We start from the raw sequence: 288,358 nt of genomic DNA on the forward strand, positions 1-288,358 counted from the left end.
TGCAACTTAATCTTTTTGGTTAATTACCACATTTGCTTAATAACTACCATTATAACTTTGAACAGTCACTAAATGTACTGTTGTAAGTCAAGGACTACCTGTACAGTTCTATTTGCAGAGGAACTGATCAGACATCCCACTTTATTATTATTTTTTTATTTTTATTTATATATCAAATTTAAAAACCACCCATTTCCATCTCACGATGTAAACTGGTAATAAAGATAAGGCCCACTGATCCGGACATCATCAGAAGTGATCTGCGCTTATGCAGAAGCTTCTGCACATGCTCAGAAGAGTGCGCATGCGGGCACGATGCAAACTGGTAATAAAGGTAAGTAGAACCACCCCTGGCCGCAATGTCTCCCATTCTCTGCAGGATATAAATTCACTATTTCTGACTGGAAGCAACTCCTCATAAAATTTGATTTGATTTTGAGGGAACAGAGGTCACAGACAATTGGAAAGGAGGACAAAAGGAGAAATAGAGGATACGCTAACTGTTTAACTTTATCGGCATCTGGGACAAAATTGCAGCAAAAAATAGCTTAAAAGTCTACTTAGATCTCTATGTATATATAATTTTCCCTCATGAAATAAACCTTTGGAAGTCAAGGATGAAGCATTTTGGATAAAAAGTTACTCTAGCTAAAGCAGCCTTGCTCATGCTCTAGAGGTTTCCAATTAGGTCTGCAATTCCCAGAATTCTTCAGCCAATATGGCAAAAGTGCTGCCCTGGGAATTACTGGCAACTGTAGTCCCAACCCACCTGAAGCACATGAGACCAAGGAAAGCTTCCTTAATAAATTGGGGTGGGGGGGAAATAAAAGAAATATATTAAGTTAGGGATAAATATTCTATTGTTATTTCGGTGATGCAACAGAAATTTATTTCTTGCTTAATTCCAATCACTTCCCCAGGAGGATTATAATTTGTATATTGTGAAGAGCTATTTTTAGTATTTCAATTAGTTTTCTGCTTGTAAACGACCTCAAAAAGATTTCCATTTTTTTTTCTATCTATGAAATTCATAGAGTAAGAATTTAGACAGTGAAATTATATTCCAGATAACCAAAGCGATTGCGTTAGAATGTAAATATGTGCAGTGACTTTGAATGTGTGACTGAATGCCTTAAATCTCATCCAATGGATTCTGTATGAATTGAACCATACATTTTTGTTACTCGCCTAACATAGATTTTAGTAATATTGCTCTCTTGTAACTCCCAAGAGTATTATATGAAAGGAAGTGGAGAATGTTCTTTCTAAAAGCATGAAGTGGGAAAATTTCAACTACTATTTATAGCAACATTTAGGCTGTGGAAATCCCAGACATTATTTGCCTATTTATAGTGATCTTTTTTCAGTTGAAAACAAGTTGCCACAGACATACTGCACTTTTATCAGTCATTTAAAATTGATAACCTTTATGTTTGAAGAATAGCAAACTCTATGGAAAGAAAGAATAACATTTTGTAATATACATCATTTCATACCAATAAGTGTCAATGTCGCACATGTAAAAAGACCCAATTTCAGAAGTAGGAAGTCTGCTGATTCCGGACGCGGGGAAGGGCACTATGGATATGCTAGCCATGTATCATTTGGGGGATATTCATTTATATACAGTATGTGATTCCAGGGAGTCCTGCTAGTGGTGGAATTATGGAAACAGCGTGAACTTTTATCAAGTGACTTTTAAACTACAGCCATCATGTGGGAGCCTTTTGAGTGTTTCAATACGTCCCCAGCTGCTGCAATTTTTCATTTCATGGCAGTTCCCTTGAGCAACTCTCTTTTTTAGGATTCAAGCTATAGACAGGTAAGAAAACAAGGATAGTTGCCTGGGTCATTTCAGTATTTCAGCAGAAGAGAACTGTAATTTCTGAATGGATTATACTCCCAGAAGAGAACAGAGTGAAACTCACCTGAAGTTTGTCTGGGCTAGTGGTGAGAAACCAGGAGACTGAGAATTCTAGTAAGTAAGTAAGTAAGTAAGTAAGTAAGTAAGTAAGTAAGTAAGTAAGTAAATAAATAAAGTTGAAAGTTGACCTTGCCCAGGCATTACTGTATTTATAGTAGAATTTACTTTATTTATTTATTAAATTTATATGCCGCCCCTCTCCGGAGACTCACATTTCATAGTGTGGCTGTGAGCATAAAATGAGATAGAAAGAATACTATTTTGAGCTTAGAAGAAGGGTAAATAAGCAAATAGTAAACAGGTGCAAACAGGTGGAGTTAGTACATGATTGGCCATACTGTCCTATCTCTCATTCCAAGCATTAATCAGTGTCAATGGGTAGTCATTTGTTTTTGAATTGTGATGTTGGAAAAGACTCTTGAGAATCCCTTGGACTGCCAGGAGAACAAATAAATTAATCCTAGAGGATTAATTTACAACAACCCCTGGCTGTTTTTTGGAAGGACAGATACTTGAAGCTGAATCTCAAGTACTTTGGCCACCAAATGAGAAGAGAGGACTCATTGGAAAAGACACTTAAGCTGGAAAAGACTGAAGATAAAAGGAGAAGGGGATGACAGAGGATGAGATAGTGTCATTGACACAATGAACATGGATTTGGACAAACTGGGAGACAGCGGACAGTGGAGCTTTGCATCCTATGGTCCATGGGGTCACAAAGAGTTGGACACAACTTAGAGACTGAACAACAATAGTCATTATGATGCTTTAACAGGAAACTATTATTGGTCAGAAATGTACCATCTGGACACATTGTCCCCTAAATCCTGAGGGTACTTTCCAAGTTCCCAGCCTCTATGAGAGAAAAGAGAAATGATTAAATGGAATCACCATATAAAATGCATTTAATGTTGTTTTAATTACAAGTTTTCATCCTGGCCCCTCCAGCTTTTTTGGCAAGACTCTACATTATTTTTTTGGAATGCATCCAAAGGCCAAATAAAACCCCTGGCATCAAAAATGTTTTATACCCATAATATAAATAATTGTATGAATAGTACAACTGTGGTTACTTTAAAAATAATATTGCTTGAAAATAACATTGCCTATTTTGTACTGCTTTGTATTTACAGTATGTATTGAATGTTCTTGCAGTATATTATTATTTTGTTTTTTAAAAATAATTTGCTTGCTAGGCTTTTATTTAATTTGAAATTCCAGAAACTAAGTCAGAATCATCATGGTAAATATTAGCACTCTCATTGCCAGCCATGCAACAGTACCATCTACATATCCAGTGTTACCTGCACATGTATCTGAGTATCTGTAGTCTCATCCTAATGGGACTAGTCTGCCCCATTCACTTCAGCAAAAGAGGTCTACTTTGTATCCCGTCTGCCAAAGAATTTCGGCTGGCAGGGACTAGGAGAAGAGCTTTTTTTTTACTGTGGTCCCCACCAGTGGTGAAATCCATTTTTTTTTGTTCTGTGGGCGTGGCGTGGTGGGCGTGATGTGGCTTGATGGGTGTGGCAGGGGAAGGATACTGCAAAATCCCCATTCCCTCCCCACTCCTGGGGGAAGGGGCCAGCCAGAGGTGGTATTTGCCGGTTCTCCGAACTGCTCAAAATTTCCGCTACCGGTTCTCCAGAACTTGTCAGAACCTGCTGGATTTCACACCTGAAATATTCTGGGTTTCACCACCTCCTGAAATATTCTGCTACAGGTGAGGTGTCCCTCCCCCCCCCACATTCTCCTGACTTTCCAGAAGAGCCTGAAAACCTGTTTCTGCTGGTTGGCCTGGGGTCTCAATAAGGGTGTGCTACATTAGGGGTGGGTGACTGACAGGAGAGAGAAAATCTCAACCCCCATCTTGCCCATCCTCTTGTTTTTTTTTTAGATTTCTACTTACGGTAATTCTTTTAATTGTTTTGTATCTTTTACTTTTTAATTGGTTTTTAATTGTTTTTAATATGTTGCAAGCCATTGATATATTGCATATCAGTTCATATCAGCAGCATAAACATTTAATAACTATTCTAGCATCAATTCAGTACAAAATTGTTCAAAACTTTAACAAGATCTATACTGTAAATCCAATGTAGGAAAGTTTTCTAGGTCAGCCTTTTGGATTGTTATTTGTGTAGCCCTTTTAATTACAAATATATCAGCTAGTTTCATTTATATATCCAGTGTAGTATCTTTTTCCATATTATTTTTGTACCCTGTAATTTTTAAGTCCATTTTCAGATCAGTCTCAATCTTGTCTAGTAAAATTTGCTCCTCTTCCATAACGTATTCTAAGCACAGTCTATCTATAGAAGCAGACACTCTTTAAATTCTGGGTCCATTGTTCAAAAACATTCTTCAATACACCCAATGTTATTTTGTTCTACTCTGTATTAATAAGTCAAGTTTAAGTGATGCTCTTCTATAATTATATTATTATATAATTCCTCTGTTCCCTCTAGTGACCAACCTTCAAAGTCCCATCCTATCCTTTTTTAAACAATTCAAAGCAAAAAACCCATTTTTTTCACAGGAAGGTCGATAATTTTAATTCCAAACTCTTATTTCAAACCCATCTGAACTTTTATTCTCTTTGTAACTTTCTAGAATCAAACTTCTAATCACTCTTTTGCTGTTCTAATTTTTTAATTAAAAAAAAATCCTTAAACTTGTATTTAAATCGTCTCTTGCTAAGACTTGAAAATAATTTACCTGATGTTATCAAATGTGTTGATATCGAGGCTCTTAATAGATGAAAAGCAATTACAAGCCATTTCCCAGTGATTAGAAAGGGAATTATGTGAACCACTGTCTTTAAAAAGACGCCCGCGATGTGAATGAAAATGACTCTTCTCTTATCTGCCAAATCTCTAAACCTGCCAGAGATCATTGTCGTGAAGTCTCCTTGTGAGGAGGATCTGTATGGAGCAAGGAGGACTTGTGGGCAGTCTCAAATCCTCTCCTTGTCTGCAGATGCATTAGAAAGAGCTGGTCTACTCACTGGCTTTTCATTCCGCCATGATTGTTGGTTCCACTTTTTGCAGAGATACATTCAATTTTCCATTTCTTCCTTGGAAGTTCTGATATGTGCTACTATGGATTGACCTCTCCTGTGTATAAGATAAGCTTCATCACCTTGCTGTAGTTTTCAACGATATATGTATGCCTTGCAATTGTTCATTCAGTTTTTCCCTGTGAAACATAGCTGCTTTGACCTTACATTAGCTTTTAGATCCACATTCTTCATTGCATCATACAACTACTCTAACATTAGCTGCCAATTATTCAAGTTTTCAATCAATATTATGGCATATTATAACATAACACACATTTACATCCTTGAATACACTGAAATTTTCATATACATTTCTCCACAAATATATTAAGCAGTTAAGGAACCATCGTGCATTCTTATCTTATTCCCTATTCAGTGATGAACAAATTTCTAAGCATTCTATTTATTCTCACACTTTCCATCATATATCACTCGTTCTGCACAGCAACTGACTTTCAACTTATGTTTGCTACACTCATGTTTTGTATTTATTTATTTAAACCATTTAAATAAATATCTCCCCATCTTATATCCAATTCTGGGCAGCTCCCAATCAAAGTTAAAACAGCATAAAAACCATAAAACTAAACATATTAAAAGCCATAAAAACCTCGCGCCGAGTCAAACTTCTGATGTGCGGTCACCTAATCTCCTTTTCCTTTGGGGAAAAGCCCGGTCTTTAAAGTTTTACAGAAGACTAGGAGGGTGGATACTTGCCAAATCTCAGGAGCAGAGCATTCTGTAAGGCCACCCTATCTTACCTGGTAGAATGGGTAGATGTCCTTAGGGAAAGATCGATCCGGAACTCTGTTATCGGCTGCAGATAACAGATGCTGGCAGGCATCTGAAGGCGAAATGGAGGCCAGGGCGATGCGTGCAAGTGGCGGCCACAGAAGAAGGCAAGGCAGGTGTCGGGTTGTGCGAGGCCTGGTAAGTAGGGCAGCTCCACCCCCCCATCCCCACCCTAGCTTATTTTTTACCTGTGTGCCTCACCCAGTGGTGGGTTGCCCCTGGTTCGGACCAGTTCGCAAGAACCGGTAGTAAAACTGGCGGGAGGCCCCGCCCACTGCCCTGGATGTCATCATTGGCAATCTGTGCATGCGCAGAAGCAAGGCACGCATGCTAGTGAAGGGATCACGCATGCGAACCGTTGCGAACCGATAGTAAAGTTAAGTAGAACTCACCCCTGGCCTCACCCCACCCCTGCACCCTGGGGTGGGCGGGGTCTTAATTAGGGCTAATTTTGTAAGTGGGGCTTAATTTGATCACATGCACTCAAAAACGTGATAGGGCTTCTTTTCAAGGTGGGTCATCTTTTTGGAGAAACACGGTAGTTGAATTTTCTGGGTAGTCTTCAAGGGCAGCTCAGTGTAGAATGCATTGCAGTTATCCAAATGGGTGACCAAGGTATGAGTGACCATGAACAAGGACTTCTAGCCTAAGAAAGGGTGCAATTTAAAGGCCCTCTGAGCCATGGCTGCCATCTGCTCCTCAAGCTGGAGCTATGAGTCTAAGAGGACCCCCAAGTTGTGTACCTGCTCAAATCCAGAATCAAAGATGAAGTATCACCTTCTAGTAAGACTGACTGGAACTGGCCATGGAAGAAAGAGAACCCTGTAACACAATGCTTCCCATTCCCCAGCCACTAAAGCCACTCCAGGACTTAACATCTGCTTTCTCTAAACCACTAAATGCACCATAATTTTTCTCCCATTCATATATTTCTCAGTGACCTGCTGGAGAACAAATATCCAGGCTGCAGAAAATGTGCAGAAATAAATAATGCAGAAAATAGAAACCAATGACCTCACTTGTTTTGGGGCAATTTAGGGAAGATCGGTGTTTACAGACTTTGCAAATATGATCTCATGTCTACCCTACAGTACAGGACGTAGGATATTTATGTCTAAATATCAAATGAACAAGTGTACTTTATACGGAGGAAACAGCCTGGACAAAGGTGAGAGAACTTCCTTCTTAGAGATATATCAAAGATTCTCCTAAGCATCAGAATTTCAAAATGCACAAATTCACTACGATTTTCAAATACCTTCCACCAGCCTGGTGCTTAGCAGATTTTGCCTATCCCATCTGCTGTCTGGGGATGATAGGAATAGTGTTCAAATATACCTGGAGAATATCAGCTTGATAAAGACACAGCTAAAAGGTTTGGATCACTGGTTTTTTCCCCTGAAAACTTTTTTAAAGTTTATGAACTTAACACTCTCTACACAGTTCAGGCATCGATCAGTTTGTGCTTGGTCTAGATTTCCACTTCTAACTAAGGCAGTGAAAACAGAAGACTTGCAACAGGGTGGACAAAATGAGAGAGGTCAAGCACCGCATCTGTTTAAAATTTCCAGGCTTTATTCCGATAAGCATTTCCTGATTCATTGTCAATTTAAGCTAAATTGGCACTGAAAACTACCATAAAGACAAATAACTTCCATCTGGTGTGGTTCACATGAATGTGGTTGAAACATCCTATTCTTCATCTTTTGACGTTTTCAGGCAGGTACGGGGAACTTGAAGGCAATGGAGATTTACTGGAAAAAGATATAGTATTATTGAAAATAGGCTAGATGGGAACGTTATACCAGACCCATCCACTGTAGAATTTTATGAATGTATGCCTCTCACTCAGAAAATATTGCCTATAAAATCCTTGCAGTGGACAAAATAAACTGCCTAATGCTAATATAACATGCAGATTATTCTGTAGATAAACCTATATGTTGCAAGGATTATAATATAACCACCTGTGCAAATAAATTGGCTTGTGAATTTTCCATAACAATGCTTTTATATCAGAGGTGGGTTTCAGCAGGTTCTGACCAGTTCTGGAGAACCGGTAGCGGAAATTTTGAGTAGTTCGGAGAACCAGTAGTAAAAATTCTGATTGGCCCTGCCCTCATCTATTCTCTGCTCCCAAGTCCCAGCTGATTAGGAGGAAATGGGGATTTTGCAGTAACCTTCTCCTGGATTGGGGTGGGAATGGAGATTTTACAGTATCCTTCCCCTGCCATGCCCACCAATCCACACCTACAGAACCAATAGTAAAACATTTTGAAACCCACCACTGTTCTATATTCCCAGAAAAAAACTACTGTTAAATTCAATGATTTTCTACTAACAGTCCTCTCCCAATAGTGTTTCAGATAGTCCTCAATTTACGACCATAATATCAGCCCAAATTTCTGTTGCTAAGTGAGAATTTTGTTAAGTGAATTTTGCCCCATTTTATGACTTTTCTAGCCGTATTTGTTGTTGTTGTTGTTGTTGTTGTTGTTGTTGTTATTATTATTATTATTATTATTATTATTATTATTATTATTAAATTAAATTTGTATACCGCCCTTCTCCTTTCGGACTCAGGGTGGTGAACAGCCAAAATAAAAACATTTGTACAAAAGTTAAAATAATTATTTAAAACTAATTAAATAGAATTTGGCCCATAATTTAAAACATATCAATTAAAATCAATATCAAACGTTAAAACCAACATGGAATCTACACAGTGTTAAGCGAATCACTGGAGTTGTTAAATTAGTAATGTGATTGTTAAGTGAATCTGGCTTCCCCATTGACTTTGTTTGTCAGAAGTTTGCAAAAAGTGATCACATGACCCCAGGACACTGCATCCGTCATAAATGTGAATCAGTTGGTAAGCATCTGAATATAAATCACGTGACCATAGGGGTGCTGCAATGGTCATAAATGTGAAAAATGGTCATAAGGTCATAAGTCACTTTTTTTCAATGCCATTGTAACTTCAAATGGTCAACTGTTGTAAGTCGAGGACTATCTGTATTGGATCAGAGGGTTTAGGGAATTTAAAATGAAAATACACAGTGTTAAAAAAAAAAATCAAATTTATATGGCTGCCCATTTCATGAAAAGCAACTCTGGGTGATGTGCAACAGTCCAATAAAACAGTAAAGCTACAAAACATTACCTAAAACTATTAAATAATTAGAAGGCATTTAAAAAAAAACTACAAAAGCAAAACTAAACCAAAAAAGAAAATAACAGGCAGAGCCAATCAGTGGTGGATTTCTACTGGTTCACCCCAGTTCAGGCAAACCAGTAGTGGCGGTGGTGGGAGGCTCTGTCCACCCACCATCACGGACGTTCTCTGCATGCACAGAAGGTTCTGCGCATGTGCAGAAGTGTCATGCGCGAGCTCACAGTTCCGAACCAGTAGTAAAACGGTAGCAGTAAGTGGAATCCACTACTGGAGTCAATACACTAGTTCATCTGTCCCCTAGATCCCCAGGCTTGCTGGCAAAACCGTTAAATGGTTCAGGTAAATTTGGTAGTTTCTGCTCGCATTCATTCAGATAAGAATTTCCATTTTTTTTCCTAAAAAAAAGGAGGCTAAAATCCTCCTATGCTTTAGGAAACCTACTGCAGACGCTGCCTGGATTGGCACTAGCAGAGTTTACTAATTTGTTATCCACCTGGAGGCCTCTGTAATGGAAAAATACAGTAAATGTAATGTGAGTTCTACCTCTTATCACTAATTTTGCTAACAACCATCACCTGGCTGCTCATTAGTTTTTATTAGTAGCCACTGTGGTTAGTTAGTTGGTTGTAAATGAAACAGACTTCCGGGCAGTTTACAAAATTCAAATGGATTTTATGCAAATACAACTCCGTTATGTACTGTATATGGAGGAGTTGACATATTAATAGTATTCTAATAACAGTTCCACTTTAAAATATCCACACTTGGAAGCAGAAGGTTAATACAAATACCTTCAATTTTTATGATTCTTTGTGGCAAATTAGTAGGAAGCACTGAAGTATTTACTACTGTCATAATGCTATACTTCATGTAAAACCAGAAGGTTGGGGGACATTTCTATTTTATTTAAGCAAAAATGTTAATAGACTCCCAATAGGAAGCTTCTTATTTTGGCCTGGAGTTATACAGATCAGGAATTTAATGGGGAAACCTGGCTTGGCAATAATATGTGTAAAAAGGTGATTCATGATGATCAAGCGGGATTTATAGAGGGCAGATACATGAAGGACAATGTAATGCAAGTTATAGATTTACTGGAATATCTTGAGAAGAATAAACAGATCCCTGCAATGCTGGTTTTCTTGGATGCGGAGAAGGCCTTTGATAGAGTGGACTGGAATTTTCTATTAAAGACTTTAAAAAAGATGGACTTTGGGGATCAATTTATACAGGCGGTTTCAGCAATTTATCAAGAGCAAAAGGCACAGATTATTATTAATGGAAGTTTGACAACAGACTTTAATATTGAAAAAGGAAAAAGACAAGGTTGTCCGTTATCCCCATTGTTATTTATTTTAACACTAGAAGTCTTGTTGAATACAATACGGGACTCGAATATCTTGAAAGGTATAGTGATAAGGCAAGAGGATTACAGAATAAGGGCATTTGCAGATGATATGGTTGTTACCCTATCACAGCCGATGGAATCAATAATCCAGATGAAAGACATTATAAAAGACTATGGTACAGTTCAGGATTTAGACTGAACCAGAAAAAAACTAAGATGATAGCTAAAAATATGACACAAGATCGAAAACACGAACTTGAAAGGAGGGCAGGTTTTGAGATTGTACCAAAGGTTAAATATCTAGGAGTTCAGGTTGCAGAATCAAATATGAAATTGTTTCAAAATAATTATGAGGTGTTGTGGCAAAATATACAGAAAGATATGGAGACTTGGAAAAAACTGCAGCTGTCTTTACTTGGAAGAATAGCAGCAGTTAAGATGAACATTTTGCCAAGATTTCTTTTTTTGTTTCAAATGATTCCGGTGCTTAAAAGTGATAAACACTTGAAAGAATGGCAAACTGGATTGAATAAGTTTGTCTGGAACGAGAAAAAACCGAGAGTGAAATTGAAAATTATGCAAGATGTTCCAGAAAGGGGAGGTCTTAAACTTCCAAACCTACAATTATATTATGAAGCAGCAGCTCTGACTCAAGCAAGTGATTGGTTTGGAAGGAAAAAGACTGGAATATTGAATATAGAAAGTTTTGATCTTGAATTTGGTTGGCATGCTTACTTATTTTATGAAAACAAAGTGGATAAAGTATTTAAAAGCCATATACTTAGAGACTCCTTGATGAGAGTTTGGAAGAAGCACCGATTCAAATGGGATTACAAAATACCGCTATGGCTGGATCTTGGTCATATCATGTGGAATACAAATATGATGTCACTCGGGGGTTTTTTATATAAAGAAGTTCTTTTTACAGATGCGGGCAGATGGCAACTGAAGACATTAGAGACACTGTTGGATGAAGGGATTAATCTAACTTGGTTACAGTATAACCAACTTCAACTGAGATGGAAAGAGGACCAAAAAATTGGTATTATGTTGCATGAGGAAGAATTGGTTAGACATATAAAAGAGAAAGGTCCAATGCATATTAAAAGGCTTTATAATGTTTTGTTAGAAAGGGATTCGGAAACTGAGCTGGTTAAAGATTGCATGATTAAGTGGGCACAAAATTTTGCAGAACCAGTGATGTTGGAAACATGGGAAAAAATTTGGGTTCAGAATGTTAAATTCACACAGTCGCAGAATCTGAGGGAAAATTTTTATAAAATGTTTTATAGATGGCATTTAGACCCTAAGAAATTGTCATGCATGTACCCTAATGTTCAACCAAAGTGTTGGAGATGTGATTGCTTAGATGCTACATATTATCATATCTGGTGGACTTGTAAGAAAGTGAAGGCTTTTTGGATAAAAATTTGGTGGGTTATGCAGAATGTTTTAAAGAAAAAAATTCAGTTTTCTCCACAATTGTTTTTATTGGGTATAATTAAGGGTTTTACATTGGGTGAAACAAAGTTGATATTGTATATGATAACAGCAGCAAGATTACTGATAGGTTATTATTGGAAAAATGAAGCTGTGCCCACCATTGAGGAATGGACTTTGAAGATGGCCAGTTTTGCAGAGATGGCGAAGATTTCAGCATATCTAAAAGATCACTCACAAGAGACTTATGAATGGGAGTGGAAAAAGTGGATAGACTATGTGCAGAATAAATATCAAACTAGGAAGTATCAGATAGCTTTTAACTGAAAATGTTATATAAAGATAGAAAGATTTGATTTTTGTGAAGATGAAAAATTATATTGGGGATGGAGGGGTTCAAGTTTTATAAAAAGGGGATTTTGATTGGATTATATTCTGTGGAAGTCCGAGGGGGGGAAGGGTGGGTTAGGGAGGGATGGGGAGGGTTAGGGGTGGTTAGGGAGGGTTAGGGTGGTTAGGGAGGGTTGGGGGGGGAATGGGGAGAAAATGTAATTGTAAAACTTTTGCAATAAAAAAAAATATGTGTAAAAAACGATCTTGTCATAGTAGCTGAATACGAAGTGAATGATAATCAGCAATGTGATATGATGGTGAAAAAAAGGCAAATGCAATTTAGGATGAATCAATAAGGTATCATTTTCAAATTGTAGCAGGTAATAGTTCTATCTATCCTTATCACACTTCATTTTAAGTATTATGCTCAGTTTTGGCTCTATACTTTAAGGCAGAGGTGTCAAACTGGTGGCCCGCAGCCCACGGCCACCCCAGCTCTGCGAATGGGAAAAACATTGTGAAAAGTCACGTGACGGAAATATGATGCCACGAGTTTGACACATGCGCATTAAGGGATCAGATGAAGTGAAATAGGTTGCAAGAAAGGCAATTGTACTTGAAGAGGGTTGGAATCAATGGCCTGTGACCCTTCCCCTAACATTTCATGGATCCAAAAATGTTCTAAACTCTTTTCTTCAAGGGCATTTCATACGATTTAAGTGAGACCCAAGGCTCTGCCCAAGGGGTAAAATATAATTATAGCTGAATTAGGTTTATTTTACTGCATACCTATAGGAATTGACTTGGTACCTTCACATTCTTTCTCAAATTTTCCAAAATTAACTTCTTTTTGCCCATCAGGCAATGGTGAAATCCAATTTTTTTTATTACTGGTTCTGTGGGCGTGGCTTGGTGGGTGTGGTATGGCTTGGTGGGCGTGGCAGGGGAAGGATACTGCAAAATCTCCATTCCCACCCCACTCCAGGGGAAGGATACTGCAAAATCCCCATTCCTTTCCCACTCCTGGGGGAAGGATATTGCAAAATATCCATTCCCACCCCACTCTGGGGCCAGCCAGAGGTGGTATTTGTTGGTTCTCTGAACTGCTCAAAATTTCCGCTACCGGTTCTCCAGAATCTGTCAGAACCTGTTGGATTTCACCCCTGCCATCAGGCTACAGTGCTTTTAAAGGACACTTTCTTTTAATTAAACCTTTCCTATATATAATTTTAATTTTATAATTAAAATTTATAATTTAAAATAATTAAATTTTAATTTAATTAAATATTCCCTGTATTTCAAAGCTCTGTCCAGTTTTGCTTACCAGATATTCAACCCACTACTAAATACAATGATCCACTGGCTGAAAATTTTGTCAGCACTTGAAAAACAAAAATGCTTTGCAGTTCAAGGTAGCTGGTGAACATTTTCTGGGTTTAGAAGCAAATAGGATTAGGCCTACGGAGTCCTTGCATTGGAGACATTTAAGGAATACTGGTGGATGCTCTCAGAATTCAGCAAAGTATCCTGAAAGAAAGCAGGATGAAACCATTTTTGTATGATGTCAGGAAAATTACAGCATGCCTGGAATCACTTAGGAAAATTACAATCTGCTTGGAATCACTAGGACATGAGAGCTTCCTTTTTCTCGGCCAGTAGCTCTGCATCCCTTTCCAAAGATCTACTGACCCTGAGTTCAGATCCCACTGCTTTTTAGTGAAGCCAAACGTTTGGGCTGTAGATGAGCAATGTCAGGGCTCAGGGCCATCGTATGTTTCTCTATGGTAGAGATGAAAGGGTTTAACATTACAACATTCAAATGGATTACAGGTAATCCTTAATTTACAACCATAGTGGCTGTTCAAAGATACAGCGGCACTGAAAAAAGTGGTTTATGACCATTTTTCACACCATTGACCAATGCAGCATCCCCTTATGATGGCTGTGGTGTCCCAGGGTCACAATGATCTTTTGCAATCTTCTGACAAGCAAAGTCAATGAGGGAAGCCAGATTCACTCAACAGTTGTGTTACTAACTTAACAACTGCAGGGATTCACTTAACAATGGTGGCAAGAAAGGTCGTAAAATGGGGGGAAAAGTCACACAACAACTGTCTTGCTTAGCAATGGAAATTTTGGACTCAATTATGTTCATAAGTCCAGGGCTACCTGTACATCCCTAGTTTGTACAAATACAACTCCCTGTTTTGTGAATGGAGCCTTTTTTTTTTTTTTTGCTAATGACTATTATAGAAAGATACAAAAGAAATCCACTTTGTCAGTACCTTCTGACCACTCATGAACACTTGGAGAAAAAGGTCTTGTCGGAAGCTAAAATCAGAGGTGGCTTTATGTATAAAACCTAAATTTGCAAAAGTTTCCTCAGCTGAAAGCAACAATGAACAGACATTAGCCTTCAAAATACCTTGTTGTAAATATCTTTATTGGCGTCCCACTGTAAAATGTGTTACATGTGTGCTTTATAAAAATGAACAACTTTCCCTAGAGATTCCCCTATACACAATTTAAAATTTAATTTCTAGAGAATTTATGAGAAAACTATTTTGGAATGTTTGGTTACATAAATTAATGATGACAGGTTTTTGTGTGTAAAACATTTATGAGAGCTAAAAGACCATGATAGAAAAACTTTTAAACTTAAGTTTAAAAAACGCTATTTTGCTGTTTATTGGGAACCATGTGTTCACATGTCACTTTTTATTAAAATATTTCTATTTCAGACCATGATATATTGCTGCTTTGGCAACAAGTTACTTAATAAAAGGGTTCATGTGTTTGTTGTGTATGAAGGATGGGTCCTTGTTCGTTAAGTAACCCTCAATTGGCATTTTGCTGAAAAGTTCATAAAGAGCAGCAGACAAGATTTTCTGTTTATAAAGATTTTTTTTTAAAAAAATATAGTCTGCTTCATCTATTATGTCTTCATAGTTTATTGGCTCTGACTTAATATATATCAGATGGATCTATTTACTTAGTGTAAATAGCTTAGTGTAACATCCAGTGAGATAAAATAGTTCTTTAGGTTAAGTACAGTGGATGAAATCAAACATTACATGAGCAGTTTCTATCTACATGACATAGTTTCTGCTCTGGAGGTTAAGGGATCACAGAAGGAATGGGAATTGTCTCAAGTTCTAGCTCAGCTGACAGATTTTTATTAAATGTGCTACTCAGCGCCTGTTGACATGGTATTTTTTGCCTAGACCGTATTCTGGGTAGGACTGTGCGTAGATTTTAGAACTGCTATTCCTTCCCTGTTTCAATATTATCCCTTTTTGTTTGCTTTTTTTGTTTTTTGTTTTTACAATACATACATTAGCTTTCAACCTGTTCAACACTCACAAACCTGAAACACAATAGTATTAATTGTTCCATTTCTTAGATGAAACCCACATTTTATGGCATCAGCTGACCCTTCATGCAGACTAAACCGTGTTCTGAAACAAGTAGTTTTCAAGAGGGCAGATCCTGTACTGGGTGATTGAATCTGGAGAGAGAAAGGAAGAATGCGATTTAGAATGGGCACTGAATCAATAGACTCACAACTTTTACAAGATAGTAGTTGCACTATTATTTAAAGTATTACTGCTTAATAACGTCATCTTTGAAGCATTGATTTCTGCTTTATTCCATCCAGAAAAAGGTGGATTGCCTTTTTAAGTCTTCCTGCTGTTAAACCCGCTGGTTGATCTTTCAACAGAACAGAAAACAAACAGTATAAGATTTTAAATGTCTAGACGTTTCAATTTTAGCAATAAGTTGAGAAAAAAAAAATCATGCTCTAAACTGTTAACACAGGAAGGTCACCAGTCCAAAGCAGCTTTATCTGGAGATCTTTCCATTCAGAAGGTGCTGTAATTTATCTTGTTAAGGGTAAGAGACAAGACATTTACCTCACTGAGGCATTTTATGTCAGCTCACACATAGCCTCCTCTTAACCTTCTTTAGCACTTGCAAAAATCAGAAGTGACACTCCTTCCCACCCCCAAAGATCTGAACATTCTTAGTAAATAATATGGCTTCACACATGATTTTGTCTTTCATTTGTAGATCAGGCAAAATTTGGCATGGACGCTGCCTTTTTGACTCTGTCTAAAACCAAAACACAAGACTAACGGTTAACTGAAAGTAGGGTTTGGTTCATCTTGCGTGCTAATGAGTTCGGCTTGCATGTCAAAGGAGATCCAACATTCAAATAATAATCAGGTCATGTGATCGGTTTCTTGTAAAAGCAACTCAAGGCTCTTCTTGATCATGTGTATAAGCAGTGCAGAACTTAAGTGGGGCATTTCACTTTGACCAGTTTGATCAAAATGCCCCTCTGGAGCAACACTCTCTTTTCAAGTGTGGTTTCACAGCAGCCATACTGCTAGGATGCTAATAGGGACTTCTGTGCTCATGCAGAACATTATACTTTCCTAGGATTGTAACTCCTGGTGACTTGGACAAATGTGACTAGAAACCAGATCTTCACTGTCTCAGGGAGGGAAGTCACTGCAATCACTTGTCAGTCAGTGAAAGTGGAAGAGATGGTGCAGAATTTATATCTATTTCTGCTTCAGATCCTTTGTACTCTCCTCCTTTCTCTTTCCCTGCATAGAGAGCCTTTTGCCATCTGTTTCTCATGCTTCCTTGAACCATAAGTTGAAGGCAGTTACATGTTTACATTCTCTACATTCCTGCTCTGAGAATCTCCCTGGGAATCTCCTGCACTAACGCAACCTTGAGACAGAAGTCCTTTTCTATCTCAGCAAAATGGCCACTCAAACCAGCTTTGCTTCACTTGGACACTTTGCTCCAGGGCATTGAGGTGGACCAATTTTTAAGTCAAGGCAATGCGTCAGATTTGAAGCATGGGAACATCTGGGAATGAAACGACCCTACATGTTTCGACTTAAAATCTATGGGTGACATGGGAAATTCTAGAGTAAGTTTAAATTGTATAAGGAAATGACTGTAATTTGCCTGATTATGAGAGCAGAGAATAATGTAACAAAAAAAGAAACTTATTACCTATATCTACATACGACTTAATTGTACACACATACAGTAGAATAATTGGCCACAGACATATGCTCAGTAGGGTCCACCCAATACTTCCCTTCTTTATCTGCCAATACAGGCTTGAAAGCTGCTGAAAAGATATGTGGAAAAAGGTGTAAAGGAAAGGGAATGTGAAGTTCAAGAAAAAAGAAGAAAGGAAAGGGAAGCTACACTACACAATGACAGATTTGCTTCTGCAACATTGGAAGCCATGAAATTTCTGGTGCATGGGAGAAACAGGGCAACAGATTCTACATGCCAATGTTAATGTTGGTTAATGCTGTAGAGGCTCATACATTGATTTTTGGAAACACAATCCTGAGATTAAGATAATTCCCACCCCTAGGCAAAAGAAAAAAAAACCCTCAAACATACCTCTCACCCCAAAATCTCCTTTCCTGTATGCCATTAATCTTAGAAAACATAAGATGACCCATTTTAAAGATCAATTATTTTGGAGAAAAATAGTCTTCCTTTCAGAAAAAGTGTAAGAGTGTAAAAGTTATATTTTAGAACACATACAAGTTATATTTTAGAAAGTAAAATGTGATCTCTTACCTATAATCCATTTTTCTGATAAACATTGCATATCCACATACTTTCCAACTTTGCACTGTCCAATACAAATTTTAGCTTGACGGAGGGTTTTACATACTTTTCCTCCACAAAGCTGTACCAGCTCACAGAGCTTCTGATAGGGGGGTTGACTTGTGCGAGAGATGAACATTATAGGTTGATTGGCAAAGAGTTTTTGATACACTTTTTCTTTTAGAATATTGTGCTGAGATCGGGAAATCTGTTTGAAAAAGGGAAAATAAATAAGAAAGTGAATTTCACCACAGGATGAAGCATTTGCTTTTGGGAACATATTGCTATATTTTACAATTTTCTTGCATACAATTTTTCTGTTAGAATGCCTGCTGCTTTAAAATTTAGTGTACAGTTATAATAAACTCTCAAAAGTGACACAAAAAAATCAATAATATAGACTCTGTAATGTTAAATAATATCAGAATGTTCTTGATATTCAAAAATAATTATTTCTATGTTTGTTTTATTATTTTATCTATTATATTGATAATAAAGCCAGATATGATTTCCATTGCAATAAGAGTTTAAATTAAGTTTATTTTTTAAATTGTTATGCCTTTATTTTTTGTCTAAACACAACTATATGGAAAGAAAACATCTAATTGCATAATGAAACATTGCAGACTCAACAGCCTTAATCTGAAACATACTCTTACTGCATCAAACTATTTTCTGGTGTTAAAAGATATATTGAATCATAAACTAGCCAAACAGGTTGGGTTGACACTGTGTATTAAATCACAAATAACTAAGATTTAAAATAACCAAGTTTCTCAATAACTAAGTCTTGAAATAGGTAGTTATGCATGTTGCCTAAGTACAGCCATTTCTTAGATTTCTTCTAGCTGTGAAAGAATTTGTATTCAGTTACTGCCAGTTTCTTGCTCCTTTGGGAATTTTTAAGATGAAAACAGGATTATATATTTCTTAACACAGAATAATTAAATGCACAATAACAGTTGAATTTCAGAAGGGCAGCCATCTCAAAGGACAAACCTCTGTTATATTTATTCAGAAGGCCCTTATATTCAGTAAAGCTATATCTAGGTGAATGAGCAACGTGGTAGATAGGTATGTAAGAAATGGAATAAAAATATGATGATTGCTAAAATCAAGCAAATAATTTTGATATGAATGTTTGCACGTGCAAGCTTAAGCCATCAGATGTCTGGACTTAATAGGCCAGATGAAGGAGGCTTTTATTACAAAGAGCATATTCAATGCCCATGATAATTAAGCAAAAATGAGACTGTATAAAAATAGGATAGCAAGATCAATAATACCTCCCAGAAAGGATGATATGCCACTATAAATGGTTAGTTATGCATGATTACGTTCCCTCATTACTCTTACTCATTCCTTATTAATATAAGTGGTCTTTATTAAATCCACTAATTAATACAAGGGTTGGGCAAAGGCATGTGCAAATTTAAGAATAAATCAATTGAAATCAAGGGAACTAATCAATGGATGGATTTCAAGAGGATTAACAAGGGGATGAGTAACTGGTTTCCACCCAATTACTGTATAAAAAGTTGTGATACAAATTCCCCCCATACAGGCAACTGTGTGTTAAATGTAATTGTTCACCCTGGTATGTCTATTTTCCTAGTCTAAGAATTTTGTTTTTTTCAAACAGAAATTGGAATTATATGAGTCCTACTCCCAATCTAGTCCTCTAAAAGGATACAAGTTTATAGCATCAATGATTAGATCATGGCCCACAAATTTGTCTCTTCATATTTCAGGGGGAAAAAGATAATGGCACCAACACTGAAGGATTAGGTGACCAGGATGGGGTAGCCTTCCAGAAACTAAGCAGGTCTGGCCTCTAGTTGGGTGACATATGGGAGCCCTATGTGACATGGCCTTATGCTCTTGGATGGAATAAAGGCAGGATATGAACCAGCAAAATGCCATCAGAATTCACAAAACAGGAAGTGAGTCAACTTTTTCAGGAGTCACAAGACTTGTTTACATTCAGTTAGTGTGCAGCAAAGTAAAATAACTTGGAATTTGATATAAACTGTGAATAATATCATAAGATATGCTGTACTTCTTTTCCAAACAGGCAACTCATAAATCTTTATAGCTTTATCTTGGCATTTTATCCATCCTAGCATATCAGTTAATGTACTGTATCTGACAGAGGAGAAACTCGAGTTCACATCAACATTTGACTGTTGAACAATGGATGACTTTGGCTTTGTCACTGTCTCTTAAACCAACACAGGGCTGTAGTGTTGGTTGTTCAGATAAAATGAAGAGCCTCTCGCCAAGTGCACTAATCTGTGCTTTTGGGGAAGAAACAAGATATAAAAGCAACATTAAAAAAAATAAGTGATTGTTGGCTTGTTGAAGAATTTAGTGACTGTTGAAGTTAAACTGGCACTGAAAAAAGTGGCTTATGACCATTTTTCACACTTATGACCCTTGCAACATCAGTTTGGGTCTCAATTGTGGTTGTAAGATGAGGACTACCTGTATAGTGAACAAATTGCCATTTTAAATTTGCAGCTGTTGTTTGGACATCAGAGTTTCCTTCCCCTCCAAGACAGGTGTGAATGGGAAAGGGAAAAAGAAAAGGCTCTGAGTCTGGAAAAAAATTAGGGCCTTGGGAAAGGGTGGCCAGCCTCTGGAATAGTCTTACAAATCAAAAGAGAAACTTCTGTGGCCAATTAAGCCGACAATCTATTTCTTCCCCATGCTGAGCCAAATATTCTAGCTCACATGTACTGTTTTTTTAATGTTAGAAGTACCTCAGGATATATATGAGACAAACTTCTCATATAACCCAAAATAGCTTATTTATTTTATTTTATTTTTACTAATCTCTCATGCCACCCATTTAGGTTAACAAAGTCCAAATGAAGAACAACAATCTCCACAGGATATAAATCTAGCCTTACCATATCTAAAATTAATAATCAAATCCAATTTGAAAAGACCTTGCGCTAAAATTGTCCTGTTGTGGTTGATAGTGTGGAGCTCTAAAGTTTCTAATCTGAAGCTGATTAAAACTGACAAAGTCTGTTTATGTTCAGATCCAGCAGAGTCTGAATTTGTTACAAAGAGCCTACGTTAAGCTTTAACTTGATTGTAATCCTGCTGTTTTACACATTTTTGAGAGACATGATTTAAATAATTTATTGTACTCCTGTTTGTTCAGCATTGTTCTTTAAAGCTTAAAATTGCTGAGGCCATAAAGAAAAGCCATTCTATGCTCACTGTGATTCCTATTATATTAGAAATGAGCCTAAATTGACAAGAAAACTGTATGAAAAAAGCCTGCTATTTTATAGGTTTACAACAATCAAAATCAGCCAAAACTGAAAAGTTCAAATTGTGGAGGCCACGTTACTTGTTATACTTTTAAATGTGTTATTTTATCTTATTATAATAAATAAAACTTGGATTATGAATAGAAAAGGTTTGGCTGTTGAACTTCTTTCCAAATGTAGTGTAGATAAGGGCTGTATTTTTTTTTTTTTTCAGTTTGTACAGAAATCATTCAAATGTAAGCATAATATGTACTTGATTTTACAAAAGATCATACTGCAAAATCAGTGGGATAAGATCTGAATCATATATTTGAATTTAGGACTGGCTATTATATTAGCAGCAATTGTTCCATGGGAATATATGTAGAGAACTCAACATTTTCATGAAAATCCGCAGCTGGAAAGGAAGCTATCTTCGGTCCTTTCCATATCCTTCATTGTGCTTATTTTGTACCTCCAAAGATGTTTCTGAATTCCACAGAAATGTTTTCTTGGAGGTACTGCCACCATCGATTCAAATGCACTTAAAAATAAGGCTTGCAAATATCCATATAAATTCCTCGATATAAGTCAGTGGCCCCCAACCTTTTGGGCACCAGGGACTGGTTCCATGGAGAGAGGTTTTTCCATGGACCGGAGGGGGCATGGTTTCATGTGCTGCCTGCATCCCGTGGATGGGGCTTTACTTGTTTGCAAGGCCCAGTTTCTGACATGCTGTGGACCGGTGCTGATCCACAGACCGGGGGTTGGGGATCCCTGATATAAATAATGGAAGATAGTATCCAATGTTATTAGTATGTCCTTTTTTCATAAAAGGTAAAGGTTTCCCCTGTCCAGTCATGTCCGACTCTAGGGGTGGTGCTCATCTCTTATTTCCTAGCTCAGGGAACTAGTGTTGTCCAAAGAACTTCTGTGGTCATGTAGCCAGCATAACTATACGCCAAGGCGCATGGAGTGCTGCTATCTTTCCACCGAAGTGGGATCTATTGATTTACTCAATTTCCATGCTTTCAAACTGCTAGTGGGCAGGAGCTGGGGCAAGTAACGGGAGCTCCCTCCATCATGCGGTGGTCGGGTCTTAAATCTGAGCTGTCAGCTTTCCAGTTGACAAGCTCAGTGTCTTTAACTGCTGAGCCAGCGCCCTCCCCCTTTTTTTTATAAAAGTTCATATAATTTGGGATTATTTCAGACATACATACTGACAAGCAGCTTGAACAAGAAACTAGAGCTCTCAAGAGCTGATTGCACTGCAACATCCAATCCAAAATAGAGAATCAATACTTTCTTGCACATAGTTTGTGTTTTGGAACTAAATGGTACAATAGTATAGTGAAATCCAACAGGCTCCATCCACAAACAGAAGAACGTCTGCTGTTTTCTACAGGTTCCTTGTCCTACCTGTTGCCCAGTAACTGAAGGAGTTGAAAATCCCACCAGCCGCTACCTTTAAGGCAGCAAACCTGACAGGTCCTTGGAGCCTCTTTTTTTTCCAGCTTCATTTAAGCTTGTTGGCCACCTCTTTTTTCAGTTTTCCCTTCCTCTCTCTTTTATGAAAGAGATAAAGAACATGGAGGCATTTCCAATGTTTGATGACTAGCATCCCAACCCACGTCATCTTGTGGCTTGCCTCATCCCTTTGTAGGCATTTTCTATGAGCCATATTTTAAAGAGGCTAAATGTTTAATCTCAGAGAGTTTAGATTAAACCTTAGTGGACATATTGGGATTTACATTTAGTAGACATATATAGGATCTGATTGATTATGTGCCATTAAGTCATACAAACTAGCGATTACATAGAAAAAACTTCTTTTTTACAATCTATCCGTGGCCTGGTTTCTCTTATCTTAATGGATTTTTTTCTCTCTCTCTCCTGCGTTTATTTATTAGATTTTTATTCCATTTTTCATTCAGGAGTACAACTGGCATACAGAACATTTCCTTTCTTCCAAATTTCCTCTTCACCACCTTGTGTAAGTTGGACTGGAGCAGAGAAATGGACCAAAGTCATAGTAAACTTCCAAGGCTGAGAATGGACTTGAACCTGGTCTCCCCATTCCTAATCTAATACTTTGACCATTATACAGGTAGTTCTCAATTTATGACGTTTAGTGACTGTTTAAAGTTACAGTGGCACTGAAGAAAGTGACTTATGATAGGTTTCCATACTTACAACCATTTTAGCAACCCCATGGTCACATGATTAAAATTTGGATGCTTGTCAACTGGTACGTATTTATGACAGTTGCAGTGTCCCAGGGTCATATCAACACTTTTTGCAACCTTCTGACAAGCAAAGTCAAAGGAGAAGCCAGATTTACTTTACACCATGTTACAAACTTAACAATTGTACTGATTCACTTAACAACTGTGGCAAAAAGGTTGTAAAATGGGACAAAATTCACTTAACAACTGTCTTGCTTAGCAATTGAAATTTTGAGAATTGTGGTTATAAGTCAAGGACTGTGTATATTATCCTGACTTATATACCACCATTGCCTCTAACAAATGTTAACACTGTATGAGTCACAGCTCAGCCAATTTGTCGTGGGTTACTACAAGTATCTTTTAAAAATCTTTTTTATGTTATACTAATGCATGTAAGTACCATGCCCTAAAACAGAAAGGGAAAAAAGTAAAATGCTGACAATGTGACGTAAACAGAGCTTTACAGATAAACCCTACTTCTCTCACACACTGATAAGAAAAGTTAATTTCTGCAATTGTCTGAAAAGCAATGTTCCGTGGGAATTTTGTGAAAAGGTTTGGCAGATGAATCTGTTTTCTGGCAGATGTTCAAATTTATACTTGAGAACCACTTTTTTCTTCAGTGCAAACATGGTGTCCACCAGGAATAATACTGTGCACCTCTGTTCAAAACACGATTGAGACAGAGAGCAGATATGAGCTTTATATTAAAGAAGCAAAAATGCATTAATTATCAATTAATAGTTAGCTATTTTATCCGAGATGAAAATTGTTGTTTTGGTTATAATGGTTGGTTGCAAAGTCAGCCAGATATTTAGACTAGATTTGACATCTTTGCCCACCTATTGAGGCCTTTCCAAGGACCTGGGATAGGCAGATGTTGTTTTGCAAGACATGAGGCGTTTTCTGAAATAGCTGAATTTAATTACAATTGGAGCAGTGTTTTTTCCCCCTTTCTTGTCCTGAATGATAGCAAGAATCTATTTCTGTTAGCGTTTCTGTTAACCATGTAAAGGCTAGGTCAGGAATCTCCAAATGCGGCAACTTTGAGACGTGTGGACTTCAACTCCCAGAATTCTCCAGCCATTCCTCTGGCTGGAGAATTCTGGGAGTTGAAGTCTATTGGTCTTGAAGTTGCCACATTTGGAGATCCCTGGGTTAGGTAAGTGTGCCATGTATCATAAAGCATTACACTTTTTAAAATATACCAAATGCCATTTTCTTCCCTCGTCAAATAATAAATGTTTCCTAAAATATCATTTGTTTCTTTTTAAAAAGAATCTCTATCAATACCAACATTTATATTCTCTTGCACGCAGTCGGCTGTTAATGCCTGCAGAGATTTCCCTGCTCATTCCAGAAGTGCCACTTAAAACAGCTTCTAAAGTGTGTGTAGAATCATCATGAATGTGTATGTGAAACATGACTTCCATATAATTATATATGAAACCTAGATCTGGGGAAATTCAAGGTGGAAGGATTCCCACACTTGAAATCAAGTTGTCCTACGTTTTCTGCATTAAAGCACATTAAAGTAAAGCCGCCTTTTGCAATTGACTGACGATTTTGTCAATGCCAATGATGTTCAAGTGGTGCTCCAAATATTTTGCGATTGTATCCATGGCAATTATTTTTATTTATTTATTTGTATCCTGCTTTTATTATTTTTAGAAATAACTCAAAGCGGCAAACATATCTGACACACCTTTCTCCTATTTTCCCCACAACCCTGTGAGGTGAGTAGGGCTCAGAGAGAGTGACTGGCCCAGTCACCCAGCTGGCTTTCATCCTAAGGTGAGACTTGAATTCATTATCATCCGCTTTCTAGCCTGGTGCCTTAACCACTTAACCACTATTACTATTGGTACTGTAATTACTTACTTCTGCCACAAACATTCTATTTCTATTTGCAGTCATTATATTTTGTGATTTTTTAGAAGCCCGATTATTAGTGCTGATAATGTTACCTAATTTGGGTAATGAAGTGTCTGTAAGAAAACAACCAAGCTCAGAGAGCACCAAGGACCACTCAGCTCAATTAATCTTTTCCCATTTCTCTTGTTTAGTTCCTCACTTCTAAGCTACCAACTTTACTAATAAGGGGAATGATATTAATAAAATATCTGATTGTAAATAATAAATAGAGTTTGTAGCAGATGATACTTCGGTGGATTCCAAAAAGCTCCTAAAGATCCTTTTATGAAGCTATTTAGTTCCTTTTTCTTTCAGTGATGATTATTGTAGACTATTACTGAAACTTTCCTTGGAGCAAAGAAATTCATCTTATTACAGATAATCTCTACTGTATATTTTGATTGATAGCAGCTCTCAGAAATTGCCTGTGTACAAAATACATTCTTTCCCATTCAAATAAAAATCCTTCTCCTTTGTTTTATAGGTAGGTAGTTGTGTTGTAGCAGACAGAGATCCTATTTTAGACCAGGAAAAAAAGGGGCAAATTGCCCTCAGATTCATGGAACTAGTTTCACAATTCTTTGGATCACAGTAATATATATTCTGGGTCAGGGTCTAATGTAATCTTTGCCTTTGCTATACTGAACATTATTTGCATGTTTACTAGTCATCTGTACTGAAATAATCTCTATTCCAGGAATAACAGTACATTAACAGTATCAAACAGATTTCTGAACCAAAAGCCTGGCAAAAAAATTCTCCAAAGCATTCTCCAAATAAATAAATTTCTTCATCATAAATAGAATATAATGTTAAGAGTCATTTTTTTTTATTAAACAAAAATGTGCATTAGTTCTGTTCTATCTAAAACAATCTACAATTACTAAAAGCACAGAGCACATCCTTTATTTTTTAAGTTTATATGAGTTGCTGTTAAGATGTCCAGTAGCACCTCAAAATGTGCCAAGCATCATTTGTGTTCCAGCTACTAGAATAATTGACAGGCTTTACAATAATTTTTGGAAAACACTTGAACTTCTCTTTCACACACTGCAGCTCTGTTCAATATATTTAAGATAAAGTACACCACACTTATCTACCTTCGCATTTTAGATAGATAAGGTTTAAGATTGAAGCAGTTCAGGTTCTCCTCCAAATAAAGATATTCTTCTTAAAGATGATTGATGAGAAGAATCTTCATGATCAACTATCCTATTGCTTTAAAGATACTGAAGACTATAAGAATACCTTCAAAGAAGAACTTTGAATTCTGTTTCTAAGCTAACCTTGCATGCATTGTACAGACGTTCAGATGATTCTAGAATCTGTAGAATGCTGGCATATTTTAGAACATAAAAGTGTGCCTAAATTCCACATAACAAGGCTTACAGTGCTGAATGACTGCAGCAGGTTACTTCCTACTTAAAATGTAAAGGGGTGCATAATTTCCTCCTCTTTTCTCCCCAAAAGAAGCTAAAACTTTTTTTTTTTTAATGGAGAGAATGTGATTATATTCAAGAGTGGATGACTCAACTAGCACCTGAGAATTTTTTTGTGTGACTGTTATTAATGGATTGCTGAACTTCCTGTTTCAGCAAAATACCAAACATGTTGGTTTTCCTTTACAAAGCAGCTATTACATCAAGCCTTGTTCCTACCATTTCAGTTTTGTCTGGAGTCCAACATTTTCTTTGGCAAATGTAAAAACGTTCTAATTAAAGTGCTCACAAAAACAAGCATCATTCATCACAGACATAGCAAACATCTGAAGAACATTGCACTGCCTGATTCTTTTACTGGATACCAAGAGAACGACAAGACTATTGTTATGCATCTGCTCTAAAGGGATAGACTTGCCCCATGAGCAAATTATTTGCAATGTGATTAATTTTTCACTAGTATCTTAATTTATAGAGCTGAATAAGAGGCCATTGACAGGCCTCGGTTCTAGAATAGGAAATAATAGAGAGAGTGAAGAAGGCAAAAAGAATTGGGTCATAAGGCAAAGCTCATTATTGTATTGTGTTGCAATCCCTAGAGATTATGCCATCTCCACTATTTTGTAGGCAATATCATTCCCTCAAAAGTTTTCAACAGGGTCTTCTGCAATTTTTTTGTCCAAAACCATATTTTGTGTGTGGTTAGAGTAAAAAAAACCCTGCTATCTTGATTACATCGTGTGCTTGTGGAGAAATAGCATTCTGAACATATATGGTAGATGGACTCAGAAATAGATTGGGTGATGGCTAGTAAATAAGAATTCAATCTAAAATCAGAGGTGCTTTCAGAGGGTCTTTATGTATTTGATTAAGTGCAAGATCCTTAAGGATCTTTCCTACATGGGATCATTGTTCCTAGCAGTTCACTACTTGAATATGCAGATTGATTCAGTTTTGTTATGAAACTTAAGTGATGCCAATAGCAAACAGACTTCTACCAGTTTCAGGAGAGATTGGGACTGAATATTATTTCCTAGAGGGAAACTTTTTTAAAAAATGTAATGAGATCCATACAATTTATTTTTTAAGCAGGCTTTCTATTTTGTCTTGTGGTTGAAGATAATAAAGGGGGAGAGAAATGCAAAAGGCAAAAAGGGACCAACGCTAGCAACCTATATTAAATAGTTTTAGGAATGGACGCAAACCAAAAAAAAGTGTTTTGTTTTGAACTTGGAACAAAATAGTCTTTGAAATGCTCAAGAACTTTCAAGGTGACTCTGTACTGTGAAAACAAAATTCAAAATCTCTTATGTGTTTGAAAACTCAAAACTTTTAAGGCATTTGAATCAAGCTGAATATGGTTCACTTAACAGAAAAGGGCAATGGTTGGAGTTGCTCATGATTTGCTGAGCTTTAAGACTAACAGTGGTTCATCAGGATTGGCATTGTTGGACTTCTCTAGCTTTGGACACTCTTAACTTCCAAAATCTACAGCCCTTCTCAAACTCTTTCATTCATTCATTCATTCATTCATTCATTCATTCATTCATTCATTCATTTATTATTTGATTTTTATACCGCCCTTCTCCAACAGAACTCAGGGCGGTGAACAGCCGAGATAAAACATAACATATAAAATTTAAAACAGTTTAAAAGATATTAAATAATTTCGGCCCACAATTTAAAACAACCCAATTAAAACTAATTTCAAATTAAAACCGAAAGGATGGGATCAAGCCAGCTGTCTTTAGCTGTTGCTGATTGGTTTTTTCCTATCAGTTTCTCCCCTATCTATCCTGTTGCATTTTTCGGTTACGTGGCATGATTTTTGTTCTCCTATCTTCCAACTATTTGTGAGTGTACTTCAGTGCTTAGTTTTAGGTTCCCTGCTATTTATTCAATAATTGCCTTTGGATTATATGACTTCTTTTTTTTCAGTTTAACTATCCTAATTATTGCAACACTATCCAGGTATATTTTGCTCCTGTCATAATAAAAAGCGGCATAATAGCTACAATAACGTAATTGGTGATACAGATCTTACTTAGTGTAACCATACTTTAATCACAGATTAGTGTTGTCTTACCTAGATTATTACAGCAGTTTACTTGTAGAGTTTTCTGGGCTTACGTTCAGGACCTCTTCCAATTGATCCCTATGTTTTTTCTTCTCCAATCTTTAAACTGGTTGGATCTTTGAGAATATAATTTTAAACTATGAGTGTGGCTTCCTGGATACCTTGTATAGGCAAACCTAGTAATCTGAATAATTTAATCCTGCTTCATGTTCTGTCCATGTGGTTTGACGGTGTAATCAGAGTTGGTTAATTTTTTTTACATTAGAATGATCACTTCAAGTTTGGCTTTTTTCATCTATCACCTTTGGAATACATTCTGCTTAGAATTGTAACTGGAGTTTGAACCCCTGAATTTTTTTTTAAAAGCATGAAATACTCTTTTTCTCATTAGCTTTATGAGAGTAGAAAAATAACATTGCTTAAAGTATGGATGAATGCGAATAGGTAATGGTTGCCGTAATTGATCATTGTACACTTTTGTTTATATTACATTGTCGTGTTGCACTGCCCTTATTACACACTAACTTCTAAAGTAATAGATTTGTAGCCCGTATTAAAGGATGCCTACCAACCAAATTGCATACATTTGACTAAGGGCATTTTTAAAAAATTCCATATAGAAAACTATGGAAACACACAATTCTACTCTCACCAAATCAGATACCTCTTTATGTTAGTATCCGTTATCAAAAATTCCTCCACAACAGAAGGGACAAAGGGACAAAGGTCTGTTTAGTTTCTTTAAGTCACCAACCAAGACATTACAGAAAAGGAAAGCAAGCAGTTTTTTAAAAAATATTCTTTTCCATACATTTCTCCTCTTGACAAATTTCCTTATGGTTTTACATTTTCAGCTTGGTATTTGTGGGAGTTTTTCTTTCTTTCTGCAGTCTGCTTGCCAGGTGCAAACTCAGCAAAAGCAACACTTTCCCCCCCCCCTTTCAAGACATTTCTGCATGCACATGAGGTAGCTGCTGGCTGTCAAAATGGAGAGAGACCGTTGACATTTCTTCATTGCATGAATAATCTTAACACTGCAACAAGACATAAGAACATTCACCTCAAACTCCAGCCAACCATTCCAAGACTTCACTAGCAGTCATTTTTACCATAGCTGGAGGTGATGCAAACTAGCACGCAGACATTCTTTTGAATTTATAAAACAGCACCCACCTACCCATCCATTTATATGAACTCATAGCGAGGTTTTTCAAAATACAACAATTTACTGACTAGCTGACAAATGAAACAGCTGCAAGCCATTTTCTCTATAGGAATGTGCTTCCTTTCCCTTAATACTCCATTCCCACAACATCCCCTCATCTAATCTAAAACAGTAGCAGCATGGAACTAATTGGATCCTACTATAGTACTAAGGGGGCTGGAAAAAGTTTGGGGAAAAAATCCCAATTGCAAGTCACGGAACAACAGCCCAAATTTGGTGCCATGCCCTAACACAGAGATGATGCCATTCAAAAACAAGATTTGTTTCACATTTGGAATAAAGCAATGTGTTCTATTGCATACAGTAGTCCTTGATTTATGACTGTGATTGAATCCAGAGTTATGGCCATAGGTTGTGCTGGTCGTTAAGCAGGTTGTCATGTGAGCAACTTGATTTTATGACATTTTAAAGTGAATCACCATGATTGGTAAGTTAACACAGCAGACATTAAGCGAACCCATTGTGTACAATTTTTTGCCAAAAACTAAAAGTAAATGCTAGTTTTGGGCAAAAACATTGCAATTACTTGATTGTGAGGTGCTGCAAATGGCCATTTTTTTTTTTTTTTTTGCTTTAAATGCAGGCTATTTAAATTTTTTTTTTTTTAGGTCTGTTGTAACTTGAATGGTTGCTAAGTATTTGGTTATAAGTTGAGGGCTAATTGTACCTAAAAGGAAAAATACACATTTTGCTTTATGGTCTATGTTGTACTCAAAATAGCCATTTTGAGACAGGCATCTGAAGCGCAAACTGTTTTGCATGTTCCTAATAATTTTAACTAAATGTTAGTGCTAATATTATTATATTTAATATGCTAATAGAAAGTATGTAGGAAAATATAAAGAAAAAAGTTTCAACATTCCTCCAGATCTGTAGGGATTTCTTTTTAGGATTAAAATGTAAATAAACAACAGACATTGATCTTTAATTGCAGTAGTATAGCCCGTGCAGAATATAATTCTTTTTTTGGGCATTCTTTAGTAATAACAAGCTAGAGAATTTAGGGAGCATATGCTTTTTGTCTTAGTAAAAACTTTATCACACTGTTATAACATCCAATAGTGTACAGAAGTAATAGCATGTTCTTTTCCTATCTAACATTTTGAACAGCTGCACCTGGAAACATAAAAGCAGGATTCATGGGCAAATATCTTCTTTGTTTGGAAATGTATAAAACTATAACAATCTATTATACTGAGGAACCATACTGTTAGTTTAAGTAGGAGGGTCTTTCTGGATCAAAATGATAAAGCTGAAAAACAAACTCCAATGATAAGTGGCTGCACAAATAATTACTGGGGTGCTCATCCTGCATGTTTATTTGGAAGCAAATTCCATGGTATTGAACAGGTTGATTTTCAAAGACATGTGCAGAGAATGCATTAATGCTAGATTCAACACCTGGTGAGTGGCAATCAGAGTAGAATACATAGATAACCTCAAAGAAGCTTTGCAGACACAGTTAAGGCAAAAAATAAAAAATCGCAAACCCTGTAACTCAGTTGTGGGAAAAGTGGAAGCTTGAGGAAGAGATTTCAATATCACTCCCCCCCATTCCACTCCTTAAGATGGAGCAGAGGCTGTCAAGATTTTTTTTTCTGTTATACCATACATAAGAACCAGTGGTGGGTTCCTCCCAGTTTGGCCCGGTTCCGCCGAGCTGGTAGCGGTGACAATATGATGTCACCGAACCGGTTCTGCCCCCCCCTCGCGTTATTTTTACCTTTTATTTGGCCCCACCTCCAATCTATTGCTGCCTCCTGAGTCCCAGCTGATCGGCTAGAAGAAAAAAAATTGTTTAAACTCTTTCCGCGGGGCTTCAAAGGGCCGCCCTACAGCTGATCAGTGTTAAAAGGAAGTGTGGTGGTAGACCGGTGCCTCCAAAAACAAATGAGTAGACTGGGGCCTGCAAAAATAAATGGGTAGACCAGTGTCTCCAAAAACAAATGGGTAGACCAGTGCCTCCAAAAACAAATGGGTAGACCAGTGCCTCCAAAAACAAATGAGTAGACCGGTACAGCTCTGCAAGCAGTTAAAAGCCTGGTAGACCAGTATCTCTGCTAAATGCTAAAGAATTGTCACATGACCATATTCCTTGCACTACTTCCCGATCTGGCCAACTTCAAAAGACTGACACTAATCTATTTTTACCTAATTTTATTATCAAGTTCCACTACTTGATGTGCAACTACCTGTGTTTCCCTGAAAATAAGACCGGGTCTTATATTAATTTTTGCTCCAAAAGATGCATTAGGGCTTATTTTCAGGTGAGGCCTTATTTTCGGGGAAATATGGTAGAAATCCTTGGCTTGCTGGCTGGCTGGCAGAGACTTCCTCATTATTTTGTTTTACTTATTTAACAAATGTATATCTATCTATCTATCTATCTACCCAAGGAACTCTGGGCAGCTGGGCTGAGAGACAGTGACTGGCCCAAAGTCACCCAGCTGGCTTTCATGGGTAAGGAAGGACTTGAGCTCACAGTGTCCCGCTTTATAGCCTGTTGCCTTAACCACTAGACCAAGCTGGTTCTAGTTTAGTGGTGGAAGATTCAAGGGTGGGTCTCAGACAGATCAGCTCCTTGTTCTGCAGACGCAAAAGATGCTCTTAGGATAACAGACATCAATGTAACCACTGGAATCTGGCCATATTTACACTATGTTGGATTTCATCCTACATCTTTTTTCCCACTCTTATGTGATTACAGACTTTCTGCCACCCATTTCTTGGCCTTAGATATTGAAAGCACTTGCAAAGTATGGATACTGGTTTATTTGGTCTCGGACCCCTTTATTTCTGTCTTTGCCAGCTTGAGCCCTCACTGGATTCAGCATAGCATATAAAATCAATTAAGCCTTTACCATTTTGGCTTTTTAGGATTAAATCTGACAGCTAGTTTAAGATCTCCAAAATCCTCCTCCTTCTTCTTATTTTTTCAAAAAGCTGAAATATTATCATTTTATTGCTGAAATTAGCATTCCAAATGAGTGATAAGCAGGAACCAATAAAGATTCCTAAAAAGCAGCCAGGGTCTAACATTGACAAAATATGATTTTTCTCTTCTATGATACAGGACAAGTATATATAGTACATTCTACTGATTTGTTTTTCTAAGTGTTTCATAGCTACAGTAGATTGTGTGGAAAACACGAGTAACAGGACTAAAAAGAAACCAGCATTTGATGTAAAATTTTAAAAGACCCAATCTTCATATCTTTTGAGTTGGAATCTTTTAAACATAATCATGTTAACATTGGTAGCTAACTTAATTTCATCTCATTTATATTAACCTTAGAAAATAATGACTTATCTGTAAATAATGTGCATAGTAGACAAGCGTGGAACTGCTTTCATATAATGAATAGAATAGAATTCTTTATTGGCCAAGTGTAATTGGACACACAAGGAATTTGTCTTGGTGCACACGCTCTCGGAGTACATAAAAGAAATGATACATTCGTCAAGAATCAAGAGTCATGAACGCTCTGTTTATCAAATTAATAAGGCTGTTGGATTCCACAGAGTCTCAGGATGGCACATAATACCAAAACAGTACAAACAGTGAAACAATGAGGAAAGAACAATGATGTCTGGACAGTGCAATAAACTATACAATTTAATATGCATATCCCCATAAGAGGCTAGCCATCTATCTACCTTAGCCCAAGACCTATGGAACAAGCCATGTATTTAAAGTTTGATTGAAAAAGAACTGAGTAGAAGCCATAAAGTCTCTGTGGAAATGCCGCTGCAGAGACAGATACTGCAACCGAGAAGGTCTGATTCTTGCCAACTCTACTTGATTGTATGTGATGGGCTGAAAATAGCAGGGACAAATGGTCACTTAGGGCCAAAGATGAAAATTCTCCAGGATCTTGTGAGTCAAATATTCACAACTACTTGATCCTGCTGGGATTGCTCTTGAGTCAGGAACAAAACATTGATAACAACTTTTTGTTAGCCCAGGAGCAAACTGATCAATCTCAAACTAATGGATGACCTCACCCAGTAGCCTCACACAGATGGATTTATTATGTACCAGCCTAGTGTTCAATAGCAGCAACTGCAGCCAACAAGTACTGATGATCTAGGGTTGAATACAGGAAGTCCTCGTCTTACAACAGTTCATTTAGTGACCGTCCAAAGTTACAACATCACTGAAAAAAGTGACTTAAGATCATTTTTCACACGTACGACCATTGCAATATCTCCATGGTCACCTGATCAAAATTCAGGCAACTGACTCACATTTATGACGGTTGCAATGTCCCAGGATCATATAAACATCTTTTGCAACATTTTGACAAGCAAAGTCAATGGGGAAACCAGAGTCACTTAACGACTGTGTCACTAAGTTAACAACGGCTATGATTCACTTAACTGTGGCAAGAAAGGGTTCTAAAATGAAGCAAAACTCACTTAACCAATGTCTCACTTAGCAACATACATTTTGGGCTCAACTGTGGTTGTACGTTGAGGACTACCTGTACTAAAAGTTAGAAGTGGGACTGCTTGCAACTATCTTGCTCCACCAATACCATGTATAGCCTGCTGTTAGATTCTCAGCATACCTTCCTCTGGCCTTCAGGACTTTAGTGATAAAAGTGTAATAATCTATATGTTAAAAGCTACTTTTAAAAATGTGTGTAAGTAGACATTTGATATATTACATGTATGTTTTTATTTCTTTAACAAGCCAATATTCTTGTTATGGAATGGTTATGGTTAATCGCATGTTTATTACTCTAATTAATTAGACAAATAGTGTACCAGTTCTCTGTATTCAACACCTTAGTAATCAATTAATATTTATAGTCTTTGCCTGAATATCAAAGTTTATTTTCTAAACTCACATAAGAAAACTGCTTATCTACAATCTAATTTAAGGAATTTCAAGCGTCAGGGTTTTTTTAATTGCAAGTTCTTTATTCACAGCAAGCTCAATGCTACTGGATTTGATTTTATCAGATTTTTTAAAATTACTGTTTTACAAACAGGAGCACCGCTGATATTATTTTAGAGGTTATTTACAAATTAGCTGATTCTTTTGAGCAGTATTTGTGGCTAGTTATTCAATAAAGGTCAGATATAATTTTGAAGAATAAATAAATATCTGGAGATGGAAAGGGATTAACTATTTAATTGATGTTAATGTTACTTTTAATGTTTTTGTATTTCTGCTTTAATGCTAATTGTAAGCTGCCCACTCAGAACAGTGAGATGTAAATTTGATGAATAAATATATACTTAAAAAAAAAGACTTCCATACAGTCGGGGTGAGGCACACTACCTCTCTGGAATCTCCTCTTTTATGTGATTCTAGATCCACATCTTCCTTTTAGCCACAACCGATTGTGGGAAAAATCCCCACCGTCATTACTAATGAGATTCTAATATATCTCTTTGCAATCATCTTCCCATTCAGTGCTATTCAACGCAACAGGTTTGTAGTCATTCAACAATTCAATTTGGCCAACCAGCTGGGATGATAGATCTAGGTTATAGGAAATGCATTCATTGTGAACAATACACTAATAGATATCATAATCTACATCAACATTCCCTACAAACATTCGGCTTTCATTTAAAAAGGGGTTAACGTATGACTGCCCTTTTTTTGTGTGAGGGAAACAGATGTCAGGAACTAATTACTTTACTCTTGCCATAAGCATCCTTTTGCTCTAGAACGGTTGTTTATTCCTTTCATGCAAGTTCTCACTTCCTTTTCATTTTTTTGTGACATCATTTTTTAATGAGCTGCATGACTCCAAAGTTGAGGTAACGTGTATTTATATCCACTGATGAATGAATATCAGTTTAAAACAGGTGGAGAGCTCTTATGTATGAAGTATGTATGTGTGGGAAGGAGGGAGACTTCAAAGTCAAAAGTAAGAGTAAAGACTTAAAAACACCATACTACCGATATATATATGTCTGTGAAAAACTGTTGTAAAATGGAAACTTTTTTTGTTCTTGTTTTTAAAGAAAAAAATAATAAAAAGTATATATATATATAAAAGAAAAATAATGCATACTCTTTCCTCTAGAAATCAACATAAACAGTAGTAGAGAAAACATGGTATATAATAACTGTAGATTAAATCATATTAACATGACTAAAATGTCTCTGTAAGATGCACATCAGACCCAATTCTGGACAAAATTACTACAATAGTAATATGAGTAGCAGTAATCATTATCTTGACAATTTAAAATTATTATACATGACAAATCCTTTGAATATGTAACATGGATATATTAAAAATATTCCCAAGCTGTGACATGGCCTTAATTAGGTTATTAGAATTGGCCTGCAAAGATGTGTGCACTTACTAGAGTAAAGTAAATAATTTCATAATAATAATACTTCCTATATCTCAGTAGAAATTATAACACTTTGCGGCCATCCAAAGATCAGCTAGATTTTTGCCAGGCAGGATCTAATAGCCCTAATTTGACCTCAATAGCAAAAAATAAAAGTGTAATATGTTGAAGTCAACAGTTATATTAACTGAATATAGCTGAAGATTTCCCGTTATCAAAAATAAAAGCTACTTAAAGATAGGAAAACTGTTTCAAGTAAATAGTATTTCAAAAACTATAAAAACTATTTTAAGCAAATACAAGGAAATAAGCACTTTCATTGTACTCTTTCTACTTTATTTGCGGTACAGTAATTGCAACCAACCGAAATCCAAAAAAATCTCATGGCTTTCCACTGGACAAGGTTTGATTTCCTGTGAAACAAATGGGATCCCCAAAAGAACACAATGTTGGATGGACAACTGTCAGATTTAATATTGGAATAGATATTATGAGCACGGAAATGTACAAGCACATTCCTTGGTCTTGTTTTAAATATCAAGTATGTCCTAAAAACAGAGCTTTTAGTGTTTTTTTCCCTGTGCTATTTGTGGTCTTAAATTATCTTTTCTTTAATTTAGCAATAAAATCCCAATGCTGATCTAGCAGGACGAAAAGATTGTAGAAGGAAGCCCAAAAAAGTTGCTTGAGATTTTCTGTTTTGGTTTCATATGTTTTGACTTAACTTAAATACTGAAATAGATATATCTCTTACTAATCTATTTGCTAATGTTATAATTTCTTTTTTAACGTCTGAATCCATTAAGATTGATTGAGTGAAAATATAAATATGTCGTTAGTAAAAAAAATTAACCCCGAGTCCATTAATCTGGAAGATGTAGAGGTAAGGAAAGAGAATGAAAAGAGCATGAAAAACCTAGACAACAAAAAAATGGGGTATTTGGAAAAAATATTGTATTTGGAATGTATAGCAAGCTATCCTGAGATTCCTGTATGAGACAAAGAGCTTAAATTTTAAATTAAATTCCAAATATCTCTAATCAATATATAGCAGGAAAACTGATTGCTATAAAGTTTGCAAGGATTTCTTAGCAAATAATTTTTTTGAAGAAGAAGATTTCTAAGGCGATCAGAGCGAAAGGTCTAATTTAGTTCATCTGAACAATTTGCAGAATAAATGAACCTTGACTGGCAAACCTCAGACTTATATTTTAACTGTCAAAATCCTGGTTCAAAGACCACCAATAAAGGGACATGAAAGGGAAATAAGCAATTGCTTTGCTATGGCAAAGGAATGCGATGCTGTTGAGAGAAGATGGGAAAAGGAAGCAACTAAAAATAAAGAGTGAGCCGAGGTTACAACTGTTGCTTTCTATTTCTCTTTTCTTTTGCATCTTTCCTTAAAAATAAATCCCTCTGTGCATAGGAGACTGGTGTACTTTTTTTTAGTGGTTTAAAAATCAGATTGTAATATTCCACAATCAGAAAACATTATACAGTTATACAGGCAGTTATAAGCAAATGACCAAAGAAGTGGAGCATAAGCATTAATTCAGGTATTGTTAAAAACTTTCATTCAGGCTTATCACTGAGTGGATGGAAACAGAAAGCAACAACAAACAACAACTCTTGGAGAAGAAATTGCTCTGCATACCAGCTGCAAAAACCTATGCTGAAGGATTCTCATAAGCGTCAACCCAGGATTGTGAAATATTTTGGACCTTAATTTCAGGAAACACTGACAACTATTTATGCCATATTGTTCTATATTTTTTCATTAGGCTTATGCTTCCTCCTCTGAAGCCAGAAATTTTTGCAAAAATGTTTTTCTACCTGTCCATCAAATAGACTAAAGAGCAGGAAATTATAAGTGCTAATAGACTGCAAAGCTTTTATTTTATTGTTTAACATTATCTTAAGCCTAGGTACCTAAATAATTACTTTTTCTCCCACTTTACTTTCATTGTATGGTTATTGTTGTACGATATCTGAAGGAAGAACTTCGGATACTTATATTTCATTCAGTATTTCACTATGATGTTCTAGTTAGGCTTAAGATCTTTTCATATTCCTTTTCCCTATGTTTTAACAGGTTGTCTGAATGGGGTGTGTAATTAAAGGACTACCACAAAACTGTGTCTTACTTATTTTGCCCAAGTCATGAAGGGGAAATCACTAGAGAAAGCAATTATATTTGGAAGAGTTAGTAGTAAAAGGAAACCAAACCATTGAAGAACACAGTGGCTGGACACCATCCAAGCTAACACTGGCCAGAGCATAGAACAATTCAAAGAAGTAGTGCAAGATCGGAAGATCTGGAGAGACCTGGCCACAAAATCACCAAGTCATACCCGACTGAATGGATAATATCATCAATATTCCGAGGAAAGAAAATTAATTGCTTGCAATACATCTGGACAACTGTACTTTTCATCTTATTTCCTTATTCAGTTGATATGGCACCCCACTCATCCTGGACCTTCTGGCATTTGACTAAGGGCCTCGACAGTGATGGTGACTGGCTTCAAAATGGCAGGGGCACACACTTAAAAAAGGAATAGGAATAGGACGTTGTCTCACCTGAACGTCCATTTTCGATGTGCTGCGACTCCAATCCATGGACGGGTAGCTTCTCCTTAGTTGCTGGGCAGAACTGAGTGCTGATCTCCTTCCTGCAAGCTGGCCACGCCCACTCTGTCCAATCAACTCCAGTCTTTCCTCACGAAGGCGCCATAACTCAACTGGAAAACTCAACTGAAATATCAACACAACCGTAACAATCCAAACATAGCAGAAAGCCCGAGGGCGGGTATGGATTGGAGTCGCAGCACATCGAAAATGGACGTTCAGGTGAGACAACGTCCTTTTTCCACTGTGCTGCTCCTCCAATCCATGGACGGGATGTACCCAAGTTCACTGCTCAGGGAGGGGGCTGTCTGCTCTCAGAGTCCTGGGCCGTGGCCACCTGTTGTAAAACCCTGCGACCAAAGGAAGCCTCCGCAGAAGCATACAAATCAATTTTATAGTGCCGAATAAATGACGAAGCGGAAGCCCATGAGGCCGCACGGCAAATATCTAGAACTGACGCCTGTGTGGCCCAAGCCGCGGAAGCGGCCGCACTCCTGGTAGAATGAGCATAAATACGTGGAGGACGAGGCCGGTCCTGAACATCATAAGCGGTTGCTATGCAGGCCTTGATCCATCGAGCCAACGTGGCTGACGATACCTTCCGCCCCAAAGATGATGGATGAAAGGACACAAACATTGCTTCGGTTTGCCTGAAGGACTGTGTACGTCTGATGTAGCGACGAAGCGCCCGACGAACGTCCAAGGTATGCCATAGTGTCTCTGAGGGATGGTGAGGATTTGGACAAAAATTCGGTAGTATCACCTCCTGGGCTCTGTGAAAAAGGGAATTAACCTTTGGTAAAAACGCTGGATCTAGCCTCAGGACAACCCTATCAATGTGGAAGGTACAGAGCTCTTTGCGTATAGACAGGGCGGTGAGTTCCGACACCCGCCGAGCGGATGTAATCGCTAACAAGAAGGCGACCTTGAAAGTTAAATATTTTAGGGACACCGAGGCCAAAGGTTTAAATGGTGCAGCGGTAAGAGAGTTAAGAACCAAAGGCAAGTCCCATGACGGGTACCTATGAACCACTGGTGGAGAAATGTTAGTAGCACCGTGCAAAAACTCCCGAATTCTGGGATTAAGAGAAAGCGTGCGGTGTCGTTCACAGGTGATGACAGTTGATAGAGCTGCTACCTGGCGACGTAAGGTCGCCGGGGCCAGACCCTTGGTGAGACCGGCATGTAAAAAGTCCAATACATCCGGAATATCAGGTGATGTCGGGTCTACATGGTGTGACAGGCACCAAGATGTAAAGGCGCGCCACGAAGCCTCATAAATCCGTGTCGTGGAGGAACGCCTGGCAGATTGAATCACGGAGATTGCCCCGGCAGAGATTCCATCCTTCTGCAATTGGAGCCGCTCAAACGCCAGGCGGTTAAGCGGAGCCACTGCGGATCTGGGTGGACGACTACCCCTTGTACTAGCAAGTCTTCCTGGAGAGGTAACGTCCAAGGCGGAACGATGGAAAGTTCCAGTAGATCCGCATACCAGGGTCTCCGAGGCCACAGCGGGGCTATTAGTAGCAGCTCTGCCTCCTCTCGGATCAGTTTTCGAATCAAGCGAGGGATCAATGGAATCGGGGGAAAGGCATAAAGAAGTCCGGTGGGCCATAGACACCGCAGCGCATCGCTGCCCTCTGATCTTGCGCTTGGATAGCGTGAGTAGAAGCGGGGTAGCTGAGCGTTCTGTGCTGTGGCAAACATGTCTACCTGAGGGTGGCCGAACCTGCGTGTCAGTTGTTCGAAGACGGCGTGGTTCAGGCTCCACTCCGCCGGATCGATGAGTTCCCGACTGAGCCAATCTGCCTTCACGTTGGATTGTCCCGAAATGTGATCTGCCACCAGGGACGCAGTGTGGAGTTCCGCCCAGGCCAACAGTCTCTCGGATTCCATCATCAAGGCCCGGGAGCGTGTGCCCCCCTCCCGATTTATGTGGGCCTTGGTGGTGATATTGTCCGTTCGGACTAACACATGTTGACCTTCGAGAGTGTGCCGAAAGTGGCGGAGAGCAAGGCGAACAGCCCTCAATTCCAGCCAATTGATGCTGTTCGCCTTCTCCGCCTGAGACCACCGACCTTGAACCACCGCATCCTGCAGGTGGGCACCCCAACCGTGTAGACTTGCGTCGGAAGTCAGGACCAGTCGGCTGGGCTCGAGAAAGAGACATCCCTTCTGAGTTGCTGACGACCTCCACCACCGAAGGGATAATCGAACCTGAGGGGGTAAAACAATTGGATAACTGGAAGTGCTGCGGCCCTGTTTCTGGAAGGGAAGCAGCAGCCACTGTAGGGGACGGGCATGCCTGCGAGCCCACGGCACGATGGATATGCAGGACACCATCTTCCCTAACAGTTGAGATAGCAGTAGAAGTGGCACCTTCCTTTGATCTTGTATTTGTCTCACCATTGTCCTGAGGTCCTGAATGCGAGTTGGGGACAGAAACACCTGGCCTAGTTGCGAATCGATTACCGCTCCCAAATGTTGCAGGCGGGTTGTTGGACAGAAGTGACTCTTCTGACGGTTGATGGAAAAACCGTGGGCCTGGAAAATCTGTAACACCAACTCCATGTCCCTTATTGCCTGAGGACGCGACGTCGACATGACGATAATATCGTCCAGATAGCACATTAAGCGGATTGTGTGCGCCCTGACAGCCGCTGCCACTACTTCCACCAGTTTTGTAAAGGTTCTGGGTGCCGATGACAACCCAAAGGGCATCGCGCAATATTGATAATGGTTGTTGTTGTAGGCGAACCTCAGGTAACGACGGTGGCCAGGATGTATTGGGACATGTAAGTAGGCTTCTCGCAAGTCCACGGATTGCAGAAGGTCGTTGGGTCTGATCGCCGCCAGAATCGATCGAAGGGATTGCATCTTGAACCTGCGATACCGAAGGTATCGGTTGAGGCTCTTCAGATTCAAGATGGCCCTGTGACCGCCCGATGACTTGGGCACCAGAAACAAAGTAGCGTAAAACCCGGTGTATTCCTGTCCCTGGGGCACCGGTTCTATCGCCTTGATTAAAAGAAGATGCGAAATCTCTGCGTCCATGAGTCGTCTTTTCAGGGGACACAGTGGAACAGGGCAGCTGCGAAATCTGTTGGGTGGTGTGGAGTGGAATTCGATGTAAAGGCCCCGTTGAATCGATTGACGGATCCAAGCGTCTGTAGTCGATAGGTCCCACTGGGGGTGGAAGAGCTGGAGTCGACCCCCAATAGGACCTGACTCGGGAGCGTCACTTGCCCCTGCGAGCCTGACGGTAACTGGAGCCTCGGAATGGGCGTTTCGACTGGGACTGGCCTCTGGAGCGGTCTCGGAAAGTTTGTCTGTCTGTGTTCCTGTCTGAAGACTGGGAATATGAACGAGGAAAGTAGGGTCCGCCTGACCCTGCGTAGGTCCGAAAGGGCGGCCGCTGAGGATAAGGGGCATATCTCCGCTCAGCTCGACGAACGGAGGACGGAAGGATCTTCCGTTTGTCCTTGTCCTCTACTAATATTGGTTCAAGGGCAGTACCGAAGAGAGATGGAGCCGAGTATGGAGCAGAGGCTAACTTCCACTTGGCTCTGGCATCCGCTCTCCAATTGCGGAGCCAAAACATACGGCGATTTGTCACGGATGCTGCCATCGATCTGGAGGCAAACTTGGCCGCTGTGAGGGACGCATCGGCCGAATATTCAGTTGCGGCCACCAACTTATTAATGTCCTGATGTAGCCGTATGTCCTCAGGAGGTAATCTCTCCTGTAGTTGTCTGAGCCAGATTAGAGCAGCGCGGTTGAAAAATGAGGTCGCTGTGGCTGCCTTTATTGCCCAAGCAGCCGCCTGGTGCGCTTTTCGAAAACCAAGTTCCATCTTGCGGTCCTCAGCTCTTAGACCATCCGCAACGTCTGATGTCAGCAAAGATGTAGTAGATAAATTAGCCACCGGAGGGTCAACAGTAGGCATGGCCAGTGCATCCTCCAGTTCTTTTGCTGAGGCGTAAAGCCGTTTATCTATGCCACTCGGTGAAGACAAGGAGCCTGGCTGACCAAAGGCTGAATTGATGACATTTGAGAATAGCGGCGGATAAGGAATCACGTCCTGATCTGGCTTTGAGATCTGGAAAAGAGCATCGTGTGGTGCTTGAGAGGTATTATCCGATTGAACATCCGAAATGCCAAACTTGGTGGTAAGCTTGGCTTTGTGTAAGAGCGATTTGAAAAGAGACGGACGGAAGAGGCTAGTAAAGACAGGCTTGTCTGGTGGAAGGCCCTCGTCTTCCGAAAATTCTACATCTTCAGGACAAATCTCGCCTGATTCAAGTTCATCAGAAGAGCCTTCATCCGTCTGGTGAGTCGCAAACTGCATTGGCCTAGGCTCAGGCCGGACTGGAACCGGTGGGTCAATGGACGGAGGAGTGGGGCCCACCGCACCTTGCTGAATCCCAGCTGCCAGAATCTTGGCTAGCGCATCAGACAAGGCTGCCTGGAAATTAACCGGATTGTCTGACAAATCAGGCCGAAGGCCCGCAGCCGTCGGTGTAAAGGTCGCTTCAGGTAAACGTCTCTGATTAGAACCTTCCAGCACGGAATGACTTGAGACATCTGGTAGCGACATAGAAACGCCTCTAGAGTGGCAAAGATTAGAAGAGGCGTGTGAGTCCTGTCCGCCCGAAGAGGATCCCAAATGCGTTGAAGACTGCTGTCGGGCCTTCTCAAATTGTTTTTCTAAAACCTGGTGTCTGCGCTGCTCTGCCTTGTTAGATCCAGGCTGCGTATGATGCTTTCGTTTGGTCTTAGCCTTTCTTGTTCGAGTCGATTGTTGAGGACACGGGGGAGAGCAGTCCAGCTCTGAATCCGAAGAAAGAGGGACATCCGCCATCTTTGACTGGGAGGCAAACCAGTAAGACAACCTAAACTGTTGACCAATAGTTTAGTGGTCTTCAGATAGATGACTTCAATTTTTGGAAGCGCCTTCTTAATGGAAATGCCAGGCTCAGAAGACGCTGAGCTCTATGCAGACAGTAAGGCTGCTCCACGGGGCGTAGCAGGCAGGGCTTCCTCCTGGAACCTAGCCCCCTTAGAAATCTAGGTCAAAGGCTCGGAAACCGCCGAGCTCAAGCCTCTTAATTAAGTCACTTAATTAATAGATACTGCAGTAAGGGAGGCCAACAGTCGCTTATCAGGATGTATGAGTCACAAAATGGTTGCCTCTCTAAAATGGCGGCCGTTGCTTGAAAGACGGCACTGGCGGGAAAGTTAATAAGGCCAATAGCACTCCTAGCGTCTCTCCGCCTCCTCCTCCGAATTTGGCGGCCGTTAGAGCAAAGGCGGCTTTGGCGGGAAATTTAATGAGGCCCACAGCGCTTACAGCGCCTCACAGCTGTTCGCGCTCTCGCCGGCTAAGAAACGGAGCCGCAACGTCCGGCGATGAAAATCCTACCGTCTTGATGTTCTCGGCGACGGCGATCAACAGCTCCACGCGGAACCGCCCAGCCGGGTCGGATCCGGCAAGATACGAGCTGAATCTAGCCTGCAGGGGCTGCGGCTTGGGTCCCCAAGCTCGCACGCGCCCACGCTGCCTCAGGTCTTCCGCTAGGCAATTAACAATTTCACACGAATCCGCCCGGCCGGGTCGGATCCGAAAGGCTGCTAGCCAAGCAGGTCAGCAGGGACTGCGGCTTGGCGCCCCAAGCTCGCGCGCGTCCCAGCAGCCTCGTAATTCGCTTTGAAGAAGTAATCCAAATAAAGCACAAAGGGGAAGGAGACAAAAATAACAAAACAAGGGAAATAGAATCTATACTCTGGAGCACTCAGAATTGCTAGTTCTCACAGCAACTGAGTGAGAAAGACTGGGGTTGATTGGACAGAGTGGGCGTGGCCAGCTTGCAGGAAGGAGATCAGCACTCAGTTCTGCCCAGCAACTAAGGAGAAGCTACCCGTCCATGGATTGGAGGAGCAGCACAGTGGAAAATTGCTTACTTGATTACACTTGCCTCTTAAAGCTAGTGACTATCACTAACATAGGCTTCAAACTATAAGACAAATCAGTAACACACACTGCAAGAAGCAACTCATATCCTACCCAGTAAAATCAGGTCACGTACCAGGATGGCCTAGTGCTGGGGATTGGGGTGGGGGGGGGGGAGAGCCAGTTTTTCAAGGCTTTTCCAAATTTTGTAAGACAGGCATGTTGAGTAAATACTTTCTTTTCTTTTTCCGAAAAAGGAATAAATTCTAATCTGTACTTTAAATACAAAATGGGCTATCTTAAATTAGTCCCTGGGGAGAAGATTCCATCTTTTAGTACACAGAATAGACTGTCTGTGGGTCCTGGCTCTTTCCTGTGGCAGGGGTGTCTGGCTAAAATAACAGGGAAATGATGTTGACAGACTAGTCCTCTGATGTAAGATGTGATTCCTGCTGCTACCAACGTTATATGCTAGCTAATTTTAAAATGAAGTTCCAGACTTTAGTTTGGGGAGTACTTGGTGCTCTCTGAACTTAGTTGTTTTCTTGCAGACATTTCATTACCCAATGAAATAGTATCTTCAGTGGTACCTAGCAATGCCAGCACTGAAGATGTTACTTAATTGAGTAACAAAACATCTGAAAGAAAACAATCAAAATCAGAGAGCACCAAGTTCAACCGTGGACAACAAATATTCTCTTCTAATCAGTTTCTATGCATATATAGACATTAAATGTGCAATATTCTTCTCTAGGCATTCGTAACTAAATGTTGTTCTTGCATTTCTCCATCTGCATCCCAACTCATGGGATCTGAGCACAATCATAAGAAAAAACAGAATCTTGTATTCACTGCAGATATTCTACAAGCAGTATACTCTATTTGAATGTCCAAAATACTTGGATTTGGATGAAGTGCTACAGTAATTCTCTCCTATTCCTTAAAAGTTGCATTAACTTTAATGAGCTGACTCCTTCAAATAGCAGTAACTTCAACTCTAAAATTTCATATTATTTTAATATAGTGTGTAGAAGTGCTGTGCTGTGCTTGTGTGAGGTCCAAGTCACTTCTTTCCAAATTCTTTGTAAAATGCGTAAAGCCCAAGTATTTTTATAAAGATAAATTCTAAATGTTGGAAGATACCACCAGCATTCCTGAAAACAGCTACTCATTTACCGTATGAGCTTTCAGAGACAAGATATATTTTAAAAAGGAACAAGTGATAGCTATGTATGCATACAGTATAATATTTCTGTAGATGAGTAAAAAAGCTTCTATACAAATAAAGATTATTTCATTTAATTCATTAATATACATAGTGAACATTTCTTGGATGATGATTTCTGTTGATGAGGTTTCTTCACAGAGAAATAAGAGCAGGGACTGTTTATGTGAGTTCCAATCCTGCCTCACAATTCTAAATGATACTTTTAATTAAATAATAATAAAATAACAAAACGTAACATAATATATCCACCCATCTGACATATCATAACCCTGGATGGCTTTCAACGCTAAAGCAATTAAAAAGTATAAAAACCAGCATAAAAACTCCTATCCCCCAAAATAACATATCCCCTCATATCCAACAATTTTCCTAGGCTTCAGGCGTATTTCACTTGTAGGGAAAAACCAGGTTTTCATTGCTTTTCAAAAAGCTAAGCGAGTAGGGGACTGCCAGACCCCAGGGGAAAGGAGTTTCACAATGAAACTATGTATAATGATATTAAAAAAAAACTACTTTATGGACAGAAACCCTTCCTCCATTTTGTCCACAGTTAAAAAACAAAAGCCAATGTTAAAAACTACAATAAATGGCAAAAACCATCATTTTATATTTTTTGGAGCAGTCTCTTTATAGGAACCGCGAGCGTGCGAATCCATGGATAACAAGGACTATTTGTACTTTTACTGTAATAATAAGTAATCAAGCTTATTTTGGATGCCAAGCAAAACACCAGGGTCAATTATTTAGCGATTATGCAAACACTGCAGAAATTAAACTTAAACGTACTTCCATGATACAAGGATCATTATGTGGGTTTATCAGTGGCATATTGACTCATAATAATTTGGGAGATGGAATCATATGAGACTTCCTAGCATGTGGGCGAAGAAGTACATTTTAGATCATGGAGACTATGGTATGGAATTTATCTTCTGACCATACCAGTTTCACCACATCAGCTCCTGTGGTTAAACTGTATTCTAGGGTTATGTGGGAGATTTCAACTATTCTCCTTCTTTCAATCATTCAACAATGACACCAGTGAGAAAGAAACTATTCTGGAGGCCAAGATCCAATTAGTGTAACAAATTCAGAAAGTATAGTTATTAGCAGAAAAGTCAATACAGTTGGCCAACCAAAGTATGCTTAATGTAGTATGTTGTCTAAACTACGGCAGCATTATTCTTTTTTGGAACATTTTTTGCTTGCTGCTGAGACAGAGACAGAGAGAATATGCAAAGTACAGAAAAGGTGTCCAGAATATTCAACTGAACAATTAAATAGGAAAAAAGAAATATAATCAAACCTAGCTCAGGTGAGCACCATGTTCAGTATACCTCACCATACTTTTCTACCTTGCAAACTACTCTTGCTTCCATCACATTCATACTCTGCTTCATGTGTTGCCTCTTTGTTCTTTAAACTTTTCACCTTTCTCCTAATAGCAATCTCATCAATTCCTCCAACCATGTTTTTTGGTCTTTCTTATCCTCTCACATCATTTCCTTTTCTCATTATATATTTGCTTTGTGATTCAGCCCTCATTAATTCTCCCTATATGACACACCACCCCAACATATTTTTCCCTACTACTCATCCAATTTAGAATTCAATCCACATTCATCCATCATTCCTTCATTACCGATCCTCTCTTGTTTTACCACACACTTCAGAAGTACCCCCTGCAATCAACTTAATTCTATGCTTCTTGGCAATCCTATTTGTTGGCCAATTTTGGGGAAGCTAAGCAGGTCCTCATAGGTATATCTGGAGTGATTTCATTGTTAGGCAAAAAACTTGTAAAGGAGATGTTAAGCTCATCAAGTTGATTGAGCATGAAACATTGAGGTTACTCTAGGTTCCAATTCTCTTGTTAGGGCTGCCCTTGGGTTGGATTGTGAGAGGGTAAACAAGGTTTCTAGTCTTTAGACGGGACTGCAGGGGAAGTTGTCTGGGGGAAAGTGAGGGAGAATCAATTTACTGGAGAAATGTGACACAATGCATAAGATTCAGCGCAGAAGAGCCTGATACGTAGAAAAATCAAAGGTAATAGAAGCAGGCATCTAGAGAATATCACTAATGTCACAAGCTTGAGTTTGCAGGCTTGCAAAGCAGCAATTACTGACCGATTGCAAACAGCAATAGTAATAGCACTTAGACTTATATACCACTTCACAGTGCTTTACAGCCCTCTCTAAGCAGTTTATAGAATCAGCCTATTGCCCCCAACAATCTGGGTCCTCATTTTAATGACCTTGGAAGGATGGAAGGCTAAATCAACCTTGAGCCGGTGAGATTCGAACTGCCAAACTGCAGGCAGACAGCAGTCAGCAGAGTAGCCTGCAGTACTGCATTCTAACCACTGTGCCACCACGGATCATGGTATCTGTCATGTCATGAAAAATAGAAGCGATTGAATAACTGAACAACAATTAATACAGTTAAATTGATGACTAGTCAATCAATGTTTGTAATAAAATACACCTCCCTGTAATCTTCCACTACAACCCAACTAGTGGCTAAAAGAGAAGATAGCTTCTAACCACCCTTTATCAAATTGTGCAATTTTCTTAGGTTGCTCACAAAGATAGGAATTACTTGCCCAGGAATATGCTCAGCAATGGGCATAGCTGAAAAAGGATTTAGATAAACATATGCAGAGGAGATGTCTACATCTCTTCAGGTTCAAAGGCAAGGACATACTGCTTCTCTCCTTCCCTTCCCTCACTTCCAGCATGCCTCTAGTGCTCAATGGAAGAGCTGAAGAAATTAAAATGAATTCAACTGAACATACTTAGCATCTTCCAACTCTGATTAGAAATTCTGCAATGCAGAAATGGAGGCATCACATACAAGGATTCTGGGAGCAGGCTTGGTATGCTAATTCCACTACTTCCTCCCATATATATATAAACTAAAATCCCATTTTATTAACACTACAAACTAGGAACTTCTGAATATTTCTGAAAGTATGACAAGGGGCCATATAAGTCATTCCCTCTTCCCGTTCCAGATTTTTGTTATTTTTGTTAAGGACAAAAAAGAGTCTTAGAAAAGTCTTTTGTAATTTCTGTATATGTTTTACGGCTCGAACCTTATCATAAGTAATATGATGTCTGAAGTCAAGAGATATTGATGTCTGAGGTGGAATTCCAAAATACTCTGAGGAAGCCTTCCCTGACTTTGGTATTTTCCAAGTATATTGATTTAAACCACCAGAATTTTTAGCAATGAGTATGCAGACAGAGGAGTTCTGGAAGTTAAAGCCTATACATCTGAAGAGTGATTGAGATTTGGAAAGCTTGCCCTAAAACCAAAGGTTATTGAAGGTGATCCATCTGGCTAGGCTAATGCTGACTAAGAATTCTGGAAATTATAGCCCCAAAGACTATGGAGGATATCAAAGTGGGCAAGATGGTAAAGAAAAGAAAGTCTGACTTTTTTTCTATATTTCTTCTAAAACATTTTTTTACTAAAATTTGCAAGAATGGGTGCGGAGAAAGACAATCAATTCTAACAGCTTTTACATCGTATTAATTTTAAAAGAAGAAAAAAATCCCTGTGTTTGTGCATGCTGCACACAGACACAGAAGCATATGGAATGTTATAAATAATGTAATTTGTAACCCTATGGTAACCTTTCACTTGATTTTTTTTTTATTTAGGGCATAGAAAAGAGAGAGAGGAAAGGGGCACAGAGAATTTGGAGGGAGCTGAGGAAAGAAATCCTAAAGCGTCTGTTAGTATCTGAGATGCCTACATGGTTTGGGACTAAGGTACCCGGGGAATCACCTTTTCACAAAGGTCTCTACCCATCCAACTTGACAGATTGGGCATATTGCAGATCCCATCAGCCAGAGTGTTGGCAGGTGGGAATGAGAAGACAGGGTTTTTGGCAGCGACCCCTGCTCTATGGAACATCCTTCGGAGATTAGAATGGTCCCAATCCACTTGTAAAGCTTTAAAAACCTGGCTATGTTCCCACGCTTGGATTGCTGAATGTGCTCAGGGCCCCATTTCCTGGTTGTATAGCTAACTGGTCAAATATCTTGGCTGCTATGTATATTTAACCTGGATGTTTCTAGTGTTTTTACTGTTTAAAATGTTTCTGGTATTTTAATTGTAATCTATTTTTTGAACTATAAGCTGCCCAGAGTCTTTGACTGAGATGAATGGTTGAAGAAATTGATTGATTGATTGAATGAATAAATAAATAAATATTTGAAGTGGACTTCCGGTTTGGCTTCCGTCGTCGCTAGACGGTCTTTTGGGACCGCCACTCCCGCTGCCCGTAAAGAGCCGCCCTTACAGCTGGGAGGTGGCTCGAAAAACTCAGTTTCCTTAAGGAAATGTGAGGTGAGCCGGCGAGAGCAGGTAGAGCCCTCTGCGAAGTCCCCAGAGGTTTTTTTTTACTCTTGGGGAGGAAGCAGGATGAGGCTCCCTATCCAGCTCGCCGCTGCTCCGGGCTTCGGGAGAACTCTGCGCTTTGCAGAGCTAGACGATGTGACCAACCTAATTAGCGAAAACTAACAGATTGCTTGAATAAGCAAGATAAAATCCGGATTTGGGACTCTAAATCGCAAGTATTTGTAACAACCCTATGATTGATTTTAAGAATGAAGAAAGAGTGAAAAGGGAAAAAAAAGTTTAAAATGGCAGCTGGCTGAGGCTTGAGAAGAAAGCTGAAAGCGAAAGTCTTTCCGTTTGAATGGTTTAATATGTTACAAAGTATCTGAAGCAATAGCGCTGGCTACAAGAGAAGAGAAAAATTTCTGTTTCATGCTTCTTCCTTTCTTAGAGACTTGATATTGATATTGTGTGGAGAGAAGACTTTTTCTTTAAAAAGAGTCTGTTTGTGTGGCAGGATGGCGTTAAAACTGACAAAGCCAGACAACCAAGCTGTGGGGGGGGGGCTCCCCCATTTATAAATCACAAGAGCAATTTTTGAGCTCGCAGATACAGAAGAATGGTTTTGATTTAAAGGAATTTGTTGTGGAGGAGTTGGCAAGACATGATGAGATTATGAACCAGAATCTTGAAAAATTTAGACAGGAAATTAAAGAGTTGGTTCAACAAAAGTATGATAACCTGAAGCGATATATTGTAACAGCTTTGAAAAGCTTCTCAGAAGTAATTCTAAAGATGGATAAAGATATTAATTTAGAAATAGAGTCTAAAATGAAGGAAGCTGATTATAAGATTCATAATCTGGATAATAAAATACAAAGAATTGAAAATGATTTGACAATGATTCAAGAAAATAGCTCAGAAGTAGAATCTAAAATGAAGGAAGGTGATCACAAGACTTACAATGTAGATAATATAAAGCAAAGGATTGAAAATGAAGTTACAATGATGCAATTTAGATCCATGGAATTTGCGATCAGAATGAGAGGAATACAGGAAAACGACAGTGAGGACTTAAGAAAAATGTCTGCTGAAGTTCTGGCTGTGATTTTAAAGGTCAGCTCTGAAGAAGTATTCTGTAAGATTGATAAGGCCTACAGAGTAAATTCTTGGGTGGCAAAGCAAAGACAATTGCCTAGAGATGTGGTGATTTATTTTACTGATAAAGGAATAAAAAATGATATTGTGCAAAAGTCTTTTAACTCCACTCTAGAAATGAATGGAATGAAGATCTGGATATATAAAGAGCTGCCGTCCAAGATGTTAAAAGATAGAAAGGACTTTGGATTTTTGGTGACTGTGCTAAAGAAACAAAACATCCCATTTAGGTGGGATGCTCCAGTTGGTATAATATTGAGATATCAAGGAGAAAGATATCAATTAAACACTGTTGAAAAAGCAGAAGAATTTTACTACAAGGTTTTTAAAATGGGTCCAACATCTCCACGTATGTCATCAGTGTCAGGAATACAGGAGGGGGATAAAGAAAAGCAAAATGAACAAGAGATTGAAACTCAGGCTAAGCAGATGGAGATGGAGATAATGGAAAAACGACAAGTTATAGAGGGCTTTTTGGATGAGCCGCTTTTGGATTCTCCTTCAGAGGCTATAGCTGGATCACCTATAAATATAAGAGAGGCGGCTTTGGATCTCGATTTGATGTCTTATCAAGTTAAAGACCAGCATGTAACTCAATCAGCTGATATACAAGTCCCAGAAAGGCAACCAGGGTGGAGATCTAAACCACAACAAGTTAAGAAAAGAAGAAGCAGGTTCTACAAAACTAAAAAATTTTAAACTACAATTCTTTTTTATCCAACAGATTAATGCCAGTTGTTTAAGAGACGATTAAATATAATAAGCGGGATTTATAGAAGGCTGATACATGAAAATATAGCTGAGGCAAATTACAGACTTATACTATTTTGAGAAGAATAACAGATCTTTGCAGTGCTGGTGTTTTTGGGATGTGGAAGATGGCCTGTAATTGAGCGGATTGGAACTTTCTATTTTGGATTCTCTGAAAAATGGATTATGTATATGTGGAGCTATAAGGCAAGAGAACTATGGAATTGGGGCATGCAGATGATCTGGTTGTTACCCTAACGTGGTTGTCGGAATTAATAATCTAGATAAAAGGCATTACAGAAGATACCATATGGAATATAAATATAAAGTCACTCGGTTTTTTTTTTTTGATATACAGAAATACTTATTAATGATGGGGGCAGATGGTAATTGAAGATACTGAATATACTGTTGGAGCAGGACTTGATGTTACCCTAACATGGTCGATGGAATTAACAATCTAGTTGAAAGACATTACAGAAGATACTACATGGAATACAAATTTAAAGTCATTTGAGGGTTTTATTTATATATGGAAATATCTTTTAGTGATATGGGCAGAAGAATAAAGATATTAAATATATTATGTATGGTAGACCTGTAGGAAAGTGGGTGAAATAAAATTGATATGGTACAAGGTGATAGGTAACGTTACTGATTGCTTAGTTTAGCAAAAGGGATATTATGTCTAGATATTAATATACTTAAAAGATTTGAATTAAGAGATATACGTATGGGGGTGGAGGAAATGGGTAGATTATGAGTAGAATAAATGCCAAATTAGGATTTATAGTTTCATAGCCGAATGTTGTTTTAAAACATATAGTATATGGGGGACATAATAATAATGTTAGAAAGAAATGTTTAGCACATAGGGGGTGGTGTAGAAGGGTGGTAAAGTATTATATAATGTGATATTAATTTGGATTTCATCTTGTAGAAGCCATGAGGGGAGGGGAGGGGGAGGGGGGTTAGGGAGCGGGGGGGAAGGGAGAAAAATTTGTATTTGAAAAACTTTTTCAATAAAAAAAAATAAATAAATATTTGAAGTGTAGGGTCTCTACATAAATAGGCCTTCATGAGTTGCCTTTATAAGAGATGGGGAGGGGGGGAAATTGGAGGAAACAAGGGAAGTTTTAAAAATGCATCTTCAGCATATGGTTTCTTTCTCCTAAAATTAACTCTCAGCATTCTATATACTGACCTCTTAAAAGCAGTAAATGGTTTCTTAATATGTTAGGTCAAATATTCATTGAATTCTCTTCCACAGCTAAAGGGAAGTCTCCTTTTGTCAGAAAGAAAGATTCCATTTACACAAAATGTTAAGGAAATCCCACAATGTTGACAGGATGAAACTCAAGGGGATTTTCCCCCCCATCTTCCCAACAAGATAGAAAGGAATGTTATGTGACTGCTTCTAAAGTATTGAAAAGTCTGGTTGCCTTCTTGCTGTAAAACACACCCTACATTAAGAGAAGGGATGCATTACGTCTCAGGGTCTATGAAAGATGTCGCAGACCCTTGAGTGAGGAAGTTTACACTGCCCTCGCAGCTGATCCCCTGTTCCCTCTAGACAGATTTCCTGCCACTCAGGACAGGAATAAAACAGCATGCTCTGAACCGTCATGCTGCCTTGCAAAGCAGTCCTCACCAGAAAGATAACAGAGACCCGCAGAGAGAGGAGTGTTTTTAGCTGCACATGCCTCCTGAGCTGTCTGAGGAGCACTTCTGAAGACGAGAACAGTGGACTGCTGGTGTATCTACAGTATCTCTGTAATCTATACCCTCTGCGTGAAAAAAAAAAATGAAAACTACAACACCTGAAAATGAAGCACAGATCAAGCAGCAGCTGAGAAAAAATATCTGCCTGTGACAGTTTGCCTTCAGCCACGCTCAGGGGACGCAGGAAGAAAGTCCTTCGTCTGTCTTTGCACATGTCACCGGGGTGCTGATTGACTGTTCAAAGAGAATCTCAGGATCCATCTGAATCTTTGACAAAGTTCAGCTGGCTGATTTTTTTTTTTTTTTTACCACGGAGAAGATGAAAGTGCCTCTTTGTTTTCTCTTGAGCTGCAATCTTGCTCTAATAGCAGGCTACAATTCCTTTCGGAGAAGCCTCGAGACTCTGGGCAAGAAGCAATACCAAGTCCAGCATGGATTGTGCAGCTATACTTTCCTTCTGCCTGAGATGGACAATTGCCGGTCTTCCTCGACTACCTCGTATGTCTCTAATGCTGTGCAAAGAGATGCCCCGCTAGAGTATGATGATTCCATACAGAGGCTTCAGCTGCTGGAAAATATGCTGGAAAACAACACTCAGTGGCTAATGAAGGTAACAAAGAGTATCTTTACCTTTGCCCTGTATAGAAGCTCATGTTGAATAGCACTAATGTGTTTTTCTTTTGAGTAGGTTATATTTCAGGACAAAGTATTTGGATATTCTTAGTGAGCAACTTTGCCAACAGTTAATAACATTGTATGTTGTCACAGATATAAGAAAAAAGAATGCAGAGTGAGGAAGCTTATTTCCTGCTCAGAGTCATTCATTGAATAATATATTTCAAAATGTTATATTTTGCTTTTGGAAAAAAGCTCTGATATGAGCCATGCTGCACATGTGGGTGTCTGCATACCTCCATGCTCCTGAGTTATATCTGGTATCGCATTTTCAGATATTCAATTCCATCAGAATTTAGTCTCAGTTAAATTAGATTTGGATTATATGCAGGTTACAAATGGAAAACCTATTAAAAGCTATCTCATGCAGGGAAAAATCAGCAAGCAATTCCCACTCTGCAAACGATGAGAACTGAAAACACAGTACTTCTACCTGTGCACCAGTTGTAATGAAGGAAAAGCAACTGGGTATATATGACTAAAAAGCAAGACATATAACTTCCCTATCTGAGGTTCAAAAGCATTTGGGTCATAATCCCAAAAATATGAATATCATTGACCATGTTGTGGAATAACAGATCTATGAACTACATAATCTGACAGCAACGTTTTAATTATTGTCTATGATTGACAAGTAACTTAAGTCTAGAGCAAAAGAAGGCACATTTTCAAGGAATACTTACTGAACCTTGGACTATATACTTCTTGACAAAATAACATTGCATAGTGAGAAATTACGTTTTCTCAGACTATATTTTTATACCAGTAACTCATCTGGTTTAATGCAGGGAAATGTGAAGTATGCATAATAAAATAAATGTAAGAACAAGGTTTCTGCACAAAAGAAACCTAAGAATTACATGACTAATACTGAAGATGTCTATGTTATACAGTGAGTTTTACTTCCAGGTAGGCACTGATGTCAACCTAAATAAAAATGTGTGGTCACATGATATCCCATGTGCTTTAATTTAAAAAAAAAAAAGTCAGATTTTTTCCAAAACTAGATCCCAGTTAGGTAGGTGACACTCATTCCGCAGAAAGTTTAATAAGAATGCTAATTTGATGTTTTATTACAGTATGTTTCTTTATATGTTATATAGAAATTTGTAGCCACACCATAAAATACTGTAAAAGTATCACACATCATTTAATTTAATGTCTACTCTAACAGTGTCTGTTTGAACTGTTCTTGCACTGTGAATGGCAATTGATAGCAGCTATAGTCAACATGCATACAGGAACTGGATTCTTCATGTCAAATCAGCTGACTACTGTGTGATTTGAAAATATAACTGAATGGCAACACTGATATTTAATGTTGTGTAGTAATTAAGCATTAAAGTGTTGTGGGGTATTTATTTAATAGTCTCATTCTATATATGTTTACTCAGGAGGAATCCCATTGAAATGAATGAGATATATTCCTAACCAACTGAGCATTTTGATTCTACCATAAACTGTAGGCATTCAGTAGAAATGGCAGAGATCAGCATTGTTTGTTTAAGAAAGCTGGTTAATTTACATTATTTTTGTGCTTCATTTTTAAATGCTAATGTTAATTTCAAAAAAAATATGTGGTCTAACAACATAAATCTTAAAAAAAAAAAAAAACCAAGGAAATTCTGGGTTACATTCAACATTCTCACAGTGCATTTGTCAGTTGAACAAAAAAAACTGGATTAAAGCTATTTGGATTTAGCTTCCATTATCTTTACTTTTTGCTTGTAAATCTCTCTGAAATTATTTATGGCCAGTAAACTTAGCAAAGCCATGAGAACTACAGTCCTACATTTGGAGAGCCACCTTTCCATTTCTGACCTTCGGTTCTCACATTTTTTTTAGCTTATAATTTGTTTAACTTAGCCTTTTGCAACCTTCTGATCTCTAGTACATACATTTAAAATCAACACTTCTATTCTGGAAAATCTGATTAATGTAGATTTGTTCTTGCTTTTATAAATATTAGTTTTGTGTTGGGAGAACAAGCACTTTTTACTACTGTCTACATTGAATTCTCTCTAACATCAATTATCTATAATAGTTTTGCTCCTAATGTTGCCTGCATCATCAAGCAGTATTGCATTTCCCATCTTGAATCAATCATCAAAAGGAAGTGTTATGTTTCTGAATGGACAGTGAACTGTCTGAATGGAAGAGACTGAATTCACTATGCTTGCATTACAATAGAAAGCTGAACAATGTCAAAGCTACATCCTGGATACTAACAGAAAATTAACATTTCACAAGTTCCTGGAAAACTACAATTGGGCACTCATGTTCTTACAGTTAAAATGAGATTACTATTATTAGTATAAATGTGTGTAACCTCTTGCCAAAAAGTACTAATATTTCTGATGCCTTATTAAAACTGAAAACTAGCTCACAATATACAGCAATATATTTCAACAAATTCAGCAAATCTCATTTTGGGAGAAAGATAAAATATATGGGGCTTCTAATCCTCTGTACCATACTGTTTCTTTTTAAGCACAAATCCTGGAATTTCCAATTAGCCTTACCAATTTTGCCAAAGAATATTAATTAACATTTTATATTTAATTGTATCTAGGTTAAAATTTAATTTTAAAATTAAAATTAAATGGTATACTGTATTTACTTGTTTCCCAATCCTAACCCCAATTAAATAATCAGTTTTATTTAAAGAGGAGGGGTAGTCACTCAAAATTCATTGTTCATTTTAGGGGCCGTGGTACTGCAAAGTTTGAGAATCTCTGGTGTAGGCTAAATAACAACAACTGATTAATGAATTTCTAAAACAGTTAACCAGATAATATAATTCCATTTCTGAACTCAGTTGCAAGCTATATTGTTGTTGTCAGTCATAAAGTTGTGTCCAACCCATCACGACCCCATGGACAATGTTCCTCTAGGCCTTCCTTGTCCTCTACTATCCTCCCCTCTGGGGAAGCTATATTAGGTACTAGAAATAGAAAGCTAAGGAATCTTTTATATTTAATAAATATTCTATCACACTGCAAGCAGGTACCAGATCCAATTTTGCAGAAACAGTTTAACCTATTAGATAGGAGAGTAGATAGCTCCAATGACTTTGTAGCAATAGTGTTCCATGGTAGGATTTTGAGGTCATCAATGGAAATAGTTATACTTCCAAGAATCATGAAAAAAACCAAGATTATGCCCAGGCATAAGAGCCTGCCTGCCTGCCTGCCTGCTGATGATGCAGAAGCAATGAACCTGCATAAGAACCATTTTATAATTTATTCTTCTTTAGTTACAGTGAGGCAGAACAACATTTGAAGATCTCTCACATAGATGAAACCTACAGAGTCTATTCTGTACCTATCTTGATTGAACTGGCTAGCATTTTATTTATTGAATAAATGGTTTAATTGGTTAACTGCATATGTTAGTCAGATATTTAACCCACTCATTAGTCTGAAATAGTAGCGAAGTATATGGAAACTTTTCATACCGTTTATTTCCACTGCTGATTTCACACATGCTAACTTGCCTTATCTCTGATGTCTGTGAACCAGCCACTTAATCATGCAGGGTTCTGGATCACCCACAGGTTTTCACACAGGTACTTCAAATACCTAGCTAGTTTTCTGCACTGCAAATGTCTATGCTGAATGTATGAATATTGGTAGATAGGACTAGCAGCAGGTATGATATCAGTTTAGCTAGCATTTAAGCATAGATTCAGCTCAGCCTCAGAACATTAATATGTTAGAGAATTCACAGAATTCTGCTGAGTTGTAGTAGATTCTAGTTGTTTTTAAAGTTCACTTTATCACCATAATAAACACAGTCGCCCTGGCAGTAATCCTAGCAACTTGTGAGCTATACCAGTTTTTATTCATGATTATTCTGCCAATTGCACTAAAGTATTTGCAAGAATGTTCTAAAGATCTTTCTCACAAAGAAACAACATCTAAGGAAATGCATGCGATGGAGACCGCGAGACCTGCTTTAACTTTCACTCATAGTTTGTATATGAAGAATAACAGGCATGTTGCATTTAATTTACCAACATTAGCATTCTGGGTAATCAACAGGCTGAACAACTGCTAGCTTGTTGCCTCAGTCATATTGTTGGGATGAAACTGTATGGAGCCGTACATACAATATTCTTGCTAGGGTTAATTGGCAATATTGCCTAGATGTCTGTCAATAGTTTCATAGCATACATTTTCTTTTCTCGTGGACTCCCGAATCTTAAAATATTGTACTGATTTAGAAGTGTTTTCAGTTAAATGGTAGTTGGATTTACTGCAAAGTGGCCTTTGGGTCACTAGACAATGAACCTGCCAGGACAGAAGGTAGGGCCAAAGTAGAATTTCCTTCCTGTCCTTTAGGTAACCTCCCCTTCAGCTGCAAGATTTGTGTGTTATTTTCACTGTTACTGCTTAGAAAATACATAATACAACTAAAACAACTTATCCAACTTATTTGGACAAATCTAAATGAAGGCCACAGTATCATCGAAGAGAATAGAACGTCTGGTGTTTTGTGCTTGGTGCATTTCCTTCCAATATCCTTGGAAGTTCTATTTGGTCATCTGATACAACTTTGTCATGGTTGGGTATTTAGAGATGAGAATTAAATTGAATTATGTTGGCTGCTATTTAAAAGGCAGATGGGGTTTGTTGACAAATTTGCAGGTGTCTGCCTTGCTGACTTCATTCAAAAACCAGAGGTCAATATTATGATGACAAGGATGAATTAATTCCTCACCTACTGATCCTTGCATGTCATTTTGACTGATGTCAGAACTGGAGGAAATGCATTTGCCTGTGCTGTGTGTCTACAAACAAGTTAACCACTGGTGTTCTTTACTTCTCTGCAATCTGCAGGAATACATCTGGATATAGTTTCCACTGTCCCCAAAACAAATTCTGTTGTCTTACTAGTTGACTATGATACTTGTGGATCCCTTTATGTATCCTGCAACTATTATTGGGAGATTTCTGCCAAGGTTTCAAGCCAAATTGCTTGCCACTGTACAGTAACTTCTTGGCTCTCGAGCAATCCAGATGCAGCATTCTGTTCTGAGCACCAACCAGTTGATGGAAAAAGGTGATTTGACCACCCGTTCTGAAATAATTCCCTAAGTGAGCTCCTCAGATCAAAGGCTGGAACTGATAATGGCCCACATCTGGTTGGTCCCCTGACAGAAACCGATTAACTGGACTCAACCACTAATGGGAAGACAGGAGATATGCTTTGGTGGCAATTTGAATCTAGGAAAGCAGCAAGACACACTGTCAGCTTTGGGAATAGATGCATCCCTATGAATTTAATCTATGCAAGCTATCATTTTCTACAAGCATGCTAGTTTTATAACTGTTGAACACAAATGAACAGAAGGTCAGTTTTATTACCTTCTGAATTTTTTCTGCATGTTCTGGGAAAAATCAGTTTTTTCTTTTGTGTGTTTATTAGGACATGTCTATGAAGTATTCAGTATAAAGCTGTGATTTTTTAGGCAACTCTCTAGGTGCTGGATTTGATAGATCATCAAGACATGCACAGATGTGCACATCATGATTATCCTCAGATCATTTATGAATGTAGCAATCACTTTGGTAAACACTCTAGAGATTAATACCAGAACAATGTGAAGGGGTCTGAACTGAAATTGATTGCTATTATAAATGATACTGCAAAAAATTATAGAAATATGTAGGTATGTTTCCGACATGGTCTACCACTGCTACAAAATTGGTCTACTGTTGCTCTTAGTCTCATGAAAGTTCTCTGTTTGATAATATGCTGGATATTCAGAATTGCTTTCTAATTCCAGTTCTTTGTGGGAATGACTAAAAAATGGAGAACATGCCTGAGAAAAGCTGCCTAGTAAGTATATAGTCTATGATTAATGAATGATTGCTTAATTCTTTGATGTTTAATTCTCAGAGAATGGTGAGGGGAGAAAAACTGTCCTCTGCTTTCTTTTGGAAATTCGAGACACATGCAAATCTAAATTACCTGTCTGTATGAGGAATGTGCTTTCCAGCTATCTACTTGAATAGTTGTAATGCCATGCCAACGACTGCCTCCCTTGTCTTTTTCTCCCTCTACTTAGTTTGGGAGTGCTAGTCTTGAAGGCTGGTTTGGCCCAGTGATATCTATAGCATCTGACCCCCCAAACCAAAGGGAAAGGTATCCTGTTTCAGCTCCAAAAGGAGGTCAAAGGCTACTTTGTGCTCTTGAACTCATCTTTCTTATATGCCATAAGCAAGACCTTCTTGTTGTGGTTCTCTATTAGCACTGGATCTGGTACCTCACTCAATAGTTAGACCCCCTCCTCCCAGGAAGGGTTTCGATAGAAACTTAGCTTTGGACTTATGGTCTACTTATTTTTGTTTGTGCCACAATTCCTGACAGACAGCCATATGAGAATTGGATGATATAAAAAGATTGCTAGCTTGATGGCAGACTCCACCTCCCCGCCCCCTTTAAGCTCTGCTCTCCACTCATCCATTTTTTTTGGGTTATCATATTGATATATTATTCTTACTGTGTTTCTTTGTCATTGTTTATTTTATTGTTCTATTATTTTATTTCTGTCTTGTTCACACTCTTTTCATTTTTCTTCCTTTTTATTATTGTAAACTAGAGTAGCCCAATGGCAAGATAGGCAGCAAATAAATTTAACAAGCAAATAAATACAGTAAATGATGCCCATGAATGAGACAGCCATGAGCTGACTCACTAGTGTTTTTTTTTAGCCCTTCTCTTATGTGCCTGGCTTTTTTGACTGGAAGACAGGTACTGTATCTGTATGATTGAAGCTTTTTCTACAATCAAAGCACTTGTTGCTGTCCTGATTACTAGAGATACTATGTTGGCTGCATTTCTTTAGAAGGCAGAGACAAGAGTGAAAGGGTTTTCTCCTGAGAGCAGCAAATGTTTGTCTTGGTCATTCTTTCCTGCCAGTAGAACAGTTAAACAAATACTATCTTATTGGGCCCATTGATTCAGTGGTCATGAATGGCCATTTGGAAGCTCTGCCATATTATTTTACTGGATAGATGGTAGAAATAAACTCGGTCCATACTTTATCAATGACTACTCTTAAATCAGGAGAGTTATGTGACTTTGGAGTATAGAAGTCTCTACTCCTAGAACAGGTGTCAGAAGACATTGAACCTTAGCATCCTTATTACACATAGTATCAGAAAATATTTTGCCAAGGACAGGTAATAGGCAAGTATTAAGTAACATGTTGAGAGGAATTCAGAATAGAGGTAGAAGACATACCTCATACACACTTCGTTGCATTTTAAATCTCAGCTTTCCTAATAAAGGAGCTAGGAAGTAGGCAATAACCTGGAAAGGCACTGCAAATCAAAACAGGCATTACTGTGCTTAAGGAATCATTGGTCTACCTCACATTAATCGGGGTTCAGAATGGCATACTTTTTTTCTACAAGATGAGAAGATTTAAATGTCCCTTTTCCTTTTCAAAAATATGAATAAATAACCAGGAATGATGTGTTTCTCTTCTAATAAATCACAAAATGATTTTATCAGAATTCCAGAGGGATAACTATGTTTGTCTGTTGTAGCAAAAAGGCCATTCTTCTGGCACTCTAAAAGCATATGTGCTATGCCAGCAACTCCATGGATTCTGCCTAGAAAAGTAGAACAATATTTCTAATTGTCTTTTAGAGGCTAAGGAAATTCTAGCTTTTTCCAAAGGTATCTATAAATTTGCTATAAATTTATGTAAAAATATAAAAATTATATAAAATAAAGCTATTTTAGCTTTGGTGATTTAACGAATATATTTTATAGTTATTTTAATATCTGTAAAATTGCTCAGAGCCCATTAGGACTGGAGTGGTGAATGAATGAACAGATCTCTCTCCCTCATTGGTATTAAAGAGCAATAGTAATCAGTAGAGTCAGAAGTAAATGAAACGGTACTATTAATAAACATTTTGCCGTGCAGTAGGATTTGTTAAATTTAATTTAATGGAATAGACAGAAATGTTAAATAAAGTGTACAGTATGTGGTGGTGGTTTTTTTTAAAGAAAAGGTATAGACAGAATATTTATTTTTTATTTAAAACACTGGCCCATTACCAAAAGTTATTTTGGAATATGCTTATTTTTTTCCTGTGGTTTGTAAATTGATGTAAATCAAGCAAAGGAAAAAAACCCGAGCCTTTCAAATCCTTTAATATTGTAATTAATATGTATCATACATATGATAGTTATTAGAGCTGTTACTGTAATGCTTAACAGAAACTGTAGATTTTTTTTGTGTGGAGCTCTATGCTGAAACTGAAAGCAACCCAGTCTTTCAAACGTATCATTACCTGATGAAATTATGAGATGAGGGAAACACTGGGAATGGAAGATATTAGCCAGGAGTGGATTGGAATGGGTGTATCTGAATGCTGAAGCAACCGTGGAGTCTAAATAAAGATGGATGTAGGGAGGCCCCATTTGATTCTTTTCTACTACTAATCTATGGTAAAATTTAGTTTTCATGATATTAATAAGTCTTTCCTTGATAGCAATATGTTTTCCTCTTTGGCTAATAAAATAAAACATCAAAAGAATCTTTTGAAGATATAGATTAGCCAATACAAAACCAATAGCAAATATTAAGCACTTTCTTAAGAGTGAGATGATCAGATATATTTACCTATGCATTTCATATTAATGAAACATGATATGCTAACCCTGCTATTTACCGTATGTATAAGTAGCTTATAACTAAAGATTGCATGATAGGCATGAATGAAGATTTATCTAATTTTCAAACTTAATTCTTTGGGCAGTAATTCTTTGGACATATTTCAATACATCAGCCTCTGTCTTACAACAATGAACAAGCAGCTTTATTCAAAGCATTATTTGTCTCCTGCTAGATCTGGATGTGGTGTTTATATTCTGAAGTAAACCAAATGATTCTAATGATTCTTTTCTTAGCCTGTTCAAATAGTTGATGGACTAAATTCAAGACACAACCCAAAAAGGACAGATACACTTAATGCGAGCAAGTTGCTCCAAATTTCTCTAGCCTCCTTCATATTTGAAAACAGATGTCTATCCTTAGCAGAAACCAATGTACATAGAGATATTTCTCATTAGCTCATGTGGAACTTTGTCATGCTATTACGAATAGTTTTGAACCGTTTGAAACAGGAGCTTAGCAGCTTCTGATATGTTTTCATGGGCTTCAAGCTGGGATATTTTTTTAAAATACATTATTTCTGAAACCAATTTCCTTCAAAGTACTATTTTATTTTTGCTGGCTATGGCAATTAGCAGAAGGGCTACTCTTTGGAAATTATAACACAAGCAGTAAGCTTGCAAAATCAAAAATACTAGTGTTAATTGCTATATAGAAATGAAGAAACAATTCAGTTGCTCTCAACACTAGAATGTACTGAGATAAATTTATCGCAGATTTCTAAAATGCTTGAATTATGGGATCGGGATTCTTTTTTTTTTTTTTGCAGTTCCATACAATTATTATTTGCACTGAATTCTCTTTTCTTGGCCTTTTTTTTTTTATTAAACCAAAAACAAAATACTGAGACAAAAGAGAGAAACTTCCATTAAATTAAAAGACTGACAAAAAACTAAAGAAAGCCTGTACAAGTCATGATGTGAAGACAGAGACCAGGTGCTACAAACACAATCTGTCCCACAAACTGCATCAGTCTACTTAGCCATATGCAAGTAAGTCTTATGATTAAATAAACAAACAAACTAGAAATAGTCTTTGATTTGTTTCTTCTCAATCAAACAGAAATAAATGAGGTCAGGAGGTGCGAATTATCAGGTAGACTGGGCTCTGACTGAATGTAGAATTAAAGCCAATGGGACAACAAATACAATAAAGAACACATTCCTCTTTACTCTGAACTCTATCCTGGCAGGACAACTTGGTAGTGTAAATGAAGAGAAAGCAAATGGTATAATGGACAGTAGGCAATCAACAGATCAAGAGAAAAAGACCAGTGAAGAGGCATGGGAAAACTGAAATAAGTGAAGGATGGTGGACGGGAAAACAAGGGAGGGTACAGGGCAACCTGTAGGATAGAGACAAAGAGGCTGTCATGGGAGGCAGCAAGAAAAGAATAACAGAATGACTTGGGGTAGGGAGAGTTGAGGAACTGGACTCCCTCCATTGTACAGGGGGGGCATTTCTAGCACTTGCACTTCACTGGAAGAGACCACTGAAGAGAAAGGGAGGAAGTCAGGTGAAGCTTCTCCCAAAAGCCTGTACAGCCTGGCAGGGCTGCTTGCCTCCTTGAGAAGCAGAACATAAATATAAATAAAATATCCATATACCACCTTTATATTTAATTGCTGCACATTTTAATTGTCTCGGTTTGCCTAGGCTTTCCCCTGAGAATGCTATGCAGCATGGGCTTTCTTTTTCCATTTTTAAACAAATACGTCAAATCTTGCCATTTTTCTTGGTAATATTTTATTTTTTATTTGTACAGCACCTTTCGATGACTAAATATGAAGCAGGCTTAAATCCTTTCAAATATTGGAACTGTGCAGGGGACTAATATAAATAAAAAGAGCAGTTTTATGGACACTGAAATCTGTCTTGAATTTAAGCAACACTTTAGAAACAGCCCAGAAATTGTATATGGAAGGCATAGCACAAAGGCATTAAAGACATTTCAAACCACTAAATAGGAAATATCTATGTAGATTGTAAGATCTGATAACTGTGCAAGAAGAAGCAATTGAGATAACTTTAAAGCATATGAAAATATGGACTTAGTACTACTATTAACATATGGGTTTTTATTCTCGTTTGAGTTTTGATGGTCTCTCAAATTTCATTCAAGCCATTTCATTCAGTCCTTTATTGTTATTGAATTAGCTCATTCAATTTACTTGACTAAAAAGACAACCATTATCTATTTGATTAAAAAGTCAATATGTTTAGTTGTATATATTCTGCACACTAATGCAGTACAGACAGTCCTTGCTTTTCGACTGCATGTTAAAGCGATTGTTCAAAGTTACAATGGAACTGAAAAAATACTCTTAGACCAATCCTCGCACTTACGACTATTGCAATGTCCCTGCAGTCATGTGATCAACATTGTATACTTTAGTCAGCTTCTGAAAAGCAGGGTCAATAGAAAAGCTGGCAGTAAAATCACAAGTCGTGGTCACTTACAGTGAAAAGTAAGTGGTCAAAACCAGGAAGTAACGACGTCCAGGCGGGTGGGCGGAGCCACGCACTGCTGCAGCTACCGGTTCTCCGAACCATGCGCCACTGCTGCTACCGGTTCAGCCCAACCTGTCTGAACCGGTAGCATTTCACCCCTGGTGTGTAAAAGTAAATCAAATAACTAACTGATACTTCAAAGAGAAAGATTGCAGCCCCCAATAACTCTTTATGTGAAACAGGGAGGAAGGACCACCACAGAATTGGCTTTCCCTGTTAAAAAATGCATTTTGCCAAAAATATACAACATGCCTACTACCAAAACCAGGAATCATTGTTACATGTTGTATAGAGAAAGCTGTATGGCTAATGATTTGTAATACTGGAGATAGCATAATTGTACAAACATTTGCTAATGAAATCCAATTCTCATTTAAGGAAAGGTCATTTAGCTTTCAATACATGGCATGTAAAAAAATGCATTGAAGATGACATACTGTCTGTTAGGAATTGCTTGAATCTCACAGTATTTTGTTGAAGGGAGAATATAAATGAAACATTCTAAATGTGTGGGATGCTGTAAAAATAGTGTAAGATCATGATTTACCCTATCGGCATTAGAAGGCATTTTCTTTCCAGTTCTTTCTGCCTGACACAATCTGAGTGGGTAAAAGCTGTCAGCAGAATTGAATTGGGAAGGGGGGGGGTCCTTTTTCTTTCTTGGGGGTTGTGGAAAATCTGCTCTAGAGTGCTGGTTAATCCTCCTGGCAGAAAATGGATTGGGAAGCCAGTGCCTGCCGCAGAAAAAAAAAATAGGGAATCGTGTTATCACTTGTGCAATACTGGATTCTGAACCATAAGGGAGTGTTCCTGTATAAAATTGCTTTCTATTAAAATCTATGGCGGCTACATTATTAAACTATTTCCCATGGGCTGTTGAAATTATTTTGGCTTGGTGCTCAATGTAATTTTTGCTTTAACTCTGCTCATCTTTTTATTTATTTCCTTTTATTTCAAATACTGATTCAGATTGATGTTATTGCCCTTTCTGCGTGAATATTCTTTTGATTTCAGGGTTCACCTCTAGGAAGATATAACATATCAGTTTATTCAGAAGAAATGTAAAGCTTGTGGGGAGTTCAATAACAAACAAGTGATTTCTTAAATTTGTTGGATACTAGCTTGGTTCAGTTACTGTCTCAGTTTTGGAGAGGCTGAGATTAGTGCTTAGTTTATAGCAATTTCTCATTTTTTAACAGTTGCTGGAGATTATGATCCTGATAACCAAGAAAATTAGAGAATGATCATAATTCCAAACTTAATCAGTGAAAGCAATGACACTGTTCTCATTTCTTGAAAAAAAACAAACAGCAGTGCAATAATGGCAGTGCATATACACTTTCTCAACACACAGGGATAAAGTATGAAAAATGGACAGAAGTTACATTTATTATAATAGATTATAGTAAATATTGGTGAAGAAGATTCATACTGGATCAAAACAAAAACCCATTTAATTCATTCCTATTCTTATTTAGTTGTCTAGCATCTTTTAGGGAATACACATATTTTTAAAGATTTTTAAGACCTTTAAAGAGTTTTGTATTCTGACAGTTATTGCATTTTGATTGTAAACTACCCAGTGGCACTTGTTGAAAGTGACTGTGTTGAAAGACAAGTATAAACAGAACAAACAGACATATATATATATCTAAGCATAAAAGCTTAAGAAGCTCTCAGAGTAGCTTTTGATCTACATTGAGCATAATTGTTTTGAGTGCAACCACCATTTTCTGATTCAGGCAAATATTGCAAGTGGCATTACAAAACCTAATAGTTTTGGATTCACCCAATATTTTTAGCCATAAGGCCCAGGATGGAGTTGTATCAATTATCTAGAATCAGGAAAACCAGGCTAATTTTTAAAAAGCCAGTGAGAAATAAGTTGCTATGTTTGACTTCAAAGGCAGTAACATTCCTTTTCATTGCGCACACAAATGGTTTTCATTAAATGTGATTTCTTATCCTGCAATATTGGTTCCCACCTCTATTTTCAAGAGGGTTTATGTGCTAGACTTCTTGTTCTGACTATTCTCTAATCTTTCTCAATTTAGCTGGGCTTCATTTAACCACTTTCACCTTAAAAAAAAAAATTGTTGACAGGAAAAAGAGATAAGAGAAGCAAGCTTAGCTGGAGGTCTGGACTGACAGAGCTGCTCACAGCAGGCCGTATATAAAACTAATACTGTAGGCTTCCCAAGCATTCCCATCTGCATTCTCAAGAGGATTGTTTTTTCTTGACAAACAACAGAAATCTACGGGGACTTCCTGCCTGAAATATAAAAGGCTGCAAACCACTTTTGACTCTTTTCCAGACTCTAATTATGTACTTGGTATAATGCCTTTTCATTTTCCTGCATATTCAAAATATTTAAATCCTTTTTACTGGAATCATGTTTTAAAAGAAGTTGTAGACGGGAATAAATTCTAACAGTCAAAGAGTATAAAACAAAAGTGGGACAATAATATTAGCTTTCCCAATCAAAGTGGTTTGAATGTATAATCCTTTGAAAGTTAGTTTTATACAGAAGAGAATCTGCATGAATACTGTTGAATTTTGTAATTTTTGTATGTTACATTGATTCTTTAAAATCCAGTGTTCAATTACTGGGAAAAAATAACGTAAGGCACAATGACGTTCACAAATTCTGCGCCCTGGCTTAAATTAATTTTAACTCAGTGATGTGTCCTGTTCTTCTGAAACAGCATAGCTAAGGGGACTAGTACAAATTTTCCTTATGACTGGAATCAAATGCAGATCTTTCATAATTTAGAAATATGTATTGGCCTTCAATTATTAGAAAATAATTAAGAGGATATATTGAGGAAAGATGTCAAGAAAATATATTGAGGATAATTATTATTGTGGTGCCACCTGAACCTCTTTTTTCATAGCAAAGTTTTGTTTGCTGCGGCTGCAGTTAGAAAGGTATTTCTAAAATGTAAAGTTTCCATTTAAAGCAGGTAACTCAAAAATACTGAAGCAAGAACTTTTGATAGCCTAAGAACCCGTTGAGATAAAGTGGTTGATATATTACTTCTGTCAGAGTAGTGCAGACATGCTGGAATTAGTGCCATAGAACAAGTGAGAAAGACAGAAATAGCCACGGTCTAAATCTATGGGCATCTGACACAGTTTCCCCAATCTCCTCACTTTGTCAGTCTCTCACAATAGAAGCTGATTCACTTTTCATATCTGAAATTCATATCTCATCTCAAAACTTCTCTAGCCAATACATTTCTTTAAGGCAGGTTGCATACCAAGTTTCTGGTTTTCAGAAAGACCTGTTGCCCATGTGAATTTATTCAGGGTGGTAATGCTTTCCAGTCCTCTTTTTTACATTTCCAGGGCCACTATTGCTATTCCCACACTGTCTTTAATATTAGAAGCTTACAAAAGGAATCCTGATCATACATTTTCCTTTGGAAGGTTAACAGCAGGTTAAAAGAACAAAATGTCACACGCAAATTAAGAATCTGCTACTGCTCTGTAAGAATCTTAGAAGGTAAATTAGGCTGTGAGATCAGGTCACCCAGAGACTTTGCAGGTAACTGGGGATTTGAATGTAGATTTTCCTATTCCTAATCCAACACATTAATTGCTCTATCCGATGGGACATTGGGAATGTTGCACTTAATTTGTCAGTTGTAAGATGACTGTTCCAGTTCTTAACTGGACAAGAGGGCATGTGGAAAACAATCATGCTACTTCTGGAGTGAGACCAAGGAACAGGCTCACAAATCAAAAAGCATGGGAGAGGGTATGGGTAGGGACAGATCAGGGAAAATGGGAAAAGGGTGGTAAAAGCTCTCCATTCTGTAAACTTTCCTAATTTTGACTTCCAATTCTGTTGCATATGTTTACATTTACAACTTCTCTCTCTGGGATTTGCATTTTTTAAAAAATAAAAATAAAAATAAAATAAAAGCAAACATTGAAAGAAGACCAAAAGTTTCAAATTCTAGCTAGAAGGGATTGCAAATATTAATGACTGCTTACTGACTTTACCATGATAATATAATCCTGTTAAAGGTTTGTATATTCTGACTTGAAGATGTGATCGACACCAGGCTGGAAATGTGGGAACTCTCAGGTTTTCCTCATTTGTGAGATAGCTGAGTCCAATAAAAATATTTATTGGGGAATAGGAAGCCCCTATTTGTTAGAGGAGGGCGACAGATGCCAAGGGCCTCCATTTCTTATCGGCTATTTATAAAATCATAACCTGAATATGAAAGATCTTTTGTTGTCTTTTGTACCACAATCACATATGGTTTTTGTGAGACTATAGTGAGCAGCACCTATTCATAAAACTACTTAATTATATAAGTGTCCTTATTTAAAGCGCATTAATTATAGACTATTGCTACAAATAGCCAAACATCCCAATGTCAGAACAAGTTCCAAATAGTTTGCTGGCTTTGCTAGGAACACCATGACCAACAAATAATTTGGCAAATGAAAGCTAAAAAAAGAGGGGAAGGACAACCAAATATAGATGCATGGGAGATTAAAACATGTTCACAGAAGAGCAAAACTGTGAGCATCCATCAGCTTGGGGCTAGACAGTTCTAACTGAAGAGAATCATCTGGAAAAATGGTACAATTCCTTTTAAAATGATTATTTCTGAGAAACATACGCCATTTTAGCAGACTAACTATCCACAGCCGTTCTTACTCTGAAATAAGTCTTGTTATGATATTATAGATGCACAATCTTGTTTAAAAATGTATTTCCCGGTGTGAGATTTTTAACTTTTGGTAGTTAACTTTTTGTTATCTATTGGGCACCTAACACACAGCTTTGCATGAGAAAAAAAGAAGGCAGCAGAGAATGCGTTGAGCTTATATTAGTATTATGCTTTTTTGTTTTTTTTACAAAAATGAAAACAGACCAAAACCTCAAGGGATTGTAAATCAGTGACAGAACATTTTTTCATATTCTTATTTTCTAAATCAAGATTTTATAAGGCAGGCAACTTTTTATATCCAGTAAATCCACATTCAGCTTACTGTATCAAGCCTATTGCTGTAGCACACTCTCACAATATACAACTCCTCATAATAATATATAGAACAGTGTTAACACATTCATATTTTTGCTATAACCTTTGTTCAAGTGCTTGAAAAGTCTATCCAAGGAGAGACCAAAACACATGCTCTAGTTCCGTGATGGTGAACCTATGGCACGGATGCCACAGGTGGCATGTGGAGGCATATCGGTGGGCACACGAGCGTTGCCCTAGTTCAGCTCCAGCGTGCATGCGTGCGCCGGCCAGCTGATTTTCGGGCCTTCTGGGCCCACCGGAAGTCGGGAAACAGGTCATTTCCTGCCTCCAGCGGGCCTCTGGAGGGTGGGGAAGGCCGTTTTCGCCCTCTCCAGGCTCCAAGAAAGCACTGGAGTCTGGGGAGGGTGAAAAACGGGCCTACTAGGCCCACCGATAACTTTTTTGCCGTCGCATGCCAAAAGCGGGGGGGGGGGGCCCACGGGGGCATTGAATTATAGGTGTTGGCATGCATGCGTGCGACCCCCCCCGCACAACTCCCACTTTTGGCACGCAACGGCAAAAAGGTTAGCCATCACTGCTCTAGTTCTTTTAAAAAAGCCTTTTTAATGTCTTAGATAAATCTGATTGGCAAGGTACTAGGGGCAGTACAAAGTTCTTGTCATGAAAACTGCTCTGATTGTTAAGTATTTCTGATAAAAAAAGCCTTCATCCAAAGAAACACCCTTCTGATTCTGCTGTGACAACCACAGCCTTTTCTGGCATATATAGTAGAAGATATTTTAAAATTCTTAGACTTCTGAAGCAAGTCTATTTATTTAGCTAAATAATTTATATAGTTGTCCATATTACAACAGAGAGGATGAACATTGACAAAACACAATATAATAATAATAATATTAGTTTGTAACATATGCCCAGGCCTAAAAATTAAATATTGATTCACACAAATCCAGCAATAAATAGACCTGATCATGCCGTCACTATCAGCAGTGGCCATTCAAAGTGAAAAATTTCATTGCACCTGGAGTCTGCATTTACAGGTAGTCCCTGCTTTAACAACCATTCATTTAGTAATCTGAAGTTAGAGTTCTGAAAAAAGTGGTTTATGACCGGTCCTCCCATTTATGACCATAGCAGTATCTCTCTGGTCCCATGATCATGATTGCTTAGTAGCTATCATGCATTTATGATGATAGCAGCACCCCATAGTCATGTGATTGCTATTTGCCACTTTCTCAGTTGGCTTCTGACCAGCAAAGACAATGGAGAAGCTATAGGACAGGGCAGTGAAACTTGCTGCCCAGGGCCCGGATGCGTCATGCGCTGCCATGCCCAGTTAACAAAGGGGAAAAAAGTTCCAATATGTCATGTGATGCTGCCATGACATGAGTTTGACACCCCTGCTATAGGAGGTCGCAAATTGCAGTTATGTGACATTTTGCTTAATACCCATAGTGATTCGCTTAATGATCACAACCAGAATTGCTGATATAAGTCACATTGTCATGTGATGTTTAGCTTAAAGACCACGTCATTCAGCGGTCCCAATTAGAAGTGTTAAGTGGGGACTATCTGTATTTATTTTTCACCTGGACAAGTTAACATTTGATGACGTTTACATTTACACAACTCTCTACTATTACTAGTCCAAAAAAACCTTTAGTCAAGTACATCAGCAATTAGAAAACGCTGGGTTCAAACATGCTTGGGATAGACATATGCTTATCATCCAACAAAAATTAACAACAACAAAAGCAAAAAACCCCTCAAAGGGCAGACTTGATGGACCACTTTTTCTGCCATCTATTTTCAATGTTTCAATGTTTCTTTTCCTTTTAGCAATATCTCCCCATTTCTTACCATATATTCAGGTTTCTTCTTTCTACATTCATTCAATCTCCATATAGTCTCTATGGAAAAGCACACACATGTTGTTTGAATACATGTACATACCTTTTCAAATTTGCAATCCAAGACAAACAGGAACCCTAATTCTTCAAAGTAGATTTCTTAGTCTTGGCCCTGGGCTGGAGATTGAACAACTGATTTCATGTGAAGGAGTGAAATTTCAAACATGACTTTGAAAAGCCATATGACAGCAGGAGATCTACTGTTCAAAGAAAATGCAAGCTTTCCAATTTCAAACTCTTTGGATTTTCTCTAGTTCATTGCCTTCAGGCCACAACCTATTTTCGGTGTTACTATATATTAGTGTTCTGGCTAGCTATTTCTTCTACAAAATGATTTGCATCATGTATTGTAACATTTACATATGTTCTTCATAAAGGGTAGCATTTAGCAGGCAAAAATGGAGAGTTCCATATATCGTTACTACTGCCAAGAACAAAAGTGCCTGACGACATTAATAAAAGGAACACTAAGTCTTGTTAAGGAGAAAGTTTAGTTATTTTGCACTGAAATGGAATTATAAATCACATAAATGAAGAATAAGTAAAAATATCTGGGAAAGCACAGCCAGTTTGCTAGTCTAGTATTGGATTTTTTTCTGTGAAATAGATGTACACAAGATTCAGGAACAGTCTTATTTTAAACAGGAACTGGCAAATCTTTTCTTTTCAAATGATGGATGAATGTCATTGAGGCTGCTCAAGGAATGGTATTGTATTTAAGTAAAAAGTTTATTTTTATATATTTATTAATTAATAAATTAATTTATTTAACTATTTATTTAATTAACAATATTTAAATCTTAGGCAGAAAACACTTTCCTGAATCAGAACTACATTTTACACACACACACACACACACACACACACACACACACACACACACACACACACAGAGTTTGAAAATGAGGGGGCAGGATGCTATTGTAAGAGGATAGGGGATAAGATGTTAAGCTTGGGAGAAGCAGGTTGTGGGTGGTGGTTAACAGAAAACATATTTTAAACTTAGTGGACACCTTTTAAATTAAATAAAATGCACTGCATTTTTGGCATTTGTCATTAAGTATCATTGATGTGATTGTTGTGGGCCTAATCTGTAGGCCACAGACTACACATTGTTCACTCCTTAAATTAAGAATAAATGTCTCACTAACATTCTTCCAAAGAGAAACAATCAGTTCAGACAGTTTGAATTTATTCTGTCAGGCAAAGTCCAAAGGAAGAACTGATGAATCTTCAATGGTGATGAAAGTAAGTCATAGCAAACAATGGAATTAATGCTGAATTTCTTCAAACAGATTCTAGATAAAATTAGTTAGGGCTTTGGTTTCAACAATGCAAGAAAATTCCCAGCCCCTTAAAGCCACTAGGTTTTGGGTTAGGATGAGGAAAATTCAGACTCAGATACTGAAGCTCACAGTGTAGATTTGGACCTATCAATTATTCTTTCACCTGCCAAACCAACCCACAGAGTTCTTATAGGGGCAATATACATACAGACACACACATATATATACATATATGTAGGTCTTTGGTTATTCGGGTTTTCTCCCGGGTAAAATTGGAAGTGTCTTGGCAACGTTTCGACAAAGTCTCATTCGTCATCTTCGGCTTTGTGCTTCTAGAAGCACTTGCTCCTAGAAGCACGGAGCCGAAAACACCAGCCTGAAGATGACAAATGAGACTTCATCGAAACGTCGCCAAGACACTTCCAATTTTACGCGGGAGAAAACCCAAGTAACCAAAGACCTACATACAAATACCCACGAAAACCTCAGAATATATATATATATATATATAAATATTAACTACACACACACACACACACACACACACACACACACACACACACACACAATATGAAATAGGTGGTATGCAATCTTGAATTATCAGAAGATAAGATGTAAATAGAAATAAATTTGATCATAGGAATGTTAAAAGAAAAATAATCTGTGTTATTTATTGACCAAATAAAAATACATATGTGCTATTATCTGGAATAAGTACAATTCTCAATTTTGAGAATAATTGAATCTGAAAGTTGAGTTGACTCAACTTCCGGACAACTCTACTTGGATGACTGAGAATCTTTATTGAAAATTATTGAATTTAGAGACTTAATACATCTGGAGGGCAATAAATTAGGAAAGCTGATTTGAGGAAATAAAATTAGGGAATGTTCTATATTGGGAGAATATATTATTCAATACTACTCATAAAGTAGTATGAGTTGAATATTGTATAGGAAGAAAAAAGGAAGGGACATAACAAAAAAAAAAATCAAGAATTATTTCCTATTACGAATTAGATTTTAAGTACTTTTTTAGTTGAAGGCAATTTAATGATGAAAGGTGATAAGACATCCAACAATTGAAATGCTGACTGAGGACAATAAAGTTTGAAGGCCTGTATTAAAAATAAGAAAAAGGGACTGTGAGAAAATTAATTTTCCAAGAATTTGGGATCTATAAGAAAACACCCCACCAAGCAATTTTTAATATAAACAGCGCCTTTTAAAAAAAACATTAAATCTTGGAATATGATGTTGGCCACACATGCTGAAACATTTATGAGAACGTGACCCAAGAAAATTTTGAAACAGTTGTTATTTTGGCATTCCATGAAGAAAGATATTGTTTCACACTCTTTTTATGTTTTGTTTGTCTCAAAGCTGAGTAACAATGTACAAATAACATACCAGACTTCTTGTCTAATCTCAGCAACATAGGTTTGAGATATTCTTACATATTTGAACTTCTTATTCAGGAAGATGACTAAACTGTTGAGCCTTTGTCTAAACTATCTCATCTTAATCAAAATGTGCAATGATCCAATGCCACCAGAGGTGACAATAGTGGGAAACATCCGTATAGACAAGTTTGAATAATCACTCAACTTGAATAACCACTCAAGGTTCTTATGTGCAATACCATATCCAGAGAGACCTAGAATCATATACTCTCCAACATTACATGGACAAAAAAGGGACACACTTGTATCATAATGTTGAATCACATCATACTTCATATCTCTTCATCATCTAGTTCAGTGGGTCTCAACCTTCCTAATGCCGCAACCCTTTAATACAGTTCTTCATGTTGTGGTGACCCCCAACCATAAAATTGGTAGTACAGTGGTCTAAGGCACCCTGTTATTAAGACCAGCTGCCTGCAATTACTGCAGGTTCGAATCTCGCCAAGGCTCAAGGTTGACTCAGCCTTCCATCCTTTCTAAGGTAGGTAAATTGAGGACCCAGTTGTGGGGGCAATAAGCTGACTTTGTACAAATATACAAAAGGATGAAGACTATTGCTTAGCACATTGTAAGCCGCCCTGAGTCTCCGGAGAAGGGTGGCATATAAATCAAAATTTAAAAAAAAAAAATTAAAAAAAAATTATTCCTAAAACCATTGAAAATATGTGTTTTCGGATGGTCTTAGGCAACCCCTGTGAAAGGGTCGTTCGACCCCCAAAGGGGTCCCGATCCACAGGTTGAGAACCACTGATCTAGTTTAATTCCTTTAGGCAATCTGTCTACATTTTTCTTAAGCAAGAAATGATGATAAAGAGTTTCCTTAAAAGAAGACCAAAAATAATAATGAATGTTCAATAGTTTTTATTACATTAGAGCCAACAGTATTTTATTTTAATTTTATCTCTTCTCTTTTTTATGTTGGCTACTGAAAAACAAGATGTACTAGATTTGGCTCAGGAAGACTAAGGATGAAAGTCAGTCTGTGTGGCTTACAACAGACTTCCCCGTTTGGTTTTACCTTTTTAAACAAAAACAAAAACAAAAGAAGTCAAAACTGTCTGGACTGTAAGGTAACAAATCTTCTCTCTCTTCTGTATGCAGATTGAGAATTATATCCAAGATAATATGAAAAAAGAAATGGTTGAGATTCAGCAGAATGCGGTTCAGAATCAGACAGCAGTGATGATTGAATTAGGCACAAACCTATTAAATCAAACAGCAGAACAGACCCGCAAATTAACAGATGTCGAAGCACATGTAAGTAACAAGAGCACTATGTTTTGCTGGCTAGAGTAATATTTTTGCCCTGAAAAAGCATTTAATCTGCAGTTTCATGAGAAACATTTGGCTAATACAAAGGAAAACGCTCAACCTTGGAAAAATAAAACGAATGTATTTGAGAAGACTGTAATTAAATAATCTTTTTCAAAATGCATCTGTGAGGAAAATGACCATCTCTCTTATGGTTTTGTATACATTCCACCATTGGAAATATTAGACTGAGCATCTGCTCAGTGATGCATGGATAAACCATGTTTTTTTCTTTCCATATAATTTTATATACATATAGAATGTATGTAATACTATACTAATACTATATTACTAAACTCAGTACAAATGTTCTTCTTTCTAAAATCACTCGTTCCCTTGTTATATGAGAGAACAGCCTCAATTGGGTTCATGTGAGCATACGCTGAAATCTCTTGCCTTGATCTATTTGCAATTGAGTTGGACAGAGAAAAGAATCTTATGTGAGAAAGACTTGGGCAGTGTACGGGCCTTAGAAAATTAAGGATTGTCTTTGATAGCTGCAGCATTAGCAAAGAATGAGCAAAGAAACCTGGAAGTGAGCAAGAAGGACCTAACTTAATATCGAGCAATGTCTAATAAAGGCATTGTACATTATTGGAAAATATGACTGTATTCTATTCTTAACACCAGTGCAGATTTTGAGATTTTAGCCCTGGAAAATGTCTCTGCTTATAGAGCACTTTTGAAAATGTTTTTTAAAGTTTGAGTCTCATTTTTTTTAACATAGAAAGGAACAGAAACTGAAACTGAAGAAACATTAACTGGAACCCAGATCCAAATCCAGATTTTTAAAAATCTGCTACAGCCCATCAAACAATGCAGAAGCAAATCTTAGAGGGGTCCAAATTATGTGCCTTTATGTAAGACATAGTATGTGAGGAAATTGGATAAGCATTAGTATTTCAACAGTTATGACTTAGTTGAAGGATAAATGAAAAGAATAAACTGAGTGGGAGAAAGGTTAAGGGATAACAGGAAGTGCCAAGGAAAAATAAATGGTCACATTTTTTCAAGTTGATGTCCAAGTCCCAAATCAATTGTGGTTCCTTAAAATTCCCATACTCAAACTCGTTCTTTCTCTCTCTCTTTGTATCCCTTCATTAGAGATCTCAAGTCAAATTTTCATCCAAAACTGTGGTTATTATGGAATAACCACAAATGATTACATTTACAGAACAAATAATATAGAATTCTTGAAATAATAAATTCATTTGAAACTTCTAACATACCTCACAATAAATGAAAAATGTTCACAAAGTATTTGCATCCAGCTACAACTGTTTCTGAAACATTTATGTTGAACAGTGAACTAAACTGTTTTGCTGACTGTTTTAAAAGAGCAAAATTTTGAATGCTTTGGAAATTTTTGTATAATTTACAAAGCATAGAACACAAAGCATTCTAAACATGATGCAAAAGGAAATGAAAATTAAACTACAGATGGGTTTTTCAAGTGTTTATATATTCTTCTACAGACCAATTTCTCCATGAAAACAGAAGATTCCCATTAACTAAATCAATTTTGAACATGATTTAATAAACATAGTAAATTAGTTAACTAACCCGGAGTCTTCAAACCTGTTTGTTAAAAAAATAAAATTCCCAGAATCTCAGTTCAAAAGGCAAAACTCTAGTAATAAAAAATTGGCTGCATTGGAGTGATTTTATAAGTTACTTCAATATCCTTCTGACATGACCGACTTGAAAGATAGTTCAGAAACTTCAATAAATAAAGACCAATTTGTAAAGTGTTTCATTAGTTGTATGTTTCCTTCTAAGGACAACATAGACTATTGATTCTTGCTAAATGGCCTGGCCACAAATACTTGAAAAATTACTTCCTCCAGTATCTTGGCCTTGGTATAAGATCTTAAAAAAAAAAAAGAACCTCCATATAAATCTCCTCATCCTTTAAGATCTCTTAGTGAAGTTTTTGTAAAGAAGATGCTCTTTCTCTCATTGGAGAGAGTGTGTTTCACACGTTTATGAAATGCCCTCACCAGAGATGACTGCCGGATACTGTACTATCTATCAATTAAATGCATTAAATGATTTACTAAGGTAAAGCTACTACTAGCTTTACCTTAGTAAATTAAAAGTTTAGCCTATTTTTTCCTTACATTTGTCTTATCCCATATAACACCCAGAATCTGATTCCAAAACAGGCAATCCTAAGAATCTTTAAAATAAATAAATAAGTAAATCTTTGCCAACAATTTGGAAATACACTTAAGTGTGAAATCATGTCCTGAATGATTGTTCAACATGAAGGATGTGAGTAATAAATTCATCCTGCCAACTGAAGCCAAATCTTGATGAATTAAAATTTAAAAAAAAATACACAGTGAGAAACACAATAAGGACCTGCAGAACATGTAGCAGAATAGAACGGAAAACAAAGCTCCACATGACAGTTCTGTTTCCTCATTCTTAAAAACAGATGTCATTCTTGAGACTTAAAAAAGAGGCAAGAAACAGTCATTAAAGTAGTATATTAAAACCGAAACCATGGTGTCATTTTGGCAAAAAGGAACATGGATCTTCACTACATACACCCAGAAAACTTCTCTGTGATCACATAGGAAAAAGGCATTCCCAATATTGTTTTTAAATAATAAAAAGCAATGATTTGAACCATGAAATACTTGATGAAGTAGACAGGTTGAATTTCAACTGCTGATTCCCAACATTCCCTTTTTAAAATTTCATTTAAAACATTTATCTCATTTAAAGCATTTAAAATAAGAATTACTCTGCAGAGGAGAGAGGTTTGACATTATCATCAGGCTAGAACTGACCTTTTATTGATAGAACATTGCAAGCACAGCTGAGTTCAGCTACATTTGGGCAAGTGCTTTATCTCAATCTATAATATGGAATTCATCTTAATCACAGAAACAACTGAAAAGAAACTACAAAAGCATTCTGTTCTAGTCTATTTCACAATCAACTCAGAAATGGTATTATTTCTGCAACACAATCATATGGTTCTGGTCGTTGCTTTTATATCCCACTGTTTTTCACCTTTCAATGTAAGATATTACATGGAAGGGTTTCCATTCATTTGTCACCAGTGAGGTATACTGAAAAAAAAAATTAAATCCTCAAATCACTCAGTGTGCTGTCTAATTGAATGGGGATTTGACCTCCTCTGTACTATGAAAAGGCAACTTGATGCCTTCTAGATGTTTGAGACTGCTACTGCCAAAATCACTGATCATGGGTGATGCTGACTGGCACTTGTGGACATGCAGAAATAGTGAAAAGTATCTAAAACACATCACGTTGCTTGACCTTGAAGGAAACTCAAGGCCCAGTGTAAGGATACATATGTACAGACTCAGGGACCTAAATTAATTCATATCAGAATTATCTTATTGTCGCTTCTACAGATGATTTTGGTTGTGTATGAGACCCTTCCTAAAACAAAAGTTATTACAGGTGGAACTGTTGTGGCCCGCCAGCGGCCTGCGCGGATCATAGCTGATCCCAACGACGAGGAGGCTGGCGTGGTGTCACGCCAGCAGCCTGCGTAGCCAGTGCTTGCGTCGGACAGCAAGGAGGCCGAAGAGGATGTGATGCCAGAGGCAGAGACTCAGCCAGGGCCTTCAGAACCTCCAGAGGCTCCTTCCAGTGGAGAGCGCGAAGTGGAGGAGCCTCTCCTCAATGCTCAGGCACGCAGGGCTACCAAAAGGCAGGAGTGGCTACTCAGGAGGAGGTCTACTCGAGAGTAGGGCTTGAGGATAATTGGCCACTCCCTTAGCCTATTTAAGTCGCACGCAGCTAGTGTTTTCTTGCTAGAAACAAGGTCTCATTACTACAGAGCATCTTGGAGAGCGAGCGACTTCTCATATCTGGTTTTCTGGGCTGGTTGCCAACCTTTGTCGGACTTTGTTCTTAATAACTTTGATAAGGACCCTTTGCATGGGAAGCCTGCATTCTTGAAAGGGGTTTGTTTGGAATTAAACAGTGTTTGCGAAGCTTGGTGTGTGTCACATTCTCTGGGAATCCAAAGCTGGGGCAGAACAGGAACATAGGTTGACTGTATAAAGTTCATGTAGCTTTATGACTGTATAACAACACACATTTCAGAAAGTATTTATTTTCTGATAATTTAGGTACATTGGGATTATATGGTAATTATTTTTACAATATTGATAGTCATTTATTTCAAATTTTCCCTCCTCCAAATGTAGGTGTTAAACCAGACAACACGACTGGAGCTTCAACTGCTGGCCCATTCTATCTCAACTAACAAACTAGAAATGCAGATTTCAGATCAGACCAATGAGATAGGTAAACTGCAAGAAAAAAACAGGTAAGATTTTTTTATTGACTCATGAATATAGAAATTAATTATCATTTTCCTATAGGAAGTGTATAGTTATAACATCCTTTAACATTACTTTCAAAAAGAAAATGAAATAAAAACAAACATGACTTTAGCTCAATACATAAAAATAGGCAAAAACTAAAATTGATAATTAAAAAAAAGATATTATTTATATTTACTGAATTTGCATCAATGCCAAAACTTGAGGAACTTTTTCTTTATTACCAAGCAAACTATTCTATGGAAAAAATTCACATGTCCCTGGCATTTTTCATGCTTGCTTAAACAGTATAACAGTAAGGATAAATGTATTTCAATTTATTTTACAACATATTTTCAGTTACAGGTAGTCCTTGGCTTACAACCATTCATTTAGAGTCCAGGCCCCAGAGTAACAATGGCACTGAAAAAAGTGACTTATTGTTTTTCACATAAGTGTGAGCCTCCCCATGGTCACATGATCAAAATTTGGGCAGTGTGCTGGGTCATGTGATCACCATTTGTAACTTTCCCAGCAGGCTTGTGACAAGCTAAGTCAATGTGGGAAGTCAAATTCACTTAATGATTGCATGATTCACTTAACAACTGCAGTGGTTTGCTTAACAACTGTGGCAAAAAAAAAAAAAAGTAAAATGGGGCAAAACTCACTTAACAAGTGCCTTGTTATCAGCTGAAATTTTGGGCTCAGTTGTGGTTGTAAGTCAAAGATTACCTGTACTAGGGAATTTTTTTTTCAGTTCTGTGACATTAGTAGAGTGATTTCATTGTTAGCTTAGAGAACAATAATAGTAAAACCTCCTTGAGTGAAATACTACCTTAACATGGTTGTGGGGCTTGTGTGCTCTGAGGAATTGAAGAACTATGCCAGACATTCATTCCTATTGGATAGATCTATTCAAAGAAGCCTAATAAAGAATGTCTCTCTCATAAACAAGATGGTAAGACGTAATTTACAGAAACCTATAACAGATTGGCCATTGCCCGAGTTAACAAGAACCCCCACCCCCCCAAGTGTTGGAATTCTGGACATCTGGTGAAAAATGGGCTACAGGACTGAGGACTGAGCAACCAGGGCCAGCAGCTGCAAGGCTATGGAAGAAAAGGTGCTTACCTATCACAAATATATGAAGATTGAAAAGAAAAAAAAAACCCGATCTGTTGTTACAAATCAACAAGAAAAGGATATCTGAAAAAAAAATGCACCAGTTCTGGAAAGAACAACATCCAGAGTCAGAAATAACAGGACAGAGGCTAGCAGATCAACATCAATTTATAAAACAAAATATTCACAAAAGCAGAATTGGAAGAACTGCAAAGGTCTACCCAGGGCAAATAAAATGAAGCCTTGCCAAAACTAGCTCAGACTGTACAGACAAACTAGGGGGAGTCAGCAGTAGAGGAAGCCAGCATACTGCAACTATTGAATAGTTTTTATTTCCAAACTAGGCACCCTTACTTCTGCCTTCTCAAAGTTCTGTCACACAAAAAACACTGAAACAAAGATTAACTGAGCATCTAAAAGAGCACAAAAACAACAGAATAACGTTGCCTACATTGAAACTTGTTCCAAAAAAACAGCTAGCACAAAATGCCAATACTGTAATATCAAACATAAGCACCAGCTCACTGCAACCAACAAACCAACTAATGTACAGCATGGTTGGAAAAAAAGAAAAAAAAAAAAGGCAAAGAGTGCATAACTAAAATGAAAGGTCAGGCTGGAAAATAAGATCAGCATGTGATGATCAGATCTAGCAAGCAAGCTAGAACAGATGAAAGAAAAGAAGCTGAAGAACAAAACCAAAAAATATCTGATCAAGAAATATCACCCAGAAATAAAGAAGATTAAGGAAACCCTGGAAGTAAAGCAGTAAATAACAAGCAGCAAAAATCAGCAGATATGAAGCTTGAATTGTATACTATAGGCCAGCGATGATTAATTTTTTTGGCACCGAGTGCTGAAACTGGAGTGCGAATGTGCGCGCCGGAGCACTGGAACCCAGAAGAGAGCAGCTGGCCGGCGCGCATGCCCACGACGGAACCTGGAAGAGCAGCTGGCAACAGTGTGCGTGCCCACATAGAGGGCTCTACGTGCCACCTCTGGCACGCATGCCATAGGTTCATCATCATGGGTATAGGCAGAAACTCCTATTTTAGCTGAATCAGAAACTGAAGTTATCATGATGCCCTGTAGAAATAACATCAAGAGTCTGGATGAAGAAGATCACTACAAATACTTGGGTATCCTTCAGCCTCAAGCATAATGAAGTCAATAAGATTTGTACTGAATATATCAAGAGAGTAAAGATGATCTTAAAGACCAGAGTGAGTGGTGAAAATACCATAAAGGCCGTGATGGTGAACCTACGGCACATGTGCCAGAGGTGGCACACAGCGCTCTCTCTGATGGCACACGAGCCGTCGCCCCAGTTCAGCTCTGCCGTGCATGCACGCGTGCATCCCACCAGCCAGCTGGTCTTCGAGTCTCTGCTGTGTATGTGTGTGGGGCGCATGCGGAGGGGGCGCACACATTAGTGGGGGCGGGGCACATGCGAGGGGGTCACGTTCACAAGCATAGGGACATGCGCGGGGCTGCTCGCACATTGCATTTTGGGGGTTGGGGCGCACTTGCATGCACGCTTTGGGCACTCGGTTAGTCATCACTGCCATAAAGGCAATAAACACCTGGCAATTCCAGTCATTAGAATGGACTCAAGCTGAATAGAAGTCCTGAATAAAAAGATCAGAAAAATAATGACAATGAATCATGCCCTTCATCCACAGTCAATTTACCAAGGAGTATAGGTTATTGTGGAATGTTACAAGTACGCTGAACAGTTAAAAAAGAAAAAAGGGCATTGGAAGAATATCTAAAGGACAGTGAAGAAGATGCAATGAAGTCAGTACACCATATGGCTTACTGAATACAACATTACATCATCAAAGAACAACACCTGCTTTTATCCCAGGTCCAGTTTAAATATATGGTTGACTATGTGCCCAACCACCACCACCACCACCATCACAACAGCAATATTATTATTTTTGGAGGTGCAAGATTTATTATGTACTCACAATAGTGAGTAGTGAAAGTCATAATTGCAAATGAGACCAAATAGCTCCATCTCTTTTTCATGCATTCCTTTACAGTTGGTCTTTCCTGATTTTAGATCCCTTGATATTGAACAATACCAGATTCTCAACCACAAGACCAGAGGGCAGCAATAATGAGAGTTTAGTCTAAAAGTAACTAAGAATTCAAGGTTGAATGTTTTCCACTACAGCCTTTTAGAGAGCCATCTGGTATAGTGGTGAAGGCATCAAGCTAGAAACCAGGTGGTCATAAGGTCTAGTCCTACCTTTGGCCCAAAGCCAGCTGGGTGACCGTGAGCGAGTCATTCTCTTTGAGCTCTAGGAAGCAGGCAACCTGGCAAAAGCAAATAGAACCACTTATGGAGAGTCTCAATAGGACTTTATGTCCATAGTGGACATGGTCCAGTATGTTACAAGAATCTCGCTAGACTGACTGCATTCCATTGCAAACAGCAAGATAAGGCTTCAGGGATTCTGAACGAGGTCAGGCCTGTGCCACTTCCTACAGTGCAATGACTCCAAACCTGAGCCCCTCTTAACACATCCCTGCAGCCTAGCTGGAGATTCTATCACACTTGCCAAGAAAACTGCAGGGAGTAGTCCAGGCAGTCACCGGGGGTTAGTACTGACTCTAACGCCCTAAAAAGAAACAATCTGCTCCATTATGAACTCTTATCCAAATTCGATGGAGTTTAACCAACTAGGGATTTGAACTCCTTCCTCCCATTTATCTTTCTTCCAGATATAGCAAGTCATCCATCTTAATATGTAACCTTCCAGATTCATAACAATTTTTAAACTGCTCGTTATAAAAATGAAACCAATCTTGGGGAATGCTTCTTTTTAAATCCAGTACAAGCAAGAAATATTGATTTTTGCCTGTATCAATATTTGGCATACCACGTCAAAAAATTTTGATTCTGTTGTTATTTACTCAAAATATTTGAATGGCAGCTAGTCAACAGAACTATTAACGTTTCTTGCTGAGCTGGACCAGCTGGAGAAGTTCAGGGAATTGTGACTTTCACTTATTCCATGAACCTTGTGTGTGACCTGCTGTTGGCTGCTTATGCAGTTGGCTGGATCCATGTGTTGAGAAGCCAACCTTACTGTTTGTTAAATTGGACAGCAAGTACATTCATTCAGCTGCGTAGTTCTTGCTTTTATAGTGAGTTGTTGACATCTTGGTGGAAAGATAATGGAGATCAACAAGCTGCTTTCCAAAATTAAAAACAATAGAGGTTTATACTTAAGAATAGCATAAGGTAGGCTTGAACTTATAATGAGCCCAACTATTATTTGGTAGGAATTCAGATACATAAAAGAACTTCTCACTTCTGGTAAACATTAACGCTGAGGGGAAAGGGCATGTTTTCACATTTGTCTTCACTCTCTTGCTATATTTGTGTATGCTCCTGCTAAGCTTGTTTTATGCAAACAAGATTTGCTCCTGGAGGAGCAAAATCAACATGGGCTCATTATTCATATACCATTTAATGGAATAAGGGAAGGAATAGATTTGGATCAAGTCACTTACTACTTATTAACAAGTCACAAATATTTATAGAACAAGAATATTTTGGAACAGACACTATAAAATCTGTTTCTACACTTACTGGGGCAAGAGCAAAACAATATCTAGACAGCTAACTCAGAACTTGAATCATTTCAAAGGTGGCACTAACTTGTGCATTTTTCACTTGGACTAGAAGGCTTGAAGACCATAACAGTTGGATATTGTGAGAGCAATTGTGTAGGTAGCATTCTAGGTAGATAGGGACAACCATTTGGCACCTGTAGATAAGACCTTTTGGTTAGGCATATTTTTAGCAACCAAGGCTATAGTAGGTAGGGCATGATATCATATAACTGGGCATGGCTCGGATTTTAGCATGATGCAGCTGTTGGATGGTGGTGGAAAGTTTTCAATTCCGTTGGATTGTGTTCAATCTAGCACCTTTAAAAAAATCGATCTGAATTATGCTGATTCAAAGTGTTCTGTAAATTAAAAAAAAAAAAGAGAGAGAGAGAGAGAGAGATCAGTATGGCATGTGGCCTCCTGTGACTATTTTAGAGGTACCCATAATGCTAAAACAGAGGTCAGATATCATTGAAAAGATTCTTAATAGGTATCAATATTGACCCAAGCTCAACTATAGTTATCTGGAAGTGGCGTATACTGTACAGAGGTATGTACATATAAAGTTCTAAATTCTCAGAGATCATTTTGGCCACTGATCGCAGTCCTATATTCAATAGACTTGTACAATCAGTACTCTAAAATAGTGGTTCTTAACCTTTCTTCAGCATGGACCTCCTTTAATTACCTTAAATCATAAAATTCCTTCAAGCCTTCGTGGACCCCCTGTGACAACATTGCACCCCCGCCCCAAGTCCATGGACCACAGGTTGAGAATCACTGCTCTAAAGCATTCTCATTTAAACAAGTTTATGTGTCTTGGAGGAATACAAAACTTGGAATTGATTGCAGAATTCAGTGTCCTGAAAACTTTACTATTCATTTTCTAAAGTATCCAATGAAGCAGTCTTTAGAGACAGAAGTTTCACATCAATATACTGTATATTCCAACTCCTTTTTCACATCTATCAAGATCAGCATAAATTATGCAAAACAAGAACTGTTGTAGATTTACTGCATATTAAATAAAATAATACATATTGTCTTTATTTTACATAGGTTACAAAGTTTGGACATAGCATTATATTTTTCTCCAGAATAAAACACACAAAGCACTTGGGATCACACTGTTGTTGTATCTCTCCTTATTTAGTGGGGGGAGGGAAGAATCAGAAATCAAAGAAATGATGACTCAGTAATTTACTAAGGGATTATTACTTACTTAGTAATAATCTTAGTAACTAGGATCTGAGGTTATTTTGCCCCTGCTAATAAAGAAATGTTATGTATGGGGAGGGCCCGTATGTCATTTTTGTAAGTTTTGATCAGACTATATTTCACCACCATGGGCACTTTCACTAGCTCAGATCCATTTATTTATTTGATTTAATTTGCATAAAATATTGCAATAATCAAAGCTGATTTTTCTTTTTGCTAGCCTTTTAGAAAAAAAGGTCCTTGAAATGGAAAGCAAACACATATCCCAACTACAATCAATGAAAGAAGAGAAAGATAAGCTTCAGTCACTTGTTTCTAGACAGAACTCCATAATAGAAGAATTAGAGAAACAGTTAGTCAACGCTACTGCTAATAACTCATTCCTGCAAAAGCAGCAACATGACCTGAGGGAAACGGTGCAAAACTTGTTTGCTATGATTTCTACGCCACAACGTAAGTAAAAAAGAAGACAGAGTCATTGTTATCCTGATGATGTAGAATACACAGACGCCATTCTTGGAATGCTAGACAGTTGAAGACATTTCATTATCCAAACTAGGTAACATCATCAGTGCACTGACTTGGGTAATGAAACATCTGCAAGAAAACAACCAAGCTCAGATAGCATCAAGAACCGCTCGCTTCAATTCTGAGCTACGAATAGTTTTCTTAATTGCTTTTTGGTTAGCATTTTCTGTTCCCTGCAATTTTCCTCAGCTTCAAAATCCTCCCTTCCCACAGTAATCCTCAGTTTCTTTCTTAATATAAAGCCTAATTATATCACGTTTGTATTGATTTGGGAAAGTTTTATTCCCTACCTATTCCCTAGCCACATATTGGGAATAAAGAAAGGATTAAGAGTGGCCAAACCACCCTGAGTTTGGCACCAATGCTAAATCTTGGGAGTCCGCTTCTATGTGTGGGTGTTAAACCTCATACCATACTAATATGGAAAATAGTAAACCAGTGGGTCATTCAGAGGGACAGAACAAGCTCTAACACTATGAGAACGTAACCACGGAGGGCTGAATTCTGCCAAATACAATTCTCTCCGTTCTCCAGTATCAGAATTAAAACAATTGTTTGAAAAGTCAAAACTGATTCTTTCTAGCTTTGTGTGAGTGTTTTGCTGTTTCAGCACCTCTTCGAAATAAAAATATTTCCTCACCAAAAAGATATATTTTTTTTTGCCAAAATTACTTTACTAGATAGTTAAGTCTAATAGATACAGAAATTGAGTGAGGATCCAGAATTCAACAGGGAGGGAATTATCAGCAAATATATGGCATCTGTAACGTCTGATCCATTACAGAAATCTTAACACATGAAAACCAAAATAGTCAGCCAGAACTAAGCAAGTTCATCAGTGGCAGGGCATCCTCAAAATATAATAAAAATATAGTAAAAAACAGAAAGAAAAGAGTGATCAAAGTTTGTCTGATTTTCACATGTGATGCACATGTGGCATGCATAACAAGCAGACAGAGCTTTGGTTGCATTGCCATGGCTACCATCTTGACTTTTTAAAATTCCATCCTGTGGATACTTTTGCTCAGTGGACAAGGAATGGTGGGCAAATGATTTGGGGCAGGGGAGCAGGGATACAGGGGAGCAGAATATAACAAAATATTCTGAAGGAAGGTAGATCTGATTAAATGACAATCTGAACAAGAACTTTCCACTGGTTACCACATTGTTGAGGATCTGGCTGGTTTTTATAAGCATTCCACAATCAATTCATAAGATATTTGTTTTGTTTAAGGAAGTTGATTCTGTCCAATTAGTCTTACAGTTTAAAAATAGTTTCTTTGAGAACTTTGAAACTGCTAATGTTTTTGCTGATGTTATCTCTTAAGTAGCGCACAAACAAGTAAACAAATCATACTGGCTTTAGCGCGATGTGGAAAAAATATCCTGAACATTTGCCAGTGTCAAGAGGGCTAAGTTCTAATTATCAAAGAAGTGTGGAAAAACAATTAAATGACTGGAAACAAACTTGTATTGTAAGGAAACTAGATTTATAGACCTTACTTAAACAGTAAACAGATTGAAAAGGCTGGAAAAATGGTAGAGATGGGGCAGGTGGAAAAAATAGTATTTAGACCAGATCTCCATTGCAACTGAATTTAAGAGATTTTTATAACAGTTTTCTTAATATGTTTTTGCATTTTGTTTTTTAGCATCCAAGAATGCCTTGGTCCCTGGAAAAGAACAGATCAGTTTCAAAGACTGCTCAGAAGCATTCAAAATGGGGTTTACAGCAAGTGGTATTTACACATTACTTATATCTAACACAGGAGAAGAAAAAAAGGTATTACACTCTCTTGGTTACATTAATCAGAATGGGAAACTCCTTCAGTATCAAATATTTTTGTACAGTTGTATAAGTTAAAGTTGTATAAATTAAAAAGCTTAATCACTCAGTTTTCAAGGGTTAGAAAAAGGAGAATCTTACTTTCAGGTTAACAGAACATATTGAAAGTATTATCTTAAGTCCAGGTCTGATCAGAGATGCTATCTTTAGCATATAGAATATGTCAACCATATACATTTCAAAGTATGACTGGGTTTTTATATTAGCACTGTGCTCCTATAGATATTTTTTAAAAACTGTCTCAAAGTGAGGTCAATGTTAGGCCAACAATTAGGCAGGATGATTGATGGAACAATTTTTATTCCCAGACCTGCAACACAGAGTAGAATGATTACAGTGTTTAGACTGCCATCACCCTCTTTATTTGCAGCAGTTTAATGGATTATTCCAGCCTTAGGAGTGTAATCCATCAAACACTATTACCGCTTAACCTTCATTAATTTTGATGTAACTTGCCTGGAGTCCCACATACTACTCCTGGAAAACTGAAGTTCTGCAGAAACAGTCCTAGTGGATTTCATTCTGCCCATGATAACACCAGAATTACTGTCATTACCTTTTTAGGGAAAATATTGATGGCCTTTTTGTAAGACCGGGATTTACAGTGCTATTGATGTTGCTTTACATTTTATTTTGGGCAGAGAAACAAAATTGCCTTTTATTTGCCAGACTTCAGCTGTTTATGTTTTGATCTTTTCCTGTCAATGCACACTCTGGCCTCTCGAGGGACTTATAAACACCGCAGCACAATGTACGTTGCTAATCTTGTTTTCTTCCCCCTGCAAGCATTCATTAGGAAGCGCAATGCAAAGCTGACATGCCTGCTTTCTTGTTGAAGCTATACTACTGTGATATTGTTAACATCATCTTGCTTTCCCTATTTCTTGCATTACAAAATAATGGCTAAATCCCTTGTCTTTTTGTATGAAACTCAGGAAGGCATATAAATGATGCAACATGAGTTTGTTCTTGAAATGGTTGGCCTGCACGCCTTTCATAAATATCTCAAGATGCAGAAGCTGTTAACTCTGTGGGGTGGAGGATTACTGTTGAGAGGTGCAACTAAAAATCTAATTGGACACCCTCCCCCCCAGTTCTGATATAATGGATGACATTTACAGTGCATTCAGAAAGTATTCAGACCCCCTTCACTTTTGTCAATTTTGTTATGCTGTAGCCTGATTCTACAGTTGTTGGAACTCATTTTTTTTCTCAATCTACACTCAGTACCCCATAATGAAAAAATAAAAACAGAATTTTAGAAATGTCTGTACATTTATTAAAAAGGAAAAAAAAAGAAATATCACATTGGCATAAATATTCAGACCCTTCACCCATCTTTGAAGCACCTTTGGCAGCAATTACAGCCTCGATCGAGTCTTTTTGGGTATGATGTGACAAACTTTGCACATCTGCAAAGTTTGGTATAGTTGTGAATGTTGTGTAAAAACAGGAGACCCTCTTGCACTTTTCAATTGTTAATCAGGCCTTTTAATAATCAAACAATTCAACCCTAACCAAAAAGCCTTATTAAATGTAATTCCTTAAATATCTTGTTAGAACTAGTCTTGTATTTCTTTTTTTTTGGTCACAAATTTTTGTTAGCTTATCAAAATATAAAATACAAAGAAAAATGAAAATAGGAAAACGAAGGAAGAAAAAAGGAAGAGGAAAAAGTATAGGGGAAAAGAAAAGCAGTGACTTCTGAGTCTTTGGCATAGCAGAATAAGTAATAACATACAACCTCAACGTTTTTTCTACTTTTACCTAATAATATATACTAGCCATTTCTCTAACAACAAACTTATCTCATCAACAAAAGCTAAATCAAAGTTTCATTTTTTTCACTTCGAACACAAAGTCCAGAAGCGAGAAATGAATTTCTAAAGATAGCATGCTTTATATGCCATTATATTACTAATGGAAATCTTAATTCTACAGATTACGCCTGGTAGATATTCCCCCAAAGGAAGAACAACAAAAGGTTTCAAAAACAAAAACAGAAATGTTTTTTCTATTATTTCAAAAACAGAAGTGTTTGAAGAATCAAAACTGGCAGCAAAATACAGGATCTGCTTGATGGAGAGCTAGACAGCATTCACATCACTCCAGGAACATGTTTTTATTATATGTGCTCATATAAACAGACATAATACTATAGGCCCTAACACAAAGTTTCCTAGTACTATTCAAACTGAACACAGAAAGAAAGCTGATTGCTTGTTTGCATGCAAGCATTGGTGGAGTATGTTGCCATACTTCTACTGTCAGTTCTGTTTCTCTGCACAAGGCATAATACTCAAGTATAACATGATTATGGGAACTGTATTTTTATATCACATGGGAAGTAAAAAAAAAAATGAGCAAGCAAATTTTGCCTCCCATAAATAGACATAGTTTTGTTAACTCTTTAACTTGGGATAAAAATCAATTAAGTGAGTAACAATTTCTATATCTGTGTGTCCTGGCAGACATATTGTGATATGGAGACGGCAGGAGGAGCCTGGACAATTATTCAGCGACGCTTAGATGGCAATGTAGATTTTGACCGAACATGGGCGGAATATAAAATGGTAAGCAGAACAATGTGATAAGCTTTTGATTAGACTCTGAATATATATCTCCTTGGTGTTCTACATGACACAGTCTTACTCTGATCATGTTGTAATTTTAATTTTTTCCCCAGCATTAACATTCAAGAACTTTTTTACTGAAGAAGCCAGAAAGTTAAACCTATAGCCTTTTGCATGTTAAGCCATGCAGATAAATGTTGTATTCAAATATTCTGGACTGGGCATCTCAAAATTCTAGCATTTACCCTGGGATGGGTTTTCTTGAATTCGGTCACAGGAAAGCTAGCAGCCTTTTACAGTATCTTCATTTATTTACAAATATGTGTATGTGTTTTAAAAATATGTAAAGGACTACAGTACCAATGCACAACAGATAGTGCTCCCCTTTCAGATTTGTAGAGAATCCATCCATGCTAAAATGATTCATACACTGATATCTTCGATATTTCTTCTCTCTCTTCCACTGCTGTCTCCATTGAACTGCTTTTATTAAAAAAAAAAAACTTGAATAAAGGCTTAATTTCCCCCCTTGCTTCTGCCTACTTGGATAAACATAGCTGAATTGTATCTACCCATGCCCTGTGTTTCTTTGTTACTGGACTTGAGTACTATCACCTGATTGCTACCAGCTACTACTAATTTTTTGTCAAGACATATTGTCTCAAGCAATGCCATCTAATGACATAGCTTAACACTTTGTAGTAACAAAATCAGAAGAATCCCAAGAATCATCTCAACCATCTCCTTCCTATTTTATGTCACTAAAACTTGAATATTATTTCCTGTCAATGGAGGAAAATACATGAGGCAATTCTGCTGTAAAATGAAATATAGATTTCATCTGTTGTATATAGATTGTCTATTAACACAGTAATGTTTAATTTACAATTGTGTTTTTAAAAATATGTATGATCTTTTTTTATGGCAATTTTCTCGACAGCTAAACAATTAAATGGTTCCACTTGGTTTTCCCATCTCTAAATCTGTGTTTGAACAATTTCACTTTCCCAAATGGAGAAATTCAGCTGGTTTGACTCAATTCAGATGACTTTTTTTTTTTTTTAAAGGTGTGAAGTGCTGATCTCAAAATGAAAAAAAAAACAATATATTTAAATATGTAATTTGGATTACAGGGATTTGGGAACCCTTCTGGAGAATACTGGCTAGGAAATGAATTGGTTTCTCAGCTAACCAATCAGAAGCAGTATGTTCTGAGAATACAGTTGAAAGACTGGGAAGGAAATGAGGCATATTCTTTATATGAGCATTTTTCCTTAGCAGGTGAAGAACTAAAATACAGGTAAGTCAACATGAACAATTGCAGAGTTGTTCTTCTACGACATTACTTAGTAATTGCCTTAATGCCATTTGCATGCTATACTTGTGTTATACATAGAAGTGAGAATGAGGGTGATCTGTTTTGTGGAAAATGTGTAAATATACCTGTCCCGTATACCAGTCCTCTATTCAGTTTTCATTTTACTTGTCCTTGGTCACTGGTGCATAATTTTCCAAACGATACCAAACAGTGATCACTATCTGAAAAGTGCTTTAAGAAACTTATTTGCATTTGTATCAACAAAGGATTTGGAATATTATGATGTTAGTAAGTGTGCTACGAACCCCACTTATCACAAAATAATTATATCTGCGTATATTTTCATATTAAATTAACACACTCTCAGGAAGAGGCGACTGAAAACAGGAATATAGCTACTAGATATCACTAGATGAGCTTTATGACTAAGAAACAAAATTAACAATAATTTTTACTGCAATCTAACTATTTCCTCATCTGGAAATAGCTGAGTTGTATAACAGAGCTTATGTTCACGAAGACAGCCTTTGCAAAAGAGCTTATTATCTCAATCCTTTATAATATTAACAATAATTTCTACACATGTGCATGCAAATATACTTCCTTCTGAAATGTAACCAAATCTCCCTGCTCCTCATCCACCACCTTAACCTCTTCACTCCACTTGTGTTCATATGTACAATCCTCCCCCTTCTCCCATATATAGTGAATCTTAGTGGTCCTAACTGGAAGTTGCTTTGTGGCAAAGTGGATGGCAAATAAATTTAATAAATAGATAGATAACCAAAGAAATATAGGTGACCGATTCGATCCACTCTTCTCTGTTCTCACTTTTGTATGAATTCCAAAATGATGAAGGATTGATACAATATGTATAAGAGGAACAAAGTAGAATCAATCATAAAAGTCTTTATCAGTAATTTCTTATGTATAGATTTCCAAGTATTTTCCTGTACTGTACATTTTAAATACAGACTTCCATAAACAACTGATTAAGATTTACTACCTCTAGTTATTATTGTTGCTATTTTAAAGCTAGTTCAACAACGCAGGAGAAAATATATTAATCTTTTTTTCACAACAACATATGCTGTTGACAAAAAGTCCCTGGCATACTCTCCAAAAGGCAAATCGTAGATTGTTAACCAGAGAAGGGAACAGGATACTTCTTGGAAAATATTTCCTCTCTACAGAAAATCCAGCGCAACCACTTTAGCCTGCAATAATTTGTTTCCCATTTTGCTTGTCTACAGAATCAACCTTAAAGGGCTTACGGGTACAGCCGGCAAAATAAGCAGCATCAGTCAACCAGGAAATGGGTTTAGCACAAAGGATGTAGACAACGACAAATGCATCTGCAAATGTTCACAAATGTTAACAGGAGGTAAGAGCGGCATTTTCTCTTCTCTTCCTATTCTCACACTTTTCTATTTCTGTTGGCACTTTATCTATCCATAAAGTAAAAAGCAGATACATTTGGTCGTACCAGCTGTTATAATAAAATGGAAAGATCAGAATGACCTGTGTAAGTAAACTAAGGCAAATCTATCAGGATACTCTATTGTTGCAGGTTGCAGGATCACGCCTGGTTAATACTTGGATGGGATACTACCAGCACTTCAGTCTAGATTGGGAAGTTGAAAGACTTCCCAGATGCAGTGGCAAAAATCTTCTGTAATATGCAAAGAAAACTACACAGACATGGCTGTGTAGATATCAGGAGTCGAGCTCCACCAGGAGACTTTATGTTTAGACTAGCTCAAAACATTATAACTGAAAAAGTCATTTTCCAATATCTACTCTGGAGCAGCAGAGAGAATCTGAAAGGAGGAGGATAGAGGTGGAGGGAAGCATAGTCCAATCAGTGCTGTTTTCACTCTTTTGCACCAATGCAAGGCTATAATCACAGCACGATACCACAAGAATGCCCTCTAAGATACTGAGAAATGGGTCAGGAAATTGGTGAGAATTTAATGAGTTCCGGAAGATCTCAGAATTAGCACACTGGCCCTGGCTCCGAGTTAACTTCCACATAACTGTCTTTAATGAGATCCATGAAACCCCACAAAGGTTTCACATCAACATCAGCAACTGAATGAAATGAAAAATTAAACTGATTTGCTTGGAAAAAGTGAGGACAACAATAATAATCTGGGAAAAGTACAGACATTTTATGGTGCTCTCTACTCATATTTACTCCACAGCATTTCTATTAAAATGTCAGAGCCAAATGTATTTAACTGATGGATATCTAGTACTTCTAAGATTAGTACCAGCATATCTTTGAATAATTGTTGCTGGATAATTGCAGTTAATTCTTTTGGAACAGATTCTGCTGGAATTGAGGGAAACCCTCTTATTATTAGTTTACAAGGACACTGAAGAGTTATCTATGCAATCAAGTTTTTAGTTTAGGGTTTTTTTTTCTTTTAAAAAATTACACACACAATTTTTAATGTTTGTACATTCATGCTGTGAGTGTACAGAATAATTTGGAAGTGGGTAGCATATAACTTGATCAAAACTAAAATAAAGAAAGAATAGGCTGCTGTATTTTTCATAGCAGTTTGGTTGATTGCAATGGGGATGCTGGGCTAAACAGGCATTTGATCTAATCAAGAAGATTGCATTTTATATTTTTTACAAGGAACTAAGCCAGGGGTTCACAATGTTAGCAACTTTTAAGATGCAGGGATTTCAACATTTAGAATTTCCCTGCTGGCTGGTGAAATTTGGAAGTTGAAATATATACATCTTAAAGTTGCCAAGATTGGGAACCTCTGAACTAAGCTACTTATAAAACTGGAGAGGGTGCTATTATGAATAGCAATAATAAACAAACTGTAATTCTAATATGACAGAGTATTTTTTCTTTTGATAATTGTTAATGCAGATTTTTTTGTATTATGTTAGTACTATTACATGAAAATCAACTGTCTAGTTTGGTGTAGTGCTTAAGGTACTAGGCTAGAAACTGGGAGGATCAATGAGTTCTAGTCCTGCCTTAGGCACAAAGCCAGCTGAGTGACTTTGGACTTTTGGGACAAAGTAGTTTTATATTCCTTTATTTTATTTGTAAGTTATAAAGTAAAACGTCTCTTCTTCCCATATCTTACCTCTTATATATTAAGAAATTTTTAAAGCCTTATCATTCAGTTATAGTCAAGAAAAATCCACCAACAACTATCAGAAGCAACATATATGTTTTTAACCTTGATCAAATAAATCAACTTTGTATTCATTCCATCTCCTTTTAAGAATCTTGATCTTTAGTCCCTTTAGTGTCCTAAAAGTCAATTTCGTACCATTTTGCCTCTTGTTAGAAACTCCTTTATAGGTTTAATACATCTCCTTTGTAAATCCAAGATAAGAAAGTTATCTATGCCATTCTGATTAATGATGTTCTGTTCCCTTTAATTATTAAGATATCAGCCAGTTTCATTTGTAAATCCAACGTAACATTTTTTGTATCATTCTTACAGTCTGACATTTTAAAATCTACTTTCAGAACATTTGAATTAGTCCTGATGTCAGCGTCTCAGAACTGACATAGAAAAGGGAGGAGAAGCCTGAACTTTTGCCTGCTAAATCCCTTTGAAGATTCAGTCTCCTCGGAGATGGGGAGGGGGGAGACATTCCTGTGACCTAACGAAAAAGGAATCAGGAAAGTGACTTGGAAGATAGCCAATGAGAAGCAGAGAATTGGGGATCGGAAAGGGAGGGATTGGGGGGCAAAGGTCAGTACTGACCGCGAAGAGTCAGGATCAGGTTGCTGTGCTCGAATAAAGAGAAAATTTCCTTAAAGATCGGCAGTTTGGAAGTTCATTTATTTTGAGATAGCATTGAAACCTGACAGAAGCAGGCAAAAGTTCAGGCTTCTCCTCCCTTTTCTATGTCAGTTCTGAGACGCTGACACCTAGTTTGTTTTATCCAGTAAAATTGGTATATTATTTCTGAATCCATTTTTATAATGGCACACAATTTGTGAGTGCATTGTTCCCAAATATCCTTGAATTCTTTTAAGATGAGATATATTTTGCTCCATTCTATATTAATGTGTCACTTTTCCTTTAATTATAGTTTTAGTTCTTTCTGGCTCCCTCTAGTGTCCAACCTTCAAAATCCGTTTTATCATTTTTTTCTTAATTTATTATTTATTAGATTTTTATCCTACCTTTATTACTTTATAAGTAATTCAAGGCAGTGAATATACAGAACATAACACTCCTTCCTTCTCTTTTCCTCTTAACAATAACCCTGTGAAATGAGCTGGGCTGAGAGAGAGTGACTGGCCCAAAGTTACCCAGCTGGCTTTCAAGACTAAGGTGGGACAAGAAGTCAATCTCCTAATTTCTAGCCTGGTGCCTTAACCAGTAGTCCAATCTGGCTCTGAGCAATTATTTCTCATGGGAGGGTTTCTTACAATTAGTTTCAAAATCTTGCCCCTTAATTCATTTAGAACTTTCCAAAATCAATTTTTTTAATCATCCTTTTGCTGTTTATTCAAAAATAAGAATTTTTTAAAGTCCTTGCATGAAACTCTTATCATCAAGTTTAGGAGAAAACTCACCTGGTATAATGAAACTTGCCTTTCTGAGGATTCTTAGTATCACAACAATGTTACAAGCAATTCTGAAAAATGATTAGGAAAGAAAATATGCAAACTCAGCGTCCTTTTGAAGGCTCTGAACTGTGCTTTGGACAGATATTACTTTCCTTCAGCTCCCAAAGCTCTAAAACTGATCAAAGATTGCTGTCTTACAATTTCCTCATGAAGAGCCATTGTATGGATCACTTGCAGGCAATCCTGGTCCTCTCCTTGCTCCTCACGGGAATTTCAAGGAGCAATCCATTCACTGGGTCTTCGCTCTACTGCAGTTATTGGCTTCACTCTCACAAAGTGTTTTTAGTGTGCCACTGCTTCCCTGGAAGTCCCCAGGAAATATTATAGCCATATTATGTTTTAAAGCAGGGGTGTCAAATTCAAGGCCTGGGGGGCTGGATCGGGCCTACGGAGTGCTTAGATCTGGCCCGTGGGGCTGCCCTGGAAACAGTGAAGGACTGGCCCGTGATGCCTCTGCCAGCGAAGCTTGGGAGGGCCACATGCAGGTCATCCTGAGCTCTGTTTTCGTTGGAAGAGGGTTGCAGGAGGCTGCCAAAGCCGAAAATGGAACTGGGGAGCCTGTTTTCTCTGGCAGAGCGCTCGGGCCACCACAGGCATCCCCCACACAAATGACATCAAGCTGGCCATGCCCACTCTGCCCCCCATGAGGTCAAACATAACCCTGATGCGGCCCTCAATGAAATCGAGTTTGACCTCTTTTAAAGAATGCTCAACTTTGGAGGCCTGTAAATATTCACTCGGCTTAATCAGCTCAGTGCTTACAGTCGATCACCATACAATGTAGCTCTTTTGAGGCATAAGTGATAAGCAAGTATCAAGTGGCTTCTATAATACCAAACACTGGCTTTAAGAGTTGCCTCTTTCACGAGGCTTTTCATGTTTAGCCCTTTAAAATGGTTACTGTCAGAAGGGTGCTCTGAATTAGCACTTGGAAGGTGAAGATGAGATGGAAATATGGAAAAGATGTCAATTATGCATGAATATTCTAATTAATTGTTTTAAAAGTGAAGTTGTATGTCTAGTTTACAAAATATAAATATGTGAATCTCTTTCATGTTTCCTTTTATTTTATACAGGATGGTGGTTTGATGCATGTGGACCCTCCAATCTAAATGGTTTATACTATCCACTGCGACAGAACACAAACAAATTTAAAGGGATTAAATGGTACTACTGGAAAGGAGCAGGCTATTCTCTAAAGGCCACAACTATGATGATCCGCCCAACAGATTTCTAAAATAAAGTCTACACTTTTATGTTGGAAAATTATGTTGACATAATTTTAATATACTTTGACAATATGGATACACTATGACCAATTTTTCTGCCTGAACAACATGCATATGCATTCTATAGGAATCAGTGTTTCTACTCCTGATTTCAGCATTGCTGAATTTCATCACAGTTCAGTCATGTAACATGTAAGAAGAAATAACCAAAGCGATAATGATTTTAAAAGGAGAATGTTAAAAGGATTCTGCAGGACCTTAAGAACTTTGTTTTCATGAACATTTATGAAGTTTGTGCATAACTGGAACTGTGAAATATATCTAGATTATCTAAAATTTCTTCAGTCTTAAACATTACTTTATATCTTACAATTGAACTCTCAATTGCTATTTTAAAAAGAGCACTGCTTTGTAAACTATATTGTATCTTATTATTCATGCTGTTCCTTGTAATTATGTAAATATTTTGTAATTAATGCCTATATCCAGATTATTGCCTTTAGTAATCACATATTCAAGGATATTTGGTAGCACATAGTATATTTAATAAGACTGTATAAAAATATTTCTATATTTTACGTCTTTTCTTTAAAACCTAATACTGAGTATATAACAGACCACTATTTTTATACCTTGCATATTAGATATTTGCATAGGTATTCTAAAGCTCGAAATACCTTTGCAATTTATAGAACTCTACATGTGAACTCAGTATAATGTATAAGAATATTGGACTGTTATTCTTTCTTGTTCTTTTCTCTTAAAATAATACCTCTTAATTATAATTTGTGAGTATTTTGGACAGTTTAAAAGATCTGCTTCTATTTTCTCTAGCTTAAAGGGAAACTGGTAATTAAAAGTTTGAACACCTCTTGAGGAAATTTGATTTGGGATTAGTTGATATATAGTTCCCTGTGAACATTTTCCATTGCTTATACTTTTATATATGACAATCAAATCATTATCATATTCTATGATAAATTAAAAAGCAAAGTATTACTTACAGGAGCTGCAGGGAAATCCACTGACAATTCAAATGGCTCTTCAGAAATCCAATAGCCATGTTCCAGAGACCACAAAACCTAGACAGTGATGGAACCACTGAGAATTAGCATATTCAAGCTTTGTTTCACACAAGCCAGATAACTATGCTTTAGCTGTACGCTGTGTACAACATATTTTACTTCATTGAATCCTCGTCAGAAGTTTAGCCCATAATAGAAACAGGCTTCTAAGTTTGTGGACAATGCTCAGCCTTAAAACAGATGTTTAAAGACATAATCAATAGTGCATGGAATTTGAATATATTTGTATGCTTGGTTCAGTCAACAGACCTTAATCACACTTAATCACAAAGTTTTTGGAAGCAAATTTGCTGCATGAAGAAACAAGGAAATGTCTTTTCAAAGAAGTGCAGCCCCAATGTTGTTTGAACCATGTGAAGAAGTTGTCAATTTTCTTCTTCTTTATTAAGATTTCCTGCAGTAGCACATTCATTAGTCTCAGAGTAGGACTCAATCAATAAAACAACAGCTTTTAGAATATATATAGGATCACATCATGAACTTGGCCACAGAGGGTTGTGCAACAGAACATCAAGTTTATTTGACAGTTTTGACTAGATGAACAAAAAATATTTGAGGAAACTGAAAATCTTAACTTGCTAGTTGGTAAATCAATATGCATTAAACCACTGTTCCCATGCCATCAGAGAAATTGATTAAAACCATTCATGTATCAAATGGCAAGACTCTGAATACAAATGCTATTTTTATATAGTCCACTCTATCTGCCCGAAAGTATTCTTCATGAGTGAATTAGAGGACTTTCCAAGTCTTTAATCATAATGGATACATCTAGGGAGATCCGATGGAAACCAGAAAATTCTCAGTGCATAGGTTGAAGTGCTGCCCACTTTTCTCACAATTTCTTTAGACAGTTGCCAACATTTATAACTGCTTGGCCTAAGATTAATTAGTTCCGGAAATTGCTAATTTGCTACAAAATAGTTCCTTCACAAAGCACAGTTGAAATACACGATATATATCTCAAGAGTATTTCTTATATGAATCTCTGTTAGTAAGTTCCAGATTCTCCACTCCCAAATGCATTCCTCAGTGCTAAACTGTACATATGCAAAATAAGAGAAACAATTAATGCTGTTCATCACTTGATCAGTGGACAACAGCTGGTATGTTCAAAACAGTGATTTAATGTGCCCAGTCCCGGAAGGAACATTACAAAGAGACTATAACAAAAGATCAAAACAAATGCAGTTTAAAACCAGTCAATGACTTTTTCCACAGGAACAAAATGACATCCTCTGTGGTTATCTACTTAAATGTGCCATTTCCTCTACTAGCCCCTCTTTAAAAAATATAGTTTAAAGGGTGAGAATCCTCTTTCATATTTTTCACCTGTAAAAATATTTAATACTCTTATTATCTGAAGCAAAACATTGTCAAACACTTGCTGAATCTCCTTATATTTCCCATCAAATCATACCAGAATGAATGGCCCAGAAGTATTAAATATTGGATAAGAAACTGAAATATTCTGCATGTAATCTTGGTGTGGTGATATATGGTCTGTTATATATCTCTAAATAGATAATATATATCTATTTAGAGATATATACATATTCCTTAATTGCAGTACATCAGATGAAAAGGTGTTTATAACATCTTAATAGAATTCTAAGAGATAACTTAAAAAACCACTCTTAATTTCTTTCCTCCATCATATTTTGGGGCCAGCTGCCAGGAAAAAAAAACAAGGCAATACAGTTCTCCTCTCAACTTGGCTCTAATAGAAAATATGTAACTTATCACAAAATCTCTGGGACCTCTCTCCATTCCACCTGAAATTAAGCCTCACCCTTACATCCCTAACATCTTATAGCACGATTTCTCCAAATACCACACATTTTTATTTCAAAAGTTGTCAGCTCTATATCTTGACATTGGATCATGTGCCTCTAGGCATTCAAGTCAGTATGGATATTAGTAATAAGAAATCTGTTAGTGAGAAAAATACTCAGTTTACAGGTAATACAAATAAAACAGGCAAGGCAGAATTGAAAAGGTTAAACACCATACTATATAGTCTACCTCTTCAAAAAAAAAAAAATCAACTACAGAAAAGTTGCAATTTAAAAATTATATAACATACAATAATGGACAGTGTAATCAGTTGTATTTACAATCCTGGTTCAGAAGCATCTGAATGGAGATAATTTCTTTGAATATGATTACAGAAAATACGATCCATCTGTGACACAAATCCCTTGGCATTAAAGCCCTTCCTGTTTCTGCAGCTGCACTTGATTCCTCTCCAGCCTGGGAAAGTGGGATATTACAGCCTTCTGCTTCTAATACTTTGAAAATCAATATGTATACTTTGAATACAAGGTTATCATTAATTTGAGTGCCTGTGTTATTGTCTTGTTTCAATAGATATTTTGTAGAAATAGCAGGAAGGCTAAATCTCATAATAAATACATTTCTTTACAGTCAGAAGAGGGATTTTCAATGATCATACACCAAGTTGAAAATATAAACAAAGAAGGCATCCAGTTGTACATTTTAGTAGCCAGTTTTGGAGCCTTCAATTTATCTATACATTAATAATCCAAGGAACAGGTAAGGTCCAGGAAAATGTAAGCCAGCCTTTATTTTTGTCAAAGAGGTTTTCTTATTTCCTCATATTTCTTGTACCTCCAGTATACTTTAGTCTGAGAGGGGGAGAACAGAAGAGCTTGAAGGATCTGTTTAGAAACAAATCTGGATTTTAGCATTTTAATGGCAAAATTATTCTAGTGTAGAGTTCTCTCTAACATTGTTTATGAATTTTCAACATTCAGAATTTTTTATAAAAATAAATTCCTGCAGTCCCAAATTTAGAACTGGCACCAGGAACTTTTTTTGATATTTGGGGCCTCTTCTCTCCATGACTGATGACATTATAGCATAGTTTTCCAATCTTGTGAGTCCATGGATATGAATGTGGATGCCTCAGTCCCACCTACAAGTATTCATATGGCCAAATTCACTTTGCAAGCCTCCACCATCCAGAGAATGTGAAACGTGACCAAAATATTTCACAATCCTGGTTTATAGGAAATATATACCTTCTATTTTTTAAAAAAGGTGGTAATAATGTTGTGCACATTTATATGCTTATTTTGCATAAAAATTAATATTAATATGTAATAAACTTATGCAACCTTGATTGACAGAAACACTTTAATATTTTACACTGTGTACCTCATATATTCATTTACCATTAATGTCACCAGATAATGATCATATTTTAATGAAAAAAGAAAGTCTATTGATAGTCATCTGTATTACTTACCCATTCATAACAGACAATCCAACAGCCTCGAGCAATTCCCATAAGTATATTTAAAGTCCGGCGGGGGCTCCCTGCAATTACATGACTTGTATTTTTGCATACTTCATCAGAAGTCAGAAAACCACCCAGCTTCTTCAGCACCTGCAGTGTTACTTTCTGCATCCTTTAAGAAGAAACAGAGAGCAGACCTTAATAACTTATTACACGTCTACAGAAATTTGATAGTTACAATATAAACATTATTATAAGAGGTATGTACAAAACATTAAAATGGCCAAAAGTTATGTTTATTTTGGGCCTACTTCATTGAAAGTAGTCTGACCTCAGCAACAAGCTATTTCTAGTTGTAAAATGGAGTTTGGGACAGCCCTATTTGATGTTCAGGTATTTCCAATGAGGTTGGAACAGATGTTTCAGGAGTCAGAATGCTCCTATTGTTGAATGTTTTGTACATATTTACTTAAGTAGGAGTACAATAAAACAGCATGGTAATTTATTGCCTTCAAGCTAAATTTATATCCCTTTGAAAATGAATCAAATCTGAAATTGGTACAGAATTTAGCCACTACTAATTCAAATAAGAATTAGATGACACCAATCTTCTGAATGCTATACTGTTTTCTGATAAGGTTCTGGATCAAATTCAAAGTCCTAGTTTTAAACCAGATGGCTTGGCTTCCATGTATCTCCAAGTAGAAGCATCCTATCCATTATAAGAAATACATAACTCTTATTTATTCATCCTAAGAAAGAATGTTTAAGGCACCCATTTTCATGAAGTATATTGAGAGGTGGTGGTCTTGTGATAAATGTTTCTCTCTGGAGGGAATAGCATTCTCCAGTGGTTCAGTTGGCCTCCATTTTGCTCCCATGGGAATGCCATAAAATGGTATTGAGAGAACACGTGGGATTTGATGATGACTACTGGGATAGGACAGCAGGATGGTAGATGCTGTCATTAATTTGATATTTGAATTGTTTCTTTTAAAATCTCTGAATTTCATTTATATAAATAAGCTGTCTTATTCCATACTGCAATTTGAAGCACAGTTAATAAGGAACAGCACTCAGTGAATGCAGTAAGCATACATTCTTTCATCATATAGCAAACAGATTGTAAAAAACTTGTTCTGTTTCCTACATATCTCTATCTAACAAAATCCATATTTATGTATTTATCATACTTTTACTACAGTCCCATGTAAAGTAGTTTTACTCTTTCTTCTTACATAAAAATGATTTTAGGTAATTAAAATTATTACTATGATGTGTTTTACAACACTTAGAAAATGTATACTATATGTACAAAGCTAATTTGAATCCTAGGGATTGAAGTCTGTGTATGTCTATACTTTTCTGATGGTAGCATACAAATATAAACTATTAATGGAAGTGTTGTTTCCAAATGTTGCCATAGGCCTGCATTAAAGGCCACATTGCCTCAGATTTTAGGAAGTTAAAATCCAAACATTGGGGGATACTAGACAAAGAAGGAAGTTTTATGAACTACAAAGATATGAAAATATATGTACATAGAAACATAATCACAATACCTGGTACTTACTCAGGGGACATGCTTGTCATGACTAATGTTCTCAAAGGCTAAAGATTTAAAGAAATAAGGAAAAATAAATCAACATATTTGTTTGCCCTTAACAATGTCCAATTCTGATGAAATCTAAATCCTACAAAGATTAAAGCTTTTTTATACCTCAACATTTAGGAAGCAAACAGTAGCTTCTTGACATAAACACACCCAAATGAATGAGCCCTGTGTACATATGTAGGGTATCTTCATGCATGGAATTTCTGAGTGGTCCTCAGTTCTCTGCTGCAAAGTTATTACTATTGCTAGAAAACAGCTTTGATGGTCTAGTACTTTTAATCTATAGCTACCTAAGGTAATTAAACATGAGGTTGCCAGTTTTGTACTTTAACTGCAAATATTTGTCTCCATGATTTACAGAAGATTCACCCATTCTAATTGAATATTCTAAATGCATCAAATAGAATTGGCTTCTGAAATTTGTAAAATCTTTCCCCATATGTGAAGCTCATTTATTTTATTATTGTAAAATGATGTGCTATATTTTCAGTATCTAGACTGCTGAAAAGCTATACAGAACAATTCAGCACATGCAAACTATAGACATGACATCTCTTCAATAACAGTTCTTCCAACTACTCATAAACAATACAATGTTCTACCTAAAAACATTGCTTCGATTTCAACCATGTGGAAAGGCCTGTATGGTAAATAAACAGATCGATTGATTGATCTTAAGAATAAATCCAAATACTAGAAGATGAAATGTCTTGTGAAAGATGCTTCTTAAAAACTTGTTGCTGCTCATCGGAGAGTTTAATGAATTTTTGTTTCCATGAATTAGAAAGGAGAGTGAGTGGATGGGTGAAAAGACAATCTTAGCTTAGTTGAAAACCCTCCTGCTATTAAATCAGGTGGCTGATGATGGCTCTGAACACTCCAATACTTGAGTTACAGAAAAATAAAATGATTATGAAGTATAGGATCCATTTCATGGCTGTAGCATTGCACACTGCATTCTCCCAAATCAAATGTTGGTTTTACAAATAACAGAAAATAACAGTACAGAAAACTTCAATTCTAGGAATATGTAATAAAATGCTGCAGAGTTCAGTGTACCTTGTCCAATCATGTTTTCCCTCTGAATAGATTAGCTATTCAATGGTTTGCTATGATTTTGTGTCCACTAAACATTAGATTTTGTGCTCTCCCCTTAGGATTCCCATCTACTTCTGCAGATTGTAAGGTCCCCCAGACCTGGCACAAAAAGACATCACTCAACCTGGGAAAAAGAAGAAACACTTCCTTCTACTGGTTTTACAACCATGATATACCAACTCACCTTTTCAATTCTCCTAGTAATCTTTAATTTCCTATCAGGCTCATTCACATGGTTCCCCAAAGGTTCACAAGCAGTGTTTTTGGCATCACTCGTTGAAAATTTGGCATTATCTAAAAACCAGATCCATTCAGAGTTAATCTTAATCCATACTATGAAAAATGTAAATGCTGTTAATGTATTAGCACAATTGCAGCTTTGCATTGTTCCTGTATTTTTCATAATCAGGTACAGTTCCTTTTTTTGGTGTTTTTTTTACATTGTATGGCTTCTCTAAAAAAGAGTAATTGCAGTTCTAAGTAAACATTTTAAAAATCATTTTTAGGTACGTATTATCTTTCAAAAACTCACCTTTCATATTCGATTTTTCGCAGGTCCTAATTTGAATTTTAAAAATTGAATATTTCCTTTTATTTATCTTTATGGAAGGCAACCCACAAATTGCACCAAGATTATTCTCACAGCCTATTACATCTTCATAACTTTTCATGGCAGAACTTCATTAAATTTTCACTTTGCAACTTTATATTACTAGAAGCAAACTCCCTTTAAAATGAAAACAGCAGTGATGGATAAAATATTTTAAAGTTGAAATGTTTACAGTTCAAAACAACTATTTAGATCAGAGGTGTCAAACTGGATTTGAGGGCTGGATGAGCATTGTAGTTCTCCTCCACGGGCCAGAGGTGGGGAGGGGAGCAGGGGGGGAGACAGGACATTTTTGGCTGGCAGAGTGCTGCAGGAGGCTGAAAATGGGCCATGTAGGTTCCACAAGCCCCCCCCCCCGGGTAGCCCATTTTGGCTGGTAGTGGCACTGCAGGCTGGTCCTTTGATATTTCCAAGCCGGCCCCACAAGCCAGATTTAAGCACCCCGCGGGCCGGATTCAGCCCATGGGCCTTGAGTTTGACACCCCTGATTTAGATCTTTCTGGAAATGTTTCTGTTCAGTTTAAACCAAATCTAATTCAAAGCAACCTCTAATAGTTCAGAACATTTCCAGAACTGTTGGAACAACTTCACAACCCAAGATTGAAACAGCTACCTCTATAAAAAACACTCCAATTTCATTTACTTCGCATGTATTATTTGGAGTTTGGAGTTTATTGGATTTCTATACCGTCCTTCTCCCCGGGGACTCAGGGCGGTGTACAGCCACATTAAAACACATGAATTTATAAAATTTAAAACCAATTAAAACAAATATATACAATTTGGCCCTCAAATTAAAACACACATACACCCACTTAAAATTCATATTAGGCCAGTCCGGCTTGCTGAAACAGGAAGGTCTTTAGGGCACGGCGAAAAATACACAGGTCGGGGCTAAGACGAAGCTCTGGGGGCAGTTCATTCCAAAGGGCTGGTGCCCCCACAGAGAAGGCTCTCCCCCTGGGTGTCGCCTGTCGGCATTGTTTGGCTGACGGCACCCTGAGGAGCCCCTCTTTATGGGAGCGTATTGGCCGGTGGGAGATTGTTGATGGCAGAAGGCGGTCTTGTATGTATCCCGGTCCTAAGCCATGGAGCGCTTTAAAGGTGGTGACCAACACCTTGAATTGCACCCGGAAGACCAACGGGAGCCAGTGCAGCTCGCGCAGGAGGGGTGTTACATGGGCGTGCCGAGTCGCACCCATAATCATCCACATGGCCGCATTCTGGACCAGCTGGAGCCTCCGAGTGCTCTTCAAGGGGAGCCCCATGTAGAGAGCATTGCAGTAGTCCAGACAGGATGTGACAAGGGCATGAGTGACTGTGCGCAGGGCATGCCGGTCCAGAAAGGGACGCAACTGGTGCATCAGGCGAACCCGATAGAAAGCTCCCCTGGCCACGGCCGTCATGTGCTCTTCCAAAGACAGCCGTGCATCTAGGAGAACACCCAAGTTGCGAGCCCTCTCTGTGGGGGCCAAGATCTCCCAGCTGACTATACCAGGACGCTGGAAGCCATAGCCATTCAAGTCTTGGAGGGGTTGAGTTTGAGCCTGTTTCTCCCCATCCAGATCCGCATGGCCTCCAGGCACCGGGACATCACATCAAGGGCATCATTGGGGTGGTTCGGAGTGGAGATGTATAGCTGAGTGTCGTCAGCGTACCAATAGAATCTCACTCCGAAACCACGGATGATCTCGCCCAGCGGCTTCACATAAATGTTGAACAGAAGAGGCGAGAGGACTGACCCTTGCGGCACCCCACAAACAAGGCACCTCGAGGTCGACCTCTGCCCCCCTGCCAACACAAACTGCGTGCGGTCGGAGAGGAAGGAGAACCACCGCAACACGGTGCCCCCCCCACTCCTGACCCCTCCAATCGTCGCAGCATGATATCATGGTCGATGGTATCAAAAGCCGCTGAGAGATCTAATAGGACCAGGACAGAGGAACAACCCCTGTCCCGAGCCCTCCAGAGATCATCAACCAGTGCGACCAATGCCGTTTCCGTGCTGTGCCCTGACCTAAAGCCCGACTGGAACGGGTCTAGATAATCGGCTTCATCCAGGTACTGGGGCAGTTGTCGCGCTACCACACTCTCAACAACCTTCGCCACGAAGCGAAGGTTGGAGACTGGGCGATAATTTGCTAATGTAGCCGGGTCCAGGGAAGGTTTCTTGAGGAGAGGCCTCACCACCGCCTCTTCCAAAGAGTGGGGGAAGTAACCCTCACTCAAAGAAGCGTTAATAATCCCCTGGAGCCAGGCTCGTGTAACCTCCCGGGAGGCCAGCACCAACCAGGAGGGACACAGATCCAACAAACATGTGGCAGCGCTAAGCCTCCCCAGAATCCTGTCCACGTCCTCGGGAGTCACAGGGTCAAACCCCTCCCAGATAACATTCTCAAGATTCCCCTCCATCACTCCATCCGGATCTACCCAATCAGAGTCCAGACCTTTCCGAATCTGAGTGACTTTGTCATGCAGGAATTGCACAAAATCGTCAGCGCTGCCCTGCAAGGGGTCTGCCCTCGCTCCCAGATGAAGGAGGGAGCGGGTCACCCTAAACAGGGCTGCTGGGCGGTTCTCTGCAGACCCGGTAAGAGCGGAAAAATAGTTAAATTTCGCCGCTTTTATCGCCACTAGGTAGATCTTAATATGAGACCACACCAGTGTTCGGTCAGGTTCGGAGCGACTGGCCCTCCAATCACTCTCCAGGCGTCTTTTCCGGCACTTCATCTCTCTCAGCTCCTCAGAGAACCAGGGAGCCAATTGAGATCGGCACCGGGTCAGAGGCCGCAAAGGCACGACACGATCCAAAACTCCGGCAGCCGCCCTATCCCTGGTGGCCACCAGCTCTTCAGTCGTGCCGTGAGCCAGAGTCTCAGGGAATGGCCCAAGCTCCGTCAGGAACCTATCCAGGTCCATCAGGCGCCTGGGACGGAACCACCTGGTCGGTTCCGTCTCCCTGCAGCGAGGTGTAGCAGTTGGAAAGTCTAGTGATCAGACCATGACAAGGGTTTGATGACTAAATCCCCCCTTTCCAGATCACTCTGCCGCTGACCAGAGACAAAAATCAAGTCCAGAGTGTGTTCCCCCATGTGAGTAGGGCCTTGAACTACTTGGGTCAGGTCCAAGGCCATCATGGAAGCCAAGAACTCCCGAGCCGCCATAGACGTTTCACTGACAGATGGCAGGTTGAAATCCCCCATAACCATAAGCCTGGGGGTATCAACCGCCACCCTGGCTATCACGTCAGGCAGCTCGGACAGGGCCGCTGCCATGCAGCAGGGAGCCAAGTACGTAATCAGCAGGCCCATCTGCACCACACGACCCCACTTCACAAGGAGGGACTCACATCCGGCTATCTGAGGTACAGTGGTTTCCCTTGGACATAGACTTTCTTTAATAATAACTGCCACCCCCCCCCGCCCCTACCCTGGACCCTCGGCTGATGAAACGCCCGGAAACCTGGTGGGCACATTTCAACCAGGGGCACCCCCCCCTTCTGGGCCCAATCAGGTCTCTGTAATAATTTGAATTCTAAGATGTCTGCTCTTAAATTCAGCCTTAGTTATAGCTGCATTCATACATTGCTCACTATCTTCAAGCCATATTCAATCTTATTTCCACTAACTAACAGATAAAACATAATTATTACAACATGTAACATGACAGTAGCCTGAGCTTTATGGAATATATAATGAAGTCTTTGGCTGGATGGGAAAAACTGCTGTGAACATCGAATTTTCTGATATAAGATATCTTGGCACAAAAAAAGGAGGTGGGTGTCCTAAAATACCATGAAGTAAGAAAAGTCACTCTACTTTAGCTATACTGTACATATTATATCAACATATCTGTAGTATTATAAATACACTATTGATACTTATGAATACCATTCTCTGAAAAACTTTTTTTTTTTTACCCAAATTGTATTAAACATTTCTATAACTACCCTTTCAGGTTTGTAAGGAAATGGGAGAGAGAAAAAATTCAGGGGGAAAAAAGCTTACGTTGTACATGGATATTCTAAGATTAGAATGATATATATGAAGGGATCACAGCCAATGAAAACAGTATCAGTAGTATGGCATTTTCTAGGCATGATTTGGCCGCATTAACTTTTAAGAGCCTATTTTGGAATTGCTTTTCCAAACTCCAAGTGCATGCTGGCTTTTAATACAAATATATGGAAGCTTCAAACACTGAGATATACCTCACCTTTACAAGAAATTTCTTATATAAAGAAATCATATAAAAACATAGTTGTTCATAAAGTACCAAGCTGCATCTGGGAACACTGTGCCAAAAAGGAAATGAATTATTAATCCTTCTATGGGACTTAGGTGTTTGTAATATGAAAATACATGGAAAAATATGTCTCCAATGCTGATTACTGTAAAATTTGCCACTTAAGTCTCTTACAATCAACCCTGGTATGGCAACTATAGCTAATGAGGACATTTAATTCTCACATATCCTTGTGAACTGATACCAGTAATGAAGACAAATAAATGAAGTGATTTAGTTTTACTATTGCCACTCAAAAAGATGATTAGATTAAAAATGAAAAACCTAGATTCCAGCAGGCCCACAAATCATGTACAGATGTACATATTCAGTTCTAGTTTACTGAATTTGATATTACATTGACTAAAAAGTACATGCTCATCAAATAATTCTACATGTAGAGTAATTAAAATGGTGTATCATAAAAACAGCAGTACTTCTCCCAATGCATGATGCATTTTTTAAAATATCAAGAGCTGTACAGTAAAACAAATCTATAACATAATTGGAACTGAAACTTTGGCTTCAATGATTATATACCCTGTTTCCCTGAAAATAAGATAGGGTCTTATTTTCTTTTGACCCCCAAAATAAGGGATTGGCCTTATTATCGGGGGGGGGGGGGTGTCTTTATTATTTTGGGGATGTAGGAGACGGCGAGTGTGGGACTGGATGTGCCGTCGCAGCCATCGCCTCCCCTCCCTGTTCTTTGCGCTGGCCGAGCGGCCCAACACGTCCCACCTCACCCCAATGACAACAGCTGCTTCCCTTCCCTGTCGTCTCTTTATCGAGGGGTGGCAGGTGGGGTGGGGGACAAGCGAGACGCATGGAGCAAGACGTGGCTCCCCTTGCAATCTCTTCTCCCCCCCCCCATACCGGGCATGACAGGGCTCCTGCCCCTTGCTTAGCCGCCTGCCCCCTTTAGGGATGCAATTTGGGGGTGGCAGGTAGGGCGGGCGAGAAGTGGGACACACGTCTTACCTTTCCAGCTCTGTCACGTTCCTCGCCATTGTGTCCAGGGAAACATGCTGTAAAAGAAAGCCTTCTCGCGAGTTCAATTAAACTTCTCGAACTCACGAGGCTTTCTTTTATAGTATGTTTCCCTGGATACTTCGAGAAAAGTGACGGAGCTTGAAAGGTAAGACGCACGTCCCACTTCTTACCCACCTTACTTGCCACCCGCAAATTGTATTCCTAAAGGGGGCGGGTGGCTAAGCAAGGGCAGGAGCCCTGTCATGCCCGGCAAAGGGGGGGGGGAAAGAAGAGACAGCAAGGGGAGCCACGTCTCGTTCCACGCATCTCGCTTCTCCTCCGCCCCACCTGCCACCCCTCTTAATAAAGGGACGGCGGGGAAGGGAAGCAGCTGTTGCCATTGGGGTGGGGTGGGACGTGTAGGGCCGCTCAGCCGCTGCAAAGAACAGGGAGGGTAGGGCATGTCTCCCCCTCCCTCCCTCTGGCCTCGCCTCAACTCATTTTGGTTGCACGGCAAGCAACCAGAGGAAATGGCGGGACCGGCTGCTCATGCGTGTAGGTAGTTGGTGGGAGGGGGGCTTATTTTGTGGGGGTGGCTTATATTATTACATGTGCTGAAAAGCCCGATTGGGCTTATTATCCGGACATGTCTTATTTTCAGGGAAACACGGTAACCCATTGCCCTAGTTTTGCCAGTAGAAAAGACAGCATGTACATACTCCATACTACAATAATGCATACAGTTCAGATAAACACATTTCTCATCTATACCTTTATTAATTCAAAATATCTAAATAGCAATACACTATATAGAAAATGAATCACATTTTATATCCAAGTAGATATTTACAAAATATTTGTAAGAAATTTATAAATGAGTTAAAATATTGGTGCTCCTGGTAAGGAAAGAATTTATATTTTATGCAAGGCTGAATATTAACACATGTATTAACCATGCAAAAAATAGTTCAGAAGTATTGCTTTACAATTTGCACAAGACAGCACCTCTCTGCTACTTATTACAGAGCTACAGTATCTCTCTCCCCTACACACACCCTAGGTTTCTATATAGCCTAAAAAAAGGATGTGGCTGCTTTAACAACTGGATAGATACTATGCTTGCGAGAGAGCTGTCCTAATTTTGTTTGAAACATGAGCAGCAGTATTCTATCTTTCATATGAAAGAGATTCAATGCAGTCATAATGTGTATATTATATCACGTATTACATATACAGAATGGAGGTCTTCTGCCACTCCTGCTTCTGTGTATTCAGTCCAATATAAAAAGTTACGTGTCTACAATTCTTCTAGAATGATATGTGAGGAAAGCCTGAGATTAGTGTTTATTACATTAAACTAAGAAAATGCATCTAAAATAAACACTACAATCCTGGATGATTATTGGTTCCTAAACCGACCAGAATACGTGTATTATTTTCATAACTAAAGGTTACAGTCAATGTACCTTATAACAATAGATTGCCATTAATATATGAAACAACCAAGTTTTAATTTCCACATGTAAATCAGATTTGAATTCTGACTAACCCTTGATTTTAGATGAAATAGAACCTAGCTAACTGAAGACTCATATAATCCAATCTGTATTTATTAACTGATCTATGTCAAAATCCTGAGTTTAATTTAGTTTGAATATACATGCACAGAATTAGATTATAACATTACCAACTGCTGTAGTCCTTGTCTTAGTTATGTGGAAACACATTACAGTACACTAAATTTTACAGCCCGTGGAATGCTGAGCAATCAAGTACATAAGCACAGTGAAGAGCTTTCTCTTTTAAAGGAATATCACCAAATAGATATGTATGACAGCAAGACTTTTCACCAGACTCCAAAAATCCACCTGAAAGCTGATGTCGCAAATCTAACTATTAAAAGCTTCACATCTTAGACAAAGGTTGTATATGAAATGAATTCTCAAAAAGCTGAGAATGCTACAGAATAAAGCTATCATTTTATAACAGAGAACCTACTTTACCAGTTAATTCCTGCAGAGAACCAAGATCATTCAATATGTAATTATATTTTTAAACTGAATCAAAAGAATACAATAATTCTTTTCAGTAGACAGACCCTTCATATATTTTATTGAAAAGTATTTAAAATGTTATTTCACTTTCTGAACATCAAATAAGACTTCCCCTTGGTTTGTGATTTATATATCTATACATTCACATCTTTCTTGAAATTAAGGCACTGTATTCACAGATCATTATTTCAGATGCATCAGCAAAAGGACATTCAGTTATATTTAGGAAGCCAAACATGAGTTATTCTCATAATTCATTTAACATCTGTTAAACATATTTAGACATTAAACATGTAATTCTTATACATAATTACCTTTTTCTAGCACTTTATAAGTATATTTTATAGAATGAACCTTTTTAATGCTTATTTTAAGACACAAAATATATTTTCTAGACAGCAGCATTACTATTGTAAAAAATCACATCATCAGGTATGCTTTCCAGTAATGAAAAGCTCATTAAGACTAGAGATATATTAAGTCTATATTACCTTTGTTTCAGTGATTTTCAGGAATAAAATAACAATGTTCACAAATTTTCAGTGTACTCATTTTTGAGATTCTTAGATAAGATTTTAAGAATTTAAAGTTAGAATTTCTAAGTTTCATTTGTTCAGCAAAATGTCCATAAAACTTTGTATGAATTGTCCTTCCTTTAGAGCTACAAATTTTCAAACTGTATAATTTTTTTGGAATTTCCAGTTAATAACTTCCTGGCTGCAGTAAAATAATTTTGTTATACTGCATTTTAAACAGGTACTTCAAAATTCTTATTAACACTGGTATAAATTGTGGCTACACAGGGAAACAACATGAAATTATATGGATGGAATACTAAGTATTCAATAATATTCTATCATCAGACACATATAACAATTTTTCACTACTTTCTCCTTCGGTATATTTAAACTGTATTTTTGTTTTTTTAAAAAATATTTAGAAAAATATTTTATACATCTAATATTTCTTGAAATATTTTTATCATAGAGTATTTTCCTTTTCCAAATGAGATTCTAAAAATACCTCTGTGCTCAATTATATTTTAGAATGAAAGTTTTCAGACATTTAAAATAGTTCTCGGTATTATTTTGCTGGACGATTATCTTTCAGTAACAACTTACCAGTTGTAGAACTGGTTGTGATTGGTTCCCGAATGTTGGAATTTAAAAAACAGTCTGATGTTTCTACTATGTTTCCATTTTCAGTGTTTGATGTACAATTTACACCGGTTTTTCTCCTTTGAAGAAGTGTAGATAGCGTGGGCTCACTAACTGTATCCTCAGTAATCTCAGTCACTCTTTTCCTCTTTCTGTTGTAACTTGTACTTACTGGACTATTTTGCAATATACCTTCTAATTTGCTTCTGGGAGAATTATACTTAATTTCCTTGTCATTCTGTAACTTTTGCTGACATGGAAGAAGGCTGGCTCTTATTTTATTTTTAGTAAAGTTAGAAGATGAAAAACAATCTTCAAAAGAAAAATCTTGATCTTTAGCAGACTTAATTGGAGTAATCAATGCAAGTAAGAAATCATTCTGAGGTTCTTTATCATGTGATATAGAAGCCTTCAGTCTAAGGCTTGATTTCCTTCTATATTTTCGTTGTTTGCAAAGAGAAGAATCTTTAGTCGTTACTGGAGTATCAATTAGATTAATTGAAGAAAAGTCATTCTCAGAACTACTGTTGTTGATATTTTCAATAACTTCACGATGGACCAGATTTTCGACAGAAACGGTATGGTCCACATTTTTCACCTGAGGAAGGGGATTATCAGCAATGGCTAAAAACCAATCAATACCATCTTTGCATTCTGGAGTAGAAGGCATATCAATTAATGACTTTTTGACAAGGAAATCACATCCTTTGTCATTAGGTAGGATTGAATTTTTATGTAAATCTTTACCACTCAATCGCTTTAGGCCTGTGTGTTGAGAGTCACTTGGGGAATCAGAAGAGGTATATAATTCAGCTCTGGAAACATCCATCACATTTTCAGTATTAGCTAAACAGTTGCTTGATTTCTTTCCAAGATTCTTGGTTTCAGGACTTCCAACCAAATTGGCAAAACTTGAATTCAAAAGATGATTATTCTCAAGTTCTATAATCAGAAAATGTTTATTATTGAAAAGCACATCTTATTTCTTAAAAAAGTGAATATAAAAAAAAACTAGAGTAAGATAAAACATTTGAAATGGACTACCAGCAGAGAAGGAAAGTGGCTATGCATACATATACAGGTAATTGGGAACAGAATATCCCCTGAAATACCTTTACAAGCTTCCAAAGATACAATTGCTTCACTGGTTTGAAGAGGGGTTCGCATACTTTGTGAAATGCCCTTTCCAAATATTTTGTTCTGTCAGTAAAAATAAGATTGCCACATTTGATTTGTTCTTTCATAATACTTTGGCTACTCTTCAAGTAGAAATTAAGGGACTCAATGTCCACCACTTCTGTGGAGCATTAGTGGGTGAATGTTACATTATTGACATTCATTGTTTTTCTATAAAAAATAAAATATTTCTATGTAACTGTAGCAACGTATTTTTGTTTGAAATAAGCCTAATTAGTCCTGAATTATTTTTGTTTGAAAATCAAATATATTTATTTAAAGACAAGGGATAATGACAAGGGATGATACCAAAGGAGTTGAGGCATAATGAATTTAATCATTTATGTAACATTACTATCATTTATGTAATTTTTGAAAAAATGGGATAGCTGGGACTCCTCCCCAAGATGGCTGCTGAATGGTAGGAACTTTTCTTTTTCCGGCCAATGATTTATTGATTTTGCTATCAAAGCTGGTTCTTTTGCAATGCTGCTTCCTGGATTCGAATGGGAGCATTTAGGAATAACCCAAGATGGCTTTTGGATGGTTGTGGACCCACCTGGGAAAGGGAATCTTTACTATCTGGAATCTTTACTATCTGCACCTACTATCTGGAACGAGCTCCCCCCGGAGATACGGAGGATCCCGGATCTGCGTACCTTCCGTCGCGTGCTCAAGATGTTCTTATTTCATCAAGCTGGCCTGACCTAAGTTTTTCCCTTTTTTAAATGGAAATTTTAAATTTGGTTTTAAATTATTGGGGTTTTAAATTTTCAGCCAAATTATTTAATTTGTTTTACTTTATTTTAAATTTTGTATTTATATGTTTTATTCTATGGCTGTTCACCGCCCTGAGTCCTTCGGGAGTAGGGCGGTATACAAATTGAAATAATAAATAAATAAATAAAAAAGATTCCAGTTTCCTATGGGAGCCGTTGGAAAGTCACCAGTCATTCATCTTCCTCTGGGCAAATCCCTATCTGAATTTTTTTTAAAAAAGTTTGATGAAATGACAATGGCTGTGGAAAATATTCAGATGAATGTAGCCCTAGATAAATTAGATTCACAAAAGGAATGTGATCTGAAAACAGCAGATATGGTGGAAAGAAATATGGACTTTACAGACTTAGAACTAATTGAGTCGATTGCAGATGCCTCCCTGAAGTTCAAGCCTGCATTCTTTTACAACAGCAGAAAATTGACTGAGTGGAGAAGTGATAAATTGGTTTTCCCTAAGGAGGAGGAGGTTGGGGACACATTTCATTGGAAAAAATTTCATCTGGACTTTTTTGGGAAGATCGACTAATTTTGCAGATTGGATTACATTTAACCTAACAACAATTTTTAAGAGATGGTATTAAGAACAAACGAGGATATTTGATCCAGGACAAATTACTGTTAATTCTTCTGATGATTTGGTATAGATAAGATGCCGTGGTAAATTTTCTAGAAGTTGATTACAATAAGTTTGTTAACAGAAGGTTTTGAAAGATTAATCTTGCCTTTTTCTATTATTATTGTTCTTGTTAACTATATTCTATTTAGAATATAGATGACAGATTAATAAACTGCAAATAGATATAGCAGTTTTTTAAAAATTGATCTGTTTCACAAGAGGTGGAAAACTAATGTAATACATTAATCAGTATTCAATTAGAGGGGATAATATGTGTATATGTTAAGCTTTTAATATACTTTTTAAATGCCTTCCTTTGTGTTTATTTGTTTCTTTTTAATTTGGAGGTAAGTTTTGTATTTAAATTTTTTTTGAATAAAAATAGAACCACAAAAAATTATAAATAAAAAATGGGACAGTTCCACCAATTGTTTTCTTGTTTACATGACCCCATACTAAATTTACTAATACTAAATTTTGTTATCTGAATCAGAGTAAACTTCCAGTTTCAAGTAGTCTTGGGTTCTGATTGCCTCTGATTACATAATGTTAACAATACGTTAATGAGACAAAGAATTATTAAGGGCTTTGAAACTGGCTTATGCATATACCATAAGTAATTTGTTTAGGTTCATGCATACAAATAGTGGTGACTTCAGAACAGAAACTTCAATTTTCCTTCCTTCAACCTTGAAGACAGAAGAGAAGGAACCTGAAAAGCCAAATAATTATTTGCCAATCACTAAACTATGCATATGTATAGAAAAGAATATTAGCTTAGTTATCATACTACTGTAGATTCTTTCATTAAATTTGGATGTTTTCCTTGGTATTTCGATATTTTAAAATCATTCTGTTTTAAAATATATGTAAATGTTTGTAAATAGCATATTTAAATGTTTTTATATATTTGCAGATTGCCCTAGGGAAGAAACATAGTTCCAAAACTCATTGGGCAGAAATAAGACACATATCAAATAAATCTCCTTGACAGTTCATGAGAACTGCTTTCTTTTGTCTAATCCTGCCGTCAATGTCGTCCATCTTTTTTTGGTGTTCCTCCAAACTGGGCAATCAGTTTCCATGTTTGGATAAAACAGGAAGCTTTAGTTAACTGAAGAATGTGAATGTGATCATTCCGCACCATGAAGAGAAATAGGGAGAGTGTTCTGTCCTATATGTCTAAATGATATCAAGATTTAAGTCAAGAAGTGATTGCCAAGACATCAATTCTAGATCAGCAATAAAAAGTACGTGATCCCAAGAGTTCAAACACAGAGCTAAAAATACATGTCCATATTCTAATAATTACTGTATTAGTAGTGCTCTTTTTAATAACAATACTAGCAATATCAAAACAATAAAACATACTAGGAAAACTAACACTGATTACGCAGCATCTTTGTTCAATAAAATATCCCATAATTCCTTATCTGTTAAGAGAGCACTACAGGGTCATTCAAAATATTTATTTACAGTATTATCAATTACACATAACTGCTGGATATTTTTGAATGAGAACATTTACATTTTATTTCCAAAGGTTTTTTTTTTTTTTTACCTGAAGTCAATGCTGAAGTTGAGATTGTAGACACAACAGCAGGATCAGTGTCAGACATCTGAGATAACTGTGAAGCTAAAATGTGAGTTATTAGATTTATGTTGAGTAAGCATTTCCTAAAGACATTTAAGGCCAATATTAATATGTAGTTGCATATTCAATAGATGTATGTTCTTACAACATTTCATTACAGTGCTTTTAATATTTTGGATGCCTTGGTATTAAAAATCTACAAATTCTGAGGATTGCATTAAGCCATCATAATAAGCCATGTTAAGAACTCAGCGTGCTATAGCTAGAAAACTACCACACAAATGAAACAGTAAGTCTTTAGCTTAATATGTCATCTGAATGATACGTCTCCTCTAATCAAAGTTGTCAAGAGTTTTTTAAATATTTATTCATTTGTTAGTTTGATAAATTCCGATTTCAGGCCAATAAATTCAAATATGTCCAAAATCTTGAAAAAAGCTTTTCCATCCCAAAGATTGTATTGTTCAAGTTATCACAGAAATAAATAAAAAATATTTCTCAGAAATAAAGCATTTATTTTCAAACCTATTCCAAAAATTTTAAGATTAACAATATGAATATATTTTAATGTAAAACAATATACATTTCCTTTGAAGACATTTTCACAGATGAAAAGTGCAGACACCTCCCCCATTTATAGTAAACATACATGATAACTCTGATATAAAAAAGCAATAACATTCTTCTAATTGTCAAGATACCGAATTTAGCCTTTCTATTCTTTTTTTAAAAAATACAATTACTCCATGAACAAACCACATCCCTATTTTAATACTTCTCTATTTTCCTATTTTCTTCTAGTGTTACCATTTTCTAATGCTTTTGCAGCACTTATGACTTTTTTCATACAGTAATGTCTGCGTGAATACATTTATAATATTCCTTTAAATTCCATTCTTCAAAGTATCAGTATCTTCCCATTTAACTGTCTAAAATTTATAGAATTCCAGCATTCCCCCACTACAATTTTATATAAAAGCTTTTCAATAGTTTTATTTCTAATAGAAATAGAATATATTATAATGGTATATATATCATATACTAGAAATATATGTATAAAAGATATATTAAGATAAGAAAGAGAAAATGTATAAATATGGATTACTGATGCGAAGATGTTGAAAAGATGATGTAAATATCTGTTTTTGTTTGTTTTTTTAAAAAAACTGTTTAATAAAAAATATTTTTAAAAAAGAAAGAAAATGTAATTCTGCATCCTACAAATGAAAAGCAACATTTATCATCATACCAGTAGGGGAAACATTTTCTCTTTTCTCCTTCATGTCCTTTATTCTTCTCTCCATTACACTGCACTGATACTTTATTTTACTTGCTGGGCTGTACACAAGTGAACCATCTTCTTCAAACAATAAAACTGGTATGTCTGTTTCTAAAAAATGGCAAATCATCAATAGAATTTTACATTTAAGAAGAAAGAATATATACAATATTTTGAAAGGGTAACATTTGGAGCTTGGACATTATTGTAACATTCTGAAAGTTTAAAAAAGTAAAAGTTTAAAAATGTAAAAAAGAGATCTACATTAAAATGCTGCAACATACAAGGATCTTCCAATAATAAAACTTTTGGTTAATTCTAACCAACTAGATAGAATAATCTATTCTTTTCCCTGAAATGGACCCTTATAAATTCCTAATTTATTGTAGTTCAACAGTCTATCACAAAGGCATGTTCAACCAGATGCTCTTATTTTTTCAAAAATATTGTTCTAGTTTTATTAAAAAAACTGGTTAGTACTTCTGCAAACACAGTCTTCTTTTTTATTTTTCATAGTAACCGTGTACTATATTTATTATTGGCATCAGTTGCCCAATATTTGGAATCAGAGGGAATATTAATATGATTCACAGAATCTGCAGAATGGAAACTTACTTTATATATAGATTGCTTCCAGATTAGCATAACACTTAAAAAAATTAAGAAACAAAAAAAAAAATTTCAAATACGTTATTTGATTGGCAATATCGCACAGCAATCCATGTTATGAAAAGGTTTAGAGCTAAATTGTGGGCTCTTAAATTTGCAGGGCAAATTTGGAGATTGTATTAAACATCACTTTTTCCATTCAAAGCTAATGTTCTAGATAGTTATATATAACCTTTCTTCTGTCTGCAAAAAGTATAAAAAATTAATGTTGTTACTGTATCTAAGTACAACTGAACAACTTCTTCCCCAAAGGAATATGGAAAAGAGTCAGCACGTTGTCTGATCCTTGATCTCTCCTTTAGGCTCAAGGCAAGATACAGGCAGTTCTTGACTTATGACTGGTCACTTAAAAACCATTTTAAATTACGACAGGCCTGTAAAGTACTTCTCGTTGTCATAAAATGTTATGCCATCCCCTTGCAGACATGTGATAACTAGCTCATCTTTACTATTGGTTGCAGTGTCCCATGGTAATGCAACCATAATTTGCGACAGTTTTTGCCAGTTTTTGCTTCTGGCAAACAATGCCTATTTAGAAGAATGAATTTGCATTTACAACCCGCAGCATCAATGACTGTAAATTTGCATAATGATCACAGTGATTTGCTGCAAATAATGTTGTAAAATCAGGCAATCATGTGGGTGCCTCAATTTACAACCATAATCCAGTCCCAACTGCAGTTGTAAACCAAGGATTACAATGATGAGAAGAGAGACTTGGGAACTGGTGAGAAAAGAAAAGATGAAGTATGCTTTCTTTGTGTCAATCTTTCTCCTCCCTCCCGTAAAATATTTCAGTAGCTGGAGGTAAGAAAGAAGGCTCAAGAATACCTCGTTTCCATGTTTTATATTTCTCTATGTATTTTACAGCCATCGTCCATATTTTAACATTAGCTACTATACAAATTATGCTCAAGTGTCACCAGGGGTGGGTTCTAAAATGTTTTACTACAGGTTCTGTGGGCGTGGCTTATTTTATGGGCGTGGCTTGATGGTCATGTGACAATTCTTTAGGATTTAGCATAGGTACTGGTCTACCAGGCTTTTAACTGCTTGCAGAGCTGTACCGGTCTACCCATTTGTTTTTGCAGGCACTGGTCTACCCATTTATTTTTGCAGGCACCGGTCTATTCATTTATTTTTGCAGGCATTGGTCTACCCATTTATTTTTGTAGGCACCGGTCTACTCATTTATTTTTGCAGGCACCGGTCTACTCATTTATTTTTGCAGGCACCAGTCTACTCATTTGTTTTCTTTTAACACTGATCAGCTGTAGGGCGGCCCTTTGAAGCCCCAAGGCAAGAGTTTAAACAGTTTTTTCCCCTCTAGCCGATCAGCTGGGACTCAGGAGGCAGCAATAGATTGGGGGTGTGGCCAAATAAAAGGTAAGAATAATGCAGGGGAGGCGGGGGGGGGTAACAAAATTGGTTCGGTGACGTCCTATCTTCACCCTACCGACTCGGCGGAACTGCCGAACTGAGTGTCACCATATGATGACAATATTTTTCAGTGCAAAGGCTAAGAGATTTAACAGTGTAAATACTTGCCTGTTGCTGCTCTTTGCATTTCTAATTCTTTAACCATAGTTTCCATTTTTTTTTGTAATCTACGATCTTTTTCTGGAGTTTTCTCAAATAAATCTTTGGGCTGCATGCATTTGTGCTACAAAATAAAGAGTCATTACATTCATTTGTAAGCTTTGAAATAATACTTTTATATGAAATACTAGACTTATACTTACTGCACCAATTCTACAAAAATAAAAATACTTTTCACACATCACTATAGTATTTGTATTGAAATATCTCCACATGATGCAATACATTTTCAAAAGAAAATCTGGTGCTAAAACAAAGGTTGAGTGGGATTATGGCAACCAATAGCTCCTTACAGATTTTATCAAATTAAATTTTTACTAGAAAATCATCTCAGGTTAAAACAACAAATTATTTTAGTCTTTTTTGAACTTTATGTCTTAGATCAATACATTGGGATCTGAGATAATACTTAGCCAGTTTTAATCTTTCAGTCACAGAAGGCTTTTAATTAAGAGCAATGTGAAATAAAATTAAAGACTGCATTTAAAATAATAGAAAGTCACTATGCATATACAGACCTTTTTAATAAACGGAGGTAACCCTTCATTAGTATTTATTGCAGGATATAATGACTCGTCAATATGTATTCCAACTTCTCGGCATCTGAGAAAGTATCAAGAATACACATTTGGTTTTGTATTAGACAGATTTACTATTATTATTAATGGTTCTAAGTGATTGAAACCTTTAATATTTCTAACAAATCATGCTCAATTTCATACCATGTGTATTTATCTTTACCTTATTTTTATCTTGCCAAGATCCCAGAGAAGCAAAGCTTGCCCAGAAAATCCAGGTCAACAAATAAACCACTTGTTTGCTTGTAAAAGTCACATTACAAATGCCATATTATATTCATATTGAGATGGGTGAAGATAGAGCACACGATTGTAAAAGAGCTAGCAGGCTACACATTAGATAGAAAAAAAATATATGTAAAGGCAGAGGTTACATTCCTCAGTTTTGCTGGCAGACGGAGCCTAAGACCAAGCCTTTATAGCAGGACTTAAAATGTCAATCAGGTCAGTGACTCTGCTTTACATTGTGAGAAATGAAGGCCTTTGCTTCTCTATGATCCCACCCATGAATGTATCAAAATTTCAGTTGTAGATAACATAGGACAAACCATTCCTTGAGTTGACAATTTTCTGGCTCAGTACCTCAATTCTAAAAACTCAAAAACATAAAATCACCCAGTTGCCTACAGCAACCACTTGCTGCCAGGCATAACTGTAAATTCATATTTATAAGCATGCCAAGAAGTTCCAATCCTCTGTCATGCTTGATCTAATCAAATCAGCCACGACAAATTTGAAATCTGAACATTATAGTCAGTAACAGAGAACAAGACAAAATAACTGCCAAAGAGATGATTTGTTTGTTTTTTTGCTTTCCATAATCTTTCCCAAGGATCCATAGCCTGCTTATAGCACTTAACGTAATGTATGGGTGACTTATAGGACATCTAGTCAGACTATATAGTATATAAGTGTAAAACTTCAAAACATAAAGTGACACTTAAAAATAATTTTATAGAACACATCTGGATATAAATAGCATCTGAATATTTGCTGAAGTATTGATTTTTACTGTTAATGCAGAACAGTATTTCTGTATGTCTCAATTCCAGAAATCTGAAACAATACAACTCCTCACTTACTGACTATTCATTCAATGACTGTTTGAAGTTATGACAGTGCTGAAAAATAACTTTATGGAGCATTTACAACCTTTAGTGTCTCTCAGTCACATGAACACCATTACAGTCACTATGCATAGTCCTGTGCCTGACCTATGTTTTTTTCTCCCCCTAAATAGTAGAGATATTGCAAAGTAAGGGATTTTATTTATTAATTAAATGTGTTTTCTCACTGTGATTGCAAGAAAGTAAACTGTTTCCTCTTCTACACATCGAAAACATGCAATCGTCCTGGCAGCTGGGAGCTACACAGTTTAAAGTATTCTCTTGAAATCTCTTTCTCTCCAATCTCTGTATTTATGGGGAGAGGAAGGGAGGGGGGAAGAAGTGAGAAAAAAAGCAAGCAGTTTCTGTCCTTTGCCTGGCCCTTTTTTGCTTTTGGCCTGATCACATTGCTTCCAATGTGTAGAAGAGGAAACAGTTTATTCTCTTGAAATCTTTTCCTCTCCAATCTCTCTCTTCAATCTGCTGGTGTGTGTGTGTGTGTGTGTGTGTGTGTGTGTGTGTGTGTGAGACAGAGAGAGAGGGGGGAGTAGGGAGAGAGAATTACAGTACTTTATACTGTTTACAAATACAAACACATTTTACAACATTTATTACACATAATTTAGGTTACTTACCAAAATAACACTATTCAGTGGTATTTATAAAGATATTTTTTTAACAATATTTCTCATTTTATTTTAAATTAATAATTGTTAGTTTGTAATATTTGCCACAAGCTGCTCAACTCTAATGAATATTGCAACACTTCATTTTGTCTACTTAAGAGAAGCAGCAAAGAGGAAGCAGGAAATCAGGAAACAGGATTTCCTGGAAACAGGAAATCAGAGTAAAAGAAAGAAATGTACAAATGTTACTCTGTCATATCAAGAAGAGATACAAACCACTAAGTAAAAAAATAAAAAAGGGCTCAGAATGCAAATTCAAAGTCTTGTCTACTGTCATAATATTCTTTCCCATCTTTTGATATGTTATTTCTTGATCTGGTGTACTTCTAAATACAGACTTATTTCTTTCACAGGAAAATATAGTTAATCCTCAATTTATGAACACAATGGGGACCATCCTGTGATTGATTGCCATTTGCAATTTTCACTTCTAGATTTGATAAACAAAATCAAATAGCAGGAGCCAGCAGGAAATAGTGACCTCGCAACCACAAAGACGCTGTGACCATGTGGGATTCACCTAATAATGGCAACTGGGACTGCAGTCATGTGTCTACGCCTTATAACCATGTGGCTTAGTAACAGAGTTTATAGTCCCAATTGCCATTTGCAAGCAAGGGCTACCTGTAAAGCTATGAAAACATGACATTGCAAAAAAAACATTCGAAGACACTAGCAATGGGATTTTAGTGACATCTAGTGATCTTACAGATGCAAACAGTATATGGCAATACTACACAAGAAATTTGATATACTTTACTAGTTAAGATGAAAGCTCATATGCCACAAAAATATGAGTCTCAGGATTTTAAGCATAATAGTTCAAATCATAATTCTAAACAGTATTTATGGTAATTCTAAACTGAAGGTTTTTCGTTTGTTAACCTTGGTTTAGGTATTATGTCTTTATCAATAGGGTATGTGATGCACACAAAAAAATCACTGACTACAGTGTGTAACTAGTATGGGAGCTCTCATCAATCAAACAAATGGAAAGTTAAGCTAATTTCTGGATCACTGTAATGCAATTTAAGAACGTTAATAAAAATATTATGGAAATTCATCTTTTTAACTATGCCTACAATAGCCTAGTATTTTCTTGGAAGATTAGGAATTTAAGTGCTATATTTAAAACATATTTGTAATTAACATCAATTCTATTATAACTTCTCAATTGGCAGCAAGTTATATTTATTGAAGGTCCTTCAGTAATTCAGATCATTGCTTTATTCATTATTAGCATTGTCTATTTATTCTAAGTTAGCAATTCTTCAAGATCTGTGGCAGTTTTTTACTCAGTGCTTCAAGATGATTGAAGCTAGACTGAATTTAGAACAAGCATACACACAACTAATGACCTAACCCGCCCTCTGGAACGAGCTACCTCCCGGAATACAGCTGATTCCGGATCTCCACACTTTCCGTAAGGCCCTGAAGACGTTTTTATTTCAGCAAGCCGGCCTGTCCTGAATAGGTTTTATGGGTTAGTTTTTTAATTGTATTGCTAGGGGTTTTAAATTGGGGCGGCTGTTTAATTTAATTTATTTTTAATTATTTTAACTTTTATATTGTATGTTATTTTAATTCTCGGCTGTTCACCGCCCTGAGTCCCTTCGGGGAGAAGGGCGGGATATAAATTTAATAAATAAAATAAATAAATAAATAAATAAATAACATGCCCTCTACAATGCAAGTCTATTTGAAACAATTCAGATTTGTAGCCAATAGTTACACCTTGCATTCTATTCAGTTATAACATTATTATATAATGGGGATATTTGAAATCCACATTGATTGTACTATTATTTTGTCATATTTTCTCCTCTGGTATATTTCTAAGTATCAATACTTACTTTTCTACCCAAAGTACTGACACTAGTTTAATCCCAGCTTTTTGAGCTCTATTCCAAGTAGACAGGAATCCATCTTTAAAGATCACATGAGTAACTTGTTTATTCAAAGTCTTAGAAATCTACAAAACAAAAGAATGAAGCATTTTAAAATGTTATCTATATAAATGGTTTCTAAAAATATTTTAAGATTCTTCCTTTCTATTGAAAAGTCACACGTTGTTTTGTGCTTTTGGTAGGTAAGCAGGGAATTTGCTCTGTATCTAATAAAGAGAAAAAAGTTTATTATTTTTAGAATACTTACAGTACAGAATCATTTGAGATTAGAAGGGATCATAAAGATAATCTTGCCTAGGGTTTCCAGATCTGTGATAAACCTAGCTCTAGTGGTGCAGTGGACTAAGTGCTGTTAAGTGCTAGTACTTAGCTTCCATCTGCCTGCAATTAGTGTGAGTTCAAATCTCACCAGGCTCAAGGTTGACTCAGCCTTCCATCCTTTCGAGGTAGGTAAATTGACGACCTGGATTGTGGGGGCAGTAAGCCAGCTTTGTATAGAATAACACTGCTTAGGGGGTCCGAAAGCCCTAATAAGCAGGTATATACATAAAGTATGCAGGCTATTGCTATAATGCATTGTAAGCTGCACTGAGTCTATGGAGAAGAGCGGCATATAAATTGGACTAATAAAAAAAATAATAACAGTTGACCAATTAGGAGATATATTTTATTCCTGAATATTCATTAAACTGCAAATTACAGTTCATGTATCACAGCCTTTTATCTAGATAAAAACAGTTTGGCTGAGATCTATATATCTGGGTCTGATTGTGATAAATTGTAGGGGTGACTCAGAAATATGATATAGAGCTTCGCGCAGTTGTGCCTGCCGCGCATGCAAATGAAGCTGGGTGCCCATGCGTGCCCACCGCTTGCATGGCCTGGTTCCGAACGGGCTGTGCCTTGGTAGTAGGCTGCAGTCCGGTGGTTGGGGACTCCTGATATAGTGAATGGTGTGATCATTAACTAAATTTAATTGGCTGTAATTTTCTATTATCTCCTACTTTTTTACTACTTCTTATTCCTTTGAGATTTGAATGCTGTAGCTTACCTGATAAAGAATAGCCATGGTGAATGTACAATATATATCTTATGCAAAATATATAAAAAGTAGTTGGAATTAAAAAGAAAGAAACAGATAATATATAAAAAAGGAATGTGAAATTACTTAGCCTTAGTTGCAGTTTGGAGCAGGATGTAAGTCAAAGATTTCCATGGAGACATTGTGAAATCAAATTAAAGATTAAGCTATCCCAGATCTTTGAATAGTGTGCAACCTTAGAATTTTAAGAATTTTTTAACAAGCAAGGTATCATAAATCAGCAGCAACAAAAATAAGGAAACTATTTGCTTTCTTATATCTCCAGTATCTAGGAGGTGGTGGAACACCACAAAAGCAAGCAGGTAAAACAAGTGATGAAGTTCCTTTCCAAAGGAGTTTTGAAAGGCAAGTTTACTGAAGTGAAACATCAGTTTTAAACTTTCTATAGCTTTTAAAGTTACCCGATTTGGGTTCCATTAAAAAAGACCTTCATTTCTGTTAATGTAGAAACTGCCTATTTTCTCTACAGCCACTGAAAGATTTTGCCTGTTGGTGAGCAACTATTTTGGCTCCTTCATCTATACAGAGACTGGAGAAGGCACTGGTGAATTTTTTTTTTTTATTTGATTTATATGCCGCCCTTCTCCGGAGACTCAGGGCGGCTTACAATGCGTTAAGCAATTCAGAAATCATTTCAGGTTCTGCCTATTTATATCCTTCATATCAACAGAATTGAAATGACCTATTCACTCACACATTCAGCTACAACATAATTTGCTTGGATTAAGTTTAGAGCAATTTACAGATTGAATTTCTGTAATCATGCCCTATATTTATGCATACTGTGCTTTATTAAAAAAAAAGGTTAAATAAAACTATGGACTAGTATTTGTATACCAACCAGTTTAGTTACTTACTTTTGCTCCCATATCAAGGAGCTGTTGAGTAAAGGCTTTTGAGTAGTTTTCTGTTCTGCTGGATGACCATACTTCAACATATGCTACAACATCTACAGAGCAATTATGAAAGAAATGTTAACAGATCAATATTTTCTTGGGACTTCCATTTTTTGGATCAAATCTTTAACTATTTGAATGGCATAACTTCATTTTCTCATAAGCATCAAAGCCAAAGGTGAGGCATGTTAAATTCAATGTAATTTTAACCCAAATAATAATATTACAGAATTATTTTCTATTATACACCAAGCAGTTATTCCAAAACCATTTTCATAAAGACTAAATTGGATTGATGATAATGTACTGTTTTCAAAGTTTTTGTTAAGTACTGCATTTTTGTCTGTTGAAATCATGTTTAAGAAACAACCTCCACATTTTTGACATCCAAATGGTGAAGGCTCTCCTGTATTTGGATTTTAAATTGATTGCCTGCAGATGAGGCTGTCTGGGGGGCATGGACTGTCATTCTGCCCTTAACATTAAGGGGAAAAAAAATAGAATTGGTCGACACAAACATTGCTCCCACTCCAATATCAAAGATTATTATTGCTTTAAGAGTAGTCAAGAAAAGGACACAAGCACTTTTTTTCCCCACCAAATGCCTACAATCTTCCACACCAATTTGTAGTTTTACAACCCATAAGAATTTTTAAATAATTAATAGTTGAGGGATAAAGAATATTTTTTTTAAAAAAAATTGCATTCCAGGGAGGAAACCTCACTAACCTGTGGCCCTAGAGAAGCAAGGAGGCATCTCAGATTATAGCTCAGGTTTACCATTGTACATTTCTTACCCAGGATGAAGTCCTTGGTGCATTTAGGAAAGCAATAAAACAAAAACAAAACCCTACTTGGTGCTACACTAGCTTATTTGATACCCACTTGAGATCGGGGGAGAGGAAGGATGAGATTATTTTTTGCAATTTTGCGTATGTATATTATTGTACTATACTTTTATTGTCATTTAAAAATAATAATCCTAAACTATTCTATTTTTAATGTTTTATTGTACTGATTAAATTGTACAACGACCACAGAGCCCCTCTATGAGAGACATGGGCGGTTAAGAAGCTCGACATATCAATAATTATCCTACATATTAGGGTTGCCCCCACCCCCCATAACTGCGACTTCCTAGTCAGCGTGGCCCACAGCCATGTCGGAGATGCTGGGATGAAATGCGGACTCAACGCACGTGAAAACCCAACTGAGGAAAGATGAAGATGTGCACCACTAAATCCCACTGTGTTATAAACTGTCAACTCTTCATACTTTAGGCTCCCCTTTTACCTCTTTAACGCCCCCCCCCAAATATTTCTACAACCACGCACAGCTAAGAAATAGTCTTTCCTTCCCACATTCCCCGCCCCCTTCGCTTTCTTTTTCCAAACCCGGCAACGGCTTTCCTTTTCCGCGCCCGCCTCACGCCTGTACCTGCTAAAACGGGCCGGCCGTTGCTAAGGTCCATTCTAACCAAACGGTTTCAACGAACTCCACTCTACCGTTTAAACATCCCTCTGCTAGGGGCGCATGCGCAGTGCAAAGACAGGCCTTCCTCCCCCCCCCACCTCCCCAATCCGGTTCTGGTGAGACCCATAGAAACAATAACACCGAAGAAAGTAGACTTTTCCTAGCTCTATGGTGAGCGATACGCAGCTCCACCCACCCGTATTACTCTAAAGCGACGCATGCGCTCCGCTTAAAAAAAAAAATGAGGTCGGGAGTGGGGCGAAACGCAGCCCGCTCCGTTGGATTGGTCCCCGAAGCGATCCCGCGCGTGAAAGAGGCGTGGTCGTCACATTGAGTTTGATTATGTGAAAACGTAATTTACAAATGCTCGTACTTAGATTCACGCGCACGGGCTGGAAACGGTTGGACTGGCAGATTTTTCCCGTCCACGGCAGTTTTCCTGATTTGAGCAGTTTTTGCAATCCGCATAGTTCCCTGGTACCTTCATTACAAATTGATTATGGGATCGTTCGCTTTGGGGGCGTATACAGCTAGTCCTCGGTTTACAACAGTTCATTTAGTTCATATTTGTGGTGGTTGCAGTATCCTAGGGTCATGTGATCCCCTTTAGCGGCCTTCTAACAAACAAAGTCAATGGGGAAGCCAGATTCACTTAACAACCATGTTACTAAACAATTGCAAAGATGCACTTAACCGTGGTAAGAAAACTTGTAAAACGGTAAAACTCACTTGACATGTTTCACTTGAACGCAATTGTGGTTGTAACTCAAAGACTCGCTGTAATTTTCCTCTAACACATGCAAATAAAGCAATGTGTTCCTGTGTATAGCTGAGGTGTGGGTTTGAAAGTTACATTTATTTTAGATTTGGAAGTAGCCAATTGGACATCTTTTTAAATGTGTATGTACATTTTCAGACACACACATACACAAACAGGTGTTTGAAGGCTGCAAGTCTATTACTTCAGACTAACCTGAATCAAACCTGTAATTGTGGCTTATTCTTTTATACCAAAGTTTTGAATGCTCATTTATAGTTTCATTTGAACAACCTGGATTAATTACAATATATTGCCCTGTTATTAAATTGTGGTGTTGGAGAAGACTCTTGAAAGTCCCTTGAACTGCAAGGAGATCAAATCAGTCAATCCTAAAGGAAATCAATCCTGACTATTCTTTGGAAGGACAGATACTTGAAACTGAAGCTCAAATACTTTGGCCACCAAATGAGAAGAGAGGACTCCTTGGAAAAGACCCTGATGTTGGGAAAGATGGAAGGCAAAAGGAGGACGGCAGAGGATGAGATGCTTAAATAGTGTTATTGATGCAATGAACATGAATTTGGACAAATTTCAGGATGGGAGGGCTAGTGTGCTATAGTCCATGGGGTCGCAAAGTTGGACATGACTTAGTTGCTGGACAACAATTCGCCTGTTTTATAATGTTTTATAATGTTGCCAACAGAGGTGGGTTCTACTTACCTTTACTACCAGTTCGCAACGGGATCAGAAACAGAAGCTTTTGCACATGCGCAGATCGCCGATGACGACATCCGGGGCTGTCAGTGGACCGGTCTTGTGAACCGATCCGAACTGGGGGCAACCCACCACTGGTTGCCAAGCTCTAGTTCCCATTCTGAGCTAGAGCCGAATTTAAACTCTTGCTTCTGAAGTTTACAGCTCTCTGATCACAGTCCCCCAATATCAGTTTTCCCTTATTTTGCCTTACAATCTGGGTTGTTCTTTATTTCTTATTTTTGTTTCCCTGATCCAGGAAAACAGTCTAAACTTAGCTTTGTGGTTTCAAGGACTTGGCTCTGGGATTCTGAATTCAGCTGCCTCCTTCCCTTCACCTCTGTGAAAATCTGAGAATCTTTGAAAGGGATCTAAGGATCTTTTCACTAATGTGTTCATGTGGGGCCTGCCATCAAAATTGCTACTGTACAGGTTGTATTTATTGTACAGTATATTAATCGTGTGTGTATGTGTAACTCTTCAGGATGAGAGGACACTTTTTGAAAGCTACACATGGTTGTTGTGTTAGAATTTTTTTGGTTACAAATATTAACTTATCTCGGTTGTTAAATTGTGAACTATTGCATGGAATTTTACAGCTATTATTTTTCTTTTGATTTATACTGGGTCTTGGAAAAAATGTATCATCACCACCTTCTGGTCACTTTAAAATGTGCATCAGTACAGTAGATGGCACTATAGGACAACCTATTTACCAACAGTTTACTCTGAGCTAAAAAGGCTCTAAGATCCATTTCCAAAGGTATTTTTTCCTTCCAGTTTGCAGCTGAATGTATGTGTAACATATCCATAAATGCAGTATTTCCTTCCCTTTAAAGTCTTAACTTGTAAAGCAATAAAATTGAGATATAAGACTGACGTTTTCCTTTCCTTTCCTTTCCTATACAGTTGGACAGAAAGGTTTTAAAATAATACTTCACAATTTTAGTGAGTTCTCAGAAAGATATTACAAGAACTTTTGAAGTGCATGTGCATTTACAGTAATCCCAAATGGGCACAGCTCATCTTAAAAAGCTGGAAACAGTTTCATTCCCAGAGAGCTTAGAAGCCGCCCAGGCTTAACCTTTATAGCCGGCCTATAAATTTTATAAATAAATAAGTAAATCTGCTTGAATGCTCTTGCTTCAATTGTGCCAGTTACATATTTTGCATCCTGATCATTCTAACCTTTTAACCTTTTTGGCACCAAGTGCCGAAACTGGAGTGCGCGCGCGCACCAGAGTACCAGAACCCAGAAGAGAGCAGCTGGCTGGTGCGTGTGCGCATGCGCATGGCGGCCAGCTGCTCTTCTGGGTTCCAGCACGTGCATGCATGCCGGAACCTGGAAGAGCAGCTGGCGACGGTGCGCGTGCCCAAAAAGAGGGTTCTGCCTCCCACCTCTGGCATGCGTGCCATAGGTTCGCCATCACAGTTCTAATATAATTTTACAGTAGGGTATGTAATGAACCCTAGGAAAGATAAGGAAAGTATCAACAGGACTTTAAATTAGGGCATTTCTAACTTGTAAAACTGCAGCTGGACTGTGCTTATACAATCAGAATTTATTTTTTTATAGCAATAGCTGCAGAAAAAAGCAGGACACATGGTATTTATACTTCTCCTGATTCAGAGCCTCCAGTTCTGTTCTCTCTTGCTGTCCTATAATTTAAAAAATTGCCCCTTCTGGATTTGACTCAGCTGCAGGTTTATTTTTGAATACTTGGAAGTCTGATAATAGGATCATGTCACAGCCTTTTCACCATTAGGTTATACTGTAAAAATACACCCATTTGGCATTGCATTCGGTAAAGAGTCAAAATGACCAGTTGTTGGGGAGTGGGAGGAAAACATTATGAGAGCTCTAATATTTCTGAAATGGATGTCACAATAAATGTTAAAAGTAGGACTACGTACCAGATTAAAGTATGAGGCATTTGTGTGTGTTGCTTAGCTGCAAATTAATCCAAATCGTTTCACATGGTGATCTTGTTAAGATGCAGTTAAGTCTCTAGTGAAACAGTTTTGCTAAAACAATTTTTCAGTACTCCTGGTGTAATAGAAACTAATTACACAACAGCCACTTTTCTGTGTCTAGTAAATGTATATAGGTAGTTCTCAATTTGTGGCCACAATTGGGACCAGAACTTCCATTGCTAAGCGAAGTGATTATTAAATGAGTTGCATCCGAATTTATTATGTTCCTTTTTGCTGTGGTTGTTAAGTGAATCATATAGTTGTTAAGATAAACTGGCTTCCCTCTGTGACTTTGCTTGTTGGAAGCCTGCTAGGAAAGTTGCAAATGATGATCACATTACCCCAGGATGTTGTAGCCAGTGGTGGGTTGCCCCCGGTTCGCACCGGTTCTATAGAACTGGTAGTAAAACCGGCAGGAGGCTCTGTCCACCGACCCCAATGTCATCAGAATGCTTCTGCGCATGTGGTGGCCCCGTTGCGAACCGGTAGTAAAGGTAAGTAGAACCCACCCCTGATTGTAACCATTGTAAATACATGCTGGTTGCCAAACACCTGAATCTTGATCAAATGACTGTGGGGTTGTGTGATGGTTGTAAGTGCAGGGATTTAGAGATCAATCTTAACACTTCGAATAGTTGTTAAACAAATAATTGCAAGTTGAGGACTTACCTGTATTTAATATGAAAAAGTGTACCATTGTTACAGAATGAATTAAGGGATTACATTTATGTAATCTTTGGTCCCATCAAACTGTACAAGAATTGCTTGCTCGCTGTCAAGCGCAGGTAAATCAAGAAATCCAGGCAGTTCAAATGATTTTAAAGGGTTATTGCAAGCTGAAGCTCTCTACAAGAATCTGAACTACTAATGATTAAAGCAAATTGGCAGTAGATAAGAGTCAATGGAATTCAAGGTGGGCTGGACTTAGACCTCTTATCGGCACGAAGAGACTCAAGACTGATGGCATGTTTGACCCTACCCTCGGACTTAGCCTGGTTACCTCCTACACTCTCTCTCACTTAGTTCCTCCTGTCTTATGAAAGCAGTTGCCTTTCTTCACTGCTTTTACTGAGAAGAAGAACTCAGGGTAATAGTCCAACAGCTGCCTCTTGTACATGTAATCAAATGCTATCTTGGACTTCACATTATTATTTAATCATTCATAGTCCTCTTTTCTAGCAGTGAACAATATAATATAATTCTAGACTATTTTCCAGGACTAGATTGAGACTGCCTTCTGAATGCATTGAACTCATGCTGACCCCATTCAGTATGACCAATTGGAATGATAGAAATTGTATCCCAACATACCCCAAAGACCCCAATTTGATTAAGTTTCGTTACTCAGCCAATTAACAGAATTTCCCACTCTTTCAGTAAACAAATTTAAGGGTCAGATTGTTACCAAAGTCACTGTAAAAACATTCACAGATTTTTTTTTATACGGAGAATAGCCATCAAATACTAAAACAAGATAAATATTTTATACCTATTTCATAACTGGCTGCAAGTATGCATTTCTTTTTAAAAACCTTGTATTTTAGAAATAAAGCATCGGTCCTTTCACATCTCAGAGATGTCACTGAGATTTAATGGAGGTTATTCGTAAGTAAAGAGATGGAAGATAGAACTATGATTGATGATGACATGATGAATATTAAACAGGACTTCAGATTTTTAATGTTGCTGCTGTAATAAAACTTTGTATAACCAGGAGGAGGTTTTTCTATTTCTGAATTGCTCATTCATAATGTTTTTGCTTCCCAAGTCCACATAAAGCAATTGAAAACCTATCTGCAATCATCTTTGAGTTGTCTTTGTAGGTATCCACCAGTGGTGGGTTTCAAAATTTTTTACTACCGGTTCTGTGGTGTGGCTTGGTGGGTGTGGCATGGCTTGGTGGGGGTTGCAGGGGAAGGATACTGTAAAATCTCCATTCCCTCCCCAATCCAGGGGAAGGTTACTGCAAAATCCCCATTTCCTCCCGATCAGCTGGGACTCGGGAGGCAGAGAATAGATGGGTGTGGGGCTAGTCAGAATTTTTACTATCAGTTCTTCGAACTACTCAAAATTTCTGCTACCGGTTCTCCAGAACTGGTCAGAACCTGCTGAAACCACCTCTGGTATCCACCCTTTGCGAATCTTAGTGTTTTCAGAGAACAGCCAATTAGTGTTCATTTTGTGTCTCTTTGGGTGATCAGTAAGTTACTGCAACGTCCTGCCCCCAGTCTTCCCCCTTCATGGTTTTATGTTTGTTTACATTTTTCTTCTATTTTGTGAAAGAATAACCCGAGAGAAAGCTATATGGGAGCACTATGTAGGATAGATTTTAAAAATGTAGATAAAGCCACTGAAATCTTGCTCCTCTGGCATCAATTCACTATTGGATTGAAAAAGAAAAGATGGAAGAAGAATATGCCAGCAATTTTGCACTGAGTGGTGGTTTTTTTTTTTTTTTAAGTATCTCTAAGAATGGTGGCATATATGGATGAAGGAGAAATAGAATTTGGGAGCAGGAGAGTAAAGAAAGCTCCAGTCTAAATAATGCTTATGCCAAAAAACAAGCAGAGGGAACAGGAAGCTAGACCATGGGTTGAGGATATGATGAAACTTCACTGTAGGCTGATTTGAGTTTCATAGGCTCAGAACTGATTTTGCTTTATTTTCCAGTAAATTGGAAATAAATAGGAGTCAGAAATAAATTGCTTCAGCTTCACAAAATTGTAAGACCATTTGGATCCACCGCAAATACCAATGATGCAAATCTTCTGTCTGGAGATATTTTACATTAGCTATAATGATCTTATAGTGACATAGACAGAGTTAGATCGGTGTTTCTTGAACTTTTTTCCTCTCAAAAACTTTCCCGCTTTTAGGGAAAGACCCTACAAAAGGTTTTTTTTTCTCACCTGGATGATATTTATAGATTATTTACCATATTAAAAATTAAAATTGATGTATCGTATTTACTGCAGCTATCAGTTGTCATAAATGTTCGATGGTAGTTTTAATCTTGTACTATTTTCTGGCCAATAGAGATAAAGATCTTGTTTAGTAGATACAAGGGTAACCAAAGTGAGAGACTCATAAAGATGAGATGCTTTCATTCCTGAATATAAAAAGATAAAACAACAGTAGGTGAAAATATGAAGATGTAGAATGTCAGAATTTTATGATCTATTTTAACTCTGCTTTCTTAGAACTGTCTCACCTCCTTTGTGTGTTCTGTTTTATTTTATACATTTGTTTCAGTGGTGGGTTCCTCCCGGTTCCTCCCGGTTCCGCTGAGCTGGTAGCGGTGACGATATGACATCACCAAACCGGTTCTGCCCCCCTGCCCCCTGCCCTCCCGCGTTATTCTTACCTTTTATTTGGCCCCACCCCCCAATCTATTGCTGCCTCCTGAGTCCCAGCTGATCAGCTAGAAGGAAAAAAACTGTTTAAACTCTTGCCGCGGGGCTTCAAAGGGCCGCCCTACAGCTGATCAGTGTTAAAAGGCAGTGTGGTGGTAGACCAGTGCCTCCAAAAACAAATGAGTAGACTGGTGCCTGCAAAAATAAATGGGGAGACTAGTGCCTCCAAAAACAAATGAGTAGACCGGTACAGTTCTGCAAGCAGTTAAAAGCCTAGTAGACCAGTACCTCTGCTAAATCCTAAAGAATTGTCACATGACCATCAAGCCATGCCCACAAAATAAGCCATGCCCACAGAACCGGTAGTAAAAAAATTTAGAACCCACCCCTGCTCTGCAAATAATAGCACACTTACAAAGAAAGCAAAATATTGTACAACTTAACTAATCAGTTAGGACAAGCAGTTAGAAAAAGGCCATAGAAGATTAAGTATATAATCACAGCAGCACAATTATGTATAACACAAAGATGGAAAGTTTGGACATTACGCACCACCACAGAGGAAGGGTTGGTGAAGTTGATAGGTTTTGCTGAAATGGGTAAATTAACTTCTTTCATTAGAGAAAATACATTATCTACATGAGCTGCTGGTTGCTTATAAACCTTTGGAATAAAAATAAAAAAAACCTTGTGATTTACGCTTGCTTATATGTGACACAGCGAGTATTTGCGACAAGCCTATCATCACCATGGAGGCTCTGAACTGCAACATTACTGCAACACTACTTGTGGGCATAGTTACCTACCCCTCTGATGAAGTTCAACCCATTGCTGCTTCTCCTACTCTCACGTGCTATAGAACAGGGGTCTCCAACCTTGGCAACTTTGAGACTTGTGGACTTCAACTCCCAGAATTCCTCAGCCAACTTAAAGTTGCCAAGGTTGGAGACCCCTGCTATAGAAAATCAACTCCTTCTTCCCCGTGACAGTCCTTCAAGTATTGGAAGATAACTACCATGAATCCCCTCAAGTCTTTTTTTCCTTAAGTTAAGCATACTTAGTTCCCTTAACTGTACATCATATGACTTAGCCTCCAACCTCTTATCATCCTTGTTGCTCTTCTTTGCACTCTTTCTAAGGTCTCAGCATCTTTTTTGTATTGTGGGGACTGGACTTGAACTCAGTATTCCAAAGGTGCCCTCACAGTTAATATACGAACTGTACTAACTATTAATATGCTCGCCAACTACCTATTAATGTTTTCAACAGTTGTTCCTTTTTACACTTTTGTTCCCAAGTTTCAATTTGGTTTCCTAAGGGGGAAAAAATCCTTGTGTTTAACTAGGGAAGTATAACATCCTTATGTCTCTTAAAGCCAGTTGTGGGCACACAGCAATGATAAAGCAATGGTAGGGCTGCCTGCTAATAGGCAATTTGGCTGGCTGTCCCTAATTCCTGACACAGTTTCTTTATTAATTGCTCCGTTGGTGTAAATGTCTTTCAGAGCTCTAACCACTGTTGTTAATGCATAGGGGACTAATGACTGTCTCCTTCCTGTCACTATACTAGTTGAAAACAACCAACCCAGAAAGCCAGTGCTGTGCAGCTTTATCTGCAACCTATTTGCGCCCAACTGAATGCAAGCAGAACTCTTCTTCAAGCCTCCTTCTGCAATGGGAAGAGTTTGGGGACCTGAAGAGATGGGTGAGGGCCAACATGTGGAAAACTATATCTTGTTTTTTCTTCAGAACACCTGAAGAATTATAGAGAGCCAGTTTGGTCTAGTGCTGTGATGGCGAACCTACGGCACACATACCCGAAGTGGCACGCGAAGCCATGTCGTCTGGCACCTGCGGTGTCGCCCATTCCTCTTCCAGTGACGATCAGCTGGCCTTCGTGCATGCGGCAGTGCCGGAAACTGGAAGAATTGGTTTTCCGTTTCCGAGCATGAGCATGCGCGCTGGCCAGCTGATCATCACGCATGCATGTGCACCAGTAAGCGGAAGACTAGCTGACCAGTGCACATGTGCATGCCGGAAACCGGAAGTTCATTTTTGGCACATGCATGCGCCCCAGGCAGCTCCTCTTCCAGGTTGCAGCCCAGACGAGCATGCACACTCCCTTTTCGGCACTCAGTGCTGAAAAGGTTCGCCATCACTGATCTAGTGGTTAAGGTATCAGGCTAGAAACTGGGAGACAGTGAGTTCTGGTCCCATCTTAGTTATGAATGCCAGCTGGGTGACTTTGGGCCAGTCATTCTCTCAGCCCAGCTCACTTCACAGGGTTGTTGATGTGGATAAAGTAGGAGGAGGAAGAAGTACTAGATATGTTCTCCATTTTGAGTTATTTGCAAAAATAATAAAGGAGGAATATAAATAAATAAAATAAATATGAAGAAGAAAATATTCATAAGTGGCCAGCAGTACAACTCATCATTTATTTCTACAACCCATCCAACTCTCTATTCAAAGCAATATGTATTTGCCTCTTTGCCCAAATATCACCGAGATTAAATTCTAAATATATTTGTTTTGAAGGCCCGCCTAACAATTACTGTTTAAAAAAAATTAATAGCACTTTGTCAACAAAAAAAGTAAGTTTAGGGAAGTCAGCTTTTTGAACAAATAATGTTGGCTAGGATCTTAGTTACTGAAGTCATTGCAAACACACCAACCTGGGCAGTTTCCACTCTGCAAAATATCCTCCTGAAGAGGAAATGGGTGCTGCTAATTCCTATACTGTTCATTGATTCTTTGATAACAAGGAAAAACTAGATTCAGATGCTCCTAACAGGTGAATAATGCTGTAAGTGCCACTCCACTGGTGATAATATCTACAAGACATTGAATAGAACCTACACGTACCATATAAAATCCAGAGGTCCTGTTTCCTCAATAGTCTTAAGGTGTCATTGGTGGGGCTAGCATTTTACATAAGTCCTTGACTTAGGACCACAGCTGAGCTCAAAATTTCTGTTGCTAAGCAAGACAGTTGTCAAGTGAGTTGTGTTCCATTTTACAACCTTTTCTCCCACAGTTGTTAAGGGGATCACTGCAGTTGTTAAGTAAGTAACACAGTTGTAAAGTGAATCTGGCTTCTCCATTGACTTTGCTTGTCAGAAGGTCGCAAAAGGTGACAGGACCCCGGGATACTGCAACTGTCGTAAATATATCCCAAGTGTCTGAAGTTTGATCATGTGACCATGAGGATGCTGCCACGGTTGTAAGTGTGAAAAGCGGTCATAAGTCACTTTTTTCAGTGCTGTTGTAACTTTGAATAGTCACTAAACAAATGGTTGTAAGTTGAGGACTACCTATATTTATTTATATTACTTTTCTAGACTACCCAAATCCAAATTATTTTGAGTAGATTCACAAAGATAAAGGAATAATTACATGAACACATATACAAATAATTGTCCAAAAGAACAGAACTATCCTTCCACTCCTGCTTCCACTTTGAAGGGGTCAACCCAACCATTCTAACCCAAGAGCTGGGGGAAATCCAGGTTTTTATAAAATGTTTAAAAGTGGAGGCCAGTGGTGGGTTTCTACCAGTTCGCCCCGGTTTGGGCAAACTGGTAGTGGCGACGGTGAGAGGCTCCGCCCACCCACCCGGACCTCATCACGGATGCTATGCACATGTGCAGAAGGTTCTGAACCGGGAGCAAAGGTAAGAGGAACCCACTACTGGTGGAGGCTATATGAATCTTGGGGGTGGGGTGGGGTGGGAATTCTATTCCAAAGGTCACATGCAGTGACAAAGAAGGCCCACTTCCTGGGATTTGTTCCATATGGACCTGGCATTTAATTGTGGCAGCCAAAGACAGCCACCAAGGAGGGAATGGCCAAACCTTGGAGGTGAGGGTGAGGTGGCAGAAATGGATCTTAACAATTCAATCTACTGATTCCAGGAACAGCCCATTCCCAGGTTTCTATTATATCTCCCTCCACTCATCCCTATTCTGATGGTTGTATTTGATATCTTCTCCACAACCTTAACCTTCCTCATCAACTCTTGTCCATTTTCTCAATCCATGCAATCCATCTGACCATTTCTACTCCTCCTTCCACTGGAATACCTTAAAGCAAGGCTCTTTGTTACAGAATCACTGCAAAGACTTGACAGCACAGACCATACTTTCCAAACACAAATGGACTCTTTCTGGCCAATGAGAAGGACAAGTAACATTCATGAAGCCAGTACTTTCCCCTTGGAAAACAGCTAGAAATTTGGTATTTCCAAAATAGTGATTTTTAATCTCTCAGTATGTTTATTTGCAGTTAGCACTGCCGATGAAGACGTTTAATTGGGCTAAGCATCTTGTAACCAGGACCAAAGAGTGATAGTTTATCGCATATGAGTTATTTTTGCTGTGTTTATAAAATGCAAACTTCTCCAAATAGGTGTCTTGCATCTGTGTTGGACAATTAATCCTAATTAATTCTAGTTGGGATTTAGTGGATTTGTAATGCAAATGATCAGGGAGTCTACTTTTGGGGAAATTAAAGGACATTTATGTAATAAAGCAGACAAGATACTTTACACACACATTTGTATTTCATGTGCGTGTTCTTTCAATCTTCATATAGAAGAATCCAAGCACTGATACTGGTACATGTTAAAATTCCTACACACCGATCTCTATTATGTAGGAAATTATGAGGGCTACATTACAAGATATGGGGCTAGGCTCTATATAGCTCTACAGTTCCCCTTGGATTCTTCTCTGTTTCATGAAAGGGCAGTGGTGAGATTCAGCCAATTTGCACCAGTTCATGTGAACCAGTTGTTAAATTACCCACCCTTGCTATCAGAATGGATCCTGGGTGCTGTGCTACACTGCAATGGAGAAACAGGCAATAGAGTGGCCGATGCGAGGAAAGGAGAAGACTGCTTTCCCTCTTTCTTCTCTCTGCTCCTCCTCTTCCCTTCATGCTGGCTGCTCTGTTGTCTGTTTCTCCAGTGCAGCACAGTGCCCAGGACAGGGGTGAAATTCAGCAGGTTCTGACAGGTTCTGGAGAACCGGTAGCGGAAATTTTGAGTAGTTTGGAGAACTGGCAAATATCACCTCTGGCTGGCCCCAGAATGTGATGGGAATGGAGATTTTGCAATATCCTTCCCCCAGGAGTAGGGAGGGAATGGGAATTTTGCAGTATCCTTCCCCTGCCATGCCCACCAAGCCACACCCACCAAGCCACACCACACCATGCCCACAGAACCAGTAGTAAAAAAAATTGAATTTCACCACTGGCCCAGGATCTACTTTGATAGCTGAAGGGTGGTAATAATTTGCCTGGCCAAACTAACCCTTCAGTCTCCCCTACATTGGGCCCAGCTTTGATCATGCTGCCAACTTAATTTGTCGCCCTTCTCACTTTTGCCCGCAGACTGACCAACACCCCCTGCAAGCAGCTCCACTGGGAGGGGGAGAATTCCTCCCTCCTTCCACTTCTCCCCAATTTTTCACCTTCCCGCGCGAGCTCTCCAGAGCATCAACTCCTTGTCTCTATGGTAACCCCCCCTACTTGTTCCTCAGAAACCTCGCCTTTAAAGGAGCCACGTCCAGAAGGCTGAAATAGCCACAAGACCAATGTGCAGACAAGCACCCTCGGAAACAGCCTTTTGGCAAAATTTAACAACCAGTTCGCGCAGGTTCAGGTTGGCTGTCAGAGGATGCTCGTCTCGCATGTGCGGTGGAGCTTGAGGATGGGGATGGGCCATGCCTCCCACGACAGCCAAACTGACCCTGGCCAAAACGGTTGTTAAATTATTTGAATCCCACCACTGTGAAAGGGGTTGGATGAAGCTTGTCCAACAAGCCAATTTCAAGTACAGTAACAGCAGGTTTAGCCTCTAAATATGGGATTTGAATGTATATCATATATTTATAAAGGACAGAGAGAGGAAATTAAGTGGTACTATTGGAGTATTCAACCAATGCTTTCACCTCAGTATTTGTGAGCCTGCTGGCTGTACGCTAGTTGTTCTGCTTCGTGAATCCAAAATGTGATCCAGTAGGGCCAAGTTGCTAATCAGTATTTGTCCAGCAGTGGTTATAGGTGGAGTGGGGTGCCTTGTCTTTGCTGACACAGACCATGAAACAAAGAGTGGCAAAGTTCCATGTTGCTTAATTTGCATTTAGAGTGCAATGACTAGCAATTTGTTAAACAGGGGGAAGAGCTGTTTCATGTTGTTTAATGTCAAAACCCAATTATCATGGCCTTAGATTTTCACCTGATTAGGCTGTTGCCTAAAATGAAGTATTTAATTTCAGGGTTGCATGGCTAAAGGATCGATATTTTATTTATGACAAATTCTTCCAATATTGATCGACACACAAGCACCAATGTCTATTGTTATACAATAAGGAGTGGGCTGGGTGAAATTACACATTGTTTTTCAATCCATGTTGTTGCAGTTGAAAAAAATAAATGCTAAATGGATCAAAAGGAGTGGAACAGGGGATTACGTGAAAAGTTCACTTTTAAAAACTGGTCTTAACGAAAGTCGAGGGAGAAGATAATCAAAGCCTATTCTGAAAAGTTTAAACTACTTTATATAGTTATGAGCATCCTTGTTACTGGGTAAGTCAAAATTTGCTAGAGTCTGCTAAGTCATAAACCATGGTTCTTAAGCTCATGAATACAAGTCATCACCTGAGCCTACAACAATATGTTGTAGGATAGTGAGCTCAAACTTGCAGCAGCTAATAAAAAAAATTTTCTGCAGCCTACAACAAACTTTGTAGGTGCTTTATATACTATTCAGTAAGACCACGATGCTATGTAGCCCTGCAGACACATAGCCTAGGCCTAGATCGCTGGCTGGGGAATTCTGGGAGTTGAAGTGCATGTCTTAAAGTTGCCAAGATTGGGAACCCCTGGCCTAGATGACAGGCAATATTCTAGGCTGGCTGGCAATGGCAGAAACCTCACCATTTACATCAATCCAACCCAGCAATTCTTCTGGCAAGAGTGGCCCTTTATAATAAGGTTTTTAGTGCCAAACATGGCCCCCAAGGCACTGTCCAGGTGGGAACAATAGGGAGGCAATGGTGGGCTTGGTGACAGATTTGAAATGCCCAAAGAAGGGAAGGAAATGGCCAAGGATGAGAGCCAAATCTGACCCCAGAAAAACAGAGTAATAGTGTTGGAAGGAACCTTGAAGGTCTTCTAGTGCAACCCCCTGCTTAAGCAGGCGATCCTATATCATTTCAAACAATCTCTTCTTCAAAACCTGCAGTAACTGAGCACCCACAACTTTTGAAGGCAAGACATTCCATTGTTCTAATTGTCAGGAAATTTTTCCTTAGTTCTAGATTGCTTCTCTCCTTGATTAGTTTCCATCCATTGCTTCTTCTGCCCTCTGGTGCTTTGGAGAACAGGTTGACCCCTCTTTGTGGTAGCCCCCTAAATATTGGAACACTGCTATCATGTCATTCCTTGTCTTTCTCTTTGTTAGACTGGACATACTTCACTGTCCTTTTGTGAGAGTCTCTTGGCAGCGCAAGCAGTGGGAAAATTTGCTGGGCAACCGAAGGAAGAAGGCAAGGAAAGAGCAGAATAGGAAAGCTAATGAGAAAAAGACCAGAACAAAGATGGATTTCTCTGCTCGGCTCACCCTCGGTTCCTAATGCCTGTGGTAGACATTATTTTTACGGTACATCTTCTTTTCCCACTCCAGTTACTGCTGAAACATGCAACCGTGGTTACAGCTATTGGGAAAAGTGGCTGGTAGCATGTCAGCCATTCTGCAATCCATTCAGCAGCACAGCTTGCAAGAGATTTGTCAATGCAGGAGGAACAGCAGGGTCTTTGTAGTCTGCTTACATTTGGAGCAATTGATCAGATTTCTATTTTCCCTTTTCCTTCAGCAAAACACCAAACAAATGCATACAAAATGAACTGAAAACCCTGAGGGAGTGAGGGGGCGGGGGGAAGGCTGGAAACTAGCCCTTTATTTCTCATGCGTGTAGAAGGGAAAGCAGGGGTAAAATTCATCAAGTTCTGACAGGTTCTAGAGAACTGGTAGTGAAAATTTTGAGCAGTTCGGAGAACCAGTGGTGGAAATTTTGAGGGAATGGGGATTTTGCAGTATCCTTCCCCTGGAGTGGGGTGAAATGGAGATTTTGCAGTATCCTTCCCCTGCCACGCCCATCAAGCCACACCCACTAAACCACACCATGCCCACAGAACCGGTAGTAAAAAAAATTGGATTTCACCACTGAGGGAAAGTCTAGAGATTTTAGTTGCTCTTGGATCAGGAGGGGCTCAGTAGGTAGACATTGACTGGATGTCATTTTTTGCACTTTTGTACTGATGAGATGAAGAGTGACCACTTGCTGACTGCATATTCCCTGCATATTGTCAGCTCTGTGAGAGGTTTGGGAGCACAAATGTTATGGTAAGGAAAGGAACTTTATTTTATATTGCTTCCCTTACAGGCCTTATTTCTGCAACCCTCTTAACTGTGTCAGTAAGTGTGGTTGAGATGCTATAAAAACCAGAATAGACTTAAATTTAGTCTACACATCTACTATCACTAGACTAGGGGGTTCAATTTAATCCAGGATACTCCTCATCAGTCATAGGTTACCAGCATTTCTCATCTTTTGCAACTCTAAGATGTGTGGACTTCAATTCCCAGAATTCTCCAGGCAGTATGCTGACTGGGGAATTTTGGGAGTCGAAATCCACACATTTTAGAATTCCTGAGGTTGAGAAACACTGGGTTAAATTAACTCCACACAGTCAATTCCACTGTAACAACACCTAACCCAACCAATTGACTCATTTTATATAAACTTGTTCTAAAAATGTTGGAAGAAAATGATTACCAAAGCAAGCCTCTCCATTATCTACCTCATATACATCAAAAGTTGAATATAACATTTGAGGGCAAAATTGTTTTGCCTAAATTTAAAAAAAACATTTCAAGAATTCTAAATGCTCATCATAGAAATATGCTAGCAGGAGTAGAGTGAAATTTGTATTTCTTTTTAAAGATTTGTATAATGGTCAATGTTGTAACCACAGCTCTGGGCAGCACACAAAATCATAAAAATCACAAAGACCCCCAAACAATCAGAATAAAAATCAGCAACAACATAAACTCTATAAAAACTCATGGCATTCTAGGCCACACCATATTACAGGATTCCAGCCTTACCATATTCCACACAATTTTATTAGCTTTTTATCCTGCCTTTATTACTTTCAGAGTAACTCAAAGTTGTGAACATAAATAATATTTTCTCCTTCTCTTTTTCCCACAACAACCACCTTGTGAGGTGGGTTGGAATGAGAGAGAGTGACTGGCAAAAATACAATGATGATTTTCCCTTATAAATGTTAAAAATGTGAATTGTACAAAGAGATGTTCCCATTATTCGAATAGCAAAAAGTTTTAACTAGCAATCTGTTTGATTGAGGACTTTTTAATTTTGGGTTTTCTTCATGAATGTATAAAAATAAAGGCCATAGATTAATTTATTGTAAAGGTCATGGATTAATCATCTGTAATAGCTTGTTAAAAGCATCTCAGATACTAGGACAATTTAGGCAATGTCTATTATTTCTTTGAAACTCCTGTTTGGGAGTCCTCTGCCTTTTTCAAGCTAGTGATGGTGTTCTGTCTGTAAGTTCATAAAGATATTGGTGCTAATATAAAGGGATAATGTATTACTTAGAAAAGTGAATCAGAAAGCAATATATTGTTCCCTTAGTAGTAATTTTTGGACTTTCTTTCTGAGTAGCAGCAGCAAAGAATTATACTGTTGGGATGTATGTGATTATCAACACGTATGTTCTTGATTGCTCTCTAATTTTTCCATTTGCCACTTCAACTTCTCTTTAGTGCAAATTACAATCTTGGGAGCAAACAGGAGCAGCTTTAGCACTACGTAATGAACACTGTCCCTTTGTGGCACAATCCTATTTGGTTCCAGCTGCTATGAGATGCTTTTAAGAGCAAGAACAGGATTGAAAGATGCCCCCATAGTTTGAGCTTTATTTTTGGAAAACCATGGTCAGTCAGATCAGGAACAGGTAATCAGATGACTCTGGATCAACAGCACTGTAAGTAATCCTCAATTGGGAGGATAATGGCAATTGGGACTGGAATTTCCATTGTTAAGCTGCAGTCATAAAGGGTTGCCACATTGCTTAGCGAAGGCAATCCCTGCACTATTGGTTGCTGTCCTTAATTGAATTCCACAATTGTTAGGTGAGGTAACTTCCTGCTGACTTTCCATAGCTAAAGTTATTGCAGAAGCTGACAGAAAATTACAAGTCCCAGGTTCTCAGGCAAGCAAGTGGGTGCTACTGAGTTGGTGGGGGGGGGGGAAACGAGAGTGTGTGTGAGCTGCAGGGAAGGATGCACATGAGGGACAGCACTGTGTGGCATGGAGAGAGGGTGCAAGGGTGCATGTTGGTGCAAGGGAGGGACAGTGTGAGGGAGTGCATGAGAGCATAGATGAGGTTGGAGAAAGTGTGCCAGGAGGTACATGAGAGGGACAGTGTGAACTGATGACCACAGTGGAATGAAGGACTAGCATGTAGATTAGACCTTAAATAAAGGACTATTTAATAAAGTCCTCTGGACAGGAGAGGACTTGAGATTGCCCACAAGTGCTCCAGACAGCTACTCCTCATGAAGAGACCCTAAGACAGTGATTCTGGTGGATTTAGAGCTCTGAGAGATTGAAGGGAATTGTGTGTTACTGGTGATTATTTCCTATCGCAGTTCTGAACGAACGACAAGCCGAGAGGAATGCTCAAACCATGCCCTTTGAAAGTTCACATGCTTACAAGATTTCCGGTTGATGTCGTGTGGACTTCTGGTTGATGTTACAGTAAGATCGGACACAAGGAGCGGGTCTCCGCTCCCCCATGCCGAATCTTCCCTGTTGGTGGGCTCCAAGAGGAGCCAAAGCCTCCTTGTAGGGGAGGCAAAGCAAAGAAGGCTGCTCTGCGTGCTCACGGAGAGTTGCAACTGTCCTGCCTGACCCCTCTCAGCCATGATGAGGAGAAGAGACAGCCTATACATGGCTACCACAAAGCTGAGGCAGCCGAGGAACACCTAAAACTAGTGCTGGAGTGGAGTTAGTGAACAGTGATTGGAGCTGGATGAGAAGATTCCTATTTTTTGCATTTAGTCCCTAAACTTAAAAGAAAGAAGAAGAAAATCCAGAAAAGAAAAGAAAAGAGACTCTTAGAATTACCTTTTTTAAAGCGGCGAATAATCATAGAGAGAAAAGTCCTAAACCAGAATGAAAGAAACTGAGGGGAGAAAAGCTAAATATCTTTTAATCAAAGAAAATTGGATTCTAAATTGGGTAGGCGTTGTTATGGAAAGGCATTATAATATTCTGGAATTATGTACCTGAATTGATTTGAGTATTTAATTTTGTCTCTATAAACTGAATTAAATTTGGATTTTAATTTATCACGTTTGAAACAATGCTGAAATCTCTATTGATGCTGCTATCTACTGATGAATGGGATATACTACACCACTACAAATCTAGGAAAATTTTGACAGAAGAAATAAGCAACATCTTTTTGAAGGATTGTGGTAATACTAATTGTCCTATAATTAATTACTTTACTATTGTGATAAGGAAGATTTTTAAGTAAAGTAAAGTGACTTTTGTTGTGTGGAAACTGTCTGGACTATTTAAATGGATTTGATTAATAACCCTGAGATGTAAAAAGCTATGATTATTGAACTCTTTGATGAGCAAAACTGGAACTAAATATATTGTTTGTGGCCCTGACTAAAAGCGGACTTATTAAACTAAAACAAGATGCCTTTTCAGGGGGAAATGAGTGAGATTTCAAGAGAAATGGTGTGGATGTTTCGAAGCATCAGGGATACCACGATAAAGAACTGAAGAGAGATAAAAGACTTAATCCAAGGCATAAGTGACAAAGTAGAAAATATGATACAACTGGCAATAAATGAAGATCAAAGAGTCCAGAAAAGAGAGGAGGCAGTGGAGAATATGGAGGAAAAGATAGGACAGACAAATCACCAAATAAAACAAGAGGATGAGAAAAACTTTTTGAGAGATATAAAAATGGAATTGGAATTGGATAATCTGGAAGATGTTTTTGAAAGGGAGATAGGAGTATGAATGGATACTCTGGAGATATGGCAGCTTAGGAGGATAGAGATAGGAGAAATATTTAGATGGAATAATGAAGATACAGATGTTGACAGAGACAAAGTTCTCAGAAAGGAGTATGGGAGGAAAGCCAAAAAACAAATAAGAATTGAAGTATTAAAATGGGCTAGGGATTATGGATAGAGCTATTTTCCTTCTTTTTTGTAATATAATGATGGCCTGATTAAAAACTAGAAATAGAGGTTGAAATAAGAATATACACCTTTATATGAAGGACTATGTATTAACATAAATATGTGTTTTAACATTAGGATTAGTAAGAGTGACTTCACTAAAAGCCAGAATAGAGGTAGAAATAAGAATTAGGGGGAATATTAGTAGTTATAATTTTTATATAAATTGAAAATAAGTAATAATTAGATGGAAAGTTGAGAGGTTGAAATATGGTATTACTATGTATGTTCAAGAAGATCATTGACATTAGAATGGAACACTGAAATATTGAATAACTACTTTAAAATAATTGAGTACATTAATATTAGGATTATATAAGTTTGATTAACATAATAATTGACTGTTGTTATTTGTATTAATATGAACCATACCCAGAGGCCACAGAGTTCATGTATTGATGTTGATATATATTTAAAAATAAAAACCCAATAAACTTTGAGGGAAAAAAAGAAAGTTCACATGCTTATTAATCTTTCAGAAATTCCTTATTATAACTGCTGTTGCTTTATTTCAGTTTAGTAATTTGAAGTAACTTTAATAGTTTGGAGTAGCAGGACTAGAACAGAAAGCATAGTATTCAAAATTGGTCAAATTGGGTCATTCTCAGATTCCTGTGTAGCCCTCTAGGAATAGTTGAGAAGAGATGTTCCTGAAGAGGTACATCATGGTACCATGGTTTTGGATATATGAGGGCTATTCAGAGACAGAGGAAACTAAGTTACAAACAATAGTGGTGTAAGTTACACAGCTGATATAAATCTTCAACATATTTTATGTCCCCCTAAATATTGACTAATTACCCTGACAGAGAAGCTCTTATCCTGCCAACCTTTAATTTTAGGCTCTCACTACATCTTTGTTCCAGCATCCTCAATAGCCTCCACCCTCTTGGACCCTGAGCAAGAATGGATTCCAGCAATTTATCATCTCCAGCTGCTCCCTGGAAATGGTAGCTTCCAGCAATACCTTGACAGCGAACTGAGATTCTAAGGTCTCCTGCTAATCCTGATTCTGAAGACATACCTGAATCTCTTCAGGACTCATCAGAGGAAACAGGTCAGAGGGATAAACACAGAAACAAGCCCTTCCAGTATCCGGTAGAATATATTTTTCCACCAGGGTCTGTGATTATAATTCCTGCATTTTCCAAGGAACATCTACCTTTGTATAGTGTGATTGTGCAAATACTGTCTCCATTCCTCAGTGGAAGAGAATACCTCCTCGAGCTAGGGAGCATTTGCTTTTGCCTCAGTCTACCCAAAAGTAGGTTTCTGGTTCCCCTAAGGTGGTGATGAGGCAATAAAAGGGTTTTTAAAGAAGTGTTCCAATATATGTAAAGCCCTTGCAAGCGTTCTCAATTGTTCAGCTGGGAAACCCTAAAAGCTTTGACCTCTTTTGGAGCAAATCAGAGGCTGATCGCCCATCTCTAGCTATTTGCACAAATTGAAGCGAGTTCATAATGTAACTCACACAGTGCCCTCCACGTTACTGTATTGCTTTCTCTTCTGTCATCTCCCGGGTTTGCTGTTTACATTTCTAAAATGTTGTACAAGGAGCCTGTTAATACAGGTTTCTATGTGAGGTGACTGGAACAGGTCAACCCACTTTCCTGATCCAGCAGAAGGATGGCGATAATTCACTATGAGCAATTCTACGACAGCCTCAAAGGAATAAGTACTTGAGTGGGTAATTGAGCATGGCAAGGCACCAAGTGGTGGGCTGGGCCCAGGAGGGGACCTTTGACCTGCTTTTAGGCGGATTTTATTTAGCTTTCTCAGAAGTGCTAGTTTTAAAAAAAAAGCCAAAGCAAAAAAAGCCAGCCTTAAATTATTGCGCTGCTTTGCATTCATTCATTTCTAGGTGATATGGTAAATGCAGTCATCTTTTATTAATGGAAGCAGAATGCATGTGGGCTGTGAAATTTGATGGATCACTCAAAGATGACTGACTCATTTGTTGGTATACATACCCACAATGTTTCTTTGATTGCGACCCAAATACTAAGCTATTCAATAATCCTACACAGCAGTTCACTGAAGCTTCATAGAAACATGTTTCTCTCTTACTGGCTAATTTATATGGGCTGACCATGATGGCTGGCAACCATTTGTGTCTCTTGATAAATTTTGCTTATTTTTGCCTTGATTCTATTGTGAATCTTTCCTGTTAGAAGGTACATTTTCTTGTGTATGTGTACACATATGTATGTGTTGTGTATGTATTCTGGAATTGTCCTGCAATTTTAGGTTCATTCTAAAGGTCAGATCTGATCATTCTGCTGTCATGATATGGCAACTGTCAGAAAATGGTGGCAAAACTTAGGAATTGTAATATTATTAGGAGCCAATAAACGTGTCAGTGAAGTTCTTATTATGACTATGCACTGCATTGGCTAGATTACCTGATGACATCACTTAATGATGATCTGAAGCTGATGTTCTAATAATGGTGCCTTAACTAATAGCCTCCGAGTTCCTGGAAGGATGGTAGACTGGCTGATCTGGAAAATGGTAGTAACCCAATAATTTTGTAAATTTCTGGTGATAGAAACTCTCTTGACTGTAAGAAAAGCCATTATACATACCAATTAATCAGAAACTTTTATCAGCTTTGTAAGCATCATCCTCTCTTGACAGACAGGCAAGTCATAGATTCCTGAGTTAAACCCTCTGCCCATGCTCAAAGACACATATTTTGCATATTTTCAGGCTAGATGCTGCCTAGTGAGTTTCTAAGAGAAGTCTTGTTGCTTGGCAGCAGAAAAACATTACTTGATGAATAATGAGAATGTAGGATTTGCCAGGGCACCACAATGGCAAAACGTTTTTGTTGAACACATGTCCTCCTTCTGGGCTTCCTTTGGGAATCTAGGTGTCTACTATTCATGATGGCAGAAATGTGATGGAAAACTCACTCCCAAAGGACCAACAACTGGAGAGATAAAGTTCAAAGGACTGTGTATTAGTTCCAAAGCTAGCAGATTACAGCGAAACACTGGCCTCTGATGTAGACAAGGCAAGAGTAAGAGCCACATAAATATCCTTTATCAGGGACACAGCACCCCTACCCTAGCAGAAGATCCTGAATAAAGAATTGCTTTACAACCGATAAGGAAACAATCCATCCCCACAAAGGGAAACGAGGTATCCTTCATGGTATGAAATCATTACAGACGCATTGCTAGAAAGGAAATATAATAGCTTTGTTATATGAGTTGAGCAAAGGCTCCGACTCTTATTGGAACCAACGGATTCTGCATTTGCAGCAGAAAAAGAGAAGAAACTAAGAGGAAGGGCAGGAAATATGCTTGAAACCTTTCAGAGTATGACCTCTTTACAGGTAGTTCTTGACTTATAATTACAATTGAGCCCAAATTTTCTGTTGGTAAACAAGGCAGTTGTTAAGTGAGTTTTGCCCCATTTTATGACTTGTCTTGCCACAGTTAAATGAATCACTGCAGTTAAGTTAGTAACATGGTTGTTAAGTGAATCTGCCTTTCCCAGTAACTTTGCTTGTCACAAAAGGTGAACACATGGAACTGTCATAAATACAGGCCAGATGCCAAACATCTGACGTTTGACCAATGATATGGGGCTGCTGAAATGGTTGTGAGCATGAAAAGTGGTCATCAGTCACTTTTTCAGTGGCATTGTAACTTCAAACATCAACAACTTCACTAAACAAATGGCTGTAAATTGAGGATTACCCGTAATGTAATATGAATAATCAGCAGGAACAGGTTGGTGGAAAAATAAAACTTCCATCCCTTAAGAGTTGCAGAGGAACCACAGCAAAGAGGAACCACAGCAAATTGCTCATAAAGAAATACACACACACAGAAATACACAATACACACACAGAAATACACAATATGCATATGAAATTGGTGCATACATAACTTATTCCAACAATATACAAGGCTAAATAGGTCTTTGGTTTGGCTCAGTGTGGTTCTTGGTGGATTGACCTGCATATCTTTCTAAGCCTTTGTCATTGAAATACTGCCTCAACGTGAGGATGGGTGCATTAAAAATAACACATGATGCAGAGGTGTTAGGAGAAAAATAAATGTGTCTAAAATTGTATGTTTGAAATCTCTAGTCACCATGATTGATTCCTTCCTCAGAGCTCCCCTTTGCAGGATGCATTTTCTTCCAGTGACTGATGGGATTCTTCTTCAGCCCCTAACAGTTCCAAATGTTGGCACGTACCCCACAGCAATTGGTATTCAAAACGGTTTCAGATATTTGGGATGTTTCTATACCTGCATATCAGGCTAATCCAAAGAAGGAATAGGAATAAATCAAGTTCAGTGGCAGACAGACGCTTGGGACGGTCATTCTCAGAAATGTTTCAAGGCAGGAGTGGCTAGACAGACTGAGCTGAGGAGTCGAATATGTGAATGAGTTGGTTGACCCAAAAGGTGAGGGAGTTTTGGGATAAGTGCATTTGTGTGAGGGAAATGGGCTGCACTTGAATGGAAATGAAGGCAGTCTGCTGAAGCCTAGGCAAGGGGTGTCCAACTTTGGCAACTTTAAGACCTGAGGACTTCAACTCCCAGAATTCCCCAACCAGCTATGGATAACTGTTTCCCAGACAGCTTCAGTTAGTTCAAAACAAGAGCAGGTAGTCTGCTCTTGTTGGGGTAGGCTGGTGTGCTAGGACCACCAGCCTCAAAGCTGATATCCATTTCTAGGCCCAATTCAAAGGGCTGCTTTTGACCTTTAAAGTCCTCAAGGCCTTAGGACCATGTTACCCGAAGGAGCACCTTGTCCCATAAATCTTCTAATAAGGCCCTCTGCCAGCTCCTCACCAAAGGAGGGAAGGTGGGTCTCTGCAAAGGAGAGAGCCTTTTTGATGATGTCACCCCATTTTTGGATAGTTCTTCCTAGAGAAGCTTGACTGGCACTGACAATAGCACCATTCTGGCACCAAGTAAAACCTTTTTTGTTTTCCCATGCTATTTCATTGTATTTTAACCACATTTTAATTCATATTATTTTAAATGAATTGCTGCTGCTTAGCTTATACGGACTGTTTATTTTGGTTTTTTTTTAATTTGATTTGTTGACATGCTTTAATTCAAATTGTATTATTCTTTTTTTCTTTTTTGGTATGTGCATCATAAATCACCCAGAGTACTTTGGTTATTGAATGGCTTAGATTTTATTTAATTAATTTATTGTTATAAATAGTGGTATATGATTTAAATAAATCATCTACAGTATATTAATATAAATTGTATAAATTAAATTGAGTAATATTATGCCACTATACATTCAAATATAGGCCTCAGATAGAGAGAGGGAGGGAGGGGAGGGAGATAGAGAGAGAGAGAAAGAAAGGAGAGAATAGGCTGAATATAAGGAAGATATGGATAAAGATAATCCATGTGTTTAGAGAAGGTCATGCTCCAGATAGTTTGACTACAATTCCCATAAATTCCACCTAGAATAGCCAGCAACAAAAAATATATGAAGGGCTCTGGAACAATTTTCCAATATATCGCTGTCTGTTTTCCAACAGCTTCTTGAATTTATCACCAGATGAAAAATGGGAAGTTTCCCACTTTCCCAAGATGTACATAATAAGTAGCTTCTGAAGTCAAAAATAAAGCAAGGATATAAATCTATAAGTTCTCTGTTACAGCGAACTTGGTTTATAGCTTAAACAAAAAACAGTCCTGGCTGATTCTTTGTGTACTTTTACAATATAAATTATACAAATTATAAAAGTAGACAGATGTTGATCAAATGGATGGCATTTAGAAAATGCAATAAAAGTGATTAAGGGCTGATGGAAAAGATTAGGCATTAGACATCCATAGTTAAATAGGAACTAAGATGGTTATGGAGCCCATTTCTATTGGCTATTGAAGCATATCAACCAGTGGTTGGTTGCCCCCTGTTTGGGCCGGTTCTATGGAACTGGTAGTAAAACTGGTGGGAGGCTCTGCCCACCAATCCTGACGTCATCAGGAAGCTTCAGCGCATGGCCCCATTGCGAACCGGTAGTAAAGGTAAGTAGAACCCACCCCTGATATCAACCATCCCTAGTAGAGAGACCAAGAAGTTGTGGTAAAACCAATGGAGCATCATTAGCGGTTATAAAGAGAGAAAACCCGAAAGAAAGAAAAAGTAGGAGAGGAATCAAAAAAATTTTTCCAGGAAAGAAACACGTGGGATGATTCAGTAGCTTCGAGAAAATCCGAAAGCTCCATTAATCAGAAAATTTAAGCCATAGTAGATTAAGCACTAGAAAATATACTAAAGACTATAATCCTGCTTTTGCAAACAGATGAGCAAAATCACCCAACACATGGTCACTCCCTGGAAAAATATTCCTGTTTGTCTATTAAGAAGAAGGCATGATGTTGAGCAAAGTTGGGGCTTATGATAATTAGTGTAAATTCCCTGTATTTATTACAGTAAATTTTGGAAGACACACAAGTTTTAAGCTGTTAAATGCTAAATATCAGAGGTTAGAAGCTGTGTCTTTCTCATGCAGACACAAAATGTATTTTCAACAAAATTTTTAAACAAAATTATGTGTCAGAATGTTATTCTAGGATTGCTGTTTACCAGATAATAGTTAAAACACTGACCTATGAGAAGAATTTAGACCCTAAGGCCGTGATGGCAAACCTATGGCAAGCGTGCCAGAGGTGGCACACAGTGCCCTCTCTGTGGGAATGTGAGCCGTTGCCTCAGTTCAACTTTGCCGCGCATGCGTGCACACTTCCTGCTGGCCAACTCCTCTTCGTGTCTCCGCCACACATGAATGGGGGGTACTGCAGGGGGCTGCACATGCATGTGTTGAAGGCCAAGGTGTGTGCGGGGAACATGTGCATGGGGGCGGGGCATGTGCGGGGTGCATGCGGGGGCTGCATGCACATTGCATGCGCACTTGCACGCGTGCTCACTTGCACGCTTTGGGCACTTGGTCCAGAAAACATTAGCCATCACTGCCCTAGGGATTAGTCGGTCAAGTGAGGCATTAGGACCCTGAGTAAACAGAGAAGTAGGGAATAGTAACTCATTGTTCCCAAGTACAAGTGGTCCTTGCTTTACTGCTTTAATTGGGACTGGTAGCTCTGTTGCTAAGAGAAACAGTCATTAAGTGAAACATGATTGACACGCTTAGTGGCAGAGCATTGACTTTGCTTGTAGGAAGCTGCCTGGGAAGGCCACAAATGGTGCTCCGGGGATGCTGAAAGTGTTGTGAATGTGCAACAGTTACTACGTACCCAAATCAAATCATGTGACATTGGGACATTGCAATAGTTATAAGCGTAACGGTCGGTCATGTCACTATTTTCAGTGTGGTTTTTCAAAACAAACAATTGCTAAACAAATTGTCATTAAGTGAGGACTCCCTGTAACTATTTGTTGAGCCAATCATCCCTGCAGTCCTGCCAAGTGATGAGGACTTCATTTTATTCCTGAAGTTAATTAAGGGTAGTTACTGGTGATCATTTATCAAGTGATAATTTCCACTCTAATCAGATATTGGCTTAGTTAGTTACCTGGAGCAATTGCCAATAGGTGATGACTGGCTTCCCAACATTCTTCAAACTTTCCTTTCATTACAGGTAGTCCTTGACGTATGACCACAATTGAGCCCAAAATTTCTGTTGTCATGCGAGACATTTGTTAAGTGAATTTTGCCCTATTTTAAGATCTTTCTTGCCTCAGTTGTTAAGTAAATCGCTGCTGTTGAAAAGTTAGTAACCCGGTTGTTAAATGAATCTGGCTTTCCCATTGACTTTGCTTGTCAGAAGGTCGCAAAAGGCGATCGCTTGATCTTGGGATACAATAACAGTCATAAATGTGAACTAGCTGCCAAGCATCTGAATTTTAATCACATGATTGTGGGGATCCTGGAAAGGTCGTAACTGTGAAAAACAGTCATAAGTCACTTTTTCCAGTGCCGTTGTAACAACTTTGAACAATCACTAAACGAACTGTTGTAAGTCGAGGACTACCTGTATTTGTTTTCTAAAGGAAGGAGATTTAATTCAGCTATGTTGAATTTTTGTCTCTAGATATGAACAGCTTTTTAATTGCTTCATGAAAATATTGTTATAATGAAGAAGGTAGCAGTACAGCAGTGATCCTTTTCTCACTAGCCAAAAATCAGGAGGCGTCTGGTAGCATCCTTGGAGATTAAAAAATATGTATTAAAAGTTATACGTCAGTTTTGTGAGCTGTAGCAAACTTCATTGAATGCATGGAATGGCTGCATCCTACATCAGCTTAGTTCATGAACCCTTATGCCTTTATAGCTCATTAAGGCACATATCTTTTTTTTTTTTATTATTGAAAAAGTTTTACAAACATCAATTTTCCCCCCATTTTTTTCCCCTCCCCATCCCTCCCTTAACCCCCCAAGCCCTCCCCACCCCCCATGACTTCCCCAAGGTGAAATCCATCCGCATTTGTTATATCAGAGTTTACCACCCCTCTATTCTCCCCCCTGTGTACTATACAATTCTTCATAACAATAAGCTATTTTGCCCCCTATAAGCTATACATTTCTACACAACATTTAGCTAAAAGCTATCTGGTGCTTCCTAGTTTGATATTTGTTCTGTACATAATCTATCCATTTCTTCCACTCCCATGCATAGGTCTCTTGAGTCCGATCTTTTAAGTATGCTGATATCTTCGCCATTTCTGCAAAACTGGCCATCTTCAAAGTCCATTCTTGAATTGTAGGCATATCATCCCTTTTCCAATATTGACCAATCAATAACCTAGCTGCTGTCACCATATACAATATCAATTATGTTTCACCCACTAAAAGCCCTTAACTATACCCAATAAAAACAATTGAGGAAAAAATTGAATTTTTTTCTTCAAAACATTTTGCATAACCCCCCAAATTTTTATCCAAAAAGCCTTTGCTTTCTTGCATGTCCACCATATATGATAATATGTAGCATCTAAACAATCACATCTCCAACATTTCGGTTGAACATTAGGATACATGCATGACAGTTTCTTAGGATCTAAATGCCACCTATAAAACATTTTATAAAAATTTTCCCTCAAATTCTGCGACTGTGTAAATTTAACATTCTGAACCCATATTTTTTTCCCAAGTTTCCATCATAACTGGTTCTCCAAAATTTTGTGCCCATTTTATCATACAATCTTTAACCAATTCATTTTCTGAATCTCTTTCTAACAAAACATTATAAACCCTCTTAATATGCATTGGGCCTTTCTCTTTTATCTGTCTAACCAATTCTTCTTCATGCAACATTAATCCAATTTTTTGATCTTCTCTCCATCTCAGTTGAAGTTGATTATACTGTAACCACGTTAAATTAATCCCTTCTTCCAACAGTGTATTTAATGACTTCAGTTGCCATCTGCCCCCATCATTAAAAAGTACTTCTTTGTATAACCCCCCCCCCCGAGTGACTTTGTATTTATATTCCATATAATATGACCAAGATCCAACCACAACGGTATTTTATAATCCCATTTGAGTCGGTGCTTCTTCCATACTCTCATCAAGGAGCTTCTAAGTATATGGCTGTTGAATACTTTATCCACCTTGTTTTCATAAAATAAATATGCATGCCAACCAAATTCAAGATCATAACTTTCTATATTCAATATTCCAGTCTTTGTCCTTCCAAACCAGTCACTTGCCTGTGTAAACGCTGCAGCTTCATAATACAATCGCAGGTTTGGAAGTTTAAGACCACCCCTTTCACGAACATCTTGCATGATTTTCAGTTTAACTCTTGGCTTTTTCTCATTCCAAACAAACTTATTTACTCCTTTTTGCCATTCCATCAAGTATTTGTCACTTTTAAGCACCAGAATCATTTGAAACAAGAATAAAAATCTAGGTAGAACATTCATTTTAACTGCTGCTATTCTTCCAAGTAAGGACAGCTGCAGTTTTTTCCAGGTTGCCATATCCTTTTGTACCTTTCGTCACAACACCTCATAATTATTTTGAAACAGTTTTATATTTGAATCTGCAACTTGAACTCCTAGATATCTCACCTTTGATACTATTTCAAAGCCTGCCTTCCTTTCCAATTCTTTCTTTTGATCAGCTGTCATATTTTTAACTATCATCTTGGTTTTTTTCTGGTTCAGTCTAAATCCTGATACCATACCATATTCTTCTATAATGTCTTTCATCTGAATTATTGATTCCATCGGCTGTGTTAGGGTAACAACCAGATCATCTGCAAATGCCCTTATTCTGTAATCCTCTTGCCTTATCACTATTCCCTTCAAAGTACTCGAGTCCCGTATTGTATTCAACAAGACTTCTAAAGTTAGAATGAACAACAACGGGGATAACGGACAACCTTGTCTTTTAATATCTTTTAATATATACTTTTCAGTGGTGGAATTCACATTTTTTTACTACCGGTTCTGTGGGCGTGGCTAGGTGGGCGTGGCTTTGTGGGTGTGGCAGGGGAAGGATACTGTAAAATCCCCATTCCCTCCCCACTCTGGGGCCAGCCAGAGGTGATATTTGCCAGTTCTCTGAACTACTCAAAATTTCTGTTACTGGTTCTCCAGAGACTGTCAGAACCTTTGGAATAGCACCCTTGATACTTTTAGTTTCCAAGATTCAAAGATATCCTTGTGTTTAGGGCATCAGTATGTACTTTTGCAGATGTAACTGTCAACCAGGCAGCAAAAATAAGTGGCAAATTTTTTGGTTGGGCAAAAAAAGAACAAGAGCAAGGGACAAGAATAACTGTTATAAAGAGCAAGGTTACCAAATATAGAGAACAAATGTCCAAATAGCAGAATATTCTACCTCTTCATTGCCAACTAATGATTTTTGAAGTTTTTGAAACCCTGATTAGGGAACCCAATTGTAAAAAGAAGCAAAAACGAAACACATGGTAACAGGAAAGAAATTACAAACTTCCCCCAAACTGCAGTGATTTCTTAATATGCCCTGTCTTGTTTCAAAAATACAGCTTTGCAAATATTAAAACAATCAGACTTTCTTTTCTACCCAAATGTATCTGATTTGCTTAGTTAATTTCAGAATAAAGATATCTCCAAATTATTAGCAACTAATGCTGGATGGCTTCTCTTTCCATTGGAGTCTGTTATCTCAGCTCTTAATACAGGTAATCCTCAACGTACGATGACAACTGAGTCCAAAATTTATGTTGCTAAATGAGAAATTTGTTAAGTGAGTTTTGCCCCATTTTGCAATTTTTCTTGTCACATTTGTTAATCACTGCAGTTGTTAAATTAGTAACACGGTTGTTAAATGAATCTCGCTTCCCCATTGATTTGGCTCGTCAGAAGATTGCAAAAGGTAATCGCATGACCCCAGGACACTGCAACCGTCATAAATGTGAATCAGTTGTCAAGCATCCAAATGTAAATCATGTGTCCATAGGGATGCTGCAATGGTCAAAATTGTGAAAAATGGTCAGAAGTCGCTTTTTTCGGTGCCATTGTAACTTCGAACGTTCATTAAGTGAACTGTTGTAAGTTGAGGACTACCTGTACTGGAGATAGTTTTATTATTAGACATTTATGCAAACATAACTGGATCAGCTGGACAAATGTGGCATATTTATTTATTTTTTTAATTTTGATTTATATGCCGCCTTCTCCGGAGACTCAGGGCGGCTTACAATGCATTAAGCAATAGCCTTCCTACTTTTGTATATTTTATACAAAGTCAGCTTATTGCCCCTACAAACCGAGTCCTCATTTTACCTACCTTAGAAAGGATGGAAGGCTGAGTCAACCTTGAGCCTGGTGAGAATTGAACTCGCAGTAATTGCAGGCAGCTGGAAGCTAAATACTACCTTTAACAGTAGCATTAGTCTGCTGCGCCACTCAGGCTCTATTAGCATGTATGTAAACACAGCAGTGTAAGTTAGACTAGCACTGAGCTAAATGAATCCATCTAAGAAGCTTCCCAATTTCCTAGAATCAGAGGGGGTTCAGAAAACCTATCAGTGATCTTCTATAGTGGATTTAACTGCTGTTCATTGAGATGCTGGCCACTATTTCTCCTCCTCCTCCTTGTTGTTACTATCAGCTCATTTGCCCCTTGAAAGTCACATGTCTTTCTGTCTTTGAATGGCTACGAGAAAATGTTGGGAGCATAACAAAACAATAGTTAGGAGACCAAAAGACTAAATATTAGAAGCTCTGATAAGGAAAAATCAGAATTGAAAATAAAAGTGTTTTTGAGTTTAAAAATAACTCACAAGCCCGTAAAAATGAGAGCTTGGGAAAAGTCAGTAGGAGTTGAACAGCACAAATGATTTCCCCCTGTACTCTAAACTAATTTACTATTGTACCATTTATTTTGCTCATAAGCCTACTAGCATTTAAAGAGGACACTCAGTGGAGGATAAAACATCTGCTTAAAATCTCACAGGTTAATAAATCTTGTGCGCAAGCAGTGCGTCCGTGGGTTCAAAGGGAAGGACAGAACAAAGTGGCTCTGGGTGTTTCAATGCCAAAATCATCATCACCGTTATGACCACCTGCTGTATCTCCATCTTCATCATTATCATCACCAAAGTCATCATCTCCTTCTCCTTCTCCTTCTCCATCACCATGATCATTATCTCTATCATCATCACCATCATTACCATCATCCCAGTGGTTGGATTCAAGTAATTTAACAACCGGTTCTCTGCCCTAATGATTTCTTCCAACAACCAGTTTGTCAAACTGCTCAGAAAGTTAACAACCGGTTCTCCCGAAGTGGTGCAAACTGGATGAATCCCACCACTGCATCATTCCCATCTCTAGCACCATCCTTAAAAAAAAAAGAGAGAGAGAGAGAGAACTCCTGACTTTTCAAAGGAAGGTTTGCCTTTCTAGAAACAAACTTTCTAGTAACCAAAGTAGTTTATTTATTTATTTATTGGTTCGATTTATATGCCACCCTTCTCCAGAGACTCAGGGCGGCTTACAATGCGTTAAGCAGTAGCCTTCATATTTTTGTATATACCTGCTTAGTAGAGCTTTCGCCCCCCCCCAAGCGGTGTTCTTTTTTATATAAAGTCAGTTTATTGCCCCCACAATCCGGGTCCTCATTTTACCTACCTCGGGAGGATAGAAGGCTGAGTCAACCTTGAGCCTGGTGAGATTTGAACTTGCATTAATTGTAGGCAGCTGGTGTTACTTAACAGCACTTTAGTCTGCTGCGCCACCAAGGCTCGTATATAGTTGTGGCAGGAGACCTTACATTTAGAATGAGTAAATTATCCCATTATTCAAATGCTTCCCAAGGTAAAGGTAACATCCACAAGTTTACATGTTTGAATCAGCCCATAGATATTTTCTGGTTTATTACGGTAATTTCTATTTACCAACCCCAGTCAATTTCTATAGAGATGTGGATGTATCCTGGGTGTTTATTTTGCTTTTTTCTATTTCCCTTTAAAAATTAATGTAGCTTCTTTTTATACACAAGTTATTTTCTTGTCCTCTGCATCTCTTTCCTTGGAGCCTTTTCATATACCTTTCAAAAGGTTCATAAATGCCTATATACTTATGTGAAGTGAATAATACATTAATCCATGCTTTGCTGAATATGATACTATGCTCTGCATAATACCTTTCACTAATCAATATGGCACAAACAGTGAGAGCAGGTCGATATGGTTAAAGATAATTAAGAATTGATTGGTACCTAAGTGTTGAATGAACAGACAGATGGGATTTTTTTTGTGACCTGTAATAGTATGTGAGAAAGACCTTGGGAGACTGGGTGAAGAAATGCTGCCTGGGGAATGGTCAGATAAGAGATAGCCTAGCCTGCCGCTTCATAATGGGTGGAGCAAGAGGCTCAGAAGGGACCCTCCCCAGGTTCTTAGGCTATAATGGTGCCAGTGGGAGAATTGTATTTCCAGACTTCTAAGATTCTTTTAATGTAGCTTTACAATAAAGTAAAATTAGTTTATTGATTGTGTTTCCTGTCTGGTCCACCTGGTAAGGCTGACATGTCCCAAGGTGGCAAACTGATAAAAGAAGGCATGAATCTTGCTGAAAATCATACCACGGGGTCTTTTATTGCTATGGAAATGGTTTTTCGATTAATCTCTCTAAGCACTGTCATGAAAGAAAGACCATTGTTCATTTAGCACTTATTAAAATCAGGTCTGACCCAGAAACCTCCCAGATCTTTTGATATAGTCTGGAAGTTCCTATGGTATTGCTTCCAATTCTGGAACATATGAACTAGGGATACACATTGGATTTACATCAATTTCAAATCCTCTTCTACTAAAATTTCATTTCCTCTAATCAATCATTCTTCCAACTAATCCTTACTTCACCTATTATTTGAAAATGTTCCTTTTCCATTATAGTCCACTTTTTATAACCTTGTGCTATTTGTTAGCTTGTTGGGAAAGAATCCTTCATAGTTCTTACCACCTCATTGATATATACCTTTTGCATTTGTTTTTCAGCAACTGCACACTGTTAACTTTTTCCAAGAATCTTATAAGTGTTGTTGTCCAACTAATATTTCCAAAGGGAAGAACTTTGCATTGTTTTTGTGAAATTTCAGCTGATTTCTTTAAAGCTTTCAAGTCATTTTTGCATATTAATTCTGTTTATATCCTTCCCAATTTTATTTAGAACATCTGATCCAAGTTATTAATGACAATGTTAAAGATCACAAAACTGCCTTAATTTGGGCCACCTTAATTGATACCACATTCTGGTTTGATAAGGAATTGTTGAAAGCACTCTTTGGGACTTACTTTCAAGTCAGCTAGATACTCACTTAATTGTTTTGCCTGCCAGTCCCACTTAATTAGCATGCTCATTAGAATGTCAAAAAGTTCATCATCAGATGTTTTGCTGGAATCAAGATATTCTGTACACATCTACATATATACATGTTCAATATTCCCACAATCTATAAAAAAGTTACCCATCAGAAAAGTGAGGTATTGTCATGACATATGTCATTGTTTCTGAAGGTGAAGAAGCTGCTCCAGCAGAACCCATGTAGTGTCAGCCTCTGGGCACATAAAATAAAGAACCACCTAAGGCTGATAAAACACAGGCACTGCAGGTAAAACAGACAGATGATGCTGATACAAAGCTACTCCTCCCTCCTCACTCAACAACTATAAAGTAGCGCAGAACAGTTCTATGAGTTTTCTTACCAAGCATGGTAGTTAATCTCTTGATTAGAGACAGTTGGCTGCAGCATGATTTAAAAAACAGTCCTGACCCATGATTATTCATTAGATTCAACTGTCTGGTCTCTGTTGTGATGTATATTTGGATTTATGGAATTCTGACTTCTGGACTGGTTGATATCCCTGATTTGGCTCTCGGAACCTTGGACTGGATTTTGACTATTTTTCTGTGTGCCCCTGTTAAAAGCAATCATTCAGGCAAGTTCTTTTCAGAGACTGTTTTGTTTTCCATTCTTTGTCTGCTGTTATCTTCTTGACCTTGAGTAAACTGCTGATTTCAGTAGCAACTATGTGTGTGCTTTTGAAACCAGAAGCAGGACAGGTTTATTTAGTGTGACCTGATTTCTTTTTCATAATTTTTTCCTGAATGATTAGAATCCTTTAAGGTTGCCTATAAATTAATCACTTTATGCTGTAAAATATTCTCAAATATTGATGTTAGGCTGATTAGCTATCATTCTATATGGTAGTAGTTTCTATAGTAGATACATTACAATCAAGAATTTCTCATGGCAAGAAAGCTGAAAACTCCTATGACTAAGCATAAAGCAGGGGTTTTATTAAGCTGTGGAAAAGTGGGAAGGGGAAAGCACCAAGTTTAAATCTAAGAGGGGCCTTCATTCTGGCAGATCAAGTGTTTATCACATTAATTACATGATTACAGAAATTTCTTATTAGCTGTCCCACGACAACCAGTGAGGGGAAGGAAGAGCCAGTTTCTCCTTCTTCCTGTCTTTTTGAAGATATGGGTACCATTTTGTTTCCAGTCATCTAGCATTTCATCTATTTCCCAGAATTTTTCAAAGGTTACACATAAAAGTTCAGCCAGTCCATCAGCAAGCTCTCTGAAATGCAATTCATCTGGTCCTGGAAATTTAAACTCCTAAATAAATAAATTCCCTGAACATTCTTTTCAGGAATATTGAGCAAAGTAAAAAGAATGCTGAATAGTTACATTTTGTTAACATTACCATTTTCACCAGGGGTGAAATCTACTTACCTTCCCTACCGGTTCGGAAATGCGTGCACGCATCATGTGCGATTTTGGACCCTCTGCGCATGCACAAAGCCTTCTGTGCATGTGCAGAGGATAAAAAACAGGTTACTTCCTGGTTAAAACCAGGAAATAATGACGTCTGAGCGGGTGGGCGAAGCCTTGTGCTGCCGCCGCTACCAGTTCTCTGAACCACCTGCCACCGCCGCTACCGGTTCACCTGAACCGGTGCGAATCGGTAGCATTTCACCCCTGATTTTTACTGAATAGTTAATTGACCAAATTTTTTCCTTTTAATTTTTGAAGCTCTTTTGGATGTTTTTAGCATTCTTTGACATTAACTCATGATTTCTCATAAAAGCTTTTGCACTTGTTTGTGTAATATTTGTCAGGCTCCATTTCCTCAGAAAGCATTATATGCCTGAAAATGCACAATTTATTTATTTATTTTTAAAATTGTTTTTAAAAAAACCCCAGGATTACAACCTAATATTATGGCCAGTGCAAATGAGGATTTGAACTGAATAATGTAAACAATATGCCCACTTCATGGATCAGCTTTTGCCAATTTTGTGACCGCTCAACCAAAAAGTTGCTTCAGGTTTTGCTTCAGTCTCTAATGCAGCACTCCATAGAGAAATGGAGCTGAATAAATAGAAATTGGAATATGGATAAACACCTTCGATTACTGTCAAAAGCTAAGCTTCTTATCACAAAGCTGGGAACTTTGATGGCTAATCAATCTTCCTTGAAATAAGGTTTGCTGGTCAGTTGTTGAAATAATTTTATTAAAAGTTACAATTAATAAAATAAAAACTAATACAAACTGAAATATAATAAAAATAAAAAATGCAGAAATAATAGAAAAGAAAGAAAAATATAGCAAAGAAAAAGAAAAATATACAGAGAAATGTCTTCCCTCTTCATCCCAAACAATTTTAGTAATTTATCACCTTCTCTTAAAATAAAACAAATGATCCATTTCTTCTCCTGTATCTATAAACAAATCCTTACAGCTTTGTCATATCAGTCCTTATGTCAACAAAATTCCAATAAGGATTACTAGAGATAACATCTATTTTATCTTGATCAAATAAACCAACTTTATATTCCTTCCTTTTACTTTTGATCTTTAGTCCCTTCAAACAATGTCCTAGCACTTGATTTTTCATTTTCTAAATTCTTTCTCATAAAGTTTTTTAAAACTTGAAGAAGCCTCTTTTGTAAACCCTATATAGGAAAATTATTCAGGGCACAGTCTTTGGTTTTTATTTGTATGTCCCTTTTAATTAAGACATCAGCCAATTTCTTTTGTATGTCCATTGTAACATTTATTACATGTTATTACATGGGGTTACATTTATTACATGGGGGGCACTGTATTACGGTGGTTCTCCTCCTTTCTCTCCGACCGGTTGCAGTCTGTGTTGGCAGGGGGGCAGAGGTCGACCCCAAGGCCCCTCATATGTGGGGTGCCACAAGGGTCGGTCCTCTCGCCCCTTTTGTTCAACATTTATGTAAAGCTGCTGGGTGAGATCATCAGTGGTTTCGGGGTGAAGTACAACCAGTATGCTAATGACACCCAGCTTTACATCTCCACCCCGGACCACCCCAACGATGCCCTTGAAGTGATGTCCCGGTGTCTGGAGGCCGTGTGGATCTGGATGGGGAGGAACAGGCTCAGGCTCAACCCATCCAAGACCGAGTGGCTGTGGTTTCCGACGTCCCGAGATAGTCAGTTGACGCCATCGCTGACTATTGGGGGCGAATCACTGGCTCCCACAGAGAGGGTTCGCAACTTGGGTGTACTCCTGGATTCACGGCTGTCTTTAGAAGAGCACTTGATGCCGTGACCGGGAGGATTTTTTATCAGGTTCGCCTGATTCGCCAGTTGCGTCCTTTTCTGGATCTGGACTCCCTACACACAGTCACTCATGCCCTCGTCACTTCCCGCCTGGACTACTGCAACGCTCTCTACATGGGGCTCCCCTTGAGGAGCACCCGGAGGCTCCAACTGGTGCAGAGTGTGGCTGCGCAGGTGGTTATGGGAGCAACATGGCGCTCCCGTGTGACACCTCTCCTGCGCGAGCTGCACTGGCTCCCGGTGGTCTTCCGGGTGCACTTCAAGGTTTTGGTCACCACCTTTAGAGCGCTCCATGGCTTAGGACCTGGTTATTTACAGGACTGCCTACTACCACAAGCAGCCTCCCACCGGCCGGTACGCTCTCATAGAGAGGGGCTCCTCCGGGTGCCGCCAACTAAACAATGTCGACTGGCGGCCCCCAGGGGGAGGGCCTTCTCTGTGGGAGCACCCACTATCTGGAACGAGCTTCCCCCAGAGATATGGAGGATCCTGGATTTGCACATTTTCCGCCGTGCTCTTAAGGTTCTCCTATTCCAGCAAGCCGGCCTGGCCTAATTTTCTCCACTGTTTTTAAAATTCTCTTAAATCGAAATTTTAATCTGTTTTAAATTATTGGGATTTTTTAATTGTCTCGGGCTAAATTATTTAATCTGGTTTTAATTATGTCTTTTAACTTTTGTATTTATGTATTTTATTTTGTGCCTGTTCACCACCCTGAGTCCTTCGGGAGTAGGGCGGTATACAAATCTAATAAAACATAAAACATAAACAAAACAAACATTTTTTCCCCATATCATACTTATAGCCTGCTATTTTAAAATCCCTTTTTAGATCAGGCTCAGTCTTGTCAGGTAAAACCTGTTCCTCTTTCATAACATCTTTGAAACACAGTTTATCTTAAAATAGACTCTTAAAATTAACCTCCGAATCCATTATTAAAAATTTTTGTTCTATTCTGTATTAGCAAGTCAAAATTAAGTGCCCTTCTCCTCTACTTGTGATCTTTAGTTCTTTTTGGTTTCCTCTTGCTTCCAACTTTAAAGTCCCATTCTACCATGCTTTTTAAAGAGAATTCTATTGGACAGTTTCAATACTATTTTCTTCTGGCCCCGGATTACAACACGGCCATGACAAAGTTTAAACAAACAATTCTAGACAATCCAAACTAAAAATGTTTCAAAATCTGAGTTAGGAAACCAGAAGAATCATTTTAAATGTTTAAAGAGTGGTGGCAGCACAGTGGTTAGAATGCAGTATCACAGCTAATTCTGCTGACTGCCAGCAATTCGATCCTGAGTTCAACTCAGAGTTGACTCGGCCTTTCATCCTTTTGAGATCAATAAAATAAGGATCCAGATTGTTGGGGACAATATGCAAATAATGCTTATATTGTAAACTGACCAGAGAGGGCTGTAAAGCCCTTTGAAGAGGTATATGAGTTCAAGCGCTATTGTTGTTATTACTAAATCATGTCTCAGATATCACAGGGTTTTTCACACCACTTGAGTAGCCATCATACCATCAGCAGTTCTTGAGTGCAGATTCCAAAAGATTCCCTTTGCAGAAAACAAAATCTCTCTCTCTATATATTTATTTATTTATTTATTTATTTATTTATTTATTTATTTATTTAATTTATTTATTTATTTATTAGTTCGATTTATATGCCGCCCTTCTCCAGAGACTCAGTACCCATATGGAATGGGTACTGTTGATTTTTTGACTCTTGAATTGTGACTTCAGTATAGATTCCATAATAGTCTCCTTCGCATTCAGGCTACTTCCTGGAAACCTGTTTAAATGTATATGCCTCATCTAAAAGACAATAATCTCAGAACAATACTTATTGTAGCCAATGTCCTGTCAATATACTTTGTAGGATTCAATCAGCCTTGCTAGCATAGCAAACTATGGTAAAGCAATCTGGCAGACAGACATAGTAGGTTGAGTAAAATGTGGTTGATAAATTAATCTTACTTGTATCTATATATCACAATAATGTATTTGCTGTATTTTATCTTATTTTGCATAGTTTTATTTTTTTCAATATTAGCCAATATCCAATAAAGCATGTCTGACCTGACTACCATATTTTTTGGAGTATAAAATGCACCTTTTTCTCCCAAAAAAGAGGGTGAAAATCTGGGTGAGTCTTATACTCCAAATGTAGCTCCACCTAGCCTCTCAAACGGAGGTTTCAAAGGCTGAAAAAAGCCTCAGAAATGAAGCTTCACGGAAAAAAAGCCTCCAAACAGAGTTTCAGAAAAAAAAAAAAAACTCTGAAAGGAAGCTTCAGAAAAAGCTCTGTTTCGGAGGCTTTCAGAGGCAGAAAAAAAAGTTTTTTCCGAAACAGAGTTTCAGAGGTTTCAGAGACTGAAAAAAAAAGCAAGGCACAGAGTTCACAACCAAGGAACCTGTTGCTAAAATTCACTTCTGGGAACAGTTGATTGGGGGTATTCCGGGAGGCCAATCCAGCCGCCAATCAGCTTTTTTCTTATTTTTCCTCCCAAAAAACTAAGGTACATCTTATATTACGGTGCATCTCATACTCCAAAAAATACGGTAGTTTGATGGTGATTTGACAATTTGACAATCTTTTTTGGGTGATGATCCTAGTATGGTGCAGCAAAAATATTACATGAAAAACCATAAAGCTCTTCTAGGATGTCTACAAAATTATTCTGTATGCTGCATTCACAGAATTCTTCTATTATTTCTCAATTTGAGGTCAGAATATTTGTGCTTTCCCAGATTCCAGTTTGGGGCACAAAAACCTTGTTACATTCAAAGAGACAAAGAATTAAAGCCAGGTGGGTGTCCAATTGACCGTTAGAGCAACATCATGTTCCATAAGCCGAGATTTGCTAAAGTCTTTAGAATTGATCTATCATTCCTTACACTGACATTAGGCAGCAAATTGATTTAGCTCTTTCAAGCAAAAGACTCTGGCTTTTGTTTACTGAGTTGAATCGTCTCTTCTGAACCTCCTTTCCAGTTTCTCTTGCGCAAAGTAATCATATGCGCAAGAAATAACTATTTTCTGGAGGTATTCCATGAATCTTTCCATCATTTACAATCTGTAGCAATTACTGATGGCCTTTAAGATAGCACTGCACTAAAAAAGTCTCAGTGGGTAATGAATAATGGTTCTGCATTAGTCTCGTGTGTTCAGTGAAGATCAGTGCCAGGAAGAAGCAGCCAATTTGGCCCCAATTCAAACAAAGATTCTATAATAGTCATAAGCCTTGAGGGACAGGCCAGTACCTGCAGGATTAACTTGCCAGATGCACACATTTTCAAATTTACTTTTTGACACTTCAAGTGTTTTGGCTTTAGGCAACCGATGAATTCAACAGTGCTTTTCCCACATGGGTTTCCTGGGGAATGGAAACTTTGATTCATATTGGAAGAAGTAAAAAATGATTTTGCTCTGTAGTAATTAGCTGGTAGTTCTGATTTTCCAGTGACTCAATCCAGCTTTCCAAGTTCACAGGGGTTTTAACTGTATTCATATTGTTAGGTACTACTGTTATATTTGCTTATTTATATGAGCCACCAAGGATCTTGTGAATATGGCATGATGATAGATAGCCAGATAGCATGCATAGCTAGATAGATAGCATGGATAGATGGATAGATAGATAGATGGATGGATGGATGGATGGATGGATGGATGGATGGATGGATAGACAGACAGTCAGACAGACAGACAGACAGACAGACAGACAGACAGACAGACAGACAGACAGGTAACATGATTTTAATGAGGCCAGGAACACTATCAATCTCCATAGATAATGTTGCATAGTTATCCCATTTTAGCAAAAGCTTTCTCCCCCATTTTGACTATTATTAGGGGGGAAAAACCAATCCACGTAGTTAAAATAATCTTAAAAATCAAGGAGGATTGAGAAACCCACTTTTTTTTGTGAAACACCCTTCATCAGAACAGGGAGGGACATTTTTACCCTTTGTTATTGTTTGATTTACAAAACATATGAACCCTGAAACTGTTTTAAAACAGAACTGTAGCAATAACTAGCTATTTTATAATACCTAGCTAATAACTAGCTATAACAATTCATATAACTTGCTATACACAAATATACTGTATTAGGAGTTGCTGTTATGTCTGATTATATAACATTTTAGGATTAGAGCTCTGTTCCTACAATTCCCACAATGTATCCAATCTTAGCCTAACTTTCAGGCAAATGCGTGAATGTGTTAATGTCCTACGTAATGTTTTTCCACAAGAGTAGCTAATCAATATGGAAAGCATGTTTTCATGGCCCCTGCAGAGGAGATACAGAGAGACTCCACCCTATGTGAACTTATCAAGCAGTCAGATATTACAGGAAAAAGGTGGCACCTCAGATATCCAGTCTCTGAATCATGAAGAATTTTAACATGACAAGCAGCACCTTGAATTGGCTTTGGAAGCCAATTGGTAACCAATGGCGTTCTCATAGCAGCCATATTATATGAGAACAATGAGAAACACCCGTAACTATTTAGACCAACTATAGCTTCTAAATGCTTTCCAAGGGCATCCCTTTACAGAACCCATTGAAGTGGTCCAAATGAGAAGTGACTGAGACATGAGTGATTGGCTCATGTAAGTCTGATTATATTATACCTGTCAGGCTTGCCAGGTAAACCAGAAGGGAAATATGACTACATGAGTTAATTCTATTTTATTGTAAGGCTATCTTAACAGAACCTTGCAAGTCCGAAAGTACAAATCTCCCCCCATCATTGTTAAATGCCTGATTAGTTAAGATGAATCCTTCCAACTTTATTTCTCTGACCATTACACCCCTGGGAGCTTCTTCCTTTCTTGTCTGATTATTTCTTAGGCAACAGCCTTTAATTAAATTTGTATGTGTGTGTATGTGTATGTATGTGTGTATATATGTATGTGTATATATACATACGTATATACCACACACTGTGTATCTACTTCTACGACCAATTAAATAGGGAAATTTACATTTTAAATAAAATAAAATATATAGTTAATCAGAATAGAATTGGAAGGGATGTTGGAGGTCTTCTAGTCCAACCCCCTGCTCAAGCAAGAGACCCTATACCAGTGGTGACTAACCTTTTTGCCGTCGCGTGCCAGAAGTCAGGGGAGTATGGGGGGGTTGCGCGCGTGCATGCCCACACCCATAATTCAATGTGCCCTGCCCCCCCCACGCATGCACGCACAACCCCACTGCACTCCCCCCGCTTTTGGCACACAATGGAATGGTAGGTCCGTTGGCCCATTTTTCGCCCTCCCCAAGCTCCAGAGGCTTTCTTGGAGCCTGGGGAGGGCAAAAACGGCCTCCCCCAACCCCCAGAGGCCCTCCGGAGGCCAGGAACAGCCTGTTTCCCGACTTCCAGTGGGCCCGGAAGGCTAGAAAATCAGCTGGCCGGCGCGCACATGTACACTGGAGCTGAGCTAGAGCAACACTCACATGCCCACAAATATGGCTCCACGTGCCACCTGTGGCACACGTGCCATAGGTTTGCCATCACGGCCCTATACCATTTCAGACAAGTAGCTGGCCAGTCTCCTCTTAAAAACCTTCAGTGATGAAGCACCCACAAATTCTGAAGGGAAGCTGTTCCACTGGTTAATTGTCCTCACTGTTAGGAAGTTTCTCCTGAATTGCAGGTTGCTTCTCTCCTTGATTAGTTTCCATCCATTGTTTCTTGTCTTACCTTCTGGTGCTTTGGATAGAAAGAAAAATAGATAGATACTTATTTATTCTGTTCCAAGAATTAATGGAAGCAAAAACAGCCTTTCCTGTCCTCCAAATAAATGGACTTCAGATTTTCCCGGCATTTCCCAACCAACACAGCAGCTACACATCAGAGGAGAGCTAAATTGGGAAGGCTACAGCAGAGCACAGTAGAGCTCTTGTATGCAGGGCATGTTCCTTTCCCCCTTCTTTATTTCAGGGTTCAGTACTGTTTTAGCATTCAAACAAAAGCAGCTGCAGAATCACTTCTTCATCTAAATTAATAGAAACACTGAGGTGGAAGGAGGTACTTGGTGCATACAGTGGAGTAGATCTTTGTGTAAAGCAGAAAATAGATAAAGGCTATTTTCTTCAAATTATAGCTGATCACACTACTCAGAGATGTAGGGGGGATAATTTAACACCCTAGATCTAAGTGATCTTTCAGGGGCTCAGCCATCTTCTTAAATAGGTAATGAGAAGCCATTTCGTGCATCCCACTTGATCCATAATGAAGAAACACTGAAATGCTAAAAACAACTGTATTAAATTATGCATTAGTGGTATTAATTTGTGAATTGCTAATTCATAATGGGAAGAGATTTAACATTCCTTAGAGTATATGCCTGCTCCCAAGATAAACCAAGAAAAAAGAAATCAAATCACACATCCAACTACACACCTCATATTTCCCTTAAGGAGAAATACAACCAATTTTAAATCTCCACATTTAATATTTCTTCCCATAGTTTGAGGATATGCTGTAGGACGGGGATGTTCAAACTTGGCAACTTTAAGACTTGTGGACTTCAACTCCCAGAATTCCTCAGCCAGCCATGTCTTAAAGTTGCCATGTTTGGAGACCTCTGTTGTAGGGAGAGCATTGCAGCCATATACAAACAACTGTAACCTTATTCTTTTCTGTTCCCTTTTTATAATAAATACTAGTAGAAATCTATTTGTGGATAACGATTGTGGGTGGATTATGGACTTGTTGAATTTCAGGAACTATAGTAAAAACAAAAGAGAAAGGATTATGTTAGCATATATTCACTAGGAACCTCTGTTGTCCCCAATTCGGGTGTGAGCCTGGTGCTGAAGCCAATGATGGATGCCAGACACGAGGTGCAGGTTTTCTGATTGCTTTTTATTGGAGTACTCCAAGGAAAGGACTCCTGGCCAAAATGCCAAGAACCAAGAACAAAGGATTAAGAAAGCTTTATACATTTTCACTAAAAAGAAAAGGCGGGACAAAGTGAGATAATAAGAAATATCATCTAATAAACATTTTAGTAATAATTCTACAATTTGTTCTATTGGTCTCTAGCTGGCCCTATTTCTAAGCCTTGGCTAATGAATACCTCAGGAGTTATCTAATTGGCTGCAGGCCATTTTTATTCCTAATTTTTAGCTGAGGCTGCAAGTTGTCTAACTGTTGTTACTTTTATCAGCTTTCTAACTACCCAGAATTGTTACAAGATTTACACATGCATATTTCCTGTAGATAAACATTCTTTGTTCTTGCCAAACACACTCTGCAATTACAGGCTTCCTGATTTACTTTCAAGTTTGTGTCATGACCTGGCTTTATTTTAGCATACAGCCCATCACCTCTCTACCCATTGAATACAGAAGTTGCTCTTGTGAACCAGAACTGAAAGACTGAGCTAAAGGATTGTGGGAAGGAAGTCAAAATCTTCCCTGCCCTTCAATCTTCCATTGTTCCTCACGTCCCCACCTCACAGCCATTTCAAGGGCAAGAGGGGAGAAATTACACTAAAACAAAAGATAACAAACTTGACAATGAGGTTGGGATTGGCCAAAGGTTGGGATTGGCCCAGTCAAGTAAATTCCTTTCAGGATATCAGAGATTACACCTATTAATAAACAAAAGATCCTTTCTTCTGCATGACTCTCATTTCCAGATAAGGTATTAATTAAGCAGGTAACCAGTTGAAATGATAAATAAGTGGGGGAAAAAATCCACCAGCTCAGCAGGGTCGCTAAACCTCGGAAATCCCTTTTGGCCATCCATCTAATAGCAGTTTCAATAATTCTTAGAAGGTAGGCTCTGATCCTGGGAGGAACAAAGAAAAGTTTTTTTTTTCTATAAAAAGTAACCATTTGAAAACTGGCCACCTTGGATTGCTGTACTGCCTGTTAAGCTGTGGAATAAATGTAACCTCTGCTTCAAACAATTTGCCTTGAGTGTTCTTTAGAAGACCTATCCTGGATACGAACCAAGAATTTTCTTCTAACAAGATGATTAATGAGAATAGGAATACCCTGTTTTCCCGAAAATAAGATATACCCTGAAAATAAGCCCTCCGTGAAAATATTTAAACGCAGAACTGGAAATCAGGTAAGACGGCAAGAGGAGCCCCATCTTACTCCACGCGCCCCAAAATAATAAGACCTCCCCGAAAATAAGGCCAAGCGCTTATTTCAGGGTTCAAAAAATATAAGACAGGGTCTTATTTTCGGGAAAACACAAGAATAGAATAGAACGGAACGGAACGGAACGGAACGGAACGGAACAGAACAGAACAGAACAGAACAGAACAGAACAGAACAGAACAGAACAGAATAGACAGAGTTGGAAGGGATCTTGGAGGTCTTCTAGTCCAACCCACTGCTCAGGCAGGAAGCCCTATACTAGGGGTGTCAAACTCGATTTCACATCAGGGCCACTTGATTTCACTTGAGGGCCACATCAGGTTGTATTTGACCTTGGGCGGGGGCTGGGGATGACCGGGGTGGGTGTGGCCAGCTTGACTTCACTCATGTTGGGGTTGCCTCTGGCAGCCTGTGCGCTCTGCCAGTGAAAATGAGCTCCTGGGCTCCATTTTCAGCTGCGACGGGCTCCTGCGAACCTCTGCCAGTGAAAACAGAGCTTTGGAGGGTGGCGAGCTCTGTTTTCACTGGCAGAGGCACAACGGGCCGGTCCTTCACTGTTTCCAAGGCAGCCCCATGGGCCAGATCTAAGCACCCCACAGGGCGGATCCTTGAGTTTGACACCCCTGCCCTATATCATTTCAGACAAATGGTTGTCCAATCTCTTCTTAAAAACTTCCAGTGTTGGAGAATTCACGACTTCTGGAAGCAAGTTGTTCCACTGGTTAATTTTAACGCAGTTTTAATATTTTAACCCAGTTTATTAGTCTTGATGAGGAAACCAGAGAGGTTTTTTTCCATAGTCCAAACCAGCTCCTAGGGTTGTTTGAAGTTAATGTAACTCTCTCCTGTCAATTGGTTTGTGCAACCTGCTTGGTTCACTGCTCCTGTTTCTGAGATTGTCCTGCAGCAGCTAAACAAAATGCAACTTCTTAGGCACCCCATCCCTTTCACTATTTTATCAGTTTTCTTTCTCCCAGGGGTATGAAAAATTGGGGATGGGGAAAGAGAGATGTATTTGCATAAGCCTTCTGGCTCGATCCATAGCCGTTCTGATCACAATCATTCCAATGTGGATATTTAAATTTTCTTTTTCATCATATGACTCTTCAAGATGTCAGAAGATTGCAAATAAAGGGCAAACACCCATTTATTTTTATTTTATTTTATTTTATTTTAAATTTCTATACTGCCCTTCTCCCTGAGGACTCAGGGCGGTGTACAGCCAAAATTAAAAAACATGCAGTACAAATATTAAAAACAATTAAAAGATATATAAATTTGGCCCAATTAAAACTCACTACCAATTAAAACATTTTAAAATTTCTTCTTAAGCCAGCCCGGCTTGCTTGAAAAAATGGGTTTTAAGGGCACGGCGGAAGGCACTGAGGTCTTGGATTCTCCTTATCTCTGGGGGCAGCTGATTCCAGAGGGTAGGTGCCCCCACAGAGAAGGCCCTCCCCCTGGGGGTCACCAGCCTGTACTGTTTGGCTGATGGCACCCCGAGGAGGCCCTCTCTGTGGGAGCGCACGGGTCGATGGGAGGTCGTCGGTAGCAGCAGGCAGTCTCGAAGATAGCTAGGCCCTATGCCATGGAGTGCTTTAAAGGTGATAACCAACACCTTGAAGTGCACCCGGAAGACCACCGGGAGCCAGTGCAGCTCACGCAGGAGCGGTGTTACATGGGAGCGCCATGCTGCTCCCGTCACTACCCGCGCTGCTGCATTCTGGACCAGCTGGAGCCTCCGGGTGCTCCTCAAGGGGAGCCCCATGTAGAGAGCGTTGCAGTAGTCAAGGTGAGAGGTGACGAGGGCATGAGTGACTGTGCACAGGGAATCCCAATCAAGAAAGGGTCGCAACTGGCGAATCAGGCGAACCTGACAAAAGGTCCCCCTGGTTACAGCCGTCAGATGTTCCTCCAAGGACAGCTGCATATCCAGGAGGACTCCCAGATTGTGAGCCTTCTCTGTGGGGGCCAACGACTCGCCCCCAATAGTCAGTGATGGAGTCAACTGACTATATCGGGATGCCGGGAGCCACAGCCACTCAGTCTTGGAAGGGTTGAGCTTGAGCCTGTTCCTCCCCATCCAGATCCGCACAGCCTCCAGGCACTGGGACATCACTTCAAGGGCATCGTTGGGATGGCCTGGGGTGGAGATGTACAGCTGGGTGTCATCAGCGTACTGGTGGTATCTCACTCCAAAGCCACAGATGATCTCGCCCAGCGGCTTCACATGAACAGAAGGGGCGAGAGGACCGACCCTTGCGGCACTCCACAATTGAGAGGCCTCGAGGTCGACCTCTGCCCCCCTGCCAACACAGACTGCGACCGGTCGGAGAGAAAGGAGGAGAACCACCGTAACACGGTGCCTCCCACCCCCAACTCTTCCAGCCGGTGTAGCAAGATACCATGGTCAATGGTATCAAAAGCCGCTGAGAGGTCTAACAGGACCAGAACAGAGGAGCAACCCCTGTCCCGAGCCCTCCAGAGATCATCAACCAATGCGACCAATGCTGTTTCCGTGCTGTGCCCAGACCTGAAACCCGACTGGAACGGATCTAGATAGGATGTTTCCTCCAGGAATTGCGGAAACTGTCGCGCGACCACACTCTCAACAACCTTCGCCATAAAGCGAAGGTTGGAGACAGGACGGTAGTTGGCCAATATTGCCAGATCCAGGGACAGCTTCTTGAGGAGAGGCCTCACCACCGCCTCTTTCAAGGTGGTGAGGAAGTAACCCTCACTCAACGAAGCGTTGATAACACCCTGGAGCCAGCCTCGTGTAACCTCCCGGGAAGCCAGTACCAACCAGGAGGGACACTGGTCCAGTAAACATGTGGCCGCACTAAGTCTCCCCAAAATTCTGTCCACATCATCGGGAGTCACAGCATCAAACTCCTCCCAGATAACATTCTCAAGACTATTCCTCATCACCCTGCCCTGATCTACCCAGTCAGAGTCCAAATCCCTCCGGATCTGGGCGATTTTGTCATACAGGTATTGTCCGAAATCCTCCGCCCTGCCTTCCAAGGGATCCTCCCACATTCCCGGATGGAGCAGGGAGCAGGTTACCCTGAACAGGGAGGCCGGACGATTCCCTGATGATGCAATAGAGGCGGAAAAGTAATTAAACTTTGCCGTCTTTATCACCACTAGGTAGGCCTTAATATGCGACCTTACCAGTGTTCGATCAGATTCAGCGAGACTGGCCCTCCAACCGCTCTCCAGGCGTCTTTTCTGGCGCTTCATTTCCCTCAGCTCCTCCGTGAACCAAGGAGCCGCCTGGGATCGGCACCGGATCAGAGGCCGCAAAGGCACAACTCGGTCCAAGGCCCCACCAGCCGCCCCATCCCAGGCGGCTACCAGGTCCTCGGCCGAGTCATGTGCTAGATCCTCAGGAAATGGCCCAAGCTCCATCTGGAACCTATCAGGATCCATCAGGCGCCTGGGGCGGATCCATCTAATTGGGTCCGCCTCCCTGCGGCAAGGGGTAGCGGTTCGAAGATCCAGGCGAAGGAGCGAGTGGTCAGTCCATGACAAGGGTTCCATATCTATATCCCCTATAACAAGACCACTCAACCACTGGCCAGAGACAAAAATCAAGTCCAGAGTGTGACCTCCCCTGTGAGTAGGGCCATGAACTAATTAGGTCAGGTCCATGGCCGTCATGGAAGCCATGAACTCCCGAGCCACCTCAGACGTTTCACCGACGGATGGCAAGTTGAAATCACCCATGACTAAAAGCCTGGGTGTATCTACTGCCACCGTGACTATCACGTCGAGTAGCTCAGGTAGGGCTGTTGCCACGCGGCAGGGAGCCAGGTATGTAAGCAACAAGCCCATCTGAACCCCACGTCCCCACCTCACAAGGAGGGACTCACATCCGGCTATCTGAGGCACAGTGGTCTCCCTCGGACCCAGATCCTCGTTAATAATAACCGCCACCCCCCTCCCCTCCCCTGGGCCCTCGGCTGATGGAATGCTCTGAAGCCTGGTGGGCACAATGAATAAGAGTCTAGATAAATTTTTCTCCACAGGACAAACAAGGATTACGAAACATGTGAAAGTTGTAAGACAATAACACTTAAAAATAAATCCTAAGTGTTTGATGAGAACTGGTCCTACTCACTTGATTGAGGACATGACATTTTCAGAGCAGTATTTTATCACTTGATAAGTAATTTTGCAAGTGATTGATGTGAGGTATGAAAGTGACAGGTAAGCTTATGGGACAGGGAGCACATCTTATTTGCTATAATCCCAAAATCTGGGATTCTGGTGCAACCCCAGAATTTGGGGATTGAGTGGTATATTACTTTTTATAATTAAATAGATAAACCCAATTCTGCTCTGTATTTCATCTGACTAATTCAATTTAGGTCTGGCTTGGGGTTGCAGGTGTACGTGCATTCAATATTCAATCTTTCTAAAATCTCAAAATCCACAGTGTAATGAAAAATTTAAATGCCCTGATTCCTGGATTTGGTCTCTTTGGCACGAGAGGAAGAATGAAATCTGTACTTGCAGGATGCATTAGATATTATAATCTAAGAGAGAGATCAAAGTTTGATTAAAGTTCCAATAAAAAATTCCTAGAGAACAGTTGAAAATACCATACAAGCTGTGAGAGTCACATGCAATAATTTGCATAATTGTTAAGAATATATTCAAGAGGGTTTACTGCCAAGGAAGTCTATTTAGCATCAGAGCATGTCTAAATTTGGAAATGTCATATTAAAGCTTGGAAATGTGCTGCTTTTGCTCCTTATTACACATGGGAACCTCTTAACCACTTCACCATAGCAAAATGAATGAGAGGAAAACGGCTGCAAGAACTCTCTGTGATTTGCCATCCTCATTTTCAGCCACAACGATCCCAGACATATTTATTATATGTCCCCTACACCCAATTCTCCTCCTCTGTCCTTGATGCATCAGGACTAATCGTTTTGTAACAGAAAACAAAGAGTTGGCAGAGGAGAATTCACAGGTCCCATTTCCCTTCCTCATGAGCACTACAAAGCAGTAGGACAGACTTAAATGCAACAAGACAGATTGGGCTCAGCTACGATAGGCTTTATTGTGAATGCAGCCATTGTGAATCCTAGTTTACCATACTGTGCGAATCCAGGCAATTTCAGAACACTCAGTCAACCACGGCTAAGGAGCCCATGATTCAACTCAATATGTTAACCGTGAACCTAGATGCTGAGAAGGAAGAAAAAAGCTCATCTTTTTTTTGATACAGTGATTGTAGCAGGCTTTCAGATATTGATAATTCTTGTATTGTAGAGCTATTCTGGCTTATCCCTACATGGTAGAATTTCATGAAGGTCCATAAGGAGACCCATGGAAGTGTGAGGTATATTTACAGGTGGATAAATGAAATCTGGCCCAAGAAACAAATATCTAGGAATGAAGCAGAATACTTGTTTGACAGAAAGCCCCATCTGGAAGTATACTTTCTTTGGAATGCTCATTTGCACAGTGAACCAATTTTGTTTGGGGTCACAGATGCAATAAAGAAGAATAAGAATGCTGAATTGAGCTACGCAGAACATCCTTCTTTCTACTCTCTTGCTTGGCACATCATGAACTGCTGACTGCTGACTATCTATGCATTTGACCTTGTTTGAAGACCCAGGTTGGCACCAGCTGCCAGAATTTTGAGGGATGTGCACAGCATTTTTGAGCTATTCCCAGAAGTTAGCATGGTCTAAGTAGAACAGTTATTAAGATGATTATAGCAGAGAGCAGAGCCGTAAATAGGACTTGATAAGGCAAAGTGGAATGATTCCAACATTATGGAATAGTGAAGTGACAGGACATTTAGACAACTTGGCATATCATAGGTCACTTGTTCTCCTATCTCAAGAGAACAGAATCCATCTCACTCTTCAAGGAGATAATTTCTTCCTCATGAGTGTAGACAAGGATATCTCAACTCCCTAAGTAAAATAATGGGAGAATGATGTGTTTCAGGATAAAGAGTATCTTTTTGGTGTCGAATGGGGCAATTAAGTGAGGAGGATTAAGACCAACCAAACCTATTGTAATACTCTTTGTAAAGGATTTTCACATGTGTTTCATATTATACTATCCATCTCAACCTACCCCATTCTATCCCAGCTTAACTAAACTGGTTAGATCAAAGACTGGAAAATAACAGGATTGTAACAGATATTGGCTAGAAATACTTGCTTACCTAGACTCTAGTTAGATCTAGGGCTAAAAAGCTCAGGCATGAGCTCCAATACCAGACAATTATGAGTCAGCAGTTGGCTCCCTCCTCACACACAACTCCATACAAAATACAATTTGTAGAACAGACTTCCACCTTTCTCATAACTGGTGGGATAAATGCCTAACTATATCCCTAGTAATATGCTCTTTCTTATTGAACAGAAGACCCTTCTCAGTTATATCAACTTGCAGACCTGTCTCGAGATTCTTCTAGTGATGAAAGCCCATGCTTTAAAAAATTAAATTGGAAGGCCAGAGAGAATGTGGGAATGTCACCCAGAGTGAGACTGGAATATTTGGCCCTTTGGGGGAGGAGGAAGAATTTGCTTTGGGGAAGGGCCAGAAGGAAAAATAAAACTTAAGCCTGGCATTATGTGCATTATTTTTTTAAACGCACACACAACTATATAAAATTGGTATCACTAGCCCTTGAGATTTTGATGCTAATGGAATGGGCCTTTGGCAACTGGACTGCACATATAAAGTCCTTCATGTCACGGGTCTTTGCTACTTGGAGGAATACTTATCTCTGAATGTTTCCCCCCACCCAATGAGGTCAGAAGATGGATGTATTAAGCAGTAATGGATTTCAATTTTTTTTACTACCAATTCTCTGGGTGTGGCTTGGTGGGCGTGGCAGGGGAAAGATACTGTAAAATCCCCATTTCCTCCCGATCAGCTGGGACTCTGGAGGCAGAGAATAGATGGGGGCGGGGCCAGTCAGAGGTGGTGGTTTACCAGTTCTCTGAACTACTCAAAATTTCTGCTACCAGTTCTCCAGAACTAGTCAGAACCTGCTGAAACCCACCTCTGGTACTAAGGCTTCTATTGATTAGACCAGGGGTGTCAAACTGGTGGCTCCAGCTCCACAAATGGGAAAAATCTCATGAAATGTCACGTGACAGCAACGTGATGCTGTGAGTTTGACACCTCTGGATGTTTTGGGACCCAGGAAAACTGTCCTCTTGGTGGTGGCCCCTGCCCTCTGGAATGATATTTCCAAAAGTTTTGTACTGCTGCTACTGTAATGACTTTTAAAAAAGTATTAAAAACCTGCTTCTTTTCCCATGCCTTGGGATAGGATGCTGTGGAGCCACTTGGTTTTATTTTGTTTTGGGTTTTTAAGTGTGTGTGCGTGTGTTTGTGCATGTGTGTGTATGTGTATGTGTATGTGTAAGCAATATAGAGCCAACCTTCTAGTAGAGAGAGAGAAAGAAGGAAGGAAGGAAGGAAGGAAGGAAGGAAGGAAGGAAGGAAAGAAAGAAAGAAAGAAAGAAAGAAAGAAAGAAAGAAAGAAAGAAAGAAAGAAAGAAAGAAAGACCCAGCTGTGAGTAATATCTTGCCTAGATCTAGCCTAGCATAGAAGCCTGACGGTTGTGGTAGTGCAGATGAATAACAGTCATAGGTGTGACAATGGAGCAAACTACACCTGTGATTGTTGCACATCTTTTATATTTATTTATTTATTTATTTATTTATTTATTTGTTTGTTTGTTTGTTTGTTTGTTTTATTAAATTTCTATACCGCCCTACTCCCGAAGGACTCAGATCGGTGAACAGCCACAGGATAAAACACATAAATACAAAAATTTAAAATAGAATAAAAACGAATTAAATAATTTGGCTGAACAAATTTAAAATACCCCATAATTTAAAAACAAATTAAAATTTACATTTAAAAAGGGGAGATTTAGGCCAGGCCAGCTTGATGAAATAAAAAAGTCTTAAGTGCGCGACCGAAGGTGCGCAGATCCGGGATCCTCCGTATCTCCGGGGGGAGCTCGTTCCAGATCGTAGGTGCCCCCACAGAGAAGGGTCTCCCCCTAGGGGCCGCCAGTCGACATTGTTTGGCCGACGGCACCCGGAGGAGCCCCTCTCTATGGGAGCGTACTGGCCGGTGGGAGGCTATTGGTGGTAGCAGGCGGTCCCGTAGATAACCAGGTGTCCCGTAGATAACCAGGTCTATATAAGAGTCTCCTCCCCTAAAATAAGCATATAGATAGATAGATAGATAGATAGATAGATAGATAGATAGATAGATGCTACACCCTCCTAATGCCATTTTTACTCTGCAGTTTCTCCACTTCGTAGAATTTTGTAAAGGCTATGAATATTTCCACTGAGCCTTCTGAAGTGAGAGAACCAATTATGACATAACTTGCTTAGCTTCAAAGGTTGTGTGCCACCAAGCTTTTAAGCTGATGATTAATATGTGCTGGGTGATAGAATGAAACATATTTTGCTGCCATCTAACTGAAAAATTTACTTGTATCCAGAATTAGACATGTAATTAATGCTAAGACATGGCACCGGCTTTCATATTGGTGTAAATTCTTGCTTGGGTCTTAAGCATTTTAAAATATTATTATTATTATTGCCAGCAGATTATGCATGATTCTCATATAGGTTAAACTTTTGAGGAGACTATTAAGTAAGAACCATAACAGCTGAATACAAATGACAAAGAATTGGAAAGACATCTTCTCCTCTAAATACTGCTATAGCTCTGCTATAAAAGTAAACTGCACTATAACTTCATGTTTCAAGGACTAACCCTAGTCCATTGTCCAGGCCAGTATAACTTTTTTCCTCCTTCCCTCCCTCATGACTACCCCTGTTAGAGAACATGAGGTAGGAGAATTGGAATGACCCATTAAACTGATGTCCTACGATTTAACTGACACTCCATCCATTATTCTGTGCATGAAGAACCTATTTTGTCCTTTACCGTATGTCAAGCAAAATGTCTTGATATGGCCGGGGGGTGTGTGTGTTGTACTTACCTTTACTACTGGTTCACAATGGGGCCGTGTGTGTGTGCATGCTTCACTCTTGCGCGCACTTCTGCGCATGCACAGAAGCTTCCTGATGACGTCGGGGTCGGTGGGCAGAGCCTCCCACCGGTTTTACTACTGGTTCTTGCGAACTGGTCTGAACCAGGGGCAACCCACCACTGGATATGGCCTTGAATCTGGTATATGATATTCGGTGTATTATCTGGTACATTTATTTAAAGAAGCATTTTTGAACCCGATCGGTTAATTCTGTGCCATCCAGTTATCATATCAATCAATATATGTGCCATCAACCACCTAGAAGAATTTTCTCCAGGAGAATCTGTCCCCAACCTTTAGGTCTTCCGATGGTGCACTTGTAACTGAGTCCATCCATGATGCTTATCCTTTCTTCTTCTTTTTCCTTCCATCTTTCCCACCATTACAGATTACTCAGAAGAGCTTTATCTTCACATAATATTTTTGAAATATGATAATTGGATGTTGTTTGTGCCATAAGTGAGAACTCTGGATTTAACCTCTTCGTTTTCTTGGCTCTACATGGCATTCTAAGGAATCTTCTCTAACATCAATGTTCAAAGCGTTGCTACTCTTTCTACCCTAATTTTTAAAGTGTAACTTTAGTTTTCATGGAATGTGACAGGGAAAACCATTTTTTCTACAGTTCTAAATTTTGTTGGTATGGACACAGCTGACATCTAGAATCTTTTCCAAGACTTCCATTACTACTCTACCAAGTGCTAGTCTGCAGCCTACTTCTTGATTGCTCTTCAGTTGCTGTTAGATATTCTCTCTGAATTGCTAGGGAGGATTGCCTCCATCCTTTTCCTGCATAACAACAGGAATCCAGGCTTCACTGTCTCTGTGCTCTCTGGGAAAGAGCTCCTCCCTCCTGCGACTCTGGACTATATTCCATCACATTTAGACAACATTTGGATATTGAAGTTACGGTGCTCACTTGGTAAAACCGATGAAGTTGGATTGGTTCCTGGAAGATTGTTGAAAAGAATTGTCTGGGACAATTATTTTTTTTTTACTGTAGAAAACTCTTGGTGAAGCCAAAGGAAGAAAAAACCCTGAAATATTTACTTGATAGAGAAAACCCAGCAGAGTTGTGGGTTTAACTGATGAATGAATGCAAACCTGTGTAACTTTAAGCCCTTTCTCAACTTTCTTAGATAGTAGTACCGGGTAGTTCTTATATTTAGAAACATCGAAATACATAGGCTAAGTATGCATATATAGGTAGTCCAGTGGTGGGTTGCTCCTGGTTTGGCACGGTTCTATAGAACCAGTAGTAAAACCGGTGTGAACCTCCGCCCACCCACCACAATGTCATCATGGGTGATCTGCGCATGCGCAGAAGCTTCTGTGCATACACAGAAGCGTGTGTGTGCTCCCGTTGCGAACCAGTAGTAAAGGTAAGTAGAACCCATCCCTGAGGTAATCCCTGTCCTACAATCACAATTGAACCCCTAATTTCCATTGCTAAGCAAGACAACTGCGAAGTGAGTTTTGCCCCATTTTGTGACTTTTCTTGCCACAGTTGTTTAGTGAATCACTGCAATTGTTAAGTTAGTAGCACAGTTGTTAAGTGAATCTGACTTCCCTGTTGAGTTTGCTTGTCAGAAAGTCACAAAAGGTGATTGCATGATGCCAGGACATTGCAACTGTCATAAATACATGTTAGGTGTCAAGCGGCTGAATTTGATCACGTGACCATGGGGATGCTGTAACGGCCATCAGTGTGAAAAACAATCCTACTGTATAAGTCAGTTTTCAATGCTGGTGTAACTTCAAATGGTCACAAAAATTAGTGGTTGTAAGTCAAGGACTCTCTGTATGTTAACACTTTCTTATTTAGGGCTGTCCTGAAGATCCAAATTAGCAGAGAGGGAAAAAATTGTTAGTTACTTTTGAGTCAGGCTGTATCTGCAAAAGAATATAAAACAATTAGGGAGATTTGGAGCTGGGGACGTGAAGTTATTTAACTGTTCTGATAAAGGCTGCCTCAAATTGTTTCTTACTCTCTTTTAAGTGAATGAATAAGGGGAAAAAACCCTGGAAAACTATGCGACACTGCTTTTTTCAGTTAGATTGCTTGAACATATGAATAAATGAATATTTAATAAATGAATAAATGAATAAAAATATGAGTAAATCAAATAAACATATGTATGTACCTTATTGCAAGGCTGTTGATTTGCTATGGTGAATTCCAGCTACAGATGGCCCTCACAAAGCCATTACTGTTTGATCACCAGTCTCTTGTTTGATCACCAGACACATTCAAACAAACTTTTGTTCAGCTTCCCCTTAAATTCTTTAGAATTGTTTAGAGTGGAGATCAGTGAGATGGCACCCTTAATTTGCACTCTAATTAACACCAAACTCACACATAAATTAAAATTTAAGAGGCCAAATCTTCTGAGATTTCTAAGTGTTTGTGTGGTATTTGATGATCTCCAAAGATTTTAACTATGTTAACCTTTATTTCTTTTTTTAAAAAATGATGTCAGTATTGCCTGCTATCTGGGAAAGTGATCTCTTGGTGGTATAAAGGGCCTTCTAGTGCAGGGGTGTCCAACTTTGGCAACTTCAGGACCTGTGGACTTCATTTCCCAGAATTCCTCAACCAGCATGGCTAGCTGGGGAATTATGGGAGTTGAAGTCCACAGATCTTAAAGTTGCTGAAGTTGGACATGCCTGCTCTATGACATCCTGTTTGAGTCTGAAATAATACATTACTGCATTACGACTTTATTTATTTATTTATAAAGCAATGAATACATCTATTTTATTTATTACATTTATCATAGACCTCTCTTTTTAAATAGACCACAGGTCTTTTCAAAGAGCAATATATCTGCTTATTGGTACATAATCCTTATTGTACATTAAAAAAAAATCTGAATCTTTGGCTTTAATGAATGATTTGAGCCTCTTCTTCATTAATAATTTTATTGCAATTTGTTATCTTTCCTCCTCCTCTGTGCTTCGTTTGGATTAATTTTCTGTTAAATGTTGAAGTTTGTTAACATCTTGCTGCAAAACTGTCTGCAGAGGTTACTTTGTAGCTTGTGATGTGCTCCCAGTATAATTTTTATATCATACATATATTAATAGAATTGTTCACATGCAGCCAAAAAAGCAAATGTCCCTTGTTGTGTTTTATTAAACAGTTGGCGTGGAATGGGGATAATTTCCTCCATGAGGCAGATGCTTGCAGTTCTGTTTTCTGCAGACGGCTTGCCAGGCCCTGCAGATACAGTAACTTGATCTTCCTGTGCTGTGCAGATCTAAAATGGAATGAACCACTGTTTTTCAGATCACTTCTTCGTTTCTTGATCTGCAAAGATTAATTCCAAATGTTCCTCCCACTGGATTTAATTTTCAGCCCATTCTCTGAGGCAAGCCTTTACAGAACTTCGCTTTCAAGCAATGCAACAGCCTATTTGGTTGGAAGATAGAAAGGATTACCAGCTACAGGCACTGTTGGTGCATTTGTAATAATATACAGAGGGAAGATCTGACCCAGTGGTGGGCTGCAATTTTTTTAACAACCAGTTCTCTGCCCTAATGACTGGCTGGGTGGGTGTGGCTGGGTGGTCGTGACACGGGATTTGTGTGGTGCTAAGCAGGACTTCCCAGAGACCCTCCCTCACTCTCATTATACAGGTAATCCTCCAGTTACAAATGTAATGGAGCCTGCCAATTCGTTTGATTAAATCACGTTAAATGAACGTGATCACTCCCTGCTTTCCCCAATGCATTTGTTAATTGAATGTGCAGGTCTTTAAATGCACATGAGGTATCTCAGGCTGGGGGAACAGCATGTGGGGTCTAGTGCTGGAGCAGACCATCCAAGGCCTCTATATGCTGTTATATATTTTTTGGAAACAGTAATAGCTATATTTTTAAGTCATTGTACTAGCTTTTTATTGTGGTAATATAGACCACTGTAGTGTCTCTATATAGCTGTAGGGATTTTGTTCCCTTAGGAATTCTGTTGCCTTTTTTTCTGCTTCCTTTATGTTGTTCTAAATAGACAAAGTATTAAGAAAAATCAGTTAAGGAATAGAGCTTTAGGGGATGGTGAGAGAGGAACTACTCTGAAGAAACAGATTGATTCTCAATGAATATTCATTTTGCTTTTATCAAAACAAAAATGTACAATTTGCTACAAAAATCAAAGGATGGACATAAATGATTTAGTTGCAAATCAGGGACATTTTAAACATATAGTTCTTTTATATTTTTAAACATAATCTTAATGGGTTACATTAATGCTTACTTAATTACGTTTACTTCCCACTGAAATAATGGAAATATTAATCATGCCATTTATTACTTACTTTTGAAGATCTTACTTTTTTGAAGATCTCCAGAGGTCCAGAAAAGGCTGACCCATTGACAGAGAAGCCGAAGTGTTTTATTCAGATGATGGTGAAGCTGTAAGAAAGTGAAATCTAACGAAAACATTTTCACCAGCTTCTGAATAAAAGACTTCGGCTGGGGCCATGTGGCCAGTAGGCCTAGGCCTGGACTGGCCACAGCAGCCTCCTGCTTCAGGGATTGAGGCAGCAACAGCAGCAGCCAATAAAAGGGGAGGTTGCTACCTTTGTCTCATTGGGCTGAACTGCAAGGCCCTTGTTGATTGATTGCCACGCCCCAATCCCTGAAGCTGCTCATTCCAACTAGCCAGTCAGCAGAATGTAGACTGGGCCCAAACTAAGCCTGACCAGACTGGGTAAAAACTAAGCCTGCCGGCCAGGGGTGGCTTCTACTTACCTTTACTACTGGTTCGCAGTGGGGCTAAGGAACCCACAACCAAATTCCATACACTCTTGTTAATCTAACTGAATCAATCTAGTTTACAAGGAAAAAAAAAGGGTTTTGTTGTTGTTGGATGAAAACAAACATGTAATGAAACAAGTCACACTGTTTGCAATGACTGCGGGGAAGATACAAGAGCCCATCCTGACAAACAGCACTGTTAATGTCAGAGGGGATGCATTGAACTAATATAATTGCTGTAATTTCATATGTATTTTGGTTGGAAATAAAATGTTTAAATAAAAAAGAATTCAGCAATATTCCAGTTATTACAACTTAAAAGTTATTTTCTAGTTCAGGTTTTACCTCTGAAAGCATGCTGTATCTCTGCTGTTCATGTAAGGACATCTTTTCAGTCAGGTTTCCATGTATGACTGCCACATCTCTCTCTCTCCATAGATACTTTTTTTTTTCTTTTCTCTGTGTGTTTTCAGTGCACTTGTGTAATATTTATTATTTTAACTCATTGTTTTACTATTGCTTACATATTAGATTGTTGAACTGCTCTGAGATAAGAAGTGATATATAAATATTTTAAATAAATAATACCAAGTAGGTTACCAAGAAACCTTACGTCTGTGCTGCAGTGCAGAGGGTGGGATTCAGTTTTAGAATTCTTAATTCAAACAACACAAACTTATTTGTAGCTTGTGTGTTAATCAAAGTCAGATCCCTGGGCTGCTTTTGGCAACATTTTTATCTGGGAATGTATAATCTTGCAGAGATTTATGCTGTTGCACCTACATATAATATGATCAGGCAACCAATTGATTCATGATGCTCAAGGAACAATTTCTCCAACTATATAAAAACATTACTTATATCAACCTGATATAAATTGATAATCTGATACACTGATATATATATATAAAAGAAAAGATTCTGGACTTAACTCTTATTAGTTAATTGTATTGAAGGTAATATGACTTGATGCTTGGCCAGATATTTACTTCAACTTGATGATAATTGAGCTACTTACTAGGAATTCCCTTCATAATTTCAAATAGGATTGGTAGTTTTCCATAGCATAGTGATTATATCTTTCCCTTCCTTCCTTCCTTCCTTCCTTCCTTCCTTCCTTCCTTCCTTCCTTCCTTCCTTCCTTCCTTCCTTCCTTCCTTTTTCTAGGCAAAGAATAAGAAAATAGCAGAAAATATGCCTAACTGTATATGTAGAGATTGAATTAAGCTAACAAACTAACATATTTATAGTTGTTAGGATTCTTCCTTTAATACTCACTTTAGTATTAATGAAGATGTAGAATAGTTTCTACAAGCCTAATGCATTCTTCATTATCCATAGCCAGTCTTAGTCAACATGGTGCTACTCCAGTGCTAGTTGGCATGATCTTTGTCTGGCCAAATTCAAGTCCCAACATCCTGCGTGCGTTTGCACAGACAGACAGACAGACAGACAGACAGACCCATCCACACCATCTTTCCTTTTATCTTCTTCAAGGCAAACCTGTTTCATAATCTGAGGATGAAAATCAGGTGCTAGAGGGATGCACACTTTCCAGCATTTCACAGATGACAATGCTAATACTCCTGTTCATTTGCAGATAATCCAAACTCAGAGGTGCCTGAAATAGAAAGAACAGGAAGAGCTGGGAGATACGTCAATCAAGCCCAAAAGCAAAGTCAGTGTATTTTAAAATAGACACACGTGTCCTTTTATTGCAAGAATTTAGAGGACATTTGTCCCAGGTTTGAGTTTGCCAAATCTAGACTCTGTAAAAACAAGGAAATCATGTGACATGCTTTTATAAGAAAATATGGGATGAGAAGAACATATTCTTGCTTTCATCTGATAAAACATATGATTCATTTCTCAAAGAAATATATTTCTGCTCGGTTCTCTGGTCTGGGAATTGTTATCAGCATTTAAATAGATCTATCAACTAGGATGTGTATGCTAAGGCAAAATACATTTTAAAGTGTGATTGCATCTACTGTAATATAACATACCTGAAGTAAAATTGAAGCTTTGAAAGAAAGATAGAAATCAACTAGGTACAAGTCTACTGCTTTTTCCACAGCATTATGTATCACTGAATGTATGCATTTCCACTCATTCTTTATTTTTCTTGGAGGCTTTTTTCTTATTCATATTATATTTTATTTGGCTGTTTTGAGCTTCCCAGAGTCATTCTGGAGTTGGGCAATGCCTCGCCTGCAGTACAGTAGTGGTGGATATCAAAAAATTGAAAAACAAAAAACATATTCAATCCCAAAGTGGAAGATCAAACTGGAGGCCAAAATAAAGAACTTAATATCAGATGCAAGTAATTTCAAGTAATTCCAAGTGAAGAATGGAAGGATCAAGACAAGCTTAATAAAAAAAAAAAATTGGCTTAGCACCAGAAAAAGTGAAGAAAGTTTGGAAAGCAACATATAACAGCAATAGTTGGAAAATTGAACTCCATGAGGTATGAATCATCCGATTTAAACAAAATAGTGAATTCAATCAGACCAGAGGCGATTCTACTGAAGTATAAAATGTAATAGAAATTCTGAAAATGGAAAACCAAACAAAGAGGTTTTGGTTTGGTTCCAGATTTGGAAAGATGTTTGGGAAACAACAACAACAAAAACATGCTGGATGAATAAAGAATTTGAAGATGAATTTTAAAAAATCAAATGGAACAACTAATAATAACATCAGGAATGGTTAACAATTGAATGAAAAGTATTAGAAACCAGACATCTCCTGGAAATGATCAGTTGCATGGCTTTTGGCTCAAATGTCTGACTAGCTTACATCTAACCATAGCTAAACAACCTAATAAAGTATTAAAAAGACATCATTGACTGGTTAGTAACTGGATTAAAAATAATTTTTAATAATTATTAAAAATAATCCAGTGAAAGGGATTAATTAAATATAAATATAAGCATAAAATATGTAGGAAAATAAGAGAAAATTATAATTCTTCATTTGTCCAGCAATGAATGTACTTATTTTTGTTAGCTTCTGAAATTCTAACACAGGTTCAGGAGAATCTGGTTTTCAGATCTGGAGTTCAGTCTGCTTTAAAAGACATCTACGGTAAGTTGAATCATCTCTCCAAGTAATTGACTTAGATTTCCTCTACATTTTCTTTACACTCTTAAGGGAAAGAGTTGTAAATACAGTTATACACAAATGTGTAGACTGATTTCTCCAATTTACTGATAATATCTATCCACTCAAGGATACCCTCATAAAAATGGATATTCAATACTATCCTGTTAAAGTTTATGCAGAAATGGGTCTTACCATCTATAAATGTATTAAGGATTTGGAGGGATAATAAGGATGGAAAGAGAAGGATGTACTTCTGTGTGGTATATAAAATAACATGGATCACTTATGATTTCTCTATTTATATCCCATCCAATAGCTGAGATATGAAAGAGCATTTATGCTGTGACAAAATTCATGATTTAGGTACAGCATTTCAATTGTATCTTAGCGAGCTGCACAAGTAGCTTACTTTTTGAGGGGTCTTTGGTGCTCTCTGAGCTTGCTTATTTTCTTAGACATTTCATTACCCAAACTAGTGTTGGAAGAAATGACTATCTGGGTTCAGTTCCAAGTGGGGAGAAAGAGACTGAAAACATGGAGGTTGCTTGGAAGGATGGTTTAATGGTGAAGCAGAAGCACCAAACACGTGTGATTCTGGATAGCTGACCACATGGAGTGGAGAGTGAGAGTTATTTATACCCTCTCTTGGGCCCTGCCCTTGAGCTTCCTGTTCCTGTGCAAGAAATGTCACAGGGGGCTATGCAGGGGTAATTTTGTAGGCTGTAGTCTCTCTGGATCAAGTTTGATTGAACCTTGGGCTGCGATGTAATCCCCAGATGCCATGTGATGAGTTCTGTTGCTAGATGAGTAGAGGGCTAATCTTATTATGTCCTGAGGATCATGTCTTAATCCCATCGGCCTGGAGCTGAAGGTCTAATTGTCTTGTAGATAGGCTGGTCTAATCTTTTGTCTTGTAGATAAATTGCCACCAAAATATCTGCTGGGGGCAGGGAACTGGGGTTGAGTTTCTGTCTTCAAGAGCATGTTTCTCAATTTCTCATCCAGGGAAATATAATATTCTGCCTTTTTTTTAATATTTCCTAAAATATTTCATTCTTCTAAGAGGGGTGGGTGCTAACTTTCTTCACTAGGTAATATCATCCGTGCTAGTAAGGAATGCTGTTTACTGTCAGTTTATATCAGGGGTGAAATCCAGCAGGTTCTAACAAGTTCTGGAGAACCGGTAGTAGAAATTTTGAGTAGTTCGGAGAACTGGCAAATACCACCTCTGGCTGGCTCCAAAGTGGGGTGGGAATGGAGATTTTGCAATATCCTTCCCCTGGAATGGGGTGGGAATGGAGATTTTGCAATATTCTTCCCTGCCACACCCACCAAGCCACGCCCACAGAACCGGTAGGGAAAAAGTTTGGATTTCACCCCTGGTTTATATTCTGATGACTGGCTTGTCTGTGTGGGTGGTCTTAGAGATTCTTTGGTTGGGCTGTTTACTGATGGCTCTTTTGCAGTTCCTTGACTAGGATATTATTTACTTTCCTTGGTCTGAAGTTAACCTTGGAGTTAATCTATGCTGATCTGGTTGCTGATGACTGGTGGAGAGGTGCTGGAGTCTTTTTGTTCTCTTTTGGGTTTTTGCATAGTCTGTAGATGTTGTTAATGTCTGTGTCTATTGATGGCTGATTTGTCAGAGTGCCAGGCTTCTAGAAATTCCCTGCCATTTTTGGATTTGGCCTGGTCTAGGATTGTCACATTTTCCCATTTGAAACTAAATCTGTCTATATGTTGTGAAATTAATTTTTGGCATGTCTTCTGACTGCCAGTTGATGTTCATGGATGCTTTCTGCCAGTCTTCTTCCTGTTTGTCCTACATAGTAGTTGTTATAGTTCTTACATTATATGTTGCAGATGACTCCTGTTTTTTCTTCTGGGGTTGCTGGATCCTTTGGTTTGCTTAGGAGCTTTGTTTACTTTTTGGATACTTTTTGGATATTACACAGAAAATGTAAGAAAATCAACCAAGTAATTTCCATTCTTTTCCATACCCTCATTTTTATAAAGTTGAAATCAATTTTACTTTATATTAAATATAAAGGAAGACAACGTGGGGCCTCCAGATATATTGAACTACAGTTTCCACAAATCCATGCCATTGGCCATGTTAGCTTGGACTATGAGAGTTAAATTGGAAAACATCTGGGAAACACCAGGTTGTTTATACTGCCATCTGCTATGCCAAAGGACTTTTTTTTCCCATTTTACTCTTCAGTGCCTCATTTTATTTTATCTTTAGAATTCATATCCCACTCTCATGAAAACAGATGTTCTCAGCATGATGAAAAGTAATAGAGAATACAGTAACATCTATCAATAGAAAAACCAATAATAATAATAAAAAATACTTAGTATTATAGGAACACTTGCCAATGCTGATAGTATGAAGGTTGCCTGGACAAACAGATGTGTTGTCAGTTGGAGGAAACATTCCATTTTTTCACTTTGACAATTTAGAGTAGATAATAATTTTAAAACTGCATAAAACTAAATATAAAGCATTAATATTTAAAATAGAGTATAAATTGAAAATTATTAGATTGAATAAATCTGTAATATTGCCAAACAAGTTTTGCATACACAGAATACTCCATGACTGTCAATACAGAATATTTTTGTGGTTTAGACACCATACCAGAAAATAATATTTTGTAGTTAAGTAGAATAATTTGGGTATGTGCCACACCAATCAATGGATATTTTTCAAAGTGATTTGTGAATTCCCCTCTTCCACCTATGATAATTTAGTTTTAAAAGAATTTTTATTTTACTTATGGACAAACTCATGCCTTTTAAAAAAAATATTTTCTTGAGAGAATTTCTTTAATATTTGGGCCAAAAGTGTACTCCAGCTGCCAAAAAAGCTAACACAGTCCTAGGCTGCATTAACAAGCAGATAGAATCAAGATCACATGAATTGTTAGTACAGGTTGTTAAGTGAGGATCTCACATGACCATGACTCCTTTCCTTTCCCTTTCCTTCCCTTCAGTGGTGGGTTTCAAATTTTTTTTACTACTGGTTCTGTGGGCGTGGCTTGGTGGACGTGGCATGGCTTGGTGGGCATGGCTTGGTGGGTGTGGCAGGGAAAGGATACTGTAAAATCTCCCTTCCCTGCTCACTCCAGGGGAAGGATATTGTAAAATCTCCATTCCCTCCCCACTCCAGGAGAAGGGTACTACAAAATCCACATTTCCTCCCGATCAGCTGGAACTTGGGAGGCAGAGAATAGATGGGGGTGGGGCCAGTCAGAATTTTTACTACAGGTTCTCCGAACTACTCAAAATTTCTGCTACCGGTTCTTCAGAACTGGTCAGAACCTGCTGAAACCCACCTCTGCTTCCCTTCCCTTCTTTGGGGTGAGTGGGTGGGGGGAATAGGCTTGTCTTAACTCTTGCAAAAACTTCAAGTATCCATTTTCCCCCTAAGACTCTCCATGCTTACTAAAAAATTGGGCTCATTTGGAGTCTAGCTCTTCCAACTTTTAAAATATGAACATGGCATTCAAAGTTCAGTGCAACCTTTGAGCCAAGCGATGTTATACTGTAGATAAACTAGCTGTTGTAGATGAAAGAGTACCATCTCTCAGGAATTTAAACAAAGTATTTTTAGGGCAAGAGCCAATTCACTGTCTGATTACAATTCCGGTTCATCTCTTTTTCTTTAATTTATCATTTATCAACTTACTCTTGATGCAAAATGCAAAAGATGATGAGCCATCAGTGAAAAAAGCATTGGAAACCTAATTGACAAAATTAGTCTGTAGGCAATAACCATTCAGAATAATTTCAAAAAGCTGATTACAAACTAACATGAAGAATAAATTGTCATTTTACCTAAATGTGTCTGTGATATTATGTAAAATCTAATGTTTGGAGGTAAACTTTTCTATTACTACAATTTGCTGTATTGTTTCTCATGAATTATACGATTCACCATCTAGAATGGGAATTACCTACAATTGTAGTGAAAGGTCATATGATCTAAAAGAGAAAAAATGTGATCATGGGAAGAGACACATTAAAGGAAAAACTCCTCTTTCAATGTCTAGAGCCATATTTAAGAGAAGTGGTTATAATTCCTTGACTTATAACCACAATCGAGCCCAAAATTTCCATTGCTAAGCAAGACAGTTGTTAAGTGAGTTATGCCCCATTTTACGATTTTTCTTACCATAGTTATTAATTGAATCAGTGCGGGTGTTAAGTTAATAACACCGTTGTTAACGGGGCCTGGCTTCCCCATTGAGTTTGCTCACCAGAAGGTCGCAAATGGTGATCACATGACCCCGGGACTCTGCAACCGTCATAAATATGAACCAGTTACTACACGTCTCAATTTTCATTACGTGACCATGGGGAAGCGGCAATGGTTGTAAATGTGAAAAATGGTCATAAGTCAATTTTTCCAATGCCATTGTAACTAGAAATGGTCACTAAAAAATAGTTGTAAATCAAGGACAACCTGTATTACCAATATAAGATTCTGTGGCCAGTGGATTCTTTCTGCTATTTTGATTTTGTTTTTCTTTTTTGTAAATCTCCCAATATCATTTTGTGGTTCAAAATAGAAAAAAACAAAGTATATTTTAATGATTAATGTGGATGGCCCCATGATTTCAGCTACAAAAGGAAAATGCCAGTATATAGATGATCTTCAAACTCCATTCCAACCCTATGGGTATTATACTCTATGAGTATAATAACACATTCTCTATTATTCTAATGATATAATAACATAAGATTAACAAAGCAAGGCTATTTAAATCAATTGCTGAAAGGGGTAATCATTTCAATTGCTCTAAATGTTACATTTAGTTTGGTGAATGATATGTGGGTGTGACCTTGGGAGACTGGGCAAAGAGGTGCTGAGGATAGGATAGGATAGGATAGGATAGGATAGGATAGGATAGGATAGAATAGAATAGAATAGAATAGAATAGAATAGAATAGAATAGAATAGAATAGAATAGAATAGAATAGAATAGTTCTTTATTGGCCAAGTGTGATTGGACACACAAGGAATTTGTCTTCATCAAATTGTAGTCAAATAAATCAAACTATAATCAGATTGTAGTCAGATAAGACACAGCATAGCCTGCAACTGGATAATGGAAGAGGCAAGAGGCTCACAAGAGACCCTCCCTAATATCTCAGGCTACAAAGGAGATGAGGGGTGGGGACACAATTATATTTTCAGACTTGCAAGATTCTGTCAATGTAGCTTTACAATCAGTTGTATTGGCTCATCTGGTTGTGATTCCTGTCTGGTTTACCCCACGAGGTTGACAAGTAGGTGCTTAAAACCATGAACAAAACTTTTATGGAGCAATTGAAGCAAATGGAATACATTTCATGCCTTACTACATCTTTCTTTGACCGTTCATTTTGATATCACTTAAATATGAAAATTGGCTATTTCTAAGAAACAAAAAGGCAGTAATGTGACATTTCTTGCACTTTCTAAATGAGCCGAGGGAACTTTCATAACAGGGGCTGAAGGATACATTTATTCTGCTTAGCCATGTGTTACTTGCCTCGAAAATTACCACAATAATACAAATTTACAGTTACTCACTAGATGAGGAGTAAATGTTGTTCAGTGATGTGTATAAGAAAATTGATGGCCTTGAGAATAAGTCATGAAAAGGGTTATTTTGGAGGCTGTGGTGATGGAAGAATGAATGGTTTATAGGCTAAGAACAGGGTTGTTTGTAAAATGGTTTCATATTGGCAGGCACTTTAAGATACAGACAGTGTTTAATGCAAAACTCACATTGATTTCAGCCACATTTTAGGTGAAAGAAATGAACCAGTTACTAATGGAAAGAAGAAGATTTATCAGAGATACTGGAAAACCAACATTGTTTTAGGGACAGAAATCTGATTCCTTGCAATTTAAAACCATTTTCTTTCTTTCTTTCTTTCTTTCTTTCTTTCTTTCTTTCTTTCTTTCTTTCTTTCTTTCTTTCTTTCTTTCTTTCTTTCTTTCTTTCTCTTCTGTAACAACTCTGAACATCTCTATAGAGGTAGTCCTCGATTTACAGCAGTTCATTTAGTGACCGTTCAAAGTTACAACGGCACTGAAAAAAGTGACTTATGACCGTTTTTCACAGTTACAACCTTTGCAGCATCCCCATGATCATGTGATCAAAATTCAGATGCTTGGCAATTGGGATCCTTTTTTGCAACCTTCTGAGAAGTAAACGATATTGGGGAAGCCAGATTCACTTAATAACCAGGTTACTAACTTAATGATTCACTTAACAACTGTGGTGGGAAATGTAAAATGGGGTAAAGCTCACTTAATGAATTCTCACTTAACATAAATTTTGGGTTCAATTGTGGTTATAAGTCGAAGACTAGCTTTCTACGTGATAATCTTCATCAGACACTCAAATATAGTTGTCTCTCTATAGTTACAGATGGGTAAAAGCTACTGGTTTCAAATTACACATAATTAACTCAAACTAATTAAACTAATTATTCTAAGTAAGAATGTATCAGATTGCACATTATTTTCTTTTCTTTTCTGGGCAATTCTGCCTAAACACAGATTAGAGAAAGAGACAGAGACAGAGACAGAGGGAGAATTGTAATTTCACAGTTTGTGGAAGTTTACACCGCTAGTTTTGGAGATTTTGGTGGCTGCAGCTTTTCCCAATAATGATCAATGTTGTAAATATTTATGAGAGTGCATTCTAAGTTTTAAAGAATTAATTCCAATTTTGGTTTTAACAGAATTGGAACACAAACTAGAACTTCAATCATCTGTAAGTAGGATATTATTCTCATATTCACTAATGGCATCCAAGAAGTTAAAATCTCTGGATTTTATGTAAGGAAGAACAGATGTGAGAGCACAGCAAGCTTTGCATGCATGTTTTAGTGCAAAGAAACAAAAGATACATTTTACAGGTTGTTTTCCTATTTGTTTATTTACAGTTTTGACTTTAATGGCTTCCCACTTGTACATGAATTTGGACAACTGAAAAGGGTTAAAACATTTAAAACTGTTGATAGTAGTTTCCTCGGCAGCCTTTTGTTTTACATTCTTAGTGCAACCACCACCATATCCTTATTTGTAGAAAGAGATAAATAAATTATTATTATTATTATTATTATTATTATTATTATTATTATTATTATTATTATTATTATTATTTTAATTTATATACTGCCTACTCCCGAAGGACTCAGGGTGGTGAACAGCCAAACAGTAAAAATACATAGATACAAAATTTAAAAACAAAGTAAAATCGAATTAAACAATTTGGCCCAAACATATTAAAACCCCAATCATTTAAGAACCGATTAAAATTTGCATAATTAAAAAGAGGGAAAAGATTAGGCCAGGCCCGCCTGGTGGAATAAAAAGGTCTTAAGAGCGCGGTGGAAGGTGCGCAGATCCGGGATCCTCCGTATCTCCGGGGGGAGCTCGTTCCAGATAGTAGGTGCCCCCACAGAGAAGGCTCTCCCCCTAGGGGCCATCAGTCGACATTGTTTGGCTGACGGCACCCGGAGGAGCCCCTCTCTCGCGCAGGAGAGGTGTTACATGGGAACACCATGTTGCTCCCATTACCACCTGCGTGGCCACACTCTGCGCCAGTTGGAGCCTCCGGATGCTCAAGGGGAGCCCCATGTAGAGAGCATTACAATAGTCCAGGCGGGAGGTGACGAGGGCATGAGTGACCGTGTGTAGTGAGTCCCGATCCAGAAAGGGGCGCAACTGGCGAATCAGGTGAACCTGATGAAAAATCCTCCCGGTCATGGCCATCAAATGCTGTTCTAAAGACAGCCGTGAATCCAGAAGGATGCCCAAGTTGCGAACCCTCTCCGTGGGGATCAATGATTCGCCCCCAATAGTCAGTGATGGCGCCAACTGACTATATTGGGATGTTGCAAACCACAGCCACTCGGTCTTGGACGGATTGAGCCTGAGCCTATTCCTCCCCATCCAGATCCGCATGGCCTCCAGGCACCGGGACATCACTTCAAGGGCATCATTGGGGTGGTCCAGGGTGGAGATGTACAGCTGGGTATCATCAGCATACTAGTGGTACTTCACCCCGAAACCACGGATGATCTCGCCCAGCGGCTTCACATAAATGTTGAACAGGAGGGGCGAGAGGACCGACTCTTGCGGCACCCCACATATGAGGGGCCTCGGGGTCGACCTCTGTTCCCCTGTCAACACAGACTGCGACCGGTAAGAGAGAAAGGAGAACCACCACAACACAGTGCCTCCCACCCCTAACTCTTCCAACCGGTGCAGCATGATACCATGGTCGATGGTATCAAAAGCCGCTGAGAGATCTAACAGGACCAGGACAGAGAAGCACCCCCTGTCCCGAGCCCTCCAGAGATCATCTACCAACGCGACCAATGCCGTTTCCGTGCTACAGCCGGGCCTGAAGCCCGACTGGAATGGATCCAGATACGTCGTTTCATCCAGGTGTTGGGGGAACTGTTGCGCAACCACGCTCTCAACAACCTTCACCATGAAGTGAAGGTTGGAGACTGGACGATAATTAACCAACATTGCCGGGTTCAGGGAAGGCTTCTTGAGGAGAGGCCTCACCACCGCCTTTTTCAAGGCAGCGGGAAAGTCACCCTCACCCAACGAAGCATTTATAATCCCCTGGAGCCAGCCTCGTATCACCTCCCGGGAAGCCAGCGCTAACCAGGAGGGACATGGGTCCAATAAACAAGTGGTCACGTTCAGTCTACCCAGAATCCTGTCCATGTCCTCAGGGGTCACAGGATCAAACTCATCCCAGATAACATTCTCAAGACCTGCCCCAGTCCCTCCCCCTGTCGGAGTCCAGATCTTCCCAAATCTGAGTAATTTTGTCATACAGATACTGAACAAAATCCTCGGCTCTACCCTCCAAGGGTTAGGGTTAGGGTTAGGGTTAGGGTTAGGGTTAGGGTGGAGCAGGGAGCGGGTCTCCCTAAACAGGGCGGCCGGGCGGTTATCTGATGATGCAATAAGAGCAGCAAAATAACTACATTTCGCTGCTTTTATCGCCACTAGGTAATTCCTAGATCTTACCAGTGTCCAGTCCGATTCAGAAAGACTGGCCCTCCAACTACTCTCTAGGCGTCTTTTCCAGCGCTTCAACTCCCTCAGCTCCTCAGTGAACCAAGGAGCTAAATGAGATTGGCGCCGGGTCAGAGGCCGTAAAGGTATGACCCGATCCAGAGCTCCAGCGGCCACCCTATCCCAGGCGGCCACTAGGTCTCCAGTCGAGGCATGTGCCAGAGCCTCAGGAAATGGCCCAAGCTCCATCTGGAACCTGTCAGGTTCCATCAGGCGCCTGGGGCGGAACCATCTTACTGGGTCCGCCTCCCTGCAGCGGGGTGCAGTGGTTCGAAGGTCGAGACGAAGGAGAGAGTGATCTGACCTTGACAAGCGCTCGGTAACTATATCCCCTATCTCAAGGTCACTCAACCACTGTCCAGAGACAAAAACCAGATCCAACATGTTTCCCCCCATGTGGGTAGGGGCATGAATTAACTGGGTCAGGTCCATAGCTGTCATGGAAGCCATGAACTCCCGAGCCTCCTCAGACACCTCACCCACGGACGGCAGGTTAAAATCCCCCATGACCATAAGCCTAGGGGTATCAACCGCCACCGCGGTGATGACGTTGAGTAGCTCGGGCAGGGCTGCTGCCATGTGCAGGGAGCCAGGTATGTGATCAGCAAACCCATCTAAACCCCGTGACCCCATCTCACAAGGAGGGATTCACAGCCGGCCATCTGAGGAACAGTGGCCTCCCTCGGTCTCAGACCTTCTTTAATGATAACCGCTACCCCCCACCCCTACCCTGTAACCTCGGCCGATGGAATGCGCGGAAACCTGGTGGGCACATTTCAACGAGAGGGACCCCCCTCTTGGCCCAGCCAGGTTTCCGTAATACCTGCCAGGTCCGCTCCCCCCTCCTGAACAAGATCACAAATGAGGGGGGCTTTATTTACTACAAACCTGTCATTGCACAATATCAGCTGAAGGCCAGGGCCCTGAGGGTCTGCGCAACCTGGAGAATGAGTGGAGGTTTGGGGGATGGAACGCGTCACCGCTCGTAGATAGCAGGTGCGCGCTCCCCTAACACGATATGGCCCCCTGCTCCCGCCATATCTACCCCTCCCACCCACAGTACTGATGGTAGAAACTTTATCTGGATATGCTTTAGCCCCCCCCTCGACCCCGGGCCCCCCACCCTCCATGCCGCGCTTCACAGCCACACCCGGCCCTCCTGTTAGTGGGTTATCTCCCATACCCACAGCCCTACTTCTAATCCAACCCTTCCCCCCGGAACCCCTTAAAAAATTGGTTAAAAATTTATATAAAAAAACCCTCAAACCCCTCTTCGCGGCATGCCACCTCTCTGGGTTCCAAAACCCGTCATCGAGGTAGGCCTTCGATAATATAGGAGGCCAGGCCTGCGAGAGTGGGGAGTCTCACAAGGCGAAAAGCTCAGCCGGTGAGTACATCCCTAAAAAGTCCACCTGGGGAAGATGGAATGAGGCCAGGGATTCAATGATGGTGAGTTTAAAAAGGTCCGGGAGAGACAGTCCACCATTTTTGCGCAGGTCGAAACCAGGACCTGCATATATACTAAGCCAAATTTAGTCAAAACAGGAAGCTTTGTTCCTGCTTCAAGATAGATAGAACAATTTTACTATTGCTTTGGCTCAGAATTAAATAACATTATCTAACTCTTTGTCTTGCGGCCTAGCTACTTGAAATATAATTGATGGTTTGTGGCTGTGGGTCTTCCTGTTTTAACCAATTGCCCATTTATAATATATAAGCATTATGTATTATAAATACATATTTATCCTGGGGTCCATGCTGAAGAGGAAGAGGAAACACAAGAGTTGATCCACTCAAGAGAATCCCCCTAGAAAAGGCCAGTGATGCCCCATTTTCTTGAGGTGAAAGGGGACCAGGAAACCAAGAAACCACGTTTGTCAGTCATTGTACTTGCACTGGCCTGGTTGGTGATGTCCTTCAGAAATTGGTCAAAATAGATTTCATTGGGAGGCTACTAAGAGACTTATATGGTAACCATCTGTGTTTATTTTGTTATGGTACAGTATAATAATTCTGTATCATTTACTTTCTACTGTGGATATTTTTCTATTGCATTGTTTTTTTATTGTTTTATAAGCCATGAAGGGTCTAGGAAATTTTTTCTGGTCTAATAAATACAATAACATGTGAAAAATAACTTCTCATTTAAATTTATACCACTGCTGTAGTAAATGGTCTATGTTCAACACAATTTCCAGAACAATATTGAAGTTAAGCCTAATTATCTACCTCAATAAGGAACTACAATAGATATTTTACACAACGACAGAATAAGCATACATATAGTACTTAGTAACCATTCCAAATAGAGATACAATTATGAAATAAATAATGACTACGAGTATAAGCCCGTAGAAAATGTTAAAATAAAGGCTCTGTGTTAGCATTAGTGCTTCTATTCACAACAATAACACATTTTCAGAATTGTCAGGGATTTATGATCTCACTTATTATTGATAATGCAATGGTGAAACCTCTTTTGCAAGTATCAATGTAATTCCAGAATTCTGAGCCAAATAACATTCATGACATAAGTTGAAAGAAATCTCATTCCGTTCCTCGCTTGTTAAAGGGGAAAATGATGACACCTCTGAAAGATCTCTAGAGGAAAGGAAAAGACAGACAGAAATCTAATAGCTTTTGCTTTTGCAGCTTTAAACATCAAATTCAAGACTTCAAGGTCCTCTACAAATGCTGCATATTATTAAACCAAATGGGCAACCTTAATCAATTCAGTATATCTTTAGTGGAAGCAGAAAGGTGACGACTGAAAAAATATATCAGAGAACCTGAAGTGTGTACAGGAAAAGAGCAATTTCAAAATCCTGGGGTCAAATGCTTAGATCCAAATATAATTGCCTTCAAGATATATCTTAGATGTAGAAACTAGTCAGGATTAAAGGAAACGAAAAAGAATTGCGCACTGCTTGAAATCTTGTGACATGGCAAGCTAGGGTCTCTGATGCAAAAAAGGAAGAAAAAAATGATATAAAAACATAGATTCTTATAATTGGAAATAGATGAGTCAAATTTTAGATTGAATAGACCATTTCCATATATAAATGACAGACAGTATTTATTCTGCTCTTACACCATTTCAAAAAATAAATTTTGAAAGGAGCAAAAGAAAAAAAAAGGAGCAGGGAATTAGGATGTTAATGGGAGATTATTTTTTAAAATCTATTTCATATTCAAAATAAAATCAGGCTTCGGGACTAAAACACATTCTCTTTAATTAAACTATCTTTCTCATGTTAAGTTACTCTTCAAAACACAATTCCTTTGTAAGCAGCAGAGTTGCCAGACCTGTCCCTATTGCTAATGGGTGAAATCCAGGACTATTCCACAGTACACAATACAATTGACCCTAATGGCATGGACTTTAAACATTGTTAGAACTGGTAGCTTATGAAGAGTTGAATCCAATTCTCACATTCAGATTCTGTGTCCGTTTGCCTACTAAAAAGAACATCAAGCGTCTCTTCACATTAACTTTTCATGTACCTCGGGGAAAGATGTTCGAGTTATAAACGAGGCCGTTGCTGAAGAAAGCTTGTGTTTTGGCCACAAAATGCCTTTTGCCACACTTTATTCCTATCACTATAAACATTTTACCACATAGGGATTTAGAAGTTATCCATCGAACTAAGGAAACAAAGATTGCTTCTGTGACCACACATGGAAATAGAAACATCATTTTGATTGCGCTCTTGGCTCCTGTGATCACAGCAGGCTCAACGGCTAGCAAAAGGCAAGCAAACAAGACAATGTAATGCCCCATGGTACTGACATATATCAACTTTTGCTTTCACTTCTTATTAAAAACTGAGCAAGTGCCACAGAAAATGATCTTATTAAAAGCTACCAAAAATAAGCTTTCTTCTGGTCTCAAGTCAAACAAGGGCTACATTGAAGTTTCATATGTGGGCACACGAGTCTGTGTATAAGAATAAATTCAAAGCTAGCATATCTACGTTTAAGGTTGTCACATATAAATGCCTAACTCCAATACCACCTCCTACTTGGTACAGTAAGGGTTAACACCCACACCCTTACCTTTCCCACAACTCCTCCTTACCTTTAGCCACACCTCCCTAGTACTTAAGCGACATACACGAGGTACTGGGGTGCTCTGTGACTTCACCTGTAAGAGAGCAAAGTTGACTCAATAAATATGATTGGAACATACCATTAATTGTGAGTATTTCTTGTGCTAGATCCTCATATCTTAACAAAGGTGTTATAAGCACTGCAACAGTAAACATCAGGATTTTCTATATTTCCCATTCCATAAAATTAAAATATGGACACTCATGCTGGCATGGATAGAGGTTTTATAAATTACTGTGGAAATTACCTTAGTGAAGGCTGGTATAGGAATGTACTCATATTCTTATTTTGGAGAAATCTGTCAGTCACATACTTACTTGACTGTTAGATGTCTATGGTTTAGTTGCAGAAATGCTGGCTCTCTTGCAAGAGAATTCTTCTTTTCCAATTCTGATTCACTTTGGCTTTCAGCCATCCATTACGTCAAGCTGTTAATCTTCTCTCATGCCATAAGACATCCCATATCTTCCAGCTCTCCATCACCCCTTTGAATTCCTGGCTGCTCATCTGGGTCTTAAAAATAAAGTCTTACCTTTTCATTTCAGTTCAAGAACAGAGTAATGTGCAAATCATTCTACATACTACCATTTCTTCTTTTTTTTCCCCATTAGTTTTTTTTCATAAAATGGAAAACCAACTGACTGGATCATCCAAAACTTATCTTCCATCTTTCTCCTTTCTCTAACACAACATGGGCATCATTTTGCCCATAAAGGGGCATCATTTTGCATGCCATTGGGACTAGAGATTTTGTTGGCAAGTACAAAATGGATGGAGCTTGTTTGCCATCAGCTACAGAAGTGTTGCCTCAGAAGGTCCCATCTGGCTCCCTCTTGATTAAAGTCTCAGCATGCTTTTGATATGTTTCTTCCCTCAAGGAATATAGCTCATTTTAATTTTGGTTTCATTTTTTTAAAAGAATGATAATGTAAATTACCTCAACCCAGTGAAAATTCTAAAGACATGACAGATATACTTAAATGTTTTACAAACAGTACTGCAGCACTACCAGTAGTTCTAGGTATATGTTTTGGAAGTGATTACAGGACAAAAGACTAAAGTTATATCTCTATAGGTTTGGGAAATGTTCTCATTGCTTCTGCTACTATCATATATAAGGATTTCAATAGATATCAATCTGGGGATTTAGATATAAAGATCCCCCTCCAACTCCAGAATTGATCAAGGAACTGTTTATCAATTGACCATATCAAATCTTTGAAGATAGATACTGTAGGTAGATATAGAATAGAATAGAATAGAATAGAATAGAATAGAATAGAATAGAATAGAATAGAATTTTTATTGGCCAAGTGTGATTGGACACAGAAGGAATTTGTCTTGGTGCATATGCTCTCAGTGTACATAAAATAAAAGATACGTTCATCAAGAATTATAAGGTACAACACTTAATGATAGTCATAGGTTAAAAATAAGCAATCAGGAGATAGAGTAGATAGACAGACAAATATTCTTTTTAGATATATCAGTTAAAAGTTAAGACTTCTTGGTCAAAACTATGTAATTTTCTTTTTTAAAAAATCAGAAAAGGTTTCCCAGGATAATTTTTCAGACTTTCCACTCTGGCTTACATTCAGTCTCTCCATGCGTCAGCCAAGAACTAATCAAGTCTAATTCTCTTTAGGTTTTGGGGATCAGCCAAGATTGACTAAATGATACAACTTGCATGGGCAAAAGTCTCCTTCAAATCAAGTTTGAATCATGATGATTTCTTAAATAGATTTTAAATTTTTCTTAGTGTTGAGAAGGAGTTTGTTGTGTCTTTTTCTGGGATTTTTTTAAAAAAACTTTCCAGTGTAGTTTATAGCCCTGGTAATCCTTGTGATTTCACATCCAGGTATTAACCAGGTTTGACTTTGTTCAACATTTGTGGATCAATCATAATTGACTAGCTACTACCACCAATTGTAGGCTAAACACTGACATAGTTGAGGATGAGGATAAAATTAGATCATGGAAAGAGATATATATGAAAGTATGTGTACAATGAAAATGGGGGGGGGGAAGCAGAAGAAGTGATAGTGAAAATATTTCAGGATTAATCATGACCTAATTCACAAGGAACTCTGAACCGAGAGCACAATAAACTTACAAACCAAACAGTGCAACAATTCTTGGCCTTGTATCTATAATCTATAACACTTTTTCCCCTAGCGGAGGAAAGGTGAGGAAAAGTAAAAGCAAAGAAGAAAATGTATCATTATGAAAATAATGAGACTGGTCATTTGGACAAAGATAATTTAAATTGGTATCTACCAGAATGAAGCCAATGTCTGTTGGCCATCATTAATTTTCCTTGGTCACCTGAAGGATTATAAGGTGTAATGGTCCTTGAAACATTATCAGAGAAGAGAAAGCTCAAAGGAAAAAGCCACATCGTCCTCCCTCCTCACATTCCCTGGAAGACATTTTCTAAGAAGTCAGAGAGGATAAGTGCTTTCTCTGAGGCCCCAAATGATAGAAAGACAAAATGGAGATTGTAGATGGCTATCAGTAGCTATTCAATCAATAATCCACATCAGAGTAAGCCTGTTAAAGAAAGAGCTTCTGGCTGCGGAGGTGTACATATCATGCATAACTTCTGCTTGAGCTGGGAGTTCTGTGAATTAAATTTAATGTAAGAGGATGCATTTTCTAAACAGAAAGTATACAACTGAGCCCTAGAAGCAATCTATAAGTCATCGTCCTATCACAAAAAGAACTTTCAAAGTCATTTTTCCCTCAGAAAATAGATGTAATGTAGGGAGGCACATAAATAATGAATGCCTACCATCATAAAAGCATTTTTGACAAAGACGCGATGTAATTGGCATCTTTGTTCAGATTAATCTTTTAAATGGATCAGTTTCTGTGCACACCAGGTAGCCAGCAACACAGCCCATAGATGTTTCATTGAACATGAAAAAATTCCTTTTTCCTTTCAAATAGGAGTTTAGCTCTCTACAAATGGCAGGGCTCAAATAGTTGTTTCAAGGAAGGACTGACAAGCTGAAGATAACTTAACAGATGATTGATATTGCCAGCGAAGGGCCTATTATTTGGCGCTTTGCGTGACTTGTCATATGTGACAAACAGCTCCTTTATAAAGATGTCATTACAGCCGGCCCATTCCTGAGGATGATTTTTCTCGCTGAAGAAATAAGGTCAAATAGTTGTGGGCAAATCTTAAGCGCTTTTAAAATTCAATGCCATCTTTTCTCTGTCTTTTAGAAATCATAGTGCATTTATGTAAGTGCAAACAATTCAGAACTGATTGAGATCTTCCACCCTGGTTTCCTTGTTGTCTGTTATTGATGCAGCATGAAAAGTTAAGTAGAGACTACTCTAACTAACAGTCAGGGAGGACGATCTTTCGCTGTTTGTCCGTTTTTTGTAAAAACAACAACAAACCTCATATAACATTAAAAAAAAAAGTGAGGTGTGAGAGAAAAGGCTATAGATTGTTTAGCTGTAATTTGCTGAAGAGCTTGACTTGTTGTATTGCTACAGAGAGTGGCAACAAGGTTAGGGTTAATACTTTAGTTCAACCCTAGACATCTTCCAGTCAAAGTAACTGCTATCCCCAAGGACCAGAAACGGCAAAAACATACCAAAAGCTTAAATTATGCTGCTTGTGGAGTCCTTATTACAACAAACTCCATATTCTTATGGTTAGAATCTGCTCAGCAACCCCTGTTAGATACAGATTGCAATATATCTAAGGTGACCAATCTTCCTCCTTTAGGGAGGACAGTCCTTCTTTTGTAAGTTCTGTCTTCTCTCAAAAAGTGTCCTCCTATATGTCCTCCTTTTCGATATTTGAAGACTAATCTGTAAATCTCCGTAGTCGATCGATGCCGATCCGATCCATTGCGTGTGATGTGACGTATTTGTATTTGACATGATGATTCGTCAAGGCTCAGTACGTTGCGGCGAGACACGATTATGAGACGCATGCGCTCCGCACAGGAGAATTGTTTTGAGAGAGTGCGCTGTGCGCAAGTGGCTTTGTTTACTTCTTACCAAAACACGACATGGCACACACGCACGTGTCCTCCTTCTCATTGTAAAAAAGTTGGTCACCTTAAATATATCCCCAGCATTTCTATCATAGCAAGCAGGGCTGCAGAACACAGACTTCAGATTCATAGTCTGAAGAAATTACTTACTTACAGGCGGTAAGAAGAAAATGCTGAGAATTAGAATCAGGCAGTATTTGAAATGTGTTTCTTTTTCAATTACTTGCGGCTGGACAATATGAAATAGTTTTTGTTGCCTAAATGTTGGAAGGGGGTTGAAAAAGAAAAAGAAGTTGCTACCCAGGCAAGCTGCAGACAGGAGGCCCAGGATTACGTATGTCTGCAGCAGAAATACTTGAGTGCAAAGTTTACATGGACACGTTTTCTTACAAAGTAATTTTAATGTGGATTATCCCATTTCAAAGGTAACCAGGGGATAGCCTGGATAGAACCTAAAGCTGTCCTCATGACTGAAGTGGAAGAAGGAATTGAAACCCAGGAAGGGATTTCTTAAAATGGTTTCGTTTCCACCCTGTTTATACTCAGAAGTCAGGCCCTGAAGGCTGATGAGTAAAAGAAAAGGCCATAGTTTAACACTGCAATTGTGTTCTTAAATTTTTAAACAACATGGAAGTCTTCTCAGTGTCATATTAGTAAAAACAATTATTAAATCAAAGTTGGCAAAAAAATGAAGAAAAAAGAGAAAAATCCAAATTATGCATGTGAAAAGATCCTTGAAACTGATTATGACTTAGTTTAGGCTTGTCCTAATCATGGCTTAACTGATATCATCTTATTTAGGCTCTCCAAGTTGTAGCAATTCTAATTGTAGCATTCCACTGAAAATGGAAATCCAAATTTCTTCCTTTAGGTTTTAAAAGTATTATGATATTTAAAATATGTTTAATGTATGTTTAACTCATCCATCAATACAGAAGCCGGTTAATAAAGAGGGCACCTTTCTGGAGCTGTTTCTACCAAAACAGAGGTAAGGCAATGGTATGTTCCAGTTCCCTTATTTCTTAATTTGCACATCAGTTCACTAATTCAGTCTCTCTCCTTTCCTAATCCTCACTCTACTATGTTAGCAGATTGTACAATTCTTGCCTTGATATCTGCAGGCAATGTAGTAGTTTTGTCTGTCTCCCAGGTGGAACTGAAAAAGGCATTGTGGACATTGTCTTCCTTTGGCTTAAATTAAAAGAACAATTTATGGTAAATTATAAAAAAACCTAAAGTGCTAGTGTTTGCATAACACAAAAGTAGATTAGACAAATAGCAAATTAACGGGACCCCTTACAGATACCTTGGGGTAGGCTTCCAACTTCCTTATCTTAGGGAGCGCATTTCTGTTATCAGGCAAGAGTGACCCAAGATAGTTCCATAGCTATCTTAAAATTCTTCTGTTCTATGGTGGCATATTTTATTCCTGCAGATTGCAAGGTTCTTCTTGTTAAGGTCATCTCTCGGCTTCTTTATGGTGTTGCAATTTGCATTTTTGCAAAGCTTAATATCCTGGAAACAATCCAATTGAAATTTATAAGAGCAATACTTGCCGTTCCAAGATGCAATGATTATTTCGTTGGGGGCTGTTACTTGGAACCCTGACATTATGAATGCTGTTTTATAGTTAGGGGCAGGTTTGGTTTCTGAGGGTGCCAGAGACTGATTGGATCTCCTTAATTTCTGACTGAAATTGATTTTTTTTTTTAACCTGTGGGCCCGGCTCTACTGGTTCTCGAAGACTGTTTTAAATTTACCTAACAAAAGCAAACAGAAAATTCCAATCCTTAGGGCTTCCTTTGTTAGGAAGTCTGTTTGTCTGTTAGAGCTTGAAAATGCTAAGAGTCATTTTAAACAACGTATCTAGAACATTGCTTTTCAAACTAGTTTAAGTATCCGACCTTACGGTTTATGGTGTCTTCTCAAATGGACATATGCCACCATGTTATTTATTCTAACTCTGAAATTTTGGACTTTCACCTTGGCCAGGTTGGATGTTCTACCTTTTGTAATCTTATGGGACCGGTATAAAAATATCCCTTTTCAGCAGTGTCCATGTAGACATTCTGTGGAATCCCTAAGCAATATGTTCCTTTGTTACACTTGCTATAGGGAATCGAAGAAGATAATTATTTATTTCAGAACTATCCGGGACAATGTTTGTCACTGTTTCTAACTCTCCAGGATCTTGAAATAAATTTCGAGATTTTTGCATTATCATTTGTTGTATTTGTCCTACATACGGTTAAAATTTAGTACAAATTTGGCTGAATGTCCCTGCTGTTTGTACTATAGTTACAATCAGGTATTTTGGGTAATTTTATTGCCTTTTTAAAATTAGTTTTATAATAATTAAGGTCTATGTATTTTATTGTTGTGCTTTCTAACCTAGAGGTTGTAATAAAGTTTTGCTTTGATTTGCATATTAAAAAGGGATTATTTGAAAAAAATATATAAATAATTTAAAAGAGCAGCAAAACATCCAAGGAAGAGGAATACAGTATCAACATAGCAGATAAGAAACCCTGCATTAAGGATTTATAAAATATTAAAAAAATTACCTAAGAATTTACAAAATGTTTAAAGAAGGGAAAACCTCCCATTATTATTTGTACAAGTAACATTAACATGGGACAGATAAGAACTTTAAGAAGCTTTAAGAATTAATATTAAAATCAAATTGGAAATAGCCTAAAACAGCCAAAATTTTAAGTATTATCTACCTGATGTTTATAATAATTAACAATTTTAGCTAATTTGAAGCAATCTGTCCCTTATGACTAAATAGATAGAATTCAAATAAGAAACGTAGCAGCTTTATTAGCTCCTAAAGTTACCAATTTAGGATCACTAAGATCTAAATCTCTAAATAAGTAAAGACAAGATCTGGAGACATAGTTCCCAGATATCGGCATATGATTATTTTATATACTGCACATCCAAGATGGTTGAAGCTTTAATGGATATGGAATCCTTATCATATAGAACCATGATGGTGAACCTATGGCACGCGTGCCATAGGTGGCATGTGTAGTTATATTAGTGGGGACGAGAGCTGATCTCCAGTGCGCATGCGCGTGCCGGCCACCTGATTTTCGGGCCTTCTGGGTCCACCAGAAGTAGGGAAACAGGTTGTTTCCTGCCTCCGGAGGGTCTCGGGGGTGGTGGGGAAGGCCCATTCTTTTCTCTCACCTGGCTCCAGAGCCTTTCTAGGAGCCTGGGGAGGGCAAAAATGGCCTTCCCCATCCCCACGGAGGTCTTCTAGAGGCCGAAAATGGCCCGTTTGCTAACTTCTGATCCCACCGGAAGTTGGCAAATGGGCATCTGGAGGGCCTCGGGGGGGGTGGAGAAGGCCATTTTTGCCCTCCCCAGACTCCTAGAGAGGTTCTGGAGGCTGGGGACAGCAAAAAAGGGGCCTTCCAGTCCCACTGGAAGTTGGCAAATGGGCCGTTTCTGGCCTCTGGAGGGCCTCCGGGGGTGGGGAGGTGGGAAAGGCCATTTTCATCATCCCCAGACTCCTAGAGAGGCTCTTGGAGCCAGGTGAGAGAGAAAAATGGGCCTACCGGACGATCACGTGCCAAGATCGGGGGGGGGAGCGCACGCATGGGTGGGGGTGGGGGGCATAGAATTATAGGTGTGCCCCCCCCCCAGCACGCGATGGCAAAAAGGTTAGTCATCACTGATATAGAAGGTATAACCACAAAAATGCAGATTGGGAAACCTATCTAGACTTACCAGGATTTTTTAAGGGCTGATTAAATAAGACATTTAATCATTTCTCCACCAGTGACTGAGTGTCTTCTAGTATCATCCAGCCAAAATAAAGCTTCATGTCTGGCATATCAACACAGTGATGAAATTAATTGTAAAATTGCTTGGGCCAGAATGGGTTGGTTGGAGAGCAGAGCCTAATGGCAGATTACAAACTGAATACTCATCCCTCTCTGATGCTTAAATGCCATCACAGCCTGGCAGGATCCCCACCATTTGTTAATTTATTAACTCAGCCTTGTATGCCACATTAATCGGTAGACCTTAGGCAACTTACAGTACAACACAGCCTCTGCAAAGTCTATGCAACAACTGCCTCACTTCCTGAGTTGTGATCCACACACCACTTAAATTTGCCAGGGTTAAGAAACCCTGGTCTAGATGAAACATACACAAGGCCATCCTCTTAGAAGGATTTCCGTTTGTTATTATTGGCTTCCTGAAAATACAGTATGTTAAACCAAATGCAGTTTTGAAAGTGTCTGGCTGCTTAGAGTCTTTCTGCTCTAGGCTAGACTTCTGAATCTCTTGGTATCTTTTCTTGAGGCAGTTTCTTCAAGTTATTGGAAAATCCCCCTATAACTTCAAATAAGGATTTGGTAAGGTTTTCGTAGCCCTGCCTACTCCCAGTTTAAGCCCCAAATTGTCCCCTTACCAAGGAACATCTAGTTATAACTAAAGTGGAGGCTGGAGATGCCAGAGTCCTCCCTGATATGATGCCCATTCTGCCTATTTTCCTCCTTCACTTTCCTTCACTCTCCCTTTCTCCTTACAGCATAATGTTCTGATGATAATGTCGCGGACATTCCCCTTCCTCTCCCTTTCCTCTACATCAGCTGCAGCCTTTCTTTTGTCCTAGTGCTTGAACACCTCCCGTTTTAAGTGAATTGGAACATGATTATCTCATTATACAAGTAGTCCTCAAGTTACAACCATAACGGAGCCTGCACATCATGGTCATAACGTGTGATGGTCGCAAAACTGATTTTAAAAAAGATGTTTGCAATGAACATTGAAAAAATGCATAGCCATTGAATGAACACCATGGTCGTTAAATGAGTCAATAGTTTGCAATGGGTGCAGTTTTGCTGAAAACTGGAAGTAATTACCTGTTTTTGGCAAACATGTTGTAAAATGCAGCCATATGACCAAGGGATAGCAATAGCAATAGCAATAGCACTTAGACTTATATACCGCTTCACAGTGCTTTCCAGGCCTTTCTAAATGGTTTACAGTGTCAGCATATTGCCCCCAACAATCTGGGTCCTCATTTTACTAACCACGGAAGGATGGAAGGCCGAGTCAACCCTGAGCCTGGTGAGACTCAAACTGCAAACTGCTGGCAGCCAGCAGTCAGCAGAATTAGCTGCAGTACTGCATTCTAACCACTGTGCCACTGTGGCCATTTGGATGCTACAAATGGCTGTAAAAGAGTCTAAACTAGCACTTAAAAAAAAAAAAAAACATCCTTGAAGAAAGCCATAGACATCATTTTCCACTTTGTTGCTAGAAACAGGATTGCCTCCTTGTAGTTGCCATTGAGTCCGCAGGAATTGAATTCCTCATGTGACCTTATCTTTGTTTAGAAAAATTACCTGTATTTTTATCTTTGGGTAAAGTAGTTTCCTTCAGCCAAGTAAGGCAGCAGTTTTTATAGATATTCTCAAGGCAACTCTGATAACTGATAACCTATTAATAGGGGCAAGGTTCTCTCAAGACGAAGCAGGGAGCTTACTGAGTGTTTTAAAGCAAGTTGTTGGCTCTGCCCCATTTGTCTAAAGAAGGATGCCAAATGATCTGTTAAGAGTTCAGTCCTGCTTGCATTGAGATATGGAAAATAACACTGAAGGCTACAGCTCTTCTTTACAGCCACACAGAAATGCAACTACAGGTAGTCCTTGACGTACTCCCCAATTGACCCCGACATTTCTGTTGTTTAGCAAGACATTTGTTAAGTGAGTTTTGCCACAGTTCTTAAGCGAATGACTGCGATTGTTAAGGTAGTAACACGATTCTTAAGTGAATCTGGCTTCCCCATTGACTTTGCTTATCAGAAGGTGATTACAAGATCCCAGGACACTGTAACCTTCATAAACATGACAGTTGCCAAGCTTTTGAATTTTGATCATGTGACTATGGAGAAGCTGCAACGGCTGTGTGAAAAACAGTCATAAGTCACTTTTTTTCAGTACCATGATAAGTTTGAATTATCACTAAATGAACGGTTGTAAGTTGAGAGCTACCTGTAATGTTTAAAATAGCGAATCCAATGAGGTTGAAAAAAAGACTCAATTTATCACTTCTTATCAAATTTATCTTATCTTTTCTATTGGGGGCGATTTAAATATTTCTCATCCACGAAGCCACAGTGTTTTCTTAAAAGTATATGGTACAGCCGATATACTTATCAGGGAATTATAAAAACAAATTAACAAAGAGTCAGTTGCAGAATCATTTTTGCACATGATTTGGCATTAATAGAACAACATTGCAATAGTTGCTTCTGCCCAGTTGGTTGTAGAGAAGTAATTTATTTGGAATTAAGGTATAATGTGACTTGCATCCAAACAGGAAAATCCATTGTGAAAGTTACTCTTTTCATATATGAAAAAGGCTAAAAGCCTCCTGCCAAAACAAGGAACTGGAGAACACCAAAATCAGATAACTTGCCAAGAATGATTAAAGGCCTCAAAAAAGCAAATTCAAATAGAAAAATGTAACTGTTTACGTGATGTGTCCTATCTACAAGGATGAGGCATGTGGACTGTTCCTACACAGGTTCATTATGGTGGTCCTGTTCAGGAAAAGCACCATCACTTTGAGAGAGAAAAAAAAAAAAAAGGAAGAAGGAATTAAGAGAAAACAAGAGAAAAATCTCTAAACGGCATGGGGTGCAGGCTCTTTGAGGAATTGTCTCACTCCACTGGGATCGGCCTACCTCACTCACTCTGGCAGATAGAGTATGGTGTGGATCCCATCAGCTGATGGGGAGAATGGCCTTTTCTGCCATGGCTCCTGCCCTCTGGAACATTGTGCCCCCCGAAGTTAGATTTGTCCCCACTTTCTTGGTCTTCTGAAAGAACCAGAAAACTTCGCTCTGACAACTGGCCTTGGGCCCCAATGGGGTGTCCCATCTGGAGGTGGGTTAGTATATTAGGAGAAGGTTCCACCTCCATCCTGTTTACATATTGGCCCATTTTTATCCAGTTCTTGGTTAATTTTAATATTTTAATTTTTAATGCCAAATGTTTCAAACATCCTCGCCATTTGATATTGTGTTTTTATATTGTAAGCCATCCAGAATGACAGTGAGGCAGGCAACATAGAAATTTAATAAATAATAATATGGAGAAGGTAACAAAATACAGAGACCTGCAAATAAAAATAGAATGACTGTGGCAAAGGAAAGCACAGATAGTAAGTACCAATAGTAATAGATGCCTTGGGTGCAATCACAAAACAATTGGAGCACCTCTTGAATATCATAGGCATTGATAGATTTCTTCACATCTTCGGTATCTATCATCTGAAACCATTCCTTTGTCCACCTTGTTCCTTTAATATAAATGGTGGCACCTAGAAGCAAGCCAATTCTTCAGCTGCATTAGGGGTCAGCAACCCGCGGCTCTGGAGCCGCATGTAGCTCTTTCATCCCTCTGCTGTGGCTCCCTGTTGCTCAAAATATGTGTCACAACTGCCAATGTGCAACACCCGCTGGCATGTGATTTATTGAGCTTTTCGACTCCCGGTAGGCCAACCATGGATAAATCCAAGAAAGGAAAAGTTTCAGAAGAAAACAGAATATTTAATTCAACTACATATGCTAGTTTTGTGGCTGCTTAGGTAGGGGTGAAATGTTCCCGGTTCGGACCGGATCGGGCGAGTAGGCAGCGATGGCAGCGGGCAGTTCGGAGAACTGGTAGCAAAAATCCCTTCCCCCCCAGCCTCCAGCTTGCTTACCTTCACACGCCTGCCTTGCTTCGCTTGCTGTAATCCCTGCAGTCCATTGCATCAGCAAGCAACTGAATCTCCCTGCCTGCAATCAAGCTCATCGGTGAGCAGCTTTATCTGCCTGCCTGCCTATAAGTTTTTTTCCCCCCTTTGGGAGCTTTAAAAAAAATAGTTAATTGGGGTTTTTTTTAGTTGTTCTTTTTTTAGACCTAGCCATTTAAAGTTTAGGAAGTTTTAAATTTAGCTGCTTTTATATAAAAATAAAAATAAAATAAAATAATATTTGTGCAGCTTTCTGAGATTTTGTGTGTTTCTGTACTGTTTCACTCTAACTACACAAATACACAAAATCTCACAAAGCTGTATGTGGAATTCTGTGTATGTAAAGTGTGAAAGTTGGTTTTTTGGACTTTTTGTGGCTGTGTGAGGTTCCTGCTTGTTGCAAGGGCCATTTTGCCCCTGCTTTTACATTGTGGGTGAGCCAGTTGTGTTGTGTTGTGTGTGTGTAAAGTGTGAAAGTTGGTTTTTTGGGCTTTTTGTGGCTGTGTGAGGTTCCTGCTTGTTGCAGGGGCCATTTTGGGTCTAGCACAGCTGCTTTTACATTGTGAATGAGCCAGTTGTGTTGTGTTGTGTTTTGTGGGTTAAAAAAGGGCAAAGAAGTGACATCAACTTGGCCTCGCCCACCTGACCACCAAGCCACGCCCACCCAGTCACTTGACCACCAAACCACGCCCACTAATTAAGCCACGCCCACAGAACTGGCAGCGGAAATTTTTAGATTTCACCCCTGCGCTTAGGAAATAGTCAGGCATGGGAAGGGTTTTGTGGCTCCTGGTGTTTTCTTTTCTTTGGGAAACGGGTCCAAATGGCTCTTTGAGTGATTAAGGTTGCTGACCCCTTAGCTGCACCTACACAGGCTCCCTGTTAAGACCTGGCTTTTCCTCAGATTTAGTCCAGGTGGGAAAAACAAGCCTGGCATTTCTAGTTTTCTGATAGACCTGTTATGGTCTAAGACAGTTTTGAATGTCCTGCATTGCTGTTTATTTTTTGTTAGCCACCCAGAGTTATTTTATATAATACGGGCAGCCAGCTCAACTTAATTAATTCATTCTTTTCAGGCACACATTATCTCCTCTGCAGGGATAAGGAAGAGGATTGGGACCAAAATGTACATTAAAAAAATAGCCACAGGTTTAAACAAGCCTGCGTTTCTCTGCAGCAATTCGGCTCTTCTTTGTATCTTTCCCACTTTTTGCATAGAAAATAGCAGCCAGGTAGAATGTAATTTTCAGCAAAAAATCCTTTGTGGGTTGGCAATCCTGAAGAGGTCTCCAGAGAAAATTGAAACCTAGGCCAGCAGCCTTTTTCAATTTAGCTAAAGTTGGTCAGACCCTTTGGGGAATGTGCTATTCAAACTGTATCAGAAATACCTGGACAAAATAAGGCTGCCTGGTGATGCCCTTATTCTACTCGGATCCATGGTCTTAATGAAACTTTAATGAATGAAGACTTAATTGGAATAGTTTTGTCAGGAGCACATACAGAATCGGCAAGAAATTGGAAAATGATTGAAAGGCTCTTTATTAGGAATTGGGCTGTTGCTTTAATGAACAAATTAATGGTTGAATGTTAAAAAGGACTGAGCGAGCCAGGGTCATTTATGAGCAAATGGTAGCTTTTTATTAATAATATGTAGGAAAAAGTGCCCGCACTCAGAATGTACTGCTGGAAGTTTAAATTGGCTATATTCTGACAAGATAAAAACCAAAATGTTTTGAAAGTCCTGGCTCTAGAAAATTAATGACCACTCAAATCAAACTTCTCGCTCCTTTTTCTTTTCTTATTTTACATCAGACCACAGACAGAAATGGCATAGTAACGTATGCTGATTTCCCATTTGCCAACCAGCCAGAGAAATATTGGTCAGAAAAAAGATTGGTAAATTTATATGCATTAAACAAGTCCTTTCAGAAAAGAATGGAAGCAACACTTAAGGGCAAAACACAGTGGTGCATGAATACACATGTATTACTGGATTTAGCTGTATTGGCTTACTTTGTTACAAAGGCCTGTATGTTCTGCCCCAGCTACGGACCCCAAAGAACGCAGCACACACAAAGTCCGTACAAACCTTAGTTTACTAATTAAGGACTACTAATGAACTTTCTTAGTACAATAGTTGTTCGAACACAAGTACAGTTTAAATCAGTCTTTTCTGAACAAGGGCTGTTAATTTAACTTCATTAACAGCTGACAAGAATCCAAAGAATAATAACTCAATTCTGAGGCACAGTATTTCAGATAACTGTAATCTTACTGTGGTTGGCAGAATGCCCAGAAGCAATTTGCAGGAAAACTGACAAGAGAGAAACAGGAGACAAATCAAACGTTTCTGGAATCAAGACGCGAAGGAATATGAACAAAGTTGTTTCCTGCAAAATTACATCAGTCGTCGTCTTTTCTTAAATAGGCTAGGGGAGTGGCCAATTAGCCCCAAGCCTTACTCTCAAGAGACCTCCTTTTAAGGAGTCACTCCTGCCTTTTAACAGCTCTGCGCGCTCATGCATTGAGAAGAGGCTCCTCCTCTTCTTCCTCTTCACTTATGGGAGCTTTTGGAGGTTCTGAAGGCCCTGGCTGAATCCCCGCCTCTGGCACCACATCTTCTCCAGCTTCCTCATTGTCTGACTCGAGCGCCAGCTGCACAGGCTGCTGGCGCAGCACCACACCAGCCTCCTCGCTGTAGGAATCAGCTACTAACTGCACAGGCCACTGATGGGCCACCACACTGTAAAAGAAAACACAGCACATGGCAATTGTGCAACCTATACATGTGGTCTCTAATTTCTATGTAACTTATAATTTGGTGAAAGACAACTGCAGCTTAGCTGTAAAGCAGAAAGTTTGTCTGGACTGGGGTCAGCAATCAAGAATCTCCTCCATGCAGATGATATCTCAATGAGATATAACAGAATAATGGAGTTGGAAGGGACCTTGGATGTCTTCTAGTCCATCTCCCTGCTCAGGAAACTCCCTGTTCAGAAAACCTGCTTCTCCCACTGCTCAGGAAACCCTATACCAGTGTGCCAAAATGGGAGCGTACACATGCGTGCGCCAGGAAGATGATCTTCTGGTTTCCGGCATGTGCATGTGCGTGGCCAGCTGGTCCTTGCACATGCATGCATGCCAAAAACCAGAAGGCCAGGTGGCTGGTGCGCATGCACACGTCAGAAACCAGAAGAGCAGCTGCCCGGCATGTGCATGCACACTGGGTGACTGCTCTTCCGGTTTCTGGCATTCCCAAGTGCGTGAAGACCAGCTGGCCAGTGCGCCGGAACTGGAAGAGCAACGGGCAATGGCTCATGTGCCCGGAGAGATGGCTCTGTGTGCCACTTCCGGCACGCATGCCATAGGTTCGCCATCACGGCCCGATACCATTTCGGACAACCAACTTCATTCAGATTGGTTGTCCAATATCTATGTGGCTTTAGAGTAAGTATAATCAGTCTGACCTAGGCAAGTCAGTGACTTTTTCAAAGGGCTATGAATTCAGGTGATGCAATGACTCGAATTTCCAGTGTTTATCACTGATGCTAGTAGTTAGTTGGTGGGACAAATGGCTGTACATCAGCCTTCCTCCAATGGCAGGTCAAGAAAGTCCAGATCAGGGACTTTTAATACAAACTACCCGGAGATTAACGCATCAAGTGAAGAGTAAACATATGAATGAGTGAGTAAATAAATAAATAGGAAGTTTATCTCAGGGAGGGTAAGTTGGTCTACCAAATCAACATCCAGGAGAACACTATCCTAGACATTCATTCACAGGATGCAGGATACAATTTCAATATTTCTTGCCCAGAACAGGAGCTGATCCCCCTTCTAGCTATTTCAGCTCACTCAAACACCGTGCCATGCAATCTTCTGTGCTATAACATAAGTTAACAGCACCCCCTTTTTCTTTGTCAATGTTCCAAACATGAAGTGAAGTTAATCCTGGATCTGGGCTTCTGACTGTACTATGGATGGAGCCTCTTCCCTCTGGCTATATTCAGCTTCTTCCGTCTGGGCAACTTCTGCAACCAGAAGATCTCTCTACATAAGGAGAGAAGATATTATCTTTACTGAGTAAAGTAAAGAAAAGTATCTTTACTGATACTTTTTTTCTTATTTGAAAGAATAAGCTATATATATAGCTTTCAGCAGCAATTATTATGGTGACATTCATGGCTTTTGCTAGAGCCACAGAATAGGAAATGAGAGTCATGGCTGCCTCTGTGAAAAATTCCTTTCACAGAGGCAGGCAGCCACCTCGGTGATCCCTGGCTAACACGTGTCATATACTTTAAAAAAAGGGGGATTGGAATGATAGTTCCTAACAAACATAGGTGCTGAAGTACCGGTATATTTAAAAATGTCCTCACAAACTAACAATGTGTAAAGGGGAAGAAGTTAAACCAAAGTGATTTAATATTGTCCTACTAATCCTGTCCTCTGACATTAGTAAACTCTTCCACACTTGTTTATAGAAAAGGCTGGTGCAAATATTTGACCAGAAATGCAAAGTTCATATCTGAAAGGTAAACCTCAAAGCTAGTTCAAATATCCAAAATGTCAGTATATAAGAAATTATGAGCTGGGATAGCCATAACAACAAGTCAGCCAATGGGAACTGTTTGGTGACTAAAAAATAGGATCTGTTGTGAGCCGTGTGAGCCGTGTGTGTGTGTGTGTGTCTGTGTGTGTGTATGTATGTATGTAGATATATATATATATTCTGAGTTCTGGGTGTTCTGGTTCTGGCTTCTGCTGCATGGGTATTGTATACATGCATCATGCTTTATATTATTGTATATAAACAAGTTTCTTCTATAAATGAATCCTACTGACTTATTTACTTGTGTGCTGGTTGAATCACTGCAAACTCTAACATAAAACAACTTCCTTTTTGCAAATGTGATTTTATCATGAAAATTTCTACCTTGTTTCTCTGTTACTTCTTCATTTTTAAGGCATACATTGGTTTCATCCATTCCTTTCCCCTGCTTACTAACAATTCATTTCACTATTTCACAACATGCTTTCGTTTTCAGTGCTTAACAGTTATAATCTCTGAGCTCTTTTGACTTTATCCTTAACTTTTATAACATGTCACAGAGGGTAAAATTAATACTGAGTAAAGATTTGTTTTTGTAATTGGTAATAAGAAATTAGGTTTTTAAAATCCTGAATATAATTGTTTCTATCATTTGTCAGATTCATGACAGTACAGTATAGCTTTCAAGATTTTCATTAAGTATTTTTCAAAGCCAGCAGAAATTATTTATTCTCCATCTCCCTAGGATCATTTGTGAGAGAGAAAGTTTATTAAATGAGAATTTCATTTGCACAGCTGTTTTCCTGATGATATTTCAAAACGGAATGCAAATAAATATCAAGTGGATCAAACTGGAATTGTGTGTCTGCAGCTAGTGGAAATTGTTTGGATGATGGCAGTTTTCCGAGCAATGTAATAAGTGCAGCTATCCATCCACAGCCCCAACAAAATAAACACTGTATATGGTGAAATATAAGGGTACTCTGTAAAGAGAGGGAAGAGTCTAACTTATCTATTCTGCTCATAGGGTGTGCTTTTTTCAAAGTGTTAGGCAGGAATTCTTCTCAAGCCAGTTAGAGGTTATTTAAAATGAAGATAGCAAGTTTGATGTTGGTATCTTTTCATATTCATCAACACATGATATCTGTCCAGAAGTGTCCAAATGTTCAAATTCACTATTCAAAATTCAGTTGATTTCTGTCTGCTTTGTTTATAAATGTCAACTGCAAATCATAAGGCCCATTTGCTTCCATAATTCAGATGGTGAATAAGTGAGTGAAAGGAGAACTTTTTTTCTGTGCTTTTTTCTTACATCTTCAGTGCTATGGGTTTTCATGGCAAGGGTGGGTGATATCGGTTATGTGAGTGTAGCGGTGGTTTAAAGTCCTGGAATGGGGTACCGCCAATATATTCATCCTTTGAGATATCTATGAAGAGCAAAGAACAGCTTCAAACTGCTAAAGTCTCATTTATAGCAAAAGAAAAGAGGAAACCAATGGATAATTGGGTGATAAGAGGAAACTTAGAACAGAAAGATTCCTCAGATAGATTTCAAGGATCCAGAAGGAACTTATGAAGGAAATCAGACTTAGATCAAGAAAGAATTGAATTTACTATTACCTAATTAATTTGGTTATCATTGCCAACTCGGAATGAATTCAAGTAGCAAAGCTGTTGGGGCACTGAAGTTTTAATCAGCATTATCTGCTCTTTATGGTTACATTCATAGAAACTAGCTTCTAAACTAATAACGTACCTACTAATAACGTATTTTTCGTAGTATAAGACTACGGAGTACCGGAGTATAAGACGCACTTACCTTTTTTGGTGAGGAAAAAAAGAAAAAGAAATCTCCCTCTGCCTCTGCCTCTGCCTCTGAGCAATTTTGCCTTGTTGCAGCAAACAGCAAACAGCCTGCTTTACTTTCATTTTCGTTTTCAGCATAGCTTGATTAGCACAAGGGAAAAAGAAATCTGTTCCAGCAATTTACCTCTTTGCAGCAAGCAGCAGAGCCTGCTCAAAACAGCTGAGAGCAAATCAGCTGAGAGTCGGGAGGCCGATCCAATCAACTTGTGCTAATTAGCCTGTGCTGAAGCTGAAAGGAGTTGTTTTCTCTTGCTGTTTGCTTGCAAGGAGGTAACTGCTGCGAGGCAGAGGCCAAAGGGTGGGGGCCAGTGGGTGGGCAGGGCTATGTTCGGTGTATGACGCACCTAAATTTTCACCCCCTTTTAGGGGGGGGGAAAGGTGTGTCTTATACTCCGAAAAATACAGTATGTCCAAGTGTGACCTTAGAAAAATACATGTTAGTAATCTAATTAGGATATTGTTTATTTAGAAATTTTATATAACTGCCCATCTCAATAAAAGTGACTCTGAGCGGCTTATTAGTAAAATAACAAAACCATCATAGTATAAAAACTTGCAGTTGTAAATAACAATAAAAAATAAAACATAAAAAACATAAAGGAACATTACTGTATCCAAATTGTTAGCAATGAAGAAGCAATGAAGGGCTAGCTAGATTCTTGAGATGCTGGTAAAGAGGAAAGTTATCTGACTCACAGAAAAGATTGTAGAAAAGAAGATTCTTTTTTTTTAGTTTGTTAAAATCGAGATAAGGAATGAAATAGGATTGTTACTTAGATCTGTATGATTTTGGTGGGGGATCTGGCCTTCCGTGAAAAAAAAAAAATACCACCTTGATATTGTGCTATAAACATCTTCATGCGAAATGAACATTTCTCCCTTCCAGTGTCTAAATTTTGTTCCATTCAAGGATTCTTTAATTTTGCTGGGTTCAAAATTGCTATTCTTGTTCCTTCAGGTCATAATGTTTTCTTATCGCAATGGCACTGTGCAGAGAAAAGCTTGACAACTGCTGAATTAAAATGCATCAGCTGCTTTTATGGTCTGCAGCTACACCCAAGAAAAGTATATTTCTGGTTGCAGACAAAATGGACAAAAAGTTTCAAGGAAGTTTCCACTACAACTGCCTCCCCTGCACACTGCTCCTCAGATTTAAAAAAGTTAAAAGAGAATGGGTAATGTTGGCATTTTGACTGTCCATCTGTAGTTTACAGCACCAAAGCAGTAGTTGTCAGATTATAAAAATGGTGATCTACACATTGAAAATAAGCATACATCTGCCCATGAGGTGTGGCATTTGGCATAAACCTAATAGGTATGTTTATATCCATCGTACTTGGCATAAATGATGCAGATGGAATTGATATACAATAGGAAAGCTGCTATAAGCCTCAGAAAACCACAAACATCATGGGTGGTCCAGGAAAGAATAATTCTCCAACTGGTTTACCATTGACTATTGCAAAAATAATAGGAGGATAATATAGTTGAGCCAGTTTGGCATTGTCAACAGGTGACAGGTGATATGATAACACTAAACTGGAAAATAATTGTCTTTCTTCTCTTTGCTTCTATAAGCAAATTCTTTTCATTCACGGTTATCCACAAATCTCTTGTACTGTGAATTGTGCAAAGCTTAGGGGAGTGGGATTGGACTCCATGGTGATTCAAGGAAGTCTTCCACTGAAGCAAATCTGTAGAACAAGGCAGATGCTTCTTACAGATATTAGAAATGATTCATTGAGGCCGAGTGGTGATGGCAAACTCCTTGTTGAGATGATTCACATGGCCTCTCTGGCTCAGCAGGACAAACCATGGTGCTCTGTGATGCCAAGCATGACTCTGAGGCACAATGCAGCTGTCTAAATTCTAAAACAAGTATATTTCCTGTTGTTGACTCTGTAAATATGGAATTGCTCAAGTGATTAGAATTTATATCATAAGAACTAGTATTTCTTTAACAGGGTGGTGGTGGAAGACAGGAAATGAAGAATTGAATATTCTGATGAATTAACCATTTGAAGTAAGTCTTCAATAAACAGTTTGGAAGAAGGACCAGATTCTAATAACTAGATAAGCCATAGTTTCCCCCCACACTTCTTTGAACTGTTTAGTTGAAGGCATTCTTACATGATCATAAGCCCTGATCTGTTCTTGGCTTTGCAATTGCTTCAGAGAGCTCAAGATAGCAATGGCTGTTGCTCTTAACAGTTTCACTTTCTTGCCTTCCCTCTTCTTGTCAGCCTCCTTAAGATTACTCTTATCCATTTTCCCCCCCAATCTCTTTGATTAGATTAATAAGGTAATTTTCATTTTTATTTACTTACTTACTCTTGGAGACCAATGGTCTTGGATAAGATTTATTCCAGAAGCTAAGGTAAAGTCAGAAAAGAGCAAAATAATAATAATATTTTTTTAATATGGTTGATTATGAAAACTGATCTTGACAGCAGATCTGTCTTCCAAAAGAACAAAGAAACTGCTGGTTCTCTTTCTGTAATTCCAGTCACACCATCATTGGCAATACTTCTAGAGGTTTCTATTGACAAGTCAGCTAATGGAAAAGTTGCATTTTCCTCATCCAATCTACCAAATGCTTGGCTGGCTGAGGCATTAGTGAGTTGAGGTGCCAGGCTTGATAAAATGGGCTCTACTGTAAAACACGGGACACTGACTTGATCAGCCCGCTGAAGAAGCACAAAGAGAATTTTGTAGGGGAAAATGTGATTATATCCTGCTTTTAAAACTATAAAAGGGAAAATATTGAATCAAATAAAGAAGAAAACTCCAATGCTTGTGAGGCAATTGGCAAGGATAAGAAGTCTTTTGAACAAACCACCTACTTAATGACAGAGAGAAGCTCTTTGATCTTTCTGGAGGTCAAGATTAAGGATCTGTTATTTTAACTGAAATTGGCTATCTTTCTTACCAACTGCCTTATTAATCTTATTCAACTTGCACTTATTTTCTTAATAATTCTTGCCTTCTCAGGACTTCCCTCCCCTCCCCATAGATCTACTTAATGGCAGCTCCTTTGTGGGAAAAGCGGGGTTGTTTTATCATTGTAATATTTCATCTGAATGCAAGTATATCATGTCTTGGAAAAGATGAATTATATTTGGAGTGTATGCAGTACCAGCTGCTTCTGCCTGGTAAAAGCATCTAGTTTTTAAATTTGTAAGTAACTGGAAAAGTTATCTGACCATGAACAGCCATACTAGACTAGTACCTGCTTTTAAATTACTGTGGGATGAGTATGTGAAGTAAAAGCTCGGATTCCCCTTTGCATTCTTTGCAGCTCTAGATTACATACATTATTTATATATTAAATTTTTAAATATTTATATACATTTATGGGATTTCCTAACTTAACTGGGGTCAAGGGTACCCTGGCAATATCTTCTATTTGTGACAATTCCTTTCTCTGTCCATGAATGAGACAGCTTTAGGTGATTTTTCAGTGTACTGATATTAATGTAGTATTTACCTCTTGTTACAAATCCATCCAAGAAAAGCCACAAGGTATGTTGAATCTATTAGGCTTTGTCATACATTATCTTGGAATGAAGTCAAGTGTCTTAGTACTAAGTTAACACATTTTGATGGGGAAAAAAATCCAGATGATCACTAGATAGCAATGAAACTTTTTGCCATGGTGGACAGTAATTCTAAAGGATTTCAAAGATGAATTTTTCTAACAGTATTTTTTAAAATGATGGAGATGTTGGAGACTGAAACCTGAGACTTTTCTCATGCAGGTCCTCGGCTCTGATCCGAGCTAGAGCAACTCCAAGGAGGATGATTCATACATATCAATGAAACCATCAGCCCAGTTGTATTCCATTCTCATTCTTTTTTCAAATTATGGGAGGAAGTAAAGGAAGATTTTAATAAAAGGTTCAATTTTGATTGGATGAACCCCTTAGTAGGTGTTCATGTGTGTGCCTTAAAAATATTGAAGAGCACATAATAAAAGTGGTGAAGCAAGCCAATTTGTAGTTAAAGTAATATGTTAGAAAACCTGAATGAGGAAAAATAATGTAAAGCTGATGACCAGCTATGATGATGACCTACACAAGGAATCATGGCTAATTTAAGAAATATGGAAGACACATGCCTCTCATTGGAGTCTTTTAAAAAAAAGAATTATCGGGCCCTTCAGGAAAATTGCTTCCACTCTGTAATCCAAATACTTCCGCACTTCTGATTTTGTACCCCACATGTTCTGCTGAAGATCTTCTGTAGGCAGCAACATTTCTTTATACAGAGCCAGATGGTTTTGCTTTCTGGAGCAAAAATAATCCGATAGATTTCAATGAAAGAGAAGTGGTACTTGCCTGGAGAGCTTCATTCCAAACTGAACTTTGCAGATTTTTACATTTAGAAGAGCCTCATCCAAATTATTCAGAACGTATGTATAGCACGAGGCATGGTGCTTATTATTCAAATGGGTATTGTCACAATCTCTTCTTATCACCCACAGGCAGAAGTATCATCAACACATGTAGTCTTTACAGATGTTCAGTTAAAGATTAAAAAAATAATACGCTTAGGACAGGGAACATGACCGTATGTATCAGCAGGCTTCTAAGTGATCCTACAAGAGTTTGTTCTTGCCTAAAGAGAGATCCATACTGATATAGAAGGAGGGAATGTTTATATATAATATGAAGGAATAAATTATTGAGAACCTGCTGCTCCTGAGTTATTGCTCCCCCAACTCATGCTTGCATTTGTCATAATTTAGCAAGCATCTCTTAGGAATATGGAAATCACGTCTTTGCATCTGAATGATAAAGCAAAAGACAGCAGCATCTGGGGTGTTTTTTTTTTTTTTTTAGAGAATAGTTGGTAGGTGAACCTGTAAGTACTTGAATGTTGCATCTTGGTTTAGGCCACAATACAGTAGTAATTACTTTTTTTCTTTCTCCTTCAGACAGACAAGGGAAGCACGGGCTTGGCAACCCAATCCTTCTGCAATATGTTGCTGCATTCATTTAAATGGTTTAGTTCAGCAGGCTGGCCAGGTAAAGGTATTTTCCATTCCCCATCCACAAATCAATCCTACAGTTGTGAAGATGGGGAAGTAAACACAATTCATAAGGTTAATTTTTATTTTCTATAAAGAACAGGATAACATTTTTCTAATTAAAGCTGCCATACCACGTTATTATGTTTATATTCAGGGATTAGGCTAAGGCTCTCCTAGGGCACGATGGTGATAGGATCACATAACCATGATGGATGAGGGTGGAATTTTCAGCTTTGTTTCTCCACGTTTGGGGAGTGGTTGCAGGATTATTATTCATAGAGGGTTAATTTTCTGCTAAAAATTAAAGAGAAATTGTGCTGCTCTTATTTAGTGATTGCTGCTACATTGTGTTGGCACAATATAGTGGTTTTCTACAGAGAAGAGTTGCTCAGGGGCTGCGCTTAACTATTGGTTGAATATCTCTGTCTTAAAACAAAAATCACAGTGCAGATGCCCATGAGACAAAACATATGATCATGGTTTGAAAATGAAGTGTCTTTCAGAATCTGGAAGCATATCTAGTTTACTATGTATTTTAAGTCAGCTTCTTACTTTCAGGTAAATTCTCAGTTTTGAAAAAAAAAAAATGAAGTTAGATATTTCTTTCCCCTCTCCCTGAGAATGAGTATTTGGCTTCTCTCATGATACTTGACAGGCAATAAATTAAGACAGAGAAAAAAATATTTCATAAAATGAATGTTAGATTTAACAGAACTCATAGCTGCATGATATAATGATGGGCACATCATTTAAAAAGAGGACTGAGAAAAACATAGATTTATGGTTATATTTATGTGTACTGAACTTAACAACAGAGGATCTAATTTATATTGTTGGATGGCTTTGTCCTGATTAACAGCTCTTGATGAATTATGAACATACATTGAGGTAGTTTTGGGAGCCTTTCAGAGTTCATGGGTCAGAATGCTTCTCTGTGTTCAGAAGAGCCAGTAAATTATCAGTGATGGAAAAAACATGGGATATTATGTTCCCTTTTGCTTGGCTCATTCTCTTTCTTTTCTCTTTACTTTATTCAGATTGAAAGTGAACCATCTCTCTCTGAAGGTTTCATCTTTGGGGAATAAGAAACCTGAGAGAGGCATGATCTCAACTTGGCCCTGAGCAAGGCAGGTGAAAAGGAAAAGCTTTCCAGATTGAATCTAATGGACAAGCTGGAAAATCTCATCCTTGAATGTGGAGAGTGGAACAAATCTTTCCAAATCTACTGCATTTATATAGTTTTGCTTCTTCTAGAATCAGGTGGGGCAAGTATCTCATGAAGACTAAATAAATTTCAGAAGTCTGCCTTAAGACAACTAGGCTTTGCTTTGGCACAGAATATATTGTATCTTTATTTACATCCTCGGTATAAAGCATAAGTTTTGATTAAAAATGCTAAAAGCAAAGGAAGTTTAGATCACTGTTGCTGTTAATATGCTATTTATAAGCAAGATACCAGCAAGATACCCGCATAATAATACATTCAGATTCAATACTCTCACTTAGTAAAAGACTATTCACATTAAAAAAACAAAAATGCAAGCTCTTTGGGAAATGCAATATTCTGAAGAAATATCTTTTTTCTTGTCATCCCGTACCAGAAACCTGAATTTTCCAAGGAGTTTGGATTTTATTTATTTTTTATGTGAACACAGCTAAGTGATTGGTTTTTGCTTGTCTGCTTGGTTGGGTGGTTGGTCTTTGCAGCCTTGAATCCCTTTGAACTTTGTAGAATGGTTATTTTGCTGCTGATGACCACTTTGGGACATTTGAACTGCTCACTGCCAAATGGAGTAATATTAATCTGTTCTGCATGGTTTCTTTTGCTTTGTGCCTGTTAAATTTGTATTGAGTAGAGTTTTTTAGCCATTTAAAAATTTATTTATTGTTTATTGGTTTGATTTATATGCCGCCCTTCTCTGGAGACTCAGGGCGGCTTACAATGTGTTAAGCAATAGCCTTCATACTTTTGTATATACCTGCTTAGTAGGGCTTCCCCCCCCCCCCCAAGTGGTGTTCTTCTTTATACAAAGTCAGTTTATTGCCCCCACAATCCGGGTCCTCATTTTACCTACTTCGGAAGGATGGAAGGCTGAGTCAACCTTGAGCCTGGTGAAATTTGAACTTGCAGTAATTGCAGGCAGCTGGCAGCTACTGTAAGTGCTACTTAACAGCACTTTAGTCACCAAGGCTCTTGGTGACTCACCTCATTTCTTAAAAACTGTTTTCTTAAACATAGTCTAAATCTGTCTTCCAACTGCCTGAAAGGATTTGTCCCCTGCAAAAAAATATTTTTTTAAAAAAAATAATAATCCCAGGGAGCTTTAATTTTTTCTTGTGTGAGTTTTGAGCTTACTCACTGGTTGTGAGATAACTGACAGTATTGTTGTTTTCTATTATATTTCTCTCTCCGTCTTTATGCCTCCTTGGTTGTGTTGACTTCAAAACCAAACAAGCGTGAGGTGAGTTCCTTTAGGATGTTTTTCCTTAAGGTTTAACAACTACATGAATAAAGAAAGATAGAGCACTGAATCATAGAGGTTTTTTTTATTTCCCTTGTCATTGAGATAAGTGCAAGAAATTTACCTATTTTGTCATCTTCTTTGCCAAAACAGGAGAAAAGAAGTGCTATTCCATCAAAATTACAATAAATAGCTGAAAAAATGCAAGAGAACAGTTAAGCAGAGAACTGTTTTTCACATAATTGGTAACTTCTGGGTTGAAAGACTTTGGTCTCTCTGGACTGGATGGGTAGATAGATAACCTAAAATAATGTTCTGCTACATGGTGGTGATGGGTAAGTTTTGTTAAGGTGATTCTCATAGTGACATAGGTCTTCTTAATCTCCATGAGCATGGACACAATAGAGCTGGGTTGTTTAACCTTTTAAAAAGTTTTGGCCAATAAGGTTTACCTTTCTGTAGGCTTCAGAGAATCTATGTACAGTTTAGTATTATTGGATCTGGTGAACTTCTCAAGCCTTCTCTTGAGGGTGGTAGTATAGGGTGCCTGTAAGGCTGAGAGTTGTGCAGAATGTCAGATCTGGTTGCTAAAAGTCCTCAGGAGCATGTTGGAATAAAAATACACTACCTCTTTGCAATATCTTAAAGCAACTATGCCATTGATTGAGAGCCCACAATAGTTGTGAAGCCACAGCTTGTCTACAACTTGAACTGTTGTCTACAATTCAGGAAAAAGAAGTGGCTGCTTGAAGATGTTTCAAATAGAAGCCACATTTATGCCTGTAATGTTCTGGACCAGCCCTGGAATGGTTCATTCTCTTGATTGTGGGTGTGTTACTCAATATTTTTCCGGAGCCATATTTTTTGCAACATTTGGTAACAATTTTCAATTAACTTTGCTTTTGCTCCTGAGGACAAACAAGCCCTTTCTCTGTATCCACTGCAACCCATCACCGGTTTAGAGTTATTGTGAAAAGTGCTTGGTTGCAAAAATGCCTCAATGTTATCCTTCCATCATCACTATGAGTAGAAACTTTTGAAGAGACATAGAAGAAATACAGCTTTCACAGGGCTTATTCTCATAACTATTTTTTTTGGTTTTCTGCAAACAGCATCACAAATAAACACAATATCTCATAAAAATGGAGTTTGGAATGGATTGGAAGGAAGAAAGGTTTGCTTGAAACTGATTTCCTTTTTCGTCTATAAAGGTATCTTTTTAGTTTTTCCTCAGAGAGCTAGGATAGTGTTTTAAGTGTCAGTTTTCTAAAAAAAAGAACCTCATTTATTGTTCATTTGAAAGAAAGTTGATTGGCTCGTGATATACTCTGTTCTCGATCCTCTGAAGCTGGCAGCATTGAAAGTGAGCAGATTGACATAAAACTGGTTTGTGAGGAACAGAAATGAAGTGAAAACATCTGAATGGTGTTTGAACATCTGAAGTGCCCAGGTGTGAAATCCAGCAGGTTCTGATAGGTTTTGGAGAACCGGTAGCAGATATTTTGAGCAGTTCGGAGAACCGGTAGCGGAAATTTTGAGTAGTTTGGAGAACCGGCAAATACCACCTCTGGCTGGCCCCAGAGTGGGGTGGGAATGGAGATTTTGCAATATCCTTCCCCTGCCATGCCCACCAAGCCACACCACGCCCACCAAGCCACACCCACAGAACCGGTAGTAAAAAAATTTGGATTTCACCACTGGAAGTGCCCATCCCAAAAAAGTGTTTGCAAATGCTTTTTACTTGGGAAAAGGATAATAATAGAACAGAAGTCTCGTTGGGATTAGCTACAGAAGGTGATTTATTTCAGTGCAGTTGTGTGAACAATCTTCCTAACAGACTTTCCTACCATGGAAGATACAGATTAGGTTGCTTCACATTTTGGGCTTGAGTATCTATCAGGTGAACCTTGTGTCATTCTTTAAGCAATCACACCTGGCAGTTGTGGTTATTGTAAAGAACTTTGTGACTAAAAAGAAAACCCTACAGAATTTTGGTGCTATGCAAACAGATGCATTGTTTTGAGATGCTTCTTTGGAGGATGTTTTCTTGAGCTGGGCACATCTAGAGGCAGAATTTTGCAGTGTTATCTTTATCAGGTAGTTCACTATTCTTTGCAGGGTTTAAAATTTAAAATAGATTAAAACGGATTAAATAATTTGGCTGAATTTTAAAATACCCCATAATTAAACAGATTAAAATTTGTGTTTAAAATTTAAATTTAAAAAAGGAGAAGATTTAGGCCAGGCCAGCTTGATGAAATAAAAACGTTTTAAGCACGCGACGGAAGGTGCGAAGATCCGGGATCCTCTGTATCTCCGGGGGGAGCTCGTTCCAGATCGTAGGTGCCCCCACAGAGAAGGCTCTCCCCCTAGGGGCCGCCAGTCAACATTGTTTGGCCGACGGCACCCGGAGGAGCCCCTCTCTATGGGAGCATACTGGCCAGTGGGAGGCTATTCGTGGTAGCAGGCGGTCCCGTAGATAACCAGGTCCTAAGCCATGGAGCGCTTTAAAGGTGGTAACCAGAACCTTGAAGCGCACTCGGAAGACCACCGGGAGCCAGTGCAGCTCGCGCAGGAGAGGTGTTACATGGGAGCTCCACGTTGCTCCCATAACCACCCGCACGGCCGCACTCTGCGCCAGTTGGAACCTCCGAGTGCACCTCAAGGGGAGCCCCATGTAGAGAGCGTTACAATAGTCCAGATGAGAGGTGACGAGGGCATGAGTGACTGTGTGTAGGGAGTCCTGATCTAGAAAGGGATGCAACTGGCGGATCAGGCGAACCTGATGAAAAATCCTCCCGGTCATGGCCGTCAAGTGCTCTTCTAAAGACAGCCATGAATCCAGGAGGACACCCAAGTTGCGAGCCCTTTCCGTGGGGGCCAATGATTCGCCCCCAATAGTCAGCGATGGCACCAGTTGACTATATCGGGACGTCGGAAACCACAGCCACTCAGTCTTGGATGGGTTGAGCCTGAGCCTGTTCCTCCCCATCCAGATCCGTACGGCCTCCAGGCACCGGGACATAACTTCAAGGGCATCGTTGGGGTGGTCCGGGGTGGAGATGTACAGCTGGGTGTCGTCAGCGTACTGATGGTACTTCACCCCGAAACCACGGATGATCTCGCCCAGCGGCTTTACATAAATGTTGAACAAAAGGGGCGAGAGGACCGATCCCTGCGGCACCCCACATATGAGGGGCCTCGGGGTCGACCTCTGCCCCCCTGTCAATACAGACTGCGACCGGTCGGAGAGAAAGGAGGAGAACCACCGTAGTACGGTGCCTCCCACCCCCAACTCTTCCAACCGGTGCAGCATGATACCATGGTCGATGGTATCAAAAGCCGCTGAGACATCTAATTATAGTTTTTTTTTCATGAGAACTCAAAATAGCGTGGTTTATCAAGCCTTTAGAAGCTGTTTTATAATGATTTGAACTTACTCCATTGTTTCAAACTGGCACAGACCATAAATAGAATAGAATATGTTATTGGCCAAGTGTGATTGGAACACAAAGAATTTGCCTCCAGTGCATAAGCTCTCAGTGTACGTACTGTACAAACAACAAAATAATATAATCATAAGATACCACTAGGAGAAGTTGATAGAAAGATGAAAAAGATAACAGAATACTAAATACTACTTGGGTAAATATACTTAAACATTAGTACTGTGAGGATTAGGTGTTCACTAGAGTGACAGCATGAGGGGAAAAAACTGTCTTTGGGTCTAGTTGTTTTGGCATACAATGCCCTATAGTGGTGCCCTGAGGGGAGGAGTTAAAACAGTTTATGTCCAGGAGGTGAGATATTTTATCAGCCCTCTTTCTAACCCGTGCAGTATATAAGTCCTCAATGGAAGGCAGGCTGGTAGCAATCTCTTTTTTTCTGCAGTCCTAACATCCATTGAACTCTGCATCTGTCCTGTTGGGTTGCTATATATTTCCATCCTGTAACTTATCACCCTGCTCTGAAAACAAAACAACAACAACAAAAAACAACACTCACTGGGATTTAATTTAAATATGGAAAACTAGGGAGAGCTATTGGCTGCTAAAGAGAGGGTTGCGTAGCAAAGAGGAAATTCATACATATTCCCTTGGACATTGAGTAATTAGATTATATGCAAAAAGAACCAAACAAACCAAAAAACCCTTTCTCTAACTTTTAGTAATTTCAGCAGAATTTTGGTGGTGTTTGTTTCAAAAGAGGAAAGTAATCCATTGGTTTTCCACCCATTAAATGAGAATATTAGAATGCTTGTAATATTTGGCACAGCAGTAACCTCAGCTGTACATAGGAACTGAAGTCAGTGAAGGTTACAATTCTAGTACAGCAAAGGAAGACATTTTTACCTGATTGTCTGGACATGTTTTAGCACACCAGTGAATCAATGTCTGACAAAAGACAGGAAAAAAAAATATGGATAAGAGAAGTGTATAGGAGGATCTGTGACATTTGCGCAGCTCTTGAAATTGTCTTTTTTTTCTAAAGTAAAAATGCCTTACACAAAGTTGGCACAGCATGATTTCTAACAGCTTACTCATTGCATTGTTTACTTGAGCTACCAAACCTAGTTGCCTTTTCTGTATCTCCTATACCTTAACACTGCACTCAAATCTATTTTTATAGGAGAAAATTTCAACACTTCTCGCTTAAAGGTTGACTTGGTAAATGTAGATATGTTTTATGTTTCCCGTCGGCAATGTTTTTCATAGAAAAAAAATGTTGCCAACACCAATTTATTCCCCCCAACCTCTTGATGTAAAAGTAACGAGTAATTGCTATAACCATTTTAAACATGCAATCTAGAAAAATAGTTTGGAAAGTGGAGGGTGTACAATGTGCAATTAAACTTCATGCCCATTTACCCACCTATCTTTTAAAGTCAGGAATATATGTCCTGGTATCAATAGGTGTATTGTGTATAATTAAAAAAAAAAACTTCACAAGAGAAGAAAGGAAAAGTAATGCATGCATCTCATTTTGCAAATCCCATCTTTCTATAGCTTTAAGTCAAGTTACTATGCCTTATCTTCAAAATGGGAATCATCATCATCATCATCTATATATATATAAAATGTATGCCACCCAGAGTTACCGTGTAGGGGAGATGTGCGGCATAAAAATATATAAATAAATATAAAATAAATGTATGCAATCCAAATAATGTGGGTTCTCCCTTTGGGAGAAACAATGCATTTTGCTGCTTGGGTCCAGAAATGTGTCAGCCTTGCAAGGTAGCCCAGATACGAAACACACTCAAATAAATGCCTCTGACTTCATTGCAAGGTTACATTAAGAGAAATTTGCAGGACTGAAAATATTTCTCTTCTCCTCTCTTTATAGTCTCAGGAAAACTAGGGAGGGTCTCTTCTGAAATGCTTCCCAGGCTTTGCCCTCACCTGTGGTCAGAGATGCCTCTCATCCAACCATTACCTAGGTCAGTGATGACAAACATTTTGGGTTTGGCATGTCAAAAAATTTCAAAAATACCTAACATGCTGGCATGTCACACCACACAAAAATACTACATTTCCACTGCCATTTGCAGGATGCCAGAATTTGTAGACCTTGAGGATATGGAAAATGGGGAAGCAAACCTATAAATTACACAAAAGGACAGTTTTAGTTCAGTCATAACTGAAGAACGGTAGGTTGATATACGGTCTTTATTTTGAACTTCTTAGTAGTTATGCCATTATGATGCAAATAATAATTTCAAATAAAAGATGACAAAGAAATAAAGAGGTATAGACATTGACATCAATAAACAGAGATATCCATATGTCCTGGATCCTAAACTTCACCAATATAGTCTGAAAGCAAAGAGATAGTATCAAGATCACATGAAGTGTTAGTACCACTTTGTAAAGCCTTGGTAAGACCACATTTGAAATATTGTGTCCTGTTTTGATCGCTGGAATATAAAAAAGATGTTGAGACTCTGAAAAGAATGCATAAAAGATCAACAAAGATGGTTAGAGAACTGGAGGCTAAAACATATGAAGAACGGTTGCAAGAATTGGGTATGTCTAGTCTGATGGAAAGGACTAAGGATGACATGATAGCAATCTTCCAGTATTTGAGGGGCTACCACAAAAAGGTGGGGAGTCAACCTAATCTCCAAAGCACTTGAGGGCAAGGCAAGAAGTAACAAATGGAAACTTACCAAGGAGAGATCCAACCTAGAACTAAAGAGAAATTTCCTGACAGAGAAAACAATAAACTAGTGGAACAGTGCGCCTTCAGAAGTTGTGTGGGTTTTTAAAGAAGAGAATGGACAACCATTTGTCTGAAATGGTATAGGGTGCTGAACTAGAAGACCTCCAAGGTCCATTCTAACCCTGTTATTCTGTTATTTTCACGTGTTTGCCATTTGAGTCAGTGTCTCTTATTGCCCAATCAATTGCTTCTAAAACTCAAAAGTTCATGGGTGGTTTTTCAAGAAGCTTGACCATTTTGTCAGGGAATAGAAACAGAGAAACCTCTGCCTTACTTATAACTGTATTGCTATAGATCAGGGCAGGACTGAAATGCTACCAGTTTGGGCCAATTTGCCCGAACTGGTAGTAAAAATACTACTGGTTTGCCCGAACCGATAGTAGAAAAATGCTTTAAAAAGTAAAAAAAAAAGTTCCGACCATCGCGCGGCACAGCTGATCGTGGGATTTTTTTTTTTTTTACTTTTTAAAGCATTTTTTTTACTACCTATTGCCCGAACCAGTATTTTTGTGTAAAGTGTGATAGTTTGTTTTTGAGCTCTCTGTGACTGTGTGAGGTTCCTGCTTGTTGCAGGGGCCATTTTGTGTGAAGTCCAGCTGGTTTTGCATTGTGTGTGAGTCAGTTGTGTAGCTTTTGTGTTATTTTTGTGTAAAGTGTGATAGTTGGTTTTCCCGGTCACATGACCACCAAGTCACGCCCACCCAGTCACATGCCCACCAAACCCCGCCCACCAAGCCCCACCCAAAGAACTGGTAGGGAATTTTTTTGAATTTCACCACTGGATCAAGGGTGTCAAACTCGCATCATCACATTGTTGTCACATGACATATTGCGACTTTTTTCCCTTTGCTAAAATGGGGGTGGGCATGGCCAGCACGTGACGCATCTGTCCTGCAGGGTGGGAGTTTGACACCTCTGCTGTAGATATTAAAGATTCTGTTTGAGCATTCCAAGTTAAGCCATTGTTAAAGGTGGAAAGTTTTAAAAGAAAGAGTAATGGTAGTCACTCTGGTGTTCTCCATATATTTTAGACTATAACTCTCATTCTTGGTCATGATATCTAGGATTTATGGGCCTGATGATCTAAGAAAGGGTTGGCACCCCTGTGCAAGAGTATTTCATAAGGATAGCAAGCTATTCGATCGATAGCAAGCATTAGAATTTACAGATCATGCATTGCTTCAAGTTGATGTCCTACAGCAAGTATATCTTGACACTTATCAGGTTGTAGTGTAAACAAATGTGGCTGGCCATTTTGTATTCCCAAATAGCCTAAACATTCATAAAACTTACTAAAACCCCAGACTTTGAATTTGTCAGTGAATTGAATCTGTCAAGAAAAAATAAAAGGCCACAATGGGGTAGGTAGAAAACTATAATTTTGCTGTTTGTTTAGTTAAGAAGGCCCTTGTTGTAGGCAAGGGAGGGGATTTTTATGTTTGTGCTCATTTATCATTTTGTGCCAGCTAACTTTATGGCCTTAAATATTTATTACTTAATCCCAAAAAGTAATAATACTAATGTACTAACTTTTCTCTGGCTTTGCTCCTTCTGCCGGGTAATTATTTGCAATGAGTACTATCAAGGAGAGTATTCCCAAGCTGAATGTCTTTGTTTCGTAGAGGAAAAAAAAAATTATTAAGATAGTTCTTACCTTTCTGCTTTCTACTATTCCCAGAGCTTTGGGCAAATATTATATTGTAAGCAGAGAATAATGGAATTTTCCAAGTCTCAAAGCCTTTAATAATTACAAGATAAGTTGGGGGAAGAAACGGCTGGTCTGTTGCTTTCTGTTGCCTATGCTTTCTGTTTCTTATTCACTTTGCTAACCAAATGCAGAGAAATAAAGAAAATCCAATAAAGCCAATAATGTTAATTCTCTCTTATTTTAAATCCTCCCTCCTTTTTATAAAAAGCATAGATTGGGGAAGGATTTTGCCACTTAAGAATTTTGACAGTAATTCTCTGCAGAAACACAAAGCACATTGTAAAGCCAGAAATATGGAACGTTGCCAGTTGGAATGTTTCAGATTTCAGATCACAGGGGTTTTTTCTTAGTCATGGTAAATTAGTAAAATAGTTGAGACAAATCTTCACCATCTCAGCCTCCTCATGTCCATACAGACACAGAATTCACTCTAGCTGGGAATTTTGTAAGTTACCCAATACATTTGGGAGGCAAAAAAAAGTCATATCGGAATGGAAAGAAAAGTAGAGAAAAAACTTTTTTTTCCAACCTCTGATATTAGCCTGATGTAATGACCGATGGGGATTTGACATGCAAAATCAAAATCACCACAAATTTTCTTCCTTTTTCATGCTGTTGTGTGAATTGAGATAGGATAGAATAGATCCATATTCATCTTTGGTCCTGTTGACCTCTGACAAGTATGTGATCGCAGCAGAGCAATTCCAGGGTTGTTTTTTTAAAAAGAACCTTATATATTTGATTAGTACCGTGTTTCCCCAAAAATAAGACCCTGTCTTATATTTATTCGAACCCTGAAGTAAGTGCTTGTCTTTATTGCCATGAACTCAAAAGCCTGATTGGGCTTATTATCAGGGGATGTCTTATTTTGGGGGAAAACAGGGTAGTAAGAAGAAATTCTTTCTAAAATATACCATTGCAAATGCTTTGAATCCCAGTAAATTCTAGTCTAGAGAATTAACACATCTAATAAATTCTAGACAGGTGGGGTTTTTTTACAATTTGTTGTTACAGAAAGGAAAAGAGGATGAAAAGGAAGACTCAGTAGAACGATCTGAATTGCTGTTTGCAATAAGCAACAGAAAGAAGATACTGAAGAGAGAATGAAAAGCTCAGAACACAAAGGAAATATGTAATCTTACATGAAAGCAAAGCATGCAATAAATTGGAATGTTAGTTGAAGTTCTATACTCTCAAATTTATTTGATTTTAGGCTTATATATAAAGTTCTTAAAATACTTGGTTTTTATCTTAAATATTGGTAGTTGTAGGATGGCATGATCTTTAATGAAAGAATTCCTTTACATAAAATGTATTAACGTTCTCAGATGCAGACATACATAATCACAATTCAAAGGAAGGGAAATTGTGCACAATGAAGTCAGAGAAAAAGGAAATGCATGAAAAATAGATCAATTGCTTTATTATTTGTGGCCATTCACAAAACTATTATTGGATGTTAGCACAAACATGCCTGCATTGCAGAGCTAGTTAAAAAAAGTGTAGTGTTAAAAAGTCCATATTGAAACCACAGGATCTGTTGTGGAACTCCAGTTATGTATAACTAGAATTACAGAAATCTGGTAGTGCATTTCTTTTGTTCAAGGTCAGTGGCAAACTGAAAAATGTTCCCCATGCTCACCCCCTCTGGTTTCTGAATATTGTAATTTTTGATGCAAATTTCATATCCACTTATACTTACTGTGTATCATTTGCCAGCATTACCCTACAGCATTCTACAAAGGACAAAACAGCTAGTTTTCATGGGGAGGAAAAAGCCTCAGTAACACTTTTGTCTAGCTGCTTTGAAATGTGAATAGCTTTGCGACTGCTTGATTTATTTCACTCTAAATTATTGCAAGCCTCCATTAAAATTTCTGATACAGGGTGGCATTAAAAACATTATAAATAAATATTGCGAGGATAAGATAGAGATCAGAAAACTGTGCACAGCTTCCCCAACCCCTTTGAAGGAAAACAGTATCAACGTAAAGAATAATTTTCTTATTGCAATTGCAACAATCGTTAGTGGTCTACTGGGTGAGATGTTCTGTAATATGTTGGTTCTGTTGTAACCTAAAGAAATATTCATTATAGGGGTTGGAATGCTCATTATTGAACCAATTATCATTTGAATAGGATGTCAATGAGTTGTATGGATTCATTTTTAATTAGCCACATTCAAGAATGCTCATCTCTCCCCAGTGTACCTGCATTTCAGTGCAACGGTTTGGAATTAGGGCTACTGTTGATCTAAATTTCTTATTATATAGATGCTTTCAATATCCCTTCTTCCTCTGTGTGAACAATATATCACTATAAATTCTTGCACAGCAAAAGATTTTAAGAATTTTGCAAGGAAGATTTTGGATATAGCATAATAAGCTCCGTTATTTAGACTAACTCCCATTGAGTTTCCCAACTGAATTCACTAATGTTTCAGGTTTCAATTGTATGCCTATGAAATCATCATAATCTGCAAATTTATGTGTTTGCCACTTTTCCAATTTATGTCCAAAATTACATTAAAAGTAGAAAACAAACGTCCAATGAAAATGCAGAGAATCACCTACATATTATACATGCTATTCTATATCCATATTAGGTAACAAAGCTAACAAAGACATTAAAGTGCTGCTAAATATACAAAGATGTATTATATACTGTAAATCACATTTGTTACAAAAACACCAATGTTTCAATCTCAAATCCTTCACTGCCTCTCATTGAGACAACAGAAGGAAAAAGGAACAATAACAAAAATCAATAATAAAAAGGTTATAATTATATCAGCTGGATCAAAGCAGCTGTATTATAAAAAAGGCAGAAGAAACAAAAGATGTAGCAATCTTAATAACAAATATCAGAAAACATGTACAGATTTTTAATCCTTCAAGCATATATTATGCTCAAACAAACTAGACAAATCATGTCTTCCCTTTATCATCTTTCTTCTAATTGTCACTTGGGCATTTACCACAACAGACTTTTCCCACACTCAAAAGTATACACCTTCACAATTCTTATATTTAAAAAAGTGTGTCCTCCAATTCAAGGTCAGGTTCTGAAGACTTCATGGACACATTTATGTAAAACTTTTATGACAATAAAAGAATGGTCTTCAGAATACTTTCAATATCTCCGTGTATACTATAGCCTTAGGATTTTTTAGTAGTGTCCCACCAAATTCTAGTTTTTAGAGATCAGCCATGTTCACCTGTGTAATTCCAAATACTTGTGCCTCAAATTACCCTTGTGAAAAAGACAGAAATGAGCCCTATTGAGAACAGCTCTTTTGTAGAAGTCATAGTTGGAATATATCTACTGTGTTTCCCTGAAAATAAGACCCTGTCTTATATTTTTTTGAACCCTGAAATAAACACTTGGCCTTATTGCCATGTGCTCAAAAGCCCGATTGGGCTTATTAACAGGGGATGTCTTATTTTGGGGGAAACAAGGTAATACAGTACTTGGCCTACTGCTTTCAATTGTGTATTCTATATCCATAAAATTCTGTAAAGTTGACTGGTGTTCCATATTAAGTTAGTTATATCAATACTTGTGACAGACACCTCATAAAAACATTTTTTTAAAAACAGTCATTGCAAAACAAACAAACAAACAAACAAATCCCTTGTATTCCTAAACGCAACCGATTTCTATGCTTCCTGAAAAATGCAAAAACCAAGAAGTTTGTATTCTGTATGTCAGAATTAGCAAACCCAGGCCAACCAACACTGGACCTTTCATAAAATGCTAGGAATTGCTAAAAATTCTCCCATTGAGTTGACTGTTGATTCTTTGGGTAATAATGAAAGCCAATCTGAGCTCCCATCTTCTCAGGTATTCAGTTTCTAATTGCTCTGTTGATTTTGCTTTTAGTTACTCAGCTCGTAAATGTCATACAGATTTAGAAAGTTAAACTCTGGTAATTTACAGACCCAGCTGTCTCTCTCACATTTTTTTATTCCTATAATTAATGGAGCTATTCCCAAAGTTCATTAATGTCTGAAACTAACTGCTTACGCCTTAACATTGATGAATTTACGTTTTCAGATTCTCTCCAGTCCTACGCAAACTATTATGTGGAAAAAAAGTACATATGCGGTAATGTTTGGTTCAAGAAGTAGGCAATTCAAATTAAATCATCTGTTTTCATCCAGAGGACTGTATTACTGAAAATATATTATTTCCCGCATTTTAGATTTATAGCTCAACAAATTGTTGCCTCTACCTTTATCTTTTCTGTTTACATGAGAATCTAAAGGGTTCTCCAAATCCATTATTGACAAGTTGTGATTGATTATTTTACTAGGGAAGAAATTGCAGGTGCTTTCTGAAATAACAAAAAGTAACCACATGTTGTGAAGGTGTTTCAAACAAAGTATATTTTAATCTCCAGTTAGGCTTGGCAAAGATTATTAGCTGTCTCTGAAAAAAATCTTCCCATTCAGGGAAAACTACTCATCTGGTATTAAAAGGCAGACTTTATAATCTGGACTCCATAAAAATACATTTTATTCCTAGGACAAGTAAAGCCATTCTATAGAAAGAAATTAATTAACAATGGCTCTCTGACATATGGAACATATTGGATAAATTTGCACTTATCAAGAGATATGCACAAAGAACTTAGGAATCTGTGTTGTACTAGATCAGTCTAATTGTCCATTTACTTCAGTGTTCTGTATGGTATTGGGCATTCTTTCCCATCTGCCTTTTAGGTGGAGATGGGGCCTTCTGCATGTGTTCTGCTATAGTCAATCCGTAAATTTTTGTGAAACTGTTATTTTAGTCTATGCGTTGCAGAAGAACTCTTGTGCTGCTAGATGTCTTTGAATTTGGAGTTACCTTGAGGGTGTGAAACATCCTGATTTCTATCTCAGTGAATCCAGCTCTTTCTGATTGTGGAAGGACAAATCTATAAGACTTAAATATACATATTGGTAGTGTGAATTCACTACCACTTATGCTTTAGGGGTTGGGGGAGTCTAGTTATGTACTCTACGTCCCCTCTTTGTCTTTCACATTGCCTGCTCTTTTTCTCAGAGATTGTTAACTTCAGGCCCTTCTTTCTGTCTTTGTTCCCAAGGCTTGCCCACATGGAGCCTTTTGTTCACTTATGTCCTCCTGCTAGGACATAACTAGCCAGGTGCTAGGTTTTGCCTATTTTCTGTATTTCTTAAATGAACCTTAAAAAATAAAAGTGAACGTATTTCATGAATCCTTGTTCAGGCTAGATTCTCCCTCTCAGATATACAGAGATTTGCTTCCCCCAAAGTATTTCCCCAATGAAGTAATTGTGTAAGGAGATTACATGAAGCAGAAAGGATGAATCTCCAGAGCAGCTGAAAAGATGTGACTTTCAGAAATGGAAACAGGAAAGTTTTAGTCTATGGAGAAACCGAAGTTTTTTGTTTTTTTCCCCCTCTTTGCTCTTTCAATGGGAAAAAGCTTCTGAACTCCCAAAGGATCACATTTATGCTAGTCAAAACAGGGTCTCAAAGAATTTAAGATACAGCAGATGACAGAGGAATGATGTGCTTGGAAGTGAGTTAATCTATTCTTGAGCATTTGCAGGATTTAGAATAAGCCAAATGTATTTGGAAAACTTTCATAAGTCTCTTTGATGCTTTTGTAATAAACTTTGCAAAAACTTGATCTGCATAACTCTGAGAGTTTAAAAAAAAACCACATTTCATTCTAGAATCAGCTTACAAAACGACAGCAGTGCTTCATTTCTAATGTCTCAGGTCAAAGAGGAAAAGAAAAACTTGCTGGTCCCCTTTCCAAAGAATATGTGCCTTTGCAGGACAGTAATAGGCAGAAAATAGAGTGCCAACAAATTAAAAAAGGAGAAAGATGAAATTTATGAAAGGCTTACCTTCTTTTCCACAAGATGGCATACATGTGTATATGTGTGTGTGCATGATAGAAAGCATCCATGAAAGACACTTAAAACAAGATGGATTGACAACATCAGCAAGTACTACAGGCCCAATTGGCAAAAGAAAGCTCAGGATCATATTGCTTGGAAACATGTGGAAGAAGCCTTCATCCTGCAGTGGATAGAAAATAGCTAAAATGATGATGAATATGTGTATGAAGCTTCTTCTGCATGTTTCCAACCAATACAATCCTGAGCTTTCTTTTGCCAATTGGGCCAGCGTGTACACAAACCAGAGGTGGGTTTCAGCAGGTTCTGACCAGTTCTGAAGAACCGGTAGCGGAAATTTTGAGTAGTTCGGAGAACCGGTAATAAAAATTCTGACTGGCCCCACCCCCATCTATTCTCTGCCTCCCAAGTCCCAGCTGATCGGGAGGAAACGGGGATTTTGCAGTAACCTTCCCCTGGATTGGGGAGGGAATGGAGATTTTACAGTATCCTTCCCATGCCACGCCCATCAAGCCACGCCCACCAAGCCACACCCACAGAACCGGTAGTAAAATTTTTTGAAACCCATCACTGACACAAACATACACACACACACACACACACACACACACACACACACACACACACTCTGGAGTAAACTTCAAACTACTAAAGAAAGAGAATATAAAAGATGTGTTGAATTTAGATGGAGAAAAACTTCAGTCTGCAGGGAGAGGTCTTGTGACATTTCTTCATCCATTAGGTAAATAAAATATGCTCTTTAAGGGGGACTTGCACGTCCCACCTTTACTTTCAGTGAATGTGAAGAATGGAAAGTAAACATAAGCAATCAAAGAGAGAAAAAGAATCAGTGGACTCCTTATCTCACAAACAATAATTTAGCCAGACAGCAAGAAATCTAGAAACAAGTATTCAGAAACTCTGTCTCAATTAATTCCTTGCAAATGTAGGTGGGAAATTCCTCTTACAATTTCCAGATTTGTATTCATTCCTATCATTAAAGATACCCTTATGGGATCTGTAGTTCTTCTTCTATCCCAAAGGTGCTTTTTTTCAGGAGGCAACTGGACTTTCTTGTTTTTTCTTTGAAGACGTTTTGCTTCTCATCCAAGAAGCTTCTTCAGCTCTGACTGGATGGTGAGAAATGGAAGAATTTATATTCCTTGCAGACAGCTGGTCATTTGCATCCTTTTAGAAGGTCGTTGAAGCACTTGGAGGTTTATCCTGTCAGAGCTGAAGAAGCTTCTTGGATGAGAAGCGAAACATCTTCAAAGAAAAAACAAGAAAGTCCAGTTGCCTCCTGAAAAGGCACCTTTGGGACAACCATAACTTGAATGACTGAGAATCTCTACAGACTTTTAGTTCTGCTTCTGTTTTGCACACCTGCTTAGGGCTTGGTAGTAAAATATATCCTAAAAGAAAATGTAAGGGTAAATATGTGTCTGAAAATTATAATTGCTTATAAACGTTACCCTTCAAGAAAATTAACCAGTTGAATTGAACTGTGTAGATGGTAGAGCCAGAGTATTGAATAATTGCATGTATAACAATTCTTCAAATTTATGGCACAGAAGACTGTTTCTCCAAGGATTTGAGCAAAGGACTAAAATTATAGCTGTGAGTAAATCAGTCCAAGCACCTGGGATGTTTAAAGGCAAAATGTATTAGAACTAAATGTTAGCAAAGCAAAGAAAAAAGAGATGAAGTAGTGACTGAGTTAATACACAGCAGCACCTGTGGGCCAAGGCAAGCCATTGCAACAAACAGGCAAAAAACTACCTCTAGAGTTTGGTAGATGGTGGGATCTGCAATTTAAGTGAGGGACGGAGTTAAGATACTGACTAGCCTAGAATAGCTGAAGGTGAGGAAGCAAATAGACCCCCTCCTAAACCTTGGAGTGCTTATCTAGCTGTTGTGTAGTGAGTGCAGTTACTCTGGCGAGGTTCTTGCAAATAGGCAAGCAGCAATAAAGATACTGCTCTGATCAACTCTCAGTGTCATTCTGTTTCCTTGTGCTTGACATTTCTCCAGGTGTACCTTTTGCGACTCGCTCAGTGAAAAGAATCAAGTACTGAAGAAATGCAAAGAATATGTGGCTTTAATGGAAATAAATTTGCGAGAAAGCCTTAAGAACCTAACCCACAAGTTGGGGGTAAATATACGGAAAGCAACATAAACAGTTACTTGAAATAAGGGATTGTGAACAAAGCTACATCTACCTACATCCGATGTACCCCCCTCAAAAAAAAAAAAAGAAAAGAAAAGAAAAGAAAAAAAGAAAAAAAAAGGAAAGAAATGAGGATCTGGTGCACAAGCTTCAAAAGAGCTCCGTGGCCTGAAGCAGGCTGTTAGAACCTGGAATGAAAAACTGAACAAATGCTAGTCAATCAAGGTTTCATGCAGGATAAAGCTGAGCTGCACTTTTCTTTTTTAGCTATAGAAACCACAGATAGACACATATCTTGATTTCTGAGAATAACCTCCCCATGTACCCTGAAAAGAAGGAAGACAGCCAAGAGATTGTTAACAGGTTTACTGAAGAAATAGAAGAGGAGGAGTTGCGAAACATCTTCTACAATGTAGACTCAAGAGAGAAAGAGAGAAAAAGAGAAAGTTACCTTCTCTTTCTAAGACAAAAAATGTCTAAAGCCAACAGGCTGTATCTGAATGGAAACTGATTTCCTAAAGCAGACTAAGCAATGAATCCCTGCTGGGGATATATATGTATACCAAATATAAATTTGGTATAAAATGGTTTGTCGTGAATGCCATTGCTTGAGGGCTCCTGGAAGCTGAAAGGCGAAAGGGAAGCAGTGTGCTCCCTCCCACATGTTGGGGTAGACCAGGTGCCTTGATAGAAAAACACTTAATCTCTTCCCTGGCTCAAGCTGATGAAGGGAAGAGAACTTATGGCTCAGAGGTTAATACAACTGCCTAATATGCAGGCAGCCCAAGTTCATATCTGAGTAAGAGAATGGCTAGCTGATGAGAGCTAAATAGCTTGAAATAGATCTATACTAGTTTCCCTTTATTTCTTTATCAGCGAAATATAAATTTGGTAATTTATATTTATATATAAATATAAATTTATATTTATAGTATGAAATAAATATAAATTTATATTTTCCCAGAAACTCCTTTATGACTTTCAGCTCAAGCAGCATTTTATAGGCAAGAAATGGCAAGTAAATATAAATGGTTAACTCACTGTGATGTACTAGAATTTTCTGAAGGGGGATTGTGAAGCGAAATCAAGGGAAGATCTGATAACAGAAAGATATGCTTGTCAATGATTTCCTTACGTACAATGATCAAAAAGGTTTAACGCAGATTAAAGATTTTGTGGTTGGTTATGTACAAAGTAAGGCTGAATTTAAATAGAATTATGTACTAATACTAATGTTATTGCTTAAACATGTAAACCTTTGTTGAAATATGAGACAGAAGAAGAAGTAAATAAACGTACTGGTAGTCCTTGATTTACTATCACAATTAGGACCAGAACTCCCATTGTTAAGTGATGTGGTCGTCCACAGTGGTGCAGTGGTTAGAATGCAGTATTTCAGGATAATTCTGCTGCCTGCCAGCTCCCTGCAGTTCAACAGTTCAATTCTGACCGGCTCAAAGTTGACTCAGCCTTCCATCCTTCCGAGGTTGGTAAAATGCGGACCCAGATTGTTGGGGGCAATAGGCTGACTCTGCAAACTGCTTAGAGAGAGCTGCAAAGCACTGTGAAGTGGTATATAAGTCTAAGTGTTCTTGTTCCCCAACGAGCCATGCCTGATTCTACAGTTTTTTTTGCCAGGTTGTTAACAAACCCAGCTTGCCCCCATTGGCTTTGCTTGTTGGAAGCCAGTTAGGAAAGTTGCAAATGGTGATCATGTGAGCCCTCCCCAGGACTCTGCAACAATTGTAAATACTTATCAATTGCCAAGTGCCTGAATTTTGATCATGTGACTGTGGGGATGCAGTTATAGTCATAGATGCAAGAACCAGTTGTAATTCACTTTTTATGTACTGTTATAACTTCAAATGGTCACTAAATGAATGATCAGCAGATGAGGAATACCTGTATGATAAAATGGACTAAAAACTTTGGCTATAATATATAAATTGACTAAGAGGAATGGTTAAAAAAAAATTGACATTTACTGTATGTTCTAAGACTTAAAGAGAATTTTTGTAAAATGGTGTATTGCTGCTATTTGCCACCAGAGAAACTGTCTAGAATGTACAAAGTTACTTCAAATCTCTTCTCAAAGGGATATTTTATTGTGTTTGGTGACATGCAAAAAAGGTAAATAATAATAATAATACGCATACATACATTAATACAGAATATTTTAAAGATTAAAGTACAATTGAAACCAGAGACAGACCTTATTGAGACTAATGGACAAGCAACCAGAAAAAAGTAATGGAACTTTGTTTTTATGTATAATAACTGCAGCAAGACTCATGCATATGCTCAAAAGTGGAAAGGCTTAACGTTACCCACAATGGGAAGAATATTGGGTGACAATCATAGAACTTGCAGAAATGGTTAAACTAACTTCCTTGATTAGAGAAAAAAACAATATCTATATTCATGGTTGACTGGAAACTCCTTATAGACTTTTTTCATGAAACAGAAAAAAAGTGCTCATGATTTGTGGTTTTGGATAACAGAACAAAGTGAATTTTGTTTTGTATTCATAAAGTAAGAGTTAATACTGTAAACTTATTAATATTTGCTTCAGAAGAAATCGGAAGCTGCTTCTTTCTATTTATTTTTGTTCTCCCTGTTAGCCCTTTTAATCTTCTCTTTCTTCTTTATTTTCTTTGTTTCTTTTGCTCTTTATTAATTTAAATGCTAGTTTTCATGGTTTTTTTTGGTAAAACTTTTAATAAAAGTTATATTTATATGAGAACTCCTGTAGGTTATGACAGTGATAAACCCAAACATTGCCACAACACTTGCAATCCCATATAGGAAGATGAGCGTAAAGAAGATTGTGCTAGGAGTCAAGAGGTCAACCAGCTGCCTGAAAGGCTCATGATAAACTCCATTTAAGTATTTCCTTAAATATACTTACTCTTCATTAAAGTTATAAATCTGTTTCACTAATCCTTGCTTAGGCTAGACTTCTGTCTTGAATGTTCTCCCTCAGGCATTTTTTCCCCAAGAGTTTTCAAGATGCTTTTGAGTAACAAAATGTTCTCATTTTAGTCAGCTGTTTGAATAAAAATAGTCAAATGCTTGCATGTAGTATTTTTTCTTTTGAAGTATATTTCTGTTTAAAAATATAAATATATATAATTTACCAAATCTAGTATGCACGGAGTAGTATATATAAACATATAATATAAAAAATATTCTTAATTTTCTCCCCCTAACTCTTTCCCTCATTTTCCACTTGTCCTTTATTTTGGCTGCTTCTTTTCCTCCTCATCTCAGTAACTTGTCCTAGAATATCTCTTAGTTTTTGCCTAACTGTGTCTTTACTAAACAAATTCCTAAAGTCCCATTGTCCAGAATCTGACTCTCCATAGACACAACACAGACTTTTCTCATAATCTTTCCACATTTTCAAACATCTCTCTCAAATTTTCTTCCTAGACTTCTCCTCATCTCAGGACCAGAATCTCTGGACTTGATAGGTTCCATTCCATTCTACATTTATCAGATGATGTCTTCTTTAACAACGTGTCCTACAGCATCTACAATAAAGCCATCCTCGCAACTTTCTCTGCCCTTCCTGGACAGGGGTGGGTTCTACTTACCTTTACTACCAGTTTGCAATGGGAGCACTCGCTCTCGCTCTCAACGGGAGTGTGCACGCTCTTCTGTGCATGTGCAAATCGTCAATTATGGCATCCGGGCGGGTGGGTGGAGCCTCCCGCCACTTTTACTACCGGTTGTAAAGAACTGGGAGCAACCCACCACTGTTCCTGGATCTTTTTATAGTCTATACCACAGATATATACATGCCACTGTAGAGAGGCCTTCTAGCATTTCCCCCTTTTTGCCTATGTTCTTGTGATTTTGTGTTGAATCATCTGCCCTTTCTTTTACAAATCTATGACCTTGGTACAGACCCAGCTGCTTTGCTTCAAGTGGCCAGAGGACAAGCCACTTTTATTTTCCCCCAGATAGTGACAGAATATGAGTTCTTTTCCAGTCCATGATATTACACGAGGTATTTCTCACTGACTTTAAACATTCCAGGTCAGCCAATGAAAGTGCTTAATAATACAAAACAATCTACTATGGCATGCAATTGATTCTTGTTTCACTCCTCTTTAAATATTTAAAAAGCACAGTGGAGTTTCCTAAAATTAACATAATTCAGGGAAGAAGAGGGCAAGTATGTATACTAAAAAGACTCTTTGCTAGCCATGACTGAAGTCTTAATGAATGGGGCAGTTTCAAAGACTAGTCGGTGAAAGGGAAACACAAGTGATATAAGGGACATCTTTTAGCTGCTTCATCTAAACTTTTCATAATGCTTCACCCTGTCATGACGGCAGAATTAGGGGGAAAAAATGGTATTATGCTCAGTGTCATTTTACAGAGCGCTTGTAATGGCCAGGAACAAGATGCCAAAATGTCAACATTGCATCGAATTTCTTCCCATTACAGTATTAATGTTTACGACTGGCAGAGCACTGCGAGAAAAGGGAGAATGAGAGGTGCTTTGTGATCATCAGATAGCTTAATATTGGCCAGTCCCATTACCAATCACTGTCATGAAAAGAATGTGGCTATTTGTGCATTTTGATTACCAGTTTGCAAATTACCATGCATTGTTTTTGTCACTCTGGAGCAATTGAGTTATTAGATGAGATATAACATGGGAGCTCACTGCTCATGAATCTTAATCACAATAATTGTTACAATCCAAAGGCACAGTGGAGCCTCAGCAATCACAGATGTCATGAAACGAGTGATCCGTGAACCACCGGCAATTAAAGGAGCAGTGATAGTGTTCCTTAGGTTAAAAGAATTTGCAAAAAAGAAATGACGTTTCCACTATGATAAGCCTCAATCTATTGTTTTTAAAAATGGCATTTCTTGAACTAAAAATCTGAACCAGCCTTTATGAAGTACTTGATATGGGCTTGCCAAATGTCAGGTCTCAAAAATTGTAATTGCCAAGTACAATAAGTTTAAATGGGCTGGCAGCTGATATATTTTTCTTTTTTACAGCAATTTCTGGACAGGTACAGATTATTTCTTCAACTTTGGGTGACAACTTATTCAGGCTTGCTGAGTAAAGGTGAACAGCAATTCAATTTTTTTTGCCAGGAATAACAATAGCTGGCAAAGCTATGTTACAGTAAATGCATGCACACTTTTATTCTGAAGCTTGTTTATTATTCTTGGAGAAATTCTATTTTCCAAAGGAAATCTGATGTTTTCTATGAACAGCATCTATGTCATTATTAACAGAATGTGACATTGTGGAGTGATACTGTTTAGTATTACATAGATTGGAATATTTGGGTGAATAATTGCACACTTAATCCTTGGCCTTTTTATTAAATATCATATACATAACTCCAAAGGAATCAGAAGAGAGTTTGAGAAGGAATTTGAGACTGAGGAAAAGGAGAATAAATTAAAAGCAAAGATAAGTGAACTCCATTTTATTCATCACTCAATATTAATACATCGTCATCTTTCAGATAGCTCACCCCAAATTTTCACATTGTATTAATGCGTTTGAATTTTGCTACAGGAAAAGATTTTTGAAAATTTCATGGATAGCTAAGAAAACAAATAAATGGATCATAGAACAAATCAAGCCAAAATCTCATTCCAGCCACAAATATCCAATTGTAAATGTTCTTTTGGAAAAAGACTTAAAAAGTCTATAATTTTGGAAAAAGTGAAAGGAAAGAAAAGTGGAAGAGTAGCAGCAAGGTCTTGGATTATATGGCAGTAATGAGTTTATATATGCAGCTGCAGTATCCTGTTTGAACTACATTCTTTATTATTAATATGCTGGCTGAGAATTCTGAAATTGTATTTATAACAAAGCTAGAGTTTAGAGAAGCTAGATGATTAAGAAATGATTAGAGTGTTACCTTAAGTTTCTATCCAGTTGCAGAGTCATACCATACTAAGAGATGGAGTGGGAATCTAAAGAACAGGTCATGTACAATCTGAGTTTCTGTATACAACATATATTTATTTGGGGATTAGTTCAAACAGAGCACAAGCGGGTCCAAAGTTAGTTGTGAAATACCAAGAAATAAAACTATTAAATGCTACATTTTAATAGGGCCAGTTCAAACTTTACTTATATGATTTGAAAAGCACTTGTCTCGTGCCGCATGACCAAATATCGCTTCAAGATTTAAGGGGAAGCATTCTGGTTTCCGAAATGCTAGTTTCTTAGAATTTGCCTGGATGTAGAGCATTAAATGTTTGTTGCGTGTTAAAACTATAAAGGTAATGAAGTCATTTGCTAGTAGACACAGGATTGTTTAAATATGCAGATACATTCTGCGTGGCACTTAGATATGTTTGCACATATGTACTAAAGGAACGTTAGACTTCTTTTAGCTTTAATCATAATCATACATTTACTGGTATTTATATTAAGTCTATTTATCTCTTAATCCATGCAAAATACATCTCGGGTTATTTTTCTAAAAATTGGTATATCTCATGAATATTGGCATCCCTGGAAACATCTATGTTGTCTTCTTGTCTAAGTGCTTTTTAGTTTGTACTTAAAAAAATCCAGCCAGGGAAGCCACTAAGGCATCAAACACAAAGCACATTAACTGCTCTTACTTTCAGCCATAATTTATGCTAATTTTTTTATATAGAAGAGAACTAGAAAACACTAGCCTTGGGAACACATTTCATTTAAGACGTGTTCCAGTTATGTCACAAGTTCTTTAATGACCTGCATAACAAGAAATATTTGCAATAAATGGATCTATCATCTGTCTGTCTGCCTATCGATCGATCAATCAATCGATCGATCGTATCTTCCTTGATAGCGGCCCTGATTTTACATAACATATGTTTGAAAATGCTGCTGTGAAATTTCTGCCCTAGAGAACTGGCAGTCGCAATAAACAATGGCTGTTTTGAGCGTAGCCTGGAAAGGGGGTGGGGGGGAAGGCATGTAGGAATTAGTTTTCCCACGAATGGTTGACAAGCTTTGCCATAACTGATAGGTACTGAACAATAGTGCTACATCTAATGGGCTTTTCCAATACATCACTTGCATGCATATGTGGGCTTGATGAATACTCTGGCCCACAAGTAAATTACTTCATTGGAATAGAAAATCAAAAGTTTTCTGGGTTGCTTTCACTTAATCCCTACCTCATTTCCTTGCCTGCCTCGGTTCCTTGAAGGTTCTGCAGGAAGGCAATCAAAACCTCCACCATTTAACCTTCTTCCATCTCTCTCCAATCTTTCAGCCAAATTCCGGCAAAAAAAAAAAAAAAAAGAAGAGATTAAACAGATTTAACATCATGGTTGAAATTAGCATGACATATTTAACCCCAAGGTTGAAATCAGCAAGAGGAATCAGCTTTCTCAAATAAAGGAAATCTCTTCGGGATATAAGAGATTTAACTTTTTTTTACATATTGTGTAATTAACAAACAACAGTTTTTTTGTTCCTGAAGTCTTCACCCTGATTTGTAATGCAAAGACCACAAGCTCAGCAGGATGCCTAACAAATGAGTGCCCCCTTTTGACTGGCTCACTAACTGCACTCTCCAAAAACCCCAGGGGTTGTTGTTTGCATGCTTTCAAGGAACAATAGAGGGACTTTCCTATAAAAAGAACCTACCCTGGGAAATTGGTTTGTGTCGCCCTCCGATCATGCTTGTGGAATAAACTTCACCTCTGCTTCAAGTAATTGCCTCTGTCCTGCATTATCTTTTTTATTCCAGCTAGGAACGATCCGGATGTCCTTCTAACAATTTCAACTTGAAAGGATGCTATATAGTATGCAATGGGATCATTAAAAAGTAAACACCATTCTTAGGGATTATGTCAACATCCCAATGATGAAATCTGAACTGGTTTGCTACCGGTTCACTGGCTGCGCATGTGCGCTGTGTGCTGCATGTGTGCTGCATGTGTGCATGTGCACCAAATGTGTGCTGCATGCGCATACGCAGTGCGCACCAAACATGCACTGCGCGCGTGCACAGTATGCACCAAAAGGAGTCTTGGGAAGGTAAGTAAAACAGTGAGGGGGGGATCAGCTGTGCCGCGTGATTTAGCTTCGCTAGAAAGCAGGATTTCCTGCTTTCTAGCAAAGCTAAACCGCTCGGCACAGCTGATCGTCGGAAATACCAGTTCAACTGAACCAGTAGCTTTTTAAACTACCAGTTCAACCGAACTGGTAGCTAACTACCGGTTTGCCTGAACAGGTAGCTTTTTTTAACCACTGGTTCGCCTGAACCGATAGTTTTTATTACTACCAGTTCACTCAAACTAGAGTGAACCGGTAGCATTTCACCCCTGCAACATCCATCTAAAAGGGTTTAGAAGGATTTTAAACTATTAATATGAAGAAAACATTGATTTATACTTGCTGGACATTTTTCCTAATGAAAAGAGCCGGCAGTGGAGAGCAGGAATGCCCATTCGTTATATAGGTATTATTAGAATGTTGTTCTGATTGGGGCCATCACTTGGTCAAGTGAGTTTGCTATTAGCAATAGCAATAGCATTTAGACTTATATATCACTTTACAGTGCTTTACAGCCCCCTCTAAGCAGTTTACAGAGTCAGCATATTGCCCCCAACAATTTGGGTCCTCATTTTACCCATCTCGGAAGGATGGAAGGCTGAGTCAACCGTTGAGCCTGGTGAGATTTTGAACTGCCAAATTGCAGGCAGCTGGCAGTCAGCAGAAGCAGCCTGCAGTACTGCACTCCAGCCACTGCGCCACTGTGGTTATTGTTCTTTTACAGCTCTTTTATTATTTAAATAAAGTAATACAAACTTCAGAAATACACATACACATACATGCACATACATATACTCATGTAAATGATAAGTAAGCAGAAATGCTATCCGGATAGTCACAGAGCCGTTTTTGCTCATTTTCCAGACTATGAACTATCTGGCAAACAATCATTTCTCCAATTCTGCTTCATGGTAAACTGCAGAGGAATTAGTAGCAAAGTATAATTGGGGTCTGGAGAATTGTGGGGCCTGGAGAGTGTATAGGTGTATAGATGTCAGATGCAAAATAGGACCATTAGTGTAGGTAGCAGCCTAAATGATTTATTGAAGTCTGTACACAACAATCAACTAAAGGTCAGCATTAAATTGGTGCTAGATAATGGAATGGAATTCATGGAGGACTGGACTAAGGTCTTTTGTGGCAACACAAGGATTTGAATCTGATGATGCATTTTACTCCACTCTCCTGTTATGCTTGCTAGTCTCCTACAACCGATACCGCCAGTAATGAATAATCTCTTGATCCTGCTGTATCTAATATTTTGCAGAAAGACAGCTAAACACCCAATCAGTAGATTTTTCAGACGTCTGCTTTTGTGTGTGTTTTGAGTTATATTTTTCATCAGGCATTGCTTTAAAACCTACTAACAACTTGTACACGGTTTGTTTTCTTTGTGTTGTGATTGCTCTGTGTCTTGAAATGTATCATTTGTTATTTTCTTGTCAGGAACTGGAAACCGAAGAAAAGCTGTAGATGGCTACATTAACCGAGAAGCCTGTCTTGTATAGAATCTAATGAGGAAAATACAGAATAGCATGAAAGAATGCTACCCTTCTCCCCATTTTCAGCAAGTACAACTGCAGTAAATTTTGATGTCTGCAATCTCATTAATCCATTCAATCCCATTCTAAAAAATTGGAGTTAGATATTTTACAAATTCAGATGCCATTTGCATCAAGTATGGTTAGTATAAGTAGGATTGGGAAGAAATGTTACATGGCATATTTAGGTAATTATGGGTTAAGACACTGATATGAATAGATTCTTGATTACTTTAAAAAAAAAAAGAGCGACTGTGAAATTTATTTGTTCCGTAATGTGATTTTTCTTTTCTTTTCTTTAGCATTTTGTCCTAAAGAGAGTGTTGAATTTTGATTTTCCTCATTCTTGATGAAAATGTCATAGAAAGTCATTGGAATGCATTGCCGAAGAGTGAGGATCTAACTTCAGATGGAGTAATGAAGCTTTTCTTTGTAATTTTAACTGAAATGAAAGAATAAGGTTTATTACAGGAAAGACCCATTTGGTCCAGTGGTTAAGACTCCAGGCTAGAAAGCAGGAAATAGTGAGTTCTAGTCCTGTCTCAGCCATGAAAGCTGGATTTGAGGCTATATATAAATAAATTGGTTTGGAGGTAGATAGGTAGATAGGTAGGTAGGTAGGTAGGTAGGTAGGTAAAGTCTAAATCTATCCACAGAGAGTCAGAGAGCAAGTACACTGGGAAGGCAAAGCCGGGAAGGAATCATCTTGAGATTAACAATCTTTCAACCAAAGAATAGCAAGAGGGAGAATTAGAGGGAGAAAATAGATGAAATTCCTAACTCTACAGCCCCTTGTGGCTGTGAGGTACTAAAGAATCAGTGCAGTTGAAGTCACTCTTCCAATGCCTGTTCTCACTGGCTCATGTACAAATTCCACCATTTTGCAAAGAGTTTGATCTCATTGTTGTTGAAAATATTAGAGGAAGCAATTTGAATATGTTCCTGAGTGGGTGCATCTTCTACCTCTCTTCTGATGGGCATCTTACATACTGTGACCTTAATTTTTATTAGTTCCTTCTAGATGAGGTCTTTTCCATCTGGGAGTACTGATCTGGCCATTGAGAACTGAACTGCTGGCAGTGGGCAGAGTTAGCCTGCAATACTGCATTCTAACCACTGCGTCACCATGGCTCATGTTTTTTCTGTTGCTGGATCTGCCCTTTAGAACATCAGACTCCCCCAAAGTTAGGTTGGCCCTGACCTTGCTGGATTTTCAAAATACCTTAAGACATAGTTGTTCTCCCAGGCATGGGGGTCAGAAACTTAGGCAAGCTTGGTCTATGTTCTAGGGAAGTGATGAAGACTTCATTTCAGGCTCTATGGACTGATCCTTTGTTGGGCCCTGGGGAAAAAAGTTGGTTTTTCCTTTTCCTCTTAAGGAGGAGCAATTCTCTCTGTATATTAATAATTTTATGGAAAGATCTGATTATGTATTTCTTGCAAGACAGTCTTGCAACAGTCTCTCCTCAAGTTTGCAAAATCTTCTCTGAAATCTTAGAATCAAACATTCTTAAGATGCCCTAGTCTGGTCTTCTTTCCATGGCCTAGCTTTTACTGCGTTGCATTTGTGGCAGTGGCTTGGTTCTCATTCTGCGGATAGGTGAAATTATGGGATTGGCTCTCCTTAGGTCATGCACTTTATCATTTTGGTACAAGAGTGGTTTTTCCTATCTGCTGTGTCATTCTGTTCTGTCTGATCTACAGTTCCTTGCTATTTCTGGCAGTTTTTCATATTAGTTGCCATATATTCCTCCTCATTTTCTGTGCATCGAATTTGTTCACTTTCTCACCAAAGTCACGCACCTTTGAATTTCTCCAACACTTAACTCTTTTCATTGAGCAAGTAGCAAAAGTATATCTAGAATAATTGCCTATAAAAGTTAGTAAGTATCTGTTTCCACCTGGTGTAATTACTCACAGTGATCCACAGATGTTGCTATAGATCAACTCCAAGAGTTTCTCTCTCTCTTTTTTCTTTTTAATTTCTGAAAATGAAAGTTTAGTATCCTTTGCCCTTACACAGTGTAGATATTTTGCTTGGCTTCCACTTTTCTACATCCTAGGTCCTTATGCAAAATTGCATAATAATAACATCCTTCCTAGGTCCTACCTGTCTGTATTATAGGCTTAAACAATTCCTGTAGCTGCACACTTCTACACTTCGGGTTTTATTCTCTGCACAATTTCAAACAATTACTTATATATTCCTTTCTGTAAGGTTTCTTTACACCTTACTTCATATTCTTTCTGGGTCAAACACTGTACTTAAGAGCACTGATTAATTGATTGATTGCGTACCAATTCCTCAATTGATTGCATAATTAATCAAGTCAGGGTGTTATTGACTCTTAGCGACCACAGATTGTAGTTAGATTGCCTTCACGATTATGACTTTCTCACCTGGTCTTTCAGATCTTCTCATGATGCACCCATCACCACTGAATTCATCCAGCTTGCTGCTGGTTGTCGTGTTTCTTCTCTTTCCTTCCACCTTCACCAGCATTAGAGCCTTCTCCAGAGAGCTGGGTCTTCGCATAATGTGTCTGAAGTGAGATACTTTGAGTCATTTGTTCATTGAGGCCTCTGAATTTATTTCTCTGATGATCCACTTGTTCCTTTTCTTGGCTGTCCATGGTATTCTCAGAAGTTGACACCAAGACCAAAGTTGAAAAATATTAATAACTTTACTAGATGTCTGTTTTCTATCAAACTCCTGCTTGACAAATTTATGCATAGAATGCATCTCCTGATCCACATTTTAAATATTGTCACAATCACAGTGTAACTTGTTTGCTGGCTACTGGAGAATCCTACTGCATGCTGATATAAAACTAATCTTTGAGTATTAGGTCAGTCCTAACAACTCTAAGTCAAACAAACTATTTAGATAATACTAATTTTTTTCTATTTGTATTACATTTCCTATGATCATTTCATTGTGACAATTTTCTGTTATAAATAGTTTTAAGACACCGGGCTGGAGGAAAAATGCTATGCTTGGTTACATGACAGAGTTTCCGTGTCTGTGTGTGTGTGTGTGTGTGTGTACATATACTGTGTTTCCCTGAAAATAAAACCCTATCTTATATTTTTTTGAACCCTGAAATAAACACTTGGCCTTATTGCTATGCACTCAAAAGCCTGATTGGGCTTATTATTAGGGGATGTCTTATTTTGGGGGAAGCAGGGTATACAGTACATATACTTATATGTATATATATACATATACTTATATGTGTGTGTATACATATATACATATACTCAGTGGTGGCTGCAACTGGTTTAAGAACCAGTTCTCACATGCACATGCAGGCTTTGTGCACGCACGTGCCTAACACACTTGAGTGGCAGACTTCACCTTGAGGGGCATGGTGTTGTAGATTGTCACTGTGAAGTCAGTATCATATTTGTAGACTGTCAGGGCAGTAGGACATTAATTACTGGGGGCTGGAAGCAGAGGAGCGAGTACTCTGCAGCTCTCATGTCTTTCTTATGAGTTTACCGTGGCCACTTCATAAAGTTATAAAACTTCATAAAACGATTAAGGGCACGAGGAATGATGCTGTGGACTGTTGATCCAAATCACAGGCTCTGGTTATATCATAGGCTTAGTGCAATCGTTGAGATTAAATCATCATCATAGTTAAAACTGATCGAATGATTATATGCTATCACGTCTCCACAAATACATTTTCAATTGAGATAATTTGTGTGTTCAGTCTGAGGCATCGTTTGTGCAGCGTGTATATTTTCTGCTTCCAAATCTAATTCAAGATGCTGGATGCTTACCTTTAATGCCCTCCGAATATATTTATTCTGTTCTGTTTCACTCAATATGATAAGATTTCTGGTGGGGATTGCAATGGGAATAATAAAAACACAGTACAGAAAACAATCAGCACAGGAAAGGCGTAATTACATATAAAAGCTCTTATCCCAAGATACCATGAACATGGAAAATTTGCAGTCACTACGCATACTAAAGAATAAGACTCTGAAGCATATTTTTCCCTCTGAACCAAAAGTTCTGCACAGCCCTATTCCATGAACTGTGAGTCATATCTGACAAGTCCCTTTCTTTGGTGGCCACCTGCAATTTCCTTCATTACATATTTGATGGGGTGGAAGAAGGCCACTAAAACAGGGGTGAAATCCAGCAGGTTCTGACAGGTTCTGGAGAACTGGTAGCGGAAATTTTGAGCAGTTCGGAGAACTGGCAGCGGAAACTTTGAGTAGTTCGGAGAACTGGCAAATACCACCTCTGGCTGGCCCCAAAGTGGGGTGGGAATGGAGATTTTGCAATATCCTTCCCCCAGGAGTGGGGAGGGATTGGGGATTTTGCAGTATCCTTCCCCTGGAGTAGGGTGGGAATGGAGAATTTGCAGTATCCTTCCCTTACCACACCCACCAAGCCACACCACGCCCACCAAGCCACGCCCACAGAATGGGTAGTAAAAAAAATTGGATTTCACCACTGCACCAAAATGAACAATGGGTCCTGATAAATGCACATAGGAAATGTCACTTAGATACCTGAACTCAAGTCAATTAGACTTTAAAGGTCAGAGTTGAACTGGGCCTAGATATGTCTTCAAGCAGCCTCTCTTTTCCCAGCAAGTTGGGCTTTAGAAGCTTTAAGAGACACTCTTTTCCCAAATATTTATTACTATATTATATGACAACAAGGAAGAGTTTGTTCTATTACTTCAGATAATGGAATATACATTCAGTTAGTTTGGCCAGAATATTTTCGTTTATTTTTTTAGTGGCATTTAAAATCCAGGTATTAAGTTAGTTGGGGCAGCTATGTATTTTATGTATTTGCTTTTTATTAATATGGTTGACCTTGCTGTTTTATTATTTTACATTATATCACACTTTTATACTTCAAAATAAAGAATAGAACAGAACAGAACAGAACAGAACAGAACAGAACAGAATAGAATATAATTCTTTATTGGTCAAGTGTGATTGGACACACAAGGAATTTGTCTTGGTGCATACACTCCCAGTGTACATAAAAGAAAAAATACATTTGTCAAGAATCATAAGGTACAACACTTAATGATAGTCATAGGGAACGAATAAGCAATCAAATCATATTAAGAAACAGTCAAGATAAATCGTAAGGATACCAGCAACAAGGTTACAGTCATACAGTCATAAGTATGAGGAGATGGGTGATAGGAACGATGAGAAGGTTAATAGTAGTGCAGACTTAGTAACTAGTTTGACAGTGTTGAGGGAATTATTTGTTTAGCAGAGTGATGGCATTTGGGAAAAAACTGTTCTTGTGCCTAGGTATTCTGGTGTGCAGTGCTCTATAGTGTTGTTTTGAGGGTATGAGCTGAAACAGTTTATGTACAGGATGCGAAGGGTCTGTAAATATTTTCACAGCCCTCTTTTTGACTTGTGCAGTATACAGGTCCTCAATGGAAGGCATGTTGGTAGCAATTGTTTTTTCTGCAGTTAAAGGGAAATATAGAACAGAATAAATATAAATTTGAACTACAACTGTGCTTGCCAGTGACAAGGGAAGCAGAACAGGATGAAGTTCTGGATAATAAATGAATCTTTTCCTTAATTTTAAAACAAGTTAACAGGAAGATATGTGGAGTTTTAAACTAGCCTAATGTGATTCATCTTGTAGCGCGGGAATAACGAGAGGCACAAGCAGGCTAGTAACAACAGCTCTTTAATACAGGGTGAGACTTCAGCAAAAACTCACAGACAACAGCCCTCTTTATATACTTTTCAGAGGCAACCAAGAACCAATCAGAATTCACTATGCATTTGAATTTCCCGCACAAAATAGATACATACACAACACCCCTCCCTTCCCAGAAGGCACTTATTCTATCTATTTACATATTTACATACAAAATCACGCAGGTGACCAGGGCGTGTCTTAATCCTGGTTGACCTGCGCAGTTCAGTTGTTGGTGAGGCGTCGAGCCGGTCGGAGGGACCTCCCGTCTCTCCCGGCTCCGCCAATGGAACCTCCTGGATTTCTCCGGAGGTGTGGCGATCTCCGGCTGGGAGTGTCGGCTCACTGGGGCGGCGCTGGAACTCAGGGTTGCCAGATAAGTATTCCGGCTTACTCGGGCTTGAGGTAGCTGTGTCAGAAAGACTTGGGTAGTTAGGACATGGTGTTTCGTTGGGTAAACATTTACGTAATTGATCTATATGTCTCCTCCAGATTTTACCATGCCCAATATCTACTGTGTATGACTTTGGACCGGTAATTCCTATGATGGTTCCCTCTATCCATAAGGGCCCATTGGTGTAGTTTCTAGCAAAGACTGGTGATCCTACTTCGAAATGTCTTAGTCCTCCCCCTTCCCCGGTGAAACTATCAGAAGAGTAATTAGGATGCAGTCTGTCGAGAACGCATCATAGCTTTCGGCCCATTAAAAGTTTGGCCGGGCTGCGGCCCGAAGTGGGGCATGGGGTAGCATGCTGAACTGCTAGGAACTCGTCTATCCTAGCCTGCCAGTCTCCTGCATCGAGTTGGGATAGGGCTTCTTTGGCCGTTCTTACAAATCGTTCAGCAAGGCCATTAGAAGCCGGATGAAAAGGAGCGGATAGTGCATGTCTAATGCCTAATTCGGCCAGGTAGCCTTCAAATTGAGTTGCCGTGAATTGGGGCCCATTGTCAGACACCAGAGTGTCCGGCAACCCGTGTGTTGCAAATAGTTTTCTGAGTACTTTGATTACGGCCTCAGAAGTGGTCGACGGCATTAGGGCAATTTCGAGCCACTTAGAGTATGCATCGACAATAATCAGAAAGTTCTGGCCATGGAACAGGCCAGCGAAATCTATGTGAATCCTCCCCCACGGTCCCTTTGGTTTTTCCCACTCCCGAACGGGCGCTATGGGAGGATCTGGGCGGGACTCCTGGTAGGGCCTACACTTCCCCACCTACTCAGTGACATCTTGGTCGAGATGCAGCCACCAAACATAGCTACGAGCTAGGCCTTTCATGCGAACAACCCCAGGGTGTCCCTCATGCAGCATTTCTAGAACCCTGTGCCTTAAACGCGAAGGAATGACCACCCTGTCACCCCACAACAAACAACCCCCCAACATTGACAGTTCATTTTTCTTGTTGAAATACAATTGGAAGTCACCACCGTCCACCTTGGTAGGCCAACCCCTTGTTACCCAGCCCATTACTGTGCGCAAAACAGAGTCTCTGGCAGAAACCCTCGCCACCTCGCTCGAAGAAATGGAGCCCGGGGGAACAATGTCAAGCAGTAAAACCGGGGCTTCCGGGGTCGGGATGTCCAATAGTTCTGGTAAAGGACATCGGCTGAGAGCATCAGCATGTCCTAAGGTTTTGCCCGGCCAGTGGAGCAGTTTGTACGAGTATGCGGCCAAGAAGATGGACCATCTGGTCATCCGGGGGGAGAGGGCCGCCGGGGTCGGTTTATCTCCAGCCAAAAGTCCCAGAAGAGGCTGGTGGTCTGTAATGAGTTCAAAAGTCCGGCCAAACAAATACTCGTGAAATTTTTTGACCCCCGCTACAGCCACTAGTGTCTCCCTATCTAGCTGGCTATAGTTTCTTTCAGCACTAGACAGAGTGTGAGAGTAATAGGCGATGGGCACCTCTAACCCATTCGGTAGTCTATGGCCTAAGACTGCACCAACGCCAAAGGGGGAAGCGTCACAGACTAACACCAGAGGTAGTTCAGCATTGTACTGAATGAAGAAACTGTCCTCGGACAAAAATCTCTTTACTGCATTGAAAGCGGTCACTTCTCGCTTGCCCCAAACCCACGGAACGTTTTTTCCAAGGAGCCTGTGCAGAGGCTCCGCAATGGTGGCTTTCTGTTTCAAAAACATCGTATAGAAATTGAGTAGGCCCAGGAAGGCCTGCAGCTCAGCTTTTGACTTGAGGGTGGGCGCGCCTTGGATGGCCCTCACTTTGCTTTCTGTGGGGTGAATGCCTGAGCCATCGATTCTGTAGCCTAAGAATTCCACGGATGGCACTGCTATCCTGCATTTATTTCGTTTGAGTTTAAGTCCTGCTTCTCTGAATCTGGTTAGGACTAGTCTAACCCTTTGGCCTAACTGCACTTCGTCCTGGCCATTAATCAAAATGTCATCGAAATACGGGACGACACCTGGGAGGCCCTGTAGGAGGCGCTCCGTGGTACTTTGGAAGAGTCCTGGGGAGATGCTGACCCCAAACTGAAGCCTGGTGCATTTAAAGGCACCTCTGTGAGTTACTATTGTCTGTGATTCTGTCGTAGCGTCATCTACTGGCAGTTGCTGGTACGCCTGCGCAAGGTCTAGCTTCGCGAATAGCTTGCCAGGGCCCAGGGAGTGTAGTAGATGGTGGACTATAGGAACCGGATAGGCTCTCTGCTGCAACGCCTTGTTAATCGAACACTTATAGTCAGCGCAAATTCTAATTGAGCCATCCGCTTTAACTGGAGTAACTATCGGGGTTTCCCACTTAGCGTGATCTACGGGAACTAGCACCCCTTGCTTTATGAGCTTGTCGAGCTCCGCATCGATTTTGGGTTTTAAGGCAAAGGGAACCCGCCTTGCCTTCAGTCTAATTGGCGCTACGTTGGGGTCTAAATTGAAAGAAATAGGGGTCCCCACGTACTTGCCTAGAGTCTCTTCAAAAACGTCCCGAAACTCGTGAAGCAGTGTTTCTTTCAGTGATGATCCGTTGATGTTGTGGACACCCGTGAAGCCCATGCCGAGGGCTCGGAACCATTTCATGCCCAGTAGACTCGGAAGGGACTTGCTGATGACGGTCAGGGGCAGTTCTTTCTGGAACTCGCCGTAGGTGACCCGGAACGTGCCCACGCCTTCAACGGGAACTCGGTTTCCCTGGTAGTCGAGTAGGTGGATTTTCTGTCGGGATAGCTGGCTTTTCTGAAGCTTGGGCAGGAGTGCCTTGAGTGTTGACCAGGACATGATCGATAACGTCAACCCGATGTCGATCTCCATTTCGCACGATTTGCCATCGATTTCTACTTTCGTGTAGACTTTCTCGTCGTCGGGTGTGCTGGCTTGGCCGATTGTCGTGCTGTAGGTTTCCCGCTTTTGAGGTTCGCGCCGTTTTCTCGCGCCGTCATCTTTGATTGGCTGTTTTGAATGAGCCGATTCTGGTTGGTCGCGGTAGTCACGTGATTTTCGACTACGCAGAAGTTGAGCTCTGCAAACTCGTGCTAGGTGGCCTTTTCTATCACAACACCTGCAGATTGCTTCTCTGTATTTACACGACTGTCTCTCGTGATCCCCGCCACAGCTGGGACAGTTCTCGTGGCGGTGGCTTGGTTCGCTCGATCTCTTTTCTGTATGGAAGACGTCCTCGTCCGACTCTTCCTCTGTGCTGGTTCGCACCTCTTCTCTGTGGACGGGGGCTGTTTTCGGCCCGTCCTTGCTTGAACTGGGACGCTGCAGCGCTTCAGATGCCTTCATTGATGCCTCGTGTGCTCGGGCTTCATCTAGCGCGCCGGCTAGCATTAGGTCTGGCTTGGCTAGAAGGCGCCTTTGTAACTGGGTATCACGAACCCCGCAAATGAGTTGTCCAAGCAATGCATCGTCTAAGTCTCTGTAGTCACAATGCGTAGCGGCTTTTCGAAGTGCGGCCACATAAGCACTGACCGGCTCTCTTCTTTTTGAACTCTTTGCCGGAGTTCATAGCGCTGAACAAATTTGGATGGAACTGGAGCGTAGTGAGCCTTTAGGTTGGCTTGAAGGACGTCCCAGGGGACCGTCTGGACTGGGGTTGGCTCACAGAGGGATTCAGCCATCTCGAATACATCTGGCCCGCAGTGGCTTAAAAACAGAGCCCGTTTTCTGTTCGTGGAGAGCCCTTGCATTTCGCTCGCTTCCAAGGAGCACTTGAACCTTGTCAGATACGATCCCCACTTCTCTCGGGTCGGGTCGAAGGGTTTTGGCGGAACGTAGGCAGACATGCCGCGTCTCCGTGTTCGCCAGTCACTCTGGCTGAAACTCCAAGCTCTTTTTGATTTGCCTCTTGTGGCCTCAATCCCACCTTCGTCGCCAATGTTGTAGTGCGGGAATAACGAGAGGCACAAGCAGGCTAGTAACAACAGCTCTTTAATACAGGGTGAGACTTCAGCAAAAACTCACAGGCAACAGCCCTCTTTATATACTTTTCAGAGGCAACCAAGAAGCAATCAGAATTCACTATGCATTTGAATTTCCCGCACAAAATAGATACATACACAACAATTCAGTTTCATACCCTCAACATGGCCAATAAGTTATGTTTTCCCATTATGTTAATTTATTAAAGCAAAGTTTTTGGCAACTTCCAATGAGGATTCATGGTGAACTAAACATCCCTGAAGGAGCAACAATGGCATTGCAATGAAGATCAGCAGCCAGATGGTGTTTTTTTAGCTTCTGAAATCTCTCTGGAAAAAGGAGAGATTGTGAGATCTCCCATATGTACTCCAGACAGCTTCTTCTCATGAGTAGACTGCAGAAATGGAAGTTTTACTGTTTGACTTGTGAATTGAGCAGCTGGGAGTTAAGGGAGTTCAACTGATCTCACAGCTGTAATGTAGCTTATAAAGCCATAAGGTTTGCTGAGCCCAATTTCTTAATCACTTTCAGAAATTGCTTCTTAAAGTGCTTTTTAGCCATTAGAAATCTTCACAACAACAAGATTTAGAATACTGGGTGAGTTTTCTTAGCAAAAAGAGTTTTAAATCTTAAGTTTAAGGACTTATTTTTTTCTTTTTAATAAAGAGCAAAAGGGTGATTAAGAATGTTGATTTTGGAAACTTACGAATGGACTAAAGGTTTTGAAATAAGAGTTCGAAGTTAATTATATGAATTCTTCACATGGGAAAATGCTTTGTTTTGAATGCTTTTTAAAAAATGATAGAATGGGAGTTGAAAATAAAGGAGGAGAACATTTAATTTTGGCTTACTGATTCAGCATGGAGCAAAACATTTTAAAAACACATGTTTTGAAGGATTTGTGAACAATGGACCCAGAAATTAAGTTTAAAAGTGTTTGCCATTGCAGATACATCATACCTAAAAGATGGTATGAAAGAGGAGCAAATTTTATTGGACAAACCTAAGACTGATTTGAAAATGAATTAAAAATTATAGAGTACAAGAATCATGTGGAAAAAGATGCTACACTGGACATAAAAATGAAACCAGCTGAATGTCTTAATAATTAAAAGGGATACACAAATAACAAACCAAAAAAAGTAACCTGGATAACTTTCCTATAGTGGATTTACAAAAGAGACTTGTTTAAAGGTTTGAAGCATTTTGTAAGAAGGTGCAAAGAAAAAATGAAAAGAAATCAAGTTCTAAGATAGTATTTGAAGGGATCAAAGCTCAAGATTGTTAAAAATAAAAGGAAGGAATAAAAAGTTATTTGATCAAGGTTAAAGTAGGTATACTGCTATCTCTGGTAACCCTTAATAAACTTTTACTAACATCGGGACTGAAAGACAAGACTTTAAATAATTATTCAGAGATGAGATGTGGCAAGAACAAATCATTTGTTGTATTTTAAGAGATGGTGATACTAAAATTGTTCATACTAGTTGTGCTAAGGGGAAGTTATTTCTTTATATATTTCTTTTCTTTTTCTTCATTATATTATTTCTATTTTTCCTTTTCTTCTTTGTATTATTTTATTACTTTTTTATTTTGTGTTCTTATTTTTAATTGTAATATTTAATAAAATTACTTAAAAGAATAAAGCAAATTGTTTGCTAGGTTGTGTCTCCTTCAATAGCCCTTTTATTTTCCAGATACTGACATCCACTGTCTGGTTGGAGGGGGTTATTGAATTGGAGGGGGTTATCGAAATTATCTTCGCTGCATCCAATTTTAAACATCCCAAATAGATGGCTGTTCAGCCTTTGCTTGAGTGCGTCTAGTGAAGGAGCCCTGCATCTACCTTGGTCATTTGCTTGGTTGTATTTAGTGAGGGAGCCCTGCACCTATATCCTAACTTTAAGAAGCTTTCCACAATCTTCTACTGGAATATGCCTTCTTCTAACTCGCGGGTGTCAAACTTGCGATGTCATGTTGTCGTTACGTGATGCATTGTGACTTTTTCCCCCTTTGCTAACCCGGGGTGGGCGTGGCTAGCATGTGACCCATCTCACCCTATGGGCCATGAATTTGACACCCCTGAGAACCGCTCAAGCTTCTGTATGGAAAGATCAGATTTTGACTATGCTTTCAGAAGTCTTTTTATATTTTGTTCCATCCTGTGTGTGTATTCTTTTCTTTGCACTTTTAATAAATTACGATGTCCAGAATTGTTGTAATGCTTAAGGTGAAGCTAAACAAACGCAGGACATAGTGGAACTATTATTATTTTTTAAAGTATATTTATTTAGATTTATAAATTATATATCAATTGTATACAATTATATAAATTACATAGAATATATATTATATTTTTTTTAAATATAGGGTTTTATAATTATAAAGATATATTTATAGAATAAGGTGACCAGACGTCCCGCTTTTGGCGGGACAGTCCCGCTTTTGAGCAATTTGTCCCGCATCCCGCGGTGTTTCAAAAAAGTCCCGATTTTTCTTGAGCCCCAGCTGATGGCTAGAAGAAAAAAAAACTGTTTAAACTCTTGCCCGGGGCTTCAAAGGGCCGCCCTACAGGCAATCAGTGTAAAGCAGTTTTTTTTTCCCCTAGCTAAGCTTCAGAAACGAAACCGAAACCAGGGTCTTTGCTGCAGCGTGACAAAATGAGGCAGAGAGAGATTTATTTTTATTTTTATTTTTCCTCCCCAAAAAAGGTAGGTGAAAAACTGCAAACAATGGGAAATTTAGGAGGAGAGTTCAAGATTTTAAAACACAAAGGAAAAAAAGCTGTATTTAACTAGGGAATTGTAATAATTGAGATACTATTAATTGTATATTGTGTTGAAAGCAGAAATGGTTAAGTTGTGGTTCGGAGGAATATATGGGAGAAATTATTTGGTTTATTATTATTGGTAAATATAATTAATTGATTTGTAAGAAATTGGACTGCATGGAAATAATTGGAATATTCATGTTCATATTGATTAATATACAAAAAAGATAGTTTTATAACTAATTGATTTATATTAAAATGTTGAATTTGTATTAAACAACTGTATTACATAATTACATAATTAAACAATGTGAGGATGGATATAAAAATAGATGACAATGGGAAGGGGTATAATATAGAATAGAAGGGAAAAATTGAATTTGATTAAGATTAGAGATGAGGATGAAGGGTAATATTTGTTTTTTTAAAAAATAGATGAGGAATAAATATGGCAAAAAGGAAATATAGAAATTGTAAATTTAATTGAAATGACTAAATGTTTAAATTTGTGAACCAGCCAAATATTCTGTTCAAAGAAAATACATTGTATGTTTGTATGTGTGTTTCTAATTATTGCTATTTATTCATATTTGTTCTCTTTTATTCTTTAAAGTTTAACAATTCATTCTTTATCTTAATATCTTTATATTTGCTTGGGGTTGGCTTTCTTCCCTTTCATCTTTTTTATTGTACAGCAATCTTTCTCCTCAAACCTACCACCTCTCTCTTTTCTTTCCTTCTTACTTTCTCTTCCCCCCACCCTCTTTTTCTCCTCCCTACTTCCTCTTTCTTTCTCCTTCTCCTCCTCTCTTCCTCCCTCTCTTACCCTCACTCCTACTCTAATTTCCATTCCTTCATCCCTCTCTATTGCTGTAATCCTTTAATGCATATGGACTACTCAGAGGGCTGAAAAAGTTATTTTTGACTGGTCCTCACACTTTTGACCAGTCCTCGAACTTATGACTGTCCTCACATTTTACATTTTTGCCCTATCTTGTCATCATGGTGAAGAGAAGCAGTTGTGAAATGAGTGACATGGTTGTTAAGAATGCTGCATGGGCATAAATGTGAGGATGGTCATAAGTGTGAGGACCAGTCAAAAGTGCGAGGACCTGTCAGAAATGACTTTTTTCAGCTCTCTGGTTAGTCCTTTTGTGCATATGGACTACTCAGAGGGCTGAAAAAGTTATTTTTGACTGGTCCTCACACTTTTGACCAGTCCTCGAACTTACGACTGTCCTCACATTTTACATTTTTGCCCTATCTTGTCACCTTGTTGAAGAGAAGCAGTTGTGAAATGAGTGACATGGTTGTTAAGAATGCTGCACGGGCATAAATGTGAGGATGGTCATAAGTGTGAGGACCAGTCAAAAGTGTGAGGACCTGTCAGAAATGACTTTTCAGCCCTCTGAGTAGTCCCTATACACATAGCCATGGCCACCCGGTCACATGACCAGGTAGCCACGCCCACCCAGTCACATGGCCTCCAAGCCACGCCCACAATGGTGTCCTTCTTACCAATGTTAAAATCTGTTCACCTTACCCTATAGACATAGCCATGGCCACCCGGTCACATGACCAGCTAGCCACGCCCACCCAGTCACATGACCAGCTAGCCACGCCCACAAAATAAGCCACGCCCACAATGTCCCTCTTTACCAATGTTAAAATCTGGTCACCTTATTATAGAATATATCTTAAACTGTAAACTGCCAGAGCCACCGTACTAGTGAGATGGGCTGTATAGAAATCCAACAAATAAATATATTTATTGATAGGCTTAAAATTGCAAATGTCATTTTAGCAGCCAGATCACAATGCTGATTTCTATTTGGCATGTGACTATGGTACCAAGACAGTTTCTTTTCATAGATATAAGTAGTAAACCAGGGATTACCAATCTTAAATCTGTGGATTTTCTCCCCCCCCCATAAGTTGACCACATTGCATTTGCCATTATTAAATTTCATTCTATTTCTTTCTATCCACTGACTAGCCAATGACATTCACAGGAGATGTCAAAATAAACTTGTATCATGATGCCACATCTACCAAATTACCCATTTTGACCCTGTGAAGGATGTTATCTCATGTACCAAGATAATTTTATAAAATTTATTTTTTGTCTTCCAGAACATTATCTACCCAACCGTTTTGAATCATCTACAAATTGGATAATTATTTCCTTTATACTGTCATCCAAGTAATGAATGAAAATGGTTTTGGCACAGGATTGAGCCTTGTGGCATGCTTCTTACTATTTCTGTCCAATTGGATGAGAAACAGTTAATGAGCACACTTTTCAGTAGTTTCCGTAACCTGCTGTTACTAGGATATCTCTCCACTGCTGCCAATTAAGGATCATATTTATCACTCTGCAGAAGAGTATAATGTGATCAATAATCTCCAAGGGCACTCTAGAAAGTGCAAACTTCAGGAATATTAGTCTCCCAGGTACCGTTTAATATTATCAAATCTAAGTTATTAATAATCTGAGTCATGCACCGTCCTACAAAATTAACTCTTCTTTCTCTAGCATTGTGTATTAAAAAAAGGAGCTGCTTCTAAATTCAGAGTAAGGCTGGAATAATAATCTTCATGAAGTACTTGGTCATTTATGATGAGTCTTGGCATTAAAGTCTCCACCTGCTATTACAAAAGTCAGCCATTGCAGCTCATTCTGTTTTTGAGCTTTTCCGACTCGATAAATTCATGGGTCTTTGTCAGAGTTTGTTGCAGCACACACAATCAGACACACACAATTAAATAATTCTGCAGGATTCCTCTACATAAGAAACTTCTTTATATACAATACCATATAGCAGAAGTCAGCATACAAAATCCGGAACACAGAAGCAATATTCATAGAAGCAAGTCATTACAGAGTAGAGAGATACAGAGGCTAATATATTGTACACAGGCTGCCATTACAGAGGCCAAACTAATTCTTATATACAGTTCAGCAACTCTAAGCCACGCCCAAATCCAAACGGTCTCTTATGGCCCCATACAAACAAATACTATGTTTTAATTTCCAAACAGTTCCCATTGGCTGACCTGTTACCATGTCTATCCAAACAGTCCCCATTGGCTGATCTGTTGCTATGCCTATTCCAGTCTATGAATATTCATACTCTTGACAGTCTTGAATACTTTTTTTCCCTTGGTTACCTCTCCTTTATTCTACCACTCATATATACACCCAGGACTGTATATGGTCAAGTCAGCATTGTACCCACCATGGAACAACTGAAGCTTTGCCTATTTTTTTTAAAGGTATAGCCAAAACATCAACAGACTTTTGATTGCACACTTATGGCTGCCAACTTGACTTTTTTGACCATATCTGGGAGACATCCCTGTATTTTCATATTTCCCTAAGGTTTTATGCTTTTGGTGTTTCCTTGCGTAGAAAAAATATGATTAAAAACTGGTTTGGTGCTTTCATTCAGATTATTTCTGTAGTGAAAACCAGAATATGGTCACATTTATTAAAAGTTTTACTAAGAAATATCTAACTCTTTCAAGAGTTCCCATTAAATCTTGTTTTTATTTGTTTGCGTCTTTCCCGCACCTGCATAATACCTGTAATTTAGTTGGTATATGGAAATAAATGATTGATTGACAACTGCTTTAAAATTGTCATGGAATCTTATTATTTTGCCTCTACCATATCTTCAGTAGAAACATTTAATATGCTGAGATTAAAAACAGGTAAAAAGCAAAGCCTAGAAATCATAAAGAATTTTTAAAGTAAAAAAAGATTCTATTTCTGTAGTTGCAAACCTTGCATTATTGTTGATAAAATGATGCATATATTTCCATTTTAATTGAAATTTATGATCAGGGCAGACTTTTTGGATTGTTACATTTCCAATTTTCAGTATCACAGTGTTGCAGAAAGCTGGATTATACATCTAGCTATGTGCATTTAATGCTCTATCACTATCATATTTTTAAAGATTTTGTATTCTTGGCATAAATAAATGTTCACTGGTCAATATGTTGCAACATTTCAATTTAGCTTCCAAGAAACATTTGGGATAAAAGTTGGTCTAATATTAACTATTAATATTTTGCCCTTGGAAGCAAAAAATTCATTTTTGCTTCCAAGGGCATACAAATAACAATAGCTAATTTAAGAGTAATGAAATTTGTGCATTGAGAAAAACCTAAGCAAAAATATGGCTGCATTAAACTTCCAATAGATTTAACACAACAATTTTACCTAACACCAAACTAAAACAAAGATTTAAAAAAGAATCAAAAACTGTGCCTAGCCCACTCAATATTATCACTAAGCTCCCGCAAAACAATAGTAAAAATAAAACAAATGCAGACCTACATAAAAAAATGTTATCTCTTTTTTTTCTAAATGATAGTAAAGATTTTGAGAAAGAGTTAAAAATTCAGAGTATTAGTTATGCTTTCCTTAAAACAATATTTTCTGACCTAAAATTTTTTAGGTTTGATAAAACCATGATTTTAACTAAACTGAGCTCAAGTATACAAGAGACTTTTGCATGTTTACAAACTCAACTTTCATGAATCACAGCCTGCAGTTGTTAAATTAGTAACACGGTTGTTAAGCGAATCTGGCTTCCCCAATTCACTTTTCTTGTCAGAAGGTCCCACAAGGTGATCACATGACCCCAGGTCGGTGCAACTGTCATAAATATATGCCAGTTGCCTCCGCATTTTGATTACGTGGCCACGGGTTGCTGCAATGGTTGTAAGTATGAAAAATGGTCATAAGTCACTTTTTTCAGTGTCATTGTAACTTTGAACGGTCACTAAACAAATGGTTGTTAAGTCAAGGACTACCTCTAATGTAGAACTAGTTCTTCTGGATCGGCTTCTTGCCTGGATTACCTTGCAAGTCTGACATCGATCTTGCAAGTTTCAAAGTATATTTCTTCCTCCATCACCTTTACACCAACATACACGATTCTATTCCAACTTCTACCTCCTTTCTTATTTATTAGAAATAAAAACTTAAAGCAGCTTACAAACTGGACATTAAAAATGAAATAAACTCTTTTACAAATCCATATAACGAAGAGCGCTGTAAAAGAGTAAGAACAGCACTGCCGTGCATTTATCAGGTTGAAGGATCCCCAAAAGACAGGAAGATTAGTATCTCATCATTAAGAACCCAGAAAAATGGGACAGTCTGGAGAGTGAAATTCGAAGTAATGGGGCAGCGATGTGAATTTTATTCATCTGTTTGCTCTAAGGATATGAAGTCTATTCTCTAATGAACTGAATAATAGAATTAGAAGAGACTATCTCATCAGAGTCCAAACCCCTACCCAGTGAGTGGAGAAATCCAAAAATCTCCCAGACAGATGGCGAAATGCATCCATTTGTACATATGCAGTGAAGGGAAGCCCATAATCTCTCTGGGGTAATTGATTTTTCTGCCAACTAGAGCTACGTGGGAAGCCTACTGTTCTTTCCATTTACTTTTCTGGGTCTCCATAAAATGAATTTGGGGTGACTTCTACTCTGTCCCAGGCTGCATTCTCCTTGAGAGCCTCATGCCGTACTAATGGTAATCCAAGGTGATCCAATGTTGGATGTTGTCGCAAAAAACCATCTGTGGGTGGGGTTAGCAATCCTTTTTTTTATAACTCTTTTTCAACCCTCTCTTTCCCTTTGGATGTACATATGGTAGAACGAAAATGGAAGGAAAGGTTATTCTAATCCAGAGACTGGAATCAATTATTTTTTGATTAATTAAACGGATTGGGGTCTGCATCAATTTAAGGCAATAATCAAATCGATGCTCCAGATCACTTCTGGTATCATCAGCCTTGGCCTAAGTAATAAATAAGAAGATACATGTGCAGAGACGCAGGGAAATTAAACACACTCGTCATTTATTTTAAAGTGTCTTTTGTTTTGTTTTGACTGACGCGCTGCCTTGCTGCGGCTGCAAAGTTCCCGCCTATGGCAACTCGAGAGCCAGGCCAGGGATGCTTTGCGAGTTGACACTTTGTTTCTGAAAAAGAGCATAACATTTAAATATTTCTTATGACTCCCCTCCTCCTGAAAAACCAAACAAATATTTATTCTGAGACTTGCCCCCTTCCCTCTCAGAAATGGCCACCTGATGGGTTTATTTTAAGAAGCGAAGCAGCCTCCTGCGAGTACAGAAGGCAGCGAATGTCCTTTAATAATTACCTGCCAAAACTTTCAGGGAAACTTCTGACAGTTTATAGAATTCAATTTTGTGCTCTTTGCATTGGGCGGAAACACAGCCGCCTTAGGGTTTTGTTTTTTATTTTTTGGTGTGTTTTTTTGGGGGGTGTATAAGATAAATCTGTATTTTTTTCTTTCTTTTGATATTCTGTATGGAGTTTCACTTCAGGCCCTATTAATTCAAGCAAACAGCAGAATATTAATAAATATGACCCTATAAATCACATAAAAGTTATAGAACCAGACACGAAGCTAACCTTCACGCTCACAAATATCACCACATACATCAGACATCACTAGATCACGCAGGCATGCTGTCAGGAGGATGTGGGAATTATCCAGTCAATGAATGTGACCAGTGATGGCCCATGACTAGCAGTTCCAGATGAGGATGTCCATTACAATCTTACTGAAGTGTGAGCCCACTGAGTTAAGGATTTATTATCCTTTTTATGGGGAGGTTATACATCTCTCTGTTGGCCTATAATCTCTATGGCTGCTCATGCTTCTCTATCTGAAAACAAAGAGGAATTAACTGAGATTCTGCAGCAATGAGGACAGTCAAGGATGATGTACAGTATCACAGAGATGCATGACTGTATTTCTGGGCCACCTTACATAGGCAAGTGCAAATAAGCTCATAAAATGCTAATATAGTCTCCCTTGTTCTTCCATGCAGACACACAGACATGTCTGTCTCTAATACACACACACCCAGATATACACACACCCAGACAGTGGTGGGATTCAGCCAGTTTGCACCACTTCGGGAGAACCTGTTGTTAACTTTCTGAGCAGTTTGGCAAACTGGTTGTTGGAAGAAATCATTATGGCAGAGAACCAGTTGTTAAATTACTTGGATCCCACCACTGCACTCAGAGACAAATACATACACACATGCACGCACACAATTTATTTCCAGGTACTTTCCTGAGATTCTGGAAGGACTCCTGCCTTAAACTTTGGAAGGTTTCTGCCAGAGGGGATAATACTGAGTGAAAGGAAACCATGATTTAACTATGGTAGATTTGTATTCTCGTGTTTCTCCATTCAAACGCTCTTTATGTATAAAACAGAAGATATTTCTCTTCTTTAGGGAATCCACAGTCCACTGCATTTAATTAAGGAGTTGGAAGGCGTTGTAGCAAGACTTCTCTCCCTGCTTTACTCCCAATTTTATTAGCATGTACAAATCTTATCATGATATCCCAAGCACCTCCTTATGTTCAAGGCCATCAAAAATCTTCAGGTTGACTAAAAGTTGAGGGGGTACTAAGCTCTTTTCAACTAATGGAGGGCCTTCTTTTTGAGCCTTCTTTTTGACAATTGGCCAAGCACAGTTCATCAATGATCTCTCTCATTTTGACAGTCATCTTAACTGAGCTACTGCAAGTGGCTGCTGGTGTGGAGAACAAATGGGCTCTCAGAATGTGGAATTACGTGCCTTTAACTTGATAAAATTTGCCTGTTTTCAGAAAGGAAGAAGAAGCAATTTCTTCAGAGCTGGGGCTGTCTCCTTGAATAATGCAATATGTCCACTTTCCATTGAGCAGGCTAAATGCAATAATTCTTACATAGAGCATTAAACTTAGCTGGAGGGATATTCCTTTTCCTTGCTGTCACTTCTACTGTACCATCAACACAAGCTTGAATAACAAAAGTATACTTCTGCTGAGAAGGATTTCCTTGAACAGCATTCTTATAAAGATGAAAAATATATTCAGTATGGCATATAAAGGGCTGGTTGAACGCATGAGAAATCTCATGACCTAATAGATGAAATAAAAACCTTCTTTTCCCAAACCCGAATTATGAAATACTGGAGCTCTCTACTGTTATTTGAATGCCACAAAACCCCATTTTGTCTGCTCATTTGTTGCCAGTTTCGTAGCTCTTACCTTACAATCCTATTAAAAAAAAAACCTTGAGGATAATGCTCCTTAAACTAAGTGGACTTATTTGAAAATAATTATCCATTTCACTGGTCTTGCCCCTTCTCCGAGAGGTGAGGAAAATTCCAGAGGCAGCATTAGATTAATTATAGGTGAGATGTTCTCAAGGAATAACTTGCAAGCAGAACTATCTATGGAATTCAAGTAGTTTTTGTGTAGCAGCATCAAGGTAATCATGTTTTATTTTTTAATTTTTGCATGCCTTTCAGTCATTGATCGCAATTGCTTGAGTTAGTCCTTGCAGTTTTCTTGGGAAGATTTCAAATGTAATTTGTCATTGCCTGCTTCCTAGGGCTGAGAGACAGTGACTGGCCCAAAACCACCCAGCCTCCTTTGTGCCTAAAATGAGATTAGAACTCATGGTGTTCTGATTTCTAGCCTGGTGCCTTCACTACACCAAACTGACTCTCAGTTTATCCATATTTTCCGCACAACATGTTTTCTCCCATATAATTTGCTAGATCAGTTGTGCAAAACATTTCACATTTTCTTGTTTAAAGAACGCTGGCATGCTAATGTTGAAACGTTAATGCTGTTATTATATCTTGGTATAATTCTGAAAAAAAAAACGTTTTATTTTCAGTTTTAGGACATTTGCAAGAGAAAGCTCTGTGACAGGATTTTAAAATTGCCAGCTTTGCAAGATTATTAAAATGCTCAGAATCTCAAAGTAAATATGTGCTGGAATTATTTGGGTCTCTATTTCATTTTTCTCAGAGAGCCCCCCCCAATCTATTTTCGTTGTCTCCCCCCCCTCTGTATGGATGTGGAGAGAGAGAATGAAAAATACATACTTAAGATCAATTGCACGGATATCCTTCTCACAAGAAATGAAGCCCCATATGCAAAAAAAATGATCAGCATTCCTCTGCAATAGTATCAGCTCAGTATGGAGATGTGTATTATAAAGCAAGCTGCCTATCATGGATACCAGAGTGGATAGAATCCCCAAGCAGCAGGATGGCAGTTTTGGAAGGAGTCAATTTAGCCAATGGAGTTCATACATATTTATGGTACAGGACACAAAAATGGATAAAAATGTAAAAGGACATATTATTGGACAAAATTTGATAAAAGTATGGAATTCCGCAAAGGGAATAATAAACCCAACAATTTTACCTATTCCCATTTCACGTATTCATGTTTTTCACACTGGAGGTAGCTACAGTCAAAGGAAGGTAATTACTGTACATCAGTGGTGGGATTCAGCCAGTTCGCACCACTTCGGGAGAACTGGTTGTTAACTTTCTGAGCAATTTCGCAAGCTGGTTGTTGGAAGAAACCATTAGGGCAGAGAACCGGTTGTTAAATTACTTGAATCCCACCACTGCCGTACATATGAAAATTTGATCCACTCAGATTCTGTAAATTCAAAAACATAGCAAAAATTACTTAGTGAACTCTGGAATATACCATGGCTGAAAGTTTTAGTTGCAGTTCTTCATACAGAGAATCAGTTGGGTGTAGTTGTTAAGGTGCTGGCCTAGAAATCAGGAGACTGAATTCTAGTCTTTCCTTAGGTATGAAAACTGGCTGGGCCAGTCACTCTCTCTCAGCCCAACTACCCTCACAAGTTTGTTGTGGGGAAAATAGGAGGGGGAAGATGTTTGCCATCTTAAGTTACTCATAAAGTAATCAAGGTGGGATAAAATAATCAAATAAACACATACCTTCTATTTGTTATTCGTTACCAATATAATATTTAAATGTTAGAAAAAGTGGGAAGGAAGGGAAAAGGGGAATTTGAATTAGAGGAAAAAATAAGATCCACATGATACTAATGATACCATATAAGATTAATTTAATCCTTATACTTGTTGAATCAAGATCAAATAGAAACATACTGTTCTACCATTTCCTTTCTGGATTATAAATGAGGTAAGAAGTGCCCAAACAGTTGCAAGATGAAAGCCATTCCTACCAGCATAAATCAGGGGTGGGCAAATATGGCCCCTTTATGACCTGTGGACTTCAACTCCCAGAATTCCTGAGCCAGCTTGGCTGTCTCAGGAATTCTGGGAGTTGAAGTCCACAGGTTGTAAAAGGGCCACAGTTGCCTACCCCTGACATAAATGATAAGACGTTAAAGTATTATACCAAAATTATTTACATTAAAATTAATGTCATTCGAAACCTACAGTATATCTTTCCAAAATGTCATAAAGAGAGGCAACAACAGTCCTTGAGAACTATGTTTTGAATGATGAGAGCACTCTAAAATGGAATTGTTGTGGATTATTCACAGGATTGACATACTGATGGATATAGGGAACCAGATTGGTGTAATGGTGGAGGCGCTGGACTAAAAACCAGGAGATCATGAGTTCTAGTCTTGCCTTAGGTATAAAAAGTGGCTGGGTAACTTTGGCCAGTCTTTGTGCCCCAGCTCAATCCATCTCCCAGGGTTGTTTATCTGATTATAGAGAAATTAGGATGCAGCAGCATTATGGTGCCTTGAGTTGACCAGAAATAAAGGCGGGATTAAAAACAAACAAACAAGGGGTGCACTAAGCATTAGGGCATATCAAATTTTTCAGCTTTCAATTTCCAAACATTAGGGGTGCTCAAAAGTTGTGACATGCCTTGGGGATTGTAAAGATATTTTGATTACTTTAATATAATTTAGATGCGCTTGGTAAGTAACCACATAAATATCATAACTTTTTAACATTTTGTTTGTTTCAGTGAGCATGACAGAAGGATCATTACTTTCAGCAATTGCCAAGAATTTTCCTTTGATATTTTTAAAAACATTTTGTAAATGTTTATTATTATATATGTAAATTTTAATAACAGCTAACATTGTCTATAAAAGATAGTTTACTTGATACCAGAAATGATAGAAGATAGCAGCAAAGACTTGGAAACACCAAATGCCATGAATAGAAATCAACTCAAGGGAGTCTTTATCACTAATGTTATACAATCTTTATTTATATTTTGCATCAGCAGTCTTCCGTTTCTTTTGGTATATCATCCTCTGTGAGAAGTTGAAAGGGTTTTTTCGAGGGGTGAAATCTAATTTTTTTTGCTACCGGTTCTGTGGGCGTGGCTTAATTAGTGGGTGGGGCTTGGTAGTAAGGTGACTGGGTGGGCGTGGCCAAGTCAATGTCACTTCTTTGCCCTTTTTTAACCTACAAAACACAACACAACACAATTGGCTCACCCACAATGTAAAAGCAGCTGTGCTAGACCCAAAATGGCCCCTACAACAAGCAGGAACCTCACACAGCCACAAAAAGCCCCCCAAAAAACCAACTTTCACACTTCACACACACAAAATTCCACATACAGCTTTGTAAGATTTTGTGTGTTTGTGTAGACACAAACACTACAGAAACACACAAAATCTCAGAAAGCTGCACAAATATTATTTTATTTTATTTTTATTTTTTTATAAAAGCAGCTAAATTTAAAACTTCCTAAACTTTAAATGGCTAGGTCTAAAAAAAGAACAACTAAAAAAAAAACCCAATTAATTTTTTTTTAAAGCTCCCAAAGGGGAAAAAACTTACCCAATAGAACAGGGGTCTCCAACCTTGGCAACTTTAAGACTTGTGGACTTCAACTCCCAGAATTCCTCAGCCAGCTTTGCTGGGAGTTGAAGTCCACAAGTCTAGGCAGGAAGGCAGGCAGGCAGATAGAGCTACTCACCGATGAGCTTGATTGCAGGCAGGGAGATTCAGTTGCTTGCTGATGCAATGGATTGCAGATATTACAGCAAATGAAGCAAGGCAGGAGTTGCAGCCAGAAGCTAAGGTAAGCAAGCTGGAGGCTGGGGGTGGGGGAGAGAGATTTTTGCTGCCAGTTAGCAGGCAACTCAGCTGGGATCGTCAGAGCTTGGCTCGTCAGAGCCATTTAAAAGAAAAAAAAAGGCTTTGATGATCGCGCGGCTCAGCTGGGCATGGGGGGCGGGGGCAGGGATTTTTGCTACCGGTTCTCTGAACTGCCCACCACCATCGCTACCTACTCGCCTGACTCAGCCCGAACCGGGAGCATTTCACCCCTGGTTTTTTCCCCTCCCTAATTTGAAACCCTGTGCTACCATGACACATGGGTCATTTCCATTTGTGTTCCTTAAGTGACATTCTGCCATCACAATTCAAACCTACTAATTAGCTTTCTGGGTTATTATTTCTATATCCCTCAAATTATCTGTTACGATGTTTTTAACACATGTGCCACAGCAATTCATTCTTTCTGTAGATTTTGTTTACCAGAGTGGCTTCTCCCTGCAAGGCTAATAAATGTCAAATAATTAGCTGACCAAACATAAGATTTCTTTTCTACTTGATATAACATGGACGGCTACAGGAGAAAGTTGGTAGGTTTTTAGTTTTTGTTGCACTGACCCCATAGTTCATTCCAGACCAATTGATTTTTGTGTCTCTGTTTCTTTGTATCACCATCAGCACACAGAGCTGTGCAGATTGCAAATAGCCACATAATTTCCAGTCAATGCTTTTTGGTTAAGGTCTTTTGTGAGTATATACACTTCCTAGGGATGTGCAAATCATTCAAAAGAGGTGCTTTGCAACACATGGACACACGTGTGAATTGCAGATCTTGGAGCAATTAAAGCAGCCTTCCAGCCTCCCCTCCCCACCCCAAAAAAGTAATGTATATGTGTGTCTAAGCTGCTTCTGGTTATTTCCATAAGTGTGTGCCTACACAGTTGCTTTATTTTGGTCAATGTCACAGTAGAGGAGATAAAGAAAATATCTCCAGGATATGAATAAAATACATCCACAACCCCCCCCCCCAAACACAGAGGGCAAGGCTGCTTTGGGAATTTCCACATGCCCTGATTCAGTTGGACTGGTAATCCTTGATTTATAATATCTCAAACATCTGTATTTTGATCATGTGACCGGGGGGGTGTGCTGCAACGGTTATAAGTGTGAAAACAGTTATGTCACATTTTTCAGTGCCACTGTAACTTTGAATGGTCACTAAATGAACTGTTGCATGTCAAGGACTACCTGTACGTGACCGCTGGCAATGCACAATACATGATTTTATTATTCAGAAGACCTTTACCTATATGAGACAAAATAACTTAATACTGGGTACCTACTGTTAGATGTGGGGTCAGAGTGAGGAGGCAGGACGTGGCATGGTGCAGTAAAATAGTTTATTCCTGCAGTTTAAAGAGCACAGCAGACACGCCGGCAGCTCCTTTTAAATCCCCAGAGCTGACCGGCACTTCAGCCAATCACGTCGGCCCACTCTCCTGCCTTGGAGCCTGGGCCAATGAGGGGGAAGTCGTACGTCATGACTTCTCCCTCATTAATATTCAACACCCCTCCCGTCCTGGTAAAATCAACCAATCTTATGTTACGTAATCGCTTAAGTAGGCGGGCTTCCGATGGGCGCGACTGGACCTGCACAGTTCCTTGGAATCGGCTTCGGTAACCTGCACAATTGGGCCTCCTTCTGCTCGGGATACTGCCTCTGGGAGTGCCTTGCTGGATTTTTGAGGCGTGGCTGGTTCTGCAGGCCCGGGCTCTTCGGAAGAACTCCGCTGGGTCTCCCTACCTCCTAGGTTGTTGTTCTTTTGTGTATCTCCCCCCCCCAATAAAGGTGGACTGTAGTGGAGTTCGTGTTGTGTTACGATTGTCGGGTTCTGTGTTTCTCTGGAGTTTGTCCAACCAGATTAAATCTCAGAAAGGTGGAGTTGCATCACTCTGAGGGATGTCCTACTCCACAAGTAGGTGGAAGCGAGGACCAAAATATGCAGCTGGGTGGCATAGATAAAGTAGGCTTGCTGTTGGCATAAATTTCTCAGCTGCCTCCAAATATCTCTGATCTTACTGCCAGTCTAGTTGTTGACTCCCCAGCTTTTGATGATAGGGAATTCCAGTATCCATGGCTTGGAGATGGGTGTAAACTTTCATGGTTTCCATGAGACTGTTCCTAATCATCATAGCTCAGACCCCTACAACACGTGACATGGCCTTTATTACAGAATGCTTAGACTATGATCCGAGGGTGAGGGACATTTCTGTCAGTCTTTCATCAAGAACAGATCACTTTCTGGTCACCATTAAGTTATTTGACACCCCTAACCCCCCCACCCCGAGAAAAAGACCAATTAAAGTGGTCTGCCTCTGGCTCCTTAGATAGAGTTCCAGAGGGCATTTTCAGTTTGGTGGAGATGCTAAAAGCTCTTGATAGCATTGCTCTGAGTGATACAGGGAAGTGCCTTGATTTTCTCAAGAATTCTACATAAGGAGTGCAAGATACCTGGAGCAACACTGGCAAAAGCGAGTGAGGAAATATAATTGAACACTGGCAAGAGTTCAGCTTCTGGATTATCCTACACCATTATAAGTAAAGATAGTGAGGCTTTGGAACTACTCCACACTGATTACATCAGCAGGGTGCTTTCCCGCAGACTTTTTAGGGTTACGTGCTCCTTTTCTGGGAGTGATGAGTTGGAAACATTTCCTTTGGGCTTCTTGCTTGGTTGCTTGTTTGGCATTTTGTAGACAGAATGAAACTTATTCACTTGGTTACCTATTTGCCAGAATTTGTTGAGATGGCAGGTTGAAGTTACTTGGGAATCTGCTGAACCTGTGAACTTGGAGGACTAGACAATGTTTTCTGTGAGATGAACCCTGACACAAGCAGGTTATCTCTTTGTCCCTCCAGTTCATTTAAACTCCTAGGCAAGAGTTGAGAGAGTGAGTCTAAAGAATGGAAAATGCCTCTTTCTAAGAAGGAGTGATATGATTAGCTCTTAAAAATGCTGTCATGCAGCCTTTGAGAAGGGTTGCTGAGAACACAACAACCTTGCTCAACAACCCTTCTCAAAAGGGCAGCAATTACAAAGGCAATGACACAGACTGGATTCTTTCCAGTTTGTGTTCAGGCCTAATCATGAGATGCAAACTGCACTGGTAGCTCTTGTGGATGAAACTTGCTAGGATTGAGTTAGGAGAATGCATCTTCCTGTCATGTTCAGTTCAGTATGGTTGGGACATGATATTCTCCTTTTGTCCTATTTGTCTCCTACAAATTTTTTGGATTACAGGGAATCTGTTCCTTCCCAGTCAGTACTGGTACGGGAAGAGACATTGAGCTTTTAGGTATTCTCATGATGGCTGGGGAAATCTGGCAGTTGAAGTCCACAAATCTTAAAGTTGCCAAGATTGGACATCTGTGATCTATATAATAAAAACCTTGAATCTGAGGGAGAAGGCAAACAATCTTTTCCAAAGGAAGGCACCTAAAACTTATGAGTGATTCATCTAACACAGGGGTGTCAAACTCAAGGCCTGGGAGCCAGATTTGGCCCACGGGGTACTTAGATCTGGCCCGCGGGGCCACCCTGGAAACAGCGAAGGACCAGCCTGTGGTGCCTCTGCCAGTGAAAACAGAGCTCGGGAGGGACATGCGTGCCCCTCCCAGACTCCATTTTTGGCCATGACAGCCTCCTGCAGCCCTCTGCCAGTGAAAACGGAGCTCAGGGGGGCTTCATATGGTCTCCTGAGCTCCGTTTTCACTGACAGAGAGCTACAAGATGCCGTTGCAGCTGAAAATGGAGCTTGGGAGCCCGTTTTTGCTGGCAAAGCACTCAAGACACCACAGGCGCCCCCTGACACAAGTGACGTCAAGCTGGCCATGCCCACCCCGGCCCTCTGAGGTCAAATACAACCCTGATGTGCCCCTTAATGAAATCGAGTTTGACACCCCTGATCTAACATCTATATTTAGGCAAGCTGACCTCCTTTGCCATGGTAAATTCCTATGCTTTGACACCTTCATTGGCAAAGAGCCACCTAAGAGTTGTTGAATATCTTTTTTGGACTGCTATGTCAAATATAAAGTCATTAGTAAGCCCATTGGTGGATGAGTACATTAATTTGTTATCTGTCAAGACAGCCCAGGACATTTATTAATGAGTCCTTCTGTCAGTGGATGGGTCAGGCTGGAGGCTTACTCCAGCCTGACCTATAAAGGCTTACTCTCTATTACATGCTGGTCAGCAGGTATGATTGCCAAATGACACCAGAGACAAGAGTACTTAACACAAGTGGATAAATGAGTAAAGTCTGAGCAAACTTCACGATGAAGGGAGGCATACCATCAGGTGTGGTAGGCTGATAGATACAGCAGGGCAGAGTGCCTTCAGTGTTTCCTTGCTCCCAAGCCTCAGGTCTTCTTGTCTAACTTTTCCACTTGAGCTGCATTGCCTCTGCCCTACAGTGAGTGAAGATGAGCAGGAGCAATAATGCTTCCAAGTAATTTCCTGGCTGGCTGCTTGAAAAGCTGACTGGTGCATCAGTGGTGGGTTTCAAAAATGTTTACTACCGGTTCTGTGGGTGTGGCTTGGTGGGTGTGGCTGGGGAAGGATACTGTAAAATCTCCATTCCCTCCCCAATCCAGGGGAAGGTTACTGCAAAATCCCCATTTCCTCCTGATCAGCTGGGACTTGGGAGGCAGAGAATAGATGGGGGTGGGGCCAGTCAGAATTTTTACTACCGGTTCTCCGAACTACTCAAAATTTCCACTACTGGTTCTCCAGAACTGGTCAGAACTTGCTGAAACCCACCTCTGTGGTACATGCAAATAAGAACAGAGCTACATGTAAAGTCCAGTCCTGTGGCTCAACTGTAGGGAGTGAGAAAATATGGGAGACTCTACTGTACTGTTTCTATCAACTTTGCTCCATCCATGTGCAAGCAAAGTCAACTGGCTGTAGTCATTGTTTTAATTCCAGTTCCTAGCAAGGGATTATTTCTGTTCCTCTCTAGCTCTGCAAAGCAGGGACAATTCTTGGCCCATCTTTTAAGAGGCAGGCAGAATGACAGAGAGAGGGGAACATGTGTGGAACGTGTGTCATGTTGCCTTACAAACTGCCCTCCTCTCTCCTAGTGTCTCAATGGCAGCCTTCAGGCAGGAGCACTATGATCAGTCAAGCCAGCAAAAGGTCATTGCTTTATTGTTGCTCATAGAGATGCATTTGCTCCACCACTTCTGAAACCAGGTGTTCAAATCTTCATATTAGTTTAGAAAATTCCTATCCCCATCCTAGTTTGGGCAACAACAACAACAAAAAAAACAAAACCAAAAAAAAAAACTTGTGCTTGGCATAATATTTGAATTATCCTGATTTACAATAATAAAAACAAATGTTTCAATGGAATAGGCTAAATGGAAAAATGCCAGTGTGGTATAGTAATTAAAGTATTGGATTGACTCAAACTGACAACCCTTTTCAGCTATGAAAGTACCCAATATGACATTGGGACAACTACTCTCTCTCATATCAACTTACCTGCCTATGTGTATTTCGGGTAGGTAGGTAGACAGAAAGAGCCTTATATATATATTGCTGTCAGGCTCTGAAGAAATCCAACCAACTACAAATTGTTGGTTGGTTTTCAACAAATTGTTGATCATTATGAGCATAATGATGCCAATGGGGTTAACTCCCTTCTCCATGTTTTCTGTTTAAATTCTTTTACCCTACCTTAGTTATTTTTATAAACAAGTCAAAGTGATGAGCATACAGTATCTAATACTTCTCTTCCTATTTTCCCTGCAACAACTCTGTGAGGTCAGAGGTGGGTTTCAGCAAGTTCTGACCAGTTCTGGAGAACCGGTAGCGGAAATTTTGAGTAGTTTGGAGAACTGGTAAATACCACCTCTCACTGGCCCTGCCCCCATCTATTCTCTGCCTCCCAAGTC

At 38.6% G+C, this 288,358-nt stretch overlaps 2 protein-coding genes across 2 annotated transcripts; one reads left to right on the forward strand and one right to left on the reverse strand.

Moving 5' to 3' along the window:
* Positions 1-7,503: 7,503 nt before the first annotated feature.
* MCPH1 (microcephalin 1) lies at positions 7,504-130,841 on the reverse strand. The gene is made up of 15 exons (XM_070954912.1): positions 130,808-130,841; positions 129,332-129,423; positions 127,319-127,437; positions 123,614-123,698; positions 123,045-123,159; positions 120,798-120,938; positions 119,516-119,590; positions 115,347-116,324; positions 106,490-106,599; positions 105,166-105,203; positions 103,602-103,764; positions 100,250-100,327; positions 17,696-17,933; positions 15,508-15,581; positions 7,504-7,531 (listed from the first exon to the last, which is right to left on the reverse strand). The coding sequence occupies exons 1-14, from the start codon at positions 130,839-130,841 to the stop codon at positions 15,520-15,522; spliced, it is 2,328 nt and encodes a 775-aa protein (XP_070811013.1). The 3' UTR covers positions 7,504-7,531; positions 15,508-15,519.
* ANGPT2 (angiopoietin 2) lies at positions 54,298-99,253 on the forward strand. The gene is made up of 9 exons (XM_070954925.1): positions 54,298-54,588; positions 76,635-76,790; positions 81,041-81,162; positions 87,348-87,580; positions 89,308-89,438; positions 91,973-92,074; positions 93,208-93,374; positions 94,646-94,776; positions 99,093-99,253. Exons 1-9 carry the CDS (start codon positions 54,298-54,300, stop codon positions 99,251-99,253), a joined length of 1,494 nt encoding a protein of 497 aa, XP_070811026.1.
* Positions 130,842-288,358: the final 157,517 nt, after the last annotated feature.

The sequence above is a fragment of the Pituophis catenifer genome, unplaced genomic scaffold (assembly GCF_029215685.1).
Source record: "Pituophis catenifer annectens isolate HBS135680 unplaced genomic scaffold, rPitCat1.0.hap2 SCAF_1, whole genome shotgun sequence".
NCBI lineage: Eukaryota > Metazoa > Chordata > Lepidosauria > Squamata > Colubridae > Pituophis > Pituophis catenifer.

Coding starts and splice junctions, on each gene's coding strand:
- MCPH1 (XM_070954912.1), bottom strand. CDS start 130,841: ATGGACCTTAGCAACGGCCGGCCCGTTTTAGCAG. Junction 119,591..120,797: donor AGAAAATGTTTCCCCTACTG/GTATGATGATAA, acceptor CTCACATTTTAG/CTTCACAGTTATCTCAGATG. Junction 15,582..17,695: donor ATCAGAAAAATGGATTATAG/GTAAGAGATCAC, acceptor TTCTCTCTCCAG/ATTCAATCACCCAGTACAGG.
- ANGPT2 (XM_070954925.1), top strand. CDS start 54,298: ATGAAAGTGCCTCTTTGTTTTCTCTTGAGCTGCAATCTTGCTCTAATA. Junction 76,791..81,040: donor TAACAGATGTCGAAGCACAT/GTAAGTAACAAG, acceptor CTCCAAATGTAG/GTGTTAAACCAGACAACACG. Junction 89,439..91,972: donor ACACAGGAGAAGAAAAAAAG/GTATTACACTCT, acceptor GTGTCCTGGCAG/ACATATTGTGATATGGAGAC.